This window comes from Lissotriton helveticus, chromosome 7, assembly GCF_964261635.1.
Source record: "Lissotriton helveticus chromosome 7, aLisHel1.1, whole genome shotgun sequence".
Taxonomy (NCBI): domain Eukaryota; kingdom Metazoa; phylum Chordata; class Amphibia; order Caudata; family Salamandridae; genus Lissotriton; species Lissotriton helveticus.
In genome coordinates this window covers 1,308,399,039-1,308,687,396 of record NC_136068.1, presented here as the reverse complement: position 1 = coordinate 1,308,687,396, position 288,358 = coordinate 1,308,399,039, and the positions used below count along the sequence as shown (strand labels likewise).

Below are 288,358 nucleotides of genomic sequence, written 5' to 3'. Positions count from 1 at the left end.
ACTTATTACAAAGCTCGGGTAGCAAATTAAAGACAAACGTGTCCACAAACAACCTCTGACCACCTTCCGTACTCATATCCTGACCACTATGATCTATAAATGTGTCCTCAAACCTAGTGAAGAAATCAGACACACTTTCATCTTTCTTTTGCTTACATGCGGCTAATTTATCCCAATTCACTCGTAAAGCCAGCATCATTGTCTTCATAAGATCGATAATCCTGCCAGGTAAATCGGCAACTAAAGGCTCAGGCTTAGCTCCACCAACATGTCTACCATCCGCAGCAGCGATATTCACCCATGTATCACCTAACTCTGGCGCATGATCCTCATGACGAATCTTCGCCCACAAAGGTTGGGGAACCACGTTACCCAACAACATGTCAATGTCAGCTAAATTCATGATGCATTCGTCAACTGTCTGGGACAACTCCGTGTAATATCCAGCCGGATTCTTACGGGGATCAGGTAAAGACTGTTTAAGAGCCAAAACCTCAACTGTCTTCCACGGAACATGTACCCATACTCTTTGAAAATGTGCTGGTATAGCTGGGGGAATATTATTCGCACCAGCAGCTACCGCATCGCGCCATACTGGAGGAACTTCTCTCATCGGATACTGTCTCACTTTCCTCCTAACAGAAGGATCAGACTCAAACAGTGGCTGAGAAGGAAGCTCGCTCCTAAACGCGAGTATCGTCGCAACTGCTTTCTCAATGCCGGGACCCACAATCGTCCCTTTCGCAAACTCGGACTGTACATTAAGTAACTCCAACGGGATCTGACCCGATTCATTATCTTCCCATTCCTCACGGAGGAAAGTACACATAACATCAAAAACGTACCTTTGCTTCGGTGCCTCCCACTGCTGGAAGACATCCATAACTGACTCTAGATCATATCTCAAGATATTCGAAATCCATCTACGAGCCAAAAGATCTAACATTGCCCGTTCTTCGGGACCAGGAAGCTGGCTACGTAATTGTTTACGTGTAGAAACAGGGGTCATACTCAATGACCCAAAGAAAGGAGACAAAAGACCAGTAACAGTATCAGTCATTCTTTGTCGGGCAGAAGGAGAAGCTGTCATAAGGACAGGAGACAAAGTATTTGGAGGTGATAGAGACGTAGCAGTAGTAGTAAGAGAAGTCGAAGGTGCAGGAGAGTGAGACCAAGAAGTTTGAGGCAGAACTGATAACAAAGTTGGCGCCCCCAGAGGAGGCTGCGCCGTAGGATGAGAAACTAGCTGAGGAGGAGCAGTCGGCTGAGCAACAGCAGGAGGTTGCGGAGGTGCTGTAGCACTCTGCACATAAGGGGGTGGTAATCTCAACAAATGCGACATCAAAGGATCCTTTTCAGGGTCTTTAGTTGCACTTTGTAGAAGAGATGGCAAAGCTGGATAACATTTATCAATGGCCATATTATGTTGCCTATGCAACTCCTCAATCGCTTGATCTTCTTCATTTTCTTTAAACTGCTTAGCAGCTTGCATTATCGATACACCCTTTTCTCTCTTATCTCTTTTAGCTTGTTTAATCTCTTGTTGTTTGGCTTCCTTTCGCCAAAGGCGGAAAGAGTCAAACATTGCCGGCCGGGCTTTCTTCATAAATAATACAGCTTCCAAATTATTTAAAATCTCGGTATTGAAACTACCATGTTGAGGCCATCGTAAGACACCATCTTTCCTAGTGTAGCGGACCCATACTTCCTTAAACATAATGGGACCCACGCCATGTTTAGAATAGAGCTCATAAGTCGGAGTTCCAACCGGAGGTATCGGACATGAGTCCTCCAACCGGGAATCCCTGTTAGGACCACAACAAAATATCTTCCTAATTTTGCTAAGACCAGGCATCTTCGCTCACTAATCTAGCTTCAAACTTCAAGGGATTTATCACAAACGATAGTCTCGTAAATGTACGAGTCCCTCGGCTTTGGTAATTGCATGAACCAAATCAAAGACCCAAAGAAACCCAAAACAAAGGACTGGGAGCGACCCACTTATACTTAGCTAAGGTATCAGTCACGCCACCAGAAGACCCGTCTATTGTCTCGCCGTACAAATCATCACAAGGGGGGTGTTCAAGACAGGGCGACAGCCAGGGCAGCAGTCCTTCGTAGCCGTCAGGGAAAGCTGGAAGCCTTGCAGCAAAAACCTTCAGTCCACGTTCGACATACCGGGGTCGATGAAGTGGGGGCCCTCTTCCGGAATTTTCTCACAAAGCTCCTCGCAATCTTCGGGCTTGGACCGGTACCACTGAATTCGCCCCGCGTTGGGTGCCAACTGAAGAACCGGGCTTTTTAGTACCCAGCGGCGCCAGGGGCCCGCCCAAAGTCTTCGGGTTCACCTGTCTTAGAATACAGAGACACGAGATACTTCTTGGTGGCGTCAAAGATCGAATTTATTGGTTGCAACCAGAAACAGTGGTCCACGAAGTACAACACCGCGTATATTCGTAGGAGACTGCTCAAATTTGCAAAAACGAGTCATGCCTTTTATGCCAAAAACCCACATTCTGGACAAACACCCATTATTTACAATTTGTCCAATCATAGGCATTATTACAGAAGGTATCGCATAACGACAAACCCACTTTTCAGTTGTCCAGCCCACCATCAATTATGCAGAAAAGCCCAACATTTCCTTCTTACATAAGTCGGACAGCACCCATAATAAAAGGACCACAACCCATGTCATAAAAGAGGCCATAAAGGAAGAAACAGAAACAGATACAGAGCAAGATAAGGGATGTGTGTGTATATCAAACTTTACAATGTCCTGTGCTCTGATTCTTAATCTTGATCAGCTATAGGGCAAGGAACTGGTTCAGCAAGGTCAGCTTCAGGCAACGAGGTCAGTTCACTTGGTTCATCCAAAAGTCAGCACGAACTCGAGCCGACGTGTATCTGTACCAAGGACTCGTTCGGCCGCAGTCGACGGCCTATGTGAGGGCAACCAAAAAATGGCTGCCATGCACAAAATGGAACCCATGGTCCGGAACGAAATCTTCAAATACATAGTGAATCTGTAGGTCTAGAATGACGAGATCACTCGTACTTGCCGAACTCACTAGTTACGGTTTGCTACTATCAAATTCGTAACGAAACCATGCTATTTATAAAACGGGTTCAGAATTCACGGAACCACAAGCTGTGTCCCTGTAAGGAGATCTCAGTAACCAGAGCAGTCCCTCACCCTATACTATTAGGGAAAATCATCATCCGAGAAAGATGTTTCAGCACTGACACCACTCTTTCACCACACTCTACTATGTGCAGCCTTCATCCTATACAGTACTCTTTACAAATAACCCACTCCCTCCAATCAGCCAAGCCCCATTACCTGGGGAAGCCACTACTATAAACCACACGTAACGGTGGAGATCACTCCACTGGCCACAGGGGGTAAGAGAGGTTGGGAGGTGGATGCACCCTCCGGACTAGACATTAATTACCATAAGGTATCCTGAACCATCAAGCTCAAGAACTAAAATAAACGAAACCTTACGTGTTATTCAACGCTGAGTGCGGAAAGGAGGCAATTCCCTTTTCTTATTTAACCCTCACACACCCTAAGGGTGTCATGCTTCATCATCAGGTTCACCGCGGCTCCTAAAGGTCAGGGTGGGCACGACCGTATTTCAGGGAGCACATAGGAGATGAAGGCCAGGGGGGTTTAAAGATAAAAATCCACCTCCGTTCCCCAGGTATCCCTTTATTCATTGGGAAGTAGCGGATATTAAAAAACTTGAAAAACTGGTCTTTTTGGAGGTTATGGTTTTATTTTCTGTGCCGTTTTTCTCTCTTTTTTGCCTCTTTGTGGCATTTCTTTCATTCTTTGTGCCTTTTTCTCTGTGCCTTTTCTCTCCCCCTTGCTGTGACTTTTCAGTGGCGTTTCTCTTACTCTTTTTTCCTCAGAGTGCCATTTTCCCACTCTTTCAGTGCCTTTTCTCTGCAGTTCCTCTTGCTGGTTTTGCACAATTTCTCAATTTCTTTTCTGACTTTTTGTGTGACTTTTCTGTACTGTTTGCTTAGCTCTTTTTGCCTCTTTGTGCCATTTCATGCACTCTTGCTCTGGCCTTTGCCATCTCTCCAGCTCCTTTGCACCCCTTTCCTGCACACTCTAGGCCCCCTCGCTCATCTCCCTGCTCCCTGCTCCTTACCTGCTCTAAGTGCCTCTCTCCTTCACCACCATCGCGATCTTCCTCAGCCCCGTCCATTTTCCTCCTGCTCTTCTACCTCCTCGCAGGACCTACATGGTGGCCGAAGCGTCGACAAGTCATTTAGCAGGTGCATAGATCCAGCCCCCCTGGACTTACCTGCGACCAGTTCTCTGACCTGTCAGCTTCAGCATTCCGAGCCACACACTTCGCGCCCCTGTCTCTCGCGCTCTATCTATCTGTGTCTTTTGTGGAACTTCTCACACTCTTTCTGCTTTTTCTCTCACCCTTACAGTGACTTTTTGGTGCGGGTTCTCTCACTTTTTGTGCCTCTTTGTGCCATTTCTCTCGCTCTTTTCTCACTCTTCCAGTGACCTTTTTGTGCCATTTTTCTTGCTCTTTTTGTAGCAATTCTCTCACTCTTTTCTCACTCCTTCTGTGACTTGTGTGTGCTATTTAGCTCGGGCTTTTTGCCTCTCTGTGCCATTTCACTCATTCTTTGAGCCTTTCTCTTTTAGTGTTTTCTCTCTTTGTGCCTTTTCTCCCACTCTTACTGCAACTTTTTATGCCTTTTTTACTTGCTATTTGTGCCTTTTCTCTCTCACTCTTTGTGGCTTTTCTCTCTTGTGCCCTGTCTCCCGCTTTTACTGCAACTTTTCTGTGGTGCTTTTCTTACTCTTTTTACCTCTTTATGCCATTTCTCTCACTTTTTTCTCACTCCTTCTGTGACTTTTCTGTGCCCTTTCACCTTCTCTTTGTGAAATTTCTTACGCTCTGTTGTATTCTTACCTTTGTTTCTATTCTAATATGTGTTGCATACTTGCATTCTCTACAGTTGATTTGTCATCAACATATCATCAGATTTCTTTAACACCGGAATCAAGAAATGTAACAGCTTTTATTACTCCTATAGGTTGTTTTCAAATTAAAAGGATGCCATTTGGACTGGCGTACGCTGCTGCCTTTTTTCAAAGGCTAACGTTTAATTTATTTAGTAAAACTGCTGGTACCAGGTTTTTTCAAGATGATATTCTTATCTTCGGTGACAACAAATCTAGTCATGATGCTACATTAAACAAGGTAATGAGCACTTTGAGAGAGAATGGCCTCACGGTGGAGTTATCTAAATGCAAATTTGCCGCTAATAAAGTATCTTATTTTGGACATGAAATTAGTTTTGAGGAGGTTAAACCATAAACAACCTTGGTCAATGCCATCAAAGAAGCACCTACTCCATCTAATAAGGATGAGTTAAGGTTCTTCTTAGAATTAGTGGAATATTGCTCAAAATGTATTCCTAACTTTGCGTCAAAATGTTTTAATATGAGGCAATTGTTGAAGAATAGAGTAACATTTGAATGGTCCAAAGAATGTCACAATGAATTTGTGTTTCTCACCACAGCTATTGCCAAAGTTCAAGCATTAGAAGGTTTTGATCCTAATCTTAACAGTTACATAACTACTGATGCTAGCGGGAAAGGACTGGGTGCTGTATTGTCACAAAAAGATGCAACTTGTAAAGAAGTCATTATCTCCTTTGCATCTAGAGCCTTAACCCCTACTGAGACAAGGTATCCTGCCATAGAAAGGGAGGCTTTAGCATGTGCTTGGTCCCTTAATCATTTTAGAGACTTTGTGTGGGGGAAGCCGGTTACGATATTTTGTGATCATAAGCCTCTTGTCAAACTATTAACAACGGAAGGTACTGTTAATGCTTGTCCTAGGATTGCAAGATTATCTGTTTGAATGCAGGACTTTATTCACAAAGTGGTGTATTTACCTGGTAAAGATAACGTATTAGCCGATTGTCTTTCAAGGGTACTTCTCAAGTTGGAAGAGTGTGAAGATGATATATGTGACAATTTTTAAGTGGCATTTATCCACGATGATGGTGGTTGTTCTGTAAGCAAGGAAGAATGGGCACTTGAGTATGGTAAGGATGATTTACTCAAATTAGTTATGGAGTGCATTTGTGATAATTGGAGTGGTAGATCTAAGCTCAATGAAAAATGACTTCCCTTTTGGGAAGTGAGATCTGAACTTAGTATTGAGAGTGATACTGTTCTGATGGGTGAGAGAATAATACCTCCTTCTGGCTTACGGAAACCTATTATTCAATTGTTCCATGAAGGCCATTTTGGCATAGTTCGTACAAAAAATGTAGTACTTGATTTATTTTGGTGCCCTGGAGTTGATGTGGAGGTCGAAAGATTTATGAGGAATTGCATGAGTTGTTCTTCAGCTGATAAAACCTTACAAACTCTGCGTCCTCCCATGTTGTAGTGTATGCCTCCTCAATGTCCTTGGGATTCTGTTGCCATTGATTTGTTCGGACCTGTTGGACATGATCAAAAATATGTCATTGTATTGTTGGATCTTTTCTCTAAATGGCCTGTTGTAGAAGTTGTAGAGGCAATTAATACTGCTGTAGTTGTGGAATTTCTTGATAAAACCTTTACTTCAGAAGGGCTACCTAGAACACTCCTAAGTGACAATGGTGTTCACTTTTTGTCTGGTGCTGCAAACAATTATTTTGCTAAAGTTGGTATTGTCCACAAGACCACTTCTCTATATAATCCCAATAGAAATGGGGTTGTAGAAAGATTTAATTGTGTGATCAAATGTATTATCCAAGCTGCATGCAATTTAAGATTAAATTGGGATACACAATTACACAAAGCAGTATGGGCGTACAGAGTTACTAAGAATGATTGCACTGGTTTGTCACACTTTGTGATGATGAGAGGGAGTAAACCCAGATCTAAATTTAACCCTGCTTGGCTAAGCAATTCTGCTTTATGTCACTGGTCTCTTTCGTCAGTGCTTGGTAAATTAATTGATCACCATGCCAAAGTCAAGTCTTATTGTGAGGAAAAACGTGGTGCTAAGAGTGTGAAGTTTGATGTTGGTGATTGGGTTAGGATAAAGAAACCGGGTAAAGTTAAAAAGGGTGAAAGTCAATTTTTTGCACCAAAGGAAGATGGGGAAGTTCTTAATAATGCTGTCAGGGTCAGCAGTGATAAAGTGTGGAATATGCACAGTGTAGCTTTGACTTCTAAAGTATTTGGATGTGGGGAATCCTTTCATGAACCCATTCCAGGGAGTTTCCATTGGTTGGATTTTGATCTTACTGATGAAAGTGGAAGTAAGGAAGGTGAGGTTATGGTGGATAATAACGTGTGTGTTGGTACTGGTTCTAGTGTTACAGCTGAGAATAATAGTGTGGATACTGGTTTGTGTGTAACTGCTCAGAATAGTAATGACATTAATCAATCTCTTATGGATCAAGATGTTGTAACGTCAGAGCAGGTTGTTCCTTCTCAGAGCGGTGAAGAGAGTGTGCAGAGTTGTGATGAGAGTATGTCTGGGAGAACAAGGAGACCTCCTAAATGGTTGTCTGATTACGTCCATGATGGAATCAGGTCTCCGGTCACTAATATTCATATGTGAAAGTGTATTTGTTTTAATGTTCTATATGTATTATTGTTTTAGTTTAGATTAGAAACTATGACTTAGATAGGTTTGTTTTTATTTATAAGAAAGGGGATGTGTTGTATTCTTACCTTTGTTTCTATTCTAATATGTGTTGCATACTTGCATTCCAAAAGAGAATATTTTGTATGTAATATGGAATGTGAGTTAGCAAGTGAACGGGCATTCAAAAGAAGACTGGCTTACGAGCTGGACGTGTACCTGTGTTCTTGACAATAAATCAGTACTTCAACTTATATGGTGTACTGTACTTAACACGCTCTTTTTCTGCCCTTTGCCATCTCTTCAGCTTATCTGCATCCCTTTACCGCCTTGTCTGCACCCCCTTCCCTCCGCTCATTAGCTGCTCCTTTGTGTCTCTCTCTGTCACTGCTGTCTTGGTCCTCCTCAGCCCTGCCCACTACACCCTGAGCTCCTCCTCAAAACCAGGGCCTACTAAATGACAGCCGCAGTGCAAGCACCCTGCAGATGCATCACTTTTTCACCAAAGGCAAGCCCTTTTGCACCCATCTGTGCCTGGATTGAACCCAGGACAAACAAAGTACCAACCCAAACTCAAAACTACCCCCTGCTCTCCATCCCACCTTGAACTCCAGGTATCCCTCTACCCTCTACCAGTGTGCCATACCACACAACAGGGAAGGAGCCTTCGCCTGCTCCCTCTGCGCTTCACCTGAACCACCATACCCGCAACACCAACCAAGAACAAACTCACTACACCCACCCCCACATGCACTCAAACACCTATCAACAAACATACGCGCACCCGCCACACACCAATCGCATGCATGGTCCTCAACACCCACTCACTCAGCAAGCTTGCCAAGGAGAACTGGGACCTGCTGGAAAAAGCTGCATGGACCTCCTCTTTCTTATGGAAACAGTTGTGACTACAGCTGCAATTACAGACATTGTCACCTCCATCACCACCGAATAAAAGATCACCTGACAAGACTGCCTAAACAGGCCTGGAGGAGGAATCGCCACTGTCTACAAAGACACCTTCATCTGCTACAGCCCCGCTGAAGACAGAACAAACTACATAGGGCACCTCAACTTCAAATTACAAATCACAGCAAATTTCACCCAAGGTGGAACTCTAGTCTACCAACCCACAGGCCCCTGAGCCAACTTCTCAAACTACAGCACAGACTTCATTGCCTCCTAGTCCTTGACTCCAGTGCTTTCATTCTCCTAGAAGACTTCAGTTTCAATCTTGAAGATCAGATTGACCCCTGCTTGACAACCTCGGAAACCTGGGGTTTAGCAAACGCCCACCCTCAGGGCTGGACACATCCTAGACCCTGTTTAATTTTTTTTTGATAACATTACAATCAACACACCAAGACCCACCACCTGGACAGATTACGCCATAATTCGTTTTACAATCAACATCTATCAACCCAGAGGAGCTCCCTCACTGGGCCCGACATGCCGACACTGGAACAACCTAAGAGAAGCAGACTGGACGACCACCCTACACAAGAACACACCGGAACCAACAGGCACCCTGGCACACAACCTCAAGAACTTTAGCAAGTGGATTACCAACTGCGTTGACACTCTGGCCCTCATGAAACCAAGCAACACAGCAAAAACCAGACCACAAGCCAGCTGGTACAAAGAAGATCTAAAAAATGAGACTAAGCAACACTGCAAACAACTGGAATAGAAATGGAGAACTAGCAAAGAGGAAGTGGAAAAAGACACCTTGAAAGCCGCCCAGGAGATACCTCTAGCTCATTCGAGAACCCAAGAAGAAGGCCTTAATCGAATAAATAAATGGCAGCTTCAACAGCAGCATAGCAATCTTTGCATTTGTCAAAGATTTCACCACACTCACAGTTGATGCTGGAATCATCAACCCATCAAAACATCTGTGCAACCCCCTCTTTGAACTTCTTTTGCAGCACAATTGCAACCATGTACAACAACCTCCCCAAAAATCGGACCCCCTAGCTCTCTACAGAAGTCTCCAAGTGATCAAGAAAATCAACACAATCACCACATGGGACACTATTAGCACAGCGGAAACCACTACAATCATGAAGACTATTCACTTCGAGGCCCCAGCGGGCACCTGCTGCCACCATGCCATCCACAATAGGATCAGTCTTTATCACCAAGGCACTCACCCCAATCCTCAACACCTCCATCAGTAAAGCCAACTTTACAGAACCATGGAACCATGGAAACACACAGCTTTCAACGCCCTTCTAAAGAAACCCTCGCTGACCCAGCCAAACTCACCAATTACAGACTAATATGCCTCCACTGCACAGCAAACGTCCAGCAAAAAGGCATCAACAAGCACCTCCCTGACAACTTCGCAAAACACTTCCCAATCAGGATTCAGACCTAACCACAGCATGGAAACCGCCATTATAGCAACAACATATGACATCCTTATGATCCTCGGCAGGGAGGAAACTGCAGCCCTCACCCTTCTAGACCTATTAGCAGCCTTCAACATTGTCTCCAACCCCATCCTAATTCGATGACTCTGCAAAGCAGGCATCCAGGGCATTGCCCTCGAATGGATCTGCTCCTTCCTCACCAGAAGATCCTACACCGAGTCCCGCAGGGTACCTGACTCAGCCCAGTGCTGACCCCGCTGGCTCAACATAAACATCCTCACTTTCGCTGATGACACGCAACTGATACTGTCCCTCTCGGACAAACTACCAACCACCAGAAGTATGTTCACCATAGGCATGACAGAAGTGGCCAACTGAATGAAATCCAATAGCCTCAAAGTGAACCCGGACAAGACCAAGATGGTAGTCTTCAGGAAGAAAGCCTCACCATGGGATTCCAAATGGTGGCCCACAGACCTTGAACGCACCTCCTCGTCCTGCTCAAAGCGGGAAACCTCTGAATCATCATAGACAGCAAACTTGACATGACCGCCAAAGTCAATGCAGTGGTCTTGTCCAGATTCAACATTCTAAGGATGCTGAATAAAATCTTCAGGTGGCTACCAGACACCACCAGGTAAACAATCACCAAAGATCTCATCAGCACAGACTAGATCATGGAAACACCAGCGAACACACTCCAAATTCCTCACCTAAAGCTACAAAGCTCTACATAACAATGGCCCTGCCTACCTGAACGGCTGCATTCAATCCCATGAACCTTCCAGACACGTTCAGTCTCTCTAGCACATACCCTACACATACACAAAAGCAGAGCAGCAGTTTGTGCCTCCTCGCACCTGGCCCCTAAAGCCTGGAACGGCCTCGCACAACACATCACAGCCTTCTCTCTTCTTGACATTTTGCAAAAAGATGAAGACCTGGCTTTTCGAGTAAGCTCCCAGGGCTAGCTTTACCTACTACAGAGCATCTGGATACCCTCACAATTGATTAGTGTGCTACAAAAACATTAATAACATAACATAACATAATATGTGAGGTCATAAACAGTGCCTGGCGAGGGTGCAAGTTGTAGTTAGATTGCTGAACTGTAACTGCCGAATTTCTTTTTTTTTCCAAATTTAAAATGTCATGTTATAATTGATATTTTCTCCTATACATAACGTCCCTTCAACCTTTTGTTTTTTCAGTGTATTTCTGAGGGTTTTTTCTTTAAATTATAGTATACTATTTACTGCTTTCCTAATGACGTCATTTTATAGTACACTACTGTTTTCCTAACTATAACGTCACTTTAACCTTTTTCAGTCTTTTCTGATACATATACTTCGATGTATCTCATCAGTGATGTTGTTTGACATGTCATTAGTGATGCCATAAATGATGTCATAGAGCAAGTCATGAGTGATGTAATATGTGAGGTGATAATCAGTGCATGGCGGGGGTGCGAGTTAAATGTAGCTGTTTTAACTATAACTTGTGAATTTCTGTGTTGAGTTCAAAGTGTTAATGTTGTCACCAACATACTCACCTAATTATATTGCTGCTATTTTAGTGAATGTCTAAGCTTAAAAAATATCTTATTATCACACCTAGCCACAATGCTACTTAAACCTTTGTTTTTTTCCAGTAAATATATATATCTTTAGATTTCTACATCTGTCTATCTATATATCAATCTATATATCTGTCTATCTATATATCAATCTATATCTATATATCAATAGATACCAATATTAATATCTAGATAGATTGATAGATAGATATATAGATAGATATTCTCTATTCAGAGGTGAGGAATTTAATAAAATATATACTCGTCCATGGGACAGGTAGCTTAATAAATCTACTTGTCCTGTAACAAAATCCACATGTCCATTTGGTGCCATGTAGTGGAGCTGCAAATAATGGCAACACTCTCATTACATTAGAGAGCTCTAATTATAGCCTCTCTGATTATGTCAGGGCTAATATTATAGAAGGATTTGAATACTAGCTATTCCCTTATTTTGCCAGCTTTCCGCAGACCTTCTTACTGGGGTTTGAGCTACTGGTAAGCAATAGTTCCAGGATTGATACGTAGAATCTCCTGCAAGGATGCCTTCAAATTGGAAGTAAAAAGATTCCTTATGAACAAGTTCTCTTCTTAATAGGTTGTTGGATCGTCTGCTCTAATGCATTGGACATACACCTTTAAGCCCTGCGCGGGTTGCTATTCCATCTCGATATGTACCAATTATGTTCTTATTACTCTGCTGATCCCGCGTACATGTAACCATTCTTGTCCTGTGAGTTCTATTTTGATATGTGATTTTGTCTGTATTCCCATTTGACACATGTCCTGCAACTGTTACCTTCCTTTCCCCACAACTGTAAAGCGCTCTGATATCCCTCGGGGTCATGTTTGCGCTATATAAAACTTTATAAATAAATACAATTAATTGATTGCCCTTTTGAGTCTGTACAAACCTACTAACTAGCTTGTTTTAGGAGCTTTAACCTGCTCTTCTCTAATCTTTTCCCATACTGAGAAAGTTTGGAAATTGACTCCTGACCTACAGAAGTAAAATGTCTTCTACAGCTGGGAAAAATGTGGTTGGACGAAAAGTCAACTTGTAAACTCCGAACAGATTATCGCAGGAGCAAAACTACACATTCAGATTGCCTGTGCTAAAATACAGTTCATAAATATTTTCTAGGAGTACAATTTACTGGCCCACTGAAGGAAATTCATGTGAATTCATGAAAGCCGTAAATCTGAACTAGTGCAAGGGCATGTACAATGGGTACACCTCTATGACTTTCTTTAAGAATTGAGCCTCTACTTAGGTCTAGCATTAGCCAAGACATTTTATTTTTATTAAAATTCTATTTCTTGGCTGGCTTCACTGTGAGTGCCTGCATTCTACTCTTTTACACTGTGCATATCAGCACCCAAAGTAGTTTTGCTCAATGCCAGGAACTACTGTAGCACTGTGTGCTTTTTGAAACTAAAAACTATTTTCCCAATGATTGTTTTAATGGTTAGGGACCGGCAGCTCCCACAGCAACAATGTTTTACAAAAACCATGTCAAAACAAGACATGTATTGACAAAACGAAAAGACTGACCACCAATGTTAGACCTGTTAGCTTTGTCAGTAATTTTTTATTTTCATGTTCCCCATAAGCTTGTCGAAACTGGTTACACTGATTTTCCATTATGAATATTTTTGGGGAAATATTGGCAAGCATCAAGACATTTTACTAAATGATGCTTCACAGAAATGGTACCTAACATTTCACTTTAGTTTAGCAAAACGTTTTTTTCCAAGTTGCATGCTTTTGTGAATATTTGTCCCAAGAACAAAATAAACATAAAAACATTTTGTCCTTGACCCCAAACAATATGTCCTGGGCATCTGGCTATACAAATTCCACACCTCTACTGTAATGTACGAAGAAGTTCAAGAGGAAATATGAAGAATGAAGAAGGTGACTAGCAGGACAAATCTATCAAAAAGAGCCAAGGGGCCTGATAAAAAAACACAAGCAATAACCTGTTTGTTTTGAAAACATTCAACAACTTCTCAGCTGGGGACTGAACTAGAAAATTTGAGGGTTATGCTGATGGTATGGATGCAGACATAGGGAACATTGACCTTACACAACAATTCATAAATTGTTTTTACTTTGTGCTGTGCAGATATGAGACATTTGGTGGAAAAGAGATTATGGAATAGGACAAGAAATAATGGAAATTTAAGGAAAGAATGGTGCGCCTGAAAAGAAACAGAGGGAGAAATGGGAAGAATAGATACTTTAGGGATTTTATTACAGAGAAGGATGTTAATGTAGATATGGTGAAAAAAAATCTTACAGTTTTGTTTTTTTAACTTGTTTTTATTTCAGGATGTGTAGCAGCACATACCGTACAATCACTTGAAAGAAACACATGGTGCATAGTGGGTGACAAATCAGGTTATAGTGCGTTGGGCAAATACCCGCCATAGAATGCAACCGAAAAATACTATAGAAGCTGCAAATACCCTCAGGCAACAATGACATTTAAAATCAAGCAAAACATAACTGTTAAAAACTAGGTAGCAATTGAGAGAGCAGTGCATTTCATGCATACACAGATAACATAGATTGACTTAATTCTACATCTATGTTCATCACGTCCCTCCCCTTAGATGGAGCTATAATGTGTTTGGTAACAAGTGGACAGGGCCATATACTAAGGCTACTCTCACAGAGTGAGACTAGACGGTTAACCTACATGTGAGAGGGTATCGTTGCCACTAGCAAATTGTTACAGTAATCCGTACATCCATGCTAAGGTCAGTCAGGCATCTCCGCCCCCAAACCCACCAGTTTGCGCTGGCTGATGGAGTCTCAGTGATCGAGGTGCCCGTCAGCGCCCCGGCCCGTGAGTCAGGGCTTACTGTCTGTGGGAAAGTGTCTGTATATAGCTTAAGAATTAAAGTAATTGCTGCTTCACTCCGAGTGGCAGGATTCTGCGTCTGACTTAAATATATAGAGTTAAGCATTTATTTAAAGAGCTGGGAGAGTTCCTTTTCCAAGATTTTATATGCTTCATTCGGTAGACTATCAGGTCCCGTGGCTTTTCCGTTCGTTAATTTCTTGATAGCTCCCCCTATTTCTTCCCTTGAAATTTCTTGATTAAGAGCTGCCTGCTGAATCGTGTCTAGGAAGGGAAGATTATCCTGCTTTAACCAATCTCCTGTTTCTGCTAATGACCCTTCTGCATCATCAGTGTATAAATCTTGAAAGAAGTTTGCGAACACTTCACCTATTATCTCAGATTCCCTACATTTGGTTCCTTCCTTGTTTATCACTTCTTTTATCTCATTCCTAACCCGGTCCTGCTTTGCTTTCATTGCTAACATCTTCCCACTACCTTCCCCAAATTAGTTGTTTGCAAGCCGGCTTGCCTCCCAACTCTGTTTCACTAACCCCTCTAAATAATCAGATAAAATACTCTTTGCTTCTGTCAACTTACTTTGCAGATGCTCTATTACCAGGAATTGAGAAGGTTCGCTTTCTGCTATTTCACACTGAATCTGGCTAATATTTTGTTCAAGTACCCTTATTTTGCTCTTCCCCATTTTGTGCTTATAAGCAGCTAAATTAGTTAGTTTCCCCCGCAGGAACACTTTAAAAGCATCCCATACAATATGTGGTGGGGCTGTACCATCGTTCTGCTGAAAGAAAACCAATGTTTCCTCTTTCAAAGATTTTACTATCTCGCAATAAGGTTCTATCTAAAGCCCACCTGGTATGTACAGGCGGGAATTTAACTGATATCACCAAATAGACTGCTGCATGATTAGATAAATATAAAGGTCGATGGGTTATCTTAAGGGAGTTGTTATTAAGTTTCTGGTCTACTAAATCGTTTCTTGATGAGTGGGCCAGTTTTTTATTTTGTCCTGTCCTGATTTTAGTCTCCAAATGTCTGCCAATGCTACATTTTTAATCATAAAATGGGCAAACTCCCTCATTCTGGGGGAGTTTACTGCTGGCCTAGAAGTTGATTTATCCAGGGCCGGGTCCAGCAGGATATTAAAATCTCCGCCCAAAATAATATGATATTTTGTCTCAAGAAGGTGTTGATATAATTCGTTAAGAGATGCGGGATCATCAATATTTGGACCGTAATAGGACACAAAAGCATATCCTATATTATGAATTTTAGCAAAACTTATCGCCCATCTACCCCCAGAGCCCACCTTTGAGCCCTCTATCCTAAACTGGGCCATTTTATTGTATATAACTGCCACTCCCTTCACATTTCAAGACTGGTTACTACACACCAGATGTGAAATCCATCTATTCCTCTTTAAGATTTCTGGCCACTCTTCGTGGCGTATATTTGTCTCTTGCACTAAGATGATATCAGCATCGGAGAGCTTAAGAAATTCAAAAATTCTCCTTCACCTGGGAAGCACCCTTAAGCCGTTTACATTCCAGGACATTATTTTTAGAATATTAGCCATATTCTTTGGTTATTCCTTCCCACTCCCTATACAGTGCCAACCTTCAAGCTCTTCTCTTGCTCCTAAAAACCTGTCTCTTTGCTCTAAGGAGGACCATATATTTTTGATTTTTTCCCTAACTGCTCCCCACCCTGTGAAAAAATAAACAAAAAAGCACAAAAATGTCTGCGTGCCCTCCCTCCCTCCCACCCACCCTAGGGTTCCCTCTCTGTGTCTTTTCTGGGTATTTCAACATACCCTATTTGAGCTAGTGTCTCCACCTTATACAGTAACTTAAAGCAAATTTAGGAATCTTTATTCAACTTAATTTTGGCAATTAAGTTCTCTACCTCCACCCCTTCTCTCATATTGTACATTCTGTTATTTCACATCACTCTGAGGGTTGCTGGGAATTTTAACTGTGCGGTTGCCCCTAGGGTCTTCAAATCTTAAATGAACTTCCCTAATTCCCATTGGCGAGTTTGCGTGGCTTTTGAAATATCTGACCTAATCGTAAAGGACCAGTCTTGTTTTTTTAAACTGCTTCCCCCTAAGGGCCGTAGAGAGAATTAGCTCTTTGTTGTATAAGTTTTGAAATTGATCAGATTTTGTCTAGATTTCTCCTTTTCCGGAGTTTTCCTAACCGGGTCCCAATGTATCCTCTGGAAGTCTTTGTGTAGATCTAGTTTTGTTGTTTCCGTGAAGAATTCTGCAAATAAATCTATTACAAAAGTTTTAAAATGTACTCCCTCCATGCCTTCCGGAAAGGTTATTCCTTCTGGAGTTGTTTTCCAGCACCTCAATTTTATACCTCAGCTCCTTCTCTCCTGATTTCAATGTGGTTATTTCCTTTTGATTTATTTTAACTTCCTCTTGCAGAGATCCCAGAGAGGACTCCATGACAAGAAGTCTTTCTGTGATATCTGCCATCCTCTCCTCCAAGCCCTCACAAGCTGCTTGTATTTTGGCCTGGTTTTGCTCCGATACTGCAAACTGTTCTTTAATGTCAGATGATAAAGCAAGCAGAATCTGGGAAATATCTATGGTTGGTAACTCTTGACCATTAGCACTTACATTTTGAGCTTCGATACACTGGCCCTTCCTCTTTAAAGCTTCAACATTCGGAAGCAAATCTCTTGTTTCTGATGTTGTTTGGGATGTTGAGGCCACACTACCCTCAACGAATATATTAGAGACATCCTCACTCAACAGAGGGGAGAAACGATCTTCTAGAAGTATTGCAGGATTTATTTCCTCAATAGTATCTGGAGATTGCTTTAGGGGAGCCTTGGTCTGATTTAATTGTGACTCCTCCGTATTCTTAAATTTGAAATAAGATCTTAAAGAAGGGGTGATCATAAGTCTCTCTCCCGAGAGGTTTGTGATTGGTACTATGGTCTTTGCACCCCTTTTTGTAGTCTTGTGGGTGCTATTAAGTGAGATATTCTGGACTTGAGCGCCACCCGGGATCATGGCTTCTAATGGAGCTTTTGTGTTGGTACCTGAATTCTGAAACCTCCCGTTACTGTGTAATTTCCCTTCACCAAATTTTGTGTTCCTTAATGTGTACCTGTTGTTTTTTCCTACTGCTTTAGAATTAGCAGGAATTTCAGCATTCAGCGCATTTTTTCCTAAATCAGCTGTTGAAAGTGTCTGTGTCGCCACCCGTCCGCTCAATAGCCTGCAGTTTCTCCAGTAGTATCCCACATGCCCAACACAAAAATGCACAACTGTGGTCATGATCATATGTATAGAATGAATGTGCTAGGTTACCTCTCTCATAACCAATGTGAAGCTACAAAACTGACTGGGGGAGACATCCCTTAAGGATAAGAACCCTCACTCACCCGAGGGTGACATGCTTCATCATATGGGTCCCCCTTACCAGTGTTGAAATCCTAGTCAACACTGGGAGCTACTACTCCGGGGTTTAAAGGAGGAGCTCAGAGATGTTTTTTTGGGCAAAGGGATGATAATCCCATATGTGAGTAAGTAGGTGTAGAGAGGTTAGCAGCGCTATGTGAAGGAAGGATACGTGAATATAAAACTATCTAAGTGGATACACTAAAAAACTTTATTGATGTGTTCCGCTTGACAGGATTAAAAAGTAACAGCACAGTGGTATAGAGATAGAACCACTGTCACTAGATGGTCGACATGTTTCAGCCTATTGATCCAAAGGTATCATCGGCTTTCTTCAGGACTAGATGAAAAAATATGTGATATTGCTGCTGCAAATTGTATGTGACAAAAAATTATAATAAAGATGAATTTATATACTCCACCGGTTTTCCTGTTTTTGTTAGATGATCAGGTCATACCCAGGTATCTGCAAGGTAAGTAGCAAAGCAAAGAGAGACAAGAGAGAAACACATATACACATCTGTTTAGATTACATATGTTGCGTAAATGATATGTCATTGATTTAATGGTGTAAATTTACACTCATAAGGACTTACCCTCACTAGTAGGAAAATCCTGCCTCACCTCAACCTGGCTGGCTGCTCTGGGAGGAGGCCCCGCGCTATGGGGAGGAAAGGTATAGATATTTATGTATCTATATGTTTGTTGTAAACAACCAAGGTGTCTAGGCTAGTACACCCTACAACTTACAAATCCAGGCTGAACAAATCTGGAAAGGCTTTCAAAGCACTCAACAGGGTACTCTAGGCACTGACCCAAATTAAGTATGTAAATACAAAGGATACTGAAGGGGAAAACGATTGTAAGATTAAACAGCTAACTGGTTTCTAAATAGATTAGAAAACTAAAGAAGCCAAAGCCTTTCCTGTAACTCCAATCATTCCCCTATGTACTAGAAACACGAATTTAAGGTGCTCCAAAAGTCTTACCTTTCCGTCGGTACCTCGTTGCTCAGGTAGAGCTAGCCCCGGGAGGTACCGATCGGCAGGGAGACTCTGCGTTTTATGAGCGTGTTTCTAATTGTCCGCAGCTGCAGAGGCGGGGGTCCTGCTTTATCAAAGGTGTCTAATTGTATCGCCTGCGTGCAGAATGCGCATGCGCCGGGAACCAGTGTGACGGTCCCGCGCATGCGCGTAAGCGAAAACCAGAGACACATTGCTGTTAGTTATCGCGCATGCGTCAGGGAACACTCGTAAACCGGCATGTGTGTGTTCTATGTTTAGGACGCAATTTCGAAACAGTGTGTTGGTGTCTATCCCAACACAAAAGCCGGTAATAGATAAAACATCATAATGAATAAAACGTCATGGCAGAGAGAACTGGTAGAGTCCCTCGAAGGAAAAAGATTTTGAAATGTCAACACCGAATAACAAGATATAGTGGGTGCCCTAACTGTCATAAAGGGCTACCCACGCATCAGCATCTTCCTAGAGGATGAATGTTTGTTGAAAATGCCAAATAAATAGCAGTAATAGACTTTCCTGCTTATGTTGTTATGTTTGATTGTGCAGCATATTCAGTGTTGAAAAAAATGCTGTGATGTATATGCCAATACAGAGTCCAGTTTAGCTGGAAATAAATAAAGTAAAGTAAAGTAGTCAATGATCCTAAGGGCTCTGCAGTGTTAATTGTATGTCTACTCTATAACATACGGGCCCGTTGTTAAAAATGTCAACGTAGTGACTTACATATAGTGTATACATCCTATGTTGTCAAAGAGTGATGATCCTTACTCACTCGTTGAGATGGGTCCTTCTTATTGGAGTAAAGGCAGCATAAACTGATCAGAATGTCACGTTCTTACAGAGCCACCCATGGTATACCATCGTTCAGACCTAAGATATCTGTTTTTAACTTATACACCCACTTTTGCTCTCTACGCAATAAGAAGTTAGTAGAGTCTGTCAAATGAGGCGGTATCCAAGGCTTTTCCAAAACCACCCAATGTAAATCAGTGTCCTGATGTCCTTTATCAAGGAAGTGATTGGTCAGTTTGGTTGAGCGTTTGCCGCATCTAATGGTACTCTTATGCTCTTGGATGCGGATCTTGACCTTTCTAGTGGTCATACCCACATATCTGAGTAAACATGGACACCAAACCAGGTAAATTAGATGATCACTATTACAGTTCGTATGTTTTTGTATTTTCCAAGGTCTGGATGTACCTATGTCGATCTCTAATGTTTTCTCTGTCTGTGGACACACAGAGCAGGAGCCACATGGAAAATGACCAACTACCGGTGGTAGATTCCAGAGTGTACTCTGTGGCTGATTGGACTTAGTACTAAGAGGACGAGTGTGGACCAACTTGTCACGTAGATTGGAACTACGTTTATAGGCGAACAATGGACGAGGAAGTGTGTTGTTTGCCAGATTTAAGATACCCCAGTGTTTATTAATGCTCTTTTTCACTGAATTGGAGAAGCTAGAAAAAGTATTAACAAACGTGATGCGCTTTTCGGGTTTTTTGGGAACATTCTTCTCTAACAACGCGTCTCTATTGTTGTTGGCTGCTCTTTTTTTAGAGTTTCAAATTAGGTGTGTAGGGTATTTCTTTGCTTTCAGATCAAATGACAGAGCCCTTGCGTGTTTTTCAAATTCTGCCATTCCGGTACAATTACGTCTGATACGTAGAAATTGACCAAATGGTAAATTTTCGCGAAGAGCTCGTGGGTGGTAACTCTGGAAAGGTAAGAGAGAGTTACATGAGGTAGGTTTTTTATATAACTCTGTTACCAAGACACCATTGCTTGGTTTGATCAGCAGATCTAAAAATGGAAGACTAGATCTTGAGCATTCTAATGTGAATCTTAGAAACTCGTCCTGCTGGTTCAGCCATTCGTGAAATGATTTGAGGGTATCTTCATTGCCACGCCAGATGACAAAAATGTCATCTATGTACCTTTCCCAGGTACACAGATGATTGACAAATGGATTAGAAGGTGTTAGTACAGTCTCTTGCTCGACTCTGTGAACATACAAGTTCGCCAGGCTGGGGGCACAGACACTCCCCATGCAGGTACCAGAGATCTGTAGGTACAGCTGTTCCTCAAACTTGAAAAAGTTTTCTTTGAGCACCTTCCTGGCACAGAACATCACGAAATCGATCGGTGTTATGCTATCCCAATCCTGGTTTTGTAGCATTGATTTGATGGTGTTTAAAGTCTGTTCTTGTGGGATACACGTATACAGAGATTCCACATCGAACGACACCAGCCAGTCTTGTTCTACATCAAATTGAAGGTCCTGGATCTCTGTGAGAAAATGCTTGGTGTCCTGGATGAACGTGGGCATTAATTGCACCAATGGTTGAAGAAATGAATCTACAAATGTCGAAAGCGGTTCCAGTACCGATCCGATGCCCGAAAAACAATCGGTCGTCCTGGTGGTGGTCTAGTGGCTTTGTGTATTTTGGGTAGAACGTAAAAATACGGGGTAATAGGGGTAGTCACGATCAGGTACTGAGCCTCATGGTCGGTAATCCATTTGTTCTCCTTAGCCTCTTCTACTTTGGCAGAGATCTCATTAATCAATCGTTTTGTTGGATCCATAGTTAGTTTATGATATGATTTAGGATCATTTAGTTGGCGCAGACATTCTTCTCTATATGTATCTTTATTCAAAAGAACAACAGCACCACCCTTGTCCGCGGGTTTTATGACCAGGTCTTGGTTTGTTGCCAAGTTATTGAGGGCTGCTTTCTCTATCCTGGAGAGATTCTGAAACTGATTCTGATTGCTGGTCTTGATGGTGTCAAAATCATAAAGCACTGCTTCTTCAAAAGCCACAATACGTGCTGGAATCAGGTGCATTGGCGGATTGAATGTAGATTTTGGGCGTAATCCAGTATTGGATTTGTTATTGTCACCTAGATCTTTGTCTTTGAAAAAGGCATTGAGACGTATTTTTCTAAAGAAGGCCGCTAATTCCAAACGTGTTTGAAAAGCGTCTCCTTTGAATGTTGGCACAAAACACAACCCTTTCTTTAGGATTTGTAACTCTGTTTCATTTGGCACATACGAGCTCAGATTGACAATTATTTGTTCGTGCCGCTCGTCGATGCCGTTCCTGACGATTGACCTGTCATTGTTGTGGACACTGGTGAGTTCCAATTCACTCTGTTCTTTTGTCCTCTTCTTCTGCCTCTTTGATTGTTGGGGCCAAACCCTAAAAAAGGCTGGGGTGGCATCATTTGTGTATATGGAGGATAGGGAATAAACTGGTTTTGTGGATGGTTTCCAGGTGGAAAACCAAATGGTGGTGGTTGCCACCATGGATTGTACCCACATGCCTCCAGGTCTCAGGCAGCATTTGCGTCTGTGTTAACCATGCTTAGGCATCTTTCTTCCGCTACTCCCCATTCTCGCATATCTGCCATTCATCTGGGGATCCAAATGGGCACAGGATGGGTCCAATAAATTGCAATGTGGCGCCTAGCCAATACCAGTCCCAAGCTCTCAAATCTATATTGCATCCTGGTCCCAGCCTTGGGGGCGGTAAAACCTCAAGGAGACAATGCTTAATCGTCACTCGATCTGAGATCCTGTGGCCTCCAGATGCATCTCCAACACTCCCGACCAGTAAGACTGGAGAAAAGGGCAGACCCATGTCAAGAGTGTAAACATCGCCGCCTCGACTCTGCAACAGGGGCACACCAGCGAACGCATCGCTCTGAGCAATGCTAATCTGTTGGGGGTCCGGTATGTGCAGTGTAGGTAATTGAAATGTATAAGCTTAAAGCGTGCTTTACTGGTCACCTCTCAAACTTGCGCAAATGCGAGCTTCCATTCCCACTCCCACATGAGAGGCACCGGCAGGTCAGCCGAGCACCTATTCCGATTGCGGAAAACGTCAACACAACGGTCGGCCTTGAGTGTCCCTTATAAGCGAGAAATCAATCCCCTAAAAGAGCCTAGGTCAAAGATCACCAACACGGTGTGAGACTCCACCGGCTCCTCGGGGGAGGAGGTCTAGAGCTTGCGTGCAGTGCATGGAAATGTTTCCATATTGCAAAAAGACTCAGAAGCATTCCCGTGCGGCAGCGAAAGACATAAAAGTTCCATTGAGGTATGGGTCACCCGCCATGAGGCACCCCCCCATGAACCACTAAGTCAGGTTCATCACGGACTGAATATGGCAAAAACTGTGTAGCCATTGTAATGGCAATGTTCGTACATATGAAGCTTTAAGCAGCACCAGGATGACTGCATGCTCCCAAGCCCACACTACCTGGCAAACTACAAAGTGCCGCATTTTAAAGGAGAGATGCCAGATAATAAAGACGCAGTACCGGGAGGCCCAGTCCCTCCGGATCTGCATCCAACTTAAGAATCTGCAGGTTTACTCTGTCACGTTTATCAGCCCATCCTAGAGAGACAAGGAGACTGTTAAGGGTCTCAAAAGTGGACCTGGGAATAGCGCTGAAAGGATTATGAAGAATATACAGGCAACGTGGCAGCAGGGCCACCCAGGCCATGGCCACATGACCCATATTAGATAGGGGAAGGGGATTCCGGAAGCTGATAGAGGACTGCAAACCCGTAATGACTCCTCACATATTCAAGGTTATTGTGCATCAGTTGAGTGTACCACTTGAATTCCTAGGTACTGGAAATTATTGCATTCCCATCAAAACTCCATGGGGGCGGGGAGTGTCTGCTACTTCTGTTCCAATCAATGCGGCGAGTGGGAACATAACTAATTTCTGATTATTAACCTCCAGTCCTGATACTGTACCAAATGCCAATAGGAGATCGAGAAGAACAGGTAATGACTCCTATTTATTTATTTATTTATAGAATGGTTACATGTAGGCGGGATCAGCAGAGTAATTGTGAGATATATAAAGCAAGGCATATTCTGCGTATAGGGATACAACGTGAATCCGCACCCTCACCACGACGCCCTAGCGAGCCATGTCGCAATTTGATCGCTAAGAGTTCCATTGCCAGGGTGAATAAGAGAGGGGACAGTGGGCAGTCCTGCCTCGTGCCGCGCTTTATCTGAAACATTTCTTAAATCACACCACCATTTCGGACCCTAGCAATCTGTAGACTCTACCGGAGAAGTACCCAGGAAAGAAATTCTTGGCCGAGGTCCATTCATGCGAACACCTCCCACAGATAGTTCCATCTCAGAGTATCAAATGCCTTTTCGATGTCTAGGGCCAGGGTGACAGCGCTGATGTCCATAGCCTTCATGGTGTGCAGGACATGGTACAACCTGGTAACGTTCCTGTGTATATCACAACCTGGTATGAAACCGAATTGGTCTGTGTGGACCAGCTGGTATACTACTCCGCTCAGATGGAGTGCTAATACTTTGCCCAGTATCTTAGTGCAGCGTACACGTGTCCTTACCTAGTTTAAGGAGTGTCACGATTTGGGCCTTCATCGACGGGGTAGAAATCCCACCTGCCTGGCCTCTCGCAGGGTGTCCAGTAGGTGAGGGAGCAGGAGGTCTGAGTCTGGAAATACTCCACCGGCAGACAATCAGGGCCAGGAGATTTGCAGAGAGCCATTTTGGTCATTGCTTATTTTAGATCTTCCAAGCAGATTTCTTCACCAAGACCTTCTTGTTGGCCCTCAGTGAGGCTGTGGAAATTCAAGTCATCTAAGAAACCCTCCAAAACGTCTAGGGCTACTCCTACCTCTTCACTGTACACTGACGATAGGTGAGCATGCATGTGAGAATTAATACCATGCTGTGTAGATACGTGGCTACCATCTGCCTGCTGGAGTGTAAGCATAATTGGGGACCATGCCGATAAACAATCAGATTTGTTCCCAGCCCAGTGGAGCAATTGCCAATATTCGCCCCAGACCAGGCAGTCCAGCCTATCCCATATTTCTCCTACCCTACATTGAGCATGCCGCAGTGCCTCTGCCTGCACTTCCCCTTCAGGCTCTGCTTCCTGCAAATTAGCCAGGTTATCCTCCACCATAGATAGGCCCCTCTCCAATTGTAATCTGAGTCCACCTACCCTGGAGCAGCATTCCCCACATGTCACCACCTTTAGAGCTTCCCATTCTGTCCCACTGCCTATAGTAGATCCCCAGTTGTCATCAAAATAAGCCCTCGTCACCTCTCTCAGTCCCCCCTAAACATGTAGTCGCTTGGGGCCTCCGGCTGCAAATGCCACAGATGAACACGCACGAACTCCTGGGGTACGGGTGCATGGTCCAAAAGGTATCGTCTCAACACCTGTGTATGTAGTGCCATTACAGCCGCCTCCCCTGAGAGTAGGAAATGGTCCAACCTACTATAAACTGTATGTGTGGGGGTGTGGGAGGTGTATCTCCCTTTCCCGGGGTGCATTGTGCGCCACATGTCTGTATAGCCCAGTCTGTCCATGACCCCCTTAGCGTGGTTGTCATGTTCATTTAGAGGGGATCCACTGGGATGCCTGTGTAATCAGCAGTATAAAACGCAAATAAAATCCCCTGCCCACACCACCGTTATCCCCACATAGGGCAGCAGAAGAGCCTCTGTGTTTGGGTAAAAATGATCGTCGTCGATACTTTGGCATAAATATTCAGTAGGCAGATTTCCTTACCATCTAGCGACACATGTACCAAAACATATCTTCACTCTACATCTGCCTTGCTGCAGAGGATTCTGAATGGCACCTGCGGGGCCACCCAGATAACCACTCCCCAGGCATATTGGCAACTGCAGGGTACCCAGATAACAACGAACCGGACATAGGTGGAGTAAGTCACGGAGATCATCTGACAGCTCAATTTATGGAGCTTAGAATCTTCTAATTCTGTTAAGTGTGTTCCTGCAGCATAGCTATATGAATTCCATGTCTACTAAAGTAGGTGGGCACCCTTTAATTCTTTACGAAGGAGTTAGGGCCTCGCAAATGCTATGTTACAATTTTAAACTGTGCCATCAGTCAACCTGTAGTTTTGCACTGTCCTATTACATATGCCCCGCTAATGCTGCCAACAAAAGCATCTCTCAGGATAACCCATCCCTCCCACCCCCGGGTAAACACTAGAATAACAAATTGGGCCTCCCCAATCATACGTCTAACCCCAAACTTTTATAAAAAACCCAAACAAAACAGGTTATAATCGGTCACCAGTCAGAATACCAATTGACAGGTCAAATCACTATCGAACTATATATCTACTAGTCACACAGCAGTCCACCAAAAACTAAGACCTTGCCGGGTAGAGGGAGAACCCCAGTACAGCACCAGAGGCGCTTCACTTGAGCCTACCCTCCCCCTCAGCCACGCAAGCACATCAAAACTCACTCAATGTCCCATGCACTCAAGCACACAGCATGGGAAGAGGGGAAGAAGAGGAAAGGGAAGAAGGAAAGAAAGAGGGCGTCCCGCCTATGCAGCCATTCCATGCATCTCGCCGCGTCAGTGTGTGAACCACTGATCGCCTCCAGAACATATACTCCCCATATGCCCTCAGTGAACTCAACATCATGCACACCGGCCTAACCATGCACCTACTATGGCGCCTTCCAAAACACTGCAAATAGCCGCAATGAATCTGCTACAGGTCCGGGCACCCCATCCTGAGGGGTGTCCTCCATGACGTCTCCAGTATTAGTGTCTGAATTTGAGGCAGTCACCATCTCCACTAGAGCCCTGGCTTCCTCCCATTCAATTTGCAATCTTGCCGGATCAAAGTGAGGCATACGTCCGTCTTCATTGTCTGAGTTCCGGTGCTCCAAATCCAGAGAACCATCCTGTTGCACTACTACCTTCTGAGAGGAACAGGATGATTAACTATTATACTTTTTTTGCCTGCTAGATCTATGTGAGCGCTGCGAACCTCGCGACTTGGCAGCCTCTGCCCTTGAGGCCAGAGGTTGCCCCATGCCTCGCACCTCCAGTCAATCCCACACCACCTCAGGAGTGGGGAAAAAATGGGAGCAACCATCATATATAACTTTTAGCTTGGCTGGAAAGAGTAACATATATTGTAGTTGCATTGCTCTCAGTTTCTGTTTCACACTAGGAAAGGACATCCATTGTTGTCGAACCAGCTGTGTGTAGTCAGGAAATATGCAGCATGTGTGATTTTCAAAGGCAGAGTCTCCCATCCGCCTGACCTCCCGAAGAATACAGTTGTGGTCATTATAAATAAGGATTTTTGCAATACGAGTGCGGGCACAGCACCAGCCGGAGGAGCCGGAGTCATTGCCCGGTGCGCATATTCAATCATGAACAAGGAGGATAGGAAGCCAGGATAAGCAGAGGTCATTTTACAAGCCGAAGTCATACCACAGCTGGAAACCAGCAGCAGACAAAGGGACTGAAGCAATATGCTGGAAGTACAATTTAGATGAGTGCATGTGGGCAGCATCATGCAAATTCAGGTATGCTTGCACGTCCTGTGGGGGCAGGAGGCACTGACCTCAGGATGCACGCGCAACAAAGGCCACAGCGACAAAAAGGAGAAGAAAAAGAAGCAGGAGCAGAAGCCGTGTGGGCAACCATGCGGAATGGGGAGATTTCCAGCTATCAAGGTCCGCCATTAACAAACACCAGCTCAGGAAGCTTATCAACTGGTACAATAACAGAAAGATTGCCGCCCTAATGGTGAAAGGTTTTGAGGAGGGTTTTAAAATTCCATTTGAAGGATCCATCTCCACAGACATAGTGAGAAATCTAAAAGCTGACCAGGAGCAACCAAAATTAGTCCAGCAAAAGATAAAGAGCGTCCGCGTTGTAACCTACTGCGGGGTAATAGATGGCATAGTAATGTCATATATTCGATATTCGGCTGCCTAAGTGCAAGGAATTCCCATAGTCAAGTATGGAAGTGATCAAACCTTGTACCACTATCCTGCATGATGCCTCTGGTAACCATCTGAGCAATTTTCTCAAAGTTCTCAGTGTGCTGAAGCATTTGCTGGCAGTTTTTTGGCTTGTGTTGCCATTGTCAACATATCATCAGGCTTTGAATTCTGATTTTGGAATAGGATTACCAAGGGATTCAGTCCAGTTCAGTTTCATCCATCTGCAGGGGTTGTTTCCAACCATCACCTCGATTTTATCCCTGTTAAGTTTAAGGCTGCTTGCCGTCATCCACTCCACAACATGGTTAAGGCAGGCGTTTGGGGGTGGGGTGGGTTCGAGGTTATTTCTGCTTGGTTGGAAAGGAAGATGACAGTCTAAGTGTCATCAGCATAGGATATTGAAGAGAAAGCATAGCTGTTTATGATTTCTGCCTATGCGATGGCATACATATTAAACAATGTAGGGCTCAGTGAGGACCCCTGAGAGATCCCACGGTTAAGAGTAGGTGTTTGACAGAATGGTCGCCACACAAACTTGAAAGGTTCTATTCTGCAGGAACAACGTTAGCCACAAGAGTATGGGTCCGGAGATTCCGATTTCCTTTTTACCTTGTGATTAGCACTTCGTGTGAAACAGTATCAAACACTGCACTCAGATCCAAAAGGATCAGAGCTGCAATCCCACTCTGATCTAAGATGGTTTTGAACCCTTCTGTGTCTGCCAGCAAGGCTGTGTCCGTGCTACTGCCTGGACGGAAACTGGTGTGTGATTGATGTAGGATTTCATTACTTTCCAGGTATAGTGGGAGATTATTATTAACATGTTTCTCCAGGACTTTACTGGGTCCTGACAGAAGAGATATTGGCCAGTAGTTTTCACATTTTTCCGGGACTGCCCATTGTTTTTTTAATAGTGGCTTCAAAATGGCATGTTTCCATTTTCCTGGCACAGTTCCTCAGCTAAGTGAACAATTAAACATATCTATCAATGCAGAGATTACTGCTTTCCCTCCTTTTAACATGATATCAGGGAGTGGGAGCCTGATTTTAGGGAATTCAGAATATCTTCAGAAATCACATGTGAGGCCCCGACTGTCATGAAAAGTGAGGGTCTGTGCCATGAATAAATTGACAATTGTTCTTTTAGCCTTGGTAGGGGCCTGTCCCAGAGCAGTTTGTGAGGTCAGGCACTCATTCATTCACCAGATGCAGGCATGGTGGACCCGCGGTGCCAGCAGACAGACTGGCCCACCAGAAGCCACAAAAAACAGGGACCTGATTTGGATATTGGCGGTACTGATCCTGCCATAAACTTTTTCTACAGTTTCATTGCCCGCCTACTTGGCAGTCTGTGAAAGACCGTCCAAGTGCCACAGACTCCGGCAGGTATCACCACCCGGATCAACTGCGTCATATGCTGAAGTGGCTGTCAGCAGGAATCCAGCCAAGATTACTGCTGGACCAATCACTATGTGCTTTTCTATCAAGCTTTATTGGGAATACCTCCTACTATGAGTAGGCAAAATCAAAGAAAATGAGGTAAAAACGTATATTTTTTTATGTTTGCCACTTCCATTTTCATCTTGAACCCCATTGTCCAGGTCCTTCCTTTGTTGAGTCTACTTGACCACGACTGTAATCAACTCCATCATCACCGCGATTTAAGCTAGAGTCTTTTACTCTTGTCTTACTATGAAACATGTGTTGCCAATTGCTTTGGCCTCATGTATTTTAACATTGCTCTTATATGCATGTTTTTTATGTGTAATGCATTAGTGTTCATTTTACAACTTATCAAGGAAAATGAACACACCTGTATTGACACAAAAAATTATATGTTGTGGTGGTTGTGGGAGTTCTACTTGTAGTTCCTGTGGGTGTGCATTCAATGGTGTGTGTGTGTTGTTTGCGTGCAATTTATGAGAAAAACAGACACCTAGGCAATTGTATCCTCTTGTCTATACAGTGATAAATGGGAGAATTAACACATCCAATTGAGTTCTGTCTTTATTGTCATAATTTTTTTGTTTCGTTAAAAACACCTTTTTATACATAAATCATTTAAAAATGGTATCAACATACAATTCAAAACACAATATTAATAAAAACAATATCACAAAATCAAAGAAAAATTATAAAGCAAGACAAGACAAAAAATGTGGCACAATAGTAAATTCGACGCGCATTTCGGCGAACCAGCGCCTTCTTCATGAATAGCCACTAATTACCTGAGAAAAAAATATAAAATATAATTTCTTTATTAGAGTTATATTTCATATAGTATTTATACATAATCGTTTAGATACTCTCTGATAGGCAAAGCAGAACATATTAAAAAAATATATAACGACATATTGACAGTACTCAAAGTTAAAAAAAAGACGAAATTTTATATTCTCCCACTAATGGACAAGCAAGACTTATGAACAGATGAAGTCCATAAATGTAATTTACTTCAGTGCTCATTGTGATCAAAGACCAAAAGTTTCCTCTACCGATATGAGATCAATATTACAATGTATTGGTAACTTTTTGCATATATATATTTTGACATGTCTAATTCTAAAGACACTGTTTAAAATACTCACTTTTAAAAAACGCTTAAGAATATTCAAGAAAGAATGATTGAAAAATTGCGGGTCACAATTGATGATCAGTTTGTCTGTAATAAAAAGAAGGATCCAAACGATAAACCCAATTGATCAACACTTGGATTTTATCTCATTGACTCTTCAAGTGACTCTATTTACAACTTACTTGAATGTTTCCGATTTATATCGCCTCAGATCGCGATACTCAGTGTTGAAAAGCTGTATTACTTTCGTGATGTCGATTATAACAGACCATATTCATGAGGCAACCCTAAAACAATAAAGGTTGTATCTTTTATATATAATTCCGAAGTGATTAGTTCCTCTAAGTAAAAGAATATCGAGCAACAAATGAAATGGGCCTTGTTTTAACAAAGGAATATTTACCTATTTACTTGTAACATCGAGCCTAGCCTTCAAGTTCTTTAGATTTCGATAAAACACGAAGCTATAAGGAAAATAGAAATAAAGGCTACAGTTAACCAATTAAAATAACTCAAATTATTCTCACTGGATTGTACTCTCGATCTAAAACCATCTATATATGTTGTGATATTTATATCAAGATGTTTCCTGCTTTAACCCAATCATAAATAACCTATTTTAAAGAAGCCCACCTTTAATTGAGCTTTGCAGACGCGAAATCGAAGGCGAGCTTGAAGTCAATACGTCTGACGTCGTGGTTATACCAATAAAAAACTAAGAGATGTGGCTTGTTACGAAATTTCGCCGCAGTCAACTGATAGCCAAATCTAAAATAAGTATAGGAAAATAACAGATACCATTGTAAGGACATATTGAGGGCGCAATGCAAATCAGCATCTGAAAGATGAAGACAAAGCTCAGTTTTTATATATATAGATAGTTACCTAGATGCTCGTAACGTCAAGCGTAGCCTTCGGACTCTTTAAAAATGATAAAAACGAAGCTGCAAAAGAGACGAAATAATGACCAAAGTTAGCCGATAATAATTTAAATTTGTATCTCTTTCTCTTCGCAGGGGATTGGTTTCTCGATCTAAATCCAAGCCCACATTTAAATCCGGGTTTTTATGTCAAGATGTTTCTAACTATGGCCAAACACAAAAAATACCCATTAGAGAGGCACCCACCTTTGATGGAGCTTTGCCGATATAGGCCGAAGGCGAGCGAGAGGTAACGGCGTCTGACGTCGTAGGTAGCGCGATGGCGGAAGGATATCACAAATGCATTCGATTTCAATGCTTTAAATACTCATGAGCTAACAGGTTAGCCGCTTAGAAAGACGTCACGTGACCGAAGCACATGACTTCTCATGGAAGTAAAGAAAATACTTTCTCGCACAAGGCGTAAAAGTAGGTAACTATGGCAATGAGAAATGCCTAAAAAAGGAACGTTGTCGCAAATGAATAGATGCAAACGACCTCAATGACAGTATTCAATGCAATGGCATAAAAATAGGTGAAACATTTATTATTAAAAATATATTAAATTTGGTGGTTTCAGCACATTTCTTCTCATAGAGATAGGAGAATTACTATCTCATGTAAACCGTGAAGGTAGATAATATTTGTCAATAAGAAATATAAATAATTTAACAATCTCAAAAAACGATATATTATCAATTGACACTAGTTCACAAGGAGATAACAATAAAAAATAATAACTAGTGAAAAAAAATAATCACCACGAAAGAGACCCAAAAAAATAATTTAAGGCACCAATGCGGGACTCGAAGATCGGCTATTAAATAAGGAGAATTATCAAATCAGAAATAAGAAGAAATAGATTGAAATAAATGGCCACAATTACAGATATTATAGTGCAATGGTATTAAACAATGGTGTTTTCCCAAGGAATTTCGCTGTTTAATCCATTTTTGAAGATATTCAAAGAGAATATCCAAAAAAGTTCCAGTTTTTTTCTTATGCGCATACCACCTTTTGCATCTGGGGTATTAATTTTTTCCAGAATTCGCCATTTAAAATCCTCTGGACCATGATTACAATCAATAAAATGTTTAACCATAGGTGACAATAATTTTTTCGTTCTTATGGCTAAACGATGTTACGTCAGACAAACCTGAATGGGCCTGGAAGTTTCACCAACATATCCCAGTAAACAGGTACATTGAATGAAGTAAACAGTATTGGGCGTCTTGCAATTCCTCATGTTGGTAGCATGGACAGTATAGCCATTGTGGGTGAAACTTTCACCCTCCAAAATGGTGTGACAAGATTTGCAAGATGAACACTTCATTGTACCTTTATTGGCTGATTTGTGTCAATGGATTTTTGTAGGAAAATTTCTTAATGCTGTGGTCCACCAAAGCGGGAATCAACGATTTGATCCTTGATATTCTTATTACGCAGATGGGCGAACAAGGGTTTTGCTAGTTTTTGATCCTGTGTGCAATTACTGTTCAAGATGTTCCAATTAGAGTTGACAATTTGTTTTACTTTTGCATTCAAAGTAGAGTGTCTAGTAATGCAGACTAATTGTTTATTCTCTTTAACTATTTTTGATCTCAACAGGCAGTCTCTATCGAAATATCTGGCCCTTTTATAGGAGTCCCTCACCAAACGGTGGGGATATCCTCTTTCCTGAAATTTCTTCCTCATTTCGGTCGCCTGTCTCTCAAAATCACTGAGATTAGAGCAGTTACGCCTCACTCTCAGGAACTGTGAGAAAGGAATACTCTGCTTCTGATTACGAGGATGGAAACTATGGAAATAAAGCAGAGTATTCCTCACTGTTGGCTTAACATATAAGTCCACCTTTAGTTTTAGTTGATCATTAAAGATCATAACATCCAGAAATTCCACTTTCTCAGCATTAATATGGGCCGTGAATTTAAGATTATGATCTACGGCATTCAGCCAACTCAAGAATTCAGATAAAGCCCCTCTCCCATTAGTTCAGATAAGGAAAATATCATCAATGTATCTGGACCAATGGAAGACGGACTCATAAAATGGGGCAACCTCATTATAAATAAATCTATTTTCAAATGCAGCCATATATATATTGGCCACAGATGGAGCTACAGATGCGCCCATACTTACGCCCTTTACCTGGCGATATAGTCGATCTCCGAATTCAAAGATGTTTTCAGTCAAAACTATTTTTAGACATGCAAGAACGAAAGATTTTGGACAGGGTATTTTCTGTTCGTCAATAAACCATTCAGTGGTTTCCATAGCTTCAGTCAAGGGGATATTACTATAAAGAGATTCAACATCAAGGGTAACAAGTAAGTCATTAGAAGGATTAAAAATCAAATTTTCTACCTTCCTGATCATGTCTCCTGTGTCTTTAACATATGAGACTATCTTCAGAATGTATGGACGAAGATGAAAATCAATATATTTAGATAAGGGCTCAGTAATGGTACCTATGGTGGAGACTATATGTCTATAAGGCAGGTTTGTGGGGTCCTTATGTATTTTTGGTAGCCCGTAAACACAAGCTGTTTTACCTTGATTATGATTAAGGTAATCATATTCCTTCTGGGTAATGTCACCTACTTCTAAGGCCTGATATGTCAAACATTGAATCTCTTTATTGATACTGTTTAGGGGATTAGACCTAACACTGGTGTAGAAAGAGGGATCATCAAGCATCCTTTGCATATTTTGTTCATAGTCCAAAGAATCAATTACGACTACTCCACCTCCCTTATCACAGCTTTTTATTGTAATTGCTTTATTGTTGGACAGTGATTTTAATGCCATATGTTCATTTTTATTTAAGTTGTAAAAGGGTTTAGGAACAAAGCTGAGAGCTTGTTCCAATTTTTGTAATACCACCAGCTCAAATGCCGCTACTTCAGGTCCTAGCTGATCTAGGGAGGGACTAAATGTAGAAGGAAGGGACAAACTTCTAGTGTTATCAGGGATAGTATCTAAACTCTCATCGGAATTGAAGAATTTCCTTAGCCGTATTTTACGGAAGAATGAGATGATATCACGATGTAATTCAAATATATTAGCATGTGAGTGAGGGACATATGAAAGACCTTTTGACAAGAGGCTAACACTGTATTCATCTAAATCTATTTTGGACACATTGAAAATAGGGATTACATCCCTGGTTTCCAATTCTGTTGACTGCGTGTATCCCTGATGAATTGAGGTACTTCCTTTTACAAGTTTATCATTCTTGCGTTTGTCCAGATAATTAGAAAAGATTCAAATACCAACTAATAGTATCTTGTTTTTTTTCACCCCTTCTGATCTAGTATGGCCCAACTAAAAACATTCGGATTTACGGACGAGGAGTTTGCTCTCCTAGTGAGTAACTGTAGCTCCTTTGGCAATGTTTCAAATGAAATTAGTCAGAATCAAGATGATCTCAAGAAACTAATAGACCTAAAAAAGAAATTAAAGAGGATGGAAGCGCATGGTGAATTTATGTTGGCGTATTTAAGATCAGGTATGATACCAACTGGCCTCCGAGTACGGAATATCCCAGGGCTATTTGTACACCATAGAGCTTTCCTAGAAAAATGGAGTATGATCGCAAACAGGTGCTCGCTGGACTTAATTATCCTCATTGTTGAAACTGCCAAGGAGTTAGCTATAGAAATTAGAACAGAGGTAGAAGAACTAGAACATAAAATCAAAAAAATTGGTAGTATAGAAGAGGCTTTGAAAAAACTGGATGAGTCTAACAAAGAATTGGAATCTTTTTCTAATTATCTGGACAAATGCAAGAATGATAAACTTGTAAAAGATAGAAGATTTTATCCCATTGAGAATACGTACCCGTATTTAAGATTGGAATTCTATAAACAAAATCATTACGTTGATGATAATAGAACGCAACAGTAAAGGGTGAACACCTTCTTGGAAACATCAGATTCCGACGGAGATGTTAATGAAGCCTAATATGAACCTGATGGAAACTTTAATTCCCTGCAGACAAAACGGAATCAGGCCCAACCTTTTTTAGCCAACCGAGGGATGAACCGGGGACGTCCGAGAGTCCGTTTTCAGGCTCAAAACAGGGGGGGGGTTACAAACCACAACATCATTACCAACCGGAAGAACCTCAAATCATTAGGGAGACACGCAGTCGACAGTATTGGAAACCAGGGATGTAATCCCTATTTTCATTTTCACTTTGTCCAAAATAGATTTAGATGAATACAGTGTTAGCCTCTTGTCAAAAGGTCTTTCATATGTCCCTCACTCAAATGCTAATATATTTGAATTACATTGTGATATCATCTCATTCTTCCGTAAAATACGGCTAAGGAAATTCTTCAATTCCAATGAGAGTTTAGATACTATCCATGATAACACTAGAAGTTTGTCCCTTCCTTCTACATTTAGGCCCTCCCTAGATCAGCTAGGACCTGAAGTAGCGGCATTTGAGCTGGTGGTATTACAAAAATTGGAACAAGCTCTCAGCTTTGTTCCTAAACCCCTTTACAACTTAAATAAAAATTAACATATGGCATTAAAATCGCTGTCCACCAATAAAGCATTTACAATAAAAAGCTGTGATAAGGGAGGTGGAATAGTTGTAATTGATTCTTTGGACTATGAACAAAATATGCAAAGGATGCTTGATGATCCCTCTTTCTACACCAGTGTTAGGTCTAATTCCCTAAACAGTATCAATAAAGGCCTTAGAAGTAGGTGACATTACCCAGAAGTATTATGATTACCCTAATCATTATCAAGGTAAAACAGCTTGTGTTTATGGGCTACCAAAAATACATAAGGACCCCACGAACCCGCCTTTTAGACCTATAGTGTCCACCATAGGTACCATTACTGAGCCCTTATCTAAATATATTGATTTTCATCTTCGTCCATACATTCCGAAGATAGTCTCATATGTTAAAGACACAGGAGACATGATCAGGAAGGTAGAAAATTTGAATTTTAATCCTTCTAATGACTTACTTGTTACCCTTGATGTTGAATCTCTTTATAGTAATATCCCCTTGACTGAAGCTATGGAGACCACTGAATGGTTTATTGACGAACAGAAAATACCCTGTCCAAAATCTTTTGTTCTTGCATGTCTAAAAATAGTTTTGACTGAAAACATCTTTGAATTCGGAGATCGACTATATCGCCAGGTAAAGGGCGTAAGTATAGGCGCATCTGTAGCTCCATCTGTGGCCAATATATATATGGCTGCATTTGAAAATAGATTTATTTATAATGAGGTTGCCCCATTTTATGATCAATGTATCTGAACCGTCTCCCATTGGTTCAGATACATTGATGATATTTTCCTTATCTGGACCAATGGGAGAGGGGCTTTATCTGAGTTCTTGAGTTGGCTGAATGCCGTAGATCATAATCTTAAATTGACGGTCCATATTAATGCTGAGAAAGTGGAATTTCTGGATATTATGATCTTTAATGATCAAGGAAAACTAAAGGTGGACTTATATGTTAAGCCAACAGCGAGGAATACTCTGCTTCATTTCCATAGTTTCCATCCTCGTAATCAGAAGCAGAGTATTCCTTTCTCACAGTTTCTGAGTGGGAGGCGTAACTGCTCTAATCTCAGTGATTTTGATAGACAGGCGACCGAAATGAGAAAGAAATTTCTGGAAAGAGGATATCCCCACCGTTTGGTGAAGGACTCCTATAAAAGGGCCAGATATTTCGATAGAGACTGCCTGTTGAGATCAAAAATAGTTAAAGAGAATAAACAATTAGTCTGCATTATTAGACACTCTACTTTGGATGCAAAAGTAAAAGAAATTGTCAACTCTAATTGGCACATCTTGAACAGTAATTGCACACGGGATCAAAAACTAGCAAAACCCTTGTTCGCCCATCGGCGTAGTAAGAATATCAAGGATCAAATCGTTGATTCCCGCTTTGGTGGACCACAGAATCAAGAAATTTTCCTACAAAAATCCATTGACACAAATCAGCCAATTAAAGGTACAATGAAGTGTTCATCTTGCAAATCTTGTCACACCATTTTGGAGTGTGAAAGTTTCATCCACAATGGCTATACTGTCCATGCTACCAACATGTGGAATTGCAAGACGCCCAATACTGTTTACTTCATTCAATGTCCCCGTTTACTGGGATATGTTGGTGTAACTTCCTGGCCCATTCAGGTTCGTCTGACGGAACATCGCTCCGCCATAAGAACGAAAAAAATATTGTCACCTATAGTTAAACATTTTATTGATTGATATCATCGTCCAGAATTCTGGAAAAAATGTATACCCCAGATGCAAAAGGTGGTATGCGCATACGAAAAAAACGGGAAGTTTTTGGGATATTCTCTTTGAATACCTTCAAAAATGGATTAAACAGTGAAATTCCTTGGGCAAACGCCATTGTTTAATACCATTGCGCTATAATATCTGTGATTGTGGCCATTTATTTCAATCTATTTCTTCTTATTTCTGATTTGATAATTCTCCTTATTTAATAGCCGATCTTCGAGTCCCGCATTGGTGCCTTAAATAATTTTTTTGGGTCTCTATCGTGGTGATTATTTTTATTCACTAGTTATTATTTTTTATTGTTATCTGCTTGTGAGCTAGTGTCAATTGATAATATATCGTTTTTTTGTGATTGTTAAATTATTTATATTTCTTATTGACAAATATTATCTTCCTTCGCCGTTTACATGAGATAGTAATTCTCCTATCTCTATGAGAAGTAATGTGCTGAAACCACCAAATTTTATATATTTTTAATAATAAATGTTTCACCTATTTTTATGCCATGGCATGGAATACTGTCATTGAGGTCGTTTGCATCTATTCATTTGCGACGACGTTCCTTTTTTAGGCATTTCTTATTGCCATAGTTACCTACTTTACGCCTTGTGCAAGAAAGTATTTTCTTTACTTCCATGAGAAGTCATGTGCTTCGGTCACGGGACGTCTTTCTAAGCGGCTAACCTGTTAGCTCATGAGTATTTAAAGATTTGAAATCAAATGCATTTGTGATATCCTTCCGCCATCGCGCTACGTACGACGTCAGACGCCGTTACCTCTCGCTCGCCTTCGGCCTATATTGTCAAAACTCCGTCAAAGGTGGGTGCCTCTCTAATGGGTATTATTTGTGTTTGGCCATAGTTAGAAACATCTTGACATATAGACCCGGATTTAAATGTGGGCTTAGATTTAGATCAAGAAACCAATACCCTGCGAAGGGGAAGAGATAAAATTTTTAATTATTATCGTCTAACTTTGGTCCATATTTGGTCTCTTTTGCAGCCTCGTTTTTATAATTTTTAAGGAGTCCAAAGGCTGCGCTTGACATTGCGAGCATCTAGGTAGCTATCTTTATATATAAAAACTGAGCTTCGTTTTCATCATTCAGAGGCTGATTTGCATTGCGCCCTCATTATGTACTTACAATGGTATCTGTTATTTTCCTATACTTATTTTAGATATGGCTATCAGTTGACTGCGGCGAGATATCGTAACAAGCCACATCTCTTAGTTTTTTATCGGTATAACCACGACGTCAGACGTATTGACTTCAAGCTCGCCTTCGATTTCGCATCTGCAAAGCTCAATTAAATGTGGGCTTCTTTAAAATAGGTTATTTAGGATTTGGGTTAAAGCAGGAAACATCTTGATATAAATACCACGACATATATAGGTGGTTTTAGATCGAGAGTACAATCCAGTGAGAATAATTTGAGTTATTTTAATTGGTTAACTGTAGCCTTTATTTCTATTTTCCTTATAGCTTCGTGTTTTATTGAAATCTAAAGAACTCGAAGGCTAGGCTCGATGTTACAAGTAAATAGGTAAATATTCCTTTGTTAAAACAAGGCCCATTTCATTTGTTGCTCGATGTTCTTATACTTAGAGGAACTAATCACTTCGGAATTATATATAAAAGATACAACCTTAATTGTTTTAGGGTTGCCTCATGAATATGGTCTGCTATAATCGACATCACGAAAGTAATACGGCTTTTCAACACTGAGTATCGCGATCTGAGGCGATATAAATCGGAAACATTTAAGTAAGTATAAATAGAGGCACTTGAAGAGTCAATGAGATCAAATCCAAGTGTTGTTCAATTGGGTTTATCGTTTGGATCCTTCTTTTTATTACAGACAAACTGATCATCAATTGTGACCCGCAAAATTTCAATCATTCTTTCTTGAATATTCTTAAGCGTTTTTTAAAAGTGAGCATTTTAAACAGTGTCTTTAGAATTAGACATGTCAAAATATATATATGCAAAAAGTTACCAATATATTGTAATCTTGATCTCATATCGGTAGAGGAAACTTTTGGTCTTTGATCACAATGAGCACTAAAGTAAATTACATGTATGGACTTCATCTGTTCATAAGTCTTGCTTGTCCATTAGTGGGAGAATATAAAATTTCTTTTTTTTTTTACTATGAGTACTGTCAATATGTCGTTATATATTTTTTTTAATATGTTCTGCTTTGCCTATCAGAGAGTATCTAAACGATTATGTATAAATACTATATGAAATATAACTCTAATAAAGGTATTTTATTATATATTTTATTCTTAGGTAATTAGTGGCTATTCCTGAAGAAGGCGCTGGTTCGCCAAAACGCACGTCGAATTTACTATTGTGCCACATTTTTTGTCTTGTCTTGTTTAATAATTTTTCTTTGATTTTGTGATATTGTTTTTATTAATATTGTGTTTTGAATTGTATGTTGATACAGTTTTTAAATGATTTATGTATAAAAAGGTGTTTTTAAACAAACTCTAAAAAATTAGGACAATAAAGACAGAACTCAATTCTTGGATGTGTTAATTCTCCCATTCATCACTGTATAGACAAGAGGATACAATTTCCTAGGTGTGTGTTTTTCTCATAAATATTTGTCCCTGACCTAGGAATTGAACTGATCATTGTTCAGGGGGTCCTTGTTATATACAATGGTTGTTTGTGTGCAATGTCATATGTAAAATAGGGACATGACTCATTACCTACATATATTTTACAAGCAAACACAACAGATCTGTGTATTTACACATTAATCCGTAGAACTTACCAGTCTCCACTCCACCAGGGACTCATACCATCAGCAATCCGCTGTTAGGACAACGCCAGCACAACAGAGATACATCTAAATAGGCTCGGGAAAACCTGCCGACCTGTCGGCAACTGAGTGCTGTGAGCCAGCAGAGGAGTCCACTGCGGTGACAAATGTGTGCTGCTTACGTGACAGTAAACAGTCTGTTGATGCGGACAGCAGTTCAGCCAGCCCACATCTAAATACGGCGGGCGGTACATCATCAGCTTGAAGGACTACTTGAAACCGCTGCCACAGAGGGACCACAGAAGTCCTGCCAAGATCAAAATCAGGCCCTTGATGATGGGGCACTTCAGGATGAGATGGGGGAAACTATCAACAACTTTGTAAAACTACAGGCAAAAGTCGCCAGTTACCCAGATGTCCTGATAATACATCTGGGCAGCAACGACCTCACTCAGCTTGGCAGGAAGGACCTCCTCCACGACATATGCCTCGGGCTGACAGAGGCAGCAAGGTCCTTTGGCAGCACCACCATCATATGGTCAGACACCATACCCAGGCAAACATGGTGTGTGACCTTGTCAAATGGGGCAGTGGACAACTTTAGGAGGAAATTAAACATCGCAGTCAGCAAGTTCTGCAAGCCAAATGGCTTTGGGAGTGTCAGATATGGGATGATCAACCGAAGGAGCCCGGAATTGTACGCAAAGATGGGGTGCACATGTCAGTCAAAAGAATCAAGGTGTTCTGGGCCAACCTATGGGCAGCCATGGCAATAGCTGTGACTGACATGTGCACCCCATGTACACAAATATGGGGTGCACATGTCAGTCAAAAGATTCATGGTGTTCTGGGCCAACCTATGGGCAGCCATGGCAATAGCTGTGCCCAAGGGAGCGAAGGGCGTACCCCGAACTCAAAGGGGGGAGCCGCTTGGAGACGTGAGCCCCACAAGTGAACATCTGTCGTAAAAGATGCACACCAGCAGGGTGGTGGGCGACGTAACTGGGAATGCCATACGGCAGGGTGTTGGCCGACGGGGGGAGTAAGCAAAGCACGACTGGCAAAATGATGTATGACCCTGTCATCGTGATTTATGACCGGCCAACGTAATTTATGAATGCAATGACATAAAGCACCAATCATGCCTTTTAATAAAACTGCATTCCCCCAAAAATTACCCCATGCATTGTGTATTTTATGCATGAGTTATTTGTCCTGTTTGGAGTGGGACAAATGTGGGGGTTAACCAGTTATCAAACACTACCTAAAGCAACTGTAAATTGCTAAAGTATTTACAACAAGGGGTGGTGAGGGACAGAGTCTCTGAATTAAGCAGAATACTCTCACCAAGTCAAGAGATCAGGGCTAGATCCAACACCGTTTTTTAGCTCACTGCACCATCCCAGTTTCAGAACCTGGCTGTATGCAAATTAGTCTGTTCCTGTCCCAGTGCATGATGGGAACAGGGCAAACCAAACTACAAAAGCCAATTCTTACACTGGGAAGGAAACAAGCTTCCGGGGACCGGTTTCTGGCATTTCAGCCGTCTTCGGCCCGGCTTGCTTGAATCCTGATGGTGCAATGAGCAAGGGACTCATGTCTGAGTATACCCTTCCACGCTTAGGGTGGACAAAAATATTTACAACAAGGGGTGGTGAGGGACAGAGTCTCTGAATTAAGCAGAATACTCTCACCCAGTCAAGAGATCAGGGCTAGATCCAACACCGTTTTTTAGCTCACTGCACCATCCCAGTTTCAGAACCTGGCTGTATGCAAATTAGTCTGTTCCTGTCCCAGTGCATGATGGGAACAGGGCAAACCAAACTACAAAAGCCAATTCTTACACTGGGAAGGAAACAAGCTTCCGGGGACCGGTTTCTGGCATTTCAGCCGTCTTCGGCCCGGCTTGCTTGAATCCTGATGGTGCAATGAGCAAGGGACTCATGTCTGAGTATACCCTTCCACGCTTAGGGTGGACAAAAATATTTACAACAAGGGGTGGTGAGGGACAGAGTCTCTGAATTAAGCAGAATACTCTCACCCAGTCAAGAGATCAGGGCTAGATCCAACACCGTTTTTTAGCTCACTGCACCATCCCAGTTTCAGAACCTGGCTGTATGCAAATTAGTCTGTTCCTGTCCCAGTGCATGATGGGAACAGGGCAAACCAAACTACAAAAGCCAATTCTTACACTGGGAAGGAAACAAGCTTCCGGGGACCGGTTTCTGGCATTTCAGCCGTCTTCGGCCCGGCTTGCTTGAATCCTGATGGTGCAATGAGCAAGGGACTCATGTCTGAGTATACCCTTCCACGCTTAGGGTGGACAAAAATATTTACAACAAGGGGTGGTGAGGGACAGAGTCTCTGAATTAAACAGAATACTCTCACCCAGTCAAGAGATCAGGGCTAGATCCAACACCGTTTTTTAGCTCACTGCACCATCCCAGTTTCAGAACCTGGCTGTATGCAAATTAGTCTGTTCCTGTCCCAGTGCATGATGGGAACAGGGCAAACCAAACTACAAAAGCCAACTCTTACACTGGGAAGGAAACAAGCTTCCGGGGACCGGTTTCTGGCATTTCAGCCGTCTTCGGCCCGGCTTGCTTGAATCCTGATGGTGCAATGAGCAAGGGACTCATGTCTGAGTATACCCTTCCACGCTTAGGGTGGACAAAAATATTTACAACAAGGGGTGGTGAGGGACAGAGTCTCTGAATTAAGCAGAATACTCTCACCCAGTCAAGAGATCAGGGCTAGATCCAACACCGTTTTTTAGCTCACTGCACCATCCCAGTTTCAGAACCTGGCTGTATGCAAATTAGTCTGTTCCTGTCCCAGTGCATGATGGGAACAGGGCAAACCAAACTACAAAAGCCAATTCTTACACTGGGAAGGAAACAAGCTTCCGGGGACCGTTTTCTGGCATTTCAGCCGTCTTCGGCCCGGCTTGCTTGAATCCTGATGGTGCAATGAGCAAGGGACTCATGTCTGAGTATACCCTTCCACGCTTAGGGTGGACAAAAATATTTACAACAAGGGGTGGTGAGGGACAGAGTCTCTGAATTAAGCAGAATACTCTCACCCAGTCAAGAGATCAGGGCTAGATTCAACACCGTTTTTTAGCTCACTGCACCATCCCAGTTTCAGAACCTGGCTGTATGCAAATTAGTCTGTTCCTGTCCCAGTGCATGATGGGAACAGGGCAAACCAAACTACAAAAGCCAATTCTTACACTGGGAAGGAAACAAGCTTCCGGGGACCGGTTTCTGGCATTTCAGCCGTCTTCGGCCCGGCTTGCTTGAATCCTGATGGTGCAATGAGCAAGGGACTCATGTCTGAGTATACCCTTCCACGCTTAGGGTGGACAAAAATATTTACAACAAGGGGTGGTGAGGGACAGAGTCTCTGAATTAAGCAGAATACTCTCACCCAGTCAAGAGATCAGGGCTAGATCCAACACCGTTTTTTAGCTCACTGCACCATCCCAGTTTCAGAACCTGGCTGTATGCAAATTAGTCTGTTCCTGTCCCAGTGCATGATGGGAACAGGGCAAACCAAACTACAAAAGCCAATTCTTACACTGGGAAGGAAACAAGCTTCCGGGGACCGGTTTCTGGCATTTCAGCCGTCTTCGGCCCGGCTTGCTTGAATCCTGATGGTGCAATGAGCAAGGGACTCATGTCTGAGTATACCCTTCCACGCTTAGGGTGGACAAAAATATTTACAACAAGGGGTGGTGAGGGACAGAGTCTCTGAATTAAGCAGAATACTCTCACCCAGTCAAGAGATCAGGGCTAGATCCAACACCGTTTTTTAGCTCACTGCACCATCCCAGTTTCAGAACCTGGCTGTATGCAAATTAGTCTGTTCCTGTCCCAGTGCATGATGGGAACAGGGCAAACCAAACTACAAAAGCCAATTCTTACACTGGGAAGGAAACAAGCTTCCGGGGACCGGTTTCTGGCATTTCAGCCGTCTTCGGCCCGGCTTGCTTGAATCCTGATGGTGCAATGAGCAAGGGACTCATGTCTGAGTATACCCTTCCACGCTTAGGGTGGACAAAAATATTTACAACAAGGGGTGGTGAGGGACAGAGTCTCTGAATTAAGCAGAATACTCTCACCCAGTCAAGAGATCAGGGCTAGATCCAACACCGTTTTTTAGCTCACTGCACCATCCCAGTGTCAGAACCTGGCTGTATGCAAATTAGTCTGTTCCTGTCCCAGTGCATGATGGGAACAGGGCAAACCAAACTACAAAAGCCAATTCTTACACTGGGAAGGAAACAAGCTTCCGGGGACCGGTTTCTGGCATTTCAGCCGTCTTCGGCCCGGCTTGCTTGAATCCTGATGGTGCAATGAGCAAGGGACTCATGTCTGAGTATACCCTTCCACACTTAGGGTGGACAAAAATATTTACAACAAGGGGTGGTGAGGGACAGAGTCTCTGAATTAAGCAGAATACTCTCACCCAGTCAAGAGATCAGGGCTAGATCCAACACCGTTTTTTAGCTCACTGCACCATCCCAGTTTCAGAACCTGGCTCTATGCAAATTAGTCTGTTCCTGTCCCAGTGCATGATGGGAACAGGGCAAACCAAACTACAAAAGCCAATTCTTACACTGGGAAGGAAACAAGCTTCCGGGGACCGGTTTCTGGCATTTCAGCCGTCTTCGGCCCGGCTTGCTTGAATCCTGATGGTGCAATGAGCAAGGGACTCATGTCTGAGTATACCCTTCCACGCTTAGGGTGGACAAAAATATTTACAACAAGGGGTGGTGAGGGACAGAGTCTCTGAATTAAGCAGAATACTCTCACCCAGTCAAGAGATCAGGGCTAGATCCAACACCGTTTTTTAGCTCACTGCACCATCCCAGTTTCAGAACCTGGCTGTATGCAAATTAGTCTGTTCCTGTCCCAGTGCATGATGGGAACAGGGCAAACCAAACTACAAAAGCCAATTCTTACACTGGGAAGGAAACAAGCTTCCGGGGACCGGTTTCTGGCATTTCAGCCGTCTTCGGCCCGGCTTGCTTGAATCCTGATGGTGCAATGAGCAAGGGACTCATGTCTGAGTATACCCTTCCACGCTTAGGGTGGACAAAAATATTTACAACAAGGGGTGGTGAGGGACAGAGTCTCTGAATTAAGCAGAATACTCTCACCCAGTCAAGAGATCAGGGCTAGATCCAACACCGTTTTTTAGCTCACTGCACCATCCCAGTTTCAGAACCTGGCTGTATGCAAATTAGTCTGTTCCTGTCCCAGTGCATGATGGGAACAGGGCAAACCAAACTACAAAAGCCAATTCTTACACTGGGAAGGAAACAAGCTTCTGGGGACCGGTTTCTGGCATTTCAGCCGTCTTCGGCCCGGCTTGCTTGAATCCTGATGGTGCAATGAGCAAGGGACTCATGTCTGAGTATACCCTTCCACGCTTAGGGTGGACAAACATATTTACAACAAGGGGTGGTGAGGGACAGAGTCTCTGAATTAAGCAGAATACTCTCACCCAGTCAAGAGATCAGGGCTAGATCCAACACCGTTTTTTAGCTCACTGCACCATCCCAGTTTCAGAACCTGGCTGTATGCAAATTAGTCTGTTCCTGTCCCAGTGCATGATGGGAACAGGGCAAACCAAACTACAAAAGCCAATTCTTACACTGGGAAGGAAACAAGCTTCCGGGGACCGGTTTCAGGCATTTCAGCCGTCTTCGGCCCGGCTTGCCCTGATCTCTTGACTGGGTGAGAGTACTCTGCTTAATTCAGAGACTCTGTCCATCACCACCCCTTGTTGTAAATAATTTTGTCCACCCTAAGCGTGGAAGGGTATACTCAGATGTGAGTCCCTTGCTCATTGCACCATCAGGATTCAAGCAAGCCGGGCCGAAGACGGCTGTAATGCCAGAAACCGGTCCCCGGAAGCTTGTTTCCTTCCCAGTGTAAGAATTGGCTTTTGTAGTCTGGTCTGCCCTGTTCCCATGATGCACTGGGCCAGGGACAGACTAATTTGCATACAGCCAGGTTCTGAAACTGGGATGGTGCAATGAGCTAAAAAACGGTGTTGGATCTAGCCCTGATCTCTTGACTGGGTGAGAGTACTCTGCTTAATTCAGAGACTCTGTCCATCACCACCCCTTGTTGTAAATAATTTTGTCCACCCTAAGCGTGGAAGGGTATACTCAGATGTGAGTCCCTTGCTCATTGCACCATCAGGATTCAAGCAAGCCGGGCCGAAGACGGCTGTAATGCCAGAAACCGGTCCCCGGAAGCTTGTTTCCTTCCCAGTGTAAGAATTGGCTTTAGTAGTCTGGTCTGTCCTGTTCCCATGATGCACTGGGCCAGGGACAGACTAATTTGCATACAGCCAGGTTCTGAAACTGGGATGGTGCAATGAGCTAAAAAACGGTGTTGGATCTAGCCCTAGCCCTGATCTCTTGACTGGGTGAGAGTACTCTGCTTAATTCAGAGACTCTGTCCATCACCACCCCTTCTTGTAAATAATTTTGTCCACCCTAAGCGTGGAAGGGTATACTCAGATGTGAGTCCCTTGCTCATTGCACCATCAGGATTCAAGCAAGCCGGGCCGAAGATGGCTGTAATGCCAGAAACCGGTCCCCGGAAGCTTGTTTCCTTCCCAGTGTAAGAATTGGCTTTTGTAGTCTGGTCTGCCCTGTTCCGATGATGCACTGGGCCAGGGACAGACTAATTTGCATACAGCCAGGTTCTGAAACTGGGATGGTGCAATGAGCTAAAAAACGGTGTTGGATCTAGCCCTGATCTCTTGACTGGGTGAGAGTACTCTGCTTAATTCAGAGACTCTGTCCATCACCACCCCTTGTTGTAAGTAAATTGCTAAAGAGCACAGGAGCACTGGGTTCACCAGAAGTTTAATAGCATTTGCAGGGGCGATGTAGAGTTTTTAAGGCTTACTTATCATTGCTGTAAATCAGATAAAAATGCAGCATACTGGGAAACTGGTGGGTGTTTATTTTTTAGTTTGACAACTTGTCCTTTTTAGGGCTCGCTGGTACTGCATCCGAAGGATGCGTCCAGCTGGGAGCCTTTTAGTTACCTGACTCGGAGGAATGAGGGACAAAAGGGTGTTACGAGCTTGGATTTGGGTGCGCGAACGTGCACGCCCAGCCCGGCGCCGTGCACGTCCCCTGCCACAGATTCCCTGAACACAGACATACACACATGCACACGCAGGCAGGAAGGCACACACACACGCACGCACCCCCCCTACTTCCCCCGACTCCCGGGCACCCCCCCCGCCGCACACACACAGGAGCGCACCTACACACACGCACGCACGCACACACACATACAGAGACCACCGCCATACAAGCCCCCCGCCCCCCCGCTCGCTCTCACCGCTCCCGGTTTCCTTCCCGCTCTGGCTCCACAACCGGACTCCAGAACCCAATCAGAGGCCGATCAGCCAGCGCAAGATAGCGGCCGGGACAAAGGACAGACGAGAACGTTGCGAAGCAGTGCGCGTGCGCAGCTTAAGGTCACGCCTACTAACATGCCGCCCTCCGGTTGCGTCCGCCACCGCCATACAAGCCCCCCCCTCCCCCCCTCGCTCTCACCGCTCCCGGTTTCCTTCCCGCTCTGGCTCCACAACCGGACTCCAGAACCCAATCAGAGGCCGATCACCCTGTGCAAGATAGCGCCCGGGACAAAGGACGACAGACGAGAACGTTGCGAAGCAGTGCGCGTGCGCAGCTTAAGGTCACGCCTACTAACATGCCGCCCTCCGGTTGCGTAAGCGCTATGTGACGGACTACGGTTTGCCACGATCGATTCCCCAATGAGTTCGTTTCTCATCTTGTTAAAAGTCTTGTTCTTACATCATGCAGAGTTTTCAGTGCGATGTCTCTTTTCTTTTTCCATGACGGTGTGCCAAAAGAGTGAAGTCTCCTATTAATGCTGCCCGAGTATGCTTTTATATTTCCATGGTGACAGTGCTCGTCATCTCAAGTGACTCTATGACTAGACCTGACCCTGGAAGTGCTGTTATTGTAATTTCCTGGGTGGGGAAGTAAGATGGCGGCTCTTACTGGTCGGCTTTTGAGGAGACTTCACACTGTCATCAGGTATGTAGTATTAGTTAATTGTGGCAAGCACCCGATATGGATATGGGCAGGCTAACTTGAGTAGTCATTTGACAAAATCAGTAGACGCTTTTCGTTTGTCGTGGGTGTGGAGTGACGAAGACTATTCTTTGGTTGCGCGTGTTATTCTTGTGCATAACATGTTAACTGATGGGAATAGTCAAGGGACTTGACATAATAGATTGGAGGTGCTTGTGTTTTCCTGTTGTCTTGTATTCGAATACTATTGCGGAGACTCGTGAAATTAAATAGGAAGTAAAACCTGAACAAGAGTTGCAGAACTGCGCACTCGGCAGGTACCGCTTTCTACTGTCAAAATGAGTATAATTGTGGGTTCCCAGGTGAGGGGCATTTTGGAATGAAACTGGAGGGGATGGGGCGCATTCTGTTATCTCATAGAGAGGGATATTATTATGATAAGCATTATATGTGTGTGTAAAGTACAAGGAACAGTGAACAGAAGTGTATCACGGCGGACAGTAGTGTTCTATTGCAGTAAACGTCACCTCTGATGTGATGTGATGAAAGATCATGCAATGTGTGATGTGATGAAAGATCATGCAATGTGTAGGGACACGTACAGGCACATTTCACTGGGACGTGTGTGCTTTGGTGGTCTTAGCTGTGCTGTCAGGATATGGCACAAGTGAAGTAACATGGAGATCGAAAGTATGTTAGCCGTCTTGTTATATTGAGCTAATGCCATCATCCAATGCAGTTTGTTCTTGTACCTCTCTCCAATCGACATCTCCACGTGACACATTGAGATAACCAAACGGGAGCGAATGTTAGCCTCAAAGGCAGATTTGCTCTATTTTACCCCATAATGCGCCCTCACGCTTTAAGAAGTAGTGATATAATGCTGAAGCCGTTATTTCACGTACTTTCGTGGACATAAGGGGAATTGCATCAATATAACCCGATCCTAGTCATATTAATAGCTTTTCTGATGCTGTACGTTCAGATTGCAGGTATTAAAGAACGTGGCAGTACACAGCAGACACAATGACGAAGTATGACGGGGGCAGGGTGTAATAATTAAAAAGTGAACGCCTCTGCTGCATTGTATTACACCTTAACGTGTGTGTACTGTCTATTCATGAAATATTTCCAGGGCTTCTAAATGTGTGGTACCCAAAACCATAGTGAGGCTCTGGAAAATAAACCCCAATAGTGGACCTCGTGTTGCTTAGGTGTCCGTAAGCGTGTTTGATAGGCTTTCCATCACTAATATGTTCTGCAGTAGTAGATCAAAAGCTGACGGGCGAAGGCATTGACAATTTCCTATAAGAGTAGTCTTAGCAGTGCCTAAATTGGTCCATATTACTACCTGCTCTGCTTTTGTTTGAGATTGAAGTGTGGTGAGTCGAAGGCCCCCTAATACAGAGGAGATGTATCATTTTAATAGCAGCCATGGTCAAAACCTAGTATTGCTCAATATGTAGGCAGACCCACCAGCCATATCTGAAATTTCGTAGGATGTCACAGCCTCTCCAGCATAGCACACTTTTGTAGGAGAAGTGTTTGTGTAATTGACTGGGTATGAGTACTAAACTCAGACCGCCTTATAGTATAACGTTCCTGCCAGCTATGATGCAAGGCCTTTTGGACATGTTTTAGTACAGGGTATCCTATTGTTTAGCTTCTATTTCTTTCCTGATGATTTCAATCCATTGGGCCTTGTATGGGTGGACATTGGAGAAAGGACTTGTTAAAGAATATTGTAAAGTGCAGCAAATTTCCCTTTAGTTTCCCTGCCTAATTTTAAAACCGTTTCTAGTGTTGTCGATGCTGTAATTTGTCTGTCAAAGGAGCCCGAGCCTAGGCCTGATTTAAAGGAAGAGTTGTGGTGAATTGGGATGTGAAACAAAGGAAAGGATATCTCCTTGGAGTGCCTGGTGAAGTCCCAAACTTCTAGTGTGGTGTTAGGAGGTATACTTAGGAAGGTGTTCAAGGATGTCTACTTTTGGAGTCTGTATTAATTCACAAATTGTTTTACCTTTAACTGCGTTACCCTTGTGTACACTGCTTGTTGGTAGCTCCGAGGCACTAGTATGTAAATACTCCAAGCTGTATTGATCTGTACTATACTGAGAAGTCTAGAAGGGCTAAACCCCTGACAAATTTGGTAAGACTTAGCAGTTTATACCCAAGTCTTGGTTTACGTCCTTGGAATCAGAAATGCGGTGTGATGACTTGACACCATTAAAAACTATTTCTGGATCAGAATGGGGAGCGCCTGAAACAGGTTCAGAACTCTTGGTAAAACACTCCTTTTGATGAAATTTACCCATCCCAATCATGATAGGGAAAGAGGTTCCCATTTATGAATGTCTTCTCATAGAGAAGTCAATAATTGTGGGTAATTTGTCTTTTAGAGATAACCTGGGTTTGGGTTTATACCTAGGTATTTGATAACATTTTTTGCCATTGAAAGGGTGTTTTTTCGTAGCTTAGTTTGTCATCTTATTTTGAGGTAGTGTAAAGTATATTATTTCTGACTTATTAACATGTATTTTAAATTCAGCTAACACCTCAAATTCCCTTAGTTGATTTTGCAGAAAGACGTTTGCGAATATTGTTATTTTGTGTTCATCTTTGGCAAAGGGACGTCCTTTAACGCTCCGTCTGCTCCAATATTGGCTACAAATGGCCAGATGCTAAGTGCAGCGTAGATAGAGGGTATAGGAAATGTTCATGAATATTTCCAAATCGTGTTTATTCTTGAAACTGGAGTTTGATATCCCGCTATCGCCATTGAGATGAAGGAGGGACCAAAGTATAGAAAGGTTTTGCTAGAAAGCACCAGTACACCCCTTTGAAAGCTTCATGTGTAATATCGTTTTTTTTTTGTTTTTTAACCTTTTCGACCAAGTGGACCATCGTCATAGAGTGATGAGGATGGATGTCAGGAGTGAAGACTCTAATCTGGTAGCTGGTGCACAGTGTGGCTTATAAGTTTACTAGTGCTATAGGCCTGCAAGATGTGCTCTGTGCCACATCTTTTCCCTGTTTTAGTATTCGAGAGAGATGGGCTTCAGCCGTTGTTGGGGTTAATCTTCTAATTTGCCTAATAGCGTTGAAGAGGTTAGATAAGTTGCGTGTTAACGTATTAATAAATGCTTTCTAGACGTTTGCTGTACAATCATCTGTTCCAGGTGCTTTAAAAAACTTAGTTGATTTGATGACTGCTGTTAACGTTGATCATTTCTTGAGGTTGGCAGGCTCCAATTTATTTCAATTGTTTTGCATCTGAGACAGATTCCTGTGTACAAAGAGCAGCATAACACTCAAAGCTTATGGTGCTTCATTCTCAGTTTCCTGACCTCAAAGAAGCAGTATATGTACAATAGTTTATCTGAGTTATCTGGTTAAGTGCATGCCCTCCTTATAAGGTCTCGCTGGCGTTGCAGGGCGAAGCCCTGCCGCCAACGAGACTTATAGCCGCCTTGCTCCCTGCCAAGGGAGTCAGAGCAGTGAGCGAGCAGCTCCAGACCTGTGCACGAGCCGACTCAGGTCCGTGAACGCGCGGGAACGTCAACGTGCACGTTCACGCGCGTCACGCTCCTGTCCTCCCGCGTCTCTTCTCAGGCGCGCTCCAGGCCGACTTGCGGTGTGCGTCACAGCGTGTTCCAGCGTTTCTGTGGCCGTAGGTAAGTGAGGGCCGGGGGGAGATTTGTTTTTTGCTTATTTGTTTGCTTGTTATTTGTGAAATCTAACTATGATAGCTTCTTTATGAGAAATTGCCCCTTCCGGGTAATTGCGGGTCAGGTCAAGGGGTCACTACTTCATCATGAGGGGAAAAATTGCCATCTGCAGGCCAAGCTGGCCATCATGTGAGCACCTCGTGACCCCTAGGGGCAGACATCCACCCTCAGCTTCTAATTATCTGATGTATGTATTTATCCCCCAATCCAAGCCTCGCTTCTCCCGCTGTAGTGCCGGGCTTTCTAGAATTTAATTCAGTACAGTTGTTTCAGCGGGGGAATAAAATCAGTGGTTTGAATGAGGCCTCTCTCCTTCTGGGAACTGACCGGTTTGTGTAATAATCTACGGTGGCCTGCGAGGGTCTCCTCCGCCCTGTCCATGTCTATGCACAGAGAGGGACAGAGGGTGAGAGAGAGGATGGATTTCAGCTGGGAAGCCCTACGTCGGTCCAGGAGGGCCGGCTCCATGCTAGATGTTCAGGTTAACCGCTGGCTGTATAGACATGCTCAGTGCAGGTTCACTGGGGGCCAATTCACAAAGCCATCTGTGCAAGTTCAACTTCTGTGCACAAATGGCTCGTTTTACTAGTTCGAGCAATTCACAAAGGGGAACTAGCATAAGTAAGGTCATTCACAGGTGTGTAACATCACTGCTTGAGTAAATTCTTATCGGGGGAGGGAAGTGGGCATTTTATTGCATGGATTCCCTGGACCGGTTGAAAACCCCCACAAACTCCCAAATTTAAGGATACACATTTCAAACCTACCAATCTGTACCTAGAGACGCCAGCCCGTTAATAATCAGGGGCTTTCTTTTAAACAGACTGGCGTGTAACAAAATAAGTTTTTGATGTTTCGGTGCGCACATAACATGCCACACAGTAATCTTCTGAAAATACAAACCACACGTAGCACATTTTTCGAGCAGTGAATTTACTACATCATGCCAGCCAGGGGGGGGGGGGGCACTACGAAAGATCAGAACAAACCTCTGGCCGCAACAAGACGACCCCGCACACCTTTGCAAAGGCCAGGTTTATACAATCCATATCCGAGTATTCCAATAAAACGTTGATGTCTGTTAGGCACCCATCTTGACGTCAGGCAGTGTCCATCCCTTACCTACTTTTGATGGCGAGCGATGGATCGCACTTATTACCTTTACAACTTTATCCATCTCTTTGGGCAGAGGACTGGGGAGACGCCTACCTTAAACAGAGCGATGGGTTCGAACAAAATCCTCAATACATTTAAACCAGTGACCAAAAAAGACACCCAAACTAGACCCTCAACACTACAAGCAATTGCAATGCAATAGGTTTCACATTTATGTGAGTTTAAGCTATTGGCATTCTAAATGACAATGCCTTTTTATTTATGTTTTAAAAATAAAAATAAAAGGCATTGTTATTTGCAATGTCAATAGCTCAAACTTGTGTAAATGCGAGACCTATTGCATTGCAAATGCTTGTTCAATGAGAACTGAGCAACCCTTCTGTAGACCCTGTGAAAGCCTCCAGCCACCTATCCTGATGCAGATGTAGTCTTTTGCCCAGTCACTTGATCACCCTCCATTTAGCACCCCGTGTTTCCTTAAAGCCATGCTTGGAAGTGCACGGAAAAGCATATAAATCCCCTCAGGTCAAAGATAAGGCTTTGGTAACATCAGGTAATTGAAATTAAGATTTACGCTGCATGTCTTTCGTACACATATCATCAAAGAACAAGTCAGGGGTGGAAAAGAGTTGACTGAGTCCCCTCACTAATCAGAGAGGAGGCTGTCCTGCTTTGTCCAAGGCAGAAGGAAACTCGGATGTGTCTGTTTTACAACTATATGAAACCCCATGCATTTTCATTACTGTTCCCTATGGCAAAAGAATGCCTTTGTGTTTATTTGCGATGTGTTTCACGTATTTTTTTTGCCACCAGACAATATCTTCTTTCTCCTCTAGAGGAGCCCATGATGGGGTTAACTGATGGGGGAACTGATCAGAATTAACCCATTTGTTTCTTAACAATATTCGGAATGTGGTGTTTTGCGGTTTTATGGTGTTATAAATTACAGCAGGTTTGAAACACAGACCACAAAACAATTGGTTCTTTACAACAACAAAAAAACACCTTTTATGTACTCACTGAAAACTGCAGTTTCTGACTTTAACTAAGAAGAGTCATCAAAACTGTTGTCACGTTGTGTACTGTTTTTGTGGTGGTGGCTTTTATGGGACAGTGGGGGGAGGGTGGGGGAAGGTGGGTGGGTTAGGAAATAAAAATAAAATGTACCTGATCGTTGCCGCCGTCGCCAGCCGCTGCCTCTCCGCCGCAGGAACAAGGAACTAGAAGTACCCAGTCTTCTAGATGCCCCAGACAATAATGACGCTGCTGATAGCAGCGGTGTGATTGGTCTGAGCGCCGTGGTTTGGCTCTCAGACAGGGGCTGGATGCATGGACATGGTCTCCTCCCAGACTGTAATACAGCCTGGGTGGAGAACATACAAAGTGCGCTTGACTGCTTGGCTGGCCGGAGTCGGCCGGCCAAACAGTCATATGCACTTTAAGTGCAGCAATAGTCACTCCCAATGCCTCTGGGCCAAGGCGCCCAGCCCCACCGTGCCCCACCCTAATCTGGTGGCAACGGGAATGCAAAAAATAAAATATTAACTTCCGTTGTTATCATTTTGTTTTTTCCATTGCACTGCTTCGAAGCAGTGGGGCGACGCTCCTCCACCTCAGCGGAGGATCCGACACTGCTTTTTTGTAGTGTCGTGCAAATTAACAATGACAGAACCCTTTTGGCTCCTGATGAACTCCATAGAGCTATGACATTATGAAAAGTATGTATTGCAGTGAAGGCTGCTTTAGAATGGTGGGTTTAGTGTTACACAGAGACGAGTTAAGATGTGAATCACTAAGCTCTGTGTGTGGTGGAGTCAATGGTAGGCACCCCCGCTGGGAAGACACTGCAAATCACGACGAGGTAGGGGACAAGTAACCCAAAGATTTACAGTGCTTTCTCAGAGAATTTGGCAACGTCCATGCAAACTACTTGTGCGTGCCACTTGTGATGTCTTATACAAGAATAATACAAACTGAGTTTCTAGGCATCCATTTCTATCATTGCTCTTTCCACTAAATGTCTCTTTGTCTTATAAATGTATTTTGAAATCACCTTCAAAAGTGCTAGGCATGCTGCAGGTAGGCACATTTACATGTGTCTTAATTGTCTTTGACATGTATTTTCAGTATCTCCTTTCATATTTTGCAAGTATCTTAGTCAGGATATACTTGTAAGACATCTTACAGTCCTCTTTGCAATTTCTATATAATTGATTAGCTTTATTAATGGTTCTCTATATTCACACATCCTCCGAAGTACTCAGATTTTATAAAAAAATATCAAATATATTCCTTAATATGGATAAGTCATTCTTATATTCTGTGTACAGTGAATGTGAAATAAGGAGAATTTACGTATATGAAGACTTTTCACGTGGTATCCGTAAATGTGTTGGTTTGAAAAAGGTGTTTTAACAGGAGAACACAAACTGTTCCAGAGCATTCCAATGATCACTTCATTATCCATATTACAGAGTCATTAACTGGGTCAGTGCAGATAGTAACACATATGCATCTTTAATGACAGTATAACATATACATTTAGCCGTTAAAAAATACATGAATATATGCACTGGAAACGTACAGCAATATAGACCTATAACTATGTATAAAGTAATATTTCTAAACTAAAGAATGCAATTGGTTAGACAGGGTCATGTGATGATACAGCACAAATGCGCAATCATAATGTCCATTGCCTGTGGTAAAGGATTTATATGCACCTCCCAGAGGCTGAAGATACAATAAATGTATGGTTGAAGCAAGAATCCACCACTACTAGCTGTGCTGAGCACTATTGCTCACAACTTTAGTACTCATGTGTCCAGCTCCTGCACATTTCGAGTCCCTGTGATTTAATTGAATCAGGTGAGAGAACTATAAATGCAGATATATACTCTTAATAATCTTAATCCATGAAATTAATTGATGCCCAACTCAAGTGGGATCTCCCCTTACGCGGCACATCTTAATCTTGGTTCCCTTGTTCGTTTTTAAAAGAGTCCACTTGAACCCTCATTTAGATGATCGCTTTTCTGAAAAAACATTCCCTTGGGAAAATTTTGTGGCTTTTATATTAGCTCTCCTTTTTTTAAATTCCTGAATCCAGACTCCACTATGGCTTCCCGATTTAGGATCAAATTTCCACAGTTCTAAATCATGGACAAGTAGCTGATATGCAGGTCTGTGGGGCAGATATCTTGGGATTGACTAAGTCTCCTGCAAGTGAGAATGACTGGAGGGGAATTTTATTACCATTGCCCAAGTTGGCTACACTATTTTTTGTAATCTACTCATTCATGCTCTAGCTTTCTCTTTTGGTGCTACAAATTCACTATTTTTTTCACTTTTGTGATCAATTCACAGCTAATTAGGAATGTGAAGAACCTCAACAGAAAAGTGCAAACAGTTTACTTACCTCGGTATCTATCGCATGCTGTGGCGTCTCATAGACTCATTGATATCAGCATTTCCCACTGGTCATCCTTTACTGAAATCTGGACCTATTTGATTATTCACACTGGCTACAGCTACGACTTGCAGAATGGATGGAGGAGTAGAAAACTGTATGGAGTACTACTGATGCGATGGCCTCCAGGTACATGAACCTTAAACCTTTACTTGAGTTTTGTTGTCCGGTCACAAAGTTAGATGAAAAACAATTTATTCGTAATGTGAAGGAGCCCAGAGACTAAAGTATCTTAGTACATTTTGCCTTTTATAGGAATAAATATTTAGCAAATGGGAAATATAGATATATTTGGAATTAGTGTTACATCATTTTATGTGCCCCTTGCCACCAAGCCCTTCTGACTACGGGAGACTGGGCATTGTTGTGAGAGTTCCATGGTTCCAAATTCAAGTTACAGCCCAAATAAGTATATTTCAACCCCACCAACAGTCTTTTTTATTATGTATTCCACAGAGGACTATACAACATCTGGTGTGGACAGAATACGACACAGCACACAAAGCATGATGCTTCCCAGCCGTGATATGCAGCATCCTTGTTTGGGCCTTCACCCCTCAGCATCGAGATAGAACCTGGAAGTGAAGAATCCATCTTCCAGAAGATGGATGGTCCCCATCTTGGGTCAGGAGGCATGTCATCTGCCAGTCTCTAAACTAAATGGTGTCACCAAGTGAAAATGACCCACCCCTTGTTTTATTTGCCACAGTGCAACAAAAATATTTGACCCCAGCCAACCCACTACCTGACTCTGATATGACAGCTCTAAATCTAGCAGGCTACTTTGAGATGTGGGTCTTCTGTGGCAAAATGCAATGGCGTCCCATGGTGTCCTCTGACCACCAGTGTCCATTGGATCACATTGTCGAGTTTGGGAATTGCGGCCATCCAACCTCCTTGTAGGCAGCGGTCACTTGAATGTAGATTAGACTCTTCAGCTTGGTCCATGCTCTTTGCACCTCAGGAGTAAAGTCGTCTGTGTACTCCTCGATTAAAATTTCCAGAATAACTCCAGTGATGATCTAAGAAAAATGCAAGGAGACATTAATATGGAGCAAAACATGGATAGACACCAAGCAAAACTGTAAACCAAGTCATTAGGCTGATCCTCAATTCAAGGATGTCACAACAAGGAGCCAAAATTAATAGGCTTAATTAGTACATCCTAAGTCCTTCCCGCTTGCAATCAGTGGGTACCCTAATCTCTCTAGCCAGTGCAAAAGCCATCCGGTGATGTATATCCTGGTGTAGATGGAGGGTGGAGGAGATGTCTGATTTCCTTTTAAAGAACAGGAACCAAGAAATACATATGGATGTTTATGAATCATAGTGCAGTATCAAACATGTCTACAATCAGTGAGGAAGCAGGGCACCCTTTCCAAGGACCCTTCCTTGTGGAGGGCACATTCACTAGTCAAATGTGATGAGTGCTAGTAAATCAGACAGAGTGGATGCACAGTTAGATGGCCATCTTCAGATTTCCACCAGGATCAGGGCCTTCTTCTTTGGACAAGCAGTACTTTGTAGTAGGAGGTCAAGCCCTCTTTCATACATTGGTACAATTTGGACAACCTAGTTGCATTTTACACAGTGATTCTAGGATTTTGACCCAAGGAGACACGCCTCCCATGTGAATGTACTTCAGGTCAGTCACAGTCTAAAAATGTATGTTCATTCCTCTTCTTCCCAGTGGTGATGTTCCTCTCTTACTTATTGCTGCACATATTTGAAGGCTGTGAGTGAGTGAGTGTCTCCTACAAGAACACGTGAATGAAGCAACAATTACCATGATGTTAGTCAACTTAGTAGTACTCAGGCACCATATAAAAAAGTGCAGGAGGTTGTGCTCAGACTGTATCAGCCTAGCTCCCTCTGCCAACGTGCTAACTAGTCGTGCTGGAAGGTAATACATATATCTGACACAAATTCACAACCTTGGGAATACATGCTCCATAATCCTCTCTTACTCACTGTATCATAGAGAGTGACATTGCAGCTTGTGTGTCTTTCCCCAATGCTTTGGTGCTGGAGTAGATCAGCACTTTACTGTTCTTTGTATACTGCGTTTGTCAGGCTTCTTTGGCTCTCCTTAGGCTTTGCCCATGCACTGAAAGGTGTCAGTCAGAGACAAACTTCCAGGTTCTTCTGGGACCATGAACACACATAACACTGAAAATAATGTAGACCTGAAGTACAGATTTCAGCTGAGCCAGTGTACGTTTGCCAGCTTGTTGTCATTCCCTCTTCGGATCAGATTCCTTCCTGGGTGCACCAGTTGAGGGCCAGTAATGTGAGAAGTGTAGAATTCTGATGTCATACCCTTTCTCCCATGTTACCTGGTCCTATCTGCTCAGTCTGTGTGAGTGTTATGAGTGGAATGTTTGGTGTGTGAGCTGTGAGCGGAATGCTTGGGGTGACTGGATGAGGAGTGACAGTTGATGGATGGGGCTGAGCAGCTAGCAGGCTGCACCCAGTGGGATTGCTGAGTGGGATATACCTGTTGATAAATGGACTTAAATACTTGTTGATAAAGATTTATACTTGTTTATCTACTACCTGAATAAACCAATGTGTTACTCATCACACCAGCGAAGTCCATTATTACTACAAGGATGTCTTCAAATTCTTTACCGGGCATTCTAGCACTGGTGCCTGGGTACTGGTGCACCCAGCACTGACCCCCAAGTCATTCCCCAATCTGGCTTTCGATTTCTCTAGCATGGTCTTTCCTACATGGGAACCACTAAAAACGACCCAGTGCTAATCCAGCCCCGTGCAAAAAGCTGAGGTTAGAAAATCTGAAAACAGAACAAAGAAACTGATATTGCCAGTACCAATGAGCCTTAGACTTGCACTCTCAGAAAAAACAGTAGCTTTCAGTTTTTGCAAAAACGATCTAGGTGCCATTCTTTGCCCCTTCCTGGAGAATGAAGGCATCTATGCTTTGGATCTAGCCAGTGTAGCCACCAACCACAGACTTTTCTCTGTTTGAGGCAGGAGCCGCAGACATGGAAGACATCACATTCTGAACCAGCTGTGTCCACTTCTCTGGACAATAAATATGGGACCTCTTTATGTCTAGGAATCCTCCAACTCAGCCTCTTTTGGCGGTGGCAACCTCATTAAAGGAAAATGCATTCTCCATCCACATAGATGAGGAGGCCAAATACCTCAAAAGCTAAAGTAGGTATGATAGAGACTTCTAGTCGCCGATTCCTTACCTTAGAATATTCCCCAGGGATCAGACTGGATCTGGAAATTTTCAAGCAGTACCGTTGTGCTCAGGTAGATGGCATTGTTTGACTCCACGTCGACATCACCAGCACCAGCTGTAATGTGCGCAGTGCCTATACAGGCGCCACCCCAGCCCACAGGCTTCAAACCATGTGGTGCCTTTCACAGTCATAAATCTGTGGCAGACCTGCATTTGGCTTGCCTCTGCTGTTCGGAGCAGGATCACGGCTCCAAGACCTGTGAGGTTGCTGTGCCATGAACACCAAGGCACTGAAGGAACAGTGCCTCAAACTCTGTGCTGCCTGATGTTGGGTGACCCTGTGACACTCTCAATGTCGATCACAGAGAAGGTCCCGGGACAGCTCATGGAACCACTCCCGACGGTTGTTGTCTTGATCTCAGTCGTTGAGTAAGTCACATAAGATAAAAAAGTCAAAAAAGTTGAAGAGTTCTTTGACTTCACTGCGCCGGTCCAACTTATCGGACCCAGTGCACTCTAGGCCCAGCTTCACTGTGGAGCCTGTGCCATGATCGGCTCGGTGCCTCCCGGAGTTTCTCAGAGCCTGAGTGACCCTGCCCTACCCAAGAAGTTTTATGAGGCTATGCACCTCATATTTGGGCAGCCCGACCACTCTGGAGCACCATTGTGCCCCAGGAGTACGGGAGGGGCCCCTACTCCCTCTGCACCAGTCAGACCCCTTATATATGGTGCTGAATCCAGAGTAGCGCTGCCCATCAGCCCTCAATCTTCCCTGGCATCTGCACCAGTGCTGTCGGTACCGATGCCCAACAGGGGCACAGGCTCCATCATTCTACCCGACTCCAACTGGCCAGTTGAGCATCGACCGACACCTACTCCGGCGCCGACTGGTACCATGTACCAGTACCATGCCTTCTAGTGCCTTTTGTCTTTTGATAGGTCTGGAGAGGGCGACGATTGAGAGGGGCAAGAGGACCCTTATGGTCACCATCACCCCCTGGATGATACATAGAATAACTGATTTGAGAACTGGCGGATATCAGTGATTTGGACATCTCATCAGACACTTTATCTGATGAGGTGTCTCCTCCTACAGTGGCTACATAAGAAGGTGCCTCATTTGTAGTGGTGGTGTGGTGGGCAGCTGTGGTCCTGGACCTTCAGCTGCCCACAGTGGGAGTGAAGACAAATGTCTTGACAGAAGTGCTTCTGCCAGGAGTCATCCCTATATAACTCTTACTCCCTTTCAAGGAAGCCCGTACAGATGTCCTCCTTGGGCCTGGTTGAAGCCCTGCACAGGGGCTCCTGTGCACAGAGTAATTGCCTGCTGCCATTGCTCTGCTCCTGGGAACCCCAGTTTCCTCACGCAGCACCCCACCCGAGAGAGTTTGGTGGTCCAAGCCACCACTTCTAGGATCAATTCCAGTGCGTTCCCTACCACTCCACCGGATAGGGACTCCAAAAGGCTGGATACCTTCAGAAATAGCATTTTCTTTTCCACCAGCCTAGCACTTCACCTTTTAGGCTGATACCAACACCAAATCCTACCCATGGTCTCGGTGAAGGCCTGAGTCATACCTTCTCAAGCAATTGCTGATAGGCGAGATGCAGCAAAATTGACATCAGATGTGGACTTGACACAACCGACTCTCTGGGCAGAGCGATTTCATCAGTGGCATTGAAACGCCACGCCTGACTGAGAACCACTGGCTTCTCAGGGGATGTCCAACCTTCGCTCGTGGGCATGCCCATTAATGGCTCTTGCCTCTTTAGTAAGATGGCATACTCAGAGCTGGAGCTCTGTAAGGATAGCCATGGCAACTCGACAATCCCAGTATGTCTTGTGCCCCTTCTGGGGCTACGGTAGGGGCTACCAACTGGGCTCCTAGCCCTTTTGTGGACACGTTCCAACAGATCATGTGGGACTACTAGCTAGAGATGGGTCAGTCAACCATCCCCCCGGCAGCCACAGCCTCCAAACCATTTTAGTTTGCCCTTATACCAGCAAGGGCATCAAGTGGGAAGCTGAATCTACCATCAACTGCCACACTGGAAGTCAATAATATCAAGGCCTGGGCGGAAAATTCCATTCTGCTCGCGGAATTTGCGGAATTTCGCGTTCCGCGTGTTCGCTGAGATTTTCACGGTTTCGCGGAATTTTGCGTAGCGCGACTACGCAAATTCCGCCCACCCCTAATAATATCTGCCAAGTGGGTTTTGAAAACCATCCAGAAGGGCTACTCCATCCCTTTCCTAGAAACCCCTTCACCCATGCCACCCAATTATGGCCAGCTGATGGAGGACCATCTCCCTTTACTCCATCTGGAATTGTTGGCTCTTTTGACCAAAGGAGCCATCAAGAAGGAGCTGGCATCCGAAGTAGATCTGGGTGCTATTCCTGCTACTTTCTGGTACCCAAAAAGGATGGAGGCTTTTGCCTTATCCTAGATCTGTACCTTCTCAACTTCTTCCTGAATAAAAAGAAGTTCAAAATGCTCACCTTAGATCAGGTACTGTCTGCCCTGGAGCCTGGATGGTAGCGTTGGGTTTGCAGGATGCATATTTCCATATCGTTGCCCTGCCGGCCCATTTGCATTTCCTGTGGAACACTCTGGGTCAAGAGCATTTCCAGTTTACAGTGCTCCCCTTTGGCCTCACCAGTGCCCCATAGGTGTTCACAAAGGTGATGGTGGTGGTTACAGAACTTCTGTTAACCTCTTCCATGCTCATGACGGCTCCCGGCCGTCATGAGTCATGGTGGGCGTGAGCTGATGACCGCCGGGAGCCGTTATGACCACGCCCGCGATTGGAATCTCAGCACTGCGGCGGAATTCGCGCTGCAGCGATGAGGTTAAGTTCGGGGGTTCCAGTCTTCCCCAACCTTGACAATTGGCTGTTGATGGCGAGCTCACCCAAGTAGTCATCTCCCACCTCCAGACAATGGCAGACTTCTTGCATTTGCTAGGGTTCACGTAAGGAAGCGCAGCCGGAAGGCCTGCGGAGCTGCCCTAGGGCAAAACCTCATAAATGAGGCCTGAGGTGGCTGAGTTAAAGCTGATGATGTCTGTGGTCCTCATGAATGTTGATCAAGTAATGGCAAACATAATGAACATTTTTGGACTATAAACAGCACATGCCCAGGACAAAGTCATTGGCTTGCCATTTGATGCAAAAATTCTTCCCACCACCCCCAACAGTTGTTGCAGCAGTATAGAATTGCTGCAACCAAATCCCTGAGCTCTATCAAGCTATACTGGCTGGTACCCAGACTCTTTTCACCATACCAAGATATTTTAATTCTATTGTTCATCGCAAGCCTTCGGCCCGGACCTCTTCCTGCTCTGCCTTTAGCTCACTTTTGACTGAAGGGAGACATAGTGAAATGCATACAGCACCAGAGGCCTCGAGACATGTGCTCTTTGCTTCATAGCACAAGACACATATCCTTAAGTGAGAGACTGCTCTACTTCTTCAACCATCACTAGACCCAGATCACTAATGAATCCTTGGTGGTCAGAAGTAATTATGCTTTATACCTTCTACAGCTGCTGCTTTCTAGGCCACCTCTTCCTCAGACTACTTGCTCAGCCCAAGGAGGCAGTGAGGTTGAGGGGATCACCTGCTCCTTTTAGGAGCAACAAAGTCTTCCTTGCTGCCAAGGGGGCAGGGCTACCACTAGTTACTAGTGTAAAAGAAGATACAGCTGCTGTCTCTCATAAATGGTTCATATGTGGTAACCAGTTCCAATAGAGACTGACCATGCTCAGTAGACCTGCAGGATGCAATTTTTTGAAAGCCTTGTATTACCACAACAGAATGTGTAACAGTAACCTCAAGGCATCTGTGTAATTAGGTACACACCTTTTAGCCTTTCCATAGCTGCAAAAGGTGCATTGTTACCTCTAACTTTGTGTCTGCCTGGTAATGTCATCCTCCAGCAACCAATCAAATTAGTTCTCTGAAACCTTTTGGACACAGTAAACTTTAAAAAATTGACACTCTGATACCATAAGAATGTTTTAGTTCATAGCCGCAATAGATGCTGCGACAGACTGCCCTTGCCCAATGGAGCTAACATCCACCAAGGAGATAGGGATCTTAGCTTAGAGAACAGCTTCACGGGACTGCAGACAAAACCTTAGGGGGAGTCTTCACAACAGGATGAAGATGACACATCCACAAAGAACACTGGAACGAGTGCTGAAAATAGAAGATAAATAATAGCTCACTTACTGTGTTCATCAAATAGGGCACCAATCTCGGAAGATTCTCTGTTGTACTTGGGTTTACATAAGGCTGCCTACAGCTGATGGAGGGGTTAGGACGTGGGCCGACAAGTTTGCTGAGACCTACAGCCCACTGCAGAAGTGTGCATTTCCTGTACCTGCAATGGAGCATTTAGCAGGCATGGGGAGGTTGGTTTTGATGCTACTGATGAACGGTAATATATGGACTGGTTCGCAGATGATACTGTAACATTCCATCAATTGCCACTTGAGGAAACAAAGGGGCAAGAACCTTGGATACCTGTTTGTTAGAAACGGGACCTCTGGCTGGCCAAGGCTTGCGCCAAGGTCAGTCAGGGATCACCATTTCTAAGGTCAGGGCAAGGGAGTCACACACCAAGATAACCCCCGCTCACCCTCTAGGTAACGTGGCGCGAGCAGCAAGGCTAATCTCGGAGGCGATGTGTAAAGCGTTTGCGCGCGCACCCCAGCGACAACACCCTAGGCCCACCACAAAGGAAACTCCACACAAGGTTATATCAAAAATAGCCTTTGTATTACACTAAAAACACATTAGATAACACACAACTTTACAATGTGCCAACAGGCACGGGCAAGATTTACAAGGGATTATGTACAGGACAGGGCCACCTGGACCACTGTCAGGGGTATGCACTTGTTAGAAATAATACTTGTAGGTATAACACTTTAGCACATCAACATATAATGACGGTAACACAGAAATAGAAAATGTAGCATACAACCAGTAACTACTGGTAAAGGGAAAATACTTCCTACGCCACCCTAAACACTGTAGGGAAATCACGCAGGGAACTAGGACCTTAACATCAGGACCTATGGAAGGAAAACCTATCACCTAAGCAAGTCACATTTAGCAAAGGGAAGGAAACCTAAAATCACCTAGGCAAGTCACATTTAGCAAAGGCAATAAACCATCAACCTTCCTCTAAGCAGGTTACTTTTAGCAAAGGGGAATAAAAACATAAAGAATCACCTAAGCAGGTCACTTTTAGCAAAGGTAATAACCTAAACAATCCTCTAAGCAGGTCACTTTTAGCAAAGGGGATAAAACATAAAGAATCACCTAAGCAGGTCACTTTTAGCAAAGGTAATAACATAAACAATCCTCTAAGCAGGTCACTTTTAGCAAAGGGGATAAAAACATAAAGAACATGGCACATGAGGTATTAAAACACATTCAGAGGTGCAGGTTTAGAACAGTTGCGCAAGAATCACATACATCAGGAAATTATAATCGCAGGGTGCATGTCGCACAACACTAGAACTTGTCCCTCAGGCCAACTGGCCTCGAAAGGGGCTTAAATGCCCTGAGTCTCAATGTCAGGGGGTCTGCGCAGGCAGCACAAACCACAAGCCTAAACGTAGCAACTGTCCACTAAGTGCTGGACAGTTGTGAAACAGAACTGGGCGAACGTTGGAGCCAGGTGGGCTCAAGAACAAAGTGGGCAAGGAGCCTCTCAGGGGCTTGCAAAGCAAATGTGCAAATTAGAGCTTCAGCGCTCTCAAAATAATGAAAATGCCCCCAGAGCCTCTCTCAGGGCTCAATGATCAATATGCTGGCACTCGAGCCTCGCAGGCTCGTAAAACCATGTGGGCTGGGGCGGGGGCCTTCTCGCAGCTCAATCACCAGATATGCCCCCTCGAGCCTCGGGGCTCGTAAATATCACTGTGGGCAAGAGCCTCTCTGGGCTCAGAACGACTGCGGGGCAATGGAGCCTCTCGGGGCTCCTAAATCAAATGGGGCTTCGTTGGAGCGGCCCGCTGCCAACCGGGGCCGCTCTAGATACCCACAAAGGACCCGGTCCCTCACTCACCGGGACTGCTGCTGGCGAGCTCTTTTCCTTCTCCCGGGGCTCCTCTCTCCGCTCGGGGAGCCTCGGGGACACGGCCGGCTGCTTCCTGCCTGGCCTCGTCTCGCTCTCTCCTCCGCCTGTCTTCCGCTGGGGACGCCAATGGCAGCGCGGCCCTGGGGGTCAGTAGGCGGGACTTCCGGGTCGCTCTAGGCAGCGGCCCGGCAACCGTTTTCACTCCTCCTCGGCTGCGGCGGTGATCACACGGGCAAATGCGGCGTGGGCAGCCGCTCAAATTAAATAAAGAACGGGGCAATGCCGGGTGGGCACCGGCCTCTAATTAAAATAGAAAGCGAGGTGGCACTCGCTCTGCCCAAAAATCGGCAAATCGGCTCCAATGCCGGGTGGGCACCGGCAATGTCAATAAAGCGCTCCCAAGCGCTCTGGGAGCAAAGGAGAAGCGCGCTCAGCGCTTCAAGGAAATAAAAGCGCGCCTAGCGCTATAAATCAAAATCAGAGTGCCTCCAGGCACAGCAAAGCTCCAGAAAGGTCTGGAGGCAGGCAGAGGGGCAAGGCAGGGCCAGAGCCAGCACACTGGGTCTCCAGGCAGGGAGACAAGCCAAGTGGCGGTCCTCCTGGCCCCAGCTCCAGCAAAGCCCCCTCTGGCAATGATCCTAGAAGAGAACACATTGTATGGGGACACAGCCCCTTCTTATACTGTGAAATCCTTTGTTTTCAGGGTGCAGGGTGGGGGAAACCAGTTGCAGCTGGCTTGGGAGTACCCTTGATGGCCCAACCACCCCTTTCATTCACTGGGGAGGCTTGGGTCGTTAGACGAACCACAGGGGGCGGAGCCAGCATTGTGTGGGGGAAAACCCAGCCCATCCAGGACACAGATCTACTCCTCCCACACATCACTCATGCTGATCTCACACTCACCACCGGGCAGACCCATCCAGACTTCCTGGAGCCTGGCATGCCAGCCAGCTCCAGCCAATCACGCTCCAGCACCCTCACTGCACACATACATCAATGTCCAGAAGTAGCACTTCCCTTCTAGACACATACATGCCGCAGACACCATCTTGCAGCATTCGCTCTCACGAGTTCACACATACCAAACTCGTGCCTGCACTCCCCACACATCAGGAACTAACATGGACACACACATTCCCCATGCATTCCTATGGGAGGGCAGGCCAGCCATACTACACGCACGCACTTTACTCTGGGGCACAGGGAAAAAGTGCGCCAAGACCCAAAAGTCACTACACAGGTCACAAATAAAAGCAAAAAGATTAGGGGTGAACCTGCCCTAAGGCCCAAGTCTAACACTGTTGATGGGGGTGGAGCTCAACAGGCAAGATTTAGCAGATAAAGAATACGCTCTCACAAGCCCCTTCAACCAATACTAATACTAAAGTCACAATTTCAGTGCATAAGGATGGACCTTGTCAGTTCCCTGAATCATTTTTGAAGAGGGTTATTTCCCTATTCTTTTCCTCATAGACTAAGCCACCAGTTACCCAAAGATGTTTCCAGTGTGAGGAATCACAGCAGTATATATATGCGATTTGCTGATTCCGTGTTGTTTTCCAGACTGGGTCTACCATCGGTTATCATTGCAGACTCAGGGGCCCCATCTGGCCCTTGCCCCCAGCATGACTTCTCCAAAGGACTCCTGCTGATCAGTGAAGCATTAACACCGATCCTCAACACCTTCATCTACTCAGCCTCATTCCCGAACACCTGGAAACACACCTCCGTAACGCCCCTGTTCACAGGACCATCCAGTGACCCAGCCACTCTCTCTTTACTGTTACTAGTTAGTTGGTCTTGTTATGTACATTATGTGATCCTCCTTCTGCATAAAGCTGTTGTGTGGTTGACCAACTGGTGCATATATGGGCTAATTGTTCTCCCCACTTAAGTGTGTAACCATTACCACAACCCCTTTTCTTAGTTCAGGGGAGTTATGAAGTCCCCAATTAATAAAAATGATTGGATAGCTAATCTACTTGTATAGATGAATTAGGTTGCCAAGATATATTTTAATGTTTTGATATTTGTGATGGGTGCTCTCTCCCTTATATTATGCCTATGTATTAGATCACTTTTGTGATCTTTCTCTTTTATCATAGAAAGCCTCCAGTGATCTTAATTTGTGGTTTAGGTTTTCTTAGTAGCGACGGCTTCATTCAGAGCCCATCTTCAGCACCAAGGATTTATGTGGGCACCCTCACTTAGCTATGAAATTCAACTAGGAATAGCCAGGGGTGGCAGCTGCTACCCCTTTTTAGGTCTTGCGTCCAGCGTTGCAGTGCGCAGCACTGCTCGTGCAGCGTGAGACATTTAGTAGGTAAAAATGGGGTTTCAGAAGCTGACCTAGGAATGGCACACGCACAAGCATGTGCTTTTCCTTTAGGGGCATGCTATTGGGCTTTGTGTGTGTGTTTTTTACCAAGAGAGCACGCAATAGTCCAAAGGGGGCGCATTGCTCCGCCCACAGCCTATTGGTGTCTTTTAAGTGCACCAGCCGTCATGTGGTTTCAATTATCGTGTCCAGACAAGGGTGCGATAATTGAAACCACATTTCTCTCTGTGGTGCGCGTGCGCGCAGCACTCTCTGGCTTCTTCTAGTTTTTTTATCCATTTCCTAGGAAAGCAACTAAATGAAAGAAGGAAAGAGAGGTGGGCTGCTGTTCAAAGATGATGCAATATGCTTTCCTCCTGCACAGCGCAACTGGAGGAATGGATGAGGCCCTCACACTGGACAAGGAAAAGCTTGAAATTTCTGAAGGACTCTGTCGGAGTGTGTCGGTGTTTTCACTTCATCGGCCGTGTGAGAGCCGTGATTGTTTTGCTGCTGTCCCTACTGAGATAGGGCAGGGTGCAGTGTGCCAGTTCTCAAGGGCAGGAGCTGCCAACCCTACTGATACTGTAGGGCACACCTCCACCACCCTGCCTACTGCAGGGCAGAGCTGGGAACCTCAAACATAAATGTATTGCAAATGTATTGCAAACAATGCAGACTTGCCAGGTGGGGTCACTCCATGCTCGACAGACAGCACTCTGTGTTGGCACAGGTACGAGACACGCCTCAGCAGCAGATGCAGTCCCAGATGAATAAAGTCCAAGCGCAGGGCACATCTCTGGCCACATTCCCGAACTCTCCTCCGGTATTTTCTCGGGTGATTTCGACACATTTCCCACCTCGCCTCCCGCATGCCTCAAGCCATCCGGGGGCTGCAGGGGCCTGTGTTACGCCCTGGAGTCTACGTTCCTGCTGGCACTGGTGCTCGTGCCACCACTTTCATTGTTGATGCGGGGCTTCACAAAGCGCTGCGCAGCGGGTTCCGGCCACTTTGGAGCACTGCAGAGGTCAGCTGAGTTTGTGCTAAGGTGAAATCACGGTATAGGGTGAGGGACCAGAGCCCTACCTGATGCCCCTCAATCCCCCCCTCCAACCTTCGTGGCCTTCTCCGCAGACCAGCGGGAACAGATTTGGGGAATTTCGCCAGGTGTAAGGCCACTGGATGACTCCACGTCATTGGGAAACATTTGCCAGCCTTGGGTGTTCTTTTTTCTAAGCTCAATGCATTGATTTAAGGTGTGTTATGAGCTAATGAACTAGGTCGGTTTAGCAAATACGGAATCACAAGGGGTCATATTCCAGGCAAAAGTCCAAAAAAAGAGAAGTGGGGGTGGGCTGACCAAGTTAGGCAGTATGCATGGCGACATCATAGTGCGTGACATCACAGAGCATAGCATCACAGTGCGTGACATTGCCCATGGGCTCGAAGGAAGTGTCATCACAATCCATGACCTCACAGGAAGTGAAGAAATTACATCAGATTTTACCAGCTCGTACATATGTTTAGCAGGTCTATCATGAGTAAATTTGAGTGCAAATGAATGTTTGCATCAGGGTTGTTAAAAAAAAAGCGATGCAACTAACGCAAAATCAGGGCCTCAACTTATACACTTTTTAACCCCTGCCAGAAAGAAATTGGCAAAAAGGCGAAATGTGACAGTAAATCTGTTCTGTTTAAATGGTTACAACGTCTGCATTTTAATATATCTTATGGGGTTAAGGCACCTGCTGCAGAGATCTTTGCGTGCCAACTAAATGTCAGGGAATAATAATAATGGTAGGGGAGGTTAACGCCAATGGCGTAACGAAACTTGACTGGGCCTAACTGCAACTTACGTGGAGGGGAGGTGTTTTGTCTAGTCCCAGTTTCAAATCAAAGTAGCTTTGAGGGTTAATGTGTTTCCTGCAAAACATACAGGTGACAGATTTTTATTTTATGTTGCTCGTTAAGCTACATAAACACAGAGACCCTTTTGTTATTTACAATTCATAAATTGTAGTCCTTCTATTATAGCACAGTGATCTATGGACATGTGACTCCTACACATTGTAGCCCACCCTGTCTTATGTAACACATCCTGTACATTGCTTTACACACGTATCATTTATTGTCAATGATTAATCTGTACGTGTGATATAAATTGCTCTGACACCCTGCATTGGGATGAGAAGTGCTATAAAAGAAATAAAAGTAAATAGTGGTATTTTGATTGTTATTTGTGTAAATACTGGGCGACCAATACATCTGACATTCTTACAGTGTTTCCATATCTCTTACACACAGGGACTGAACAAAGTCAAAAGCTGCCTCTCAAGTATCAGTGAAGTGATAAGCTGTGAGCCTTTGTTTACCCTAGATGTGAGACTTCCGATATCTCCCAGCCAGGATATGGTAATAAAAGGAGGCTTGATGGCACCTTAACTTTGGCCTTGTTTTGTACCTGCTGGAATTTAAAATAACAAAGCTCCCTCCCTGCCTGCAGGTTGCTGCTAGGAATGAAAGCAGACAATGAGAGGCACTCCTGAATGTGACCTGGTGTCTGAAATTTACACTGGGACCAGCTCAGGGTATTTTAGTGGGGTTCAAATTCTTGGCAGGGTGAAGGCGTCCACCTTCTGAAAATAGTGGGTAGATGCAGTCTACCCGGCGTGTATCTCCGACTTGTGCCCTCGTCATATTCATTAGGCAGGCTGCAATTTTCCATCCCTGTGATTGGCTACAATTACAGAGATGGTAGCCTGCAAGGGACAGATGACCCCCATCCCCATGATTGGATAAAAAATGTAAAACTTTTATTTTTAAGGAATCACAGCTGCTTCTTGTTTATGCTTTCCATTTTGGAAAACTTCAGTGAGATCAGAAAGTGGTCCTCTGGGTCAGTAGCTCCTCTCCCTTAAGCTGCCAAACAACGGTGCAAAGGGGGCCCTTCCCCTTTGTGAATCAGTTACCTCCCCAGTTTGGGAGTGGCTAACTGATCAATGCTTAGTGACCGGAATTACAGCCTCAAACCATTGATACATAGGGTACCAAATCACAGCTTGGAAGGGATGCCCTAAATACGCCCCTTCCAAATTGAGATTCAATAATGATTTCGAAACCCCATTTAGCGATTTATAAAATCCATTTGACTGAATTGGAGGGTTTGTACCTGCATAACTCCTTGATACACCTGGCCCCTGGCTCCTGCTGGCTCATTGTCATGTTCATGGCGGTCGTCTCACAATACGCATCTTGCCGGCACGTATCGGAACTTCCCATCAACACGCGGATTCTTCTTTCCGGGGATACGCCATTCGGCATCTACTGGATATTGTGGCGCGGAACATTTGGAAGTCCCTAGATCAGATCCACATCAGATTCTATCCAATACAACGAGGTTATCTTTCGTTGCCAAAGGGCACCAACTCTTTGAAGTTTTTTCGCTTAAACATAAGAAGCCGTCAGAGCTACTCCTATCGAGATGATTATTATGTACGCCCAAGTTTATCTCTAAGACGTTTGTGCCCTGATAGCTTCTATATCTTTATCGCACTTTGGGATATTCATCACCATTTTATGATGAATCCTGCTCGCACATAGTGAATTTTCAGTGCAATAAGACGGTGACCTGATGAAGGCGATAACACCGAAACGCGTGGTCCTATCTACCGCCTTGCCTCCATCGACTTCTGTCTATGTTTTGTTTGTACTGTCTACTATTTTTTTGCATAATGAATGTTTGATTGAATATACATTTTTTACATGAAGCGTTAATCATGATATATACTATCTAATTTAAATATAAAATCAAAAACAAATAAAATACAGCAAATATCATCACTAAATAAAATGACATGAATTTGGAATATTTTGGCTTTACAACGTTGGTTTTTGGGTTATAATTTTGGTTAATCAAGTGGGGCGATTTCATTTAAGTTTTTCAGACCTAGAACTGCTTCTGTCAATAGTTTGACTGACTCAGCTATATACCTTTACCTACAAGGCTCATAGTCATGTGTAGGTTGGTGCAAGGACCCGGCATTTTCCCCAGTTGGCCTTAAGTACCTTCTAGTAAACTTTGCATATGATTCTTAACTCGCGGGAAACACAGGATCATATGTTTCTAGGCTCAGGTGCACACTCGCCATCTGGCTGTGAAGGTTCCATAGCGAGGCGTTTACTGGTGTGAGCGATGCTTAATTTGTAGAAGAATAACTGCCGGTGCTACACCTCCGCTCAGAAGCTTGCAGCAGTAACAGCACGCCGAATGCCAATGCTGCATAGCCTGGAGCCCACCTTAGACCTCTCTTGTCCATTTGCAGACAGCGCCTGCCCCTTTATCTTATTCTTGCAGGTTCCTGCTGTCTCACTGTAGGACGGTTTTCTGTCTTTCTCTTCCTTCATCTTTCTGCTTTGCTTGTTTTCCCTTTCTTGCACTCGGTAAATGCCTGAGGAAGAAAATTAAATGTCGATTCCCACAACTGAGTGCCTGTGGCCCCCACTGGCAACCACCGGCTCAAATTAAGCACTGGGAGTAAGTAAATAAAGTTGCAGTAGTCAGGTGTGCCTTCACCAGGTTTTGCGACGGCGCCACCCAATGGTGGTTTTGAAGAAGGAAGATTAAAACATTTTTGGGATAGCTGCAGATTGACTCAATGCTCAGTAAGTGTGTTAATGGCATTGGATGCGAACGAGAAAGCTGGGTCAGACAGGCCTTACACATGGTTAGCTGCCTTTAGGTGAAAAGGAGTGTTCCCGGGTTAGAAGGCCTTCCCAGAGGGGGGCAGTGATCCTAACCTGGCTCCATGCAGACAGACCCCATATCTGCACCCTGTTCCTGGTGATGTGGCCAGGTTTGCTGGGTCTCTTTATAACTAACGGTGCTTTAGTGTGTCATCAGCCTACATTTGGAAGAGCATGTGGCACGGTTCTGATGCCACTGGCAGATACACATAGATAGTAAACAGCAGGAGTGAGGGGGGATTTGCAGCTCTTTCTATAACACCCTCTTGTAAGTGCGGATGACTCCATTGTTTGTGTGTGTGATCAAAATAGTAACTTCTGAAGATCGACCAAAATGGGGGCTCCCCAGTACTTAACTTGTGTTGGTGCGTTGCCAGTCGGCAGCTACCTTAAGCGATAGAGCAGCAGGAGACAGCAGAACCGTCCTTTTATCATTTACACAATGGTCAACAGAAACAGGACTGCCTTGACCTTCGCCACAACCATTTGTTGAATTGTAACTGTATTTCTGTTTCTATAGCACTTACTACCCCTGACAACGCGTTGAAACCTGAAGCACTTCTTCTATTTCCACCAGCAATAATGGAAATAAAAGAAGAACAGTAGTTTTCCCTTGTAGATGGTGTGCATGCCACAGTGTGTAGAGACAGGACACCTATGAGAGGGTTTTGCTGGGAGCGTGGCTGCTGCCATGATATGACATGATTAGAATGTGGGGAGGGAAAGTACTTCTGCTTGGCTTTCTCCTGGGTCCTCATTCAGCCTCCTAAACACATTGTAACCTTTTTAGAAATCAAGCACTGGGTCTTTCAAACTAAAAGGAAACTTCAATTGCTGCTCCTGCAACCACTCCCCGACTAAGAAACAAAAAAACACATTCTAAACCTGGCTCCAACTTGAAGGAAACTGTATTTTCTTTGGCAAATCACTTTATCTCCAGGTAAATCACTTATCATATTAGTCGTGGGGTGGTCCTCCTCTAGCTGGTAGCACCTCTTGTCCTGAACGAAGAAATGCAGTTGGCCTCAACATTATTTTATTTTAATTTTTTTGTAAATTATTTTGTTTTTCTTTGAAGTTGTCAGGTTCATTAAAGTCGGTGTCTTTGGCAACCTCCTGCTTTGTCCATATGGATCAGCCAATCTTGCGTAGACGCAAGGAGGACCCAGGTATACAAAAGTACATGAAAACCAGAATTACATCGACATTCTATAAACAATAATGCAACGCCAATAGCTCAAACTTTCAGTAATGCGAGACCTATTACATTGCAAATGCTTGTTACTCCTATGCTCTTGGATGTTAATGAAAGCAGCAGTAAAAGGAAAATGTAAATGGGGCTCTAAAAGCCATGTTTCCTTACTGTAGTTTTCACTCTTTGCCTTTCCCTTAGATCCTTTGCAACAAATGGACTGCTGGGGATTTCAAGATGCGAATGAAACCATTTTCACTACCCATTGTGTTTTTGGTTAATCAACATTCATACCATACCTTTTGTGAGGGTGGGTTATGTGGTCTCTATCCCATGCCTTGAGAAGTTAGGAGGTTAACATACTATAACTGAGATTTAGTTCAGGTTAGAAGGCCTTCCACACATTTTAAGGAGTAGTTAGGGATCCTCTTCAAATATAGCAGGATGGTTTGGATATCGCCCTTTGCGTTGAATAACTGTTTTGCCCTCGGAAGCTAATGGAAAAAGGTAAAGGTTTCCTAGACCGGGGCTGAGTTCATGGAGTTCCGCTATGCGGAAATTTGCAAAATGACCAACAAATTCTGTCGCACTACGTGGAGTTCTGCAAGCAGCTGAGTGCGTTAGGTCATGCCGTGCGATGTGATTTTTAGCGCCGGATGTTTGTCCCATTCTGGAAAATCAGCGCGAATGGCGCTGGTTCTTTCTTTTGCTCGAGTAGATGTTCTACTCGAGTAACAGCTTTCTCAACATGAATGGAAGGTTTATCAATGCGCATGGTTGCGACTATCCAGGACCACCCACATTGAGAAATTTCATTGGGAGATGGTTTAGCATTTTTCTTTTTTTTTACAGTTTTATATAGCGCGAACTAGACCCGAACTGAATCGGGTATCAGAGTGCTTTACATAGCACCAGTTACGTTACATGAGGACACGCATTCATTTTAGGCACGGGGAGATTAAGTGATTTGCCCAGAATCACCGGAGTTTTTTGGCGTCGTTACCGAGACTCGAACCCAGATCCCCAGGTCCGAGGTCGAGCGCCCTAGCCGTTGGGCCAGCTCCTCTCCCCTATCATTGGATTTTTCACACTCACCCTCGCCAACTTAATGTTGGCGAGCGAAGAAAAAACTTGCCTCCCCTTCGTGGAGTGGAGGTTTTCTAAACTATGCGTGCTCCATGGAGCGCGGAGTGCGGAAAACTCCTCAAACTCTGCGAATGGAGTGGAGTTCACCACCCAGGCATAGTTTTCATTCATTTAATGTAAAAAGGTTTGGCTAGATATGTAAAATGGAACGATGGTTGCTCTCTCCTTAGAATAGAAGGAGGACGTTATTTATGGCTCTTGTTATGGAAGACTTGTGTGTTCTTTCTTTAGCATTTTGTGTTATAGTTGCCTGCCTTTTTACTACTGAAGTGTATGTAATTTCCCCCTTGCTATAGTAGCATTACAGGCACTCTTCTTTGGCATGAAAAAAATAATTGTGCTCTCCCTTGTTCAATATTCAGTGATGTGGTAGACTGTCTACAGCTCTCATAAAATCAGTGGGGTAGGTTGCCTACCACATGTTTTTCATTTTTATGGGCCTCCTTACTTTTCTGTCCTCATCTTTATTGAGAAAGGTTTGTCCAACCACTCCATAAGTATTTGAAATGCCAGGGTTAAAGAAGTACGGTTTATAAAGCACAAACAGTGCCTCCTCCTCGTTTCATCTCTACAAGGGAGTTTTACAAAGCTCATCTATTACTTCCAAGGTTTTATTTTTCTTGTTTTAGCTTGACTCAGAATAACAGTGTTTTATTGTTGCTTTCTTGTAAAGAATTGTGATATCCTCTGGGATAGCAGTGTATGTTTGAAAACAAATGATTATTTTTGTATGGGATGCGGGGTTAACTCGTCAGCACAGTGTCAAAGTCATATATTTTCATGCATAAGAGGAGGATGCTTTCAGGCCTTTCGCCTTTGGTACGTAGTGTGTGTCACAGTTCCTTCCCTCCCCCAATCACATTTAGGAAGGCAATGCTCTATGGCCTACGCCAACTGACCATAGGCTTACCTGGAAGTACACAGGCTCCACCTTATGTTTCAGGGCATGGCTCCTGCCCACCAGGGAAAGGATGGTAGAAACCTTATCCATGTCATCAAGGTTTTCTACGACATTGTTGATAGCGCCCATGACTCGTCGGGCATGCTTTCGTAGCTGCACACTCCTCTCCATCTCCAGTGTGTCTTCCATGTGCTTGAACTGGCTGAAGTACTGCTTGGCCGATGGGAAGTTGACAAAAAACCTAGTCAAGGCGGAAAATATATTTAATGTATTTTCTATAAGAATGTGACTTTATAACCTTTTGCCTCCCAGCACTCTGCACAACACAGATTTTGATCAATTTAGTTCTTCAGGTGCACATAGATGGCATATGACACATGAGTATGTAAACGCATTATACAATGAAGATTCAGTAGAGACAGGTTCATGCCATTGGTACACAGTACCTCTAGTAGAAAGTGTTACCATTTTAGTTCATTGAAAGCCATATATGTTACGGCTGAGTATTACGACAGTCCATTAGCATTATTAGCACCCGCTCTACTGTATGATAGACACATGTGGCTGGAGTTAGTGTTGTGAAAATGTGGATTAGGTTCTTAATCAGCTTGAAATGTAAATGTGCCAATTTAGGAATGCTATCACTAATTTTTTAGGAATATTCATTTTAGTGAATAACTGCGGCTGAATGGGTTTTGCTATACTCAGCGCTGGTTCACAAGGGGAATCGTAAATCTGCACATATAAAGGTACTTTTTAGAAAATGGGTACTGGTTGACTAGGGTGTGAGCTCTGGTCAAGCAGCACCCGCAATCCTAGTCTGGGTAAGAAGCAGGTAAACCATAAATTGACCTTTGCTCACCCTCATAGCTGGGCACAGAGCTGTCAAACTAAATTTAGAGGCAGTGTATAATGTATTTGTGCAACACTTCAAACAGTTAAAAAGTGAAAACACCACACAAAAAGATCCAACACCACATTAGAAAAATAGATATGACTTTATTAAATAAAACAATACCAAAATAACAAAAATCCAAATAGTGGAACCATACATAATGATTTTTAAAGTTTATAGAGAACAAGAGTGCCACAAAGTGCGATTGGGGTTATCTGGTCTTGCTGGACCGGGACTAAGTCACAATGAAGCGCAAGCAAGCTACAGGGACCCAGTTAGTTGCGCTGAACAACTACCTAAAATCCTGGTTGCGGAGCGTTGTGTGCATCCGCACCAAAGATGCATCGTGCAGCAGAGGCACTGCATCAGTTCCGCGATAACAGCACTTATCCCTGTGTATTTGTATGCAGTTGTGGCATACCGTTTCAAAGAAACTGGAATCATGAAATGAAATGAAATGAAATGAAATTAAGAAAGTTCTTAATAAAGCGCACTGTGACCAAGCGGCTTCCTGGTGCTGAGAGTAGAGAGCTAAAGAGGGTGGAAAAAGCTGAAAGGACAATCAGCCGGAGTACGCTATGGAAAACAGATGTGTCTTGAGGGCTTTACGGAATTGGGGGTAGGTTGGGATAGACCTGATTGACAAAGGGAGGCTATTCCAGAAACGGGGAGCTAATACCGAGAATCTGGTGCCTCCCGTTTTAGATCTATGAAACCGCGGAACATTAAGGAGGAATTGGTTGGAAGAACGGAGGGCGCGGGTGGGAGTGTAAGGGATGATGAGTGAATTGATGAAGGCTGGGGCAATACGAATACGGGCCATGAAAGCCAGGCATCCCATCTTAAAGAGAGATCTCTGGCGGATGGGAAGCCAGTGAAGGGATTTCAAAACAGGTGTGATGTGAGAAGATTTGGGCAGGTGATGAATAATTCGAGCAGCCTGGTTCTGGATGGCCTGCAATCGGCGCAGTTCGTAAGCCGGGATGCCCACATAGAGACTGTTCCCGTAATCAAGACGGGAAAGAATCATTGCTAGCATAATGAGTTTGAGGGCATCTGTGGAAAAGAAACGGGACACTTTCCGAATAATACGGAGGGAGAGAAAGCATGAAGAGACAACGGAGCTAATCTGGGCATGCATGGAGAGGTCCCCACTGACTTTAATGCCCAAGGTCTTTGCAGAGGCTGCTGGTATGGGCGAAGGGCCAAAGATGGAGGGCCAAAAGGCAGACGACCAAGGGGAGATGGAATGGCCAGTCAGGACCAACTCTGTCTTGTCCAGATTGAGCTTAAGTTGGTTACGGTTCATCCACTCCGAGATGAAGACAAGAGTGGAATGAAATTTAGGTAGGGAGAGCAAGGGGGAGGAGAGGTCAAAAACAAGTTGGAGGTCATCCGCATAGTTATATACGGAGACCCCCATGTCAAGGAGAGAAAGGATAAGGGGACGAATGTAAAGATTAAAAAGAAGAGAGGACAGGGAGGAACCTTGGGGGTCCCACAGGGGCCCAAGCGGGTTGGGGCAATATGGCCAGACAGATGGACAGCCTGAGTCCGTCCATTAAGGAAGGAGGCGAGTCAAGAGAGGGCGGTACCCCGAACGCCCGCTGCGCTGACCCGGTTGAGAAGGATGGAATGGTCGACCTTGTCAAACGCAGCGGACTGATCAAGGAGCACCAAGGCTTGAGGTAAGTTGGAGTCCGCCTTACTCTTGAGCTCGTCTAGGACGGACAAGACCACTGACTCGGTGGAGTGGACTGGGCGGAAACCCGCTTGGTGGGAGGCTAAGAGATGGTTATCCTCAATAAAGGAGGAGAGACAAGAGGTAATGTAACTCTCCAATATCTTTCCAAGGTAAGGAAGAAGGGAAATGGGTCTGAAATTGGAAGGAAGGGAGGGGTTTGCCCCAGGCTTTTTTAAGATGGGGCGAACAATTGCGGATTTGAAAAATTGCGGAACTAGACCTGAGGAAATAGAAGAGTTAAGAAGGGAAACAAGGGGATCAGGACAGTGAGTGAAAAGCTCTCTCAGAATGTGAGCTGGAGCACAGTCAGCCGGGGACCCTGACTTCACTTTCTGAGTAGAGCCAGAAAGGAATTTAGAGAAATGGGTGGGAACTGATCAAGGAATGAAGAGGGCAGGGGAGGTGAAGGGGAGGGAGAGGAGAGAAGGGGTGAATTAGTTAGAGGAATATTGGATTTGATCTTCGCGATCTTCTCTAAAAAGAAGTCGTTAAGAGACAGACAAAGAGCTTGAGAGGGAAGGGGGTTGGAATTGGCTCTGTCCGAAGCGACTAAGTTACGGACTATGGAAAAAATTTCCTTAGGTTTGTTGGCTGATAGAGATATTCTCTCCGAAAAATATGTCGTTTTGGCTAAAAGAATAGCCTTTTTGTAGTTAATCAAAAGAAGCTTATATTTGGCTGGCAGAGAGGGACAGTAATTGCGTCTCCAATGGCGTTCGGAGCGCCTGAGGTCCAATTTGAGGATTTTCAATTTGTCTGTGAACCATTTTTGGGCGTCATGGGGGCGGCAGGTCTTGACTTTTCTGAGGGGGGCAACGCGATCACAAGTAGAGGACAACCACTGGTTCACAGCGTCTGCTTGAAGATCAAGAGAAAGAGTACCTAGGTCAGGGGGAGAAGCAGTAAGAGAGGAACAGAGGAGGTTGAGATCAACCCGATTCCAATTGCGAGCTGTAACATTCTTAGACAAAGGGGGTTTTTTTTGGGCTCCAAGCTCAATGAGAAATGAGATCAAAAAATGATCGGACCAGGTGCAGGGGATGATTATGGGGGAAAGAATAGTGCAGCTGGCTGACCATATCTGATCTAAGGTATGGCCGTGAATATGGGTAGGGGAGTGAAGGTGAGAAAGAAAGTTAAGACACTGAAGAGTAGCTGAAAAGTCTTTGGAGGGCGGGTCCTCCCTAGGATCACCTGGCCAATAATTAAAATCTCCGAGAAGGAGCACTGAGGAATTATTGACCACAAGAGTGGCCAGTAATTCTTGTAAGACAGGCACGAAGGTAGGCATATTCTGAGGGGGACGGTACATTAGAACTATTGTAATGGGAGCTAAAAGGTTAACTGAGCGGGCAATCAAAAAATCTATATTGGGTATGGGAGGATGTGGAAGAAGCTGAAACTGAAGATGGGAACGAATGATCATCGCCACACCCCCGCCGGCCTTACCAGCTAGACGATCCGCCCTAAGGGCGTAATACGAGTCGGGGAGGGCGGACAACAGATCAGGAAGGGAATCAGCGGCAAACCAAGTCTCAGTAAGAAACAAAAAGTCCGGAGCGTCAGTGTCCAGTAAGTTAAAAAGCTCATACTGGTGCTTGCCAGCTGATCTAGTGTTTAACAGGCAGGCAGTGGCCATAGTGGGAGCGGAGAGAGCGAGGGGAACGGAGGGAGGGGGAGTCTGTAACCGGGGTGAGAGCAGCACGGGTTCAGACGAGGGGATAGAAGGGACAGAGATGCCCAGTGCCGCAATGTGCATAGACAGGGAAGGGGTGATGGACTGAACTGTATTTAAGGGAAGAAGTTGAGCTGGGGTGTAGGTGAGGGCTGGGGCAGAGTCCGTGGCCCCTGGTCCCTGTCGGTTGCGGACGGGCGCAGACGGGCTTGCCTTTGGCGTGCCTTCGGCGCGCTGACGGCGCGCCCGCTGCGCCCGTACGCGCAGCGTACGGGAAAAGCACATTATTTATAGGGAGAGAGGCCTATTGGTGGTGGGCGTGGCCAGTGGCCTCTGGGGAATGGCGGCGAAGAGGTTGTAGCCCGCTGCAGCTATGTAATCTGCTGCGTGGCAATGCCCAAAGTGACAAGAGCAAAAGTGCAAGTGCCCAGGAGAGGGAAGTAAGTAAGTAAATACACAGTCAATACACAGTTGTTTTAAAGAAAATTACAGTCCTAGCGTCTCCCGGCTTCTGCCTCAGGAGTGAGATTAGCTTCTAACTCGCGCTCGTATTCAGCGCGTTTAAAAGCCTTTGGTGGGGGGCGTTGCCTATTGGTGGTGGGCGTGGCCAGTGGCCTCTGGGGAATGGCGGCGAAGATGTTGTAGCCCGCTGCAGCTATGTAATCTGCTGCGCGGGAATGCCAAAAGTGACAAGAGCGAAAGTGCAAGTGCCCAGGAGAGGGAAGTAAGTAAGTAAAAACACAGTCAATACACAGTTGTTTTAAAGAAAATTACAGTCCTAGCGTCTCCCGGCTTCCGCCTCAGGAGTGAGATTAGCTTCTAACTCGCGCTCGCATTCAGCGCGTTTAAAAGCCTTTGGTGGGGGCGTGGCCTATTGGTGGTGGGCGTGGCCAGTGGCCTCTGGGGAATGGCGGCGAAGATGTTGTAGCCCGCTGCAGCTATGTAATCTGCTGCGCGGGAATGCCCAAAGTGACAAGAGCGAAAGTGCAAGTGCCCAGGAGAGGGAAGTAAGTAAGTAAAAACACAGTCAATACACAGTTGTTTTAAAGAAAATTACAGTCCTAGCGTCTCCCGGCTTCCGCCTCAGGAGTGAGATTAGCTTCTAACTCGTGCTCGCATTCAGCGCGTTTAAAAGCCTTCGCCGGGGGGGGGGGGGGCCTATTGGTGGTGGGCGTGGCCAGTGGCCTCTGGGGAATGGCGGCGAAGATGTTGTAGCTCATGCACTAGAAAACTCAATCAGATGTTCCCCTCTTTAAGGTTTTTGATAAAGTGTGTGTCACTGGGTGTGGTTCCCACTCACATGTTGGAAAAGTTCTCCCAGAATGCCAAAGAAGATCACTTTACTCACGATTCATTTCTTTTCGCAGTTCATCTTACCCGAAATTCCAATATTTTTGCACTATATGCTATTCTTCAGAGAAGAGTGTTTCTTCCATTCAGAGGTAAATTCCTGCTGCTTGCTTGATACTGTGGTGAAAACCAAACTAGGCATGGTGTAGACGGGGCCCTTAATATAGCCTTATAGCCTGCCGCAGCGGGCTCTACCAGCCACTAAAGGTCCGCTCCAGCTTTAAAAGCCCAAGGCGAAGACCTTTAACAAGGGAGCGGTCCTTTAATGGCTGGCTGGTGCAGCCTGCTACGGAGGGTTCTAAGGCTATAAGAGCATTTTGCCTCTAGAGGGCAGTATGTTCTAAATTGTAAAAGAAAGGCCTCACAGAACCAGAGGGGATTGAAATCCCCTAGGGCTCTGTGAGGCCTTTTGTTCACAGTTAAACAGCTGTAAACAAACATTGAAATGTTGGAGCTCCGGGCTACTACCGGCCACTAGAGGCCCGAGCACTTCATTGTCTTCACTGGAGCTCCCAACATTCCAATGTTCTAATACCTTCTCAAAATGCTCGATTCGGACTCCCACGTTACACCACTGCGCCCGCATGAAGAGAGTGGTTGAAGCACATTTAAAAGACTGCACCAGTCAGAGAGTTTGAAAGGCTGCAAGGAATGGCAGACAATAGGTCACATGTTAATCTGACCCAGAACGAGTCTTGGCTTCCTGAAAGGTGCATAGATCTGGAGTTTAATCAACTCCCACTAAATCTCCCACTTCTCCTAACTGGCCAGGCCTGCTATGGGAGGGTGAGTACTGTCGTACGTGAGCACCACCTCCAGTTTAGACTGTAATCAATCTAGTCATTCTAGTGCCTTTCCCAAAACCTACATGCAGTTCCTGTTTACTTTTCATAGTATTAAGACATATATAGAAAGAGGTTATGAAGCGGATTAGGCTGGCAGAAAGCCTTCATTCCATCTTTATGTGCCCCATTAACCTTGGGCCATTTTATTCCACATTAAAGGAATACATCTTGCCAGAGTGAAACACATCTCTGTGTAATCTGCTCGTAAAACAGAGATGTAATACGAGAACGAAGACATGGGTCTTAAAGAGAGTGGGAAGTGAATACTGGCAGCTGGAGAAGCGAAAAAGAAAGAGAGGAGTAGAGAAAGGGGAAGATAAAGGCAGTAGAAAGAGGGAAAACGTGCAGAGGTCCGATGGAGAGAATAAAGAGGGCACTAAAAACAGAGTTAGCAGGAGAAGAGGGGAAATGAAAAAAGTAGTCATGGCCGGAAGAGGAGTGTAAAGATGTGAAAATATGATGGTGATAAAGATGCAGAGAAAAGGGGGGCTTACAAAATGAAGATGATAGAGGAAGTATGTGATAGAGGAAAGAAGAAACACGAGAGGAAGAAAGTGATAAAAGGAAGAAATTAGATGTGTATAGTATCATCACATTGTTGCTTTTTCACATAACAACCTTTGTTCAGCCCAGTACAGAAAGGATCTGCCTGCTCCACAGTCGCCCTCCTGCTTCTAAATTACCTCTCCCTCAATACATTCTAGAATGGAATAAAACAGTGCAGTAAGGTAGCCTTTCCCCTCACATAGTTATACAAAATAAAATAAACAACAGTGATGCCCTACCAAATAACTAAAGGGGGACATAGATGTCATAGGGTTGCTGTACCATATGTTTAATCACAAATAATTTGCCCATACATCCTGTCAACCAGAAAAAGTTGCTTCTGGGTTATCTAACTTTTCAAAGGTACTCTTTCCATGCTCCCAGGATTGCAAGTTACTTTCCATTCTCGCATAGCTCTTTTTGCATCTAGAGAACTTTGACATATGCTGCTATACGTTAGCATCACTGAAAAAGGCAGAATTGCATTTCACTCCTTGACACATAGAAGCTCAGTGTGTTTACTTTCTCCTTTCTTTACTCCTTTATCTTTCTAAACATTGACCCAGCTTCCTTCCTTTCATTTGACTCAATTAAGCCACGATTTATATGCTGCCTGTGCCTTTCTGATTTTTTCCCTCAGCTTTTCAGGTGGTCATTTTCCCAGACATCCAACCAAGTTTAGGTTAACTTAATGGAGTCCTTCATTTCATTAATTCAAAATGACTGTGACCATTAATTTAAGTAAGAGTAATTCTATATGCCCACAACAACCTCGTAATCTCCTTTTCCCACTTAAGTTTGTTATTTTAGCTAATTGGATGATTCCTTTTACAATCCATTGGAGCATTCCACACATCTATTGCCTGCAGGATGATGTACAGATGTGGCATCAGTTTTAATGGCATTCTCATCAAAGAATTTTCAAATTTTTGGGATGTAAATTGCAGGCCATTGTAGCTGATCAAAGTTGTGGGTAACCCCTCAGATAAACATACCACATCCAAAAACATCACAACCTCTTCACTCTCTACTTTATAAACTATCTCGACTTATGGCCGCTAAGAAAGAAGGTCGGTAATCACTGTGAGGTACTTGTTCTCATCTCCAGTATGTATTGGCTCCATGATATCAATTTTGATTCTTTACCAAGACATACTGGTACTCTTTATTGGTTATTGGTCAGAATGGTGATCTGACCATAGCTTTATCTGAGTTATTGTATTCATAACTCCAAGACAGCCTCCTCTGTCCCCTGGGTCCGCTGCCCACCTCGTCTCACCTCCCTGTGGCTGCGATCCCTGCCCTCAGATTGGCAGACCCAGTCCAGAAAGTGCAGGTCCTGTGAGAGGCCTGCGATGGTCCTCTCCACAACTGCAGGGGTGGGTTGCAGCCACAGGCTGCAGCAGACCGGGTCAGTCCTCTCGTCTAACCCGCGGTGTATGGCAGTTCAGGAATTTGCAGGCAAGTATGCGGGCCCACTACCCTGTTAGTGACCGGTGGCCCATGGCACCAGAGACCTCCCTATGGCAGCATGGGCCTGATGGTAGTGCATTCCACTAGTCCACTGAAGCGGCAGCCATGCCAAGGCCGCAAGTCGTCTCGCCGGCCACTGCAGCAAAAGACTCACCAAACGTTATGTTAGTCCTGCCGGAGTGGTATCTTCCAGCCACTTCGGGACTTCCCTGCACAGATCACAGCAGGCCACAGCTGATGCAGATTTTCATGCTGCCTGGCAGCAATTGCTGCCAGCCATAACCCTGGTGCTTTTGCCAACACAGAGGGGGAATGGTAGCCGTCATGGCGGTATCTCACGGGGTGCAGCACCAGGACGTTGGGCGCACGGCCCCAGTTTGTCGGCTGCCCACTTTATTGTGTCGGGCCCCCCTGCGCGGGTCACAGCAGGCCACTGGCAGTGTAGACATTAATGCAGCAAAGCCATGATCACTGGTCCTTGCTCTCACTGGTGTGTTGGCCCCCATAGGGGGAGAGGAGAAACGGTCAGGAAAGTGTCCCGTTGGGGGGAGCACCATGTTGCTGGGTTCACAGTTCATCAGCTTATGGACAGCAGGCCCATAAACTTCCTGAGGACCTCTGGAGTGGGGGGGGAGTGGCCACCGCAGCCCGCCAAGCTGCTCGGTAGGCCGTTGCCAACCATCCAGTGCTCACTCTGCTCCCACTATCACCTTTACCTCACTAATGGCATCCCTGGCTGCTCTATCGTTTACTGCATATCATCCAGCTCAGTCAGCATTGTCAGGCACCCTGGCACTGCGGATAAATGTTGGAAAGTGGAGTCGGCTAGCAGAGCATCACTGGGTGACGGCCATCTTGCAGCCAGGCTCTCTAGCTCCCACGCTAACAGTCCTATGTTTAAATAAACTTAGTTCACCAATTTACCCAGAAAAGATATTAGTAAATGGTTTTAAAACTTCAACTCCAAATGTCTTTCCACTCTCAACTGCTAACAAGGGTTCAGGACTATTGGGATATAAACTCCTCCCGAGTTAACTCCGAGCCATCCATCCATAGTTACATGCAAATTGCATTCTGCCTTCCTGTCCTTGAACACACATGGGAGTTTACAAAAACCCAGCATTTAAATTGGTTAGCTAGTGAAACTGTCAGGTCTGATCTTTGATACTTCGGAATCATTTTCTAAAACATTTACAAACTTGCTCTCCCAAACTTACAATTTATAATAGTGTATGCTATTCCTATGCAACAAAGAAATATGTACGGTACTGGGTCTCAGGGTATGTAACTTCCAAACCACTGTTGAGAATAGTAGTTTCTGTAATGGAAAAATGGGGGCGTCTATTGCTTTCTTTTAATGACGCAATTGCATTGGTTAAGATGTCTAGGCTACCCCATTCATGTTTGCCTTTTCCACTGTGCCCTGCTATTTGCAGACTAGTTATTTCACCAGAATTAGCAGCACCACTGGGGATTTAATCTGGTCTGACAAAAGACCCGGGATAAATTTAGTAAGACTACAAAAACGGAGCATAGTGGAAGGCGGTCTAGATCTACCTCCTTTTAGAAGTTATTATAAGGCAGCTCCATCTCAATACAAGAATTCAAGCTTTTTTTCTCCCCAATAATCAACATCTTTTCAATAATCGTCTATTAGGTAGAATACTAGCAAAATGAGTTTTGCTACAAGATTTTAGAGGAAGCTTGGAAGTGATGATAGGCTGTACATAAGGCAAATAAGATACCTATGAAACTTGCTGAGAAACGGCTAGAGGACTGCTGAGAAAAGGGTAGACCAGAAGAACAAGGGGCACTAAGGGGCAGATGTACAAGCCCCTTGCAACACTTTTACGCCGCTGTTGCGTCACTTTTGTGATGCAGCGGCGGCATAAACAATGCACCACTATGCAACATATTTACAATGTGACGCATCTAGTGAGATGTGTCAAGTTGTAAAGCCCTGCGCTACATTATACATTGCAGGGTTGGCGTTCCGTCGCAAGGAAACCCTGTAAAAGTGACGCCGTGAAATCTGCAAGATTTCATGGAGTCACTTTTACGTCCCCGCTGCAGGAGTGATGCAGCACAGCAAGTATAGGGCGCCCCTGAGCAGTGCTGGAGTTGCGTCGCGCTTGCTACACGACTCCAGCATTGTGTCACCTATACGCTGACGTATACTTGGTGGCGCAAAGAGTTTCTAATGTCACACAAAATAACTGACGCATCCCGCCTGATACGCAGGGATGCACCAGTTATTGTAAATCTGCCCCTATGGATTTAGGAAGGAGTTAATATACGACTCATTAAGCACTTTTCTCTTCACAATAAGACCTCATGGGATTTTGTAAAAAAAACACACACAAAAACTAATTAGATAAAGGGGATCATAAAAGCATTTCTTTCCTATAGTCAAGAAGCTTTTTGAGAACCCATCCAACAAGTGAAAACAAAGATTCTGCTGACTATGTTTCAAAACTATTTTCTGAAGCAACCAATGTGTGGTATTGGACAGTGATAAAAATATGTTAATGCTATCAGACATCACCTGGGAAAGAGTCTGATCATGGAAACCAGGCAAACAAAAATGATCCGAGACTAGTAAATTTACATTTTTTTCCTTTCTGAGACACTAATCTCAGAGCAATGCAGGTACTTTCTAGTTGGATATTATGTTACACAGCCTAAAACACGAAATACATTTCAGAGCACAAGTTCAGATAAGTGCAGCAAGTATTGCAAAAAACAATTTCAGATGCTAGTTCCACATGATTTGGACATTTCATCGCCTAAAAACATTTTAAGTGGAAGTTTATAACTTTATTTCAGCATTTGAATTCTAAAAATCAAACCCTATGCACTGATCAATATGCTAGGATGTACTTTTCAGAGAATTAGATTGGATAAGTGTTAGCGTAGATGGATAGTCATTAGAATGCTAATTGCTCAATCCTAATTGCACAGAGACGAATGGTGTGAGACCCCTACTTTTTACCATTGTTTTCAAAATATTACCCGAACCATAACATTTTAATACAGCTATGACAAACAGAACCGGCCACTAATACATTTAAAGCATTGTGGAATACGTTTGAAATGTATTAATATGTACTAATTTAGGCTGATTCAAAATGTGGGGCAAGATTGTCTTGTGGGGTAGAGTTCCTTTGCATGAGACTGCGGCAGAGTGCCGGTCAGTGTCACACTTTCATATTTTTTCCCTTTGAAAGAAAGAAATTAGAGTATTTTTTGCATTTGTTTTTTTGTATCTTTCAATTTTATTTATTACATTTTTACTTCTTAAAACTGTTTTTTTTCAAAGGCAGAGAAGGAGCCTTAATATCGGCAAGGAGGTTTAAACATGAAACCTTTATAGAGAGAATGGCGATGTAGAGAAATACCATGGGAAGCAGTGTAAGAAAAGGAAAATCTTACTTACCCAGCAAGCATCTGTTCGTGGGATGTAGTGCAGTAGATTCACATGCTGTGCGTACTTTTGCCATCAAGTGCTTGGCGCAGACATGTACAACTTGCGTTTCTTCGAAGGAAGGAGCATATTTACAAGCTCCTATCACCACGGGAATGTCACTTTTTGCGACGTTCCTGTGGCGGTAGGGACCTTGCCTTATTTACAAGGCGGTGTCAATCCACATAACGTGGTGTAATGCCACCTTGTAAATAAGCCCCCCTATCATGCAAGACTTCGCGGGAAAGGGGTGGGCAATGGGTGTTATGTTGGGTGTTACACCGCAACATCCATTGATTTTGATGCTGCCACCTATTTACAAGGGTGGTGTAAATAGGAGGCAGCACCAAAACTAAGACCAAGGAAAACCTGGTCTTGACATGGCGAAACAAGGAGAAATGCTTTATTTCTCCTTGTTTTTGATGTCTCTATGTGTGCTGCATTGTGCAACACACATAAAAACAGCAAATTGCCATGAATGATTGTTTATGTGCAGGAAAGTGTCTCTTCCTGCACATAAACAATAAATAAAATTGACGATTTGCAACTTCTATGTGTGCAGCACAATGCAGTCACATAGGAGTTGCATATCGCCATTCTATATTATTTATGTGCAGGGGCATCAGCTCCATTGTTGGATTGTTGTTTCCTGCATGGAGGGAATGACTGAAGATGGAGCTTAGAGAATCCATAAGGATGACCATAAAAAGGAAAAAAAATAAGAATGATAGTAAAAGTATGGAATCTGCAACAACCTCAGGCGACCCGGGAGAAGGGTGGGCACATGTGAATCTACAGAACTACATGCTATGAACAGATGCTTTCAGGGTAATATTTTCCATTTGGAGCATGTGTAGGGGTAGATAAACACATGATGTGCATTGACTCTAAAGCAGTCCTCCTGAAAGTGGTGGCTTAGCCAGAGGATGCTGCATGAGACTGGAAAAGTGAATGCAGGACAACCTGGCTAACTCTTATTTGGTGTCCAGCGAAAACGTCCACACAGTAATGTCTAGTGAAGGTATGAGGGGTAAACCAGGTAGCTGCTTTGTAGATGCCAGCTAATAATAAGTTACCAAAGAAGGCCATGGAAGCCATTTCCCTACGAGCAGAAGGATGTTTAGGAGGGGAAGGAAGAGTTCTCTTAGCTTTGTCGTAACATGTTTGTATGTATCTGACTAACCAGATGTTGGGTCTTACGAAATGGTCTTGCTCTATTAGTATAGTACATGCGTGTTCTTTTGACATTAAGAGTATTAAGACTGTGTTCTGCTACAGGTTCTGGTGTTGGAAAGAAGGCTGGCAGTTCAATCGTCTGATTAAGTTGGAAACTGGAGACCACCTTAGGAAGGAATTTTGTATCGATTCTGAGGACCACTCTATCTTGATGTACCTGAAAAAGGAATCTTCTAAAGTTTGAGAGTGTATCTCACTCACTCGTCTTAAGGCAATGTTGGCCACAAGGATGGCCACATTCCAAAACAGGAATTGCAGTGGGAAAGAATGAAGGGTTTTACATGAAGGACACATGAGCCTAGTGAGGATAATAATTAAGTTCCAAACTGGAGCAGGGGTGTCCTGGGTGGAATAACTCTTTCATAGATATTCTGAATAAGGAAGCCTGTTGCCTGTTCTGTAAGTAGGCAGCTACGGCAGCCAAGTGTAATCTGATCAAGGTATAGGTTAGAGCTGACTTCTGCAAATGTAGAAGGTAGCAAACAGTATCCTGTACCTATTCTATAAGAGGATTAATGTGTTTTGAGAGGCAGTAGTGTACAAACTATTTCCATGATGCTGCATAACAGGCCCTGGTGGTGGGTCTGTGTGCCTCTTTAAGACTACACATACACTCTTCTTGTAGGTTGAAGTAACCATATTCTAATACCTCAGGAGCCACATCACAAGGGTGAGTTCCTGAGGGTTGGGATGCCTGAGAGTGCCGTGTTTTTGTGTGAAAAGGTCTGACCTGCTGGGAAGCCTCTCATTTGGGACTATAGAGAGCTCTATTAGCATGGAATACCATGGCTGTCGTGCCCAGGTTTGTGCCACTAGAATGAGCATGAGGAATGTCTGCTTAAGATTCATCACCATGAACAGTAGCAGTGGGAGATGTGGAAAATTGTAGGCAAATATCCCTGACCAACTCATCCACAGTGCGTTGCCAATGGTTTGTGAGTGAGGTAGTTTGGTGGTGAAGCTTGAACATTTTGACTTTTTGGCAGTGGCAAACAGATCTATTTGAGGGAGCACCCAGCACTGAAAGTACAGGAGTACTTTCAGCCTGGCTTATGATGGCTGATTAGCCAGAAACCGGTCCCAGGATACTTGTTTCCGGTTCAGGGCGACATGGCTTGGCAGTTCGGGCTGGACTGTTCCCATGAGGCACAGGGTCAGACTGATTTGCATATGGCCATGACTGAACTGGGGTGGCGGAGTGAGCTAAAGAATGATGATGGATTAAACCCAGATCAGTTGACTGGGGGTGAGGGCTTGCAATGTTCAACACTCCGTCCATCATCTCCTTTGTTTTTGCTTTGTTTGCCCTAAGTTGGCAGGGTATGCCCAGACGTGGGTCCCTTGCTCACTTTGCCACTGGATTCAAGCTAGCCTGGCTGATGACAGCTGATTAGCTAGAAACAGGTCCCAGGATGCTTGTTTCCGGTCCAGGGAAGACATGGCTTGGCAGTTCCGGCTGGACTGTTCCCATGAGGCACAGGGTCAGACTGATTTGCATATGGCTATGTCTGAACTGGGGTGGCGGAGTGAGCTAAAGAATGATGATGGATTGGATGAAACCCAGATCAGTTGACTGGGGGTGAGTGCTTGCAATGTCCATCACTCTGTCCTTCATCCCCTTTGGTTTTGCTATCTTCTAAAAGTGGCATTTTTAAAATAGTAATAATAAATCTGTGCACACCATTGCGCAGCATTTATTATTACTCTGCTAAACATACCAAACTTGACCACGCTGCTCCTCTCATATCAGGAATCAACACTTATAAGGGAATCCCCAATGCATTCCTATGAGAGGGCAGCCTCACAGCAGTGAGAAACCAAAATGGCTGTTTGTCACTACCAGGACATGTCACACACTTAAGGTACATGTCCTACCTTTTGCCTGCAAGGCACCCTGCCCATTGGGGCTAGCTAGGGCCTACCTTAGGGGTGACTGACATGCAGTAAAAGGGGGGTCACAGACGTGGCACCCACTTTAGGTGTCACGTCACAGCGGCCCACAGGCCCTGCAATGGCAGAGTCCTGAAACAGGTTTGAAAGGCTTCTTTGAAGGTTGGCACAAGCAACACTGCAAGCCCACCAGCAGCATTTAATTTACTGGCCCCAGTTTTATGAGATACCACATTACTGGGGACTGACAGGTAAATTAAATACGTCAAACAGGTGTAGACAAATCTTACCATGTTTACCACAGAGAGCACACACACTTTACACTGGACAACTGTGCTAAAGTGCCCTGAGTCCTAAAACCACCAACACCATGTCAGAAAAAAAAGGCTAGGAGGAAGGCAAAAAGTTCAGAGATGACCATGCAAAAAGGGCCAACAAGGGCGATGAGTAGAGAGATGGCGCTGTTGGCGGCTGAGTTCAGGTACGGTTTTTTATTCATTTTTATTCCCACCGCCCGCCCCCCCCCCCCCCCTTCCCCACCTCCCTCCCTCCTCAGGCACGCCCAGGCACTTTGGCAGGGGTTGGGCTGCGACTGCACCGGTGTGCATCTCTGTACTGGGAGAGCAAGCCAATTGAATTTTCAAGTCTATAATAAAATGCGGGCAACGCTGCCACTCTCTTTTCCTGACTCAATTTTCTTGCTCTTCCAGTCGGGAGGAGCTGCATCACCTGTTCCCTGAGTATTGGCATGCTTTCTGGCTGCATAAACAATCTAAGAATCTGGGAGTAGTTGGCCACAAATGTATACACGGTAATTGGAGGAGGCTTTATACTTCCTAGCCACCCTAGATGTGATCACTCTTGCCTTGATGGGGTACTTAAAAATCTCTGGGGCAGGCTTGAGGGCACCCTAAGCATGGGGAGATATTGAAGAGAGCATTGGGTGGAGGAGAGGGTTTCCACAAGGAAATCAACCTTCTCTTGCTGCACATGGAGTTCTACATTGTGGAGAGTGGCACCTCATGGTACAAAGTGACATATTCACCCTTCTTTTAGACCCCTTTGAGCCTTCTTTCCCACATCCCATGCCCACTCCTCCCATTTCTTTCAAGTGACATTAGACTAGTATAAAGTGCTATTCAAATAAGCAACAGGACAATCTGCCAAATGTATGGTTACCAAGAATTTTCTGAAGCAAATATCCGCTCAGACACCTATGGACCATTTTAGAGCTCGCAGCTTTTTTTGCCCCCTTTGATGCTGTATCCATCGATCGACACGTGGGTTTGTCTGGAGACTCAGGAGCTATTTATTGACTTAAGTTTTTGTCCACTGATAACATGCCACTGGTAAAATGACTTCAGTTACTTGGCATATCACCTCTGATCGCATGATTAGGGTGCTCCGGCCTTTGTAGATTTGCATCCCTCTCAGGTATCAAAGTGTTTTCGGCTTGGACTCAGGTGTCAGAGAGTACCAGGTTGAAGATGCTTCATTGAAAGTTGGGGGAGTTACAAATCGGCACATAATATTGAACTGCAGCCAATTCTTCGTGGCCTTGGGAAATTTTGAAGAAGGCACACCCACAGCAGAAAATGCGATTGCACATATTATGTCTACTGCATCTCAGCCACGGGGAGGAACCAGCTAGTGTGCATATGATGGCTAAACTATTGTAAACCTGTCCACAACTGACTGACAGAAAATAATGTATCAAGTGTAGAAAATACAGAACATCATTAAAATGGAAAGAAACTCTTAAAGCCAGACCTAAAATCGGTACACTCCAGATGGAGCAATACTTCCTACGGCTCAAGACCTAAACACCCATCATAACCTCCATCACACTGCTCTTCCAAGGAATCTACGACCAATCGCAAGGAACACGTCTGTAACATTGTAGAGTCCTCCTTCGTACTGCGCAACCTAATGGTTTGATGGTTTGATTGAAGTCATCCTTCACACATTTCCATGAATCTATGCGGAGATTCACTCAAGGCACCCCGAGGATCTACAACCAGCCCCGTGCACAAAAGATCAGGCTAAGCTCCAGGGGAAGCTTCGAAACATAAAAGAATGGCAGGTGCTGTGGACGATTGGGAAATGGATCACAACGTTCACATGTACTTGGGGGCAGAGCAGGCGACAGCATAGCTGGTGAACTCAGCCACTGGCCCACGTCGGGCACTACTAAATCATATTTAATTGTGCATGCTTCTCTCACTTTGTTGCCACTACCACCCCCGCCTTACCTTGGGAACTGGTTTGATTTAAAAAAAATTGCATTACCCAAACTTTTTTTGCAAGCAATAAAAAATATTCTTGCCCTGCTGTATTCGAAGGAAAGGCTTTTAAGATGGTGCAGTTGGTGACGAAAGACAGGATGACTGTAAAGGAATAATCGAGTCTGTTTAACTTGCACATCATGATTACATTGGGCCACTCATGCGGGAAGAGTTGTAGTAATAGTCTTACAATTCAATCGTTATCCAGATTTATAAACAAATCCATAAAAGAACTACAATAAATGTCAATATTGCATATAAAATAAAAAGATAAAAAATAAACATTGCTTATGACAAACACAGTTGATTACTCATACAAGTAACAGTCAAATATAAAAATAGGTTGGCAAAACAGCAATTCAGAGCGATACACGTCACTGTATTGCCAATACAATTGTTAAAGGCCATGCCCCTTAGTGCTTATCAGACAATTTAATTTGCCAATAAAAAGACAGGTATAGCGATTCTCAGATCTCATCATTGGTTTCTTTAAAATGCAAATCATCCAAGTAAGTTAAGAAATGTCGTCTGCGAAGGGCCTTCTTGATGTATTCAAGAATAGCACAACAAATATGTAGATTTGTCAACTCTTTTAAAAAGGTGAGAGCCTCTTCATGGTATATTAAACCTTGGGCCAAATAGATGGTGCGCATTGTTGATAACCTAATAGCCCTATAAAATCTGCAAAACAAAAAAAGTGTGTGGTTGTCTGTTTTGCCTGTCCACTACACGGGCGTCTGGGCAGATTCGGGAGCCAAGCGTGTGTTTTGGAGAAAACCACTAAATGATGGATCATCTTGAGGCGAAGCCTTGTTAAAAGAAATCCGTCATAAGTGTCCTTCACTTCGAGCAAGTAACCCTGAATACTCTCATGGAATGTGCCTATGCAATATCTATCAGCTGTAGGTTTATTTTTCTCTTGAAATTCCCTAAGGACAATCCTTTTTCCAACATGTTTGATTTAATTTCACTTTTGCTAAATTCCAAAGTTATGTAGGGCCTCATGGGGTTAAAGTCTATTCCCATCTCTGGTACCAAAGATTTTATTTACTGGAGCCAAGGTATTTTTCCAAAGGGGTCCAAACCCAAACAATCCTTAATAATTTCCCTAGTGAACTTAACGTTCTGTTTTGCACGAAATACGATACCATTTTGCAAGTGAATTAAGGGCAAGAGTATCCTCCAGAAACTCTAAACCTAGTTCTTTATGAGCAGTGAATGGTGGGCACTGCAAAAGCTTACATAAGTAGATATTTTCCCGCGATTGTAAAGGTTTTCTCTATTCCCTGCCCCATGCTGGTGAATCATAAAGGGTCAATAGGAGACATTTAGATCTGTATAGTTTAGTGATCTCTCTCAGGAGGTTATTATCTACGTTTGTTTTAGCAAAGCTAGATACTGCAGACATGGCCATTGTAAATGTTAAATTGGCCGAGTTCAAGCGGGGTGGCCAATCACTGTTCTGAGAAAAGACAATACCCAGGTAGCTAAATGTTTTCACCTCCTCAAGCTTTTGGTCCTGCACCTAATACTGCTTTTCCCGCGTACCAGGGTATAGGTCTTAGCTAAATTCAATTTTAGATCTCTACTCTCCATAAAAATAGTAACATTTATTAAAAGTCGTTAAAGGCCAATTGCCATCCTAGTTACAAGTACCTCAGTGTCTGCATAGAGTAAAATCGGGGTAATGCGGAGGCGTACCTTGGGAGCATCAGCATTTATATTTTACAGGAAGTGGTCCACACCATTCATGTAAAGTGAAAATAACAATTGCACGAGTACGCACCCCTGTCTAATCCCACCGAGTCACCGGAACATAACTTTCCCTATTTTTCTCATAGCTCACACTCGAGGTTAGGGAGGCATATTACTGGGAGAGATGACTTACAATGTTAATTGGGGCTCCCACATCTATAAGCACCGGCCATAACTTGGCATGGTTCACCAGGTCAAAAGCGCTGGACAAATCAGCAAAACATAAGTGGATGTGGCCTTCCCTTACCATAGTATACTTGCTGATGATGAAATGTAAGTTGATTCACTGATCCACGTGTCTATTTCCTTCCTGAAACCATATAGTGAGTCCATTAACATATTCTTTTCCTGGGCCCAGGCTTGCAGCCTAGCCAAGATCACCCTACCCAAAGTTTTTCCTTAAGAATCTAGAAGGAATATAGGGTGGTAACACCTAGCATCGCCCTGTCTCCTTTTTTAAATATTGGGACAATCATGCTTTTGCTCCATGATTTCGGGAGATGGCCGCCATCTGCTGCATTAAAAATGTGGGTCAATATCGGGACCCATATGGAGGTTTGGGACTTTAAAATATCTGCTGGGGGGGAGGAGCCTAGCCTGCAACCTTGATGGCCGCCTAGATTCTCGGCTCCGCCGACCCTCGCGCTTTCCCCCATCATCCTGTCCTTTATCCTGCTTTTACACCCAGCGAGTGGAATGGGGAAACGATCCTGAACATAACGGCGTATCTCCCTGCTCATTCCGGGCAATTTCGGTGGTGAACCGTCCTCGCTCCTTTCCCGGCCCTACGCGGCAGTGGGACCGGGTCTTTGTCTGTGGGGGTCGGCCGGGTACGGCCACAACAGCAGCGGCCATCGCGGAGGAGGAGGAGCCGATCGGCTGGTGAGAGACTGTCGCGTTGTGCTCGTTGGCGCAGCGCTTCATTCCGCCCAGCGATTTTGCACGCCTGGATACATTGTGCCTGCTGGAAATACTCTGTATCATTGCCCGGCTTGGAAGTGGTCTGAACAGTTTCTTTGTTACTCCTGCCTGTAACGGACGCCATTTTATGCATCGCACTTCAACACCTGCAGTGGAATCCTCGGAGCGCGATTGGGGGTCCAGACGCTTGTTGAAAGCGCATCAGCCGGTACTGCGATGTCATCAGTTGCCCCCTTGTCTCTGGCCCAGTGGTACTTGGCGGATTGTCGGCGGAGTGGTCTGTGGGTGGCGAGTGACAATGGCGACCGGCTTCCGGAGCGGCCACAAGTCCGTGAGCCTGGAGTGGAGGACACTGCTGCATCCTCTCTTCCTGAGACACCGCTGGGGATCTGTGCAGTCTTGTGCGCTCTGGGGGCTGTAAGAGTTGCTCTTCATGTCAACGCCCGAGATCTGGAGAGCCGGCTTGATGCTATTTCTCCTGTGGGCCGTGGTTGCCCCCAAGTGCTGCACACTGCGCCACACTCTACACCAGATCGCAGTAAACTCCTTGCCGAGGTGCCTATGAAGGTGTTGGCGGCTCCCGGTTCTGATTCTGCTGAAGTAATGATTGCAGTGGTTCGGAAGAGGTCTGGAGTTCGTGGTTTCATGCACTGGTTGGTGTATCGTCCCCGGGCGCCATGTTTGCCATCTCCCTTGTGTTCTGGTTGCGTGACTTTTCGTCCCTTCCTGGAACTGTTGTTGTCGCTTTGGCCTGCTGCTTCCAATGGATTGTTGCACTGCCTTGATCCTTTTTGTATCACTCTCGGACTCGCAACAGTGGTTTTCGTGGACTTTTGTGGACGACCCCCCATTCTGTGTTGGCCGTCCCGGGCGCCTCTCTCACCCACGGCGCCGGCCGGGCTGTTGGACTCCATCGACCAACTTGATCGCAGGGGGCAAGGTTGAGGCCGTTTTTTTGGATCACTATTCCTTGCATTGCTGTGACTGTGTGGGATGAGCGGGACATTGACTGAATCGACCGTTGGTATCATATCAGGTGCGGGGTTCGGGAACGGGCGGCCGGGAATATATCTGTTGATTGTCCTCCTCCTCTGCTGATCCTTACCACCTTCGTTGTTTATTTCTCTCCTCCTCCACTTCTTGTACTTCTTGTACTTTTTCCCTTCTTTGGGGCAGTCTCGGGGCGACAGGCACGCTGTTAATGGGTTAGGCCGTAGCCATTACAGGGGTGCAGGGTGGCGGGTGTGGGGGGGGTTTGTTATTTTATTTTGTTTTGTTCTATGGTCTCTATCGCTCTTTTCTAGCTTTGGGAGGGTTCTTTCCTCTTTAGTAGGGTTGGCTGTCTCTTGGTCTTGCACCTTATTTCTTTTTCGGGCGTCTCCACAAGCCCCTGTTTCTCACTTCTTTGGGGTGGGATTTCTGGGGTTTTATTTAGGGATGTTGTTTATTGTATTATGGCCTGTTGTTTAGTATTACCGCCATGGTTGCCTTGATTATTTAGTTGCTACAGTCATTGCCTGCCTCCGCTTGCCAATGGGGTATGTTCCCCTTGTCTCTTCTGGTCTTTATGTGAGGTGCTATGTCCTTGTTGCTGCAGCCCCTACTCTTCTTCAAAATTTAAAATGAAAACCTCACATCCTTTGTTACAGTCCCCACTACCGCGTCTGATGTACTTTCACATATCCTATTTGCCGATTGGTTTGCATTTTTCCTGTTATTAATTGACTGTCTTTGCGGCCGGCCATGATGGTTGTGGGCCTGCGCATGTATCTCCTTATTTCTCCGAATAAAGGTTTTAAAAAAAAAAAAAAAAAAAATATCTGCTGGAACCCGATCGAGCCCCGGGGTTTTACTTGGGCGCTCGCTTGTAGGTCTGCACTCACCTCTTCCATGGTTGCTCGTACCAGGGGCTCAAACATAATTTTGTTAAGGGAGCTTACCGGCTCACCAATTGCCTGGTTGTCTGGATTCAAAATACTTCTAAAATGTGTAAACCAGGCATCTGGCAAAACTGATGAAACCATAGTAAGGGTGGTGCTTTCTTTAAGAAAGAGGGAATTTACTGTTTTTCAAAAGAGAATATCATTTCCAGTTTCAGCTGCCTAGTAATAGTCTGTTTTTCTTTCAGCAGTAGAAAAATAGACTATTACAAATGTTAAAATCACATTATTAGTCCTACCACTGAATTGAAATAATTGCGGAGAATAATGAATATAGGTCCACTAAACACATCAGCACCACCTACAACAATTGCATGAAGTTCACATACCTATCTGACACCTATGCTCTGCGACTCCTACTTGCACACATTTCCTGCATACGCAGAATCAGATCCCGCGGCCAGGCCATCTCTTCGTCTACTTTGGTCTAAAAGCCTGGAACAACCTACACTTCAGAGCTGCCTGCTCAGTGTTAGATTTGAGGGTCTCTGGTTGGCACAGGTGTACACTTGTGACAGGCAGGGACCCTCTCCTCTATTCAGGGCAAGGGAACTACTCCTCAGAATAACCCCTGCTCACCCTTTTAGGTTGGTGGCGTGAGCAGACAAGGCTAAACTTCAGGGCACTAAGTCAATTAAACGTTTATGATTATACACAGGAAGAATATTGACCCACCACAAATGGACACCAGGCTGTAAGATTATATCAAAAATACGGGTACTTTAATGTAAAAGATATAAAATATATAGCAGTAACTATCACAAGACAGATAACGCTACTATAATATGGCCACAGTGCTAAATTACTCAAAGAGTTCTTTTGTTGGTTTTACCAAGGCTTGTTGCGGGGTCCCGTGTGCTCCGCAGACACTGGTGTGTTGGCCCGCTAGTTCATGTGCGAGAAACAGGGAAATAAAATGTTGCGGACCCTGAGTCCGGTGATGGTTCAATAATCCTTGGGCAGATGTTCGGTGCGCTTCAGGCGCGGGCGTGTCGTCAAATAACGTGCTAGAAACTCAGCTCACTGGGCAAATGCGCCTTTCGTACCAGGCGTACAGGGAGGTGCGCATAAAGATCCTCAGCGCACTGGGCAAGGGTGCCTTTCGTATGAGGCGTACAGGGAGGTGCGCACAGAGATCTTCAGCGCACTAGGCAAGGGCGCCTTTCGTATGAGGCGTACAGGGAAGAGCGCACAGAGATCTTCAGCGCACTGATCAGGAAATGCAAGCGTACTTCTTAAAGGCGAGGCGGGGCGACGTCAGCTTCCTCGCCGCGGTCTCAGCCTGTCGTTTCCAGCGGTGGGGGTTCTTTGTGGAGTGCGGCTCCGAGGAGAGCTGTGGGCAGGGTGCGGGGCGGTCCGGCCGAGCGGGTCACGGCTACTGAAGGGAGCGGTGGGGGCTCAAGGCGGGGGCGGCCAGGCACAAGCTGCCGAGGGTGCGGGGCAGTCCGGCCGAGCGGGTCACGGCTCCTAGAGGGAGCGGTGGGGGCTTAAGGCAGGAACGGCCGGGCACAGCTGCCGAGGTGCAGGGTACGGGGCGGGGCGGCCGAGCGTGTCACGGCTCCTGGAGGGAGCGGTGGGGGCTCAAGGCGGGAGCGGCCAGGCACAGGCTGCAGAGGGGAGAGCGAGGCAATCCAGAGGGGGGCCCAGCAGCGGGTCCAAAAGAGGAACAGGCAGAGTCCAATGGTCCTGGGACTCTGGTCAGGGGGCCAGCTCAGCTACAGGCCCTTGGAGATCGTCAGAGGCCCCAGGTTTGCAGGAACGAGGCAAGGGAGGGCTCAAGGGGGCCTTGCAGGTTTCTTCTGGTCTTCTTAGCAGCAAGGTCCTTTCTCCTCCGGCAGAGATTCTTCTGAGGGCTGACAGGATCCAATGAACCAATCATAGAAATCAATTACATGGATACTTTACATTGGGAGCACTTGCACTGCGGCATGGTTGGCCGTGGCGCAGTGCCCTGAGCAGCGAACACCATAAAAACATCTGAGGCACATCAGTGAAAAGGGGAAGGGAGACTCATGCCAAGGTACCAGGTCTAACACGTGTCCCCTCCAGCTGTGGGGAGAACTACCCTACCCCAGGGAGTTCCTCATTACTAAGGTGGAAAAACCTGGACAGGAAAATGGACCACCTCAACAGCTTTGGGTTCTCACCCCTCATCTGCATCAACCACCTGAGGGGCCTGTGGTCTGTCTGAACCCTGAGTGAGACCCAAACAAGTAGGGTCTTAATTTCTTCAATGCCCAGACCACAGCAAAAGCTTCTCGCTCAATTGCACTCCACCTCTGTTCCCGTGGAAGTAACCTCCTACTGATGAAGGCTACAGGTTGGTCCCACCCCTCCTCAGTTACTTGTGAGAGAACAGCCCCTACACCATGCTCTGAAGCGTCTGTTTGCACTACAAATTTCTTGGAGAAATCAGGAGCCAGGAGCACGGGCGCCGTGCACACGGCAGTTTTCAGGGTGTCAAAAGCCTTCTGACAGGTGTCAGTCCAGATCACATTCCTGGACTGCTTCTTAGAAGTCAGCTCTGTCAAGGGGGCAACAATGCTGCCATACCCCTTGACAAACCTCCTGTAGTTCCCTGTGAGCCCCAGGAAGGCTCTCACTGCAGTTTGGGTCTTGGGGGGTTTCCAGGCCAGGATGGTTTCAATCTTGGGTTGCATGGTTGCCACCTTGCCACTCCCCACTTGGTGTCCCAAGTACACCACTGAGCCCAGCCCGATCTGACACTTGCTTGCCTTGATCGTGAGGCCTGCCTTGCGCAGTGCCATCAACACTTCCCAGAGGTGTCGCAGGTGTGCTTCCCATGCGCTGCTGAACACCGCGATGTCATCCAGGTAGGCGGCGCTGAACTCAGCCAGTCCCGCCAATACCTGGTTGACCAGTCTCTGGAAGGTGGCAGGGGCATTCTTCATCACAAATGGCATAAGCCGGAACTGGAAATGCCTATCTGGTGTGGAGAATGCTGACCTCTCTTTGGCCCCATCGGTCAAGGCGATCTGCCAGTACCCAGATGTTAAATCAAACGTGCTGAGGAACCGGGCAGCCCCTAGACGATTGATGAGCTCATCAGCTCTGGGGATGGGGTGCGCGTCAGTCTTGGTGACTGAATTGAGTCCTCTGTAGTCCACACAGAACCGGAGTTCAGGTGTGGCTCCCGGCGCTGCAGCCTTTGGGACCAAGACCACTGGGCTGGCCCAAGGACTGCTGGATGACTCAACCACCCCTAGAGCAAGCATTTTGGAGACCTCCTCCTTGATGCAGGCTCTGACCCTGTCAGTTACCTGGTAAGCCTTGTGCTTTACAGGCAAGCTGTCTCCTGTGTCCACATCATGGATGCACCAATCTGTGACACCAGGCACCAGGGAGAACAGATCAGGGAACTGCCCCAGCAAGTGGCAGCAGTTCCCCTGTTGCTCAGTGATCAGTGTGGGTGAGAGGTGAACTCCATACACTGACCCATCTTTCTCTGAAGCCACCAGCAGGTTAGGAAGAGGCTCGGTCTCCTCCTCCATCCCATCATCTGTGGCCAACCGCATGCCCACTTTGGACCTTTCTAAGTGGGGCTTAAGGCGGTTAACATGTAGGACCCTCAAAGGTTTTCTGGGAGACTGCATGTCCACCAAGTAGGAAACATCACTCTTGCGCTCCACAACCTCAAATGGATCTGTCCACTTGTCCTTAAGGGCACAAGGTTCCACTGGGGCCAAGACCCACACCTTTTGTCCAGGTTGAAGCTACACCAGAGTGGCATTCTGCTCGTACCACCGCTTCATCTCTTCCTGGCTGGCTTCCAGATTTGCCTCAGCAAGTTGCCTGAATCGCCTAGTTTGGTTTCTGAAGGCCAGCATGTAACTGTACACATTCTGGGGAGGTTTCCTGGAAAATTGCTCCCAGCCTTCCTTTACCAAACTCAGAGATCCTCTCACAGGGTGACCATACAGGAGTTCAAAGGGGCTGAACCCTAGGGACTTCTGGGGTACCTCACGGTATGCAAAGAGTAGGCATGGCAAGAGGACGTCCCATAATCATGCCTTTTAGGGTTCAGTTGAATCTTTCTACCAACCCATTTCCTTGGGGATGGTAAGGGGTGGTGAATTTGTAGGTTACACCACACTCTTGCCAAAGGGATTTCATATACTTGGATATGAAATTGGAGCCCCTGTCACTCACCACCTCTAGAGGGAATCCCACTCTGGAGAAAATTCCCATCAGTGCTCGTCCCACCACGGGTGCCGTCACTGCCCTCAGAGGGATGGCTTCAGGTTACTGGGTGGCATGATCCACCAAGACCAAGATGAACCTGTTGCCCATGGCTGTCTTGGGGTCCAGAGGCCCAACAATGTCAATGCCCACTCGCTGGAATGGAGTACTGACCACGGGGAAGGGTTGCAGAGGAGCCTTGTGCTTCCCTCCGCTCTTACCACTTGCCTGGCAAGTCTGACAGGTCCGACAGTGAGCATCTGAGCTCCTGTGCATTTGGGGTCAATAGAAGTGGGTGACAAGCCTGTCATAGGTCTTGTCCATCCCCAAATGTCCTGCTAAAGGTACATCATGAGCCAGCCCCAGTAGGAAGTCTCTGAACCTCTGGGGTACCACCAGCGCACGGGCTGACCCAGGTTCAGCAACCTTAGGCTCAGAATTCAGGAGGTCATTCTCCCAGTACACAAAATGTGTCCCAGACTGGACACCATTGGCCTGGTCTGCAGCCTGCTGCCGCATACCCAAGAGAGAAGGGCATTCTTTCTGTTCCTTGCAAAATTCCTCCCTGGAGGGGCCTCTCTCCTGCTGCCAATGGGTCAGCTCAGGTAGGTCCCCCAGTTCAGCAATTTGTTCCCCGGTAAGCTCCAGGGTATCCCCCTCAAGGTCTGCCTCCTCCTGGGCCGTGGGAACTTCAGGAGCCGGGTTCCCATGCTCCCTGCACCTTCTCTCTAAGGCCGGTTCCTGGGCCTCTCCTTCAGGCTCCAGGATCTCTTGAGCACCCCTACTGGCTGTCATTGACCGGGTGGTCACGCATGCCCAGTCAGGTAAACCCACCATCCTCAGGTGAGTTGCCTTCTCCACCTTTTCCCAAGGGGAGCTCTCCAAGTCATTCCCTAGCAAACAGTCAACAGGCATGGCAGTTCTCACAGCAACCTGCAGAGTACCAGAGACCCCCCACTCAAAGGGAACTTGAGCCATTGGACAACGGCTCTCTGTGTTGTCAGCATTGACAACACGGCAATATGAATTGGGGTACAACTTGCTCCTGAGACACCAGGTGCTGCCGGACTGCAGTCACACTGGCTCCTGTGTCTCTAAGAGCCTCCGCTTTCTTACCATTGATGGTAACCACCTGCCCATATTTCTTAGTGTTAGAGGGCAGGTAGTTCTCAGGGACTATCTCACTGTCTCCTAGAGAGACCAGGGTCATGTGGACGGGGTCCTCTCCCCCCTGGACTTCTTCTTCCTCTCCCAGGTTTACACTAGCCATCTGTCGGGGGAGAGCACCAGTGGGTGCAGGTTTGACAAAGAGGCGACACCGGGGGTCACTGGCCATATGACCTGGTTCGCCACACTTATAACACGTCGGGGCCCTATGTGAACAGGATTACCTGTCTGGGCCCCGGTCTGCTTCAGGGGTGGGGGAGGCTGAGAACCTTTTCCTTGGTTCCCTTGGGTATTACTTTGGGGCCCTCTTTGGAACTCCCTCTGTTTTCCCCGGTCCCCCCACCTCTCTGCTGGGGACCCTGCCCATACTTGGCTGAGTCTCCCACTGGACCCTTGTGGACCCTGGTGCAGAGCCAGCGGTCCGCCTCCTCAGCAAGGTTCCTTTGGTTGGACAGCTTGCTATCAATTAGGTGCTGGCGTAGCTCAGGAAAACAATTACTGGACAAGTGTCCCGATGCCATTAAATCAAGAAGCCCTTGAAAATCATTTACTTTGCTACCCTTCACCCAACCATCCAGTGCTCTGCAAAAAAAAGTCACGTATTCCACATAGGTACCCCCAGGAATCTTAGTACAACCCCTGAACCTCTGTCTATACATTTCAGGAGGTAACCCAAACCTGGTCATTAAGGCATCTTTCATGTGTGAGTAGGAATTATACACCTCAGAGGAGAAATCTAGCAGTGTGTCCCGCCCTTCGCTAAGGAACTTCCCCCACAACCCCGCTCCCCAATCTCTCTCAGGGACCCGGTGGGAGGACATGGCTACTTCATAGGCCCTGAACCACCGCCCTATGTCATCCCCCTTAATGTATTCCTTCACTTCAACTTTAAGCATGAACACCCTTGACTCTACCTGTACCGGCATTGTGCTGCCACCAGAGGGAGTTGTCTCCAAACTTTTTGCTCTCAGCTCCAACTCCTTCAATCTCATATCGTACTCCATTTGGAGTTTTTTCTCCTCCATTGCTAATCTTTGTTTTTCCATCTCTATTTGTCCATTTACTTTTTCCATCTCCACTGTGGATAGGGCTCTACCAAAATCACCAAGGCTTTCTGGTATGTCTATTTCCACCCCATTCTCTGGGGCCCTGGATTCCTTCCAGGCCCTTAGCGCCTTTAGGTAGTGGGCCTTCTTGTTACATCCTGCTTTTGAAACTCTTAACTGATTGCAGAAGCCTCTCAACTGCTCCACTGAGTAATTATCAAGTCCTTCCCAATCTATGTCATCTTGTCCTGAAATTACAGAGGCTGCCCTTCCACCACAACGTTATCTAGGCATGATTTCAAGGAGTGGAGATCTCTTCTGCAAAATTAATAATAATAACCGACCAAAATGAAAGAAAAAAATTAAAAACAACAATCTGCGGCTGCGATATCCGTCTGCTCTCACTATGTGGTAGTCAATACTTTACTGTACAGAAATCCTAAATGCAAATTCGAAATCCTTACTGCTGCCTCCAATGTTAGATTTGGGGGTCTCTGGTTCGCACAGGTGTACACTTGTGAAAAGCAGGGACCCTCTACTCTATTCAGGGCAAGGGAACTACTCCTCAGAATAACCCCTGCTTACCCTTTTAGGTTGCGTGGCGCGAGCAGACAAGGCTAAACTTCGGGGCGCTAAGTCAGTTAAGCATTTATGATTATACACAGGGAGAATATTGACCCACCACAAATGGACACCAGGCTGTAAAATTATATCAAAAATACGGGTACTTTAATATAAAAGATATAAAATAAATGGCAGTAACTGTCACAAGACAGATAACGCTACTATAATATGGCCACAGTGCTAAATTACTCACAAGAGTTCTTTTGTTGGTTTTACCAAGGCTTGTTGCGGGGTCCCGTGTGCTCCGCAGACACTGGTGTGTTGGCCTGCTAGTTCATGTGCGAGAAACAGGGAAATAAAACGTTGCGGACCCTGAGTCCGGTGATGGCTCAATAGTCCTTGGGCAGATGTTTGGTGCGCTTCAGGCGCGTGCGTGTCGTCAAAGTACGTGCTGGAAACTCAGCTCACTGGGCAAAGGCGCCTTTCGTACGAGGCGTACAGGGAGGTACGCACAGAGATCCTCAGTGCACTGGGCAAGGGCGCCTTTCGTACGAGGCGTACAGAGAGGTGCGCACAGAGATCTTCAGCGCACTGGGCAAGGGCGCCTTTCGTACGAGGCGTAAAGGGAGGTGCGCACATAGATCTTCAGCGCACTGATCAGGAAAGGCAAGCGTACTTCTTGAAGGTGAGGCGGGGCAACGTCAGCTTCCTCGCCGTGGTCTCAGCCTGTCGTTTCCAGTGGTGGGGGCTCTTTGTGGAGTGTGGCTCAGAGGAGAGCCGAGAGCAGGGTGCGGGGTGGCCCGGCCGAGCGGGTCACGGCTCCTGAAGGGAGCGGTGGGGGCTCAAGGCGGGGGTGGCCAGGCACAAGCTGCTGAGGGTGCAGGGCGGTCTGGCCGAGCGGGTCACGGCTCCTGGAGGGAGCGGTGGGGGCTCAAGGCGGGAACGGCCGGGCACAGCTGCTGAGGTGCAGGGTGCGGGGTGGGCCGGCCGAGCGTGTCACGGCTCCTGGAGGGAGCGGTGGGGGCTCAAGTCGGGAGCGGCCAGGCACAGGCTGCAGAGGGGAGAGCGAGGCAATCCAGAGGGGGACCAGCAGCGGGTCCAAAAGAGGAACAGGCAGGGTCCAATGGTCCTGGGACTCTGGTCAGGGGGCCAGCTCAGCTACCGGCCCTTGGAGATCGTCAGAGGCCCCAGGTTTGCAGGAACAAGACAAGGGAGGGCTCAAGGGGGCCTTGCGGGTTTCTTCCGGTCTTCTTAGCAGCAAGGTCTTTTCTCCTCCGGCCGAGATTCTTCTGAGGGCTGACAGGATCCAATGAACCAATCATGGAAATCAATGATATGGATACTTTACATTGGGAGCACTTGCACTGCGGCATGGATTGGCCGTGGCGCAGTGCCCTGAGCAGCGAACACCATAAAAACATCTGAGGCACTGGCACATCAGCGAAAAGTGAAAGGGAGACTCACGCCAAGGTGCCAGGTCTAACACGCAGTTCTTGAATTTCACAAGAAACTGAAGACCTGGCTTTTCACCAATCTTGACCTTAGCTCGGCCAACGCATGCCTGCTTTCAGTGCCAGGTACAGGTGAGCTGCAGCCGCGGTCGGCAGTAGGAGTTCCTGCAGGGCGGTGACGTGGGGAGGGGCAGGTTGGGGGGTAGAAATGTATGGATTACGGAGTTTAACAGGTAAGTAAACATATAAATAAATAAAACAAATTTCGTTAAGCGCACTGCTCGATGCAGTGCGCGCAACAAAATTTGTTTTATTTTATTTATATGTTTACTTACCTGTTAAACTCCATAAACCATACATTACTACCCCCCACCCTGCCCCTCCCCCTCCCCACATCACCGCCCTGCAGAAACTCCTACTGCCAACTGCAGCTGGTGAGCTGTGCACTATACAAAAACACAATATGCATAGTGTAGCATTGTGGAGCACCAAACCCCCTTCTCTAACAGGTAGGCTGTAATCACTTTGCACTTACATGCTTCAAAACACTGAGGAAAAAATAAACATATGCATGTTTCTACTCTAGTAGTAATTTTAATTTACTGAATGTCGTAGGTCTACCTCATCTGTGCATGTTTCATCTTTAAATTCTTTGTGATTGCCTTTTGTTGGAGGGGTGGGATTGTTGTACCTGGTGCCCTTCTACAAAATAAACACATGTTTAATGGGAAAGCAGTTTATTTTCAGACCTTCTCAAAGCATTGAGTTAAAAAAATGTATGCACTGGTTTTCTTAGGGGTAAACACTGTCCGTCTTATGATCCCCTCCCCTTCTCTTTCTTATGCAGGTTATATAGCACAAACTCGACCCGAAGGTATTGGAGCGCTTTAAACAAACACCGGTTACATTAATATTTTAGGCACCTGGAGATTAATTGATTTGCCCAGAATGACAGGATGTTCAGCTGAAGCTAAGACTTGAACTTCGTTTCCCTCGTTTCCCAGCTCTAAAGTCGGCGGCTCTGACCTATTGACACATCCTCGTCCACTTCCTCCCTCTGGAGACCCCAATTTTTGTGTCTGGTCTGACGGTCTGGGAAGAGCTGGATACTCACAAAGCACAGAAAAGTGAATGTTAAAAAGCCACATGGGAATGATAAAACCATGGCCATTCGATGAGCCTAGTAAATAAAGCTGTGCGTTTACGGCTGTCACTGCTTGAAGCTGTAAGATATGCGACGCTTTAATAATGATTTTATTTTCACCAACTCTTTATTCTGTGACAGTTTTCATTTTTGAAATAATTTCGAAGTACCTCCGCAAACGGAACCACGCATCATTTTGTGATTGAGATCCACACCAACCCACTCCAGTCGAATACAACCCACACCAGTCCAGTCCACCCACTCCAAATCAACCCACCCCACTCCATTCCAATCCGACCCTCCAATCCAATCCACCTCACTTAAATCCAATCAAGCCCACTCTAAACCATCCCACTTCAATCCACCCACCCCAATCCATGCAACATCAATCCAATCCACCTACACTAATCCACCCCACTCCCATCCAATCTACCCCACTCCAATCCAATCCTGCCCACTCCAATCCAATCTACCCCACACCAAACCACCCCACCCCACACCAATCCATCCACCCCAATCCAATCCACACCAATCCCCCCACCCCAATCCCTCCCACCCCAATCCGTACCCTCCACAATCCACCCCACTCCAGTCCAGTTGCGGCTCCTGCAGGTAAGCGGGGTGGGGCAGTGAGACGGGCAGGGGGGATGTTGACAGACCCCTGAATAGGATTTATTTATTCATTTAATATTCCCTATTCTGTCATCTGTCGACATCCCCTCGAGCCTCCCCGTCCTACCCCACCACGCTTACCTGCAGGAGCCGCAACTGCTCCAGTCCAATCCACCCCACACCAATCCAGTCCACCCCACTCCAATCCAATCCACAACTCTCTAATCCAATCTACCTCACTCAAAATCCACCCCACTCTAGCCCAATCCACCCCACCTGCTCCAATTCAATCCACTGGTGTTGGATGGATGCACAGCTCAAAAGTTATTTGATATTTGAACCAAATTTGGGGAGGGTTCTGGTGCACCAAAAGGGTGGCGTCGAGGGTCCCACGACGTCAATACAATGCTGAGATAGTGAGACTAGAACAATCTAGAATCATCCCCCGTGGGCACTCGTTAAATCGTCTTCTGAATGAGGAAGACTTCCAGTTTGAGGTTTTTCTCAAATGTTCATTTTATTTCATGATTGACATTTAAAGTCTTTTTTGATTATTTTTGCAAACAATTTGATAATATCAGGCAATGTCCATTTCAAAATCACCAATGCATTTCGGGCATTAGATTCATGCCCTTCATCAGGGAGACGACACTACAAAAGATATATGATGAGTGACTGTTAATATATGATTAAAAACGGGTAAACAAACAGTTAAAGCAACATGGTTAACTCATTAGCATTAGGCTAAAAATGTAATGTACTAGTCAGTTGTTAAATTGGTTGGACTTCGTTGTACCAAAGACAGGTTATTGCAACAGAAAACATTCAAATAAAGAACAGTGTGTCAGTGTCACTTACATGCCTTTCCAAATCAGAGGTTCGAAGTCTAGAAGGAAAGTAAAGGGACTGGTTTACTATTAGTGCGGTCTGCGCGGTCTAAAAGCGTTATTAGAGGGATGGTCAGTGAGAAAAACGTTGGGATAAGACTAACCTGAATAGTTAGATTCCGGGTGTAAATAATCCAGTGCTCACTTCGGTAAATGCGGCACGAAGAAGACGCGCTTCCCTATTCAAACAGAGAGTTATCTGGTCATGTGGGTAGTCACATGACAAAAAGGATAGAAAAAAGACTGAACGTAGTTGGGTGGTTCCACTCGCTAAAGCGAGGGTAGATATCCATCTGCAGCTAGATGCCCACTCCAAAAGGTAAAACAATTTAGCACGAACTCATGTTTACCAGTTGGCAATATAATCTGGAGTATGCTACGCAAAAAAAATAAAAAAATAAAAAAATGAAATTAAAATCAAAGGACTCGATCCACTGTGTGTTGCATGTGGGGAGTGTGAGGTTGAGAGATTAGTCTGTTGCGCCACCGTAGTGGTGGATGGTATCAACGGGTGTTAGACCTTAAGCCTAATGTTAGTTAGGGATGAGTGTGATGAGTGTCCTGTGTGAAATATACCAACGCAATAGGCACAATAAATGATCATAGGAGCAATTAATTACAGGTAACATGCAAGTTCAATTCTCTCATTCAAGCCCATTGGCTTCTGGGTTGACAGTTTCTGGATCCATTGATTTTCTCTGCGGAGTAGATGGCTGGAATTGTCACGACCTTCAATTTTAGGAACAGTTTCCAACACAATGAATTTGATCTGTGAAATGTTATGTTTCTCTTCCGTGAAGTGCAGTGATAAGGCTGATTTGATATTATTTAGTCTGATGTTTGACTTATGTTCAGTTAAGCGCACTTTGATGCGGCGCTCAGTCTTGCCCACATACATCTTGCCACACGGGCAACGTATCCCGTATATTAGGTTGCTTGATTCACAAGTTGCATTAACCTTGAGTTTGATTCGATGGCCTTTGGATGGGTGGTTTATGCTACTGCCTCTGATGATGTTATTACAGTGACCGCAGTTGAGGCACGGTCTAGTACCAGAGTAAGTGGTCTTGTCCGTGCTGGGGTTTTGTAGGATTTCTCCCAGGTTCTTAGCTCTGCTGAAAGCAAAAAGTGGTGGTTGGCTAAATGATTGTTTAAAATCAGGTTCAAGATTCAGAATTGACCAATGTTTGCGAATGATTTGTTTGTATCTTTTGCTGGCTGTTGAAAATTTTGATACCGCCACTATCCGTGACTGTTCTGTTTGTGGTTTGTAAGTGAGTAAGGTGGTTCTGTTGATGTTGTCAATTCTCTGTCTAGCTTGATTGACCACAGATGACGGATACCCTCTTGCTAGAAACTTGCTAGTCATTTCTTGTAGTCGTACCTCCAAAGTGGTTTCATCCGATGTTATTCTCTTCACTCTCGCCATTTGGGAGAATGGTAAATTGTTGATTAGGTTTGGTTCATGAAAACTAGAGTGTAGCAGCATGTTATTTCTATCCGTAGGTTTCACGTAAAGGTCCGTTGTGAATCCCATGGGGGTTCTTGTCACTTTAACATCCAGGAAATTGACTTCAGTATTGGATGTGACCCATGTCAGTTGGATGCGTTGGTCGATGTCATTGAACTTCATCAGAGCATTGATGAGTTTCTCTTCGGTGTTCGTCCAAACGATGAAGAGATCATCGATGTATCTCACGATCATTTTCAGGTTGTCAGTCCATTCCTTATTAGATAGAATGTGTTGGTTCTCATACCACTGCATGAAGATGTTAGCATACACGGGCGCTGCCGAATTGCCCATTGCCATCCCGGTGAGTTGTTGGTACCAGGTGTTGTCTATTTTGAAGTAACTATGATATAGTATAAAGTACATCAGTTCCATAAGGAAAGTTTGGAGGTCTCGATCCAATTCAGTTTGAAGGAGGGCTGCTTCCATCGCTTCAATGCCCATGTCGTGAGGTATGCTAGTATACAGACTCCGTACGTCTGCAGTGCATAGGATGATGTTTTCTGAGGGGTTCAGGGTCACCTTCTGGAGTTTTAGAAGAAATTGAGACGTGTCTTTGATGTATGTTTGCATTGTCTGTACCGTGGGTTGCATGTATCTATCCAGTAGTTGTCCGATAGGTTCGTGGAGACTGCCTCGTGTGGACACGATCGGTCGCATGGGTGGATCAAATGTGTTCTTGTGGATCTTAGGGACCAGTCTAAGTGTTGGACTTCTGGGATGCAGGGTTATCAAGAAATTCTTCGTCCTCTCGTTTATGGTGCCGTTCGTGAATGCTGTATCAATTATGGATTTGAGGTTTTTTGAATATTCTGAAGTTGGGTTGTAGTCCAATCTTCTATAGGTGTTGATATCCGTGATATGTTCCATGACTTTAGCATTATACATCTCGCTATTCATGATTACGATGGCTCCCCCTTTATCCGCTTTGGTGAAATTGATCAATTCATTAGAAGCCAGTTTTTTTAGAGTATCAAGATCCTTCTGAGTAGTGTTGCGACTTTTGGGTTTCTTGTGTGATATCTTGTGTAGGTCTTGTTTCACAAGGTTTTCAAATAAATCCAAGGTTTTGTGGCTGGTCGGTGCTTGGAAGGTACTGTGCGGTCGTAGTCCACGTAGTTGATCGCTGTCGGGTTGTGGGCGGTCCGGCACGATGTTGTCGAAGAAATGTCTCAATCTGAGTTTACGCATGAGTTTGAAAAAACTCACCTCCAGTTCTAGATTGTCAGTGGTGGCTGTAGGTACAAACGATGTTCCTTTCTGTAATAATGTCAGTTCATATGGGCTAAAATTGTAGTCGCTTATGTTGATCACTAGTTGTTTTGTGGTAGATTCTTCTTGGTTCTTTTCTCCTTCTCCTTGTCCTTCTCCTTGTTTATGGCTGATGTACTTCGTGTAGTCGGTGGGTCCCTTTCTTTGTCTTTTCCTTGGCCCTCTCCGGAAGGAGAAAAGAACCAAGAAGAAGAATTTTAGCCCATATGAACTGACATTATTACAGAAAGGAACATCGTTTGTACCTACAGCCACCACTGACAATCTAGAACTGGAGGTGAGTTTTTTCAAACTCATGCGTAAACTCAGATTGAGACATTTCTTCGACAACATCGTGCCGGACCGCCCACAACCCGACAGCGATCAACTACGTGGACTACGACCGCACAGTACCTTCCAAGCACCGACCAGCCACAAAACCTTGGATTTATTTGAAAACCTTGTGAAACAAGACCTACACAAGATATCACACAAGAAACCCAAAAGTCGCAACACTACTCAGAAGGATCTAGATACTCTAAAAAAACTGGCTTCTAATGAATTGATCAATTTCACCAAAGCGGATAAAGGGGGAGCCATCGTAATCATGAATAGCGAGATGTATAATGCTAAAGTCATGGAACATATCACGGATATCAACACCTATAGAAGATTGGACTACAACCCAACTTCAGAATATTCAAAAAACCTCAAATCCATAATTGATACAGCATTCACGAACGGCACCATAAACGAGAGGACGAAGAATTTCTTGATAACCCTGCATCCCAGAAGTCCAACACTTAGACTGGTCCCTAAGATCCACAAGAACACATTTGATCCACCCATGCGACCGATCGTGTCCACACGAGGCAGTCTCCACGAACCTATCGGACAACTACTGGATAGATACATGCAACCCACGGTACAGACAATGCAAACATACATCAAAGACACGTCTCAATTTCTTCTAAAACTCCAGAAGGTGACCCTGAACCCCTCAGAAAACATCATCCTATGCACTGCAGACGTACGGAGTCTGTATACTAGCATACCTCACGACATGGGCATTGAAGCGATGGAAGCAGCCCTCCTTCAAACTGAATTGGATCGAGACCTCCAAACTTTCCTTATGGAACTGATGTACTTTATACTATATCATAGTTACTTCAAAATAGACAACACCTGGTACCAACAACTCACCGGGATGGCAATGGGCAATTCGGCAGCGCCCGTGTATGCTAACATCTTCATGCAGTGGTATGAGAACCAACACATTCTATCTAATAAGGAATGGACTGACAACCTGAAAATGATCGTGAGATACATCGATGATCTCTTCATCGTTTGGACGAACACCGAAGAGAAACTCATCAATGCTCTGATGAAGTTCAATGACATCGACCAACGCATCCAACTGACATGGGTCACATCCAATACTGAAGTCAATTTCCTGGATGTTAAAGTGACAAGAACCCCCATGGGATTCACAACGGACCTTTACGTGAAACCTACGGATAGAAATAACATGCTGCTACACTCTAGTTTTCATGAACCAAACCTAATCAACAATTTACCATTCTCCCAAATGGCGAGAGTGAAGAGAATAACATCGGATGAAACCACTTTGGAGGTACGACTACAAGAAATGACTAGCAAGTTTCTAGCAAGAGGGTATCCGTCATCTGTGGTCAATCAAGCTAGACAGAGAATTGACAACATCAACAGAACCACCTTACTCACTTACAAACCACAAACAGAACAGTCACGGATAGTGGCGGTATCAAAATTTTCAACAGCCAGCAAAAGATACAAACAAATCATTCGCAAACATTGGTCAATTCTGAATCTTGAACCTGATTTTAAACAATCATTTAGCCAACCACCACTTTTTGCTTTCAGCAGAGCTAAGAACCTGGGAGAAATCCTACAAAACCCCAGCACGGACAAGACCACTTACTCTGGTACTAGACCGTGCCTCAACTGCGGTCACTGTAATAACATCATCAGAGGCAGTAGCATAAACCACCCATCCAAAGGCCATCGAATCAAACTCAAGGTTAATGCAACTTGTGAATCAAGCAACCTAATATACGGGATACGTTGCCCGTGTGGCAAGATGTATGTGGGCAAGACTGAGCGCCGCATCAAAGTGCGCTTAACTGAACATAAGTCAAACATCAGACTAAACAATATCAAATCAGCCTTATCACTGCACTTCACGGAAGAGAAACATAACATTTCACAGATCAAATTCATTGTGTTGGAAACTGTTCCTAAAATTGAAGGTCGTGACAATTCCAGCCATCTACTCCGCAGAGAAAATCAATGGATCCAGAAACTGTCAACCCAGAAGCCAATGGGCTTGAATGAGAGAATTGAACTTGCATGTTACCTGTAATTAATTGCTCCTATGATCATTTATTGTGCCTATTGCGTTGGTATATTTCACACAGGACACTCATCACACTCATCCCTAACTAACATTAGGCTTAAGGTCTAACACCCGTTGATACCATCCACCACTACGGTGGCGCAACAGACTAATCTCTCAACCTCACACTCCCCACATGCAACACACAGTGGATCGAGTCCTTTGATTTTAATTTCATTTTTTTATTTTTTTATTTTTTTTGCGTAGCATACTCCAGATTATATTGCCAACTGGTAAACATGAGTTCGTGCTAAATTGTTTTACCTTTTGGAGTGGGCATCTAGCTGCAGATGGATATCTACCCTCGCTTTAGCGAGTGGAACCACCCAACTACGTTTAGTCTTTTTTCTATCCTTTTTGTCATGTGACTACCCACATGACCAGATAACTCTCTGTTTGAATAGGGAAGCGCGTCTTCTTCGTGCCGCATTTACCGAAGTGAGCACTGGATTATTTACACCCGGAATCTAACTATTCAGGTTAGTCTTATCCCAACGTTTTTCTCACTGACCATCCCTCTAATAACGCTTTTAGACCGCGCAGACCGCACTAATAGTAAACCAGTCCCTTTACTTTCCTTCTAGACTTCGAACCTCTGATTTGGAAAGGCATGTAAGTGACACTGACACACTGTTCTTTATTTGAATGTTTTCTGTTGCAATAACCTGTCTTTGGTACAACGAAGTCCAACCAATTTAACAACTGACTAGTACATTACATTTTTAGCCTAATGCTAATGAGTTAACCATGTTGCTTTAACTGTTTGTTTACCCGTTTTTAATCATATATTAACAGTCACTCATCATATATCTTTTGTAGTGTCGTCTCCCTGATGAAGGGCATGAATCTAATGCCCGAAATGCATTGGTGATTTTGAAATGGACATTGCCTGATATTATCAAATTGTTTGCAAAAATAATCAAAAAAGACTTTAAATGTCAATCATGAAATAAAATGAACATTTGAGAAAAACCTCAAACTGGAAGTCTTCCTCATTCAGAAGACGATTTAACGAGTGCCCACGGGGGATGATTCTAGATTGTTCTAGTCTCACTATCTCACCAATTCAATCCACCTCACTCCAATCCAGCCCACTCCAATCCATCTCACTCCAATCCATCCACACCAATCCAATCCAAGTACCCTAATCCACCCCACCCCAATCCAAACTACCCCACTCCAATCACATTCAGCCCACACCAATCCAATCTAACCCACACAAATCCAATCCATCTCACCCCACACCACACCACACCAATCCAATCCACCCACCCCAATCCATGCCAATCCAACCACCTCAATCCACCCCATTCCAATCCACCACACCCCAATCCAATCCACCACAATCCACCCACTCCATTCCAATCCACCCCACCCCAATCCAGTCCACCCCACTCCAATCCACCCCACCCCTCTCCAATCCAATCCACCTCCCTCAAAATTCACCCCACTCCAGTTCAATCCACCCCTCTCCAATCCACCACAATTCACCCCACTCCAAACCACTCCAATCCAATCCATCCCACTCCAATCCAACCCACGCCAATCCATCCCCTCCAATGCACTCTCCCCAATCCAATCCACGCCACACCAATCCAATCTGCCAGTGCCTACCGTAATCCACCCACTCCAATTCAATCTACCCAAATCTAATCCAATCCACCCTACCCCAATCCACCCAACTCCAATCCACCACAACCCATCCTACTTTAGTCCACTCCACCCCACTCCAATCCAGTCCACCCCTCTCCAATACAATTCACCCAATCCAATACAATCCACTCCTCTCCGATCCAATCTACCACACTCCAGACCACTCCAATCCACTCCAATCCACCCACTTTCATTCATTCAACTCCAATCCACCCACCCCAAACCACACCACATCAATGCAATCCACCTACCCTAATCCACCCCACTCCAATCTACCCCACTCCAATCCACCCCACACCCATCCAATCCATCCCACACCAATCCTCACTCCAATCCAATAAAAACACCACAATTCACATCACTCAATCCACTCCATTTCAATTGATTCTACCCAATCCACTACACTCTAAAAAATCCATCCCAGTCCAATCCAATCTGCCCCATTCCAATCCTCAATCCAGTCCAATATAATCCACCAATATCCAGTCCACTCCTATCCAACGCATCCACACCAATCCAATCCACCACATGCCAAATCCACCCACCCCACAGTACCACAATCCAATCCACCCAATTCTAATCCAATCCCCCCACTCCAATCCACCCCACCCCACTTTAATCCGATCCAATCCACCCCAGTTCAGTCCACCTGACTGCGGTCATCACCCTCCAACCCTCTCCACTCCACTCCAGTGCACCCCGCCCCCTCCAATTCACCCTACTCCAAAATATCCACTCCAGTCCAATCCACCCCTCTAGTACAATCCAATCCACACCACCACAACCCTCTCCAGTCCAAACCACCCCACTCTATTTCAATCCACCCACTCCAGTCCAATGTACCCCGCTCTAATCCACCCCACTCCAATCCACCCCAATCCAATCCACCCCATCCCATTTCAGTCCAACCGCTCCAATCCATCCCACTCCAATCCACCCCACCCCACTCCAATTCACCCCACCCCAATCCAATCCACCCCACTCCAACCAACCCCAACCCAATCCACCCCAGTCTACCTCAATCCAACCCACTCCACCTCACTCTACGCCACTTCACACCACTTCACTCTACGATGCAAAACTCTCCACCACTGAACTCTACTCCACTCTATGACACTCTGCTCTCCCTACTCCACTCTACGACACTCTACTCCAACAACTCCACTCTACGAGACTCTACTTCCCTTACTCCACTCTATGACACTTCACCACACTCTAAGACGCTCTGCACCACTAACTTTTAGCCATGCTGAACAGCATCCACACTGGTGTACAACATGGTAGAAACACATTGCCATAGCCAATAACTCTTGCTTAGGCGAGACCTATTGGCTTTGCCAATACTTGTTTGTTTTGATAGGTTACTATAAACAGAGGTCTTGTCTGCATCCGCCCTTGCACACACTGTCTTGAGTAAAGTAATTAGCAGGGGTCAGATAAGCTGTAGCAGAGTGCTTTGGTGATTGTACTTTCCAGGCACACATGAATGGACATACCACTGCACGCTCACAGCCTGGCAGGCATGCCCCCTTACCAGCCGGCGTGCAATTCCAATTTAATGAGCAGACGCTAATTAACTACTTAATTATACCATCCGCCTAGAGCTGGTTCACAAAGCGTCCCTGGAATGCCAAGACAGCAGCAGGATTCCGCCTGCAGAGAAGGAGAGAGAGGCAGGAGGGAGTGGAGAGAAGAGAGAGGAGCGGAGAAGGAGGGTAAATGAGAAAATGGGGAAGAGAGGCATGATAAGCCACTCCAAACGAGGGCAGTGATAGTAAAATAAGTAAATGTCAGGGTGAGAGAAAAGACAATAAATCATACCTTAGGGGAATCAGGGGGAGCAGCTGCTAAAGTGGACGCTGATATCCCTTGGGCCAACGATCATGAAGGTAGTGACAGGAACTGAAAGCTAACAGAGTACCTTTCTGCAGCTTCCATTCTGTAACTTCTGCCAAGCCCATATGCATCAAAAAGAAGATTACTGAGAGACCAAGGGCGGGCCTATGGAATTTTGACGAGTTGGCATCCATGAAAAAGAGTGTATTAAAGAAATAACCAAGTTTTTAGGAAGGGAAAGAAAATGCACAAGTAAGGGGATTCGGGGTTTGCAAGTGACCAAACACCACAAAGCAATAACCTGATCTTTCCATGAGACTTTAACCTTCACTGAGACACCTCGGAAGTCTCGGCTGCCAACCAGCTTGCCACATTTCTCTACGGAAATGATCTTTTACAACACAACTCTAAACCCACACACTCCAGAGGCTCCAGTTTAACCTTATTATTCCCAAAGATGACCTGCTCACACTAGATTATCCTATCCCAGTAGACTGGTCCGATCACTTTCCCATCCCTTTCTCATTTCACCTCTCGCATGTTGCAATCCTGGGCCAACCTAAAAGTACAACTGCCTGGTTTCGCAACACAAAGAGCATCCACCTCAACACTCTGAACAACACTGCTAAGAAGTTAATACAAGACCCAACTCTGACATCAATGCCTTGAATACTCACTGTTTCACCAGATTATCTGTCTTGATAGACAATGTAACTCCACTACAAAGCAAGAAGAAATGTTCAAACCTTCTTCCCCATGATTCAATAAGTCCCCCTATGATGAAAGGAAAGTTCTAAGGTTCCTAGAGAAGAAATAGAGACAGTCACCCTCTGTCAATAACCTTGCATATCTTTGATATGCAAGATCGCGTTATCACAAACATATCATAAGTGAAAAATCAAATCTCTTTAGAACCCTTCTCAACTCTGCCAAGAACATATCAAAGAAACTCTTTGACCTAATCAAAACAATCAGCAAACCCCCTCATTTTCAACTATCACATTTGAGGACCCACCCACAAAAGCAGAAGAATTTGTACAATTCTTCAATGCAAAAGTTAAAACCTCCCCTTGAGCATGATCTACATCTAACCCCATATGAGGTATGCAAATCCATATTCTCATGGCACAGTTTTGACGTCATCACTGAGGAAGCCCTCATCAAGAACATCTTGAAAACCAAACCTTCTAACCACTCTCTAGACCCTATCCCAAGTGACATTGTAATAGACCTCTACAACCACACGCTCCCCTACTGGATAAATCTGGTCAACCTCTATTGCAGTCAAATATCATTTCCTGATGCCCCCAAACTGGTCAGGTGACCCTACTACTAAAGAAACCGACCGCTGATGTGAATGACCCTAATAACTTCCACCCTATCACCAACCTCCCTTTCCTCAAGAAAAGCACTGAAAGACGTCTAGCAGAACTACTCATCCAAAACATCAGGGACAACAATCTTCTAGTCAAATTTCAATCCGGCTTTAGTCAAGGCTGCAGCACTGAAACAGCACTGCTACTGGTTATTGATGATGCCCTTGTGTCCTAGACTCAGGCAGCTCCTGCTTCCTGATCCTTCTTGAACTTTCTGCAGCCTTTGATACTGTAAAACATCACCCACTTGTTAACACACTAAAATAAAGAATAGGAATGAAGGAACAGTACTTCAATGTTTTCAATCTTACCTCAAGGGGAGATCTCAGATTATTAAAATTAAAAACTATCTCTCAACCTCAAAGGCTGTGGAACAAGGTGTCCTTTAAGGATCTATCATTGCTCTGAAACTATGTAATCTTTACATTGAACTGCTAAGAGCCCTATTAAAATAGGCCAGTATCCTATCACCAACCTCCCTTTCCTCGAGAAAAGCACTGAACGACGTCTAGCAGAACTACTCACCCAAAACATCAGGGACAACAATCTTCTAGTCAAATTTCAATCCGGCTTTAGTCAAGGCTGCAGCACTGAAACAGCACTGCTACTGGTTATTGATGATGCCCTTGTGTCCTAGACTCAGGCAGCTCCTGCTTCCTGATCCTTCTTGAACTTTCTGCAGCCTTTGATACTGTAAAACATCACCCACTTGTTAACACACTAAAATAAAGAATAGGAATGAAGGAACAGTACTTCAATGTTTTCAATCTTACCTCAAGGGGAGATCTCAGATTATTAAAATTAAAAACTATCTCTCAACCTCAAAGGCTGTGGAACAAGGTGTCCTTTAAGGATCTATCATTGCTCTGAAACTATGTAATCTTTACATTGAACTGCTAAGAGCCCTATTAAAATAGGCCAGTATCCTTTAAAAGCTATATGCTTTATGCTGATGATACCCAACTCTACCTCAAAGTGTCCTCTGCATAGAACATCTCACTTCTCGCTACCACCCTCAACTCCATCCAAGAATGGATAACATCTCATCACCAAAAACTGAATCTCTGTAAAATTAAATTCCTTCTTATCTCTACCTCAAACTATCCACCTCCTGTTCAATCATGAATGGATAATCTAAATATTCCTAACAGTAAACCTACCATTGTTGACAGTGCCAAATCCCTAGGTGTCATTCAGGACAAAAGACTAAACCTCCAATCTCAAATCAGCAGAATGGCCAAGGATGCATAATTCCAGCTGTGCCATCTCCAGGGGATCCGACATTACATTACTGGACAAGACCTGAAAACTCTTATCCAATCTTTGATATTCTCCACACTGGATTACTGTAATTCTCTCCTTTCAGGCATCCTCAAGACCCACCTATCTCCTTTAAAATCCATCCTTAACTAAGCTGATCATTTCGCCTACATGCTCAAAAGAAATGACCATATCACACCTATGCTGCTTACTCTACGCTGGCTTCCTATTGAAGCCAGATCTACATACAAGACTGCTTGTATCACCCATAAAGGCATTCACCCTCCCCCCCCTCCTCGCTAACCAGCAAAGAAACTCAAAATATCAGGTGGCTGTACACTTCGCAAAATGCTGAAAATTTGCAGCCTAAACCTCCAAACTTCAAAAGGGAAACACTCATGGCACAATCTATCTCACGTAGTGGCCCTAGAATTTGGAATTCGCTAGCTCCAGTCATTCGCACCACTACCTTTTATCAGATCTTAAAAATGGACATTAAAGCTCTTCTCTTTGAAAGATATTTTCTCAATAACACTGTTCGCCGAGCTTCCCACCAGGCTTACACCTTACATGTATTGCTGTGCCCCTGGCTATAACATGACACCCTCAAGAGCTATGATGACCTTTCCGCTACAACTCTGTAAATATGTATTTATGTAGCCCTAAGTGCTTTAACTTTTCTAAATATGTAATTTGTATAGAATATGCAGTATGTAAATATGTACCTCTCACCTCGAGTAACCGTAGTAGCTGCACGTCTTGTCACCTACTACCATGTTGATCTAAATTTCTCATGTAATGTTCTTTAGCTCTATTGTAAAGTGCTCTTAACAATGGCTTTGCATTTTATCTTGCCGCATGGGCTGTGCTTTAAAGGCAGAGGGTAAATGTCAGTCAATGCTTCTGACAAACTGCTGCTTATTTTTTTAACATTGGGATTGGGGTTTACTATTCTTTCTCTGTCTGCTAAGTGAGAGCTATTCTTAAAGTGAACTATGCAACAATCTTGGTGGGGTACATGGAGTCTGAAAGGAAAGGCTGTAGGTTATCATTTTTTTTCAAACTCAAAACAACATTAAAATACCTGTTAAGGAACAGAACACGTAATTCCGGATATATCAGCAGTTAAGAAAGCACAAATGAAGCACTCTTTTTATAATATTGAAGTGTGATGGAAACAAGGATCCTAATAGGATCCAAACAAATCAAAATAGTCACTGAAACCCGATTGCCACACATTATCATGTGTGTGTACTTTAGTTTCATCAGTAACACTGTTTGTCTGTGCAAATTATGGGCCATTTCACTGGAAAATGTGCTCTCTGTAAATTATAGTGAGCTGTCACACAATGTTTTAGTAATATATTTGCAACAGTGTGCTCTAAAATGCACCACTAGCCATGTACTATGCCGCTGCCACCCTCCTGCTGAATATTTGCTGCTCTTTTTGTGAAGCTAGGATTTTTAACAATTGGTATGACTGCAGTGCTGTACCATTCATGTCAGAAACTTCACTCTGAAAATTGTTCTAACACCTCTGGACAAAGGTGCTGAACTATGACCTTCAGTCAAGTTTTAAAACAAACCTTTGCAAATATTCCCAAGCAAAACTTTGCAGGATCCCCTCAGTATTTTTTGCTTCTGTAGTTATACTTCACAGAGCCCTTTCAACAGAGAATCTGCTCACTACACATTGACAATCATTCCACTCGTGTGTGACTTTCTCACATAAATTGAGAAATATGGATGGGCCTAATGGCCAAAACTGACAACTTTAGATCTGGGAAACCAGGTTTAAGTCTCAGTGTTGGCTTTGGGCAAATCAATTAAGAGCTGAATTAAATCTTGGAGGACAACGTAATTACATCCACCATGTAGAGGGTACTCTGCCTGCCTCATTTAGAGATGTCTGTTCCCCCTGCTGACATCTCTTGCATTTCCAGGTACTGCCGTCATAGCGGTTCCTGAAAATGCTTGATAAGTTTGATGGGCCGTCCATCAAACTTAGAAGTGGGATTTTCTTTTGGGAAAAAAAAACAATGACCCCCCACCTCCTTACCAAATGAGCATACCCCCATGGCAAGGCGGTCATTTAAAAGTTTTTACTGCCCCTTACCTTTATGCTTTTCATGACAGTCACGGGCAGTGAAAACTGGCCTAGTGTAAATGGAGCAGACAGACACATGGCCAAACCACCAACGGCCCCTACTCCGTGTGACGGTCAGAGGTGTATTACTCTGAAGAAACAAAGCAGTCTCCGTCGTCTACATACTGAAGGTCCAGGCAGACCTTCCGCCAACATCTAAGTCAGATACCAGACTAACCTCGGAGCAAAGAAATGTGCTCTTATATATTGAAGGAAGGAAGCTGTTCATATTGGCATGCAATATGCTCAAGGCATTGTAAAAAGGCACCCTCAACTATCTCACCAAGAAACTTTGTATATCAGGAAGTTAGTGGGAGATGAGGAGTGGTGAAATCCTCCTCTTTAAGATTCCAACAAATCCTAAACATTGAAGCAATCCTTACCTTGGTGCCCCCAGAACCTTGAGACTGTATCCTTCCATATACCAGGGTAAGAATATCCCCGAAACATTTGAAAAAGATCTGAAAACTCCCCTATTCCATCATCATCTCCATCAATAATCTAGCATACTGCTGCAACACCCTCCCATGGCTGGACTGGCCCAAGCGGGCATCAGGCATTTCCCCGGGAGGCTAGAAGGGTGGGGTCCGATTTTGCAGCCAATGGGGCAGTTTTTGTTACTGAGGGGCGGTTTTTCAGAGGTGCTGGTATATCTGCCCCCAGTAACAAAAGCAGCAAAGGAGCTGGTCTGTCAAAATTGCCAGTGCTGCTCTGGGTACACAGTCCGGCCCTGCACCCTCCCACTCCTGCTTCCAGCGCCTTGTGACCCTCTCTGTCTTCTTAGTGAGTATTTCACCTTTCACTCCTCTCAATCGGACTGGAGACCTCAGCTTCCATCTTCTCAATGTCTTTTTGGTGGACAGGTCCTCTAAAGGGCCAACAGGTTGCATAAAACATCAATAAGTGATTTAATTAAATAAATACAGAGTGTGGAGCAATAGTTACAAAGACCCACATTCACGCTGAAGAGGCGATAGGCGAATGTAAGAAAAGCAAAGCTAATGTTGGCCTTGTCTGTCTTTAGGAAGATGTAAAGGTTGATCATGGGGTTCTTCTGTTTATGACTGTTTTGTTTTTCAGTTTGTGTTTTCTAAACCTTTATTAACCCCTTCGCTGTGGCGGCAATTCCGCCGCAGCGCTAGGGGGGAGGGGGGCCGCACGGCGCTCGCATGCTCGTGACGGAACCGCTCCGTCACGAGCCTCGGGTGAGCTGTGCTTGTGATGGAGCGGTTCCGTCACGGCCCCGCCCGCTCAATAGAACGCGCCGCGCAGGGGCATAATCAGCGCCGCGCAGGCACGGCGGCCGGGCCGTGACAGAACCGCTCCGTCACAGCAGAGCCCACCCGAGGCTCGTGACTGAGCGGTTCTGTCACGAGCATGCATGAGGTTAAACAAAAATAAGCAACAATGTTCAATCCTATAATATGGCCTATCGATGTAAGAGATCACAAATTATATTGTTACACTGCACGAATGATAGCAGGTGTCAGTGGCACATGCCAATGAGAGAGAAATTTACACAAATCCTGAGTTCTTTTTTCCATTATACACTAGGCCTATGCGGAGTGCCGAAAAAAACGGCAGAGTGTGTAAGTCCTGCTGATTTTTAGAGCCGGGAGTTTGTCCCGCGCTGGAAAATCAGTGAGAACAGCTTCATGTGCATTAAAAGAGAGTGCTGCTTCCTTCTGCCGCTCGAGTAGCTGTTCCACTCGAATGGCAACTTCCTCAATGCGAGCAGCAGGTTTTTCAACGCGGGTGGTAGCGGCCTGCTGTGACCGCCTGCATTCAGAAATCTTGCTGGGAGGTGGTCTAACTTATGTTTTTTCTCACTCACCAACTTAACTTTGGCGAGCCGTGTGAGAGGAAAAACTCTGCTTTGCTTGGCAGAGTTTTTCAGAACTCCGTGCTCCACGCGGAGTGGGCAAAACTTTACAGACTCCGCCGGCGAAGTGGAGTTCACCACCTGTTGCTGACTGATTACTCTTCAGTCTATTTTCGACGCTGTTTGAAACACTACTGCCGAACACGGATAAGGAAGCTTCCGGTCTCAAGCAGTTTACCCTACACTTTGTTTTACTGTGGAGGGAGTTATTGACTACAAGATGAGCCCTTTCTGCAAAACTGCTTACTGCATTATGCTGCTGGATGACATTCACGTCTGGCTCTTACTTAAACCTGCATATTAAAACAGCGAGACTTTTTAATCTGTCGCAAAATAAATCCTTTGAAGTGACATCAGGCACCCCATCACACTATTTGGTGGTGTTTATATTGCCCTGATGATGCCCTGTTAAGGAAGAAATGCGTTGGCTGCCTGTGCATTTGATTGAAATCATTCAAAAAGAACCTCTCTTCACCGAAGACTCAAGAATAATTATTCTGACTGTTCAATTGTTTCTTTGTTGCCTCTCTTTGCTTTATGTTGTGTATATTCTCAACACGAATGGCTGCGACATGCTGTGACCGCCTGCATTCAGAAATCTTGCTGGGAGGTGGTCTAACTTACGTTTTTTCTCACTCACCAACTTAACGTTGGCCGGCCATGTGAGAAGACAAACTCTGCTCCACTTCGCAGAGTTTTTCAGAACTCTGCGCTAGTAGGCAAAGCTCCACGGAGTGGTGTTCACCATCCTCCCCTTTGATAAACCAACGCACCTTTGGCATTCTACCCTTAGGAGCACCTGGGCCAGCTGTTTTATTCTGCCACTGAATATTCTATCCATTCGTCTTGTTTATTTTCCATATATGATCAAAATTCTGCCTCTATATCACGAGAACATTGTAGAAGGTAATGCGGTTACCTGAAACACTCCTTCCTATAATTAAATAAAGCAAAATACTTTTTCCTTATACAAAGGTGAGGTGGTTTCAACTGCAGCTACCGTAAGGCAATGCACTATCTTGCCGTGACCACCACCAGGAGTCAACAGTCAGTGTGGGGTACAAGGCAAGTAAACCCACATTTACATCAATAGCAAAAAAAAAAAGTTCTCATCTGAATGGTAACAATTTCACCTACCTCCTTTTCCCAATGCTGTAAATTATGAGCATTCCAAGTGAAGTGCAAAAGGGTAACATGCATGTTGTGTGACAAAACACATGCCGGTCTATATCTGGATAGCTCTTCATCAGTACTTTACAATGTGTTAATCTAAAACTCTCATTGATTGAGGCTTCCCTGGCCCCCCATTTATTCATGGTTTAGATCAGTCTTCCATAGGCCACTAGCACAGTCAGGTCATCTGTCTGTCATATCTCGCATCTGCCTGTGCCAACCACAGCGTACAATCCATAGTGTAAAATTATACTGACCTGTGGCGATTTGCGATCTAGATCCTACCCAGGTGTGTGCATATATGCATATCTTAATGCAGTCACAGACAACTGCTGTGCTCTTGACATAAATGTGTCATTTGGAAAGATCTGTCCCAGTTCCTGGTGGCCCCACTCTACAAGGCACAATGACTCCCACTGCAGTACTTTAGGTGCCAGTGATAAATTATATGATGCGGCATGAGAGCATGCACCGACCTACTATATAGAGCTATATGAGAGCACGCCGTGATGAACTATATGAAGCAGCATGAGAGCTTGCAGCTTGCCTTTGTCAAGGCTCCGTGTCATACTTAGAGAGTAAAATCCACATGCAGGCTACACTTAAGACAATGTGTAAATTATTTATGCTGTACCAAAACTGGAATAGAGTCAAAACACCAAAAATTGAACTTTAAAAACAAATTAGAAAATAGAGTAAAATATAATACACAACATGACACCAAAAATGACAAAAGTCCAATAGGTGAACCAGATTTTTTTTTTTAATTGTTAAGTAGGAATAGCACTAATGATAGTCTATGGTCGTTGTAGACTGTGTCCTAAGCACGAGTTGTGGCCGAGCATCATGGAGTGCAGGTCGGATACATGAAACAGGTTCTTTGTGGTCAAAGATTTAACCTTCTGACTTATGGCCCAATTTATTTATTGGTGGTAAGGATACTCTGTCACAATGGCAAAAAAGTATCCTCACCTCCAAGAATTCAGTCTGCCCGCCGCATTTATGTGTGGGCGGACCTTCGGGTAAATCACGGTGGAGACTACCCTGTTTACACCATGATTAACCCCCTGCAAAGGCCCTGGGAGCAATGGCCGTTAAAGAAATGACTATATGTGCACCCACCCAATTTGGATGAGTGGACGTGTAGTAATTTTTTCTGTTTCTTACTGCCAGGTAAAACCTGCATCTAAGGTACAGTAAAAACATTTTAATGCTCTCTCCGCCATGGGCGAAGCATACTTTGGTGAGAGGAGCGATACTTGTTTCTTTACAAAAAGAAAATCCCATTTTGGTATTTTCTTTTTAGAAAGAAAAAAGATTAATATTTGCTACGGGGATGTAACAAACAGTAAAATACATTGACAGGAACTGCTGTGACTGTGGTTCCTGCCCATGCCTTTATAAATGCCTGCCTGCTCAGCGGTCATTCTTAAATTTGGCAGGTGAAGTTGTCTCGGTCTGGCAGACTTAAAGTACTGTGCCAGGCCAATGATGACTATTCCGGCCACCAATAATTAAATCGGCCCCTTGGTCTTTTAAGTACTAACTGACTACAGGAGTACACTTCTAAGATGTCCAGGACCTCAGGGGAAGCACTTAAAGATACAAAATGTCAGGCAGAGGACAACAGCAGGTTCCAGTCCAGGTCCAGTTACCACTGGTCAACTGGATCATGCTAGGAAAAGGCCTCTTGCAGCTTTGTGTCTCCCCGTTGCCACAAAGGAGGTCAGCTAACTGACCCTTGGAGTCCACTTCTTTGTCCTGGGTGCAAGAGGGAGCAGCCTCACTTCTTCAGGGCTCTTCTCAGGTCACAGACAGAATGTCCAGCCTTCTTCTCAGCCTTCTTCTGATCTTCCTCAGGTCCAGGAAGTAATTGAAGAGGGTGCCTCGGGGTGCCACATTTATACCTAACACCAGAGAATGTGTGAGGGCGCCCTCTGGGCATGCCCTAACTAAATGGATTAAAAGTTCTTGGTCCAACCCTATCCAGTTTTCAGTAGTTCCTGTTTCCTTTACTGCAAACAGGCCAACAATGCCATGTGTCAGGGCATTTTCAAGATGGCTAAAGTCTTTCACCACACTAGCCTTAGGCTCAAAAGGCAGTTTGTGGGGGGGTGGGGGGGAACAGGTGGAGTGTACTATTGTGGAAAAGTAAATTTTGCCATGTTGTATGTGCCTACGTGTTCCCCATATTATGCTATATGTGCATGATCGATATGCATGTATATCCCCCTCTGATCGATTAAAGACGCAATTACAGTTGTGTCCATCTCTAGTATGCCAGTTTCCAGTTCTCGTGAAAGCAACGAATATTAGGCCTATGTAAACCTACGTTGCCACATTTTACAGTGTGCACGTTAATTCATTGAATTGTCCCCGTTTCTAGGCCTCAAAAGGGCCCGGACTCAGATTCAGCTCCTGTCTCCTGAACCCTCTCCGAGGAGCGATACAGCCCCCACCTGCATCCCTGACCCTTCGCTTACTTCATGCCTCGCAGTGCCCGGCCCGGCCTGGCTCTGCCTCCCAGTCTGCCAAGAGTATGTTATGATTCTAGTTATCAGTCCAGCCCTCCTTCTCTGCATTCCTAAGCTACTGCACCGCATCAATAGTTTCCGTCATGGTCTAGCCTTTATGTCTCCATGTAAGAGAAATACTGTATTAATATTCATAGAATATTCCTCGCACACGCAATACATGTAGAATTATGCATGCACCAGTCTTAGTGTCTAGTAGCCTTTGCCCTGATAACTTTTGGATTCTATCAATATGTACTCCAAACACCAGATACCAGATATGCCTTGGGTACATGTCGCTCTGACACTCCAGACTTTAGTCTCCCCTTCTAGCGCAGAAGTCATAGCCCCCAGTTCTCCCTGGTAACACGTCATTGCCCGTTTGCGCGCACCACTAGGTTAAAGGTCCCAGCTGCTCAGGTAGCCCCCTCTATGTTTCCGCCCCGTTTATGACACTTCTGTTACGTTTACATCACATGTCTATGTATACGCCCTGTACACGCCTTCTTGTTACATCATTTTGCCCTTATTTTTCGCGACTGCTACAAGGAACGCCTACTGCTACGCCTACTGTATTGAATGTAATGCAATTGTTTTGATATATATACTGTGAACTGTTACTGAAAGGCCCCAAGTCCAAGCCCCGATTTCCATTCCCCGGCAGCTGCCTTCATTCTATTCCCGTACAGGCTGTCCTGTTCCTGTCCTTTATGCCTGATTAAAGCCTGTAGACTCAAGATACCTCGAATCCTGACTCTTATTTATTGAGCTATCTGTTTCATTCATTGTATTAAAAAATAGAACCGGTAATTAATTATTTATTTACCACATAATGGCGCCCGAATAGGGACTTGCCCTTTCCCCACGCGCCGCTGAAGCCACGCAGGCCCCCTGATCCTCTGCAGCCGTGACGGAACCATACCGTGCACGTGCAGATATTTCTGCTTCAAGTATCCCTCAGGCCCACGGAGGAGACGGAGGTTGCGGTCCAGCATCCAGACGAGGCGGTGAGGAACGCGGCGAGTCCCGACCAGAGCCCAAGCCGAGAGTCCAAGGTCCGAGGTATCCGGAGGCCCACCTGTAACTGAAGTCCGAAGTTCGTAGTCCGCCGTCGTAGCAGTCCAGTCCAGTCCGAGGCCTTCCGTTCTTGCTGCCCGGTGAGTACCGTTGCTGGGGTAGTATCTAGACAGGGTCAATTAATTTGTCTCTGGTCCGTGGGTTTGGGTACACAGATCCAACACGAAGTGTCCACCTAGGTGGATGCGGGTCCTGACGTGTCTCTTTATGGGACCGGTAAGTTTCGTACTGTTTTAGCAGTGCATCTAGTCATTCTAGTAAGTTCCTTTCTCGAGAAATTCATGTGTTCTGTTCTCAGTATATCAGGTAATATTCTGTCCGAACTGTTATTTTAAATGTCGTTTAATGTGTTTTCAATGTCGTGGTATGAATGATTTGTTTTTCCAGTCATTATTGTGTTTATCGTGTATTGTATTGTGTCCAGATTCCAGCCTAGACAATGCCTCTATTCTCCAAGTTACGTCAGTTAAAAACCAGAAAAGGGTTATTAGAGGAAGCAGTTCCTGTCCCGCCTAGGGACAGTCCAGGTCATTTTATGTATCATAAGCATGGCTTAAGTGCCATATTATATCTAGACTTATGGGTGGACTACACCAAGGAATTAGAAGAGAAATATAGATGGCCTGTATCAGGTACATGGGATGCCGAGTGCATCATGCGAGTAGAAGAAGCATTATGGAAAAAGAAATCCAGACAGTCCCAGAAAGATGCCATCGAGTTATGGCGCAAAAAATCTCATAGAAGAACCGAAAAAGAAATCAGAAAAACAGAATTAAGTAGGGAATCCTGAGAAAAAGCCCAAGAAAGGGAATTAATCGAAGTAGGTGAACGAGTTAAAGCAGAACAGTCAGACAGACAGAGAAATGCCCTTATTAAGGGTATGTATCCTCTTCTTGCCGAGGGCTTGCCAAAAGCAACCCCGGAAGCACCATGTAATTTTCCGCCGCCATTAGTTCCGATTAAGCTACGTCACAAACCGACCGCAGCTGATATTTTTCTCTCGTCCTATTTGGACGATACAGTCCCGGAATATGCAAATCCTGTTCCGCCAGCTCCCGTAAATAATGTAATTTCTGTTCCTCCAGCCACCGGGGCACCCGTTGCAGCACCTGTTACGGCACCCCCGGTCCAGCCTACAGTACATGTACCCGCTACATCAGTCACTCTCCCAGCACGTACAGTACCCGTTGACGATTCTAGTCTAGGGGCCACGGGGGGAAGTCCTCCTGGAACCCCGCCTCAACCCAGACGTATCACACTACTCGAGCTACATGCACGAGCGTTACAGCGTTCGCCCAAACTTCAGTCAGTTGCAGATATCAAGCGAGCCCTTACCGAATGCCGTTATGATCCGGTCCCAGGCGATGATGATATGGTCCTATATTCATTGCGTGTAAGACGGGTGACCGAATATTTGGACACCCTGCCGAATATGAAAGGATATCTAGACAGAATATATCGTTTCATCCGTACAGGAGCAGATCCAGAAAGTATTGGCGATGCCATGATTCAAAGAAAAGTCGAGATTCAACTCATGCTTTTAAAGTTTCTAATTAATTGTTTAATAAGAGAACAAGATTATCCGGATAAAGATCCGGAAGAAATGAAAGTTCTGACCAGGTGGAGTGACCATATAGCCGAGGGAAGACACAAGACACAGAACTGTATAGAGAGTATGTACAAGAAGATCCGTAGGGAAATAATAAAGATACACGAGAAACGAGAAGCAGCACAAGTAACCGAGAAAGAAGACAACTCTTCTACTGAAGAGGTAGACGACGAGAATCCCTCCAGAATAGCGTATGTAGGTAGAACTAGACTTCCCGACCGACATTCACGCCTAGATCGCAAGAAAGTTTTCCCTCCTCCAGCACCAGAACAAGGTTCTCTTGAGCAAGTATTCCAAGCTACCGATCACATTCTGAAATCACGAATCGGTTATAGTAAACTTAGTACCATGCATGAACAAGAACTAGCCCGATCAGCAGTCCGATGGACTACTGATTCTACCACTTTTCCAGACGAAATAGTGGCACAAATGTTTCTGAAACTGCCCCCAGCCGAGCAGCGACTGGTGGGTATGTATATGATCCAGCACCTCATTACACTGTATGAGGGACAGCATTCTGATCCAGGTCCGTTACATGATGTATTGAACGAGTTACTCCAGTATAGATGGAGAGGTTTAGGTACTGATTTAATTAGTATCATTCTAGAACAGCGCCACAAATATCGAACGTTTTTAAATCCACATTTTGTTCATGTCTCACCTCCAGAAAGTAAATCATTTTGCATAGATAGACAGCATCCGTTACGAGAAGTACACCCAGTTAGGACAGCGGGTGGTGATCTAGAACGAGTATTTGTTTACACCCCCATTACAAAGATGGAACTCTTAGAGATGAAAAAGTTAATTCCCTGTCACGATAAAGATCCAGCAGGGTTCCACCGTGAATTAAAAGACATGCTCCGTATGGGAGAATACACGTATCCTGATATCATTAAAATGTTAAAGGTCCTGTTGCCCGCAGGGGTATATGAAAAACTCAAGGAAAAAGAATGGGAGGTGGGAGAGAAAAAGATAGATTGGGCAGCCCTAGAGGCTGAAGACAAGTCACGAGTACCAGGTACCGGTCTTGGGGGTAAAGTTAAAGAATTGCCCGAGTTATTGATACAGGTTTTGCCAAGATTACTAACCACGAAAAAGGAAGATTGGGATGCAATCTCAGCTTGCAAACAGAAACAAGATGAAGATACTAGTGATTTTTATTCTAGATTCGAAAAATGTTTTATTATTAACAGTGGTCTGAAAACTAGTAGTGAATCGTACCCTCATCTTTGTGTTACCAAACTAGTCGTGAATTCTTTACCACAAGTTAAAAATCGAGTATTGAAAGTCGAAAGTACCTGGCAAGCTAATACTCCGTCACAAATGTTACAAATGCTCCAGTATCACCAGAACAGAATCAGGGAAGAGCAAGAACACGAAAGAAGACGTATGAAAGACACGAAAATGAAAGTATTAGTTGCACAATCAGTTCCACAAGACAGTCAGAAGAGGGGTCCGAATCAAGCCAGTCATCCTACAGCTCCCGTTAAAGGGACCTGCAATTACTGTAAACAGCCAGGTCATTTTATAAACGAGTGTGCAGTTCTGAAACACAACATAGCTACTGGTAAGACTAAAGAAAGACCACGTCCGCCTAGACAAGAACAAGTTTCACAGACTTCCCAGCCACCACAGAATGCACAACTGACAGTTCCAGCACCGCAGCCTATCGCTGCAACACAGCATGTTACACAGCAGATGTACCAGTATGCTCAGATAGAGTATCCAGATTATCAGCCGTGTTCATGAAACAGCCTAGAGAGGGAGGTAGGCTTGCCTCTCATCGAGATACCTGTAGATCAAGAGGGTCCCTATGTACACAGTCAAGTATTAGGGAAAGACAGAAAGTTTTTGATTGATACAGGGGCAAGTAGGACTACCATCAGTCATGACGAGGTTCCAGGGGCTCCGCTCTCAGGCTCTAAAAATTGTTTCCCTTGGATTTTCAGGAAAGCCAATTGTTAATGAAATTTCGAAACCAGTTACTCTAGAAGTTGGTCCATTGTCCCGAACTACTGATTTGTTACTCACGAAATCATGTCCAGAAAATTTGTTAGGCATCAAGACATTAAAAGAATTAGGAGCAGTTATTTGCTGCTCCCCGGAAGGGGTCCGTTTGTTTTTGAGAGACTTTAAAGGTCATTATGTATTACGTGATTTTGATCCAAGATTATTGAATGTACCACAGCATTTATGGGCGCAAGGTCCAACTGATGTAGGTTGTATGCATATCACACCCCATCGTGTGACCCTCAAGCAAGGTGTAGTTTTAACACGAATCAGACAGTACAAATTGCCATCTGAGGCTGTAGCAGCCTTATCCAAAATTATTGATGAACTTATTGCTCAAGGAGTGGTTGTAGAAACTGACTCCAATATATGTAATTCTCCTATCATTCCAGTCCTGAAACGTACTGATCCAAATGCACCTCCAGTATATCGATTAGTGATTGACCTTCGAGAGCTTAATAAATGTATCATTCCTCAGTATCCAGTAGTCCCAGATATTTCATCCCTTTTGACAGTCATTGATTCTGAAGCTACATTTTTCACAGTTATCGATCTCAAGAATGCATTTTTCAGTGTCCCCATTCATCCAGACAGCCAGTACCTTTTCGGTTTCTGTTTAAATGGAAGAAGCTATAAATTCACACGAGCTCCTCAAGGGTTTACAGAAAGTCCTAGTATTTACAGTCAAGCACTTAAGAGACAACTAGACAATATCCGCATGCCAACTGACACTGCCCTGCTCCAGTATGTCGATGATCTACTGATCACAGCCTGTTCTGAACGTGACTGCGAGCGTGCGTCACTTACGGTTCTGTATTTTCTAGCCGAGCAGGGGCACAAGGTGTCCCCTTCCAAATTACAATTCTGTGTCCAGCAAGTGGTATACTTAGGACACTTACTGTCCAAGTGGGGTAGGCAGTTGACACCAGACCGTATCCAGTTAATAGCGAGTCTTCCACAGCCCAAGACACAGAAGGAGGTACGAGCTTTTATCGGCCTTACTTCTTACTGCAGACAATGGATTCCTCAGTATGCATTTCTAGCCAAGCCACTGATACAGTTAACGACACAGGAGGCAGCCGTATCGACTGTCCTCCCTTGGACCCAGGAACATACACTTGTTTTCAATGAATTAAAGAAAGCCTTATGTCAAGCACCTGTTCTAGCAACACCGAACTACAGTAAGCCTTTTACACTTTTTGTTACAGAACGTGATGGTACTGCATTATCTGTTCTCACACAAGATCAAGCAGGACAATACAAGCCCTGTGCTTATTTTTTGAGCACATTAGATCCAGTAGCCCAGGCTCTGCCTGCATGCCTCAAGTCAGTTGCAGCCACAGCTCTAGCTATCAGACAAAGTGATTCCATAGTGTTAGGACATTCCCTGACAGTACAAGTTCCACACTCCGTGGAAGTTCTTTTAAACCGAACACAGACTCAGCACTTAACAATTGCACGTTTAACAGGTTTTGAACTTACACTGTTCCAGCCAAACATAGAAATCAGACGCTGCAACATTCTAAATCCTGCTACACTGTTACCGTCAGTTACTTCAAATCCTGCCACACATGACTGTGTGGAAGTTGTTAACACTATGACAAAGCCAAGACAAGACTTGACAGATATTGCATTACCTGATCCTGACCTGACACTTTATGTGGATGGTTCATGTATGAGAACGAGTACAGGAGAACTAGTAGCCGCGTATGCAGTGACTACTGACACCGAAGTTATAGAAACACATCGTATTGACACCCTGTCTGCTCAAGCAGCAGAGCTGGTAGCTCTGACCCAAGCCTGCATACGTGCCAAGAACCTGAAAGTAAACATATATACAGATTCACGTTACGCATTCGGAGTCGTACACGACTTTGGAGTGCTCTGGCAAGAACGAGGTTTCATGACTTCTCATGGAACCAAGATTCAGCATGGTCTCCTCATTCAAGCTCTGTTAGATGCAATACATTTACCGACAGCTATCGCTATCATGAAGTGCAAGGCACATACGAAAGTCACTGACATCATTTCCCAAGGTAACGATTTAGCAGATCGCACAGCCAAGCTTACAGCTCAGATTCCAGACATTCCAGTTAACACGACACCGACACTTACTCCAGATCAGACTACTTGTATGACAGTTAAGGACCCTACACAAGATGTCATAGACATACAGTTACATGCTACTCCTGAAGAAATCAAGAAATGGTCCGAACAAGGAGGGGTCCAGACAGATGTTATGTTATGTTATGTTATGTTATTTATTGTTTTGTATAGCGCAACGGTTACTCAAAAAGAGTGTCCCGGCGCTCAAGGATGGTTGACGAAGGGAAAAGCCACATGGTTTCTCCCCGACTCTATGGTTCAAGTCATTATTAATACCGCACATAGTCCAGCACATTTAGGAGAAAAAGCTATGTTAGACAGTATTCAGAACCTTTGGTTCAACAAGCATTTACGAGCTGCAGCCAAGCAGAAAGTCCGTACCTGTATGATATGTTGTCAGTTCAATCCAGGTAAAAGTGTCCCGGTGGAACAAGGGGGATTCCAACCTCCTGACCACCCTTTTGAAGTCCTCCAGATGGATTATATTCAGATGGAGCGATGTCGAGGTTTCAAGTATGTTCTCGTAGTTGTATGCGCTTTGTCCAGGTGGACAGAAGCATATCCAGTTCCAGATTACACAGCCGCGACCACTGCCAGGCAGTTGGTTCGTGAGTTCTTTCCCCGCTATGGACTCCCTAGGGTCGTGTATTCAGATAACGGCCAGCCATTCTCATCCGAGCTTATGAAACATGTTTCCCTTCTGTTAGGGTACCAGTGGAAGTTCCATTGTGTGCGCCATCCTGAAGCAGCCGGTCTCGTAGAGAGACATAATCAAACTTTGAAAATCCGCATTGCTAAAATTTGTAGAGAAAAAGGTGTAGACTGGCTAGTAGCTCTGCCAGTTGCTTTATTTTATATGAGGATGGTTGCACATTCCAGATCAGGTCTGTCCCCGTATGAGGTCGTATTCGGCCGCCCCCCAAACATGTGGGGTACACCTAGACCCCGCAGTATTACAGATGTTTCCAGTAATATGCTGACAGATTACCTAGCTTCCTTGATGTCTGCCCTACACTCTTGTCGTTCACAGGTTGCCGCCGCATTTCCAGACAACACCGAGGTGAAACCGCATGAAGTCGTTCCCGGTGATCTTGTGTTCGTCCGAAATTTTGATCGTTCAAGTCCGCTGGAGCCCCGCTGGAAGGAGCCTCGCATGATCTTGCTAACAACAAGGACCGCCGTGAAACTCGAGGGCAGGAAGGGGTGGGTCCACCTGAGCCACATAAAGAAATTCCATGGATTCCGAGAAAAGACTTTTGCTAAGGACTGCCTTATTCCTAAAGACTGCCTAAAAACAAACTCTGAACTCAAAATTCCCTTGTTAGAGAAAACTCCGCAGCAGGAGTATAAAGATAAACTCCGGTCTAGTAAAATAAGTCAGCCAGTTTAATTGTCTAAGTCCCTCTCGGGTGAAACGGTTAGACAGGTTCCTGACATGTATGAGATAGACCCCCACAGTGAGAGAGTTAGTCAAAACTCTAAAAGATGTATTATTGTTCTATGTTTTCTATTATTTTTGAGTCTTATGGTTACCTGCACAAGTTATGCATTACATTTATGTTTTCCAGTTTCACATGTACATATGTTTTCTAATGCTACAGTAGAGCACACATTTAGTGATCTGCCTCCTCACGAGCTATCCTATCGTCTTGCTATGCGAAATAATACATTCATCCGAATGTTACATTATTCACACCAGACCAGCAATGCCACTAATTGTTGGGTGTGTGGTCGACTTCCCCCTTTCCAGACACCGAAGGGAGTTCTGCCACTCTTTCCTTATCCGTTCTCACATAATGGTTCGTGTGGAGCATGGTCCACGTTAACGTCATCCTCCAATGATATGTCCCTTCTGAATAGAACATGTTTTCCAGACAAGCAAGGTCTCTCCCATAGAACAGGGTTAGATCTAGAAAATGAAGTATATGATTTAGGTAATTATTCTTCGAATTTCATGGTCCTGAATGTTCAGTCCGATACTACTCCAGATTTGCCTGCTATTTCAGTACTACCAGTCAAAGGCGAATTATGTGTCAGAAAGAATGGTTCCGCACATGTGGGACATAGTGATTGTACTACTACTGTCGAGTATAGTGACAGTGGGAAATCTATTTTCAAAGCCTCACGTCATTCTTATTTTGTTTGTGGTCAGACCGCATATGTTCGTCTGCCCCTCGATTGGGATGGAACATGTTACATTGCCTTCCTACTGCCACCAGTTTTTCTAGCCCCATCCGATTATCACAGAAACACACATCTAGTACACGTCAGACATAGAAGGGAGATCGAGTCCCCAATTGTCGATCAAACTGAAACTACTCTAGAACAGTATCAAGACTTCAATAAAGGTTTCTTCTTCTTTATAGGACCTATCCAGAATAGTAAGTTAATACGTAGGTTAACCAGAACCCTTGAAGCTGTAGTAAATGAGACTACTTCTGCTCTAGGTAACTTAACTGAAGAGCAATCTGCTATAAGATTTGTCGTGCTCCAAAATCGTCTCGTTCTTGACGTCATCCTGGCCGATAGAGGAGGAGCATGTAGAGTCATCGGATCTAGTTGCTGCATTTTCATTCCTAATAACGCGCCGTCTGTTTATTCAGCTATAACCAGACTTCATAAAATTGCCCATCAGTTACACCAGAATCCAGGCACCTGGACATGGTCCGGTTGGCTCTGGAGTATCATATCTGCCTGGGGATGGAAAGTATTGTCATTCCTGGGTATTGCAGTAATGATCATATTCAGTTGCTGCCTCTGTATACAATGTGGCCCTGCGATTTGCGGCATGTGCGCTACTTCTTGTATTTCTAGTCCTAAATCCCGTTCCAAGACAATTCGAGACGAGCAAATGATGGTATATGAAATGATAGATGGTATCATGAATATTGATGTTTCCTGATGGAAACGTAGGGCACAAGGAGGGAATGTGGAAAAGTAAATTTTGCCATGTTGTATGTGCCTACGTGTTCCCCATATTATGCTATATGTGCATGATCGATATGCATGTATATCCCCCTCTGATCGATTAAAGACGCAATTACAGTTGTGTCCATCTCTAGTATGCCAGTTTCCAGTTCTCGTGAAAGCAACGAATATTAGGCCTATGTAAACCTACGTTGCCACATTTTACAGTGTGCACGTTAATTCATTGAATTGTCCCCGTTTCTAGGCCTCAAAAGGGCCCGGACTCAGATTCAGCTCCTGTCTCCTGAACCCTCTCCGAGGAGCGATACAGCCCCCACCTGCATCCCTGACCCTTCGCTTACTTCATGCCTCGCAGTGCCCGGCCCGGCCTGGCTCTGCCTCCCAGTCTGCCAAGAGTATGTTATGATTCTAGTTATCAGTCCAGCCCTCCTTCTCTGCATTCCTAAGCTACTGCACCGCATCAATAGTTTCCGTCATGGTCTAGCCTTTATGTCTCCATGTAAGAGAAATACTGTATTAATATTCATAGAATATTCCTCGCACACGCAATACATGTAGAATTATGCATGCACCAGTCTTAGTGTCTAGTAGCCTTTGCCCTGATAACTTTTGGATTCTATCAATATGTACTCCAAACACCAGATACCAGATATGCCTTGGGTACATGTCGCTCTGACACTCCAGACTTTAGTCTCCTCTTCTAGCGCAGAAGTCATAGCCCCCAGTTCTCCCTGGTAACACGTCATTGCCCGTTTGCGCGCACCACTAGGTTAAAGGTCCCAGCTGCTCAGGTAGCCCCCTCTATGTTTCCGCCCCGTTTATGACACTTCTGTTACGTTTACATCACATGTCTATGTATACGCCCTGTACACGCCTTCTTGTTACATCATTTTGCCCTTATCTTTCACGACTGCTACAAGGAACGCCTACTGCTACGCCTACTGTATTGAATGTAATGCAATTGTTTTGATATATATACTGTGAACTGTTACTGAAAGGCCCCAAGTCCAAGCCCCGATTTCCATTCCCCGGCAGCTGCCTTCATTCTATTCCCGTACAGGCTGTCCTGTTCCTGTCCTTTATGCCTGATTAAAGCCTGTAGACTCAAGATACCTCGAATCCTGACTCTTATTTATTGAGCTATCTGTTTCATTCATTGTATTAAAAAATAGAACCGGTAATTAATTATTTATTTACCACACTATGGTAATCCTATTGTCCACACACATCTAACACTAAAATCCAGTTTAAAGCATGTACTGCACCCACAACAAGTACCAATGGACAGACGTTTGATAGAACAAAAGCAGCGTCCTTATGCAACCTGAAAGGGGATCAACAAAACTTGTGTTGGCATACTGTTCTGTCCCTTTCAAGTGTGCCCTAACAGACCTTTCAAGCAGGATTTGATCTTGTGGTGTCACAGGATGCTCATGAACCCCCCTCTGAAATACTCTGCTCATCTCTGCCCATTCATGTGAGCGTATTGTTTGCTTCTGGGAGGCATTTGACAACTTGTCCATGGCTATTCAAGGCTGAGTATTGACTCAGTGCTGGCAGAGGCTTATGCTAATTAACATACTGACAGCTCAGACGGTTAATAGGTAACATTCTAAAAGTTACTTTTACCTAACATTTTTTTTAAAAATTCAACTTCAGCATTTAGATTTGTATTAACTATTAACAATAGTGGTTTAATTATTTTTCTAACTGGTACAATTCCTGAGATCTAATGTTAGTATTTTAATCTGTACTCTGGTCTTCTATGTACAGCTACAGCAAAAATACCTTTTAGGGCCTGGTCACTGTAGGGACGAGATAATATTAATTTTCTACTCGTCTCCCTTTTAAAACAATGCACCCTACCTATTTGGGTACAAGGTCTACATAGGGGTTACTTACTAATATTTAAAAGGGGGGTATAACTGTCTAAAAGGGTTATTTTAATAGGTCGTAATGCAAGTTTTGTATTGCAGTAGTAGGCTACAATGGTAGGCTTGAAGCCATGTTTTCTTTTCTCACACTCTTGGATGACACAATAAGTGATGCCGTCCACTAACCTCAGTTAACTTTCCACCCCCTCCTCTCCTCGGTGTGCAGTGGATGAGATACCTTTAAAACTGGGGTAAAGCCAGTCACTAATAAGGCATGTTCGTGTGGGAGGCCAGTAATGATGAAACTGAGTCCTACTTCATACTCGTACCTCTGAAGAGTCAGTAGGGCTGGGGGAGACAAGCATTTCTGACATGTTTCTGACTCTATTACTTTCTCCCTGCTAGCCCTTGAGAGACATGGCTTCTTGAAAAATGTACTATTTCCTTTGGGGTAGATCTCCATTGACTAGCCCCTCCTTTCAGAAAGGGCACCCAGGTGGGAAAGTCTGCTGGAGACGTGGCTCTGCAGCTTTCTGCCTGAAAGGGTGCCTTTAAGATGGATGAGTATGATTAGACTGGACGGAGGCCTTATTCTGCAGTCTGCGATCACACAGAGGCACAGCGGGAAGCATTAGTGCAGCATGGTGGACCCCAGAGTCTGCCCTAGAAGGGTTAATTATCTCAGATGTCGGGCTTCATCATTTTCCACCTGAAATATATTGCTCTTTAAAAATCTAATTGCTGCAAAGAGTTTGATGTCTCAGTTATGAACAGAATTGCAGAGCCTTTCGCATCTAGGTCACTGCTATAAACGTAATCAAGTTGCATGGCATAACATTTTTTCACCAAAAGGGTTTAAAGGAGCTACATGGTTCAGATGGCTGGCCCTCCACTATCCTGCCTCTTTCCAGATGTATTGCTGGCTCTTTTCAGATTTTTTGTGTGTTGGAACTTCTCGCTGTGATCCCTCATGTTGTACTTGTTCCATGTATAAGTAAAGCTTTACTGCAGCTGCTCTTGCTGTGCCCAGTGTGTGATGTGCCCTGTCCTGATTGCACTTCAAAGGAGCCTGTCCTGGCCCATGCAGAATAATATGACACCAGGCCTGTCCCTGCCTTTGTTTCATTAGCTAGGCTGGAGCCAAACCCAGAGGAAAGGGAGAAACTGACCAGAACCAGTTTTAGAATTAGAAAAAAAGGGGTGTCCCGCACTCACAGGCTGGCACTGAGTAGGAAAAATGGCATCCCCAGAGCCTGAAAACAGAACACGCCTGGACCTACGGCGATCAGAAGAAGGACTATCCGGCTGTCTGACACCGGAAGGAAGACTGGGTCTTCTTACCTTGAACCCAGGACAGCAGAAGTGACTCCAAGGATTAGTTATAGGGCCCCCTGTTTGAGCTACACAACAAGTATCCAGAGACCTTTCACTGCAACTGCCTAGGTGACTGGACCTGACCTGGTCCCCACCCTCTGCTGCCCTTTCTGAAACTGAGTCCTGACCCCCAGGGCAGCCCTCAAAATCCTGAGCCCTTGTCTGGAGTCAGAGCGCACTTCTCCCTGCCTAACTTTAGGTTTCAATGGATCCGACACAGAGCCCAGCAGAGCTGCGCAGCTCCCCACTGAAGGCTTACCCGATCTGACTCTGAGCGACGCAGAACCCTGCACACCTCCTGACTGAAAGCTTCACCGGAACTGACGCAGAGCTGCTGAACTGCCAACTGAAGCCACACCTGATCCAACACCAAGCTCCTCAAAGCAGTGCAGCACCGAAGTCGGAAGGTAAAACTCCCAGCAGGATGAACATAGTCCTGTATCTGTCCCATGCTCCACCACAGTCGGCCTAAACGTGTGACTTTGTCCTGGTGTATTACCTAAAATAGTTGTGTTTACCTAAAACTCTTTTTTTAAAACTCACGCTCCGGTTCTACTTGTTGTTTTTTTTTCAGTTTGGTGTCATTTTATTTATAAAAATGTACTCTATTTTTCCAAATTCATCGTGATTGTTCTTATGTTGTGTTTTGACTTTATTACTGTTTGAGTAGTGCATAAATATTTCAGACATTGCTTCTAAACCAAGCCCGCCTGCTTGTGTGCCACACTACCAGAGTGTTAAGCACAGGTTCGTTTGGTTCCTTTTGTGATTCTCCCTGACAAGGATTTTGATTATTATTTGAAGGGAGTTCTCACCCTTCTCAACTAATATTCCCATTTTCACATACTTGATTACTGTTTTGAAACTGCATAACTACTTTACACACTACCATAAGTGTAACCTACCTGCTCTGTGCCATAGCTAACAGGGAGTTGTAATCAGACTAATTTAGTGACCTTGATGTGTGATTATTCCTTTAGGTGGGCAGCAGTCGTACACCCCAAATTATATTCCAGTATCTAACAATCATCAACAGTCAGCTAGAATTCAGAAAAGTACTTTGTGTGGCTCTCACTTGCCGGTGTGCCTCTCCGCCACCCTTTCTGGTATGTGCTCACTTTCTTGTACTTCTCCTCCACTGCTTTCTCACCCGTGTGCTTCTACCCCATCTCTGCAATCCACGCCTCTCTCTTTCACCCCTGTAAGGAGACGATATTGTTATGACCTCACACATCAGAAGAGAGAGGTTGAGATATGACCTTTCATGTGGGTTATATCCAGGCCCTTACAAAAAGTCAAAAGTGGGGCTGCTCTTATGCAGCATCATATAGTTCATCACTGGCACCTAAAGTTCTGCAGTGCCAGGCATTGTGCCTGGTAAAGTGAGGTCACCAGAAACTCAGACACATTTATGTCAAGAGCACGCTAGTGGTCCTCGACTGCTTTAAGGTAGGCAGAAATGTGCACATCTGGGTAGAAGCTACTTCCCAAAATGTCATAGGTCAGTGTAGTTTTACGCTATGGCTTTTATGCTGTAGGTGGCACACAGAAAATATGATGGATAGAGGACCAGGCTGCACTAGCACCCTATGGAAGATTGATCTAATCCATGGAGCATTGGGCAATGGCATGCCTGGGTCCAGGGAAGCGTCACTGAACGCAAGTCATCGAATAATACATCGCAGGATACTGATGAGAGCTATCTAGAATTATATGGAAGACCTCCCTTCAGCACTACGGGCATAACTGTGAATTTATAATGCTAAGAAGAATTGATTTAGACTGCGCGACAAAGGTCAGCTTTGCTACTCAGTTCGATTTTCTCCTTTTGACAGGTCAATCGAAACTTGTATTTTTTGTACAATGCTTTGGGTTTGTTAAGTAATCAAACAGCTATTTAGTCAAAAGAAATCACAGGTATGGACATTGTTACTTAATTGACTACTGAACTACTGTTTCATGCTGCTTTTTAGTGGTGGACCACTACAACCTCGGATAGTAGTCTTGAGAATTTACCATGACTATCAGACTGCAGAAAAAACAGAAGCCAAACCAACATTTTCCCTTTTCTCCAAGTACACACCGGAGAAAAATGTGCATTCCCAGGGAGCACTCATACCATTTGTACTTGTAATCCCCATTTCCTCATTTTTCCTCTCATTTCGATGTCAAAACCTTCCATCTACCACAACTTCCAGAAAATAAGTTATAAGTCTTCCACAGTGTTTGAGCACAGCATTATCCTGAAGCGACCATTTACCATGTATGATGTCACATATATCATGATGATTTAGAAAGACTAACCAAGCTTTACCAATTAATGCATTAGAGATTGAAATAAAATACACATGTAAGTTGTTTTACATTTTGCGAATCGTCTCTTTTGGAGAAGGGGCTATCATCCCCTTACTGATGCGCATCCATTCTGGTTCACTGACAAGATTTGAAGTTATTCATTTAGGACAAGCTCCAAGTGGCCTTTCCTGCAACTGGTCAGCTGATCAGTGGCAACCGGACCTGGACTACACTCTGCCTGTCGTCCTGTGAGCCTCTAAGGGGCATATTATCAAGGCAGGCGATAAAATATCGCCGTTTTAGCAGCAGAAAACTGCCGATAAAACAGACATAATGGGCTTGATAATATGCTCTATGGAATTCCAATTGAAGCCCATGTTAGATGTCCTTCACATTTAACATGGGCTTCAACTGGAATTCCATAGAGCATATTATTAAGCCCATTATCGCTGTTTTAGCGGTAGTTTTCTGCCGCTAAAACGGCGATAATTTTATCGCCTGTCTTGATAATATGCCCCTAAGTGCCTCCCCTGAGGTCCTAGGGCTTTAGAAGCTTACTCTTGTAGGGGAATAGGATTTAAGGGACTAGAGTCAGAAGGCAGCAGCTTTGGCCTGGACAAACTTGATTAGGGTATCCAACCCACACTCCACTGCGGTCAGCGTCAAATTGTGCCTAGGTTGTGTTGTACAGCGACAATTGACTATCATTGGCACTTTGTGCTTTTTTGTGCAATTTCTACTCAAGACTGTAACCCTTCATATCTCTGGTTCCCTATCACATTTTTTCCATGTTGATGTCATTTTGTTTATTAAATGTTCCTTTATTTCTCCAATTTGTTTTGAAATTTGTATTGCATTGCAATTTTATTGCTGTTTCAGTACTGCATAAATACTTTTTGCATTGCCTCTAAGTTAGGCATGCCTGCTGTGTGCCATAGCTAGCAGGGAGTTGAACTCCGATTCATAATGTGACTTTGAGGGTTTACCCTGACAAGCATTGTGTTTATTACCTAAAGTGGATACCTACCCCCCTCAATAACCAGGTTTCTTACAGATTTTTAATGGAATCCCACTTTACAATTTCACAAACTTGCGTAATCTGTCACAGTCATAAAACTTTGCGAGGAAGGTTTGTGGCGTGGGTGCTGAGGATGTTTGTAGGTCCGAACTCTGTTGGCCACCAGGTGGAGTCTCCAAATTTTGTGCTCTTTCCAAAGACCACCGTTTCAGTCTTGTCAATGTTTAGCTTGAGACAGTTGGTCTTCATCCATTGGGCGATTTCAGTCATGAAGGCATTGAACTTGATCTGAGTACTGGGTTTCTTATGAGGAACAGAATGAGTTGTGTTTCATCAGCGTAGAAGAGGGCGTTGCTGTCACAGAGGATACACTGTAAATCATACCTAACCAATCTTCTTGTAACTGCATAGATTGCTTTTTCAGCTCTCCAAGCAGACTACCCCAGTCGAAATCTCACAGCTGGTCTTTTAGATTTCTTTTTCCCTGTTAATCATAAACATTCTCAATATGTCTGTGTGACTATCTCTGGATGAAAAATCATATTTAGATGTCATAGGCTTTATTCATGAAGAACCATCAGGACAATGGGTAGCTCTAAGTTTACAAAGTTCTTCTCACTCCAGGAAGCTTCTCCTTTTTCATTGTGAGTGTTGATGTCCTGGCATTGTTCAAAGTCCAAGACTGCTGGAGTAAGAGGCCAGCCAATGACGGCCCTGACCGCTACACTCTCCATTTGCCTACATCACACGACTGCACAGTATACAGCACTTGCTAGCATGATAAATCTAAGTCATGAGGTCTTGGGCTCCTTATGGATAACCAAGCAAAAGAACCAAGGTGGAAACCATTGATGCAGGGAGTAACAACACGATACCTTCACATGGATCACTAGTATTAGAACAGATTTCCTGGGTAATGAGACTCCCAAGAAAAAAGATAACAGTAACAAACTTAGTCTGTCTCATTATTTTTTTTATTTCAGAACTTTTGGGGCAAAATATTAAGTACATTGAGTGGCGATAGAATGAGTCGAGGTAACAAACTGCAGACTAGAATTAAATGTGTATTAACAATGCATGGAGAATAGATATCCAACAGCAGACTTGGATTGGTTGAAAGAGTGGAATGTATGGAGGCGAAACTAACAGAAATAAAAACTTCGAGAAACAGCATAATAAATGACTAGGTAGATCCGAGTCCACTTCGATGAAGTCTTGATGATATCCGTAAAGCTAACTGAAATAAGAATGCCAGGTTTAGAAGGGAAAGAGTAGAAGAGGGAGTAGGCACCAAGGCACCAGTAACTATAAGCAGGAAAATGTTGGTACCGAAGGTGGATTAAGGGGTACCGGTTTCTGCAATAAATCTATCTAAGGATTCCCATATGTTGGGTTATGGAGGATCCCGGCTGACATGGGGTGTGATTGGTGTGGATACATCAAAGGTATGTCAACGAAGCCCAAAATCAGTGGAATGAAATGTGGATAAATGATTTCCAGTCCAAAATAATTTGGTTAACCGCCACTGTCAAAAGTAGATCAAAGAGCGCATATTTGGTGCGATTTTGTGTAAGTGGGTGTGAGGAGGCTAGTCCTCCTAGGATCACTGTGGCAAAAGGGCCGGCTCTAGGCTCACGGAGGCCCTGAGCATGGAGTGTAGGTAGGGGGCCCGAGGCCGCCAAATCCCTGCCAGGGGCCGCCACGCAAATATGTATCTAAGGATATATATTGGCGTGACGGCCCCTGGGGTTTGGCTGCCCTGTGCAGGTGCACAGCTTGCACATGCCTTAGGCCGGCCCTGGTGGCGAAATCCTGGGAAGTTAGTTGTTTGATAATAGTAGATAGGCAGACGAATACCTGGCTCCAAAAATTACTCAGTAGTTTGCAAGTGTAAACATATGTTCCTGGTCTCCTGGTTCTTCTTCACAATTCCAACATGTGTTTGATTCAATTCATTTGAGCTTCGCTAATTTACAAGGGGTCCAGTGGGATAAATGCATGGTGAAGAATTTTGTTTGTGTCAGGGAGGGTAAACTTTTAGATTGCATAACTTTGGAGAGCATCTTGGACCAAAACGATTCAACGAGGGATGGGGGCTATTCAACTATTTAAATTATTTTACCCATTTGGTAACCCAGTAGACTGGGGTCTACTGAAAGGAAAATTTATGATTTATTAATTCCTGCGACCGCCCATTTTAGAAGTAGGGGGCTAATGTCTGGTGTCTTAAGTGGATCAAGTTTGCTGATTAGGACTTTGTTTCTTTTATATTTCCGGTATGTGTCAAGTGCTTTACCCACATAATTATGGTAAAGGGGTGTTTTTTAAATTTCTGGGTCTGTACCCAGAGATGTCCTTGTTTACTAACTATCAAATTGTAGTCATGTTTAAAATGTTTGTTCCTATCCCTCAGAGTGGAATTTTTAGTGTGTCTGTGATGTTCTTCCAGTGCTTTGATTTCAGCACCTAAGGATATCAAGGATAGCTTAATCTCATAATTTCTTTTGCCGATTCAACTGATGGCGAAGCCTCTAGTGTAGCATTTTCGGGTGTCACATATTGTGACCGGGGAAGAAAACAAATGAAAGTTCTCCTCAATGAATAATTGTATCTCTTTAGAAAGGAGTGGATGGATTGTAAGAAGGTAGAATCTACAAGTAAATAATATATGTGTGAATAGCTTAAATGTGTCGAAGAGAAAAAAGTGAAACCATTTACCGTACGGTTAAATCATTTACCGTAGGGTTACCGTAGGGATACATCAGTAAGCTTATGGGTCTTGCAGAAGTTGAGCTGGACTTTATGGGATTTAGGGGGGATTACATTTAGTCAACAAGTGACAGTTCAACACCGGGTATTTAGGGAAATTGAAATTACCCCTACATGGGATGGGTGCATTGAGAGTGAGAAGTGCAAGTTTTAAGTTCAGTGACGTCCAAAATTACGTGGATGGACATTAAAGGCATAAATATTTAAAACATGTAGATCTTTATCACCATGTTTTAGTCGGTTTATAAGGCAGTGGCCTTCATTGTCTTGTTCAGCAGAAATGACTGATGAGCCAATCGGTTTGGAAATGAGACCAATGACTGTTTTTCTTAACACGCAGCAATGTCTTCCATCCAGCCAGATGTCATGGGGAGGGCATCCTTACAGGTTTCATGCAACAAAACTAGAGTCCCCTTAAGTCTTCTGCAATATTCACTAATTTTCCACTCCTTGACAGGGTTAGACCTTTCACATTAAGTGATATAACCTCGATGGTCATCGGACCACAAGACTGGTGATTGGTGAAAACAAATCTGATTTTGGTTAGTGGAATGCTGAGAAACAAATATCTTACCACAGATATCTGAGCTCCAGCAAGTGTGTCCATAATATGGCAGACCTATATAAACACCACAAATGCCCTGATTATTTGGTCATAGGACACCACCCCTGTCCTTGAATTCATCACCTGGGTTAATGCAAAGGATTTATACTGAGATTCTCTGAAACCGAGTTGTTATTTCTTAATTTAAGAATAAATATTAGGATTGGTCGATTTGAAACCAAGATTTACCCCAAACCAGCAGACGAAAATTGACTCCTCTGTTTTTACTGTTAACACCCACATGCTGGTAGGAGATATCTTCTCTACAGACTGGTCCTGCATATTCGATGAAACTGTGCGGATATCAATACATATGAAAAACAGGGCCCACACTGTCATGCAAAATTGCTGACCGCTGTTACATAAACAGGATCATCGAGAGGGCAAGAAAAATTACTCAGGATAACAATAGGGAGGCACTACTGGAAAATCTTCCAAAACCAACTTCAGACAGAATCACTTACATTACCACCTTTGCTTTCCATACAAGTCAAGAAGATTATCCCGAAACACTGTAGAATACTTAATACAAATGGCAACCACTGGTAACAACCCCTCCTCTCCTTCACACGGGCAGCAACATTGGGGACATGTGGGTCCTCACCAAACAAAAGAGACCCTTTCCAGCAGTAACCAAGACGCTATGGGGTACTTCATCAGTTAATTTATTTTTTAACTATTTTTATTAAAACATTGCTCATTGTACAGTTTATAGAGGAGATGAACAAAGCTTTCCACAAATCGAAGATAGCACTGAAAGGCCATACAGTTCCAATAGTAGGTTCTGAGTTCAGATCACAAACAGCACTTTTACGGCCTAATATTTTACATAGGACAGTCGATACTTTTAAGACAGCAAAATTGCAACCCCTGCCTCTTGCATCCCTAGCATAGTTCTGTATCGGTACCCCTCTAGTCTCGCCAGGCACCCCACACCATCTCCCATTGCTTGGGGCAGCCCCGGCTCCAATAAATCACCTCTTCTGACCTCAGTCAAGGTCTGACTCCCATTTTGCAATGCTTATGGGAGTATTTGTGCACCATTTCTTAGCTATATTGCGCTTGGTCACTCCAGTTGCCATCATTAACCAAATCTTATGATATCTGGGCCAGTTTTCCTCCCCTGTCACTATCAGTAGAAGCCATTTTGCATCTAGGGGCACATTTAAGGAAATAACTTGGGACATTACCTCAGCCACCTTGCACCAAAACTCTTGTATCACCGGGCTAGACCATAGGATGTGAAAGAATGTGCCCTCTTGGTTACAGCCTCTGAGGCACAATAGCATGTTGGCCGTACCTATTTTATGTAAGAGGGTCCTCAGTAATATGTCCTGTGCAAGATCTTAAGTAGGACTAATCTGAATCTGGCTCGAATGCCTATTTCCTGTGGGCTCTGGAGAGCCTCTGTCCAGTCTTGGTCGACCATGTTTCCCCAGATCCTCAGTCCAAGCATTCCCCATGAATCTAAACACATCAGGGGAATTGTTGACCAGTTTCTTGCAGATCGTGGAGATCCCTTTGTCAGGTATAGGCTCTGTGAGCAAACAATCTCCCTTGAGGATATGTCGTCGCAGAGCATGCCTCAGTTGGAGCTACCTGTACTTTTTGCTCTCCATCATGTCAAATTCTTGGTGGAGTACCTAGAACATTATCAGGGACTCATCTTTCCATACATCCTCCAGATGTTCTATGCCAATTAATCACCTGGAGAAGCCTGTCAGGGTTTCAACTTCGTGAAGTAAGTCACTGTGCCATAGAGGAGTCAGAGCTGTGAGAATCTCCTTCCTTCCCAAATAACCCCAGGCTTCCCTCCATATCTTGGCAACTGTCCCAGTGTGTGGTGGTAGTCCTCTTTCCGTTCTCCTAGAGAAGAGAATCGTCTCGTGCTCACCACGACCCATAGCGTCTCTGTCGACACAGTAGGCCAGTTCCTGCCTATCCGAGAAGACCCAGTCGTTGATCATCAACAGCTGTGATGCCCAGTAGTATTTCCTGATGTCTGGGATTGCTAGTCACCCATCGTATACTCTCCTCTACAATTTACCCAGCCGTATGCACAGGGCACCTCCATTCCATAGGAGCAAGCGGAGCTCCTGGTCTACCTTCCTGAAGAAATCTGTTGGAACCTGGAATAGAGTATTTTGAAGCACATAGTGGAGACATGGGAGGGCCATTATCTTATAGAGAGTGGCTCTGCCCATTAAGGACAGAGTCAGGGTATGCCAGTGCACTACATCATCACGGAGTCTATCAAGTTGGGGAAGTATGTTCCTACGCATAAAAATTTGTACGGGTGACATAAATACCCAGATATTGAAGTCACTCCATCATGACTGGTGCAATGCATTCGCCAAGAAGCCCTGGTCCCGACAAGATGTAGATTATGGACTTAGTCCAGCTTATTCGATAGCCCGAGTAGCTGCTGAAAAGTTCAAAGACTGTCAATATTCTGGCCACCGAGAAATATGGTTGTGTGACATACAGTAGGATGTCATCGGCATAGAGGGAAACATGCTTCTACCAACCTCCGCCAGCCCTGATTCCCCATTTCAGTGGGTCCTGGTGAACCCAGGCTGCAAGTGGTTCAAGCGGCAAAGCAAAAACCATGAGAGAGAGGGGGCACTCCTGCTGAGTTCCATTTTGCAGGGTGAACACACAGGACGCAGTGCTGCTGACTCGTACCCAGGCCAAGGAGGTTTAATATAAAAGTCTAACCCACAGCAGGGAGGAGGGGCAGAAGCTGCCGCTCCTCCGGGCACAGTTCCCCCCTCCCGAGAGCCCGCTTACTTCAACGGGCCGAGGGCCCATGTGCCGGTAAGTCTTCAAAGATGCTTTCTCGCCCCTGTATCTGCGGTGCGATGGAGGCCGCTGTAGGCTCATCAGCTGGTCCCAGCATGGCCCGGCACCACAACCGAGATGCTGTAGCCGCGACCACTTGAGTCCGCGGTCTCACTGCTCCTCTCCCCTCCGTGTTCAGGTTCAGGTGGCTGTTCAACTGCTGGAGGAAGAATCAAACGACGATCAACTACGGTCCTCACTACAGGCCTCCATCATGTTCAGTGCACCGTGCAACGTCCAGACTATGAGCCTGCTCTCCGTCCCCCACCGTGTCTCTGGTAAACGCGAAGTCTGTCGTTTTATTTTTGGTTGCTGTTCGTATTGGTGACAGATGTCGGGGGATTAATCACTGGTGGCTGCGGAGCCTACTCAGTGTGCGGCCATCTTAGTTGGTGGTTAGCCACGCCTCCCTACACCACCAGCTATTAGTCATTACGCTTGTAGTAGATGTTCTATCAGCCCATTCACAAGTACCACTAAAGAGGTTAACCTTGGAAGATAAAGCCACACAGTGAAAATGTTAGTTTTATGATCACTTGCCCCAGTAATTTAAAATAAGTGGGTATGACCTCTTATAAATATTATCTGCATAAGTGAGTACCACAGCAACATACATTTCAAAAGTAGTTCCGTGATAATGGCTGATCACTTTCTAGAACGACAACATACAGATGACAACATGAAATGAGTAGTCTAGAAGAAACTGAGTTAAAGCCCACATATTAACACCCAACATACACTGCTGAATAAAGAGCAGAGATGGGTGTACTGACTGAGAACACATATAGATGAATTGAACAATGACATCCCATCGTAAAAGTCATTGCCTCTTGCTAGCAACTACACAGTAGGATTCACGTTGTGCAGATGTGTGTCAAGGGTAATTGCAACGAATGACATTTATCATCTACACGAATGCCAGGGGCCATCTTCATGCCCTCATGATTCTGTGACACTCAATCCATGTGTCAGCAATACAGCTCTGTGAGGCTCTGTGATGCCTATTTCAATACAATGTAAAACACAGCATACACTGCCATTTTCAACACATTAAACAGTACTATGGTTAGTCAATCAAGGTAGATATATCGGTCCTCAGCCGCATGACGTTGATCATTTGTATTAGCTTCAGAAGTCAGGTTCACATACTAAATGCTTCAAGACACTCCATTTATGTGTCTGCAATGCAATCCAACAAGATTCTGTGATGCGTAAAATACATGAAATGCTATTGGGGCATATTTAAAAGGAAACTGTGGAGCTGCACCAAATTTGGCAGTGCCATGCTCCGCCATTTCCAATACGCATGGATGTGCTGTATTTACAACAATACAGTGCACCCCTGTGTTTTCCCTAGCATTTGCGCAAAAAATAGCTGTCTAGTGCCAGCGCCGGTACCTTTGTACTAAAGTACAGGGAATGAGTATTCATATGCAAGAAGGTGTCCCTTCCTGCACATAAACACTCAATAAAGGCGATTTGTTACTTCTATGTGTGCTGCAGTCTGCAGCCCACATAGAAGTAGCAAATCGCCATTATTAAATGCTTGTTTACATGCAGGAAGGGCAGGAAGTGACACCTGCCTGCACATAAACAACTAATAATGTCACACATGCAAAAAGCAAAAACGAGAAAATATAGAAGTATTTCTCTTTGTTGTGCCATTCTAACGTCTGTTATTGCATGGCGTTCGTTTTAGGTGCTGCCTCAGATTTGTACATCCTTGCAAATCTGGGGCTGAGTCAAAAAGCAATGAGTGTTGTGGTGGAATGCTCACTGCAACACTCATTGCATGTCCCTTTCAAGCAAAGTGATGCGTGTAAAGGAGCCGTATTTACAGGCAAGGTTAAGCCGCACAAAGTAGCTTAGCACTGCTTTGGAAATATGGGCATAGTGCCACCATAACGTCGCTAAAAGTGACGTTCTGATGGCATTATCCCCTTGTAAATATCCCCCATTATATTCAAATATTCAAGGTAGAATTTAGGCTGTAGACCCATTTCTACCCACGTAATATCTGTACTGTTGGTTTGCATAATTGTTTTTCATATCGGTGTATCAATGCACTAGCCGGTGTCGTACAAACTATATCTGCCATGATTCGCTACCAGTGTGAAGATTTTTCACACATGCAAACACATCACACGTGGTGGACGTGGAGTACAACAACTCACCTGGGCTCCCATCCTCCATAAAATACAGAGCACGGCATTACAGATACCAGGCAGGGAGAATGCTTGGACGAAGTGGGTTTTATGATGAATTTGTTCTCAGAGGATAACATTAGTCCCTGATTTTTAATTTTTTTTTACAAATCTATACTGTATGTCCTTAAGTGTGTGACTACAAGGGTCACTTCAGGTGTTTCTCCATGGGGCATTGATCCCCTCTATATAGGTTGAGAGTGATTGCTATGGTTAGATAGCATGTATGAACCAACGACCAGATACAGTCAAGCTTCTCTCATTGGCTCTGCAGGGGCGGTTGCTCCGTTTCAGCAGAGGAGAGTTGCCCCACTTAAAAATCCCCCCATGGCCCCAGAGATTAAAAATGAAATGTTAATTAATTATCATTTTATTTTTCATCCTGTCCCGAGCCAAGCGACGGGACGGGTCTGGCCGCTGCTAAGTGACAGGAGCAGGGAGGAGGCTGGGCTTGTATTGCATGCTTAAAGTGCACATGTCTTTTTGGCCGGCCACCTTAAAACGTAAACTACACATGCATGCTTTAAACATCTTAGGAAAGCTGGGTTAGAGCAAGCCAAAGCCTCCAGAGCGATGTGGAGCGCTGAGTGAGGCCACTCCCGCCAACCCTATTGCTGCTCACTTGCTGGTGAGTGCAGCGCCAGGATTGGCCACGGGAGTTCCAGCATGCTGTTCCTGTGTCAGCAAAAGAAGAGGACCTGAGCGAGGACATCATCAAGTTCAGTATGTTTTATTTATTTTTTTTATATTATTTTACACACACACATGCATACCTACGTATTCCCTCCCCGTAGATGCCAGCCGCCACTGTTGCTGTGTTGTTTGCTGTGGACTCTGTCATATAAGGTTTGCAGTGGAAAACACGGTCATAGAGTGATGTGCCTGTAAGTATTTTGCTACATGTGATTTTAAGTTTTGTCCTATGTATATGTTCATTTGATTCCTACATTTTTCAGAACTACTCATTTCAATTACCGAAGTAAATTCAGTACTTGCGACATAAATGCTATATGAATGATAACTAATAGATGCATTGAGGTCCTGATGAAAGCTGGTGACTCCCTTTGGGGCCGTAAAATGGCTGAAACATGTTGATTACATGATGTTGGAGGAATAACTCTTCTATGCACCCCATTCCATTTTAATCATCTCCTTCGACCTCCAGTAATAATGTATTATCTTGTGGAAGGAGCTGAAGAGTTTTGGTCTGCAACTTTGGATCCTGCACTATTCCAACACAAAGTACTTCCTGTAACCAGGGAGCTCATTCGTCATTATAATCATTCTGATGAATGAGGTGGCTCCTTGATGAAGCATGAAACCTAGGTTCGTGTGTGAGAGCATGCTTACAGTTTTTTGCAAATTTCTGTGTCATCTTTGAACACATATATGAAAGCTTTTAGGTCTCCATATAGTAGGATAATTTCCTCTTGGGACACCTACAGTTTTGTTGTGAATGCTCTTCTATTTGAAAGGTCATGATTGGGAGGCTGAATTTTGTGACAGCGTATTCCTTTCTAGTTCCCTCTCTCCCTTGTTTAGGTAGAGCCCTGAGCAAGCATGCAAGCGCTGCTCTGGGGTTGATCTGGGGTAGTTGAGTACGGGAGAGAAGCCACGCCCACTTCATCGCCCATCTTTTTCATTGGCTTGAGTCTCTTCTTTCTAAATGCTGCCTTCCGATTGGTTTATAGGCTTGCTAGTCCCTCCTTATGAGGGCCATGTCGTCATTTGTATCCTTCCAAGGCCCCTTTATTTCGAGTTTTGCATGGTAACTATTTTATTCCCGTGCTTCTCCCCCCCTCCCTTTGTGCAGCCCATACGTTCTCGCCCCCCCAAACTCATTGTCCGTGCCTTCTCGCTCCCTGCACCCTGCCCGCACTCCCGTTTTCAATGCAATAGGTCTTGTTTAAATGCGAGTCCTATTGCATTGCAAATGCTTGTTTTAGAGGACATTAGTAGGTTGCATTATTTACAGTAATCTTTAAAATGGTCAAGGGACAAATCAGCAGCCTTGTTCAGCAAGAGAGAGGGGACGCGCCGAATATCTGCTCATTTCCTTATGATCAGACTAAAGGACCGATCTTAAAATGGAGAATAAATCATTCTGTTACAACCCTTTCTCTGCAGTTACTGCCACAGAGTGTTCACTGCAGCTGATGCTCTTGGGTGTTTTTTTATTTTTTATTATTTCTAGTTCACGGCACTCTGTCACCGAGATAAACTCTTGGTTCTTACCTCCTGCTTTAGTAAAACACAGAGCGTGAAAACGTTGTCAGCACTCATGTATAAACATTTCTAGCTTTCCACACTCTCGCTGTCACCAAACTCTCTTTCTCTGGCTGGTATACACGCTGGGGGCTCGTTGTCATTCCAGCTTGGCCGCCGTGTGGTTGTTTAGCATTTCATCCAGTATTGCTGGCTTCTCACTGCTCCCTGGCTGCCAAGACTTTCAGAATAAAACCAAATCTTTAGATAGCTGGTGGACATTATAACTCCACCCAATCTTTTCAAATGGAAAGTGATCATTTTTGCTCGGTTCGCTGATAAATAAAAATAACCCAAGCAGTCTCCATTAGGCTTTGTATGCAGTGTCTGAAAATGTGTAGACTGTAATAACTAGTCCAGAAAATGTGTCAGTTGTTTAAAAATACAACTATTATCCACAAACATTTCCTAAGAAATACTGTATCCAATGGAACATAAAAACTTTCTGTGAAAAGTTAAATAACTATATTGTTGCTTGGGGTTTAAACATATGTTGTGCAGTGCAGGATTCTCGTCCCCTCTTAGGTCATGCTCTTTGTTACATAGGCTCTTAAAGGCGTCCTAGTTACACCCCTTGTGAGACCTCCACCTACCTTTTCCCATCCTACTTAAAGCACTGGTAAAGTGGTTGAGAGAAGGAGGTCGTACCAAACATCTTACAGCCCACAGATACAAATGTACACACAGTGGTAGAGCAGGCAGTAAATGCCCCAGTGGCCGAAGTCAGGTTATGCTTTAGATCAAATAAGTGTCACATGTATAGCAGAATCAAGGTACCCGCACCATCGCCATTTGCGTTGTTCTACTTCACCAAGCTCTGGCCCCCTATTTAGCATTGCTGGAGCTTAAGACAGTGACCTAACTCCTGACGGTGTCTCTGCTGCTGGGGCCACAGGCTGCTGTGCCTGAAGGCAGGAGATGTCGGCTCTCCTGCCCGGCTGATGTGTCCTGCATACTATTAGAAGAGCAATCAGTGAGACCAGGGGCTTGTAATAAATAGAGTGTGGTTTCATCCCTAGATCTGTGGCTAAAGAACACATAGATGCTCCTATCCCCCACTGGCTTAATGGCATCAGTGCTTCATTGCAAAGTGCTGGCATTCAAAGCTGGCCATGTACAGCCTCTATTCAAGTAAGGTGACTCAAAAGCCAACATACCAGAACGTTTTAGAACCATCACTCGCCTCCCTCCTGACAATGTTTCTTCAGAACACAAGGAAAGCCAGCTAAATGCATATGTCATCAAACACTGCCTCATAGAGCTCTCATTTAGAGTCGGCTGGAACGGTACACCGGGGGGAATTCTGTCCTGGCCGATTATAGGTGGGCTGGTACTACTGATCCTAAAAATCCCAGGCTCGGTTTTACCAGGTGCATATCCGTACCTGTACTGTGCAAGACTCACACCCCCTCCTACAACATGGCAAAGCATGCGGAGGTCCCCCCAATACCCTTTGGGACAGCCCTAATCAACTCGTAATAAGGTCCTAGGTCCAGGTTTTAGATCCGACCACATACAGAAAAAAGCATCCTCAGAATTGTCAAGGTGCTTCTGCATGTCTTTGATAAAGAAAACTCATTCCTACTAGTAGCACCATCGCTCAGATGCCTATGGCCAGTTCACCCCTCTCAACCAGTATTTGGACTACCCCACATCCATGGCCTTTGTTATCGGTGTTCATTCTCTAGGAATACTATAAGAAAACGTGTGACTCTGGGTCAAACCCACTGCTATACTTTTCTCCCCGACATTTCATGTGCTGTGTCAGATGAGGCCCAAAACCACCATGCATACACTGAAAATCATACAAAATATTTAACACCTTCGAGTCTCATGACGAGCTCAGCTCGTCATGAGCCACGGTGCTCATGTGCTCATGACGAGCTGAGCTCGTCATGACCGTTAGAACGCTCGCACGCTGGGCAAATTCCCCTGCTGTGCGAGCATTCTAAAGAAACGGGTGTGGTCATGACGAGCTCAGCTCGTCATGAGCACACGACCACCGTGGCTCATGACGAGCTGAGCTCATCATGAGCACTGGGGCGCTGTGCGTGTCCCCTCGCCCCCCAGCACAGCAGGGGAATTTGCCCCACTGTGAAGGGGTTTTCAATTCTTCCCAGATCTGATCAAAATATTAAACACTTTCTTTCCGGATTAGTTCAAGCACCCATCGGAGCATTCCTACAATGGTCTGTCTAAGCTCTAAAACGAAGATATTTGATCAGTAGCGGCTGACACAAGGCAGTAGTGGTGAGGCAGAGGTCTGGGGGAAAGGCGCGGGGTTAAGAAAAAAATAAACATCCACTTACCTTCACTGCCAGCCTCCGCTTCTCGTCTATCATCTATGATTCAGCAGGAAGCAGATTTCCCTAGCCAATCACGATGCTGCTGTCACCATGACAGCAGCATTGTGATTGGTCTGCGAGCCATGGTTCAGCACTCTAACAGGCAGTGAGAGCCTGTGCATGTTCTCCACCCAGACTGTACATTACAGCATGGTGGAGAACATGCTAAGTGCGCATGACTGTTTGGCTAGCCCAAGACGGCCAGCCAAACCGCCATGCACACTTAGAATGTGCTCACCACTCCTCTACCTGCCCTGTGGCCAGTCCCACAACTTCAGAGACATCTGAAAAATAAAATGATAATATTGTGGATTTATTATCATTTTATTTTTCCTGTGGGGCGACGCTCCTCCGCTATAGCTGCATTTGATCACTTTAAACAACTACTGGCCATATTGAAATTTCTCCCAATAGATACATGCAGCACCTCAAGGACCGCCTGCATCACATAACAAGCATTAGCATAGCCAATAGGTCTCGCCTTGAGGTACTGAAATTCTGAACCCGTTTCATAAAAGTCGTCGTGTCATGACGATCTTGGTAACATTAGACCGAAAATGGCAAGTGTAAGGTATACGAGCAGTTTCGTCATATTCGAGCGACGAGATCACCATGAAATCAGGGATTCCGTTCTGAACCCTCGGGTTCCATTTTGTATACGGCAGCCATTTTGTGGTTGCCCTCACATAGGCCGATGACAGTGGCCGAACGAGTCTCCAAGCACACGTACACTTTAGCTGACTTCTGAATGACCTGAGCGAGCGACCCTCTTGCCTGAAGCCAAAACTTGTTAAACCAGTTCCTTTCCCAGTAGCTGCTAAGATTATATTTCAAGACACAAGACACCATCAAGCCTTTTATTGCGCACAACTATGTCTTATCTTGCTCACACCTGTCTCTGCTACTTACTTTATGGGCCGTTTACGATGGGGATGTGCCCGTTTTTATGGTGGGTTCGATCGACCGATCTGATGAAGAATGTTAGGTTTGACCAATAGTTGACTATAAGCTGGACAAACTGAAAAATGTACTTGTCATCATGACCCTGTTCTTTCTTTTCGTGAAAAAATGTGAATGATCAATTGTAAATAAGGAATGTTTGCCTGAAGCATGATTTTTGGTATAAAAAGGGATGACTAGCTTTGTAAAGTTGAGCAGTCTCCTGAGAACATACACCGTGTTGTACTTCTAGGATATCTGTTACTGGCTGCAGCTAATAAATTTGATCTTTGACGTCACCAAGAAGTACCCCGTGTCTCTGTACTCTAAGACAGGTGGACCCGGAGACCAGGGCGTTTCCCCTGGCGCCGCTGGGTCTTAAATAACCCGGTTCTTCATTTGGCGCCCAACGTGGGGCGATTTCAGCGGTACCGGTCCAAGCCAGAGGTTCGTGAGGAGCTTCGTGTGGAAATTCTGGAGGAAGGCCAACCACTACATTGACCCCTGTATGTCGTCGTGGTCCGAAAGTCTTTTCTGCGAGGTTCCCCGCTGTCCGACGGCTATGAAGGACTTCTGCCCTGACTATCGCCCTGTCTTGGAGCCTTTGATGATTTGTAAAGCGAGACGATAGACGGGTCTTCTGGTGCCGACATCGATACCTCAGTTAAGTATGACTGGAGCGTCTCCCAGTCCTTAGTTTTGTTTTTGGGTATCCCTTGGGATCTTTGACTTGGAACTCGTTGATCTTTGATTTGGAACTTGCAAGTACCAAAGCAGAGGGACTCGTGTATTCACGAGACTATCGTATTCGATATTCCCTTGAAGTTTGAAGCTAGACTAGTGAGTAAGCATGGGCGGATTTTGCGGATTGGCAATCCGCGAACTTGCGTATTTACGGATTCGCAATCCGCGAAGATCCGCGAACTCTAGCGGATTTGCGGATTTTTCCGTTTTTTGTGTTGGCCCGTGTTCGCGCCGATTTTGGGACAAGTTCGCAATTGCGAACTTACTTTTCGGCTTGCAACGGCCGCGACTATGTTGTTTCTACGTCTGGTTTATCATCACAGGTTCACAGCACCCTCTGTTTCACCACTGCCACCCTCTGGGACACCCATGCCACCCTCTAGTACATCCTCACTGGCACCTATTAGGTTTATTTATCACTGTAGATTATGGTGGTTGAAAAAAGCTAGCACACCTGCCCTTCTTCAACTGCCATCAATTAATTTGTGTTTCATTGATGTGTCAGTAATTTTGAAAGTTCCAGTCTGGCTGGCACCTGCTTCCTTCCTTATCTGTAATTTGCTTTTTGTTGCAGTGAAATTTTTTTTTTACAGGACCTTTATGGTGCTATTCTATGAGCCTGCTGTTTGGGTCATAGCAGGGTCATAGAATTGTTGCAAACTCTGGAGGGGCCCATCAGGAAGCACTACCTTGAATGTTACTAATGTTAAGTTTGAACTTTTGCACCTGCTCATTGCTTTCATTTTAGCTAAAATCGTTTTTTTTGCAATTTCGCGCGTTATTTGGGGCGCGAATCCGTGCGAGATCGATTTCGGAAGCCGCGAATACGTGCGAATACAAAATTGTTTTTGTTGCGACGTGTATGTTCGCGTGATCTTGCGCGTGTTCGCGAGGCGCTTCTAGCTATTCGTTTGCCAAGTTACCCTATCGGTCGTACACGGGCGCGGCCATCTTGTTGGCGTGACGTAATTCCGTTTCCGCCCGCTATGTGTAATCTCGCAAAGTGTGCTGCTCGCTAGTACAATTTCGCGCGTACTCGCAAGGAAAATCTCGCGCGAACTTACCCACGCGGTCGTGAACGGGCGCGGCCATCTTGTTTCTCATTCATTGCTATGGTTCTGGGCATGCTTTCTGTATCCTCTCTCAATCTCTGCCATCCTTTGCTTGTTTGAAGTTTTTTTGATCTAATTTTACTTATTATCTAACCCTCTATTTTTCTAGCTCTATATTTTTGTGTTTTCTGCAGCTTTTATTTACTTTTAAACTACTTTTTTTAACTCTTTTCTTTTCTTCTTCACTATTCTATTTCTTCTTTATCATTTAAGTTTATTTCTGCCCAGACCATGGTAAAGGGAGCCGGGAAGCACCCTGAGAAGGGGAAGGGTCCCGCACCCCGTGCCCGGCTCCCGTGCGGGCGTTTAAGGGGGGAGCAAGTGGTCCCGAGGGAGATCTTCAGCGCGGAGGAAGTGGCGGCACTGATCTTCCATGTCCAGCGCCGCCTCCCCAAGACGATCCTGGGAGGCGGCAAGATCACGACCGGCTATGGCATCCGGGAGCGCCGCCAGCGGTGGGAGAAGGTGTGCCGGGCCATGTACAAGATCTCTGGGGTCCGGCGCACATATAACCAGGCCACCCACCGCTGGACCGATGTCATGGACCGGGAGCGGGACTTGCTGGACGCGCTCGGCGTAGAGGTCCCCGGGCTTGGTGAGTAGTAGTAGTAGTACATTTACTACTCTGTTTTATCCTGCTCTGTTATTTGCAAATCTTTGTTCTTTACCAAGAGCAATAATGCTGCCGATTACATTGAGGTAAATTATATTTCAAAATCTTCTATGCATTTCATTTTCAGGTGCACTGCTCTCCTTCTCAGTAGCCTTGCTTGCTACTATGCTTCTTTGTTTTGTATGTTGTGTTCAGAAGCATTTCATTGGCCTGAGAAATTATGTATGAGTGTACTGTAAAGAAAAGAACTGCGTAATGCTAGACAGTAAGGGTCATATTTTCAATTACCGGCGCATCCCTGCAAAGTAGCAGGGATGCGGCAGTAATTGTGTGCCATGCCACCACCACCCATTGGCCCAAAACGTCACAGAAGCCTTACGCATCTGTGCCGTAAAGGCAGCGCATTGCTGGAGTTGCGTGCCAACGATGGCGCAGCTCCAGCAATGCTCTGGGGTACCCTATCTCCCCAATGCTGCATCAAGCCGTACGTCGGCTTCAAGCGCGCAGGGTTTGAGTCATGCATCATTGTCCTAAAAATGACTGATTGACATCTTGTAGATTTCCCTCAGCCACTTTTAGGATTCGTTCCTGCGCAGGTACGCCCTCCCTTGCGCCGGAACGCCCCCTGATGGCGCAGGGCTTTACAACGTGATGCATCGCCCATATGCCCATATGTGTTTTTTTTTTTAATATATACGCCGCACCAACACCATGGCGAGTCTTTTGTTCTGCCGCTGCGTCAGAAAAGGCACGCAACAATGGAGGAAAATCAGCCGCAACTTCCGCAAGGGACTTATAAATCAGCCCCAACAGACTGAAGTCCAGTCCTTCCTTTAGACAGTCACATGGCTATCAGAAGAAATAGTGGCGGTGGTGGCGGGTGGATTGATAGTTTGAGTATTCACTGATCTGCAAGCAGGATGGACTTTGTCTGTCACGTGTTGCGCACTGCTGCCTGCAGTGCCAGGCCTAGGCAAACCTCTTTAGTAGTCTGTTTATTGAGTTACATAGGAACTTTCTAAGTCAACGTTCCGCAAATCAGGCAATACGAATAACGTAGTATACCACATGAGATAGATCCCGTGGAATAGTTGTCTATCTATTTGCTATTTTTCCAAAATATGTTGTTATTGTTCTTTTGAAATGTTTGATTTGGTTGAAAAATCTCATCCATGTTTTCTGGTTTTTCTTTCTTTCATGTTGTACATCAGCTCCCCCCAAGGGCAAGAGGACACAGGAGGAGGGTGCTGAGGATGCAGGCCAGGATCGGGCAGGCGAGGGCTCCTTTGCTGGCCCCAGTAAGTTTACATTTTAATAAACAGTACCTATTTTTTCCTAGCGTTCCTCATTCGATTTTTTCTAAATCGTCTTTGATCTTCTTGTAGACTGGATATAAATTCTTATCCTGCCTCGAATATGACTCCCTGTGGTATTACTAGACTATTCTTATTAGTCTGTCTGTGTAGCTAACTAAGATTGGACATTTGGCAATTCCATTGGACTCCCATTATATTCAGCAATACCTCTATGCACTGTCTCCTTACTGACTAGATAGTGTGGCAGAGTCATTCAGCTCCCGAAGTCACCGATTATAGATCCCCAATGATCTCTAGATTATCGTACGCAGGACAAGAGAGTAGTACGGAGTCACAGCACAGTCAAGAAGTGTCAGAGGCACTCATGCTTGCAAAAATTCCAAAACCTTTAGCTCATCCACTCTAGTCTAGAGGAACAAAAACCACAGAGTCTATTTAAGTGTAAAAGCTTTATTAAAAGTAAACACATTTATTAAAATCTACTTTGTCATAAAACTATTTAACTGTAAACGGAAAAGTGGTTAGTGCTGACGATTAATTGGACACATTTCTTGTGGTCGAGCCGAACTCTCACCTAGTTTGAACTTGATCCTGGTCGTGTTCTTAGGACTCAGGAGTCAAGCTTCTGTCTGTTAGGAGAAAAAGTGGTGCGTGTTAAAAATCAAAAGCAAGCATTCATCAGTTGTGCATAAAAGTGCAGCAAGACAACAGCCTTCCCTGGAAAATGGGACATTTTTACTATGGAGTAGACAGTCACAAATTATTACATTGTATTCTGTTTTTTTAACATTTCTCCTAGACCAAATATTATATAGTAGTGAGTGGTGTATTCTAACATTCTTAAATGTACTTTGTAGGTGTAACATCTGGTGACGGGGCCAGCGCGGAGGTGGCTGTGTTGGACTTGGACTCGGAGGCCTCTGGGGAGGAGGCGGCGTTAGAAGAGCTGGTGGCCGTTCCTGTGGGGGATCAAACGGTGGTGGCGGAAACAGGTAAGCTATATATTCCTTACTTATTGAGATTGAAGACTGCATAGTGTGCTTTCTGCACGGGTGTATTACAATTACAAATCAACCAGGTAGTAGCCTCCTCGAAATGTACTTCGACTTAGCTGTGAAGTTTTTGGTGAGAAGAATCCCAATAAGTTCTTAGACGAACGTGATGGATGGGATGAACGAAAAGCGAAAGAAGGGTGTAAGTAAGTGGGACGCGAACTTGTATGATGGCTGGCAAAGAAGAACGATATGTGTTTGCTTGGACCCAGAGGTGGCTGGGAAGGAAAGAATATGGTATGGTGCATGGCTGGGTCAATGATGAAGCAAGGATGGGTGGAAGGACAGCAGCCTGGGTGGGTGAAACAGAAACTGTATGTGTGCGTATACTTTGACTGAATGGATGCCTGGAGCATGGTATTCTCTGACTCTTACATAGCACATGTGTATCTAGAGAGAGTAGATGGTCGCCAGGTGAAGTAAGTGTTACCTTGAAGAGCATGTACCACCGCACCCGCACGTCCGTCCCAGTGCAGGGAAGGCAAGGAAAAGAAATTGTAAATGTGTCCAATACTACCATGAATAGTAGCAGTACTTTGTATTGCGTTTGCATTCACAGCATATATCTGGTTATTACGGTGGACACTCCGTACCTCTCTTAATAACTTTAGTTTACTTGTAGTACGTCATTCATGTGTGGGTGTATCACTGTTCACTCAATATTAAGCAAAGCACCTAAAGTCATCTCATCTGTCATTAAATACGTCCCATGTGAAGTGATAGATAATCAAATTAGTTAGCTTCTTCAGTTTCCTTTTCTAGTACTCATTTGCACTGTAGGGTGAAAGGTAAATTAATTAAGCAGTAGCCCTTGTAACAGAGTATTCTCAGTGCCACCCGTAATAGAAAAGTAATAGCTTCACCACCTGCATGTACTGGACCGGTACAGTAACGCAAGTCTGTCTCCATCATCATGGTGTGCAACTTTTTTTCTCGGGTGCAACTTCACTGTGCTGTGTCCATGTCATTCTGCCGGCTTGCATAAGATAACGTACCCATTTCCCTAAACAAGAGAGAAGAAGAAGAATAAGACTGGTGTACTGTCATAGTCGACTGTAATGGAAGTCCATAGTGGTCGTAGAATTAGTTCATTAAACTACCACTACTGTTAGAGCAAGGATGCAGAAGTGGGAGGTTACATAGATACTGTCCTCAATAGTTATGTACTGTGCTTTCAATTTGCTACTTGTACTCTGTGACCCAACTTTCGGCTCAATCACTTTGTGTTATTAATAAGGAGCATTGGTTACAGACTATGTCTTTCTTTCTTCATATAGTTGCTCCTTCCAAATCAACAACAAGGAGGGAGCAGGCTAGATTGGCCCGGCAACGGAGGCTGGAGGCCACAGTCGCCGAGTATCGGCGGCTGGTGGCCCTGGAGGAGGAGGAGGACACGCAGTCGAGCGGGGCAACATCTTCGACTGTGACCACTGCATCCTCCTCCGTGACTAAGCCAGCGGGACCGAGCCGGGCTAAGAAAGCCGACCGCCACCGCCAAGCAACCGAAATACCAGCTGCCCCCCACAGGAGCTGCAAGGAACGCCAACGCCGCCTACGAGTCCGCATGTCCAACCTGGAGCAGGAGGTCCTGAGGTATAAGACCTTGGTTAAGGGCCTCCGCTCCGAGCTTGCCACCCTCCGCAAGGAGTATGATGCCCATGCCGCATCATGCACCAGCACCAGCACCCTCCAGTAGTGGAGTGTCCCTTGCCCTTTTTTTATAGACTTTTGGGGGGTGGGATTTGGGAGTTGGGATCGTTTTGGGACGTTTCAGAGACAATCGTTGGGGTTAGGGTGGGTGAGGGAGATTATTTTGTTAGGGATAAATAAATATATTTTTCAACTTTATCTGACCATACCTGTTTTTTACTGCTTTTCAGTCTGGTGGGTGGGGGGCGGGGGTGTAACAGTAACTTTGTTTTCCTGAACAGTCGTAGGACTTTAGTAGTACAACCGTCAATCTCTTGTCTACTCCGAAATAATACTCCATTATACTACCTCCCACCAAACGCTTATCTTACCTGTAATTTGTGTTAGAAATTAGGGCTAGGCCCAGGGCTGGCTCCAGGTGAAATGGGGATTAACGTTGTCATTCCTGGGCGGGTGACATTTCCTCATTGCGGTGGTACTAGTGGTGTGACACAGTGGCAGTTGCATGCCTATGGAAAAAAAGAAAACAAAACCTTGTTTGTACTCCTTACTGTAGCATTACAACGGTTACGGTACGATCGAGAAAATAGCAGGTGACAGTACACTAGAACAGTGCCATAATGTAGCCTAACAAATGGTAAAGTATTGCAAGTATAACTAGTACTTGCGTTGAATTTATTTGACATTGGCTACTACTACTAGAAGATATAGTACTGAAGCTGAGTAAGTCTAGAAGATATCCTCGTATTCCTTCACCAGCCTGTTGCTGCTATCACCTTATCCTCCCCAGCAAGTGTGTGGAATTATTGATGTCATTTTAGTCAGACATCAAGCAAAACAACACAGCCCGGGGGAAGAGGGTTAGGGTTTGTAAAATGGATGGGAATGGGGGTTTCTTTTTGGGTAGGTTTTGTTGAGAGAAGAAAAAAAAAGCAGAGCATGGACAAACAATAATTGAAGATACAGAGTTTACAGACAATCTTTGGTTACAAACTAAAGGTAAGCACATGCAGTCACACTCATAGAATAAAAGACAACAATGGATACTGTATCTGTATTGCGTATGTTGTTGGAGTTGTCCTGTTGAAATTGGTAAGTAAGTTGCATGCAGCAAACAATTCCTCTTATTGGCGGCACTCCTCCATTCCAGCTGACGCTTCGTCCATCAATGTGGTGGTGACCACTGACAGAAGAGACACCCTGTCCACTGCCTGCCTGGCGGATGTTGACTGAAACCCGGCCTGTAATTATTGAACGGAAAACAGGAAGTGCTATTACAATACCACTGATAAATAAATAAAAGGTATGTACGCTGTGTGGTTCAAAAAGTGACACTTTGATTTCCCTAATAGACAGTACAATATTTTTGAAATTGCGTGCTCTGTCTGAGTCACCTTTTTAAGGATCAATAAGTATGGCCAAAATATTATAGCGGATCTTTCCCCTCAAGGTGGGTGTACTACTGTGTTTTAGAACAAAATTTGACCTTCCCAGCAATGCTCCCACCAAGACCCTTACTAAAGCCAGTCGCAAAAATGTAGAAGAACCCAATCATATCTCCAAAAACGATGCCTAGCAGAAAAATGGTTACAAAACGTACTTTGAAAGTAACAGTAGACCCAAATACAGACCGTGGATTGTATTCAAACCACTTGCCTGCAAGCAAAAGTATCCATAGCCAGCATCGCTCCAACAGTGCTCTACAACAACAGAACCGCGTTGCAATAGAACCCCCCTAAACACATGCAATCCTGCTGCTAGGGCTAACCCTAACGAACCCTAACTTACAAAAAGTGCCAAAACTGGTGTTTCCTTATGGATTTTGTCCAACAAACTTCTAGCCGGTATTAGACCTTCCCAGGAATGCCCCAGCCAAGACCCGCCAACCCACCCGCAAAAAAACACGCGGCAACACCCCCAAACAGCGAAAAAGCTAAATCTCATACTTACAATATCTCTCGGCCTTCGGTCCAAAGTAACGCGCTGTGCAGCTAGGTCATCATCAATCATCATAACTCCTGTTTTCCACCACGGATTTCCTGAAAAGCAAATGCAATCAAGATTAGACTGTCGCAGCAGTGCTTCGACAGAGACCCCGGCCGCAACCCACCCACGAACAGCAGGAAGCCCCCCAAAACGCTACATTGAGCAAGATGTCTGAAGAAATGGCAAAAAAAAGGCTTTTCCTTAAGGATTTTGTCCAAAACACTTCTATCCGGCATTAGACCTTCCCAGGAATGCCCCAGCCAAGACCCGCCAACCCACCCGCAAAAAAACACGCGGCAACACCCCCAAACAGCGAAAAAGCTAAATCTCATACTTACAATATCTCTCGGCCTTCGGTCCAAAGTAACGCGCTGTGCAGCTAGGTCATCATCAATCATCATAACTCCTGTTTTCCACCACGGATTTCCTGAAAAGCAAATGCAATCAAGATTGGACTGTCGCAGCAGTGCTTCGACAGAGACCCCGGCCGCAACCCACCCACGAACAGCAGGAAGCCCCCCAAAACGCTACATTGAGCAAGATGTCTGAAGAAATGGCAAAAAAAAGGCTGTTCCTTATGGATTTTGTCCAAAACACTTGTATCCGGTATTAGACCTTCCCAGGAATGCCCCAGGCAAGACCCGCCAACCCACCCGCAAAAAAAACCCCGACACAACACCCCCAAACAGCGGAAAAGCTAAATCTCATACTTACAATGTCTCTCGGCCTTCGGTCCAAACGCGGCGCTGTGCAGCTAGGTCGTCATCATCATCAATCATCATAACTCCTGTTTTCCACCACGGATTTCCTGAAAAGCAAATGCAATCAAGATTAGACTGTCGCAGCAGTGCTTCGACAGACACCAAAAATTACACACAAACCCCCGGAACCCCACCAAAGAGCACCTCAAAGGCAAGCAAGTCAGCAAAAACGGCAAGAAATTTCCACCTCATATTTGGTCCAAAACACTTTTGTCCATTATTAGAGCTTCACAGCAATGGGCCCAAAACCGTCAACTCACCCGCAAAGAAGTACAACACCCCCACAAGTGCTGAGTCTTTCTTCATTGTGCGTAATCCAGCACTCTGCTTGGAGGGAAATCGCAGTCTGGAGGAGGAGGATAGAGGAGCATGTTCTTCAGAACTTGTGAACCTGAGGAATGTAGACTGCGGCACCTTCAAATCAATAAGCAAACAAGTGAAGACAGTTCTGATGATGGTCTTGTTTTTGGGATTAGGTGATTAAAGTTTGAATTAAATTAACTGTGCAAAACAAAGAAAGAGAGACACAAAGCACACAGGAATAAAAGTGAATAAGGACGAAAAAGAAAGTTCTTGATTGATTGTCTCATTTTCAGGGCTCGGTGTCAGGGAATAAGAACAAGATTTCGTCATCATACTCTGCGAATTCAGGCTGGATGAGGTCAGTGGCACCGAACAGAGAAAAAATCCCCTCATCTACGTTGCTGTCCTCCTCGTCTTCATGCGGCGTGCTTTCTCGTACTTTGTAATCTGGTGGTATGAGGTGCTGATTCATCTTGATCATTGTCAGCCGCTCCACATTTTTGGGCGAGAGGCGGCTCCGTTTGGGAGTTACAATGCCACCAGCAGCACTGAAAACACGTTCAGAAGACACACTTGCGAGTGGGCAAGACAAATAGTTTATAGCCAGGTTGTAGAGCTGTGGCCACAATTGTTTTTTGCCATGCCAATACTGCAATGGCTCCTCATTAAGAAAGACCACTGTTGAGTCATTCAGATAGTCCTGCACCATCGACTCAAGGTCATCAACTGTTCCTCCACTTTGCTTACTTTTTGCTGTGCTGGCTGTGACATTTTTTCGAGAACCATACCCCATCAAACTTAGCCAATCCTCCTCCCCAGCCACTGTTAGTGTTGTCATTGTGTGTGGTGCAGATGATCCAGTTGCCGGTGTCTTTAACGGCTGAGAGGTCACTTGTGCCCCAGCCACAGGTGCAGAAGTGGATTCTTGTGACTGCGGATGGCCTGCTGATGCTGATGCTGATGTACTGGCTTCTCCTTCAATAACCTGCCGTTCTTTTTCAAACCTCTTGGCTGACCAGGCTAACCAATGTTTGTACTTTTGAACATCTGCATCAGCGAAAGGAAAGAATGCGTTGTCTGCCAGCGCCTTTTTGTAGCGTGGATCCAGAATAGTAGCACAAATGTAATGCTGATCTGAGTTGATGTTTTTAAGACGTTCATCACCACGTAGGCGATGTAATAATTTCTCAGACAAAATGAAATGGGTTTTTTTTTTTTCATCTTTTTGAAACTCAGAAGAAACCGCCATCAGTTGGTGCTCCAGTATGCACAACAATGGGATAGCTTTTCCCAAATTACAGTCCTCCTGGCTGACTGCACGCGTGAAGAACTCAAAAGGACGAAGCATGTCTGTCAGGCTTTTAACTATGGCCCATTGCGCCTTACTCATCCGCAGGTCCTCCTTCTGAGATGTAGCCTCTGTCAAGAAATAGTGATCGAGTACCGTATACTGCTCATACAGACGCTCAAGCATGTAGAAGGTTGAGTTCCAACGTGTTGCCACCTCCTGGATGAGTGCTTTCACTGGCATTCCACGTTCAAGTAGCAGTCTCCGCAGATGCTTCCGGGCCTTAAAAGAATGGCTGAAATGGTTGCACATTTTGCGGCAGGTGGCCATTACCTCGAACGCTGGACTCTCTTTATCACTCAAGAATTTTTGAACTACCAGGTTGATACAGTGCGCCAAACACGGCACTCTAACATGGTCACCCTTCGACATGGCCTTAACTACATTGGCGCCATTATCCGTGGAAACATAACCAATCTTGCGTTTTAGGGGGGATAGCATTGTCAAGACCTTTTTGTCAAACTCTTCCAAAAGGTTTTCTGCTGTGTGACTTTTCTCCAAGCCAAACATGGCTAGTGTTGCATGTTTCCGAGCAGCTTTGAAAACTTGGTCCGGGTCAACACCTGCGTTTAGCTTTGCTATAACACCTGAAAAAGAGACCCAGTGTGCAGTGATGCACATGTAATCATCGCCTGGGCCACTGGTCCACATGTCTGTTGTCAGATGTATTGTGTGAACAGCACTCTTCTGCAAAGCTGCCCCAATCGCCTGCAGCACATCTTCATGTAGTGCTGGAACCGCAACTCTGGCAAAATAGAACCGGCTCGGAACCTTCCATTTAGGGCAGAGCGTTGCAACTAATTCAAGAAAACCTACCGCTTCTACAAAAGAAAAAGGTAGAAGGTCCACAGCTAGCATTTTAGCCAGCTTAGTGTTATACAGACGCGTCAGTGGGTGGTTGCGTTCATATGGCACGTCTGAAGTAAGCATTGTTCTAATGTTGGCCTGGACCAAGCATTTACGGGCTGATAATGACTTCGTTGACCCAATTTTGCTCGCTGGTGAACTTTTGTGCGTTGGTGTCTCACTCGCTCCAACACTCTTAGTGTGCCTCACATTGGGTGTGCTGCTGACAGGGGTACTGGGTGTAAGGGAAGTGTTTGACACGTCTTCTTCCTGCTCGTCAACATCAGATGAAACATCAACGTTTCCTTGATTTTGGCCTTTCTTGATCGCAGCTAGGTGCGCAAACCATTGGACAGCGTGCTTTCTCTCAAGATGACCACTCTGGCCGCCGGTACCATAGTTGGTACCTGACTTACCACGACTAACTGCAAGCTTACAAAGGGTACAAATGGCAAACTTTGGATTTTTGGGACAAACAGTAAAGAAGTCCCAAACTGGGGACTTGAAGTGTCTGTGGGACCTGGAGGAGGCGGCGATACTGGTGGTGGTGGTCATGAAGCTAATGCCAGATGAAGTGGAGGATCTGGATTGCCCAACTTTTGTACGTTTTCCACTTTCACCGCCACTAATTAAGGTCGAGGTTGACGCAGGTCTCTTCTTGCCAGAAAGAAATATGGAAGCGGGACGAGTTGGTGTACTACTTAACTCCAATGATTGTGGTGTTTCCACTGCCTCCTCATCGACAACATCATCATCATCATCATCACGCGCAGCAGCTCTTCGGGCTAGGGTCAAAATGTCTGTTTGCTGCATGCCCGCTGGGGCTGCAGTGACCTTTATGATGACTGGGTCGTCGTTGGCAGAGTCTTCATCAGCAGCAGTATCCGCCACTTCTTGTTGAGCCTCATCACACTCCATAAGTCTGAGACTTTGGACGAGCTTCCTTTTACGCTTAAGTACCTTTGTTGGATCATGGTGTGCCTCACTCTCAGACGGCTGTGGTGCTGGTTCCCAAGTTTGATCCGTATCATCAGAAGGAGGTGTGCTTGAAGAGGATGTAGACACCACCCTTGATCTCTTCCTTGCTAGGGTTGTGGAAGACAATGAAGGATCAGCAGGAGGAGTGGCTTCCTCAAATGATACCTCGCCTTGATTGTCGATTTCCTGATGTGCCCCTACTTCGGGAGGAACAACTATTGTGGGCACTTGTGACCCTCCATGCACCTCTGCTTGCGCATCTCCTTGCGCTGCCTCTCCTTCCACATGTACTTGGGCTTGTACTTGCACATGTGATTGTTGTTGCGGCTGTGGTTGTTCAACACTCGTCAGATGAGCTACAACAACCTGTGTTGATTGAGGGACATTGCTGCTGCTTTCTTGCGATGAGTCAACATCACTGGTCGATGGTGATTGAACAACTATACTGGCTGCCTCTGCAGCACTCAAGGGCTTGGACTTAAGTTGGCGTGGTGGTGGTGGTGGCACTGAGCCCAATGGAGCGGGGGTGCTGCTGCCAGCTTGGTCCCCAGCAGATCCCGCTGCTGCTGCTGCAGGCATACTTTTTTTTTTACTCCCAAAAAAAGGGGCGGGCGGCACACCAGTCTCCTTGGTAACTTGCTTCTTCTGCTCCTTACTGGCACCTTTCTTGCTAGAGGAGCTACGGGTTACTTTTTTTGGGGCCATCCTCTTCAGAGCAGGTCAGCAGGCAGCAGTTGCACGAGTTGCAGAGGGTTCTGTGTCCAGACGTGACGTCGCGTGACGTTATGCTGCACACACCGCTGCAGGACTTCTTCCTGGCACTGGTGGTTCTCTTGAGTCTTCTTGTGCACCTAAAAGCAATGGAAGACAGAGGAACATCAGTTCAGTTATACACCCCAAAAAATCGACAAAACACAGAAAAATGAGCACAATCCCATGCCCTCCTTGATGTTTACATTGAAGACACCCCACAGAAAGACTACGGACATGCAAGTATGCAACACTCACTACCCCTGGGCATAATGGATGAAAAGTAGGCAAAATAAGTGCAGGCCTCAGACACTGCCTCTCCTCAAAATGGCCCACTTACACCCCAAGCACATGTTGCCTGTACCAGCCAGCACTCAAGATGGCCACCACCACCACCCACATGGCCAGTCCACATCAACAGTACACCCCCAAAAAACAGAAAAACAGCCAGAAATCACCACAATCCAATGCCATCCATGATGTTTACATCAAAGAGAGTGAGACCACACCACAGGCACACTCAGTCCATGCACCACCACCACCCCTGGGCAAGCAAAAGGCCACACCAGCAGCCCCCCAAAAACGACAAAAAACAATAAAATAAGCACAATCCCAGCCCATCCATGGCCTCAATTATGTTTAAATTCAAGAAGACACCCCACAGAAAGACTAGGCCCATGCAACACTCACCACCCCTGGGCAAAGGGCCACACCAGCAGGCCCAAAAAAACGATAAAAAACAATAAAATCTGCACAATCCCAGCCCATCCATGGCCTCAATAGAGTTTAAATTCAAGAAGACACCCCTCAGAAACACTAGGCCCATGCAACACTCACTACCCCTGGGCATAAGGGATGAAAAGTAGGCAAAATAAGTGCAGGCCTCAGACACTGCCTCTCCTCAAAATGGCCCCCTTACACCCCAAGCACATGTTGCCTGTACCAGCCAGCACTCAAGATGGCCACCACCACCACCCACATGGCCAGTCCACATCAACAGTACACCCCCAAAAAACAGAAAAACAGCCAGAAATCACCACAATCCAACGCCATCCATGATGTTTACATCAAAGAGAGTGAGACCACACCACAGGCACACTCAGTCCATGCACCACCACCACCCCTGGGCAAGCAAAAGGCCACACCAGCAGCCCCCCAAAAACGACAAAAAACAATAAAATAAGCACAATCCCAGCCCATCCATGGCCTCAATTATGTTTAAATTCAAGAAGACACCCCACAGAAAGACTAGGCCCATGCAACACTCACCACCCCTGGGCAAAGGGCCACACCAGCAGGCCCAAAAAAACGACAAAAAACAATAAAATCTGCACAATCCCAGCCCATCCATGGCCTCAATGGTGTTTAAATTCAAGAAGACACCCCTCAGAAACACTAGGCCCATGCAACACTCACTACCCCTGGGCATAAGGGATGAAAAGTAGGCAAAATAAGTGCAGGCCTCAGACACTGCCTCTCCTCAAAATGGCCCCCTTACACCCCAAGCACATGTTGCCTGTACCAGCCAGCACTCAAGATGGCCACCACCACCACCCACATGGCCAGTCCACATCAACAGTACACCCCCAAAAAACAGAAAAACAGCCAGAAATCACCACAATCCAATGCCATCCATGATGTTTACATCAAAGAGAGTGAGACCACACCACAGGCACACTCAGTCCATGCACCACCATCACCCCTGGGCAAGCAAAAGGCCACACCAGCAGCCCCCCAAAAACGACAAAAAACAATAAAATAAGCACAATCCCAGCCCATCCATGGCCTCAATTATGTTTAAATTCAAGAAGACACTCCACAGAAAGACTAGGCCCATGCAACACTCACCACCCCTGGGCAAAGGGCCACAGCAGCAGGCCCAAAAAAACGACAAAAAACAATAACATCTGCACAATCCCAGCCCATCCATGGCCTCAATGGTGTTTAAATTCAAGAAGACACCCCTCAGAAACACTAGGCCCATGCAACACTCACTACCCCTGGGCATAAGGGATGAAAAGTAGGCAAAATAAGTGCAGGCCTCAGACACTGCCTCTCCTCAAAATGGCCCCCTTACACCCCAAGCACATGTTGCCTGTACCAGCCAGCACTCAAGATGGCCACCACCACCACCCACATGGCCAGTCCACATCAACAGTACACCCCCAAAAACAGAAAAACAGCCAGAAATCACCACAATCCAATGCCATCCATGATGTTTACATCAAAGAGAGTGAGACCACACCACAGGCACACTCAGTCCATGCACCACCATCACCCCTGGGCAAGCAAAAGGCCACACCAGCAGCCCCCCCAAAACGACAAAAAAACAATAAAATAAGCACAATCCCAGCCCATCCATGGCCTCAATTATGTTTAAATTCAAGAAGACACCCCACAGAAAGACTAGGCCCATGCAACACTCACCACCCCTGGGCAAAGGGCCACAGCAGCAGGCCCAAAAAAACGACAAAAAACAATAAAATCTGCACAATCCCAGCCCATCCATGGCCTCAATGGTGTTTAAATTCAAGAAGACACCCCTCAGAAACACTAGGCCCATGCAACACTCACTACCCCTGGGCATAAGGGATGAAAAGTAGGCAAAATAAGTGCAGGCCTCAGACACTGCCTCTCCTCAAAATGGCCCCCTTACACCCCAAGCACATGTTGCCTGTACCAGCCAGCACTCAAGATGGCCACCACCACCACCCACATGGCCAGTCCACATCAACAGTACACCCCCAAAAAACAGAAAAACAGCCAGAAATCACCACAATCCAATGCCATCCATGATGTTTACATCAAAGAGAGTGAGACCACACCACAGGCACACTCAGTCCATGCACCACCACCACCCCTGGGCAAGCAAAAGGCCACACCAGCAGCCCCCCAAAAACGACAAAAAACAATAAAATAAGCACAATCCCAGCCCATCCATGGCCTCAATTATGTTTAAATTCAAGAAGACACCCCACAGAAAGACTAGGCCCATGCAACACTCACCACCCCTGGGCAAAGGGCCACACCAGCAGGCCCAAAAAAACGACAAAAAACAATAAAATCTGCACAATCCCAGCCCATCCATGGCCTCAATGGTGTTTAAATTCAACAAAACAGTTGTATCATGCACCCATAACCAACCCTGGTCCTACTGGATACTGTGGCTACCCACAATATAATTTATTTAATTTTCTGAAAAAGTTCAAAAATTGTACTTGCAGCAACTGTAATGCCCCAAACAAACTTACTTGTGAAAGTTGATTTCTAATCCAAAAGTGATCCAAAGACAGTCAAAAAGGCCTCAAATCCAAATATCCAGCAGCACCCACAAAAAGTAATCCTTCCAGCTCCAGATCCAAATGAAAGTGACCAGGAGATGGACAAAGCACTGGGAGGAGCCTGCTGGACAGGAACAGGAAGTTGGAGACTGTGGGGCACTTCCTTACTCCCCCCCCCCCAAAATGGACTCCTTGCAAAAAAAAAGGGCATGCAAATGTCAACCTGAGGAGTGATTCTGATAAAAATCATAATTTTCTGAAGGTTTATCCTGTTTGCTGGTGATTTTCTTGTGCGAAATTGCAAAATCTCTATTTCGCAAGTGCGAGATTGTTCCTTTCCGCCGCAACTACGTGTTCGCAATTGCGAACTCTCGCGAGGTGTGCTGTGCAAGGTGGCAAGCCGCGAGTACGTATTCGCGGGCGACAAACTCCCGCGGGAACACGCAGCAAGATCTAAAATGGCGCGTCACTCGCAAAGAAAAACAACTCGGCAAACGCTAATATGACGGAAAGTGAACGCCGTGCACCACGCCGCGCGCCGCAACCAAGCAAAAAATCCGCCGCGAGCGGATTCACGGATTTTCGACAAATTCGCGAGCGTTCGCGGATTGCGGATTTGCCGAAAATCCGAAAAATCCGCGAGCGGAGCGGATTTTACGCCCATGCTTACTAGTGAGCGAAGATGCCTGGTCTTAGCAGACTTGGAAATTTGTTTTGTTGTGGTTATAATAGGGATTCCCGATTAGAGGACTCGTGTCCGGTTCCTCCGATTGGAACTCCAACCTATGAACTATATGTGAAGCATGGCGTAGGCCCCATTGCATATAACGAAGTATGGGTTCGTTACACAAAAAAGGACGGTGTCCTACAATGGCCCTGACATGGTAGTTTTGACACGGAAATTTTAGATAACCTAGTGGTTAGCCTTTTTAAGAAGAAAGCCCTTCCGGCAATGTTTGACTCTTTCCGCCTATGGCGAAAGGAAGCCAAACAGAGAGAAATTAAATTAGCAAAGAGAAATAAAAAAGAAAACGGTATCTCGATAATGCAAGCTGCTCTGCAGTATAAAGATAATGAAGAAGAACAAGCGAGTGAGCAGTTGCACAGGCAACGTAAAATGGCGATCGATAAATGCTATCCAGTTTTGCCACCTCTTCAGCAAGATGCAGCAAAGGAACTTGAGAAAGATCCTTTAATGTCACATTTGTTGAGCTCGCCACCCCCTTATATGCAGAGTGCTACAGCACCTCCGCAACCTTTAGCGGCGCAACCTCTGGTTGATTTGCCTCTTGCTATTGCACAGCCGCCAGCTCCTCCTCAGCTGGCTCCTACTCCTCTGGTGCAGCCTCCTCAAGGCCTGCTGCCGACTTTGCTACCTGCTCCGCCTTTACTTCCTACGACTTTCTCGCCTGTTCTCGCTGCCTCTTCTGTTTCTGCTCCTACATTAGCTTCCTCTCAATCGGCTTTATCTCCTGTTCTGTCAACTTCTCCTTCTGTACGACAGAGAATGACGGATACTGTTACTAGTTTTTTGTCTCCTTTCTTTGGGTCATTAAACACGACCCCCGTTTCAGAGCATAAACAGTTACGTAGCCAATTGCCTGATTCCAGAGAGAAGGAAGTATTGGATCATTTGGCGCATAAATGGGTTACCGACCCTGCGAGATATGAGTTAATGTCTGTTATGGATGTCTTCCACCAATGGGAAGCACCGAAGCAGAGATATGTTTTTGATAAAATGTCTGTTTTTCTTTGTGAAGAATTGAAGGATAATGATTTGGAACCCAATCCACCTGAGTTGTGTCGTGTACGATTCGAGTTTGCAAAAGGCATGATTGTGGGTTCCGATGTTGAGAGAGCAGTTGCGACATTGTTGTCATTTAGGAGTGAGGCTATCGCTCGGTCATTGTTTGAGCCTGATCCTTCTTTTAGGAGGAAAGTGAGACAATATCCAATGAGAGAGGTTCCTCCGGTATGGAAGGAAGAAGTACCTAATGGTGCAAATAATAACCCCCCAGCTGTGCCAGCACATTTTCAACGTGTTTGGGTACATGTTCCATGGAAAAGAGCTGAAGTTTTGGCTCTTAAACAGACCTTACCTGACCCCCGTAAAAATCCTGCAGGGTATTATAAGGAATTATCCCAGACTGCAGACTCATGTGTTATGAATTTAGCTGATATAGACATGTTGTTTGGAAACGTGGTCCCACAGCCTTTATGGGGATTGATTCGTCACACGGATCATGCGCAAGAGTTAGGTGATACCTGGGTTAATATTAGTGCTGCAGATGGGCGACAAACTGGTGGTGCTAAACCTGAGCCTTTAGTTGCAGAACTTCCTGGTAAGATCGTTACTTACATGAAGACTTTAATGCCTGCTATGCGAGTAAACTGGGACAAATTGTCTGCGTGTAAGCAGAAGAAAGATGAAACTGTGTCCGATTTCTTCACTAGGTTTGAAGAAACGTTTATCGACCACAGTGGTCAAGACACGAGTACTGAAGGTGGTCAACGGTTGTTTGTTGATGAGTTTGTGCATAATTTGCTTCCCGAGTTATGTACTAAGTTGAAGGATTCCGAGAGTTCATGGGCTGTTTCCTCATCAGCACAGATATTGGCTACTGCACAATACTACAAAAATAGGAATAAGGATGAGAAGGATAGGGCAGACAAAAAGACTAAAGAGCTAAAGACGAAGGTTCTTGTACAGCAAGCGTACCCGCCCCGTAGTAACCAGCGTGATTATCAGCAACCTCAGCAGTTTCAACGAAACTCGCAAAGGTTCGAGCCTTCTCAACAGCGTTTCCCTGTAGGCCCTAATCAATGTGCATATTGCAAAGAAGAGGGCCATTTTAAAAGTAGCTGCCCTGCTTTGCTACAGCGTATGAATGGTGTTTCTAGCACAAGAGGTCGAGGTGTTCCACAAGCTCTTAGAGGTAGAGGACGTGGAGGTTTCCCCCAGAACGCACGTCCCTTTCCTCCACAAAATTCAATGAATAGTTTTGATCAGCAGAATAACGCGTCTGGTAGGACGACTCAGTATTATGCTAATGACTACTACGCAGAAGGTGAAAATATGGAAGGTGATGATTGCTAGGACAGCCATAGACAAAGAGAGGGAGTTGTCTCAGTTCCAATAGATCAGAGTGGACCTTATGTTGAGGTGATTACATCAGGTGTGTCAGAGCCTTTTCTGTTGGATACTGGTGCTACAAAGAGTTCTATTATGCACTCTAAACTCCCTGGCGCACCTTTGTCTGGCGAAATGAATGTTTCAGTAGGTTTTTCTGGCGCCCCGGTTAGGAACCCGATCTCTAGTCCTCTGTCTCTTTCTGTTGGACCTTGTGAACTCGAAGCACCCCTTATTCTGACGACAGGTTGTGGTGAGAACTTATTGGGATTGGATCTGTTGAAAAGATTGTACGCGACATTGTATTGTTCTCCATCGGGAGTACAACTTACACTGGGTAAGAAAGTGGTCTCCTCGATGTATTTGTCAAAGGATAAACCTCCGGCAGAATTGTCGTCTCTCCCTGATATTCTTTGGGCTACTGGTCCTAATGACGTAGGCCTTTTGGAGATACCGCCATATGTCGTGACATTGAAAGCGAATGTTAAAATGCCACGTATTCCCCAATACAAGATCTCCAGTGAAGGAGAAAGGGCGTTGCTAGCGATCATTCATGACTTGATTGAGAAAGATGTAATTGAAGAAACGAGAGGTAATGTTTGCAATAGCCCTGTGCTGCCTGTCTTAAAACGTACTGACTCTTCTCAGCCACCTGTTTACCGGTTTGTGATCGATCTTCGCGAGGTGAATAAGATTGTGGTTCCCCAATTCTCTGCCGTTCCAGATATCACTGCCTTACTGACCATGATTCCAGCTTCAGCCACGTGGTTTTCGGTGATTGATTTGAAGAATGCTTTCTTCAGCATCCCGATTGCCGAGGAGAGTAGGGATATTTTCTGCTTCTCTTTAGGAGGTCGAAGCTTCCGGTTTAAGAGAGCTCCTCAAGGCTATTGTGAGAGTCCATCAATATATAGTCAGGCTTTGAAAATACAACTTGATACGATTGTTTTACCTGATGGTGCTGCTCTTATTCAGTACGTCGACGATTTGTTAGTAGCTGCAGATACTGAGGAGATTTGTAAAGAAGCCACCTTGTCGTTGTTGCGTCATTTGTCTGATTTGCATCATAAGGTGTCTCTTTCAAAGTTACAGTATTGTCGACAAGAAGTGACCTACTTAGGTCACCTCTTATCGAAGGAGGGAAGAAGATTGACCCCAGAACGAATTCAAGCGATTGCGAGAATGAGTGTGCCAACCACACAGAGAGAAGTGCGTGCTTTCTTGGGTATTATGTCATACTGTAGACAGTGGATCCCGAATTTTTCGCTGCTTGCGAAACCTTTGATAGCTCTTACTGTTAGGGATACCCCGAATCCTATTCCTTGGACTGATGAATGTCAGAAAAGTTTTTCGGAATTGCGCGATGTATTGTGTTCGGCTCCTGTGTTGGGTACCCCCGACTACAGTAAGCCCTTTACACTGTATGTCCATGAGAGAGAAGGATGTGCATTGTCAGTGTTGACACAATCCTTTGGGGACAAGCAGCGTCCATGTGCGTATTTCTCGTCGACTTTGGATCCGGTAGCTAGAGCGTTGCCGAGTTGTTTGAGAGCTACAGCGGCAGCAGCTGTTTCTATTCGACAGTCTGCTGGTTTGGTGATAAATAATACGTTGATCGTAATGGTTCCACATGCAGTGGATACTTTGCTAAACAGAACCAAGACACGGCACTTAACTAGTGCTCGATTGTCAGGTTATGAGTTGACACTTTTAGCGAGTCATGTGCACATAAAAAGAGGCAACACGCTGAATCCAGCTACATTGTTGCCGATTGTAGCAAAGACAGATGTTTCTGAACAACATGATTGTTTTCACAGGACAGAAGAGGAAACGAAAGGGAGAATAGATCTTAGGGACACTCCTCTTGTGAAGTGTGATGGTACCTTATGGGTGGATGGTTCATGCTTCAAGCTTCCAAATGGTGATACGACTGCGGCATATGCGGTTACAACTTTGCATACGATTGTTGAAGCTGCACGTATCCCACATAATTCAGCTCAAGCAGCAGAGTTGATTGCACTTACGAGAGCGTGTGTATTATCAAAAGGAAAGAAAGTGACCATATATACTGACAGCCAGTATGCATTTGGTGTGGCTCACAGTTTTGGACGATTGTGGAAGGAACGTGGGTTCCTCACGTCTCATGGAACTAAGATACAGCATGGTCAGTTGGTGAATGAGCTTCTTGAATCACTTACTTTACCGTTGCAAGTTGCGATTGTGAAATGCAGTGCACATAAGAAGGTTACTGACGACGTTGGTCGCGGTAATGCGTTTGCTGATGAAGTTGCGAAAGAAACGGCAAGAGATGTGATGAGTCGAATGTATGTTGCGGGCCCTGCAAGATGGATTGGTGACGTTGGAATGTGTGAAGATACGATAGAGAGTGTGAAGTCTATTCAAGCTGAAGCTACAGAGAAAGAATTGAGGGTGTGGAGAGAGAGTACGGGTAAATTAGACGCGAATGGTTGTTGGGTTGAGTTGTCAGAACATCAGCGATGGTTGTTACCCGATGCGTACGTGCTTGCAGTGGTTACAATGGCGCATGGAATGGCCCATATCAGCGTGAAAGGGATCTGTAAGTTGTTGGCTCCGGTATGGCAAAATGCTGGAATTCCTAAGTGTGCAGAGAATGTGGTCAAGAATTGTGTGATTTGTTTGAAATACAATCCTGGTAAGGGAACCCCAACTCCAGCTGGTCATTTTGCTCCGCCGATGTATCCGTTTGAGGTTTTGCAGCTAGATTTCATTCACATGGAGAGATGCAACAACCTGAAGTACGTACTAGTGGTTGTTTGTGCCTTCTCAAGATGGGTAGAAGCATACCCCTAAAAGACAATACTGCCTTGTCCACAGCTAAAGCCCTTGTTAAAGAATTCTTCCCTAGGTTTGGTTTGCCAAGAATGGTCTGGAGTGATAATGGGAGTGAATTTGTGGGTCAAGTGATGAAGAGAGTGTGTGAAGGGTTAGGAATCCGCCAAAAGTTTCACGCTGCAAATCACCCCCAATCAGCTGGACTAGTAGAGTGCTATAATGGCACTCTTAAACTGAAACTGGCCAAGATACAAGCGAGCTCTGGTCTTAAATGGCCTGATGCTTTGCCATTAGCACTTTTGTCTACAAGGATGACTGTGCATTCCCGAGTAGGACTTAGTCCTTATGAGATTGTGTTTGGTCGCCCGGCCAAGATATGGGGAGTGCCGAGGCCGACAAAATTCAGTGAGATTGAACACCCTATACTGCTTGATTACTTGTATGATTTGACGGCTAAATTGCGTGTCTTACACCAACAGGTTCATGATACACTGCCTCAGGCTTCTGAAGATCCAGGACATGCCATCGGTCCTGGCTCGTGGGTGCTGATCAAGAACTTCCAGCGAACGAAGAACGATCAGCCCCGCTGGATCGGCCCCTACCTGGTGCTTTTGTCCACGAGAACTGCAGTGCGGGTGCAAGAAAAAAAGAACTGGATCCACGGCGTACACTGCAAGAGGTTTCCTTTACCTCTGCCGTACGACCAGTGGGTCCAGGAGGGCATTCCTGATTCTGAGACTGAAACTGTGCCTCTTTTTCTGCCTTTTAGCGATGCACGTCTAATGGGGACAAGTTCTGAGCGTGAAAGCGACGATCTTCTGCAAAAAGCTGTACCACCGCCAGTTCGATTGGACACTACCGAACCTGAACTCTTATTCCAAGACCAGACGTTACCTGGAAAAAGCCGTTATAATTTGAGATCAAGAATTACGGACAAATAAAAATAAAAATTCCTTTTTGCTATTTTTGAAAAGTTCAGCTCTCCCATCTGAGAAACTGTTTTGACCGATTTATGTTTTTCGAACCGCCATCCGGGTTCAGCTGTAGGGTCGCGGCGTCAAGTCTTTGGAGTGCAAGCCGAAGACACAAGGTCGACGGTTCTGGTTGGTCTTAGGGCGTTTCCCTGGACTGACAGACACATTCCTTAGCACGGAACAACCTACCTCAGCGAGCAGCAAGGTTAGAGGATGGAGTTTTTCGAGATGGAGAGACCTGTTGAAGAAATGAATTTTAGAGCCAAAATGTGTCAAATTATGAACAGAAAATGTTTCTTAATATTGTGTGCTTTTATGTTGCTTAGCTTAATGACGTTTTAATGGGATATGTTATATTCTCTTTTCAAGTGACGTTCGCACCCACTACACAGCCCATACTTTCTTCCACTGTTTCTTCACATTCTTTTCATCCTCTGCCTGAACATGAGACCGTTAGAAGATTGGAGTTTGTTAATAACTCTTTCGTTCAGCTCCTACACCAACACCAATTAGTGGTGAACACGACTAACTGTTGGGTGTGTGGCCTTATGCCTCATACTACTGAGAAAGGTATTCCTTATCTGGTCCTGCCATTCAGTTACAATGGTTCTGTGTGGGCATACAGAACGATGTTTATCTACGCTCGTGAAGTCCACCCCCTACGTTCTGTGAAGGATAATCCAAAGAATAGTGCTCTAGTTAAGGGAATAGTCGATATGGTTAGGGGAGCTAGTTCCTATGAGACTATCCCGAAAGATGAGACACTAGCATATATTGGATGGAACGTGACTGGATATGGAGCGAGTCTGAGCGAGAACCAGCGAGCAAAAATATCCTCTACGATTTGGATTGTACCCCATCAGGGTCACCTATGTCTGCAAGGTAATGGCAAGAACCCAAGAGCTCGGTTAGGGAAGAGTATCTGCACTGAGACGTATGTTTTTGCGTCCCAGACTTCACCATTGTTTCTAGCAGCTAAGGGTACCTATTTCATCTGTTATGATAGAGCATACATATGGTTGCCCCCTGATTTCTCGGGCACATGTTTTGTCTCGTTCCTGTTGCCTCCCACCTACACAGCTGTGGCAGATTACCACAAGACAAGGGTAGTTAGAGGTGTCTTCACTACGGAAGATACTGCAGGACAAGAATTAGGAGATTTCTTGAAGGGTTTTCTGCCGTTTTGGGGACCTATGGTTAACAGCAGGAACATATGGCAATTGACGAGAGTGGTTGAGTCCACCGTAGTTGAAACTGCCGGTGCCCTTAGTAACTTGACTGCTGAGCTCCAGTTGCATCGTCTTATGACACTCCAGAACAGAGTTGCGTTAGACGTCATACTTGCAGATCGAGGTGGGGTATGTAAAGTGATCCAATCAAGTTGCTGTGTTTTCATTCCAGATAACGCTCCGACAGTGTACCAGGCCATTTCCAAACTGCATAAAATTTCCGAATCTATACATGTGGATAAAGGAGATTGGTCGTTGATGGTATGGTTCTGGGAACTGTTATCCACGTGGGGATGGAAGGTTCTGATGGTCATTGGGATGATCTTAGCCATTCTTTTCCTGTTCTGTCTGTGCGTACAGTGTGCTCCTGCTATATGTGGCCTCTGTGCTACATCGTGTGTAAGGAGACCTGTATCGAGGGACATGCTAAGTAATAAGATGATGCTACAGCAACATCTTGATGACCTGATGAGTATAGACCTGGACTCAGACTGACATGGGTTTAGGTTATTGCCTATGTAAGGGCAAAAGGAGGGTCTGAGGTACTGAAATTCTGAACCCGTTTCATAAAAGTCGTCGTATCATGACGATCTTGGTAACATTAGACCGAAAATGGCAAGTGTAAGGTATACGAGCATTTTCGTCATATTCGAGCGACGAGATCACCATGAAATCAGGGATTCCGTTCTGAACCCTCGGGTTCCATTTTGTATACGGCAGCCATTTTGTGGTTGCCCTCACAAAGGCCGATGACAGTGGCCGAACGAGTCTCCAAGCACACGTACACTTTAGCTGACTTCTGAATGACCTGAGCGAGCGACCCTCTTGCCTGAAGCCAAAACTTGTTAAACCAGTTCCTTTCCCAGTAGCTGCTAAGATTATATTTCAAGACACAAGACACCATCAAGCCTTTTATTGTGCACAACTATGTCTTATCTTGCTCACACCTGTCTCTGCTACTTTCTTAATGGGCCGTTTACGATGGGGATGTGCCCGTTTTTATGATGGGTTCGATCGACCGATCTGATGAAGAATGTTAGGTTTGACCAATAGTTGACTATGGGCTGGGCAAACTGAAAAATGTACTTGTCATCATGACCCTGTTCTTTCTTTTCGTGAAAACATGTGAATGATCAATTGTAAATAAGGAATGTTTGCCTGAAGCATGATTTTTGGTATAAAAAGGGATGACTAGCTTTGTAAAGTTGAGCAGTCTCCTAAGAACATACACCGTGTTGTACTTCTAGGATATCTGTTACTGGCTGCAGCTAATAAATTTGATCTTTGACGTCACCAAGAAGTACCCCGTGTCTCTGTACTCTAAGACAGGTGGACCCGGAGACTAGGGCGTTTCCCCTGGCGCCGCTGGGTCTTAAATAACCAGGTTCTTCAGCCTTTGGGACCTCATAAGTGTTTAGCCAGAACTATTAGCTTTGACAATGTTTTTAAGCTATGTTACCCAAGCGGACAGATATGCCTAAGTAGAAAAGAGAGCGTTTCATGTACCCAATGATTGAAGATCTTGTTAGTGTGGATTAAAATGATACACAGACTCTAATGCACAAGCACGTGCTAAAAGTGCTTGTGCATGAAGCAGAGAGACAGTGAAGGATGCAAACTTAGTTTGGTGTTGGTGCAAATCCTTCATTGCCGATTTCTGGCGAGTTGCACTACTACTGCTGAAACAAGGCTAATGGAGGTACCAATGGGTGAGGCAGACTGACCTCTAGGGTCCTGTGACATCAGTGACAGAGTCACTGTCGCAATAGGGTGTGCTGCTTAGAAAGCCTGCCTGAAAGACTGGAGGTGAACTTCAGTGTGGATTGTGGTGGAGAGGCTTTCAAGGTTAACCCACACTTGTCACCGCTAGGGTCCACCTGCTGGGGTTTTTAAGGTCTAAAAGGGCCTTCTAAGGTCTAGCATGGGAATATGCTCCCTCTGGAGAGTGATCTGGTATACTGGTCATGAATGCTGAACCTGGTTCCCCAGTTCCAAATTCGGCTGCTCTAGCCATAGTGTCACATTCTCTCTCCCACTGCACACCATACTGCCCCACTGAAATAAACTAGCACTGCCTTCAGCTACAACGCAATTGTGCCCTGTTATAAACACCTAGATGCAATTTATTTCAAATTATGCACTAGAGAAGAAGAATATGCTGCCTGAAAAAAAAAACATCCTGGAAAAAGCTAACACTTATAGGGAATGTAAGATTAAATAAAGCATGTGAAGAGTAAGCAGGAACAAAAGAGTTACCTTAATGCTTTTACACTCATTATTCAGAAACCAATGAGTGTTTTTGGCTGAAAAGTCAAGGACATGACTACAGGGCCCGTAAGGAACCCGTTCCAATGCCCATTGCTTATATCCTTACAAAACATAAGCAATATGGTTTAAAAAGACCACATACCTGAACACAGAGCCATGGGACACATTTTATAAACTATTATAAGGAAAACAGCTGATAAGGATCACATTAAACATTTTCCACTCCACGCTTCAATAGACAGACAAGAAAACAAAAGTAGCACTTCACTGGCAAACTCTGTAAAATGGCGCGAATGTGTTTGGGTGTGAATAAAACCAATCTGGCCACTTTGTGATGACTTTGTTTTGATTTATTTAGTGATTTTCAGACAAACAGCTCATAAGGATCACATTAAATGTTTTCCACTCCTTGCATCAACAGAAAGACGAGAAAACGAAAGTAGTGATTTACTGGCATACTCTGTAAAGTGGCGCTAATGTGTTTGGGTGTCAATAAAACCAATCTGGCCACTTTGTGACCACCCTGGCGTGCTTTATTAAATTATTTTTCGTATTTTTAACCTTTTTTTCACTTTGTCCCGAGTCTCCATTTTTGAATCGAAAATTGTGAGAAAAAGACAACATTTCCAGCAAAAGTGTTTCTTTCTCTTTTGGATCCATTTCACAGGGGAACAAATGTAGGAAAAGAGAGGAAAGAGAAGGTAAGAGCCATTTCTTAAAGTCACACTTTCAATCAGTAAGTGAGGAGGAGCGAGACAGAGACAGAAAGAGAGGGAAGAAGAGGAAGAAAGAGAGGGGGCAGCTGACAGCAGCAGAGCAGGAGAAGTGGACACTGTCCTTGTCAAAGCAGAAGGTGGAAGTTCCTCTTTCTGGCCAGACATGCCCAGGCACAGCCTGCGTGCCAACCGTTGTGTGTGTCCAACCTCCCATTTAGTAAAAAATCGTCAACAATGAGAAATGTTTTCAGCACATGATCAGCATTGCTTAGCATTATGAAACCCACTCTGACTTTTTAGAATATAGGAAATACTATCAATAAAAATAAATACACATACATGCCAACTTCAAAGAAAACCTACGGAGGAGAAGGATAAGTGAACTGCAAGCTGTGCCATGTTCCTGCCAGAGGCGAGAAGAGGGCATAAAAAAAGTAGTGCAGTTAAACAAAACATATGGCCCATACTGAAAGGATCCATATAGCAGGGGCAGTCGACGGGGAGGGAACAACACAGCCACAAGGCAAATAATGAAAAGCGGTGGGCATGTGGTTGGTGTGTTGAAAATCCACAATCAGAATACAGCATGCCTCGGAGAACAGCACATGGACGCTGCCTCTAGGCTCGACCTAAAAAGCACCCCTGAATACCTGAAATATCTGCTTTGAATGTATTTTCAAATACGATCATCTTGGCCACAACCTTTAGTTTGTCAGTTTATTAAAATTCTCACACTTTGCTATCAAATACATGCTTTAAATATCGTTATTATTTTTAGTAAATAGATGTTTTGTGCCCAGACATCAGTTTATCATTTACATTAAGTACTAACAAGTACTATTACCACACATATAGATTATACCTAACATGCCTATAAATCATCATCTTACGCCAGGCATGTGCACAACATGAAAATAATTACCAATATACCAATCACTCCACTGCATGTTCAGACGGTATAAAAAACTCCAAAAAAATATTAAAAATTCATAAAATATTACTTAACAGACAGCAACATAACAAAGGAAAGAATCATCATGTTCTGTCTGTCCAATTCAGCTAATAATTGCCCCCATTATTCCAGGACTAGCATTGTCTGAGGATGGGCAGTTGACATTACCTCCAATTTGCCTGAGCCACCAATTCTGTGGGCAGGCACCCTCATGCCAAAGATGACCTCTACATTACAAGGACAACTACCAATCTACCAGCGAAGCATCTTGCCAGCATTTAGAAGCATCATGCCACAGATGTACCCATATGCTAGTAATTACCACCAATAATGCAGGAGTCAGAATGTTGCAAGAGCTGGGCACAGCAGTACCATGCATTTCCCCAGGCCAAGAATTAGAACCAAGATGCATGAGCCAGAATGTTTCCAAAGATGGGCATATTCATGCCATGGATGCCCTCCATGGCAGGTATTGCCAAAAAAAATTCAGCTAAGCATTTTGGCAGGTCGGGGCTTCATCATGCCACTGATATCAATGTAGTATTGCCCAAAGTGTGCCAGTTCCATCAAATTAATGTTCAGTATGCAATATATAAAAATAACATCATTTCGATTTTTTTATCATTTAAAAAAACTGTTAATTTGATGAGTTAATGGGCTGTAACATTTTATTTGATTAGTTCTAAATTAAGAATTATTTAAAAGTTTACATTGAAATATTTGTAATAGTTTTAAGAATTTAATAGACTTTTCCCCATACTTTACCATATGAAGCGCTCTGGTCTGGTAGAGTCTTTCTTTATACTTGTAAATTCTGTCTTCCATGTTTCCATTCCCTGATTTCAGAGTATGGAGATATGTGCTTTTCACTTGGTTGTAATTTTACACTACAAAATGGTGAATAGGGAAAACCTGTAAAGTAGCACCCACTTGCAGGAGGTGAGTCACACATGAGTAAATCTACATATGTAAATGTAAGGTTGTGAATAGCGCCACATGCATTTTATGTTTTTCGAATTAATAAGTGCTTCCTAGGCAGGGAGCTTTAATCTTGTAAGATTTGCAAGCAACGCACAGAAAAGTTCAGAACAGAGATGATAACTTTTGTCTCTCCATTTTGCTGGTTTAATGTATGGTTCATGTTTTACACTGATAACTGGCATACACTGATTATTGTCATCTAGTCGTTTGCGACTCTCTCAACAGAGAGCCCGGCAATAGTTTACTGAATAAGCCATCTTATAGCCTCTTATTGTGGGCAATTATCTAAAACCAAGCAGATGTGCAGTAAGACAACTTTGTGCACTCTTTAGACAATAAAAATAAAAGTGTAATGTGCAATGCGGCTTCATGGTTGGGTGACAGCTAGGATCTTCTTTTACTAATAAAGAAGAAAGAAGTATTGATTTTTCCCCTATGTTTTTTAATAACATAGCACCCCTCCACTCTTCTCGTGAAGGCTTTCATTTCATTACCTTGCACTAGCACCTTTACCTTATGGGGCGAGAAAGGCACTAGATCCATACACCCCTCTCCTTCTCTGCAAACATTCTGTGGTCATCCCGTCACTTTCACCTCGAACATTAATGTACAGATCCGTGCAGTTCCTGGTCCACCGAATGGAAGATTTCCTCCTTTACACCCAACCAAAACTTTCCCCAGGCCAGTCGTCACAGCCTGGTTTCATGCCAAGCTGAACTATATCGCTCTTCCAAATGAATGGCTCCATAAGGTCTAAGGCACGGGTGACAATAAGTTTATATAGGGTCCAAATAAACGACTCCCATGTCCTCACTCTTAAGTGTACTCCATTCATGGGTTGAGCGCACTCACAGCGGTATGGGATCAAATACTGAATTCTCAGCCTGGCCCATAAATGCTGTTATGTTGTTATTTAGGAAGAACTACCATAAATACGATGTACAGTGCTGTTCTGTTCTCTGGTATCTTGTTCATCGACCTTCGGGGGAGTTTGCCTCCCTTTGTGCTGTGCTTGCAGTGGGGTACCACCTTCCTTCAGTTCCTGATTGGTCCCTGGGACAGGAAGTCATATATATTATGCTAGCTGTACATCAGAGAAGGTTGCTTCTTGCTCCTTCTAATCTGGTCATCACAGAACATCTCTTCTCACCCCTACTTAAAGAAAGGCAGCACGGCGTGTCTATCAGGGAAGATGTCATACTGCCACCAGCATAAAATCTCCCCAAGATACCTCACTGGTACTTTTGCTTGGTTGACCATTTCCTGTTCACCATCCCATCCATTCCTCCTGATTCATGGGCTGGAGAGTGCCTTAGTTCACTGCCAGGCTCCTTAGGTCTTCTGAGCCTGTCCATGCCACCATGTTCCTAAAACGCCATTCATGATATTCACCGAAGATCCTCTAAACCCTTCCTTTTATGGGCATGAGTACTGGTGCTCCTCAATCCTAACCCCAAACACGTCTGTTGTGTTTTCTTATGATATCCATAAAATTGTTCCACATCCAAAGGCGAGGTCCATTCAGCTGTGACGCAATATAACTTCAGGTTGATCTGCTTCCAGATGTATCATGTGGTGAACCAAGGCAGGTTTTCTCCCTATGCTTTAGGCCGTGCTCTCTTCATGTGGTATTAATCTCACAAACCAGGAGTACCAATAGTAGGCTCTTCCAATTTTCTCAAAAGAGCTTCAGCTAACATATTGCTCTCCAGGTGCAATCCCACTATTGAACTGAGAAATCATTTAAAATAAACAAAAAGGTAAATAACAAGAATATATGAGTGGGATAAGTATAGAACTGTCTTTAGTGAAGTACACAGATAATACATAAAGATTGTAGACATGATCGGGTACCAGTGATAAGGTACCCAAAATTAGCATGAGAGAGACTACAGAGTCACAAAAAAAGTAATACATTTATGTTGCAAAGACACGAACCACCAGGGAATGATGAATAAATATCTATTTATAAGACACTACAACGGGAGCGTAGTCATCCCAAACCAGCCAGCGATCAATTGCCAAGCTCAGAACCACCAAACTCATCAGCAAGTCTAGAACATTTCCAACATCCCAGTTCTTAAGGAAAAAAAAAACAGCTACACAATCCAGAATATCATGCGTTGTAGACTTAAACCTTCGATCAGATTCAGTTTGTTTGTTTATATTTATTCACAGAATCCTGTTACCGATGCATTGAGAATCTATACAAATCATAGATTTCCATATATGAGTATTCATGGTCTAATGTTGGCACTTTTGTGGTCTGTCTGCATGTTGGACAGTCTAGATTTTTAGCTTGTGTATTCTTCCACAGGAAAAACATTTTATGCTTACCGAACCCCCTAGTCCTACACCCTGATGGAATATGGTAGTGTTCTCTTTCTTTTATACCGTGGAATAGAACTTAAGGCCTCAGGTACAAAGACTGTTTACCCTTGCAGAGCGTGCAGCAAGCAAAAAAGCAGCATTTGTAAATGCAAAAAAAGGAATTAATTAGCGGTCTGCAAAAGGATGTACGACTCTCCATTTTCACATTGTGACACAATCTGAATAAGTAGGAAATGGGGCGTGAAATGCTCTCTTATTACTACTAGTGATTTGCGATAAAACGTGTCAATGTTTCGTGGCCACTATAACGTCACTGACCATTCGCAAGATACCACACCTCAGAGGAGATGGTGTCTGGCAACAAAGCGGAAGCTGTCAGTGATGGACAGCTCCCTCTTTCAGAATGGAAGCTGTTGACATCTGGGAAGCATACAGGGCTCGAGGGCCGCTGATTGCTCCAACCTTTTCTCTGTCTTCTTGCATAATGCTATTTGTTTTTAAGTGTTGCTTGACAGTGCAGCTGTCTACCAACCTACTGTAGCCAAGTCTTTAAAATATATATAGAATGGACTTTGGCTACATCCACAGGACTATTTCTCTCACTCACCCCATGCTATTGGCTGTTTCATATATAAGTCTGCCTCTTACAAAGTGCCTCATTTCAATTCACGAGGGGCTATTTACATCTCGGAAAGTCACTGAATCGTCATACATTAGATTATGTATCTCATAGATGCATTATATACAGAAAGGAATCGTTTTTATTTCATTTTTTTTCACTGCATCAGGCTTTTATTTAATAATTTAGTCAGGACTCAGGATGAAAGCCAGAAGGGGACAGGGGCTGCAATTTTGACTGTTGTTGGTTGCAGTCCTCCGTCCATGCGGTAGCAGGCATCCCAGGGCATAGGCAGTTGCATCCTGCCATATTAACATTGACGAGGCAGGAATTCTGAGAATACTGCTGAATGTCATTTTTGCACAAAAATATTCTTGCTTCGCCTTACAGATGATTCTCAAAAACAGTGTCAACGATGCAAATCACCAATAGTACACTAGGCTCTTGCTCCCATTTTTCACAGGGGGGAATTAATAGGATGGGAAAGGACTTGAAAATTGTTTGCAAATACCCATAAATCTGCGAGTGTGTCGGTATTCACACACCTGTCAGTCCGCACTCGCCCAAGGACATCCCCTTTCCGAAACAGGGTCGGAACTGTACTCTAGTGGACGGCCCCTAAAACAGACACATTGTCACCAGGACAAAATATGATCAGCAGAAGGAACTGTTCTCTTAAACTCTTATCCAGTGAATTAGAATATGGATTTTTTCGTTGACAGATCAGTTTTTTGTTCATATAATTTCACCCAATGTCTCTATGGAACTTTTTTTCAGTCCTCTTAAGGCACTCGCCCTCACTCACTACCTAGTGTTTTCCTCACTCTCTTATAGACAGTCTCAGCTGTTCTTGCATACTCGTTTTCAGGAATTTAAGAACAGATACTCTCAAGTAGTTCACTCCAGTCACTCTTACTTCTCTCCAGGTACTTTCATCCACTTAAGCCAGGCACTGTCACTCACTTCTCGCCATGTATTCTTACTCACTCTACCCAGTCACTTTCCATTACTCTCACTCACTGACTCCACCACAGGTCCTGTCACCCAATCCGACCAGGTAGTCTCACCCCCACTCCATAGTGTCACTCCTTCCTCTCAAGGTGCAGTCACCTCCTCATTTCTGCCCATTGTCATTTACTCCTTGCAAAACCCTCTCCTTTGCTCCCCACCAGCATTTCCACTCTCTTACCTGCAGCCAGCCTCACCCACTGCCCTCTGTGCATTCAGATTTACTCTACAAAAGGCATATATAAATGTATTCTCAAAGCCCTTTCATTGACTCCCTACCAAACCATTGTGTTCACTCCATTCACCTCTTGATCTCTCAATGTAATCAAATTCTCTAGCTCTGTGTTTTGCAAACTGTGTGTTGTGACACACTGGAGGGCCACGAGATACCAACTGATGGGTCATAAGTGGATTTTTGGTGGGTCGCAAAAGTCCAAGCATCAAATACAATTTTCAATTTGATATTTATCTTGACACATTTCCTGCACTTTCAAGACCGAGGTCCAATATCGGGCTATGTCTTCTGACGAATTGCTGTTTTTTTTAACATCAGGATTGGTGTTTACAAACTCATCTCCCTTTGAAGTCAGAAAAAAAAGTAAAGTGAAATATGTAACAACATTGGTGGGTTACAAGTGTGTGAAAGGAAAGGTTCTAGGATGTCATTGTTTTGTAACAGTTAACAAACTGTGAATACCTGTAAATGAACTGCACAAATTCAGCAGTTAGGAAAGCAAAAATGATTCTTTTTTTTTTGTAAATGTGAAGTGTGATGGAAACAAAGATCCTAATGGGGTCAAAACAAATCAGGACACCGGGATACATATTCACTGAAACCCGATTTCCACTCATCATTTATGTGCAATAAAGTGTTATGAGTTTAACTGCAAATTTACTGCAAACAATGGAAACTGTACTGTCTGTAAATGACAGTGCGCTGCCACACAGCGGTTTAGTTACATTATAACATCGCCTTCCTCATGCCCATTAAAGTTAGGTTGGCTTGAAAATGTGTTGCTCTAAAAATTGGGTTGTGGTTATAAAAAGTTTGGGAAAGCACTGCTCTAGCTCATTCCTCTATCCCCTTGGCCTCCCCTTTATTCTCCATCAGACCCTCTCACCCCCCGCCTAGTGTTTTCATTCACTTCACAGAGGGCCCTCTTGTTTACTCTACTCCCCCCTGACCGCTCAATTACTCTACTCTAGGCCCTCTGGCTAGCGCACATCCACGCGCTCTCATTCACAGTCCACCATGCCCTGTTACTCCTTCGGATGTTCTCTCCATCAGGCCTTTCTTGATGCTCTGCTCCGTTCACTCTCCACCAGGCCCTCTCATTCACTTCCCACCGGGACCCCTTCCCCTGCTGAGGCTGTCACTCCTTCCCCTGCAGCTGTCTCCTCGTTCACACACTCTGAGAAGCCCGTCTCCTGGGCCCCACCTCTCGCGTGCCGGATGCTTCCCAGGCAGTCGTGATGTTAATCTTCCGCTCCTGCCGGACAGCCGAGGTTATTTTTCCATGCAGAAGTGGGAATAGTAAAACTTAAAGTAAACATCAGTGCTGGCCGGCCTCGACTCCTCTGTGTGGGACGCAGCACGTCCACTCTCCCGCGCGGGACGGGGCAACAACCCTGCCGTGGGCGGGGTCACTGAAACCCTCTTCTTACTGCTTGGTTCCCATGGCTGGGCCAGCGTTCCGTCCAAGGAAGAGGTCAATGGAACTGGAGCAGAGTCTAGGCCCACCAAAGAGGCCTGGACACCCCCTCTGATATCTCCCATGGCATACTGCTGAGATAATGGCCGACTGTAGCCCCCAGAATGCCTGCAGCTCCTACATTTAGTATGCTGTGCTTTATGTTATAGTATACTATGACACGAAGTTCTGTGTTATGAACTGCTTTGTTAGTCTTGCACAGTTTCCCATGCCACCATAATGCCTCATTGTTTTCTTATTTCTGGGGAAGCCATCCCATATCCAATCCATTCTATTCATCAGGCAGTCAGCACCCTAGTGTATTGTAATTGGGATCAAAATCACTTCATACCCCTGATAAGAACCCAAATGGACTTTAACGAATGGGGATCACGCGACTCTGTTAGTTGCGCTTGGTTGGAAGTGTGCCGATTTGTAGTATGGCCCGTGCGGGGTGTGTGTTGGTGTGCTTGATGACTAATGTGAATTTAATGTATGTGCAATCGTACATGTAGTGGAACGACGACAAGTAAGAGAAAGAACAGTTAGGCTTTTATTGCTCTATTGTGAATGGTTAGGAGGAGGGTGTGTGTTGTGTGTGTGGTGTGGAGCCCTTTAGTGTTATGTATAATGACCAGTGGTATGCACCACTCGGAACTGGAATCTACCTCCCTTGGAAATATAATCTGCCTTCTCTCTTTTGAGTTTTCACAAGCTCTTAAAACCCTGCCTTTTTCTCTAAATCTTAATTATGGTCTTTGTGTTTCCTTGCTCCTAAGCGCCGAGAAGCCTCAGGGTATTCGTTAGCACTTCACAAACCTCAAATCAAATCAAATTTTATGTCACTCCGAATGGGCACCTGAACTTATTCTACAAGTTAAGCCCTGCATGACATTTCACAATTCTTTCACTTTAATTTGGATAACTGGAAACTGTCTTTAGCTGAATCTCTGTCATCTCAGAGGTTAGCTGAACGAACCTCAAACACAGGTCACAAAACTGCTGTCTTTCAATCATCCCCAGGCAAAGTACCATGGGACCTGCCCGAGGGTTTGAACAGGCCAAGAAGCTTGCACTGAACCATAGGGAATACTCATAACTGTAGTACTGTAAGTTAGCCATGGACAGGCAAGTGGCCTGGTTACTAATGTCTTAGTCATGTTGTGGTGGAGAACAGTGCTTTGTGTCCACCTTCAAAAACACTACATATTCAGGCTTGGGTGTGTCAGAGCTTGTTTTTAAAACTGAAGAAATCGCTCTTAAAAGCATATATTTATTATGCAGCTCATATGTTGTGCAGGTACAGTTGAAGGATCTAAGCCTGCCTTCAAAAATGCATCTCTGCATGGTGGTCAGAATCTTTTATATGATAGATGTTCTTGACATCTACAATACTAGATACCAAGTGCATGCTTTCGGTGCATATTAAAATCACCCCAACCCAGATAACTTTTAGCACATCTTGACGGCCTCACGGATGTTCAACAATGAATGTCTGTGTGTAGAGAAGGATCTAAGATGCTCACCTCAATTATATTGGACTGACTTCTCATCCAGAATGAGAGACCTGGGAGATGGCTTTGACGAGGATTGATCATTAGCCCAAAAAGTAAATAGGACAGATCAGCATTGTCACACTCGCATCCTGCTGTTGTTGCTGCTGTCTCATAAGATCTCTAGCTTCTTGGAGTTGTTATATTGCAAATGTGTCTTCTTGGGTGTCCCAACCAAAACACTGGGTGATACATTCTACTCATGCTGGGCCTAAGACAGCCAAAATACAATACTCTTCTGATGCAACCAAAAGTCATTACAAACACGCTACAAGAAACACAAATTCATAAAGTAATTTGTGGGATTCAGGAGCTTCCCAGGGTCCACACCCTCCTAACAACTTCAGGTCTCCCCAGGAACACTGGAAATACAAAGTACAACCTAGAAGTATTTTTAATAAAAGTGAAATGCAATTCCCATTTAAGTCGGTTCTGTGTGATAATATTGGCATGTAACATGATGATACCATAGAATTAGCTAGTCCTCCTTGATAATTTACATATAACCTAGGGGGTCCGGACTAGCTTATCTAGTCCTCTCTATTTTGATTTGATGATGACCATAGAATTAAACACAGAAGAATGGAGCTGGGTGTGCAAAGCTAATTTTGTTTCTCTGTTAGGAAATGTTTATGCTCTTGGCGGAAACCCATCTTCTATGCCCCAACCAAATGTGGGTTCAGCTCAATCCCTTTGGCCATCCTCGAAGGGGATTTTCAACCGCTTCCAAAATGTAAAGGGGTCTCTGATAGGAGTCTTTGAATGAACACAAACATGCTGGTTGTGGGACTGTGCAAACACGTAAGACTAACCCTGCCTTGTAATGCCTAGCACATTTATTTAATCCTGCCTAGGAAACGTTTGTGAATTCCTGGTAGGTGTAAACAGGATATTTGTAGCTGTAATGCACGTTTACAGTAAAAAGTAACCTTTGTGATTCGGGCCCATGGTATTTCTCTGTATCTGATAGGTGTGGAGCATGAAAGCTTAAAGCTTTTGTGTAGAAAATGGTCTCTCATCCAGCAGGGAGCAGAGGTGCTGGCGAGAAGTCATTGGGTCCCAACTAGCCCTGTGTGTACTGCGTAAGAGAAGGAAGGATAGATTCTCTTCCAGGGGCTCCTCATCAATAGTCATAAGCATTAGAATATTCCCGCCCATGCGCGGGACCCCGGAAACACTATATTATATGTGCCCCACATATATATATACATATATATATATATATATATATACATATATATATATATATATATATATATATATATATATTCACTGAAAAAACCATAGGTTATAGACCATATATAGTTAGGAATTAGCATTTAGAAAACCTTATTTTACTCACACAAAACCATTGAAATTCCATATATAATTAGTTGCACTAACTATATATCGCGCACCCGCAATCCACTGCTGATGATGTCACATATTACATCATTCATGACATGGTCAGTGACATCACTGATGACATCACTGATGACATCATCTAGTGTCTGTGTGTTTTTGTAAAGTTTAAATACGTTTTACATATTGAAGAATGACTGGATGGATGGAAGACTGAGTGTGTGTGTGGCTGGCTGGGAGGTGTGTGACGCTGTGCATATCAATGTGTACTTGTATCAGTGATTGTATAAGAGAGTAAGTATGTGTTAGTATATGTGTGAAAAGTATGGTGTTCTGTGTTTAACTATAGATGAGGAAATCGAAGTGTGATTGATTCTTCACAGGACTGACTAGGTGTATGAGTGCATATGATAGTGTTCTAATAATAACTGACTGTATGTATGAGTAATTGTATGGGTGAATGAGTAAATGTGTGTGTAGACGTACGAATCAGTGAGTGCGTATGTAGTAACTGGTATTGGTGTGTCATGATGTCATCAGTGATGTCATTTGAGATGTCATCAGTGATGTCATTTCAGATGTCATTAGTGATGTCATCAGTGATGTCACTGAAGTATGGTGTTCTGTGTTTAACTGTATAGATGAAGAAATGGAAGTGTGATTGATTCTTTACAGGACTGACTTGGTGTGTGAGTAACTCCATGGATGAGTGGCAGTGTGTGACTGTCTGCATAGGTGTATGAGTGCATATGATAGTGTTGTAATAATGAGTGACTGTATGTATGAGTGATTGTATGGGTGAATGAGTGAATGTGTGTGTAGACGTAGGAATCAGTGAGTGCGTATGTAGTAACTGGTATTGGTGTGTCATGATGTCATCAGTGATGTCATTTGAGATGTCATCAGTGATGTCATCAGTGATGTCATTTGAGATGTCATCAGTGATGTCATCAGTGATGTCACTGACCATGTCATGAATGATGTAATATGTGACATCATCAGCAGTGGATTGCGGGTGCGCGATATATAGTTAGTGCAACTAACTATATATGGAATTTCAATGGTTTTGTGTGAGTAAAATAAGGTTTTCTAAATGCTAATTCCTAACTATATATGGTCTATAACCTATGGTTTTTTCAGTGAATTTTCAAGGTTTTGTAAATGCTAATTCCTAACTATATATGGTCTATAACCTATGGTTTTTTCAGTGAATTTCATTGGTTTTTTAACAGCTAATATCTGTAGCTGTAAAATGTATTCTTCTTTAAATCCCAAAATATATTTTATATGTTTATTAATTATTATTTTTTTAAATAGTTTTTTTTCTTCGTTCCCGCTTCGCGAATCGGGAAGCTTCCCGTTAGCTGACCTTGATGCCGCGAAATAGACCGCGAGCCGGTAAACGTTTCTTTACCGCAACTGCCGCGTTAGAAAACAACATCGTGACGCCTCCCGTCCGCATGACGTTTCGCGTTGTCGCGTGATACGTCATATGACGTGCTACGTTAGCGAACTGGTACGCTTACCGAGTCGCAAAGCACAGGTTTCTGGAAGCAAACCTGGAGGCCCTGCAAAGCGCTTAACGTAAACACAGCAGGTCATGTGACTTGGTAATAACACTTTTCATTGGTTCATTTCGCTTTTGGTTTCCTAATGATGTAAGACTAGGTCATATAATCTAAAATGAACACTTTTCATTGGTTGAGAACTATTGTTTTTCCCAAATGATGAAAACCCCTCCTTCTTTCCTCACTCTGACTTTCATCTTTGTGAGAGAAAGACCCTTTGTTACCAGTGAGCAATGGCTTCTTTAGTAGCTTCAGCTGGTGCTTCCCCACCACCTCCACCACATCCAAGGAAGAGTGGACCACCTGCTCAAGTTATAATTCAGCAAGAAGAGGAAGAAGAAGAACAGGACGACGAGCACGAAGAGAGGCACTTTTTGCCTGAGGAGCCCAGGACGTCTCCCCGGAAAGAAAACTTCATTTGGCAATTTTTTTAAATTCCCAAAGGTCAGAAAAAAGTAAATGCAAGATACGTAACTTGCCTTATATGTCAAGATAGACTGTCCAGAGGGACCGACAAAAAATACAGTTTCGGAAACTACACAATGCATCGCCATATGACTAGGTGGCATCCTAACAACTACAGTGCTGCACAGTTTCGTAACGACCTAGATAATCTCCCTATTATGGTCAGAAGATCTGTTGTACCGGAAGTAACGGGACCAGAGGGCAGGGAGATGGTGCCAAATATTCAAACGAGATTTCATGAAGTAAAACACGTCTGCGTACATTGCAATGGATTCATTTGCTACGGAGAAAGAAGCATCACTCTGATCAACAGAGCTATTGACTATCATATGCAAGTTTGTACGAAACGCCCCAAATAATAAATACTTTTTTTTTGTTTTGTTGCTCCTGTTGAGCCCTTTACAATGAATCATTTTCATTGCCCCCTGCAAGAAAAACCCCAAAAAATATAAAACTGTTCAGAAAAATTCAAAAAAAGTAAAAAAATGTTCAGAAAAATAATAAAAAAAATATAAAACAACAAAAAAAAAAAAAAATTCTTTTCAGAACTACCTCCCCGTTATTAAAAAATTGGTACAATATTTGGAACTGTGCCAACCTCTATTTCTCGTAGTTCGCTTCCCAGTTCGCTCGCCGGTACGCGAACCGGAAGTGAACCAAAAATTAAAAAAAAAAACAAAAAACAGTAAGTATAAGGGAAGGAAACAGACACTTATGTTAAAAGAAAGACAGCTATAGGGGAGTAAACTAGAGATACTATTACCCGTAGTCCACTGCTGATGATGTCACATATTACATCATTCATGACATGCTCAGTGACATCATCAGCAGAGGATTGCGGGTTTTTTGGCAACGTGCCTTATCCACGGTTTAATAACGCTGCCTTTTGCTTTATATAAGTTTTCAAATTGTATGAAATATATACCAATAGGTCGTTATGAACCTTTAGGTAGTGCTTTTCTTCATGAGGTCTGGTCGCTTCCATACACATACAGATGTTTCAAAGATGATCAAGAAGTTTATCTGAATGGAGAGGAATGCACTGAGACGCCAGATCATTCACTAATGTGTAGGCACATACAGTTACACGGTTCATGCAACAAACACCGACCAAATATGGCTTGCGTGTTGCAAGGCACGCCAGTTCCTGCTATCATCCCCACGTTCAAGTTGTTGGAAAATGGTAGTTATTTGATGCTCAATAATGAAGATTGTTCTGGGTTAATTAAAAGTATTCCTTTTATCGTAACAGTAAGTGAACGGGTTATTTGCTGCAGAAATGTTCTATTTCCTCCCACACATGAACATAGGGAGTTTTCAATCTGGCCACAAATACCAACCTTGGGAGCACATTTCAACGGCATGGCAAGAATAAGAGCTCTTTTGTCTCAGAGAGAGGTGGCCTTGAGTTCGGCCCGTGAAACTTTCGTGCTTCACATAGCGAACACCCGTACAGAGGTGCAGACCCTTTTAAATACTGATTGCATTTCAGCGACATGGTTCGGACTATCTTTGACGCGTCCTCCACAAAGGCCCTGGCGCACTTTTTTAAAGTTGTTACCAGTGGTCTTGTGACTTCATTTGAGAAAATCTTTGGAGTCATCCCTGCTTTCTTTCATTCTATTTTTTCCACTCTGCTTCATGGATTCCCATTTTTACTTGCATTACCAGCGGACGCTCTTGTGCTTTTTTAAATTTTTAAATATGGATGTCCCTCCTGTGCAAGCTCCCGCCCTGCAGCTGCTGACACTGTTCCGCAATCGCATGCTAGAATATTATGGCACAATGCCGTTGGCGATATTAAGCACGGCATATGGATTATCTTTTCGATTCTCCTACTTCACCTGTGTCCAGCCTGTATTTCACTGCCTGACCTGTGATTTCGATTGGGCCATTGATTTGTGTCTCTGCGGACCGGTTTCTCCTGACGTCGACTTTAATCAGCTGATGACTCCTATCATTACTCACGAGTTGGTTTGTCCTGGCGAAAGGATTATGGCTGTGGCATTGATGCATGGACTAATTGGTCCCTGGAATTTACTGGCGGCAACACAGTCTTTCTTGGAACAGAGCTTTCTTGAAAACCCACCGAGCTGTCCTCTGATGGTGATAGAGGATCCGGTGCTGGGAGAGCACGTATGTTCTTTTCCGCTTTTAAATTGGATGGCTGAACTCTTTTCGGATGAAGACGGTGACTTCCTATTGGAGGCTGTTGCAGCTTATTTTGCATACACAATTATGTCATAGACCTTTTTAGGTCTCGCCTGTCGATGCGCATGCGCATCGAGCAAGGCGAGAGTATTGGGACTTATCCGCTCTTTATCCACACTGCAAGGAATCGTGGCGATTCCTTGCAGTGCCCGTGACTTTTAAGCTCAATGCGCATGCGCATTGAGCTTAAAAGCGCGTGCACGTCCGTCTTTGTTTACCCGCTCCGCCCCCTCCCCTTCCCGCCGTCTCGCATTTCCCCTGTCGCACTTCTCCTCCCCCCTCCCCTCTCTTCCCTCCGTCTTGTTTATTGTACCCGCTCCGCCCCCTCCCCTTCCCGCCGTGTCGCATTTCTCCTCCCCCCTCCCCTCTCTTCCCTCCGTCTTGTTAATAAGCGCTTCCATGTGGGGGCAATACTACAACCTCCTTCTGTTCCTGAGCGCGTGCCATCAGGTGGACCCTGAATGCACACGTTCTTCGTAAACATCTTTCCACAACTTTTTCCAAACTCGTTCCCACGTTATAGCTTCCTGCGAGCATCATTTCATGTGCACGCTCTGCACACCCCACAGTTATAGCCCCACTGTGACTTCTAGGATTCCCGCCATTTCCCTCCGCTTACCAGCCTCGGCAGCGTCCAGCGCCAAGAAGCCTCCTAGGCCTGAGGAAGCACTGCCACAGCCTCCGCAGCGCCTTGAAGTGCGGGGATCTCCTGCAGGTCGCACTCCGAGGCATGGCTGAGCTCAACATCCATTTTCAAATCTGGTAACCGCTGGCGAGCAGCGAGCTGGGCCGGAGCCAGCGCCTCGCATTTCCCCTGTCGCACTTCTCCTCCCCCCTCCCCTCTCTTCCCTCCGTCTTGTTTATTGTACCCGCTCCGCCCCCTCCCCTTCCCGCCGTGTCGCATTTCTCCTCCCCCCTCCCCTCTCTTCCCTCCGTCTTGTTAATAAGCGCTTCCATGTGGGGGCAATACTACAACCTCCTTCTGTTCCTGAGCGCGTGCCATCAGGTGGACCCTGAATGCACACGTTCTTCGTAAACATCTTTCCACAACTTTTTCCAAACTCGTTCCCACGTTATAGCTTCCTGCGAGCATCATTTCATGTGCACGCTCTGCACACCCCACAGTTATAGCCCCACTGTGACTTCTAGGATTCCCGCCATTTCCCTCCGCTTACCAGCCTCGGCAGCGTCCAGCGCCAAGAAGCCTCCTAGGCCTGAGGAAGCACTGCCACAGCCTCCGCAGCGCCTTGAAGTGCGGGGATCTCCTGCAGGTCGCACTCCGAGGCATGGCTGAGCTCAACATCCATTTTCAAATCTGGTAACCGCTGGCGAGCAGCGAGCTGGGCCGGAGCCAGCGCCTCCGAGTCACCGCCCCGCCCCGGCGGAGGCGCGCCCTGGTCTTTGGCACAGGGCGCTGCTTTCCAGACATGGTCTGTGACGCTCCTTTCTCACCCACCTGCACGTAAACCACTTTCTACTGCCCACTGTGTATCCGCATCTTCAGAAGAACCTTCACAGACACGGGGCATGCACTTTTCGTGTTTGTGTTCATTCACGTTTTTTTTTGGTTTCAGCATCAAGGGCACGCGCCGGGCGCCCGCGCTCTGTTGGTGATATGTATGCGTGAGAAATATGAAAGCGCACCGTGTTCGCAGCCGAGGTGGCCCAGCAGGAATGAAAAGCATCAAAGGACGTGGCATTTCCACAAGGGTTTACAAGGTCACCTTCACACGGCTTGAAGAGGCATTCACGGCACGTGCCCGCTTCACCCGGTGACGTGATGCCACAGCTGTGCTCGTGGCTGGTCGCTAACTAGGAACACCCTTGAATATTCCATCTCTTCTTCACACAGACAGCTTTAAGTCCTAGACTGCCCCCCCCCCCCACTCCCTGTACACTTCTCCCCACTTCTCGCCCCTTCGCCCTTGCAGCCTGTCTAATTGAGTTAAACGTTCGCTGCTGAGACGTGCTGTAATTCGAATGCCTGACATACTAACGGATCCTATCCAAGTAGGTGTATAATAATACAAAAGGTATTTACCACACACGGCCGTGATGGCAGATGCGTGCAAGATGACAGATGCCGATCCACTTGCCGATCACTTCTATCAATACAAATTATTATGCAATTAGCAGGGGCACATGGATGACATAGTAGCAAAGGATGCATGATGCGTGCAGATGACAGATGCGCATTATGACTGATGCAAGATGCGTGTGCTGCAGTGACCACCCTCAACTTCACTCACCCTCAACGCCTCACCCAACACCTCACCTTCACTCACCATCAACATCTCACCCTCACTCACCCACAAAACATCAGCCTCAACACCTCACCCTCAATCACTCACCCTCAACAATTCACCCACACTCACCCTCCCTCACCCTCAATTCCTCACCCACACCCTCAACACTTCACCCTAAACACCTCACTCATCCTCAACGCCTCCCCCTCCCCCTCACTCACCCTCACCCTCACTCACCCTCAACACCTCACCATCACTAACACTCAACACCTCACCCTCACTAACTCACACTCAATCACCCTCAACACCTCACCCTCAACACCTCACCCTCAACACCTCACCCTCAACACCTCACCCTCAAAACCTCAACATCAACACCTCACCCTCAACACCTCACCCTCACTCACTCTCACTCACCCTCACCCTCACTCACCCTCACTCACCCTCACTCACCCTCAACCCCTCACTCACCCTCACTCATCCTCACTCACCCTCAACACCTCACCCTCACCCTCACCCACCCTCAACCCCTCACCCTAACTCACAATAACCCTCCCTCACCCTCACCCTCACTCACTCTGACTCTCACTCACCCTCAACACCTCACTCACCCTCAACACCTCACTCACACTCAACTCCTCACTCACCCCCACCCTCACTCACCCTCAACACCTCACCCTCACACAGTGCAATAGGTCTCACAGGATTTTTAGTTACAGCTTTTACAATTGTTTATTGCTTTTTTGATTTGTAATTCTTTAGCATTGGCTACAAAAAATAAAAATGCAAAAGATTTACAACAAAAAACCCATAAACAATTCTAAATGCACTAACTCTAATGCTGCGAGACCTATTGCATTTCAAATGCTTGTTCATGTTTGATATGCTGAGTACTAGCATTTCATTGACAATTCATTGACTTATTTGTCAAGTTTTTATTATTTAGCTTGCCTATTGGCTTAAGACTCGATAAAGTACTTGGCTGTTTTATTTTTCTTTAGCATTAAATTTTCCTAGTTTTTAATGTTTTACCTTGCGGACCGTCCACATATAAAGTTGCAATCTGCTCTCATGAGATGGCACTTCTATTATCTTATTCAGTTCGTTTCCGGATCATGGGGAGGTGTCATCTAGGTCCTGGATATCTTTACACCGTGTTAAGTTAGCATGGGCTCATTACCGGTTTAAACGCCATTTTTCCTTTTTTGCAACTTCTGCACACGACACTTAGTTGTTGCTTTAGCTTTCAACCTAGTAGTTCATCGTGGTTTACATGAGAATAATATGTTATTGCTCTACTATCTGCTTTGCTTGTTAAACTATATCTGTACAGCGAGTGCTGAAGTTTCAAGAACAACACAATACAGAATTGTTATGAGGTCTGATCTCCACGACTTCATACTCATAACATAAGTGCAGCTTCTGCCAATTCTGGGCATGAGGCGGGTTTTATATTGCTTTGCCGAACACACATACACAACAGTTGATGCGGTTCACATGAAGAGAGAGCTGGTGTATGCTGATGTGATTCCTTCAAATCTAAGACACTAAAGTATGGGCACGCCCTAAACCAACACAAACAGACCTTCTTAGCAAATAATATAATATGTGTATTAGGGAGGGTGAGATATAAGCAGCCGCGGGCCGTGGAGGGAGTTACGGTGGGGCAGGGAGGCGGGGAGGGGGAGGAGCAGGGTGGAGCCCTCTCCACCCTGCCCCTCCCCCTCCCCGCCTCCCTGCCCCACCGTAACTCCCTCCACGGCCCGTGGCTGCTTATAAGTGTTGCTAACTCTTATTCATTTACAGCATGTTAACATACTGTCACCATTCGCTTTTTATGTACTAGTAACTATGCTGGTAATTTTGCTACTGATAATATGTGTACTTGTATTATCTAAGATACTACGCCTGAGAAGACGGCATTAGTAAATAAACATTTCAAATACACATGTGTTCTTCTTAACTCCATGTTCTGGTTTCTAAGAAATATATAACGACCGACTGTTCATGAGTTCCACGTATCCTGAGGTACTATAAGTTCATATTCTGGATTGTCTAAACATTGAGAGTTTGTTATATCCAATGTGACACTGTACCTAGCTTGCTAAGGGGTTTTTGATTACTAAGGTGAGTTTTGGGACACCCTAATTCGCCGAGGTTCCAATCCTCTGTCCACAGTTCTGTGTGAGAACAGAAACCCTGCGACAGGGGCACCCCCGACCCTTGCTGGAGCTTCATCACACTTGCGATACAACTCCAGCAATGCGCCACCTTTACGGCACAGATACAGCACGCATCTGTGCTGTTTTTGCCCCATGATGCGCCGCATTGTAAATGCAGCACACCATAGGTGACGGAACAGCGGCACAGAATGACTAACACATCCCTGGTGATGCGCCAGTCATCATAAATCTATCCCTATGCTTCTTATCTTGTTAGAGATGAACCGCCATATGTATCATCAAAGTTTTTTGCATTTCCTAAATAGCGAACTTTAAGGAATAAATAGCGATTCTTTACCATTCCTAGTTTGCGATGAGCTATTTGCTAATTACAAATTACCCATTCATTTCCTTCATTTCCATAGGGCGGTTGGACTCACTTTTAGCTCGAACGGCTGAATGGATTTCCACGAAACTTGGCAAAATTGTAGGGACTGGTAGCCCGATGTGCCTTTGCTATGTCTCAAGATATATGCTCCAGTGGTTTTTACGAAAATTAACTTTGAAAAATATATATTGGGCTACATTGGCCTATATATATGTTGGAGCCCAAATGTAGCCCAATGTAGCCCAATGAAGCCCAATGAAGCCCAATGTAGCCCAATGTAGCCCAAAGATGGCCGCCAGAGACAAAAAAAACAAATGTAGCCCAAATATCAGCCAGATGTAGCCCAACTATAGCCCAGTGACAGAATGACCAATCAGCTTCGCAAACCTCCGTTACGTGAAGCGGAGCGCTGTTACAGATATATATCTTTTTTTGAACGTTAATTTCTCAAAATCCACTGGAGCACATATATTGAGACCTAGCAAAGGCACATCGGGCTACCAGTCCCTAATATTTTACCAAGTTTCGTGCAAATCCATTCAGCCGTTCGATTATTATTATTATTTTTTTTTTTTGCCCCGCGGGGCCCTTTTAAAACCTCCACATCAAACCTAGGGGGTCAGCGAGGATCTACTATGCCCCCTTATGGTCATTTGCCCCTTCGCTTTGGCCTCCTCTTGTCTCTCGATCCTACCGAGAGACAAGATGGCGGCCGCTACGGACTGTTTGGAATGTTTACAGACGCCGGAGAACCAATCAGCTTCGCTTCACAAAGCTCCGTTGCGCGAAAAGTACGCGTACTGGAGCGCTGCCCGGTCCGCTGTTACAGATATATATCTCTTTTTAAACGTTAATTTCTCAAAATCCACTGTAGCACATATATTGAGACCTACAAAAGGCACATCGGGCTACCAGTCCCTACAATTTTGCCAAGTTTCGTGCAAATCCATTCAGCCGTTCGGGCTAAAAGTGAGGCCAACCGCCCTATGGAAAACTCAATGTTAAAAACACGTTTTGGGACCCCCCTTTTTTCTCGACCCCCCCTGGACGAACCCCCCCCAATTTTCAGGGGCTGCTCAGAAACAAAATGTGCCATTTTCCTGAAAATTTCAGCCAATTCCGTCCACAAACGCCAATGTTATTAGACATAGAATTTTCAAAAATCCCATAGAGAAAAAATCCTAACTATATATACCTACTGGCGACCGCCAGTAGGTAATATATATATATATATATATATATATATATATATATATATAAACAAGCAATTGCAGCCAAAAACACAATAGAGCTGGATTATGCTGTAAAGAATTTCCACCATACATGAAACAAATGCATTAGAAACATGAAAAACATCAAAGATTGTTTTGAAACTGTTTTAATGCTGAAAAAGCAGTTGAAATTCTTATTATATCGTGAAAGCATAGAAAGCTCCCAGTCTAAAAAGACTGAAAAGCTAACCTGCAGCTGCATGCTACAAAAAACTGACACCGTGCCTTTAAGGCACTCATGACCCCCAGTATCACATCATGCCTCAGGGGTGACTGTTGGGTCAGTTGTTCTTTCCGGCTCCTTCAGGAAGGATCCTGGTTACACAGCTCCACTCTTTTTCTGTTTCTGACAGAAAATTATCTCAGTTTTCTACTTTTTTAACCTTACTTCGACGTTTTTCATCTAGTCAAGTAGGTTTTCCCTTGTTGGTTGGCATTTTCATCTTGATATGCCTTCCCTTTTTGACAAATGCCCTTCTTGTGGCAAGAAGAAGGCAAAGACGGACAGCCATGAGGTATGCATCCTTTGCCTGCCTGAAGAACATGACCCTAGGACCTGCCCTCACTGTGAGTCCCTGTCATCAAGAACTTTAAAAGACAGGGAGAGAATTCAAGTCTATGGCCTAGCCCATAGGTCTTCTAGAGGGAGCTCCCCAGCCAAGAAGAGCTCCAAGAGGTCCAGAGAACCTTCAAAGGGGGAGTCTTCTCGTCCTGCAGCTTCAGCGTCGGGCTCGGCGCTGAGAAAGGAGCAACCGGTGGGTCATTCTGCGAAAAAACGATGTTTATCACCGTCGACGGCGGGCTCGCCGTCAAGAAGATCAGGTATGTCGTCGTCGAGATGTCAAGACCCTCCGCCATCGTCAACTTGGCGACGATCGGCGTCGAGAGATAAGACCCCTCCGCCGTCGTCAACCAGGCGGCGATCGGTGTCGAGGGGCGTTACACCTCCGCCGTCGTCAACCAGGCGACGACCGGCGTCGAGAAGTGTGACTCCTCCGCCGACGACAACCAGGTGACGTTCGGCATCGAGGGGTAAGGAGCCTCCGCCTTCGTCGTCGTCACGTCGTTCGGCATCGAGAGCTGGCTCACCTCCGTCGTCGCAGGCTAAGCGACCGAAGTCGAGAGCCCCAAATCCTCCGCCGTCGACAACCAGGCGTCGATCGGCATCGAGGAGGAGATCTTCGGCGACGTTGCGTCGACGTTCGGCGTCAAGGGCGACCAATACCCCTTCGCCAACGTCACGTAGACATTCAAAGTCAAAGGAAGCCCCGTCGTCGGCCACACAATGCCACTTGACGTCGAGAGACCATTCCTTACGTCGTTCGCCGTCGAGGCATACGACGTCGAGAACGCCTGATCCACCGGCGCCACAGAGACGGTTGGCGTCGAAGGAAAGGACTCCGTCAACGGTGGGATAACACCGGTCGGCGTCGAGAGGTCATCATCGCTCGGAGTCAAGGCATGCGCCTTCAGAGCATTCGACGTGGAGGCGCCATGAACGGTCCAGATCGACGTCGAGACACCATGAACGAAGATCCAGGGATGGTTCAGTGATCCTAGTGACTGAATCAGCCTCCCGTCACTCTTCTGGTTCTTCCAGATCGAGATCCAGAAGTCCAGTCCGCAGATCTAGAAGTCCTGCCCGCAGACCTCCCACTGATGGTGTGCAGTTATCTCCCAGATGGAATATGCCTCTGCACAATTGGCGAGACTCAGGTGCTACAAGAAGGCTGCAGGAATATGTCAGCCCAGTATACAGATCTCCTCTGCAAAGACTGGTCGAGGAAGTAGACAGTCACAGCCCTCCCAGGCGCAGAGAAAAATCGCCTGTGAGGCGAGCTGCATCTCGTTCCCCTGCACGAGAAGAACGCACAGGGAGGTCTCACGAGAGGAGGCGCGATCGTTTCCCTAGACGGGAGGTACCCGCCAGAAGATCTCGCGAAAGGAGGGCACGAGCACCAGCTACTTCTCCTACCTCCTCTACCCGCTCTTCCATACGGGATTACTCTCCCACTTTGGCTGATAGCCCTGTCTCTAGGGTTTCCCCGGTGGACGATATCAACACCTATCATGATGTCTTACAGAGGGGGGCACTGAAATTAAACATCGAGCTGTCTGTGCCACAGGTCTCAACGACAGTGATCTTTGAGACTCTTCACCAATAGTCGGGGTCTCGTCCAGTGCTACCGTTGGTCCCAGGGATCATGGATCCTGTCAATGATGTGTTCCTGGCTCCAGCATCGGCGAAAGCGGTGCCGGCTCGCATCCAAAAGAAGTATAAGGCCGCACCCTCGGACCCGGTCTTTGTGAAAGCAGACCCGCCGGCCGTCTCAGTAGTCGTGGCGGCGGTCTGAAAGACCCACTCGGTCTCCAGCTCCTCCTCAACTCCTCCTGATAAGGACAGCAAGTTGCAAGACTCGTGGGGCCGCAAGGTCTGCAGTTCTGCCGCTCCGACGCTGAAGGTTTCTAGCGCGGCTGCGCTTTTAGGCAGGTACGATAGAGCCTTGTGGGACTCAATGGAACGTTTTAAGTCAAAATTGCCAAAGGAGGACCAACAAGACTTCGAGGAGACCCTGACGGAAGGAAGTCTGGTGGCTAACCAGATAATTAGCACTGCTGCAGACAGAGCAATACTGGCGGGACATTCATATGCCCATGGAGTATGTGCCAGACGTTCATCTTGGCTGCACCTGACAGGTCTCAAGCCTGATGCGCAGCAGCGTATTCTGAACCTCCCGTTTACCGGAACATCTCTCTTCGGCCAGCACACGGACGACGAGATGAGTCGGATGAAAGCCGAGCTCGACACCGTCAAGGCAGTGGGCTTAGAGAAAAAGAAGGAGTTTAAACACCGTTTCAAGTCCAACAGAGGCAGAGGGGCTCAACAGAGGGTTCAAACCCCTCAGTGGTCCCAAAATAAGACCCAAAACCCAGTTTTGGGGGTGGTAAAGCCAACCGAGGTAGAGGAGGTCACCAGCAGTCCTCTACCTCGACGAGAGGAGGAAAACAATGAGCACTGGTTTCCTCTAGCACCGTTGTCCACTCCAGTGGGAGGAAGTGTTTCAAAACAACTGGCAGAGTGGGGCTGCATCACGAACGATCAGTGGGTGCTGAATAAACTGCGCAATGGATATGCTCTTCGTTTCCGTGAGCCTCAACAGGACATTCCCCCAAAGAAATCTCGTCTGCACCAACTCGATCTGCTCCGAAAAGAGGTGAAGGCTCTTCTCCTAAAACAAGCTATAGAAGAGGTGCCTCCCTAACAAAGGGGAAAAGGAGTCTACTCCAGATACTTTCTTGTCCCCAAAAAGGATCAGGAAAACAAGTTCCGGCCTATCCTCTACCTTCGTGTTCTGAACAAGAACATAGTCAAGGAGAAGGTCCGCATGCTTGCTCTTCACCAAATATGTCCACATCTGCAAGTGGGAGATTGGATGTGTTCAATGGACTTGCAAGATGCCTATTTCCACATTCCAATTGCCATGCGACATCGGAAGTTCCTAAGGTTTCTGGTGGGCAGCAAACATTACCAGTACAGGGTCCTGCTTTTCGGGCTAAAATCAGCGCCGAGAGTCTTCACCAAATGCATGGCAGTGGTGGCAGCCTGCCTGCACAAAAGAGGACTTTTCGCGTATCCCTACCTGGACGACTGGCTCCTAAAAGGCCCATCTCCTTATCAGGTAGAAAACGACTTTCACCTTTGCCTGCTACAATTGCACAGGCTCGGCCTCCACGTCAACATGGAGAAGGCAGTACAACTACCGACCCAATCCATTCACTACCTGGGCTCCGTTCTGGATACAAAATTGGGAAAAGCGTATCCTTCGGAGGAGAGACTGTTTTCTATGCAGCAAAAGTGCAGAGTTCTACTGCAGTCCCAGAATCCAACAGCGCGTCAAGTAGCGTCTCTGCTGGGTTCCATGGCGTCCTGCATCTTCCTGATTCCTCACGCCAGGCTGAGGATGCAACCTTTGCAGCAGGCTCTGGAGGATCAATGGGATCAGTCGACGGGGCTCTGGGAAGACAGGATCTATCTTTCCCAGGTGACGAAGACTTCCATCAAATGGTGGACTCACCCTCACAACCTTCTGGTGGGAGTGTCTTTTCACCAACCTCCCCCGACACAGTCTATAGTCACAGACGCATCTCTTCAAGGCTGGGGAGCACACATGCGGTATCTGCAGATTCAAGGAAGGTGGTCAGCAAAAGAACAGACCTACCATATCAACATGCTGGAGCTTCGAGCAGTCCATCTTGCTCTAAAGTCCTTCCTTCCTGCACTCGAATCACACTCAGTTCTGATACAAACGGACAATACGACAACCATGGTCTACCTGAACAAGCAGGTCGGAACTCGGTCGCGTCCTCTCTCTCTGGAGGCACAAGCCATATGGCACTAGCTGCGTGCCCGGAACCTCACAGAAGTGGCGGTGCACCTCCCAGGAGAGCTAAGTATCAAGGCCGACGCACTCAGCAGGCACTTCGAATCAGCCAGACTGGGTGCTGCACGACGAGGTGGTGGCAGACCTCTTCCATCGCTGGGGTCGTCCAGAAATAGACCTTTTCGCGGACGACGAAAACTCAAAATGCCACGCCTTCGCGTCCAGATTCCACCGTCCTGGGACAACGGGGAATGCCCTTTTGATGGACTGGTCAGGGACATTTGCTTACGCATTTCCTCCTCTGCCCCTGATTCCGAAGGTGGTTTCCAAACTCATCAGATCCAGCATGACCATGATCCTGGTAGCCCCGGACTGGCCTCTGCAGTGATGGTACCCGGACCTTCTACAGCTGTCGGTGTTTCCATCCAGGAGACTGCCCTGCAGGCCGGACCTGTTGACCAAGATGGGGGGGAGGATTCTTCATCCCAACCTTCCCTCACTGCACTTAACAGCATGGCTCCTGAGGTCATACAATACGGACATTTAAATTTGCCACCTGATTGTATGCACATTTTAAAGGAAGCGAAACGACCCTCAACAAGAACTTCTTATGCGTTTAAGTGGAAGAGGTTTTTCTTTGGTGCAGAGAGCGTCACTTTGATCCCTCTTCAGCACAGGAGGAGGTGATTCTGCCTTACTTGTTGTACTTAGCAAGATCTGATCTTAAATATGCTTCGATCAGGGTGCACCTCTCGGCCATCATGGCTTATAGGAAGTCTCCTACTCAGCCCTCCTTCTTCCAGATGGAGGTGGTCAAGGATTTCTTACAGGGGTTGAAGAAAGTGTACCCCCCTGTTAGAAACCCTTCTCCTCTGTGGGAATTAAACCTAGTGTTGTCTAAGTTGATGGGCCCCCCTTTGAACGCATCCACAGATCTTCCTTGCAACACTTATCGTGGAAGGCCGCTTTTCTTGTTGCAATTACATCAGCGCGAAGAGTAAGTGATATACAGGCGCTGTGTACAAAAGAACCCTACACTGTTTTCCATCACAACATTGTAGTCTTGAGGGCGCATCCATCTTTTTACCTAAGGTTGTTTCTGATTTTCATATAAATCAGTCTATTTCTCTTCCTTCGTTTTTTCCAAACTCTACATCCCCGGCTGAGCAGTCGCTGCACTCTTTAGATCTCAAAAGAGTCCTTAAATTTTATTTGGAAAAGACCAAAGAAAGTAGGAAGACGGACCAATTGTTTATCAACTATGGTCCACTGAGGACTGGCATTCCAGCTACCAAAAGATCCATCTCCAGATGGATCGTCTCCTGTATTAAATTGGCTTATCAGCTTGTAGGCAAGCCCTTACTTGTGTCACCTAAAGCACACTCTACTAGGGGGAAAGCGGCAACAGTAGCTTTCTGCATGATGACATTATGTCAGAGATTTGCAAGGCTGCACCCTGGAGATCAGTTCATACCTTTACAAGGCATTACTGCCTAGAATCTGATTCCAGGACTGATACTCAAGTAGGACAAGCCTCTTTGAGGAATCTATTTGGGTAGCCTGCGGCCTGTACAAGCTTAGTTTTTCTAGGCTTAGTAATGTTATTACTGTATTGTTACTCCTTTGCCCGCAGGGAGATGAGGTGAGGCTCGCTATTCTATTCTAATGCTTATGACTATTGATGAGGATCCCCTGGAAGAGAAGGATTAGTTACTTACCTGTAATACTAGTTCTCTACCAGGGGTATCCTCATCAAAGTCATAAGCAACCCTCTCGCCTCCCCGGGCTAAGGATCTTTATTAATTTGGAGATATTGTTAACCTATTTGTTTCCATGGTTTTTCAGTCTCCGAAAAGAACAACTGACCCAACTGTCACCCCTGAGGCATGATGGGATACTGGGGGTCATGAGTGCCTTAAAGGCACGGTGTCCGTTTTTTGTAGCATACAGCTACAGGTTAGCTTTTCAGTCTTTTTAGACTGTGTGTTTGCAATGCAGCCTGGGAGCTTTTTATGCTTTCAGGATATAATAAGAATTTCTACTGCTTTTTCAGCATTAAAACAGTTTATTTATTTATTTATTTAATGATTTGTAAAGCGCCTGGTGACCCGGAGGCATCCCCGCGCTGTAAGAACTTGGATTGACCGAGGGAAGGGAAGAGCTTATTTGGGAAACAGCAGAGTTTTAAGCTGTTTGCGGAAGCGTAGGTAGACAGGTTCCAACCGCAGACAGCGGGAGAGCGAATTCCAGCGTGCGGATGCTTTTACTGAAAAACGACGCCTCCAGTACGTACCCTCCTGAATTTAGGGACATTAGCCAGCCGCTCGTTGTCCGAGCGCAGGGATCTCGAGGATTTGTACGGGGTCACCATGTCTCCCAGGATGGAAGGGCCTTGTCCATTGAGGAGTTTGTGGGCAATGCACATTGCCTTGAACTCGATCCTCTCTCGCACTGGCAGCCAGTGGAGAGCCTTAAGCGCTGGTCTGGCAGAGGCTCTAGAGGGAAGGTTCATTAGCATCCGGGCAGCCGCATTTTGGGCTCGTTGTAGCTTGCCCTGAGTAATTTCGGGGGCTGCTAAATAGACAGCATTGCTGTAGTCCAATCGCGCAAGGATCAGTCCTTGAACCAGGAGTTTCCTTGATTGAGGAGGGAGCAACGGAAGGATCTTACGGACTGATCGCATAAGTCCAAAGCAAGTTCCCGCTGTTTTAGTTGCCTGGGTTTTCATAGACAGGTCTGGTTCGAGCCAGACCCCCAGACTCTTGATTTCCTTCTTAGGGGCGGGCACCTCACCCATGGCATCGGGCCAAACTGAAGATGGAATTGCTGGCCATTTCTTGCCCATCAGCATAACTTCAGTTTTGGACCCGTTGAGTTTGAGTGAGGACTCGCACATCCAGAGATGGATTTCCTGGAGGCAGTGCAAGAGTGTGTCTGGGCATTGGTCAAGATGTGAGAGCGAGACGACTAATTGCGTGTCGTCCGCATAACTCACAATCTTGATGCCGAAGGGGGCAACTACGTCCTCTAGAGGAGCCATATAGGCGTTAAAAAGAGTGGGACTAAGTGATGAACCCTGGGGCACCCCACTAGTCAAAGGCAGAGAATCTGAGCGGGAGTTGCCATCCCAGACCTGGAACGAGCGGCCCGATAGAAATGACTCTATCCAGGCCAACGCTGTGCCCCCAAGTCCCGCCCTGGCCAGCCGGTGGAGCAAGACACGGTGATTAACCGTGTCAAAGGCTGCACTAAGGTCCAGGAGGATCACTGCCACTGACCCCCCTGAGTCTAAAATGCACCTTGCCTCCTCGATGACGGCGAGGAGGGCAGTGTCCGTGCCTTGGCCAGGACGAAACCCAGTTTGGGAGCGGCGCAGCAGATTATTGGATTCCAGGAACTGGGACAGCTGGATGTTAACCAGTTTTTCGGCAATTTTGCTGATGCCCGGGAGGAGCGAGATCGGTCTGTAGTTGGCCAGATCAGTGGGGTCCAATTGGGGTTTTTTAAGAAGGGCTTTAACTACCGCCCCCTTCCAACTAGGGGGGACGGAGCCTTGTGACAGCGAGGCATTGATCAACTCCAGGATTGGGGGCACGATCACAGGGGCGACTGCTTTCAAAAACCTCATGGGGGCAGGGTCACGAGGAGAGCCGCTTTTCATCTTGGCCAGAGTCTTTCCAACCTCTTCCGATGAGACTGCCCTAAAAGCGGTCAGTAGTGGGCGAGGGGTGCCTCCTGGGCAAATGTCAGGGGTAGCGTTGTCCCGGTAAGGTAGCTGGCTAGGCTGCGGAAGTGAGGCTAGGATGTGGGAGACTTTAGAGTCGAAGTACTTAGCGAGTTCATTGCTCCTGTCCGGTTGGGTCCTGGTAGGTGCATGGGGTTGTGGTATTTTTGTGAGTTCTCTGGCAATGAGATAGGATTCTCTTGCAGAGTTAGTGGCATTTTTTATCCTATCATCGTAATAAGAGGCTTTAGTAAGTTTCAGAGCAGATTTATATGCTCTCACCGTCCTCCGGTAGGAATCCTTACTAGAGTGGAGCCAATCCTTCCTCCACAGTCGCTCCGCTTTTTTACATTCCTTGCGGAGGGTTCTGAGTTCCAAGCTGAACCAGGGGGCTGATCCTGTCTTTCCACTTTTATCTTCGCGGGTTTTTATAGGAAGGATAGAATCGAGTGAGTTGGAGATCCACTTCCTAAAATTGCTATCCGCTACAACAGGATCCCCTTAGGGAGCGGGGGTCGTTGATTCCAGGGCTCTGGCCCAGTCCTCTGTTGAGAGTCTGGACCAAGCCCTGTCCCGGGTGTACGTGACAGGCTTGTGGGCTTCCTAAATTCTCCTGGCCAGAAGAGAGGAACTAAAAAGTGATCCGTCCAGGGGAGGGGGCAGGAAGGTTTGGCCTGGAGAGTGTGAACATTTGTGAAAACCGGGTCTAACAGGTGGCCCTTGATATGGGTGGCTCCAGTGTTGACCAGTTGGAGACCATAGACAGCCAGGTCTAGAATCAAGTCAGCAGCCCCTGTGTCTAGGGGATCATCAAAGTGAATATTGAGGTCCCCTAGCACAGTAAAGTTAGGTGTAGAGTGAGCCAGTGTTGATATAGCTTCTAGAAGGGCGCTCGTAAAGGGACCAAAATGTCCGGGAGGGCGATACACCAGGAGGCCTGCCAGTGAGGTGGACGGGGCCAGCTGGATGGTAAAATGGCAGCTCTCTGAGTCCATGATGTGAGCATCGCTGATTCTGCATGAGAAGTGATCTTTATGCAGAATGGCCAGTCCACCGCCTCTGCCAGAGGGACGTAATTGGGACTGGATAAGATAGCCCGGGGCCAGGGCCAGAACCACATCCGAGTCCGAGTGTGTAGTGAGCCACGTTTCCGTGAGGAACAGGATGTCTAGCTCATGGTCCACGAGCAGGTGGTTGATAAGCAGGGCGTGCATGGGGAGCGACCTACAGTTCAGTACAGCTAGTTTCGGGCCAGAGTGTGAAGTAGGTGCCTGGGTGAGTCGTAAGTGCACTGGGTTGCAGAGTACGCACTTTGAATAAAGTCCATCAGGGTCGTGGACGTAGTTACACTGTATGTTCTTAGTAGGTCTGAGACTTAATAGGGCGCGACGCGCTCTTGATGTCTGAGCCCGGCATGGGTTCTGGCCCTGAGCCCGTTCGTGCGCGGACGGGCGCAGACGGGCTTGCCTTAGGCACGCCTTTGGCGCGCAAACGGCGCTCCCGCTGCGCTCGTCCGCTGCGCTTCCTGGCCAGGCACATTTTATAGCTGGTTGCTGGTGGGGACGTCCAGGGGGCGTGGCCTAAAGGGGGCGTGGCCACCGTCCTCGGTGCCGAGTTCGTTAGGGGAGAGAGCGTGTATCAAGGCAGCGTGGTAGCGCTAGAGTCCGCTGCCCGTGCCGAGTGCCGCTCTAAGTGCCCAGGTAAGAATAGAAGAGTGATTTTAAAAACAATTAAATCAATACACAAGTAGTTTTAAAAATTGAGTGCAACAGTCCCGGCTTCCGCCTCAGGACACAACAAGCTCTGTGCGCCGGTCGCTAGTATTCAGCGTTTTAAGCAAGTCGCTGGGAGGGGGCGTGGCCTAAAGGGGGCGTGGCCACCGTCCTCGCGGTGCCGAGTTCGTTAGGGGAGAGAGCGTGTATCAAGGCAGCGTGGTAGCTCTAGAGTCCGCTGCCCGTGCCGAGTGCCGCTCTAAGTGCCCAGGTAAGAATAGAAGAGTGATTTTAAAAACAATTAAATCAATACTTACAAGTAGTTTTAAAAATTGAGTGCAACAGTCCCGGCTTCCGCCTCAGGACACAACAAGCTCTGTGCGCCGGTCGCTAGTATTCAGCATTTTAAGCAAGTCGCTGGGAGGGGGCGTGGCCTAAAGGGGGCGTGGCCACCGTCCTCGCGGTGCCGAGTTCGTTAGGGGAGAGAGCGTGTATCAAGGCAGAGTGGTAGCGCTAGAGTCCCCTGCCCGTGCCGAGTGCCGCTCTAAGTGCCCAGGTAAGAATAGAAGAGTGATTTTAAAAACAATTAAATCAATACACAAGTAGTTTTAAAAATTGAGTGCAACAGTCCCGGCTTCCGCCTCAGGACACAACAAGCTCTGTGCGCCGGTCGCTAGTATTCAGCGTTTAAGCAAGTCGCTGGGAGGGGGCGTGGCCTAAAGGGGCGTGGCCACCATCCTCGCGGTGCCGAGTTCGTTAGGGGAGAGAGCGTGTATCAAGGCAGCGTGGTAGCGCTAGAGTCCGCTGCCCGTGCCGAGTGCCGCTCTAAGTGCCCAGGTAAGAATAGAAGAGTGATTTTAAAAACAATTAAATCAATACACAAGTAGTTTTAAAAATTGAGTGCAACAGTCCCGGCTTCCGCCTCAGGACACAACAAGCTCAGTTTCATCTTTGATGTTGTTTTTCATGTTTCTAATGCATTTGTTTCATGTATGGTGGACATTCTTTACAGCATAATCCAGCTCTATTGTGTTTTTGGTTTCAATTGCTTGTTTTTATATGTATATATATATATATATATGAGTATATATATGTGGGGCACATATAATATAGTGTTTCTGGGGTCCCGCGCATGGGCGGGAATATTCTAATGCTTATGACTTTGATGAGGATACCCCTGGAAGAGAACTAGGATTACAGGTAAGTAACTAATCCTTGTGTGCTCTTCTACTTTTCGCTTTTGTAGAAAAGAAGGAAGTGTGTGTGCTGGCTAGTATGGGAATAGATGACCAGCCTCACATATAGTGGTGGCTTCCTGAAATGCTTTTTTATCCCCTAATACCGACAAGAATGTGGGGAGCTGGCTGGTTGGTTCAAATAATGACAGTATGCCAACACTTATGCCAAGAAACTCTTCTTAAGTTTGAGCTTTAATTAACGTTGGCAGGATGGCTCATTGAGATGTGCAAACCTCCACCACAAACTTTCCTTTGCATAGAATACCCTTTTCTCTCCTGAAGTCAAAGGTCACAAGCTTCAGAGGTGCTCACTGGAGGAAACCCTCCCCTTCAGCTGCCTCGGATACAACAGACCTTGACTGCATGGTGCCAGTCTGTTATTCTATCTGCCCAGGCCCACCGGAGACCATTGGTCAATTTACAGGTGGGCAGCCAAGACTTGAGTAAAAAACCCTATCCGTCGACCTCGGAATTTACTCACTCTAAATTAAGGTGGTGGGGAAGGTCGCTTTCCTGATAGCAACCCGTCACCCGCTCCACCATTATGAGCGTCATGTGATAGGTTCAGATGTAGACAAAAACTGCGACCTGTTTAGATTGGCCTCTTCATCTCTATTTTGGGCTGCCTTACATGGAACGGCTTACAAGTGTCCTTGAGGTACTGAGAGAAAGCTTCCAGCATCCCATTACAAAGTAAGGTGATATTTTTTATTGAAAAAAAAAACTGGTGATGAATTTCTAGAAGAGCTTGAAAACTTCACTTTTCATTCCAACATGGCATTACAAAACATGAACCATAATGATGGAGCAGGGTTTACGTGAAATAATACCTGCTCGGATTGAACTCCTCATTTTGTGAATTATTAACTAAATGACATGAAACAGTGCAAGACTAAAAGGGGAAAGATTAAAACTGTGTAAGTGCATGCTGGGAGTGTAAGAGTAGGCCTCAAATGCACATGATTAATGCAGAAAATAACAGACAAAAGTCGAGAGTTTATTTTCCACTAACAGTTAGAAAATAATAAGCAGTGCTTAAGAAAAGAAAAAGGAAGCGGAGCATTCAAAGAGTGTTTTAACAGTCAAGCTTTAAAAAAATGATAAATAACACTTGTATTTGTCTTTCCATAAGTGTAAATTACTACCCTGCAGAAAAGGACCAAGAGTCTTTTACGAATTAGCATGGCATATTAGAAATGTAGAACAGAGGACAAAATCTGTAAATCTGTCCTTTGCAAATTCCTGATGATGGCCAAGGTTGCACAGAAGAAAAAAAAAGATAAATGAATGGAACTTCCTTGCCGAGTGAAGCATGAGGACATTTGTACTACAAGTTGATACATAAGTGAGATAGAGAAACGTACAAACCGCGGAAGCTTGATAATAGAGTTTCCTCTGTTGGAAGTTGAATACAATGTGCAAAGTCAAAATAATGAGACATTTGAAAAGTTAGGCACGTTGTGAGTGGTGTGATTGAACACCCCTTGTTTGGACCAATGAAATCGAATAAATCCATGTGTGATGATACAATGAGGGTTGGACCTTTAGTGAATCTAGGGTATAACTCTTAGTACTAAGTGGGTGGGGGCTAGAGCGTATTTTCTTACTTTATGACAGGAGAGAGCTATATTGCTGTTTCTTAATTCTATGGGCTGACTATTGTTCTGCTGATCCTGACTCTTTGACTTTGCTCCTCAACTGTTCTTGAGGTGTCCATCTTACTCTCATGGCCATAGGGTAGCTTTTCAGATTTCCAGAAACCTTGTGAGATTGGTTAGTATGATATTGTGAAATGACATAAAATCTATTTGCAAATGTCTTTATCCTTTTGTCTATACGTCTATCCACTCACTCATTGTGCTGACATTTGAGATGTACTTTTGATGTTTATTTTGCTAATGTTTCTCTTGTGTGATGACCTATCATTCGAGCTGAATTGTACTTGATGAGCAATCACATTTATTAAGATAATGCATATTGACTTATAAACAGAGTTTGTCATCATTAGTGTAAATGATTGATATGAAATGTATTTTTCTTTATTATGATATTGCTTGAGAATTCTGATATTGTTTGCCAATCCCTGTCAACTAAATAAAGATTCATCGCCAAGAAAGATGATAAATAGAATGAGCAAATTGATAAGATTGGTTTAAACTCACCCAGTGTGAAAGGGACTGTTAGGTATTAAAATTGGGTCCAGATGACAGAAATGTGTCAGTTCCTAAACGCTGGACCAATAACTTCCTGTGTTTTTTCTTTTTTTAAACTATACCTGTAAGGTTATGTTAGGCGTTTTTTTGTGTCAGAAGGGTGTCTGTGCACGCAACCCACTAGCAGAGAGTAAAAGTAATTCTAAGAATGAAATCTCCCCTCTCAGTGCAATAAACTTTCAACCAGATCTGACAGGAGAGCCCATCCTTTTCTTGCTGGGCCTTGATCTTCCCTCCAAATTACCAGGATCTACAGAAAATACCTCGTGCTACCAACATCAGAAGCGCTTCTTGTTGATTTTTCTGAAAAGTGTTCTTTTTTTTCGGTGCAGAAACGATTTTACAAAAAGGCAGCCCAGTAACCATGACATGAACATTTCTTGCACACTGAAATTCGGGTACTATTTCTCGTTGCAGTCTTCAGACCTGATCTCCTGATATCTTCTTGCCTAGAATAGTCTGGACTCCTTAAGTGCCGACTAATGTCAGCCTCAGAATTTGATGGATGCTGAAGGCTCATGTCTGGAGGAAAGAGCCTGGGAATGTGCATTTCCTACAGATTCTTCAAGAGTTGCATAAGTTTCCAGTCCTAAACTAGGTCTTTGAGCTGGAATAGGTCCATTCTCACAGTAGTCTCCTGCAGTTTACCAGGTGCATGCCCAGCAAAGGGACACTTCACTAGCAATGTGCAAAGTTTTTTTTCTTACATCCTTTGTATATTTCTTCCAAAAGCTATGGAGAATGAACACTCATGAATTTCTGCATGAGTCGGGTTTTCACTCTTGACCATCACAACCCTTTTATATCACATACTCGCCATTTTCAACATTTGTATGTAAATGTGTATATTTCCCTCATGAGTGTTGAATCGTCCACAAGAAAATGCTCAGGAATGTACACACTTCCATAGGAAACATTTGTGAGTGACTAACATGACCTGCAAAATATTAGACTATGAGAGTGACTAACATGACCTGCAAAATATTAGACTATGAGAGTGACTAACATGACCTGCAGCGTATCAGAATAATGATAACTAAACTTTTGTCTAGCTTCAATATCGTTTACAACATATAGCTTCATGCTGTGGTAGATTTTAACTCCAATGGAGCGATATTTTTGTAAATGATGTTTAGGACTTAAAACTTTTGTCAGGCAATGTTTAGGCAATACCTGCAAGAAAAACCAAGAAACTCTTTCAAGAGAAAAATATGCTTTGCCATAGACAGCTGGGAAATAAAAAACGGCAAACTATGAGAAGTCTAGTAATCAGAAACTATGTGAAACTTTGCTTGTGTGCTTTGGCGACCTGTCCTTAAGGGTGGCGAGCCTCCACTCCATCCATTTCCCAAAGCATGATGAGTGTCTGTCAGGCTGAGTAATGGTCAACCTGACTGACACTCAACAGGTTAAGGTCAGGCAGATATACGTTAATGCGCAGGTGCCTGGCAGCCTAAGCCAAGCTTTGTTGGGATGAAGATTTCACAGTCCTGAGGGCAGTGACTCCATCACCCGGCAAAGCCCTGTGAGGTCGCCCTCTCATAATGAGAAAGAATGCCACCAATAGAGTCAGCCCTGGGCATTTCAGGCTTAAGCCCTGAAGTGCCCGGGGGCGACTGTCTATCAAGAATGCCTTGTAACTGAGTGGGGTGGGGTCAGCAAGCCTCACTGACCCCACCCCACACTGTGAGGAGGTACCAAAGGTCCTCCTCTCATTGACTGATCCACAACAAAGTTAGTCAATGAGAAGAGGTGGTGGGATGTTCTAGTTTTCCCTTCCCATCCCAAGCCTCCAGCTCCTTCCAGAACCTTATTGGTTCCCCCTCCCTCAACTCGCTGGTCCTGCCATCACCGTCGCAGCCTGATAAGTGCTTAATTGTTTGGGTGGGTGTGTCAGTGTACATGTGAATGTGTGTGTATTTGCACACAAGTGGATGGGTGTGTGCAAATGTGTACATGCTTGTGAATGGTGGGGTGACTATGTATGCTTGAGAATGGATGGGTGTGAGAGCGCTAGTGGATGGGTGGGTGTGTTTATGTGCACTTATCAATGAATGGGAGTAAGTGAGTATGTGTGCGCTTGTGAGTGGATGGGTAGAAGTGATTGTGGGCTAGTGCGCATGTCTGTGCCCGCCCCCTTACTCATAAAAATTACGAGCTGCCACTGAAAAAATGAAAAACACGAACGCAAAAAAAGCTGCTCTGAGGCCTATCGCGAGACTGAAATCAGTGGAAACCAGCTACAGGCCTGCAAAACCCACGCATCTGGCGGGAAAATGCACTATAAAAACAAACAAAAAAACACCAAAGCCCATTCAAACCGCGTAGCACCATGGATGCACCCGGAATGAGTGCAGAGGACAAGCCGAACTCCACAAGCCCCACGGAGGGCCAGCCAGGAACCCCGTGTCCGGGGAAGGGCAAGGGGAAAAGGAAGAAGGGGTTCAGTGCTCAGGAAGACTGGATCATCGTCACGGAGGTTATAGAAAACCTTCAACAACTGTTCATCACCTCCACTGTGGCACTTGCAACCCAAACAGAAATATGGCAGTCCATCGTCATCACCAAAGTCAATGCAGTCGGAGTGTCGAGTAGGTCAGTGGAGGAGGTCAAGAGGCACTGGTATGAAGTGCACAGCCAAACCAAGGAGAAGCTCGCTGCCAACAGGAAGGCAGCAAGTGCGACTGGTGGTGGGCCTCCTGCGCCACAGGAGGAGCTGGAGCAAATGTTGGCCACAGTCATCAGTGTGGAGACCCTGGCAGGAGTTGGGGGCATGGACACAGCTCAAAATGACCTGATCCAACAGCAACAGGGTGAGTCCCCACCAGGGACTGGGGGACTGGGGGAGATGGGCACAATGGCACACATGCATAATCATGTGTTGCACACTGCACACCCACAATGAGTGTGGAACATGTCCCTGACACCCTTTGGCACACTGCAGCACACATAGGAACACCAAGTAGGCCTCCGTCCACTATGTGCACATATGGGCCCCCTCCAAATCACCAACAACACAACCAAGACATGCACATGTGATGGATACAGAAAAGCAGTGGCCGTGTGAGCCACACTGACTATGCAAGTGACACTGCATGGCACCAGCCAAGATACATGACATGGTGCACGAATTGACATTGAGGTGGCCTAGTGCGGATCACATCTGTAAAGGAGCCGGTCACACTCTGACATATCCACGTGCACCTACAACCCATGCTGCCTAATACACGCAGCCGATGAACAATGCACAGGGCCACAGAATCTGTCCAAGAGCACATATGACCCAAGTCGCAAAGATTTCACTCCCCTAAAAGCACACAATTCAAAGGCACACCACCTCAAAGGGAGACGGGTACACAAAATCAGAGCTGCAGGGGCAACTCCCCCACAATGCAGAACACGCATATAGCAATCACAGAACATCAGCAATGATGGCAATGTGGTTGAAAGTGCAACACCTACACCACAGGACAGAGGACACAACAGGTTCTGCTTGTGCCTAGCAAGCAACTGGCATTGACTGCCACTGTATGATGACAATATACGGATAATACCACACATCCATCATGTAGTCGAACATCCCACTGTCTGCCATCAAATAGCCAGCGCCACCAAAACAGTCACAATGTGCATTGTCATGTAGTCTGTATGTGAACATCTGCAAATCGTCAACGTACAGGGGAAACTCTGCTAACCTGCATCTCCCCTTAACATTGCAGAGGGACAATCAACACTTACTGCAGAGCAGACCACAAATCTCATCAGTGATGGTGACGTGGACAACCTGCACATATGTCAAGACACCCTCCAACGGATAATAGACAGCCTCCTCCCCCCACCCCAAGGAGCAGGGCAGGCCAGCTGCCTCGAGGTGACCCTACCACCTGCACAGACCACACAGCATGAAACACACACACACCACGTCTGTCTCCCAGGATTCCCAAGAACAATACATGGAATTCCAACGCTGTGTGTTGTGTTGCCAGGTGGTGTTGGTGGATCAGCTGTGGGTGGGTTTTGAGCTCGTGGCTGCCAAACTTGAGGCCATACGTGGGTGTCTGAGTCCCATCAGGGACCACGTACAGTCCCTTACGGACACCCCCTGTATGCACCATGCTCACCGACAATCCTTGACTGACCTCGCTGGGGCCATTACTTGGATAAAGGAACTGTCCTGTCAGACAGGCACCAGGGATGACAGCACAGGGTTAGCATAGATGCAGAGGACAATGGAGACTTTGGGGCAGATGCAGGCTGGAAGTATGGCTGCCACAGCTGAACACCAGCGAGATGTAGCTGGGATCTTCATTGCCCTGCAGTTCATCATCTTGCCATTGCTGCCACTGTGCCAGTCCCAGACAACTGCAGCAGGAACTTTGACACACACATCTCCAACCCCTGATGTGTCAGTGGCACCCAGTGATGCAGCCCCATCACCTTCGCACCCTGATGTATCAGTTGCACCCAGTGTTGCAGCCATTACCCAGCCACACACACCGAACACCGAAGAAGTATCCGAGGAGTAAGATGCAGATGGGAATTACTATGTGAGGAAGGAGGTAGTAGCTTCCATCACCTCCAGATAGCCTGTTCCTGCCTGGTTCAGTCCTATGCATCTTGCCCTGGGACAACACCTCCCACTGTCCCCCAAAATACTCTGCGACATCCAAGCGGACCCCGACATGGACTGCCACATCTACACTGCTTGACAATTACACAGCAATCCTGCTGCTGACTGCACTCTCCCTCTTCCCAATCACTTTTCAATCTCCAAAGGACTCTGGTTGGCCCTCCACTGGGCTCCCATGTTATGTGGGCTTTGATGACCTTGTACGGCTCCTGCTCCGTCATTCACCAGAATGTGAATAAAACATTCAAAGTCACACAGATGTGTCATGAATATGTTCAGTCATGTATGAAAGTATGGCTGGATGTAGGGACTATGATTGCGCAAGAAGGTACCCCCTGGTGAATGACATCAATGCGCATGTTAATCCCTGAGACACAAGGCCAATTGGATGACTATGAAGATGGGTACTAGCTGTGTCCCCATTCCACATCAAGAGCTATCCCACAACCCCCCAAAGTAAGCACACATCCATGTATTGAATAGGGCTGTGTGTAGGAATGACCACATCTGTAGCAGGCCAGGAGTGGGAACATCACGTCGCATAGCTGCTCACACATACCTATGTGGACACATTCTGTTGTGTTTAATGACATTGCTCAACATGGTCAGAGGTTGGACACCATACTCACATTGCTGAAGACACGTTAGTGCACTGTTCCACCAGCAACTATCCCAAAACAATGTCTGGCTCACAGAGGTGGAGCTGTCAAAAGGGACCCGCCCCCATTGTACAAGCATCAGTCAGACCCTCCCTGTGTAGTGACGTTGCTCATTGTGGCACACAAGTGGTCCACCTAATCAACACTCATCACAGTTAGACAACAGTGAAGTTGCGTAGACTTTATGGGCATGTGCCTGTCAGTATGGACAAGGCAACGACCACAGTAGGCAGGGACATGATTAAGGCACTTGCACGCAGCATGGGAACCTTTCGAGGTGCAGGAAATGGTGAGGCAGAGCTGAACATGAATCATTATGGGTGGCAACAGTCTCAGCCCACCTTACCTTGCTGGACGAGTAATGTGTTGTTTGGGGTCTGCCCATTACCCTGTGTGAGGGGACACGACTTACAAGCCATGGGGTCTGCATGGTGCCCTGCCACCTGACCGCGCAGACTGTCTGCTCTGCTGGCAGTGATCAGGTGAAAGGGTCCGACAAGGTCACATGCCGTGCTACATTGCCATGTGTGTGCTCTCCCCCCAGCAGTGTGTCCAAATTTGTAACGTTGCCAAACATCGCTGTGCTGCTCCGACCAGGGAACTGCATCACCTTGCCCTTGCCCAGGTGTTTGTACACACGCGTAGTTCCATGCACATGCATTCAGAGTCCAGACGATGGCTGACATGTCCTCTGTTGTAGTGGTGTATCTGAGCATTCCCCATGATGCAACAAGGTGTTGGAACCTGTGCTGTGGGTGACAATCCGATGTGACTACAGCCTCATGTGCAATGTGTTCCAATAGTACATTGTTGTCGGGTTCAAGGAACACCAGAGTGAGCTAATCCATTAACTAGTCCGAGCAGATGTGCTCTGTCCATGCCGTTTCCCCAATCCACAACACAGACCAATAGGGTAGCGCCTCGATGTGGTCACTGCACACAAGGAGTTGTGCAATCTCCCATGCGCAACTGCCAGCACATACGCCAAAGATCAGGGTATCCCATGTACGGCTATCCCGGTGACACTCCTGTTCGTTGGCCAGCAGGGGGCACACTGGCAGGTCATAATCCAATTCAGCTACCTTTGCATTGGAAAGGCAGACCTCCATGGGGCACTTGAATGTGCATGATCGACAGTCGAACCAGGGCTGGAAGCAAGTGACATAGGCAAGACGGAAACTCAGACGGAAACTGATTCGCAACACTGCCATTGGCAGGGATCCCAACAGATGCAGCATTCGTTCACAGTACAGTTCGATGTGACAGGGGTTGTGCATGTGCCTGGGAATGCCTGCCATTGCATTAGTTGGGTTCGTGGCGCCGGCACTTCTCAGACTGGCGGAAGTTCGGTGGGCGATATGCCACTGCTCTGGGCAATGAGTCGTATGTGTGTGCAACATTTGTACGTATGGGTATTCTTTAACTTATGTGTCAAGGCCATCCCTTGCAGGTGTGGGTCGTGCAGGGACAAGTGTGTGTGGGGTGTGGGCATGTTGGTCAATCCTTGGCGCAGTTTGTGGTATGGGAGTCGTCGGAGGCTGGTATGGTATCTCACGCCGCATTCAGGACCAAGGTCGGGGTTCTGTTGGTCTTCAGCCTTGTGTGTTGAGACAAAGGGGCTTTCATTCCTGATATCAGTCTACTGTGACTACTGCTTGCATTTCTTGAATGTGATGTGGACTTCACGCTGACTTTGATGACAGGCCTGTGATTTGGGGTGCACAGATTTCGAGACAAACGCAGCTGTTGGCATGTCTGTATTAGCCAAGGGCCCGATTGGCCTTGGGTTCCTTGTTCAGTCTCTCTCTTTCTCTCTCTTTCTTTCTGTCTCTCTCTCTCCCTGTCCTTTGCTGAGTGCCTGACACACCTTCTTATCCTGGATATTGTCTTGCAGGCTGTGAGTCACAGATTGTCCAGGGATGCTCCGCCATGACTCTTCAAAATGGTTGTTTGTTGGCAAATTAGGATGGGAAATTTTGTTTGGTCTTTCAATGGTGAATGTATGAATCAGGATTTCAGTGCTCGCATTACATACGACGCCTCCACCCTCTTAGCCCTAAACCCCGGCCGTCACCCCAACTGCGTCCAAGCCGCTCCTGGACACACCCATGGACCCTTCACATGCAACTCCTGCAAGTATGACGGCACCAAGACCAACTCCTCATCCACCAATACCAAACAGAGATCTGACACCAACCACCTAAAATGCATCCTGCTCAACACCCGCTCGGTCCACAGACACGCCATCGACCTCTGGAATCTACTAGACACCATCTCTCCGGACATCGCCTTCCTTACAGAAACATGGATGAACGCCTCCTCAGCCCCAGACATCACCATTGCCATCCCGGAAGGCTACAAGATCATCCGAAAAGACCGCACCTACCAAACAGGAGGAGGCATCGCTATCGTCCATAAGAATTCCATCCGCATCTCAACCAGCTCTGACGTCAACCTCGCTACCGCCGAACACCTCCACTTCCAGATCCACACCGACCCCAAGACCACACTCAGAGGCACCCTCCTCTACAGGCCACCAGGACCCCGTGCACAATTCAGTGAAGACATCACTGACTTCATCACCCCACACGCCCTCCCCTCCGAGGACTACATTCTATTGGGAGACCTCAATTTTCACCTGGAAAAGAGCAACGACAGCAACACCACCACCCTTCTGGACAATCTCGCCAACCTCAGACTCAAACAACTTGTCAATACCCCCACTCACTACGCAGGTCACACACTCGACCCTATCTTCACCTCCAGCAAACATATCTCCTTCAGTCACACCACAGCTCTCCATTGGACGGACCACAGCTGCGTTCACTTTATCTACAAAAAGACCACAACCCACAACCATCCTCAAGCTATTCTGCGAAGAAACTGGAACAAAATCACCATCGACCAGATCTCCTCATCGCTTCTTCAATACCCCCCTACCCACTCTTCAAACCCCAACCAAGCAGCCATTAACCTCACTCAATGGCTAACCAACAGCGCCGACATCCTAGCACCGTTGAAAAAACGCAAATCAAACTAGGCAGCAAAAAGGCCCCCTGGTTCAACGAGGATCTTAAGAAATCCAAGAAACTCTGTCGCTCCCTTGAGAAGGCCTGGAAAAAAGACCCAAACTCCAGCACCAGGGACGCCTTCAAAAACGCCACCCGCATACACCACCAACTGATCCGGACTGCCAAGAAAGCCGCATTCAAAGACCGACTAGACAACAACGCCCACAACAGCAAGGAATTATTCAACATCGTTAAAGAGTTTACCAACCCCACTGCCAACTCCAACGACATCACTCCCTCTCAAACCCTTTGCGACTCCCTAGCTTCGTTCTTCCACGACAAAATCGCAGAAATTCACAACAGCTTCGACAACCAACCCGGAGACCAACCCACCTAACCTTCTGCCGTACCTTCACCCCCCTTGAACATCCTCAATAACTGGAACCCAATCTCCACTGAGGACACCATCCGCCTGATGAACTCCATCCACTCAGGATCCCCCACAGACCCATGCCCTCACCACATCTTCAACAAAGCAGATTCCATCATAGCACCGCACCTCCGAGACGTCATCAACTGCTCCCTCAACTCCACCACCTTCCCGGAAAGCTGGAAACACGCCAAACTCAGCGCCCTTCTGAAAAAACCCACAGCTGACCCCACCGAACTCAAAAACTACCGCCCCATCTCGCTCCTTCCATTCCCGGCCAAAGTCATCGAGAAAGCCGTCAACAGCCAAGTCGCCACCTTCCTCGAAACCAACAAATCCCTTGACTCCTCACAGTCCGGCTTCCGAGCCAAACACAGCACCGAGTCCGCCCTCATCGCAGCAACAGACGACATTCGAACTCTACTGGACAATGGAGACACAGTCGCCCTCATCCTCCTCGACCTCTCCGCAGCCTTCGACACGGTTTGTCATAGCACCCTGTTACAACGCCTCAGAAACATCGGAATCCAAGGAAAAGCACTGGAATGGATCACCTCGTTCCTTGCCGGAAGAACTCAGAGAGTCCGCCTTCCACCATTCAAGTCAGAGGCCTCTGAAGTCATTTGCGGCGTGCCACAAGGATCTTCACTCAGCCCCACCCTCTTCAACGTATACATGAGCCCCCTCGCGGCCATCGCACGCCAACACAACCTCAACATCATCTCCTACGCTGATGACACTCAACTGATCCTCTCACTCACCAAAGACCCCAACTCCGCCAAAACCAACCTACATGAAGGAATGAAAGAAGTGGCCGAGTGGATGAAGCACAGCCGCCTGAAACTGAATTCAGACAAAACAGAAGTCCTTATCTTAGGTACCTCCCCCTCCGCCTGGGACGACTCTTGGTGGCCAGAGGCCCTTGGAAAAGCACCCATCCCAACAGACCACGCACGGAACCTGGGCGTCATCCTGGACTCCTCACTCTCGATGACCAGACAAGTCAACGCCGTTTCATCATCTTGCTTCAACATTCTTCGCATGCTCAAAAAACATTTCGCCGGATCCCCACCGAAACTAGAAAAACGGTCACCCACGCACTGGTTACAAGCCGCCTGGACTACGGAAACACCCTATACGCCGGTACCACCGCAAAACTTCAGAAAAAACTCCAACGCATCCAGAACGCATCAGCCAGACTCATACTAGACATTCCACGTAAAGACCACATTTCTGATCACCTGAAAGACCTCCACTGGCTCCCCGTCAATAAGAGGATAACATTCCGCCTCCTAACCCACGCACACAAAGCACTTTACGAACTTGGACCCGAATGCCTCAACACACGACTTTCCTTCTACACCCCCTCCCGCCAGCTACGCTCTTCCAACCAAGCCCTTGCCGCTGTACCTCGCATCAACAAAACCACTATGGGAGGAAGATCCTTCTCCTACCTGGCGGCTAAAACCTGGAACTTACTTCCCATGCACCTTCGCCTCACTCAGAACCACCTAGCATTCAGAAAGCAACTTAAAACTTGGATATTCGACAAGTAATTCCCCACCCTTCTTCAAGCGCCTTGAGACCCTCTGGGTATGTAGCGCGCTATATAAATTATTTGACTTGACTTGACTTGACTTGACATGTATGTTGATTGTTGCAATTGTGCGACATCAGGCGGGTTCTTTTGTTCATGTTTTTGTGCAGTTAATGTGCAGTGGCTTTGTCCGGGGGTTAGTGGGGGGTGCCCGGAGTCTGGGGCGGGAGGTCGGTGGGGGGAGGCGGGGTCCTGGGGGTGATGGTGGTGGGTTTTTTTTTTGCCCTCTTGGGGTTCCGGTATGCATGTTCTGTGGCTCCATGGCATCTGTTGTTCTTCAGGTGTGGCTCTGGGCTGGGCTCTCTTTTGTAGTGCAGGTTGTAGTCCGACTTTGCACCAGGTCAGAGCAGGTGTTAGTTTCCTGGTGCTAATGCGCCTTATCGCATGTTTTGTGATCTTATCGCCGATCTGTCTGGTCTTTGGTAATGTTTTGGTGTGGTGTTGTTGTGGCTTTTTGCTCGGGAATGCCTACTCTGCATCTCATTAGCAATAGTTGCCGTGGTCATCCTTGGTGATGCTTTTTGCGGCTGCTATCGCTGTAAAACTGGTAATATGGGCTAATTGCACCAGCTTATGAATGGGGTGGTAAGTTTATCGCAAATTTAGCTGCATTAAGGTGCCGATAACTCTGCGATAGCTCCTTGAGAATATGGCCCCTATTCTTTTGATTAGCTCAGTCTATTTCTCTTACTTCTGTATTGTTTAAAATTCATTAAAGGTTGGCATTATTAAGCCCCTACTAAAGCAATCCTGTTTCATCCCAGCAGAGGCCATCAATTATCGACCTATTCCCCTACTTCAAGTTATAGCCAAAATCTTGGATCTTTTGTGGTAAAAAATTCTGTTCTTTTTTGGAAGACTGGGGTTTTAGATGACTCTCAGATTGGCTTTAGAGCTAACCACATCAATGAATTTACTTTACTAGCTTTACTAGAAGACTTGAAAATAAATGGCATCAGATAATGATATGAAATACATGATTCTGTTAGATCAGGGATCTACAACCTTTTCTGTAATAAAAGCTACTTATATTCACTGAATATCGTCCCAAGCTACTGATATTATTAGTGTTGTCATAGTGAACACATCAGACAAGATTACATTAGTAGCCACCACATGCAGGATTATCAGCTGTGATCACATCAGTGCACCTTGCAAAGTTGCCAGCAGTGATGTAAATAAGCTTTAGAAAACCCAATAGGTCTGGCCTTTAATGGCCTTCGGCTGAGATATTAGCTTGCCAATGCTGTGTACATGTAGGTAGCCATCTTAGAACTGGGTTACCCATCCTTTATGTTCAATGAAAAATTGTAAAAACCATTGATCTTTGAATTGTCGTGGAATACTTTACCATTCTTAACTGTTCCAGGACGTCTTAGACATTGCTTTTAATTAAAGCATTGGCAAAGCCATTTTATCTTGGATATTTATAAAACTGATTCTTCTCATACTGGCAAGTTTGTGCACATGTTTATGTGGATCCATGGGTGAGTGAGTGTAAGAATTAACCTTGAATGAATGGATGGAAGAGTGGGGGTGATAGTGGATGCAGTGCCAAAGGAAGCAAGGTGGTCAATGTAGTGAGGGCTAACACAATGTCAGTGTGTCAGGTCAAGGGTTGTGTGTGGGGACAATGGCAGGGTGATCCTGATGGACTATATTTTGTGGCAGAGGAAATATATAATGGCAAACGTGACACTGACCATTTGGAACGTACGGTCCAGGTACATGTTAAAAGGGTCACTTTTCTTAGGGTTTTGAGAGGACCGTTCTTCTTGTGCAGATAGGTGTGTGTTACAGCATTGTGTTTGTATTGCACAGTGAACATTGCTTTAAAAATTAGGTGTGCTTTTTACATGGCCCTACTAAATGCATGTTTTACTGCTTCTAAGTATTATAAGCATGTATTACCCTTATCCAATTTCATGGTACTGGACTCACTGAGATGAGGAAGATTAAAGTCTGTCGGAGCCTTTCTGCATACAAAACCGTGATCCATAAATCACTGCAGATGGCAGCAGCGATCAAATACAGATATGCAACACAAATGCACCCTAAAGAAACACAAGTATATGCGCATATTTAAAAAATGTAACATGCTTGCACAGATGTATGCCAAAAACAGAGGAACACAAAAAAACAAGCACACAAACACACCCAGACTACAGCACAGAGATATTAACATACCAACATGGGCAAACCAAGTAAATACATGGGCACATAAAACACAAACATAAGCATAGACACACTCCTGCACAAACCTGCAAATAATCACACATCGTACCACACAAACTGTCACAGACAAAGACATACAGCCAGAACAGCAGTCCCATTCTGTACAAGAGCTTTTGGACTCTTTTCAGGTTTCAGCTCGGTGGCAAATGTCCTTCTTCCACTTCATACAACCCCCCCAAATGATCGCAATGACAACACATTCTTCGCTCTCCATCCTCCTCTCTTCATAAAGTCACAGATACAAAACAGGGCAATAGAGAGAGGAGGAAGGAAAAAAAGGAAAAGTTGGAAGGGAGAAATAGATCATTAAAAATCAAACAGGTACTAAAATTAGCATTCTAAACAGGTTTCACTGCAAAAATTGAAACAATTCAGGTGTTGCATTACAAAAGGAGGAATATGGGGAAATAGATGGCACAGCAGCATTTTTCGAGCAGAAAAGCAGCTTAACATATGCTCCTGCGGAAAGGAGCACACTTCTTGAAGTGAGAACAGAATATTTCAAATTAGACTGCCATGTGCAATTTCATTTTCTGATGTAGCACGACAGGGGGAAACAAATCCCACTCCATACCACAGAAATAAAATAACATAATTCATTATTTACAGATTATGACTTTAATTTTGTATGCACTTTGAAAGGCCCTGCAATGTAAGCCGGGCCAAACAGCATGTGAGCATAAAACACATTAAAAGCAAACAATATCTCAACTCTTGCATACACAACTAAAACACTCTCACACACACACACATGTACGCACAATACTCATTCACGCATCAAATATGTGTGCAAGTAGACAATTAAATTGGGGAATATTTATCAGCCGAGTCAGAATTGGACTCTTCTGCCATTGACTCATACTCTCATTGAGCAGTGTAATAAATTCATAATTTAGATATACAGCAAGACATGTAAAACTGGCATATACATTTCAGATTTACAGCTACTAGAAACTTAGGAAACGGAGCAATAACCACAATTTATCAAATACCAAATTGCAAGAAAAAAAACTGCAATAAAGAAAAGATAAAACCAACACTTAAGAGAGATTTTACAAGACGTGTAGTGTGTGAGGAATAAACAAAATATTGCAAACAACTGTGATGCCACATTCAAGTAGGCACTGGAGTAATAGCATGTTTTGTGGCACTGCAGAAACAATGGCTGAATGAGGCTGACTCAAAACCATTTGATATTTTTATGAAATACAATTGTTATTTTTATGATGATTTATTATTTGTCGTTATTACAAAAGCTTGACCGTAAGCCTCACTGACGTGGTGTGGGGGCATGAGTTTAAAATCCCAGGCGTCATAATTTACCAGTTCATCTCTCTGAGAGGGTACAATTGAAAACTATTAAACAGGCTAACATCACGAGCTATACAAATGCTACAATACAGTACAATCTGACACTTAGAAAATGCTAAATGTGTATTACGTGGTGCTGTATAAACACAAGCCATTAATATTAAGTTATCTTCTCTTCCCATGAACTTGAGTCCACCAGTGCACAGTGAAAATTCCACCTAGATGGTTAATGTGAACCCCCCCCCTCCTGCAGAGTTGCCAAACATGCTGTACTAGAAGAACAAATAAAGGTAGCAGTTCTCAGACCCTGAATAAAATTGCACATTTAAATCCCTTTTCCGGATTGCTTAAAAGGGAAAGAAAGAAGCAACGGTACTGATTAATACAGAATAAAGGATATTTATTCTGTACCGGCTAGCAATAGTGAGGCATGGGTAAAGGCATGAATCGAATGGTTGCAGAGTTTGTCAGGGGGCGTTTGTAAGGGTGTGCAGTCGCCTCCCTAGGTACGTCTGCTGTAATTGAGACCCACAATAACCAGCTCATAGTTGCTTTTGTGACTACTTCCAAATGACTGCTGCCTTAAGAAACGTGAATACTTCTGTTCTTCTTTTTTAGAGGAAAGTGCTAAAAATTAAAATATTACAGAGAAGGTGAAGTCAAAATGACGCATGAGCTATAAAACCGCACTGACAAACATGCAGAGCTGTCCTGTAAACACAGCAACACACCGTGCTAAGGTGTAACTAACTCATAGGCAGCGAGGCCGACACTCTTTGCTGTACTACGGAGACTTTACAGCTCTGAGCAAATAAGAGTGCAGATAATATTAGCACAACCTCCAGCCTCCCACAAGCTGGGAAGAAGGGAAGCACACAGAACAGGCTCACTCTGTCTCCGACTTCCTGACACCCGTCAGAAAGGCTCAGATGCTGCTCTCTGGTGATATTCAAAATAATGGAAAATGTTCAAACCGTTCTTAGTTTTCATTCTTCCCTATTGAAATGTAGTCCAGAAAGAAAAGGGCCAGCACTTGGTGCTCTAAAAAGGGCTGCCTGCAGAACGAAATACCTCCCAGAGGAGGCATTTACTGAAGAAATAATGAGGAAATATGTATTTGTAATGCAATAGGTCTAGCGAAACTTAGAGCTTTTGGCGTTATAAACATGAAAGTGGGCGCTGTGCTGAAATAAAGCTTTTCACATGTGTACGTAAAACGTATGCACGTAGTATTGCATGAAGCGAGTGCCATGGTTACTAAAAGAACATAAAAGCTGACGCCCTACTAAATATAAAGCTTGGCGCCTTTGTACATAAAAGTTATACGCATGCAAAGAACCATGAAAGCAGGTGCCATATTAAAACATGAATCGCGGCACCCCTGTACATTCTAGTTAGGTGAGTGGTGGCCCATAAAGGGGCCACAGTGGTGATCAAATAAACAGTGCAAGGAACTATGAACAGGTACTCACACCTCAGAGTAAATCTAGCAGGAAATATAACAAGTGATCCCCAAAGACACATAAACACGTATAAGAATAAGGAAACTGTAGTTGACCAGTGCTCCTGACCTAAAAACTGAAATTATGCATCAGGAGCACCAACCAATAAGGAGCCAGGAAATAAAATTGACGCAGGAGTGAACCAATTGCAAGCAGCAGGCTGAATTACACTCTGTAAAGTGATTACAGCAGGTGTTGCAGACAGCTCATGCGGGCTGCCTAGGCTCACCCTAAAAAGGGAAGTGCAGTGTGCAAGTCACACACATGCCACATATATGCTGCAAATAAATTCAGTAATAATAATAATAAAATTCTTTATTCGGCTTATTCACAAAGGAAAAACCATAAAAGAGACAGTAAATAACATTCATTACATTTTTGTGTAGTTAAAAGAAGCATATTTCATAGCCTTTCATACAAAAAACTAGAAAGTTATAAAAAGAGTTAATTATAGAGTTTTCTGTATGGATCTGCACGAAGTATCATCAATAAGGCGATTATAAGTTTTTCCTATGTTTCGTGATACATTTTAAAAAATTACTCACAAAATAACAGACCTTTTCAGTTTCCAACATTTGGAGTCTAAGAAGGGCAGGTCTGCATTGTCTCAGACCCCAATTCCTTAATATTGGTAATAACCAGATTTTTCTGTGTGAACGATGAAATTTACAGAGCATAATCAAATGTAAATTTGATTGTGCTGATACTCCATCGCACGGACAGGGTGGGAGAATAGCTTTCCAACAGTTTTTCAATGGGAACGTGACCAGTCTAAAAAAAGTGTTTAGCCTAAATCTTGTTAGTAGCATTCTCTCGTAAGTCGATAATTGCAGTGTCAAATACGGGTGAATGCCGTAGGCTATTTGGACCATGTTCGCATGAACAACCGCCGTTTTCAGTGAGTTTGATGCTAGTCTTAGCGTTTCCAAATGTCTTAGCGCTAGTTGTTTGAGGTCTCTTTTTGGAATGTCCGTTATAGATTCTGGATTAAAATAGCAGTTCTCAAGTCCTAGGTCTTTAAGGAAATTTCTTACGTAGGACAGCCACTTTATGCTAGAGGATTTGTCAAGAGCCATCGAGTCAGCGATGATAGACTGGGTCAGTTTATTATTTTCAGATGACCAGATGCGCCGCCACAGCATCACAGGTTCTGTTTTAATTAGATCCTCTATGTAGAGTGTTCCCAATTCCAGATGCATGGCGTATGTTGAAGTGCCTTTCGGCATTGCCAATTGGAATCTAAGAAAAACATTTTCCGCCTTCTGGATAGAGCTGGTGTCGGCATACCCCCAGACTCCCGCACCATATATGGCGGTAGCCAGGCACTTGGCATTGTAAATTTTTAATAGCTCCACCGGGGGCCTTTTTCCTTATCTCTGGGAAAAGCTCGTTAGAGCGGCTATTGATCTTTTAAATAGATTGCCCCTTTTGACTACGGCTGGCTTCCATGTTAACTGATCATCGATCATGATGCCCAGGTAAGGATATTGGGGAGTAACATCAAGTTTTTGGTCTTCAAGGTAAATAGCTTTTGTTCTTTTTTGGCCCCTGCCTGCTGTCATGACAAAAGTTTTCTTCACGTTCACCCTTAGATCTAGGTTACTCATGAAGGTCCTGTATCTGTTCAGTGAAGATTGAAGCTCGCGAGGGGTGCGCGCGAGAATGACGGCATCATCCGCGTAGAGCAGAGCGGGAATCAGGCGGTGGTTTATGCGTGGGAGGTCCTGAGCCCCCCTCAACATCTCCCCCTCCAGACCATTTGTATAGAGTGAGAAGAGGAAGGGGGCCAGGACACAACCCTGCCTGACTCCACGCCCTACGCTAAACGGGGCCGTCAACTCGCCATTTACGCCAAATCGTACTCTAGCCGTGGCACCAGAATAAAGTTCTCGTAAGAAATCCAGAAGAGGGGATTCTACTCCCATTTGGGCAAGGACCGTCCACAGCTTTGCATGTGAAACGCAGTCAAAGGCTGCGGACAGGTCGACAAAAACCATATAGATTTTATTAGCCTTGGCCTGTATATATTTTCCCATTATTAGGGTGAGATTGAGGGCCTGTTCGACTGTTCCGAAACCCTCTCGGAAGCCGAATTGGATGTCGGAGATAATACATCGGTCCTCACTCCACTGCTGGAGACGCTCTAGGATTACTCTCCCCACTACTTTCCCGAGCGAGTCCAGCAGTGATATGGGCCGATAACACTTCACATCTTGTCTGTCCCCTTTTTTAAAAATGGGGACCATTATTGATTTGGTCCAAGAGCTTAGCACTCCCTCATTCACGGCAGCAATGCACACTCTTGTTAAAATCGGGGCCCAGAGATCTAAATTATTTTTGAAAAAGTCCACTTCAGTAACTAAATGACACCACAAATTTAAATCAAAGGTGAGATTGACCACGGGCCCTGCAACTGAACTGCGCTTCCGTTCAGAAAGAGGTACACATGTGCACAGGCAAAATGCACTCCCTCACAGTGAACAATGTCAATGACTGAAGTGGGCTGACCCCTTGCACTGTGCTAAATGTTGTGGTGGGCGGAAGAAAAATTTTAATGACACTTGAACAGACCAATGAATAAAGCCGATTGACAAAAAGCCCTATATGTATGCATGTTAATCAAATATTTTTTTTAAATAATAGTCTGGCGAAATAACTAAAGCTGTCTCAAATGCCAGTACTAATACACACTATACCGATGGTGCTCAGCTGATTAAGTCAAGCATTCAAGACAGTACAGACTATCTAGTTGCAAAGGACCTATTGTGGTCTCACTAAGAACTTACAGGGGCTTACAGACTGTCCATCGCTTAACATTAGTTTTCTTTATTGTCACTCATTTGCTTGCTTCTTATTTAATGAATTTCTTGGTGCCAGTTTGCCCATCTTGTTTTTGTCACCTGGAGCATAGTTTATTTTCCATCTGTATGATTGGCTGGCTTCTGTTCTCCCATTGCTCACTTTTAGGGAGCTACTTTTTTCTTTGTTCTTAAGCACTCCAAGATAGTACATGTGTTTTCCAGCTCTCTCACTCGTGTGCTTCTCCCTCTGCCAAATACCCACCCTGGAACTCCGTGCTGCTGTCTCCCTTGTGTTATAAACTCTCTCCCATGTGCTTCTGTCCCCGCCAGACTAACTGTGTCCCCAACACTCTGTGTTGCTTATTTGCTTCTGTCAGCCCCAGTGTTGCTCTCCCTCATGTGCTGCTTTCCCCCAACCCACCATTTCCCCGTTGCTTCCCTCCACCCTGTCCTCAATCGCCTGCAAGTTCGCTGTCTTGTTATTCAATGCTAGGGTTTTTTTGGGGGACTGGATTGGCCGGGACCAGGCAGCAAATGTCTGCCAACCACTATGCCTTTAAAAAAGTGCATTGGCACTAAAGCTTTTTCATTTTTTTTTTATTTACCGATCTTCCTCAGGTAGGTAAGTAAAGAAAAAACGTGTGTGCATCATTCTGTGGGTGTGTATGTGTGCGTCAAGACGCATGGACGCTCATGTCATCACGTATGTGTGCCCCCCATCATTATGCCTTTTTAGGTCGAGCTTAATCCATCCCGTAGGGATGGTGGGCGAGATTATAGTAAGGCTTTCGAAAAGTCTCCCCAAACTGTGGATCGCGTACAGTTCATGTGACCACAACCACGCGCTTGTGCGTGCGCGCCGAGCTCCACCGCCACTTCAGCTCACCAGACTGCATACCCCCTCACTCTCCATATGCTCGCTCTCGCGCCTTTCTTTTGATCTCCCCCGCCCCCGCCCCCGCATCAGACTTGAAAGGAATGCACTCCCTCCGCCACAGCAATGCCGAGAGCTTGTTTTTAACTTTGAGGCTAGCTCGTTTCAGTTTCGCACGAGGCAATTCTTCCCATCCCTCCCCCCTCCCGCAGTCCGATGCCTTCTAATTCGCCCCCGCCCCCCTCCCCATTCGTGCCTTTAAATGTTTGTTTTCTTCAGAGCCAGGATGTCGCGGCTCGCCCCCCATCCCCACAGAGGCCATTTACAAACTTCTCCTTGTTTCTTTTATTTAAAGTGCGAGCTCTGGTTTTCCCTTTTACTGCTGGCGAACTTGATTTCCACTTCTTTCATGTGGTCGCTGGACAGGAACATCTGAAGTGAATACTTGCACTTCTATTGACTCCGTGTGTTTGCTTAGCTTGTAACACTTCACATTCACTGGTTAAAGAAGTTTATTATCCTAACAAGTTTACAGTGAACCGCTGCGGCGCTGAACAAGGCATTACCAACGTTACCAAAGGACACATATATTTGATTTACAGCCACAGAGGCCATTTACAAACTTCTCCTCGTTTCGTTTATTTAAAGTGCGCGCTCTAGTGTTCCCTTTTACTGTTGGCGAGCTTGATTTCCACTTCTTTCATGTGATCGCTGGACAGGAACATCTAAATTGAATACTTGCACTGCTATCGGCTCCGTGTGTTTGCTTAGCTGGTAATACTTCACATTCACTGGTTAAAGAAGTTTATTATCCTAACAAGTTTACAGTGAACTGCTGCGGCGCTGCATAAGGCATTTCCAACGTTACCAAAGGACACATATATTTGATTTACAGCCACAACAAACTTCTCCTCATTTCATTTATTTAAAGTGCGAGCTCAATTTTTCCCTTTTACTGCTGGCGAGCTTGATTTCCACTTCTTTCATGTGGTCGCTGGCCAGGAACATCTGAAGTGAATACTTGCACTGCTATCGGCTCTGTGTGTTTGCTTAGCTTGTAACACTTCAGTGTTTACTTTCAGGCCTTTATGAACAACTGTTTGCCAGAGTCCCGGGCCAGTTGGAACTGGAGCCGGTCCAGCAGGGTACCATATTAGACAGGGTATACTTATGATAGAGTTCCAAGTTCTCAGCTGCCGGCATGCGAAAGACCTCTTGTGGACCATACCAAAAATGTACAGTGGGTTTATATCCCGGCCAATGCTTATCATTGGTTGGCCCTATTTTTACACAACCCCCCACACACACACCTCCCCACCCCCCCACCCTCCAACACACACACACCCACACACACACACACCAACACACACACCCACACACAAACACCCACACACACACACACAACCCCCCTCACACACACACACAACCCCCCCACACACAACCCCCCACACACACAACCCACCACAAAAACACAACCCCACACACCCAACCCCTACCCCCTCACACAAACCCCCACCCCCATCCCCCACCCCAACACACACACACCCATACACCCCCACACCCACAAACACAATCCCACACACACAACCCCACACACGACCGCACACACACACAACCCCCGACACACACAACCCCCCCACACACACAACCCCCCACACACCCCCACACCCCCACACACCCTCCCACATCCCCCCACGCACACCCCACACACACACAACCCCACACACAACCCCACCCACACAACCCCACACACAACCCCCCACACACAGCCCCACACACAACCCCCACACACACAACCCCCCACACACAACCCCACACACACACCACCAACACACACAACCCCACCCACACACACACAACCCCCCCACACACCCTCCGTACACATACACACCCACACACACACACCCACACAGACACACCTCCACACACAACCCCAAACACACAACCCCACACAGACAACCCCCTCACACACAACCCACCACACACACAACCCCACACACACAATCCCACACACACAACCCCACACACACAACCCCACCACACACACAACCCCACACACACAACCCCCACACAACCCCCACACACAACCCCTACACACAACCCCCCACACACAACCCCACACACATACAACCCCACACACATACAACCCCCACACACAACCCCCCCACACACACAACCCCACACACAAACACACAACCCCCCCACCATCACACACTCCCACACACACACCCAAACCCCCACATACCCGCCCCACACACACACACACCCACACACACAACCCCACACACACAACGCCACACACACACCCACACACACAACCCCACACACACAACCCCACACACAACGCCCCCACACACAACCCCACCACAAACACAACCCACCACACACACAACCCCACCACACACACAACCCCACTCACACAACCCCACACACACAACCCCCCACACAACCCCCACACACAACCACCCACACACAACCCCCACACACACAACCCCACACACAACCCCACACACATACAACCCCACACACATACAACCCTACACACACACAACCCCACACACACACAACCCCACACACAAACACACAACCCCCACACACACAACCCCACACACACAACCAAACACACACCCCCCACACACAAACCCCCACACAACCCCCCCACACACACACCCCCCCCCACACACACACACACCCACACACACACACTCCCACACACACAACCAAACCCCCACATGCCCCACACACACGCACACACACCCCACACACACACACACACACAACCACACACACACAACCCCACACCCACACCCACACACACAACCCCACCACATACACAACCCACCACACACACAACCCCACCACACACACAACCCCACCACACACTCAACCCCTCACACACACACAACCCCACAAACACACACAACCCCACACACACACACAAACAACCCCACACACAACCCCCCGCACACTCACACACACAACCTCACACACACAACCTCCCACACACAACCTCTCACACACATCACCTCACACACACCCCCCACACACAACCCCCCACACACACAACCCCCCACAAACACAACACCCCCACAACCCCACACACACACAACCCACCACACACACAACCCCACCCACACACACACCCCACACACACAACACCCCCACACACACTCCCACACACACTGTGCCCTCACACTACTTTAGGCCACACACACTGCGCACTCACACTAGTTTAGGCCAGAAACACTGAGCCCACACACTACTTAGGCCACACACACTGCGCCCTCATACTAATTTAGTCCACACACACTGCGCTCTCATACTACTTTAGGACACACACACTGCGCCCTCACACTACTTTAGGCCACACACACTGCGCCCTCACACTACTTTAGGCCACACACACTGCGCCTTCACACTACTTTAGGCCACGCACACTGTGCCCTCACACACTGCACCCTCACACACTGCACCCTCACACACTGCACACTCACACACTCTGCACCCTCACACACAATTACACTCTACTGAATACAACATACACTCCACACAATACCACTCAGTGCCACATTATTCTATGCTACATAATTTCACTGCGCTCAACGCAACATACACTCCAAATACCACTCATTGCCACATAATTACACATCACATAATTACACTCTACTGAATGCAACACACACTCCACACAATACCACTCAGTGCCACATAATTATATGCTACATAATTACAATGCAACATACACTCCAAACAATACCACTCAGTGCCACATAATTACACGACACACAATTACACTCTACTGAATACAACATACAATCCTCATAATGCCACTCAGTGCCACATAATTGTATGCTACATAATTACACTGCGCTCAACGCAACATACACTCCAAATACCACTCAGTGCCACATAATTACATGCCTATCTATCGCCCTCACTCTATCTAACTATCACCCTCACTCCATCTATTGCCCTCACTCTATCTATCGCCCTCACTCTATCTATTGCCCTCACTCTATCTATTGCCCTCACTCTATCTATCGCCCTCACTCTATCTACCGCCCTCACTCTAGCGCCCTCACTCTATCTATCTATCGCCCTCACTCTATCTATCGCCCTCACTCTATCTATTGCCCTCTCTCTATCTATTGCCCTCACTCTATCTATCTATCGTCCTCACTCTATCTATCACCCTCACTCTATCTATCGCCCTCACTCTATCTATCTATTGCCCTCACTCTATCTATCTAATGCCCTCTATCTATCTGTCACCCTCTATCTGTCTATTGCCCTCTATCTATCTTTCGCCCTCTATCTATCTATCGTCCTCACTGTATCTATCGCCCTCTATCTATCTATCGCCCTCACTCTATCTATCGCCCTCTATCTATCTATCTATCTCTCTATCTATCTATCGCCCTCACTCTAGCTATCGCCCTTACTCTATCTATCACCCTCGCTCTATCTATCTGCCTATCGCCCTCTATCTATCTATCTATTGCCCTATATCTATCTATCGCCCTCACTCTATCTATCGCCCTCTATCTATCTATCTATCTATCTATCTATCTATCGCCCTCACTCTATCTATCGCCCTCTATCTATCTATCTATCTATCGCCCTCACTCTATCGCCCTCACTCTATCTATCACCCTCACTCTATCTATCTGTCTATAACCCTCTATCTATCTATCTATCTATGTATCGCCCTCTATCTTTCTATCTGTCTATCTATCTATCTATCTATCTATCTATCTATCTATCTATCTATCTATCTATCTATCGCCCTCACTCTATCTATCGCCCTCTATCTATCTATCTATCTATCTATCTATCTATCTATCTATCTATCTATCTATCTATCTATCTCTCTATCTATCTATCTATCGCCCTCACTCTAACTATCGCCCTCACTCTATCTATCACCCTCACACTATCTATCTGCCTATCGCCCTCTATCTATCAATCTATTGCCCTATATCTATCGCCCTCACTCTATCTATCGCCCTCTATCTATCTATCTATCGCCCTCACTCTATCTATCGCCCTCTATCTATCTATCTATCTATCTATCTATCTATCGCCCTCACTCTAACTATCGCCCTCACTCTATCTATCACCCTCACTCTATCTATCTGTCTATCACCCTCTATCTATCTATCTATGTATCGCCCTCTATCTATCTATCTATCTATCTATCTATCTATCTATCTATCTATCTATCTATCTATCTATCTATCTATCTATCTATCAATCGCCCTCACTCTATCTATCACCCTCTATCTATCTATCTATCTATCTATCTATCTATCTATCTATCTATCTATCTATCTATCTATCTATGGCCCTCTATCTATCACCCTCTATCTATCTATCTCTCGCCCTCACTCTATCTATCGCCCTCATTCTATCTATCTGTCTATCGCATTCACTTTATCTATCGCCATCACTCTATCCATCTATCTATCGATCGCCCTCACTCTATCTATCTATCAATCTATCTATCGCCCTCACTCCTATCTATCTAACTATCTATCTATCTATCTATCTATCGCCCTCACTCCTATCTATCTATCTATCGCCCTCCCTCTATCTATCGCCCTCCCTCTATCTATCTATCACCCTCACTCTATCTATCGCCCTCACTCTTTCTGTCTGTCTATCACACTCATACTATCTATCGCCATCAGTCTATCCATCTATTTATCGATCACCCTCACTCTATCTATCTATCTATCTATCTATCTATCTATCTATCTATCTATCTATCTATCTATCTATCACCCTCACCCCTATCTATCTATCCATCGCCCTCACTCCCATCTATCTATCGCCCTCACTCAATCTATCTATCGCCCTCCCTCTATCTATCTATCACCCTCCCTCTATCTATCGCACTCACTCTATCTATCTATCGCATCACCACATCATCACTCAGCACCACCACTGCATCACTCAGGGGCACCACAACATCACTATGCACTACCACAGCATCACTGAACGCCACAGCATCACTTGTTGCCACTACAACATCACTCATAGCCACCCCAGCATCAATCTGTGCAACCATTCAAGAACAGCTGGTTCAAATATGTTCTCTCAATGTTTCAAGCTTTATTACAAATGTCACAAAAAGATTTTAATATTTCACTTCTGTTCTTGGATTTTCGTCACAATAAAATACACTGAACATAATCTTCACAAAAGTTAATTACCAAAGTTTAAGCTATTGCCATTATACATTACAATAACTTTTATTTAAGTATCAATTATTTAAAAAAATTAAAAGCCATTGTTGCTATACGTGTCACATTTGCGAAAGTTATAACTATTGGCATTGTAAATGACAAAGCTATTAATTTCGCTATTTTCAAAACCGACACATAAATAAAAAAAAATTGTCATTTACAAAACCAATAGCTCAAACTTTCCTAATGCGAGACCTATTGCATTGCAAATGCTTGTTTTTTTGTTTGTTTACTTTTGGCCATGCTGCACAGAATCGCCTAAAGGCATTGACAAAGTAATTTGCCACAAAGACAGGATCTATTCGCTGCGCAATGCTTGTTTTTCAACTCAGCCAACCCCGTTTAAAAATTGACAGTTTGATAAATTGTCTTTTTAACATCAAAATATGGATGGATCGGAATTGGTTAAAATTCAATCTGGATAAAACAGAAGTATAATAATTGGTAACAACCCCCGAGCTTGTCTCCACTTATTTGGCAACTCTTTCTTTGTCTTTTTCCCACTCACAGGTCCATTGTTAAGGAGCAAAATAAGACATCCTTCTGAAAGCTGATTCGCCGTAGTTTCCTCCTTTGCTTTACGTTTTCATAAGCTACAACCTATTCTGAAATTCCTGCCAGAGGACGGCAGACGCTCTGTACTCTCAGCTCTGAGAGGCTCGAGCCTGGACTACTCCAACTCCCTTTATCTTGGCATCTCCAAGTATAGAATCCATAGGCTGCAAGTTATCCATCACCACACTGAAAGGGTGTTTACCACAGCCAAACACTGCTCACCTGGCCGGCCGGCCCTTCGCAATCCAACAAAGAATGTATTGTAAGACTGTGTACTGTGCACAAATGCCTCAAAGGACCTAGCAGTGGCTTCCTTACGAAGATTTTAGAAACATTGACCCGTCGCTATATTTTTGCGTTTTTCTCACAGTCTTCTTGCTATGACGCGTTTCAAATCCAGTCGGAGAGGCAAATCTTTTGTCGGTTAGCTTCCCATCTTTGGAGCAATCTTCCCTCCTCTATGCGCATGAGTGAAACATTCCAGATGAATGTGCGGCATCCAGGCATTCCACTCTGTCGATTCATTCTATGGGACAACCATACACCATTTTTACAACCGGATTGGCCCGAACACCAAGCAATTGGGTTGGCACAAATACCTGGTGTTGTGGTGGGTGGGCTGCAGAGCCCACCTTTGGGACAGCATTGAGTGAGGGCGCCCCTGGCCCCAGGCATACTACTCTGCTAGGAGCAGCGATAGGCTCCCTTTAGATCTGTGAACACTCCTCGAGATGACATATTGATCCCTGCTTTGCTGCAGCTTTAGCCCCAGAATGACTGCTTCATTCTGACTGTGTATTTTATTATATGAATTGTTTCAGCATTCCTTTTGTTTATGAATGCACTGTGCTTGTCTCTGTGCGGGTTCGTTAGCAAGGCTATGGTGCCCTTTGTATGTGATGTGTGTTGACGCCCTTTCAGAAGGTAAAAAAGTTGCATTTGAATGCATTATTAGAAAGGAAGAATAGTTAAAATACAGTCTACATTGTATCTTGCTTTCTCTCATGTACGTTTTCTGGAGGATTAAACATGCTTCATTTGTTAATAAAGCAATACCAAAGGGGATGATGGACGGAGTGTTGAACAATGCAAGCACTCACCCCCAGTCAACTGATCTGGGTTTAATCCATCATCATTCTTTAGCTCACTCCGCCACCCCAGTTCAGACATGGCCATATGCAAACCAGTCTGACCCTGTGTCTCATGGGAACAGTCCAGCCGGAACTGCCAAGCCATGTCTCCCTGAACCGGAAACAAGCATCCTGGGACCGGTTTCTGGCTAATCAGCCATCATCAGCCAGGCTAGCTTGAATCCAGTGGCAAAGTGAGCAAGGGACCCATGTCTGGGCATAACCTGCCAACTTAGGGCGAGCAAAGCAATACCAAAGGGGATGATGGACGGAGTGTTAAACAATGGAAGCACTCACCCCCAGTCAACTGATCTGGGTTTAATCCATCATCATTCTTTTGCTCACTCCGCCACCCCAGTTCAGACATGGCCATATGCAAATCAGTCTGACCCTGTGCCTCATGGGAACAGTCCAGCCCGCACTGCCAAGCCATGTCTTCCCTGGACCGGAAAAAACAACCTCACCAGCCCCTGGCACTACCTCCCCACCAGCCCCTGGCACTACCACCACCACTGCCTCTGCTCAGCACATCTCTGCCTCTTCCCCAAAACCCGAAGATGCCACTTTCTCCAGGTACCAACTCCCCAATACCTGGCTCTTCCCTGTGCCAACCCCTGACTCTGCCACCTTTCTCAATACCTGGCTCTTCCTCCGTGCCACCCCCTGACTCTGCCACCTTGTGCAATACCTGGCTCTTCCTCCGTGCCACCCCCTGACTCTGCCACCTTATACAGTACCTGTCTCTGTCCCAGTGCTACCCCCTGACTGTTCCACCTTGTGCGATACCTGCCTCTGTCCCCGTGCCACGCCCTGACTCTGCCACCTTGTGCAATACCTGTATCTGCCCCAGTGTCACCCTCTGACTCTGCCACCTTTCTCAATAGCTGGCTCTTCCCTGTGCCAACCCCTGACTCTGCCACCTTTCTCAATACCTGGCTCTTCTTCCGTGCCACCCACTGACTCTGCCACCTTATGCAATACATGGATCTGCCCCAGTGCCCACCCCTGACTCTGCCACCTTACGCAGTGCCTGGCTCTGTCCCCGTGCCACCCCTGACTCTGCCACCCTATCAGTAAGCCCCAGCGCGACCTGTCCTCCGACCCCAGCCCCGAACCCCAGCAGCTCTCCGGCAGCCCAGAGCCCCCGAAAGCGCCACTAAGACTTTGAATTTTACACCGATCTGTCGCCCACCAGCCCTCACTCTGCCCTGTCTACTCCGACAGTACTTGCCCCTTCAGTACCTGAGGATGGGGAGCCCCCTCCCTACCCAGATACCCCAGGCGACAGGACACCCTTTCCCATCGGGTGCACCCTGTGAACATGACATAACCTCCTCTTTTTTATTTTATGGCAATTTTATATAGCGCCGAACTCGACCCGTAGGTATTGCAGCGCTTTACAGGAGCACCAGTTACATTACACGAGGACAAGTTCGTTTTTGGTAGGCACGGGGAGATTAAGTGATTGGCCCAGAATCACAGGATGTTGACCCTACCCACAGCCACCCTCTTCCGAAGTACATACCTGCTGAGGATGGGGACCCCCAGCCCCTGCCTCTCCCTACAGTATCGTGTTTCTCTCGCCTGCTCTTGACAAGGGTGAAGACCCCCACGGCTCGTACCTGATGAGGATGCCCCCCACCCCCCCCGGCCTCGTACCTGATGAGGAAGGACCCGCCCCCCCCCACCCCCCCACCCCCCGCCTCGTACCTGATGTGGATGCCCCCACCCCCCGCCTCGTACCTGATGAGGATGGACACCCCCACGTCCTCGCAGTTGCCGTAGACCCGGCTCCATGTCTCGCGGATGAGGCGCTTCTCCACCTCGGTGATGTCCTCGTCCCGCTCCCACCCCTCCATCTCCACCACTCCGTCCTGCACCTTCTCCATGGAGGAAGCGACGAGGGGCGGCGGGGGGCGCAGAGAGCGCGCGCCCTGCAGGCTGCGGGGGTGCCGGGCAGGCGCGGTGCGGGGGCGCCCCAGAGATGGAGGCTCTAGGGAACGGGGGGCTGGTCCAGTGGCAGGGACTGCTCTGGGTGCGGGGAGCTCTATGTGTGTGTGGGGGGAGGGGTGCTGTGGGAGATAGGGGTGATCTGTCCTTGGCTGCTTCAGAAACAGGGGGTGCCCGGGAGCGCGAGGAGCTCCGGTTGGGGACTGTGCGGGAGGTGCGAGTGCGGAGTGCGCTGCAAGGGGGCTGTCAGTGGGGCTGGCAGTGGGGCTCCGTCCGTCGGTGTCTCTGACAGACGGATGCTTCCCTCCGGGTTTGCGCTCTCTGTTTATGGGCGGGGGGATGCGCGGAAGGCAGGGGTGCTTCTCGGTGGCAGTGTGGGTGATGTGGGGGAGTGCGGGGGTGCTCTGGCGTGGGTTATGTGTATGGGGTGGCTGTCTAAGTAGAGATGCAGTGTGGGCTTCACGGTGGCACTCTGGGTTGGTATCTTCTGAGGGGCGGGGGCGTCTAAAGATGGGACCGCTGTCCTGGGAGTCACCCGGTGTTTGAGAACGCTTGGGTCCTGGTGGGCACCTAGAAAAATAAAGGGGTTGGGGGTTTCTCAATGGCTACTCTTGGGATGCGTGATACACTCCTGGGGGTATTCTATCAGGGGGTGGGGGCAATGAATGGGGATCTTCTCCCAGGCAGCAGTAGTATGAGCTTGTCTCTCCGAGTGCTGCTCAAGAAATGAGAGTCCCTCTAGAGGAGGCTGCTGTGCAGGGGGCGCTGCTCTGGGTGGTGGGCGAATGCCTGGCAGCTCTCCAGTCAGCAGATGTGCCCACCCAGACCTCCCCACCCAAAGCACACTGCCCTCGGCTGGCCTGCAGTGTGCGCGCTCCGAAAAACTGAGCAAAAAGTGCTGGCACCCCGGAGCCTTTAAGGGCTGCCTGAGCTCCGTTGTGGCGCGTGGTGCTTCTCCACCCCGCCCTCGTCACCCTCCGCCTTTAGGGCACCCTGAGCTCTCCAGAGGGGCGGGGAGCGGGAAGGGGCTTGGGCTGCGCAGCTCCCTCTCCCCACACTTCGAAAACCACCCAGGAGTGGGACTGCTCACAAACTTGGATACAGAGGAAATAAAACAGCCCCTTCATGTATTGTATTGTAATTGCTTTATTTGAAGCGCTTCACAGCCCTCACGAGGCGCTGAAGTGCACATGGGGAGGCGTGGCACGCTTCATCTGGAGGGAGGGAGGCTTGGTTCGAAGAGTGCTGAATACAGCATAGCATAGGTGGAAGGAATCTTAGGGTGTTTGCGTGGCCAGGGCGCCCTTATGGGGTTTTAAGTCGCAGCGCTTATGAGCGTAATGGTGCCAAGAGAAGAGAGAGATAGAATGCAGGCGCTGTACAGAAATTGATTGTTGTGCATTAGTAGCGGTCTTTAGAGGCAGTGAGGTGTCCAACCGTCCGTAAATTTCACGGACCGTCCGTAAATTGGACCTCACGTCCATTGTCCGTGAGGATCCTTTTTACGGACACCTTTTGTCCGTAATTTTGGCCTTGCAGGGAACAGAGCTGTTCCCTGCGAGAGGCCTCAGCCCCCTGATGGGGCCGCCTCGCACCTTTGCTCCAGCACAAGAGCAGCCCCACCTGCCCATTGTCATTCTGTGTGGGTCTGAGAGCCACATATTTATTATCTATTTATGCATTTTTATATAGAGCGGACTTTACCCGAAGGCGTCAGAGCGCTTCACAATAGGAACAGAAATGAAACATAATGAGAAACATTACACAAGAACAGATTACAAAAGCATACGTTACGTTACATAAGGTAATAGTGATAATTGTGAGCAAACATAATACATGAGGTAGTAAAAATTGTGAGCAACCAAAAATACATGAGGTACTAAAAAGTGCACAAGAGGAAAATGTGACAAGTGTGCAGTTACAAGAGAAAACAAAGTATAATTTGAGGTATAATACTGCAATAAGAGCTAGACACTCAGGCACAAGAACAAGCGTTACGTAGGCAAAGGTGGCACTTGTGCAGGTATCAAAGGTAAAAACATGTGAGAGGTAGCAAACCGTGTGTTACAAGGGCAAAGTGGTGTGTGCATGTTACAAAAGGGCACCAAACACAATTACATGGAAAATACTGCAAAAAGGCAGACACTCCAACCACAAGAACACACTGGGAAGGCACTTCCATGGTCATGGAAAGTAGAAATTTTCAGTATTGGGAAGTCTTCCTCCAAATAACAAGAGGACGTGAATTACTTTTGGAGGTGTCTCTGGAGGAGGAGAACTTTGAGGTCCCTTTTGAAGGCCTGGGAGGAGACGGTGGTACGGAGCTGAGGCGGAAAGGAGTTCCAGATTCTCACTGCGTTGCCTGAAAAGGATTGGGCCATTGTTCTTTCCTTCTTGAAAGTGGGAGGTTCAAGCAGTAGATTCTCCGCATTGCGTGAAGGTCTGGAGCCTCCAGAGAGTTTCAGTTTATTCGCCAGGTAGCGAGGAGAGGAGGAGTGCAAGGCTTTGAGGGTGATACAAGCGGTCTTGTAGATAGCTCTAGCCTCGAAGGGAAGCCAGCGGAGGGTGGATAACATCGGTGTGATGTGATCGCTTCTTTTGGCCCCATAAATGAAGCGTGCTGCTGAATGGAAAACAGACTTAAGTGGGGACAGGTGAGATTTGGGGAGGCCAGTGAGAAGAGAATTGCAGTAGTCTAGTCTGGAGAGGACCAGCGATTGCACCAGGGTTATCAGGTTCTGCTCCGGGAAGAAGTGACAGATTCCCCAAAGAAGGCGCAGTTGGTAACGAGCAGATTTTGCAATAGAATTGATGTGGGGAGTTAGATTGAGTTTTTTGTCTAGAATGACACCAATGGATTTTGCGCTGTCGACAATGATGGGTTTATTGTTTAGTAGATTCATCTGATCCATCCATGATTGAACCGGGGGAGGAGAGAGTGAGGAGGAGAAGAGGAGGAATTCAGTTTTGGAGGGATTCAGAATCAATTGATGAGTTGACATCCAGTTTTGAATGGAGTCAAGAGTAGAGCTTAGGATGGAGAGATCATGAGTGAAGGCAACCTTGAGGTAGAGTTGAGTGTCGTCTGCATAGAGATGATAGTGAATCCAGGATTTGCTTAGGAGGTTTCCCAGTGGTTCTAAGTAGAGATTGAACAATGTGGGTGCAAGTATAGAGCCTTGGGGAACACCTTGACCCACCGCCACAGGAGAAGAAAGACTGTTCGCTATTTTGATCATTTGAGATCTGTCAGAGAGGAAGGATGCAAACCATTTAAGCACAGTGCCCTCCATGCCCATTCTCTGTTGAAGAATATTGAGTAGGGTGTTGTGATTGACAGTGTCAAAGGCTGCAGAAAGGTTAAGGAGAATTAGCAGACAGGACCCCCCTGAGTCGAGTATCCTCAGCGCATCATCAACCACTTGCAGTAGGGCTGTTTCAGTGCTGCAGTTTTGGATGAAGCCGGACTGACAATTGTCAAGAAGATCATTGTCCTTGATATGACGAGAGAGTTGTTTTGCTACACATCTTTCTGTGATCTTCGCAAGAAAGGGAAGGTTAGTGATGGGGCGGAAGTTGTTGAGGTCATTCGCATCAGCAGTGGGCTTTTTAAGCAGAGGGGTGACCTGCCCAGTTTTGAAGGAGACAGGAAGGGAGCCTTGCCAGAGGGAGAGGTTGATCAGAGTGGTCCAATAGGAAAGGGAATGGGTATAGAAGTCAAAGGCAATGGCAGTGGGGATAGGGTCAAGAGAATGGTTGGAGGGCTTTGTTTCGCGTATGCACTTGAGAAGGGCATCTTCAGATATGGGGTCAAAGCTCTGCCAAATGGCTAAGGATTTGCACTCCTCTGGAGGTGTAGGATGAGCGACCTGATCCACAAGTGATTTCACTTTTTCATCGAAGAAAATAGCAAAATCCGCTGCTCTCTTTGTAGAATCCTCCACCTTGGAGGTTGGGGGAGAGCAGCTCGGAATCTTGATGAGATCGAATAGTTTTTTGGGTCTATTTTTGGCGGAGTCAAGGAGGGTTTTGAAGTGCGCCGCTTTCTCAAGGAAGATGTGCTTGTGGTACTTGGATCTTGCTGTGCGAAGCATGGCTAAATTGTCAGTGGAGGGCACTTGCCTCCATTGCTTCTCCAGGAATCTTAGCTGCTTCCTTTCCTCATAAAGGGACTTGTTGAACCAAGGTGCTGAGGGGGTGGGCCTTATCCTTTTGCTTTTGAGTGGAGCGACGTTATTAATTTCAGCTGCAAGAACTGTGAGGCATTGGGAGGTGAGATCGTCAACAGCTATGTTCGGGTCTAGCCTTGGAAGTGATAGCAAAGCTGATTCACAGAGGGGACCGACATCAATATTTTTGGCATCACGGAACCAGGAGATGGCCCTCTTGGGTTGGCCAAGAGTTATAGAGTGTGAAAGTTGAAGAGAGAATGGGATGAGGTGGTGGTCAGACCAATCTACATGAATTGGGGTAGTGGTAGAAAGCATGCCTGCTTTTGAAATAACAAGGTCCGGGATTGCGCCCTTAGAGTGGGTTGATTCAGTGCAATGGTGGATAAGATCGTTTGCAGAGAGGAAGGTGGCCAGTGAGTTCGCGGAGGAGTCTTGCGGTACGCCCCAGTGGAGATTGAAGTCACCCACGAAGGTCTGATTGTCACTTTGTGAGTATTGGTCGCTGATGAAGTCAGTGAGATCTTCTATAAACGATGGGCCACTACGAGGCGGGCGGTAAATGATATGGAATCTGAGCGGTGAACGGTGTTGCAATTGAAGCTCAAGAGAAAGGCATTCAAAGGTGTGGGAGGAGCTGATTGGAGAAGCCTTAAGTTGGAGGGCGTTTCTAAAGATGGCTGCAACACCTCCCCCCGTGTTGTCAGTTCTGTCACTCCTAAATATGGAATAACCTGTGGGTAATAGGAGATCAAACATAGAGTGAGAGGTATCTTTGTACCAGGTCTCTGTGAGGAAGAGCATGTCAAGTTTGTGAAGGGTGATGGTATCGGAGATTTCAAGTTTGTGTTTTACTGCAGATCTGCAGTTGTGAAGCATACAGCGCAGCTCTGAAATGACTGTTTTGGTGACGGGGGCACTTGGGCTCTGAAGGGTGATCGGGATATTGTACTTATGTGGGGGTGCTCGGGAGAGTTTAGGTGGATGCTTTGTTCTGACAGAGGTGATGGTCGGAATAGTGTAGATAGTGGGGTTGCTCGTGTATGCCTGTTGAAGAAGGGTGGCGTTCAAGGGCTTGTGTGAGTTAATGACGTTTGCAGACGAAAGGTTGAGCTTGGCTGTATTGGGGTCAGGGGGCAAGGTGCATCTCATGGGAAGTTGGGAGGGAGTAGAGGTGCATGGAGGGGTGGAGATCTTAGAGCATAAAAGTGAAATGGCAGCTGTAAGCTGGGAGATGGAGGTGATCAGAGAGCCTAGCGTATTTTCCAGTGAGAATGAGGCAGAGCACGGAAGGTTGGGTGGCTCGATTGAAACAAGGGGGGGTGGAATTGGTGGTGGAAGGCAGGGAGAGGTGGGGGGACAGGAGGTGATTTGGGGTGTGGGGTTGACAGGTGGGGAAAGGTGGAGGTTGAGAGTGGGAGTAAGTGAGTTGGGGGTTAAGGGAGAGTTGTCATTGTTGGTGCTGCAAGAGGGAGAGGAATTAAGGACAAATTTAGAGGGAGAAAGGTGTGGAACACGGCGGTAGGGAAGTAGGAGGGTGGAGGCCTGTGTGGCGTCATGGGAATGTAGGAGGTTTGGGAGCAAAAGAGGTGCAGTGGTTGTGGAGGTCCTGTCAGTTAGGAGAGGTGGCAGTGAGGGAACGGTCATCTGGCAGAGTGAGGGGGGTTGAGAGAAAGGGAAGTTGAGGAAAGGAAGTGGTTCTGCTGGGCCCGAGGGAGGGAGATGGAAGGGGTTACTAGGAGGGGAGAGGGGGTAGTGCAGCAGTACTAGAGGAGTAGGAGGGAGGAGAGAGATGCAGTGGGAATGTGGCGAAAATGGGGTAAATGACGAGGGGATGAAGGGGTGGAGAGGAGGGATGGAAGGAGGGCTAAGGGGAGCATAGGGAAAGTTAATTGGGGAGAGGGTTGGAGGAGAGGTGGACTAAAAAGGGGGTGATGGGAAGAAGTATGGGGGAGGAGAAGAGATTGGAGTATCGTGATAGTGCAGATGGGATGAGGAGCGTATTAGCTAGTGGTAAGGCTGAAGTAATGTTGGAGGGGACATACTGTGAGGAGGGAGGAATAGGAGATGAGGTAAGTTGGGGGGGAGGGAAGAGTGCCGACCTGTGCTTCTCGAGAGTGCAGCCAATTGGAGTGAGGTGGGGTCGGCGGAGGAGAAAGGGAGTAATGGGTGGAGCTGGAAGGAGAGTCAGGGGGAAACCCGGTTGCAGAGGAGGGGAGTAAGGAGGGGAAGAGGTGGTCAAAGAGCGAGAGGTAGGTGTCTTTGCCTTGGATCATGACAGTACCGTTGTTATAGAGTGAGATAGTGAGGTAGCCATTGAAGCACTCAGAGGGGGAAATTTTTAGTTGTTTCCCATAAGGGATAGAGGAGGAAGAGGTGACGTTAAGGGAATTGTAAAAACTGTTGGACCAAGAGGGGGTGTCGCGAGTAAAGAAAATGAAATCGTTTTTGAGCCTCCCAAGACAACCATTGTAAAATTGATCAACAAAAAGGGAGTCCGGGAAACGTTCAATAGTGTTATGCTTCAGTCGTTTTATTGTAGCTTTAGTCTGGTCGGGAGGATAAATGATTTTGTAGCAATTGGCTCCAGTCTTAACTCGAGAGGTGGCCATGTTGGGAAGATGAAGCGAAGACGGGTGGGGGAGAGATGAGAGGGGTGTTACTGGGAAAGCGGTGGTGAGGAGAAATAAAAGGGCAAACAGGGGGCGCATAATCCAAAAGTTAATGGTGAGATAACCGAGTTAATGTGCCGTCAGGGAAGTGAGGTGGGTATTTGTTGGGCCCTTATCTAGGAGTATGAGGTGTACTAAATGACCACCCAGTGACCATTGGAGAACACTGAACTTAATACCAGCCTGCTAATAGAACCAAGAGGAATTGCTGTTTTGGGCCACGAGGAACTTTTGAACTTTTGTCTGCACTTGCCTGTCATCGCAGCTACAGCTTGCCGGACCCGCTACGCGGGTCCCGCTTCGCTGCTTGGAGGGGTGTTTTCCGTGCATCGGTCCTGGGGCAGAGACTTGGAGGTTTGTGAAAGCTGCAGGGCTGCGAGCGGTGCCGCAGGGACTCGAAATCCCAGGAGTCCCTGCAGGTTCAAACCATCAGCACCTGGCCCGCTCTCCCTGCTGCCACGCCCCCTGCCCATCCTCACCTCTTTATAACTCGGGAGCGCACGGGAGCATCCCGGGAGAAGCCCGGGACAAGGGCGGGGCCGTCTGCGGCAGTCCGAGGCCGAAAGAGGTTGGGTTGGGCCACCTCCCTGACATTGCGACCTTGGCTTCTGGAGTTAGCTTACATTTGTGTATCTAGAACCTGTTTGATCTCCCTTATAACTCCTGTTGTGGTAGTCTGTCATAAGGGTTGATAAGTGCAATCTATAAAAATGACCCTACGATCTGGTAAGGAAAGGCAGGTTCAGGTATCGACAACGAATGGGGTGTTTACAGGTACCATTGATCAATTTTTTAAACGTACTACCAGCATTCTGGAAAAAGAAATAGCCCTTGTCGAAAAGCGCTTATCTATTGACATGGTCACTGGAACGCGCTCATCACTAGGGAAAATTGGTCAGGTTGTCTCCCCAGTTCCCTTAACCCAACTGGTCTGTACTGACAGTAATGTTATGATCCCAGACACTGTGTTAGCGGACCAGGAGTTGGAGGGGGGTGCTATTGCTCTAGATTCATCACAAGGTAGTTCTTTATATCATAATCTAGTAAATATCGAGACTGATATCTCGGCTAGCTCTAGCACTGTATTAGGCCCAGAGCCAAAAAACCCTCCCATAGATAAATTGTCCAAACTCACATCTAGTAAAAGGAAACGGGAAGAGATAACGCAGAAGGGGGGCACTAAGAAGGCCTTGAGAACAAATAATGTTGTCACATCCAAAAAAAACACTGTAGCCCCCTCGCTAAACCATCCATTGAATATTAAAAATCATTCCCTCACAAATGATGTTGAAGGTATTATCATGGACAAAATAGAGCCGTTGATTAAATCTCTTCTTCTGCCCCTATTTGAACGAACAAGGTTGTTAAACGATAAAATGGATCAGATGGAGGCATTAGTAAGAGAAAACGCGGTTACCCTGAAAAAGATATCACATACACTTGATAGTACAGGGCCTTGACCGGCAAAAGCCAACTAATAATGGGAGCTCAGGGCAACAGGCCAAACCCGTATCATCACTCTCTAGAGTTCCACAGCAGAAGCAGGTTACTGGCAGGACAAAGAGTATACCGGTAAAGAATGTATCTTACAAGGCAGGCCCAGCTAATAAATCCCAGCCTGCCCCTAGAGGGTCCCCTAAATCTACCCGTTCCATGGACCATGAAAATCTGGTCAGGAAGTAAGTTCCTTCCAGAAAACAATGTGTCAATCTCCCACCGGAGTCACTGCCATATACTATAATTTTAACGGGAGTGGTCCCCCAGAGGAGGGGAAGGTGGAATCATATTGAGACCTGTATAACAAAGTAAATTTTTGGCTTAATAAGAATCGAACACTTCCACCAATGTCCAAAGCAGAGATCCTTAATGTTAGGAGAGTCGATTGGGTGGGTTACAGCGAAAAAGATCTAGGGGGGATTGTATAGTTGTCAGTTTCAGGGAGCCCTCGGTGGTGGATTTTATTTGTAGGGAACCAAGATTTGGAAGGGTGGGTGATGTTCAAACACTTTCCCTTTACTACTTCTATCCTAAACTTGATAAATCTAGAGATTATCCCTGCCAAAAGCCATCCTATCATAATAATAGACCCAGAGGAAGATATCCCCCCGACGTAGCCACCTACCCTATGTTCTTGCCTCACCTTTCAAATCGATTTGCACCGCTAAGCGGGCTGGATGGAGTTGACTGACTTGACTGGGGGTTAGTCGATACTAATATTAGAGTGCCCAGACCAATATGTAGACAAGAGTCCCATTATTCCCCACACGCGTTGGAGGTGGTTAGTAGCATTCAAAGCCCAAGTACTGTTGCAAAAGTATTACCGGGGGAACTGTTAGGAGATGGCCCAATTGGTAGCCATTTGGTAGAGGGATCTGAAAGTAGGCCATTAATAGAAGAGAGAAGTAGGGGGCAGATTGCTCCAATTCTTAATGAACCAATAGATCAGGCGCATACTCTCAAGATAGCCTCTTGGAACATTGCGGGGTTGAAAGGGAAATTGGATGGGGCAGAATGGGGGGATTTCATAGATCTTTACGACATCCTAATATTTCAAGAAAGTTGGACAACTGATGCAGTTTTTCGTTTTGGTTACTTAAACTTTTTTAAACCTGCCATTAAGGGGATAAAGGGACGACCGTCAGGTGGGCTTGTTATTTGGATCAGACAATCCCTATGCTTTAGGCCACTCGTATTGTTTACCCAAAATGCTGATATATTGGGGCTAAAACTTAGCAGAGCAAACCATCAGGATCTGTATATAATTAACATATATGCAAGGGGACTACCAGGAGGAAAGAGCCCTGCAATTATAGAGGACCTAGATATCTTATTGAATACAATTGGCAGAGACAAGTGTGTATCAGTGGCAGGGGATCTAAACTGTACGTTCGAACCATTGCCCAGTTTGGATGACGGTTGTTATGGAGAGATTGATCAGTTATGGAATATCCCCTGTCTTGTTATAGCACAGGTTAAAAAGGTTACAGAGGCTGTAATGCAGTGGCTTGGCTTGTGTTTGGAGTGGGGTTTAAGGGCAGCAAATGGAAGGACGACATCAGATTTGGTTGGAAAGGCCACTTTTGACAATGGCTCCAGTACTAGTCGTATTGACTATTTTTTAATTAAAATGGAGTTCTGGACATTACTAGGGGATATGCAAATAATTGTAAGACCAGAAAGCGACCATAATCCCTTGGCTATTAACCTGAAAGTTGATGGTGGTCTGGTTAGACGAAATGCAACAAACTGTATCACTAATAAACAAAACAAAGTGCACGTGCTGCTATCTAGTTATTTGCCCTCAATTTTTGGCTAAAACATCTGACTTTGAACCAATGTTTCATGTGGAAAAAGTCACATTTTATTTAAATTATTTTTGTGTCAATTAATCAATTTTGACTTTTTTGGAAAATTAATTATACCAAGTTTATCATTTATGACCTTCTGTACAAAACAAACTTATTTACAACAATGTAAAACAACTAAGTTGTTTTACATTGTTGTAAATAAGTCAGATGTTTTAGCCAAAAATTTAAGGCAAATAACTAGATAGCAGCACGTGCACTTTGTTTTGTTTATTAGTAGCTTGTGGCAAGCTGTGCTGTTGGGTGCCCAGACCCAGTGGTGGTGTTAGTGTTACAAACTGTATCACAGCAGAGACCATCATCACTAATGATTGTCGTAGGGTCCGTTGGTGTAGGGTCCTAGATGACCCAGTCACCATCAATAAAATTTCACAAGAAGTGTCAGCGGCGGTCATAAAAGCCAGATCAGCATCCGAAGAACTGGGGTCACTCGAACAAATTAGCACAATTCACGAGTCTCTTTTTGATAAATTAAAAACTTTTTTTACAAAATCTGGGACTTCAGTGAAAACCGGTGGGAATTTTTCGGGTACCAAATGGTATGATAAAACTTGCCGTCAGGCCCATAGTTACCTGATCGCTGCCATTAAAACTAGGGTGACATTAGCTATCCAAGCGGAAAGGGCGAGATATAAGAAAGTTCTAAAGTATGCGAGGACGGGGTTGAGTATTTTTCATCCCAGTTCTGCGGCACGGCGACGGGAAGAAATGATGCAGGGGAGAGTGATTTGTCACCTCTACTGAAAGCTATTAGTGGGCCACTAGTCTTTGATAACATTGAGGCGGTGAATTCATTAAGGTTGGTCCAAGCAGGCAAAGCGCCTGGTATGGACTGCGTCCCAGCGGATCTCTTTAAGCATGATTTGGATAACTGGGCTCCTTATATTACTACTTTGGCTAATGCCATCGCCAAAGGCGCCAGGGTACCTGACTCCTGGAAAGGGGCCGAAATCCTTCCTGTCTTTAAAAAAGGTGACAAGACCCTCCCAGGGAACTATCGTCCTATAAGTCTTATAGATGCCCTGCAGAAAGTTATAGCTAGGATGCTTTTGGGTAGAATCCAGACTTGGATGAACGAGGAAAACATCTTGTCCCCGTTGCAAGCTAGCTTCAGGCCAAGTGCAAGCACTGTCGACCAAGTGCTCAGATTTATTCTGATATACTGGAAGACAGTGCACCTAGGTGAGGGCACTATCTATGCAGCGTTCGTGGACCTCAAATCCGCGTTCGACTTGGTCCCTAGAGAGAAGATGTGGGCGGCCTTAAGAAGAATGGGAATGCCACCTGAACTTCTCGAGCTAACTATTAGGCTGCATGACAATAACTTCGCCAGAGTAAGATGGGGTAGTCAGGGGCAGGTGACCGAGCCTTTCCCAGTGACTCGTGGTGTAAGACAAGGGTGTGTTTTGGCACCAACTTTGTTTTTACTTTTTATAAACCAAGTAGTGCAGTTCCTAACTGATACCCCGACCGATGCGCCAGTATTGGGCGGGACAAGGTTTCCCCTCCTAATTTTTGCCGATGACACGTTGATTTTGTCAAAAACACAGGTGGGATTTCAGACCGCAATAAATACATTTGTGGAGTTCTGCAAAATGAACGACCTTGAAATCAATGTATCCAAAACCAAATTCATGGTCCTAACTAAGAACAAACCATTGCGGGGTCAAGTTACAATGAATGGTACCACCTTAGAGCAAGTAGGGGTGATGACCTATTTAGGGGTGGTTATAGACTACAGGCTACGTTGGAAGGAGCAGATCGAGGCCCTTTGTTTAAAATTCGCCCGTTTATCGGGTTGCTTGGTTAAAGAGCAGCGATGCGCCCAAACTAAAAGAGTCCTGCCAGCATTAAAGATCTACAACGCAAAAATTAGCTCAGCCATTCTTTATGGCTCGGATTTATGGGGTAATGTAGATCTTGCTCCACTAGTTAAAATCCAAAATAAGTTCCTCCGTAGCTTGGTAGGACTCCCGCAATCAACACCGATACTTCCCCTTATGTTAGATATGGGCTGTCATTCCATTAGAGATCAGGCTCGATATAGGATGGTAGCCCAGTGGAGACGTATCTGGTCCACTTTATGTTTGCAAATGAGATTCTGGATGTGAGATCGATAATAGGGTCAGGAAACCTACCTTGGTTCAAGGAAGTGAAGTCCATACTTCAAAAAATGGGCCTTAATCTACAGTGGTCAGATCCAGGAAACCAGGTATTCCCGTTGAAAAAAGAATTTAAACTATTATATTGGGCTACTGTAAAAGAAGATATTGTCCTGCTTTCACAGACCCCGAATTTGACTGGTCTTTTCTTGCTCCACAAGGTGGACCCCCCATACTGAGACCTATTGGGACAATATTACTAAAAGTCTTGATAGGAAACTGTATCACCAATTTAGAGTTGGCACGCTACCAGTAAGGGAGTTTACTAACAAATGGCACAACCAATCGATCATGTACTGTCCCTGGTGTAGTGAGCAAAAGGAATCCATCGGCCATCTCCTCTTTGCATGTCCAGCTTACTCCGCACCCCGTCGCAAGTGGCTTAAGCCCATTTGCAGGAGGATAAACTTACGGGTGTGTGAGGAAGCTCTCAGTGTGTTAAGATCTAATACTACAGAGTGGGTGTCCATAGGCATGGCCAAATTTCTAGGATGGGCTTGGACCATCAGAGCTTGGCACCTAGGCACTTACATACTTGGAGAAAAATGAGGTAGATGTAGGAACTTACCATATAATTTTGTTATCACGAATGTATTGTACATTTTTATTGACTTTTGGAACGTCTTTTCGATACCATTTAATTGTATTTTAGCTTGTAAATGAATGAATTGTATCTTGAATGAATTGTATTTTTAATGTTGTATTTTGTATATATTATATTTGTTGTCTTTTATGAAGAATATTCGAAATAAAGACGTCTGAAACTGAAACCATATTCGGCACCAGCCGCCATGTATGCCCAAGTTCTCAACAGACTACTATATGACCCTAAGCTCCTGTGAGACACTAACGTTAGGGCAAAGAGCATATGGTGGATCACAAATTGATTAGCAATGTCTAGAAAATGCACAACAACCTCGTCATCTTCAGTCCACCTCTGATGCAGCAGGAGTCATGACTCAATTTGAACTGTCCCCCCAGAGAAAGTTGCTTAATAGGTGCAGCAGGCACTACTAGATGTGCACCTGTGAAAAATGAATGACAGAATGACAATGGGGCAGTTTGGACGGCTAATATCGCCTTCCATTCCTGCTGAGCTCAAAGCTGCCCACAGGATCTCAAAGTCTACCAAAGCCGCCTTATTTATCATGAACATTAGGCAGAGAGTGGGGCTGCTGGCCCATTTGAAGCATTTAAAAACAAACGGAGGCATTTGCACTTGTGAAAGGACCGTGAGTGGGCTTGAAGGCTCTCCTGCCCCTCCTGCACTCTCGGAACTCGGCCTGCAAATGAAAATGAGAAATCAGAGGCTTTCAAAGCGCATTTAAACCGTTAAGTAAATGAAACCCACAAGTTGCCATTTGTAAAAAAAAAAAAGGAGAGTGCCAGTGCTCTCTTCAGGAGGCGTCTGCAGCTTACACCCCGCATTGCCCCTGCCATGCTCCTGGTGATAATAACAACGCTTCTACTACCCATCACACTCATACAACTGCCAGAATTTGGATATTTTAGGCCCCCAACGTTATAAGAATGGCTTGAGCTGCAGGTAATAGCCGTTTTTAATGTATCTTGAATCAATAATTAACTGTTAACAACAACAACAATACAGCGTATTCTTGCAGCCAAGAACAAGTAGGAAACAGTTTACAAGACAAAAGTGGGCACTGTAGTAACGCGATCATGTCCATGTCTGATAACAGCATGGAATATTCCCCAGAAGGTTTAAAAGCACGGCAAGTTGAAAAAAAGGGTGACACAAGTAGGCCTCTGTAACCAGACTTGAAAATGTCTTTTCAGCGTAGCCTTCTGTAATGAGTCTGTGCAGGGAACAAACATAGTTGTCCCGTAGGTCAAATGAATGCAGCGATCTATTAACGGGGACCTAGCCAATCATCTATGGGTATAAGTATATCATTGAATGATTCAAGGCAGAACTCCCTTTATATATGCAGTGTACTATTCCATCAATATCAATCAGCATATGTCAAAGTCTGGTGCAGACGCGCAAGTGCTCCGTGTGTGATATATACTTACAAATATACACACATAGCACAGGATATCCACATATTTTACACCACAGATTATACTGAACTAATTACCTTCTTGACTCAAGTGTGGTAGGTAGATAACCCTGTGGGTATGTTGAAATTTTCACCCAGGTGGAATTAAGCTGTTGTCAGATCAGGACAGTACATTCTGTCTACTGTCTTTAGCATGAATAATCTTTTCTCAGTCTCCTGGGGTTCTCACATCATATGACTATCCTGATGAAGATTTCACAATCTTCCAGCGCATCCCATAAAATGAGCTGGGCCCTGTGTAGTGGAAGCGCTGGCCGTCCAACATTGCTTGAGGAGGTTGGTGATTATAGAGCAGAGTTCAAGTTGCTGACTGATGTTGATGGAATGCGCTGCATTTTTAAATGGAGAGGGGCCTAGAATCATTGGATTACATACCATTATGAACCTGGACGATTGGTTGGGTTTGTGTTGAGTGATCGCTGCATTAATTTGACCCTTGGGACCATTGTGTTTGTTGTAGAAGAGTTGGGGAGAGGAGCTGGCCTAATGGCTAGGGTGGTCGACCTCGAATCTAGGGAACTGGGTTCGACTATCGGCAAAGACGCTGAACATCCTGTGAGTCTGGGCAAATCACTTACTCTCAACGTGCATAACAAGTGCAGAGCCCAGCACTGACTGGAAACCACTGGATCAAATTAAGCACTGCGTCAAGTACACTGACAGTTTCTTTAATAATTAATAATTGTGTTCCTGTTGAATATACTTGATCCAAAGTAGCACTGGATTACAGGGTTAAGGTAGTTCACCAGTCTCTCAAGATTCGCTGTGAGACCCCAATCCAAACAAGAAGACCTCCCCCCTTTACAACTCATCGTTTTTTAGGGGGGGAGTGCATTGAGCACATTGGGCCCGATTACAAATCACTCAGAGAGTGATCGTGGGGGATTGGAGGGAGGGATTGTCATTGCCCAATCACAAGTTATGTTTTATATTAAAGCTTCAGCAGTCAGAGACCCTGAAGGTGCTAGAAGAAGTTTATCGCTACCTGGACACAGGGAACACGTCTTCTTCTTCTAAGCCTCTTTTCGTTCTTTGATCCGGTCAGTTTGCATTGATATGTTGACATGGAGGTTTCATATCAACATAGTATTATTGATTGTTTTCTAGTCTTTACCAACTGGTGAGAAAGCATACATCCAAAATAATTTCACTCCATATGACCTTTTATGAACCCCAATTTTCGACCCTATCTGTAAATCTTGTTATTTGATGTAGGTGCGAATAGGGGGCAATGTTTTTTCCAAATTCGGGACCTTATCACTGACAAATGCTGTAAGCTTTTTCATTGCATGTATCGATCAGATCCTGGATGGACCACCATTTTTTTCAAAGGTGGGGTTGGGGATGGTAATGTATAGTTAGTCTGGAGGCTAGGGGCCAGATGTAGGTAATTCATATTTACCGACTCTTAAATACCGAATTTTACCGATTCGGTATTTAAGAGTCGGTAAATATGAAGGGGGGAGATGTAGGTATTACAGATTCTGTAAATACCGAATCGTTAAGATTCGGTATTTACCGAATCTGTAAATACCGAATCGGTATTGCCCATTGATTCCTATGGGCCTTGAAGCCCATAGGAAACAATGGGCAATACCGATTCTGTAATTACAGAATCGGTAAATACCGAATTTTGCAAGGGTGCAGGGGGTGTCACTTTGACACCCTCTGGCACCCCAAAAATAGGCATGTGCGCCATGTGGCACACAGACATGCCCTAAGGGCATGTCTGTCTGTCACATGGCTAGGTGTGCATGCACACATTTGCATGCACACCTGAATTCGGTATTTTAACACCCAATTGGATTGGGTGTTAAAATACCGAATCTGAAAGGCCTGCGGCACTCAAAGATGTGCTACCTACATATGCTTTTACAGACTCTGTATTTTTACAGAGTCTGTATTTACCGATTCGGTAATTTTACCGAATCTGTAAATATAGATTCGGTAAAATACCGATTCTGTAAAGCATGCTCCTACATCTCAAAATCCAATTACCGGTCGGTAACGGCCGAATTCGGCCGTTACCGACCGGTAATTGGCCACCTACATCTGGCCCTAGAAGTTTTCCGCCTAGTGAGGTCAAAGGGTATTCAGTATAGGGACACCAACCGTCTGTAAATTTCATGGACCGTCCGTAATTTGGACCTCACATCCATTGTCCATGAAGAGCCCACCCCGCCCATTGCCATTCTGTCTGCGGCTGATTGCCCCATACATAACGACAGGATATTCTGTCAGATGGAAGAAATGTACAAAACAAATGTACAAAAACGCCCATGCTGCTACGTCCCAGATCATGAAAAGAAGCTGGAGAAAGAAGTTAAAGAAGAGGTTATAGTTCTTACACAGTCTCATCATTTCAGAGCTGAAGCATTTTTATATACAACGGAGCCATAGTTGCTGCTTTTTTTTTTTTTTTAATGCAACTTACATCCATTGACAAAGCCAATAGTCATTGCTTGTTGTAGGTCTAATGTTACTGGACGCATGATAGAAACAGCAAAATACCAGTCGGGCGGCACCTCAGCACATTTTTTTAGCTTGCGTGTTTTAAGCCACGTCCTTAATTACATTAGACACGCCCTGTGAGAAGTTGGCCTGGTATATGATGCTCACTAGTTCTAGTGATCACCTTGTACCATGCCAAGCAACCCTCTTGGTGCAGGTTGTAAAGTCAACCTTATAGACAAGCTATCCTAGGGGTAGCATGGACTAAGCAGTCTTAGGCTAAACTCTGTAAAGGCATGTGAAGCAAGCTGTTTTACCATACACAATCCCTTGAATACCAAATGAAAGGACACCACACAGATATATATTGAAAATATATATAGATTTATTTCTACAAATATCCCCTATACTCTTTATGAGCACAGAAGCAGATGCGTTAAAACAAAACACAGTTTAAATACACAAAAGTTGCACAATTATGGATGAGCCCTAGGGGCCACCTAAACCATATACTAAAACAGTGGTATAAGAACCACTATGGGGAAAGTGAAGAGGCCTAGGGCCTGGGGAATCGCTGGAGCTATTCGGGACTAGCAGTGAAGAAGTCGGGAAAGGCCCGCGGGACTCGGGTGCAGTGCGTAAAGTGCACGTATTACCAATGCAATGTCAATGGTGCCTAAAAGTTACAAAATTAGTTATTAAGGAACCTTCCGAGTGACCTAGAAGGATGAAACTTTAGACACAGACACTAGAGGTGTATACCAGTGGGGGAACACTGGCGTTGCTGAGTTACCTCACCCACAGGAAGCGGGTGCACAGGGTCGAAGTAGTGTCGGGTTTCGTCACGCAGGTCGATGGTGCTCGGAGCTGAAGATGCTGCAGGCGGCTCGATGTGAAGAGTTCTGGTGGATCCAAGGGTGGATCTGAAGAGGTGAAGACCTGAAAGCAGAGGGGACAATGTTCAAAGTCACTAGCCAGTGACTACCGTGGAACCAGGAAGGAACCAGGCGATGTCGGGTGCAAACAGGTGATGTCGTGAAGATTGTCTCTGCAGCCACGTGGACACGAAGAGGTCAAGGACGTCCAGGAGTTGGTCACGAGCTGTCCCACGTAGGCTCTCGCAGATGGCGGTGTCGGCAACTTGATTGGAGCAAACAGGCCTTGGCTCAAGCAAGCCACGCAGGAAGTGATTCAAGCTTCTCACTCAGACCAGCAAGGTCAGAGCGGGTGCTCATTTTTAGGGGAGCAAGAGCCCGTCTGGAGCAACCAGACCAGTGGTGTAGTTTGTCGTTTTCGTCGCCAAGATGGCCGCTAGCCACGTGGCAAGTGGCCGGGATGGCGCGTCAAGTGGCACAGTGCAAAAGGGCCCCACGCAGATCGTGGAGATGCTGGGGGGCTGATCTTCGGTGCAATGGCTGCTCGAGGTTGGGGCTTTTCAAACCCCAAAGCACAGCATCGAGGGTGCCTCGGGTGCTGTGCAGTCAGCTTCTCGGGGGTCTTTCAAGAGGTCCGGTCACACGCCTCTCGGTGCCTCCACGGGTCCCTTCTTTGCAGGGACTGTGGATCGGGCTGTGAAAAGTCTGGGAGTCTGGGTCTTGTCAGGCTCTGGGCTCGGGCTCCGACGGGAGGCGGCGGCAAAGCAGACGTCGAGTTACTGGATGGTGCCTGTGTTCACAGGGTGGCCACTCCTAGGCCACAAGGGAGATGCTCTTCAGTCTTCTGTGCAGCAGAATGTCGAAGTCCAGTCGTCTTCTTAGTTTCAAGTAGATTCAGGATGATCTGAAGTCTCAGGACACCGCTCCCACTCTTATTCCAAATCTGGGGGCGGGATCACCTACTAAGTCCCTCCTCTGGGTGGGACCAGGAAGGGGGGTGGTTACACCCCCTTTCCTTTGTCCAGTTTCACGCCAGGACTGGGGCTGGAAAGCCCCAGCACCGGTTTGAACTGGCATATGCACAGGGACACCTTGTGTGCCCCAGGCATGTCTGATTCTATTCAGCCATGTCCTACCCAATACACAAAATCCTGTCTGGGGTGGTGCTAGCACCTCCCAAGGCAGGAAACCCTTTGTCCAAGCTGCCCTCGCTGGAAGGACTCCCAGCAGCAGGAGGTCAGACTTGTGTCTGTGGTGGCAGCATCCATTTTGTGATGCTGAGGCTCTGTTTAACTTTAACTGGGGTTCAGGTTAGGTACATGTCGTGTCCCTCTAGAAGGGTGGAATGCTACCCCCGTCGCCAGAACTGGCGAGGGGGTAGTATTCCAATTCATATGACACCTTACTCGACATGTTTTGATAAAGCCAAACCAAAGATAGCATTTAACCGCGAGGTTCATAATGCACTTAAGAGTATATGGTATGGCAGTATCATGAAACAGCTAAAGGACATGGTTCCGAAAGCTGCAGACAGGCTCAGCTCATGCCAGAGCACTATCTCACATATTCCCAAGCACTCTGCCTTCAGGATTGATGAGGCCTTCTATAGGAGTGGCTGATAGGAACATATGTGTCCATTTTAGGTTAGGTATAGGCATACTACACCTAAGTAAGGGGTGGTTACACCGACTTACCCCAGCTGAGTGATCAGCCAGTTGTGTCAAATATGGAGGCCAGGCCAGGGGTGGCACAATACGTGCTGCAGCCCCTGGTAGGCCTTGGAAGCACCTATGCCCTGGGCACCTGGGTACCCTGTTACAGGGGCCAATAAGGTGAACCAGTTCCAATTTCGTTATGCACCTAAAGAGCATGGGTAACAATTTAGAGAGAGAACAGCAGGCTGTGGGTCTGATTAGCAGGCCCACAGCCACATTAAGTCATAAACCAGTGAAGCAAAAAGCAAAAATTTGGGGTGACCATAGGATAGCAGACCCTACTCTCCTACACAACCCCCCCCCCCCAAACGCAGGGACATTAGACTAACCTTGACCAGTTGTGTCTTCATGTTCTAAGTGGAAGTACCTGGAGAGACCATCTGCATTACCATGGTCAGTCCCTGAGCGGTGCTCCACTGTAAAGTCCATCCCCTGTAGGGAAATGGACCACCTGAGCAGTTTGGGGTTTTCACCCTTCATCTGATTAAGCCATAAGAGGGGCTTATGGTCGTTCTGAATCTTGAAGTGAGTGCCAAACAAGTATGGCCTCAACTTCTTCAGGGCCCACACCACAGCAAAGGCCTCCCTCTCAATGGCTGACCAACGTTTCTCTTTGGGGGTCAGCCTTCTGCTAATAAAAGCAATGGGCTGGTCTTGACCATCTACATTAAGTTGTGAAAGCACAGCTCCCACTCCCAACTCAGAAGCATCTGTTTGGACAATAAACTCTCTTGAGTAGTCAGGACTCTTCAGGATAGGTGCAGAGCACATGGCCTTCTTCAGGTCATCAAATGCCTTTTGACAGCTTACTGTCCACTGAACCTTTTTGGGCATCTTCTTGGATGTCAGATCATTAAGAGGAGTCACAATGGACCCACAGTTCTTAACAAACTTTCTGTAGTACCCAGTCAGGCCCAAGAAAGCTCTGACCTGAGTCTGGGTAGTGGGAGGAGTCCAGTCCTTTATGGTCTGAATCTTACTCTCCAGTGGTTGAACTTGGCCTCCACCCACAAGGTGGCCCAAGTACACAACCTTACTCTGCCCTATCAGGCACTTGGTGGCCTTGATAGTGAGGCCTGCCTTTTGCAGAGCCTCTAGCACTTCCTTCAGGTGGACCAGGTGATCCTCGCAGGTGGAGCTAAAGACAGCAATATCGTCCAGATATGCTGCACAAAAGTCATCCAACCCAGTAAGGACTTGATTCACCAACCTTTGGAAGGTGGCAGGTGCATTTTTCAAACCAAAGGGCATCACCACAAACTGATAATGCCCACTGGGGGTAGAAAATGCTGTTTTGGCTTTAGACTCCTCAGCTAACCTGATTTGCCAGTAGCCAGCTGTCAAGTCAAATGTGCTCAAATACTTGGCAGAAGCCAATTTGTCTATGAGCTCATCTGCCCTTGGAATTGGGTGTTCATCTGTCCTGGTGACAGCATTGAGTCCTCTGTAATCCACACAGAACCTCATCTCTCTCTTTCCATCTTTGGTGTGAGGTTTGGGGACCAGAACCACTGGGCTAGCCCAGGGGCTCTCTGAAGGCTCAATGACACCTAATTCCAGCATCTTTTGTACCTCAGCCTTGATACAGTTTCTGACATGGTCAGGCTGCCTGTAAAGTTTGTTCTTTACAGGAAGACTATCACCAGTGTCCACCACATGGGTACACCAGTTAGTCTGACTGGGTGTCAGGGAGAACATATGTCGGTATGACTGCAAAACCTGTCTACAGTCATGTTGCTGATGTTCAGTGAGGCTGCCATCTAAGGCCACACCAACTGAGCCATCCTCAGGATTCTGAGTCAGCAGGTCTGGGAGAGGGTCACTCTCTTCCTCCTGCCCCTCATCTGTATCCATGAGCAGGCCCATGTCTCTCCTGTCAACATATGCTTTCAGCCTGTTAACATGGAGCACCCTGTGGGGGCTCCTGGGAGTTCCAAGGGCCACCAAGTAGGTAACCTCTCCCTTTTTCTCAAGGATTGTATGGGGTCCAGACCATTTGTCTTGGAGTGCTGCTGGGGCCACTGGCTCCAACAGTCATACCTTCTGTCCAGGCTGGTACTCAGTCAGGACAGCCTTTTGGTCATGCCAGGCTTTCTGTAATTCCTGGCTAGCCTCAAGGTTTTTGGATGCCATCTCCATATACTCAGCCATCCTGGAGTGGAGACCAAGTACATAGTCCACTATGTCTTGCTTGGGCTTTTCGAGAGGCAACTCCCAACCTTCCCTCACCAGACATAGGGGTCCTCTTACAGGGTGCCCAAACAACAATTCAAAGGGGCTGAAGCCAACACCCTTTTGTGGGACCTCTCTGTAAGCAAACAGAAGGCAGGGCAGAAGGATATCCCATCTTCGCCTGAGCTTTTCAGGTAATCCTTTGATCATGCCCTTTAGGGTCTTGATAAATCTTTCAACAAGCCCATTGCATTATGGATGATAGGGAGTGGTGAACTTGTAGTTGACACCACATTCCTTCCACATAGCTGTCAAGTATCCTGACATGAAGTTTGCACCTCTATCAGATACTACCTCCTTAGGAAACCCCACTCTGGAGAAAACTCCAAGTAAGGCCCTGGCCACAACAGGAGCTGTTGTGGTCCTAAGTGGAATTGCCTCTGGGTACCTGGTGGCATGGTCCACCACCACCAGTATGAATCTGTGCTCAGATGCTGTAGGGGGATCCATTGGTCCAACAATGTCAATCCCTACCCTTTCAAAGGGCACCCCCACCACAGGTAGTGGTATTAGGGTGGCCTTTGTGGTACCACCTGCTTTGCCACTTGCTTGGCAGGTTACACAGGAGCGACAAAACTCCTTTGTATCTTCTGACATGTGAGGCCAGTGAAAGTGACAGACAAGTCTGTCCCATGTTTTGTTCTGGCCTAGGTGTCCTGCCAAGGAAATATCGTGTGCCAAGGTAAGAAGGAAGCCCCTAAATTGCAGAGGTATGACCAACCTCCTGGTTGTACCAGGCTTGGGGTCTCTACCCTCTGAATAAAGGAGCCCATCATCCCAATAAACCTTATGGGTACCTTGAGCATTCTCAGCAGCCTCAGCAGCAGCCTGCTGTCTGAGGGGTTCAAGAGAAGGACAGGATAACTGAGCCTGCCCCAAGTCTGCCCTAGAAGGTCCCCCTGTCCCCAGAAACTCAACCTGGTCAGGTTCAAGCTCTATAGGGACAGTTCCTTCAGGGGTCTCAAGATCATCTTCCTGTGAAGGATTATCCTCACTTGTAGGCATTTGGGAAGGCACATCCTTTACCCTCCTGTTCCTTGTCTTGGAAGGTACTTGGTCCATTGTTCCAGGATCCAAGACCTGAGGTTCAGAGAGGCACTTTTTGGCCTGTGACCTGGTCACAGCAAGGACATGTGATGATATCCCTAACATCTCTGCATGAGTCCTGTACTCAACTTCTGACCATAGAGAACTCTCCAGGTCATTGCCCAACAAACATTCTACTGGGAGATCAGCACTAACCACAACTCTTTTTAGGCCAGTTACCCCTCCCCAGGAAAAGTTAACAATTGCCACACTATGTGTAGTAGTGACATTGCTGGCATTGGTCACCAGGTAATTATCACCTGGTATGTACTGTCCAGGGTCCACAAAGCTAGGCGTCACCATAGTGACACTGGCACATGTGTCCCTGTATGCTTGAGCCACTTTTTCATTAATCAAAGGTGTCTGTCTGTACTTGCCCAAATTATTGGGACTGACAGTAGGGGAGAAATCAATTTCCCCATCACAGATCAGAACAGCCTGTGTAGGAGTTCTGACTAGGCCAGAATCTCCATCAGTTCCCAAGGTGATACCCACTACCCCCTTAGTCTGTGGACCAACACTGCTAACTGTACTAGTGGGTGCAGGTGCCTTAGGGGCTGCAGTGTTGGGGGCTCCACCCTTTTTACAATCACTTGTCCAGTGAGTGGTGTTTTTGCAAAAGCTACACCAGGGTTTTCTTTGACCTTCTTTCTTCTTCTTGGAAGTTTGGGACCCACCCTCAGTATTAGTTTGGGGCCCTGTTGAAGACTTCTGGTCTTTAGCTTTCTGCTCCCCACCCTTCTGGTCTGTTTTCTTTTGGTCACCACCCTGGTTCTGGTTCTGGTTCTTTTGCTTAACTCTGGTTCTAACCAATTTGTCTGCCCTCTTTCCTAATTCTTGGGGAGAGGTTAGATCTGAGTCAACCAAATGTTGATGCAACTGCTGGTTCTGACAGTTATTTAAAATCTGTTCTCTCATAAGCAAAATGTACAATCCTTCATAGTCTGTAACCTTACTTCCCAGCAACCAGCCCTCCAGAGCCTTAGTGGCACATTCAACAAATTCAGACCAGTCCTGAGTCTGTGTCTTCTGGGTATCTCTGAACATTAACCTGTACTGTTCAGTGGTTAAGCCTAACCCATCAATCAGAGCACTCTTCAGGACCAGGTAGTTTCTAGAATCCCCATCACTAACTGTGAGGAGTCTGTCTCGGCCTCTACCTTCAAAGGAGAGCCACAAGATTGCTGCCCACTGATCCTGAGGGACCTGCTGTACTTTGCAAGCTCTCTCAAGTGCAGTCATCCATTTGTGGATGTCATCCCCAACTTTGTAGGGGGGCACAATCTTACTCAGGTTTCTATTGTCATAGGACCTGTATTTATCCTTAGGGATAGTGCTGCCACCAGTGGATCCTAATCCACTCTCTCTAGGCTGCCTTGCTCTAGCAAGTTTCTCTTTGGCCAGGGCAACTTCTAATTCTTGCTTCTGGATCCTAAGTTCAGCATCTCTCATTTTGGCCTCATGTTCCCTTCTCTGAGGGCTAGTCAACTCCCTTCTGGAGTTGCCATGAGAACCTCTAGAAACATGGGAAGTATTGGATTCACTTAAGTGATTCCTCCTCCTCCTATGCTCCTGGTTAAGTCCATTTGGGGGCTGAATGGGTTGGACCCACCTTCAGTCCCAAATAAGCTTAAGTTAGCCTGGTTGAGCCTGCTGACTAACACCTGGCTATTTCTCTCATCATCAGACCCACTTTCCTCCTCCTCCTCCTCTTCTTCCTCATCCTCTGGCTGAGTATCTCCAGTGACCTGGTCTTCCTCATCTATGTGGATAACAGGGGCAGGGGCATCAGTGTTTTCTTCTTCAGAAGGAGAACCTCCATCACCAGTCCCTGAGGGGCCTGGTTTAGAGTTCTTTAGAGCTTCAGACTGGTCTAAAAGCTCTCTGAGGTGTCCTGCTGTAGGAGTAGGACCTGTTTTGATTCCTCTCATGGAACACAGTTGCCTCAGTTCCTTAAAAGGAAAGATAGCAAATTTGGATGGTGCCCTTGGAGGGTCACTCTCAACAGAGATGGGTCCAGTGGATCCCTCTGCTCCAGACATTGCTCTAGTGTGGTGGATGAGTTGTAATCTACCTACACTGGTGTTTTCCTACAAAACCTATCTAGTAGTTGTAGTCAGGGTGTGCTACTCCCTATCCTCTACAACCACTAAGTTCAGTAGAACTTAAGTATACTAGTCTTGTTTTAGTGTACCTATCAGGTACCTGTATGATCTTTCAAATGATACTCTCAAAGATTGTAATGGTAAAACAACAGCAAGCTGAAATCCCAATCCGCTGCTCACCAATGTGAGAAGTTGGCCTGGTATATGATGCTCACTAGTTCTAGTTATCACCTTGTACCATGCCAAGCAACCCCCTTGGTGCAGGTTGTAAAGTCAACCTTATAGACAAGCTATCCTAGGGGTAGCATGGACTAAGCAGTCTTAGGCTAAACTCTGTAAAGGCATGTGAAGCAAGCTGTTTTACCATACACAATCCCTTGAATACCAAATGAAAGGACACAACACAGATATATATTGAAAATATATATAGATTTATTTCTACAAATATCCCCTATACTCTTTATGAGCACAGAAGCAGATGCGTTAAAACAAAACACAGTTTAAATATACAAAAGTTGCACAATTATGGATGAGCCCTAGGGGCCACCTAAACCATATACTAAAATAGTGGTATAAGAACCACTATGGGGAAAGTGAAGAGGCCTAGGGCCTGGGGAATTGCTGGAGCTGTTCGGGACTAGCAGTGAAGAAGTCGGGAAAGGCCCGCGGGACTCGGGTGCAGTGCGGAAAGTGCATGTATTACCAATGCAATGTCAATGGTGCGTAAAAGTTACAAAGTTAGTTATTAAGGAACCTTCCGAGTGACCTAGAAGGATGAAACTTTAGACACAGACACTAGAGGTGTATACCAATGTGGGAACACCAGCGTTGCTGAGTTACCTCACCCACAGGAAGCGGGTGCACAGGGTCGAAGTAGTGTCGGGTTTTGTCACGCAGGTCGATGGTGCTCGGAGCTGAAGATGCTGCAGGCGGCTCGATGTGAAGAGTTCCAGTGGATCCAAGGGTGGATCTGAAGAGGTGAAGACCTGAAAGCAGAGGGGACAATGTTCAAAGTCACTAGCCAGTGACTACTGTGGAACCAGGAAGGAACCAGGCGATGTCGGGTGCAAACAGGTGATGTTGTGAAGATTGTCTCTGCAGCCACGTGGACACGAAGAGGTCAAGGACGTCCAGGAGTCGGTCACGAGCTGTCCCACGTAGGTTCTCGCTGATGGCGGTGTAGGCAACTTGATTGGAGCAAACAGGCCTTGGCTCAAGCAAGCCACGCAGGAAGTGATTCAAGCTTCTCACTCGGACCAGCAAGGTCAGAGCGGGTGCTCCTTTTTAGGGGAGCAAGAGCCAGTCTGGAGCAACCAGACCAGTGGTGTAGTTTGTCGTTTTCGTTGCCAAGATGGCCGCTAGCCACGTGGCAAGTGGCCAGGATGGTGCGTCGAGTGGCACAGTGCAAAAGGGCCCCATGCAGATCGTGGAGATGCTGGGGGGCTGATCTTCGGAGCAAGGGCTGCTCGAGGTTGGGGCTTCTCAAACCCCAAAGCACAGCATCGAGGGTGCCTCGGGTGCTGCGCAGTCAGCTTCTCTGGGGTCTTTTCAAGAGGTCAGGTCCCACGTCTCTCGGTGCCTCCACGGGTCCCTTCTTTGCAGGGACTGTGGATCGGGCTGTGAGAAGTCTGGGAGTCTGGGTCTTGTCAGGATCTGGGCTCGGGCTCCGACGGGAGGCGGCAGCAAAGCAGATGTCGAGTTACTGGATGGTGCCTGTGTTCACAGAGTGGCCACTCCTAGGCCACAAGGGAGATGCTCTTCAGTCTTCTGTGCAGCAGAATGTCGAAGTCCAGTCGTCTTCTTAGTTTCAAGTTGATTCAGGATGATCTGAAGTCTCAGGACACAGCTCCCACTCTTATTCCAAATCTGGGTGCCAGATCACCTACTAGGTCCCTCCTCTGGGTGGGACCAGGAAGGGGGGTGGTTACACCCCCTTTCCTTTGTCCAGTTTCGCGCCAGGACTGGGGCTGGAAAGCCCCAGCACCGGTTTGAACTGGCATATGCACAGGGACACCTTGTGTGCCCCAGGCATGCCTGATTCTATTCAGCCCTGTCCTACCCAATACACAAAATCCTGTCTGGGGTGGTGCTAGCACCTCCCAAGGCAGGAAACCCTTTGTCCAAGCTTCCCTCGCTGGAAGGACTCCCAGCAGCAGGAGGTCAGACTTGTGTCTGTGGTGGCAGCATCCATTTTGTGATGCTGAGGCTCTGTTTAACTTTAACCGGGGTTCAGGTTAGGTACATGTCGTGTCCCTCTAGAAGGGTGGAATGCTACCCTCGTCGCCAGAACTGGCGAGGGGGTAGTATTCCAATTCGTATGACACCTTACTTGACATGTTTTGATAAAGCCAAACCAAAGATAGCATTTAACCGCGAGGTTCATAATGCACTTAAGAGTATATGGTATGGCAGTATCATGAAACAGCTAAAGGACATGGTTCCGAAAGCTGCAGACAGGCTCAGCTCATGCCAGAGCACTATCTCACATATTCCCAAGCACTCTGCCTCCAGGATTGATGAGGCCTTCCATAGGAGTGGCTGATAGGAACATATGTGTCCATTTTAGGTTAGGTATAGGCATACTACACCTAAGTAAGGGGTGGTTACACCGACTTACCCCAGCTGAGTGATCAGCCAGTTGTGTCAAATATGGAGGCCAGGCCAGGGGTGGCACAATACGTGCTGCAGCCCCTGGTAGGCCTTGGAAGCACCTATGCCCTGGGCACCTGGGTACACTGTTACAGGGGCCAATAAGATGAACCAGTTCCAATTTCGTTATGCACCTAAAGTGCATGGGTAACAATTTAGAGAGAGAACAGCAGGCTGTGGGTCTGATTAGCAGGCCCACAGCCACATTAAGTCATAAACCAGTTAAGCAAAAAGCAAAAATTTGGGATGACCATAGGATAGCAGACCCTACTCTCCTACACGCCCCTTGGAGAGACCCCCAGTTTTTTCATCCCACTTAGAGCGCTGGAAACAACCCTATGTCACAGTCGCCTCACGTCCTGGCACTGTGCCTCATGCATGACTCATAAATTCCAAGTTTTCAGATTGCCTATGTGCAGGGGAATAGTGAACCCACCCCCATCCCTCCGCACCTCTTGCTTTAGGAACTACAGCAGGGGTGAAGTTCCTGATGGGCTTCTTCTGTCTGCAACTCGGCAGACAAAGGCTCAGCTCATAATTATGTGAAAAGGTGGGTAAGTAAGTGAAGGAATTGGTAAATGGATGGATGGATTAGTGAAAGGATGAATGAATGAGTGAAAGGGAGAATGGATGGATAATGAGAGGATGGATGGATGAGTGACTGAGTGGAAGGATGGATGGGGGTATATAGATGGATGTATGGGTGGAAGGGTAGATGGATGGTTAAAAGGGTGGTTGGGTCAGTGAAAGGATGGATGGATGAGTGAAAGGATGGATGATGGGCGAGTGGATGGTTTAGAAAAATGATGGATGGATTGATGAATTGATAAGTGAAAGGATGGATGGATGGATGAGTGAAGGTTGGTTATAAGGATGGATGAAGGATTGAAAGGGAGAGTAGATGGACAAAAGGATGGATAGATGATTGAAAGGGTGGATGGACGAGAGAAAGGATGGATGGATGAGTGAAAGGATGGATGAGGTCAATGGATGGATGAGTGAGTGGATGAATCAATGGATGAGTGTGTGGATGGGTGGATGGAAGGATGGGTGGCTAAGTGAAAGGGGAATGGAGAGAGAATGGATGGACGGATGAGTAAATGCATTGGTGAATAATTGGCAGAATGGATGGGCGAATGGGTGGGTGGATGAGTGAAAAGAAGAATGTAAAGATGGATGATTGAAAGAATGCACACATGAGTGAAAGCGAGGGTGAAGAGCTTGAAGAAATGATGGATGAGTGAAAGGTTTAATGAGTGGACAGATGAGTGACTGGATGGATGGATGAGAAAGTGAAAGGATGGCTGGATATAAATTGTTGGATGGATGAGTAAATGGATGGATGGGTAGAAGAGTGGATGGATGAGTGAAAGGATGGCTTGGTTGAAAGGGTAAATGGCTGGACGGATGGATGAGTGAATGGATGGATGGGTGGAAGAGTGGAAGGATGGATGGGTGGAAGAGTGGAAGGATATGTGAAAGGGTGGATTCGGGTGAAAGGGTGGATGGATGGATGAGTGAAAGGGTGGATGGAGGGACGGATGAGTGAAATGATGGATGGAAGGATAGATGATGGATAGGTTTGCAAATGGTTGAAAAGGTTTGATATGAATGGGCACACAGACGGAAGGACAGAATAAAGACTGAATGATGGATGAAAGAATTAATAGATGACAGAATGTACATTTGAAATGGTGGATATCAGGGGTTTGATGGAAGGATGAATGGCTAGATCCTTGGACAAGAGATCTCTTCTGGGGAGGGTTGTGATGACTTACTTTGCTTTCTTGGTGCCATAAGAGCTTTATTTCAAAGTGGGAGGTATTTACATTTTCTGGTTACTCCCTTTCCTATGTGTCTTGCTATTCTGTATTTGCTGTGTGCTTACGTGTGGGATCTATACATCATGCATATGACATTTTGAGTCACACCCAACTGCTACTTGAATGTTACACTCGTAATTGTAAATGTTTTCATGCTTTGTTTTAGGTGTAAGGTTTTAGGTGGAGCCTCATAGTGCCATGAGCTGTGCTTGAGATGTATATTGTGTCTGGAGCCATAGGCAAGGCATCAAAAATAAACTGTGTAATAGCGTATCAACAGTGCCTTGTTTAAGAAAGCTGAAGGGAAAAGCACCTTTGTGACTTTCGTCAGCTAGTGCAACTCTCTGCGATGCCCCCATAAGTAAAGTCAGATTCCATGTTTTAAGTTCCTCTTGCTGAAACACCCATAATGCATTTCCTTTAGTGGGTTCATCACAGCAGTCCTCCCTTTAGTTCGCCTATGCGTGCCGCTTTACATCTCACAATGGCAGGCAGATATGAGATGCTAGTAACAAAGACTATCCGAGCAGATCTTCCTGACTGTTTCTCTCACCAAACATGCCTGCGTAGGACCAGGAGTTGTAAGCAAAATATCAGACTGGACAACCCAGTTCAGTAACCATATAAATAGATTAATATAATATGAAATACCCCAAGACCTGCACAGTTGCTCAAAGCCGTGCTCATACCCAAAAATCTGGAAGTGCACTATTGTCTCAACTTAATATAATCTTTTTTTTTTACTTTTACTTAAGTGGTTGTCTATTTACACACTTTTATACTATCGCACAACTTCTTCTGTCTGTAAAGCTTGCCTTTTGCCCCGAAGTTTTGTCCTGAATTTTGACCCTCTGTCCTGAATTTTTGTCCTGAATTTTGACCCTTTGTCCTGAATTTTTACACTTACCGTCCTGAATTAGCACTCATGCCAGTTGGTCACCCTAGGCACAGCTCACAGCTCGCGCTGGGCACAGGCACTTAACACTGAATAAAACCCCGGAGCAAAAGGCGAGTAATTGCGGATTCGGTCAGTGATCTTGAGGGTCCTTTCAGGGGTGACAAGGACAGCGGAGAGTGGTGGCTCGTAAAATTAGTCCCAAATTACAGCAAGAAAATGAAGCAAGCGAGTCCATCTTTTAGGAGGATTCGGGGCTGTCCCCCACCACCCCGATACATCCTGGAACAAATATGGGATCAAATAGTACATTTGTTGCTCCAGCATTTTGCCAAGGGGAGCCCATATTCCAAGAATTGTCTCCAATATACCGACACTGGCATTTTCACACTGGTGTCCATATGCCAAGAATAAACTCTAGTGTGCCAGTGCCAGCATCATGCCATGGATACCTCGTATGCCAAGAATGACTCCCAATGTGTCCGTTCCAGCATGCTTATCATGTATTTGTTTTTGGCATTTTAAAAGCGCACAACTCATCCCCAGAGGGATATCCCGGCCGGGACTGAGTCCATGACTGGCTCCCTTTATTCCAGGCATTGCCCCCAGTGTGCCAGTCCACACATTTTGCCATGGGAACCCCGTATGCCAGTTCATGCATTTTGCCGTGAGTACTCTAATGCCAAGAATTACCTCTAATATGTAAGTACTAGACTTGTGCCGTCCCATATGCTAAGAATAACCCGTAGTGTACCAGTGGCAGCATTTTGTAATTTGTAATCCATATGCCATACATTGTTACCGATATACAGTTCAAGCATTTTTCCCATGGGTACCAGTTACTCCAAGAATTAGCTCCATCGTGCCAATTCACACATTTTGCCATGGGTTTCTTATATGCCAGTTCCTGCATTTTGCAGTGAGTACTCCATATTCCAATAATTGCCCCAAAGCTGCTCACCACCACTCCCAGCCCCCTGAGACCCTCACGGCGGAAGAAGAGTGCGTTTTACAAAACCCTGATTGATTGATTTAAGTCCTTGCCTTGTGCCGTTGATGTCTCATATACTAAGAATAACCTGCCGTGCACCAGTGGCAGCATTTTGTAATTTGTCATCCATATGCTATACATTATCTCCAATATGCAAGGTCCAGTATTTTGATTGTGGGTACCCCATATGCCAAGAATTTCCTCCAGCATGCCAGGGTATACAATATCAACATAGATCTATGGGTATAAAGGATGGACAGATTGAGGTATAAGCATAGAGAAATGGACATACAAAGCATCATTTGCTGAAACGGGTACTGTCAGATAAGCATAGAAATGGCAACACATGGATGATCCTAGAGTTTGAGCTGCAAAAACTAGACATGGGTAGAGGGAACTAAAGATATTAAACTCGAAAGGAGGTCACAAAGAGGCAGAATAATCACGCGGATACAAAGAAGTGAGCATAAAGACATGGCCACAGAGAAATGGGAATGCAGAGATTGACATCCAGTGCTGGCCGAAGCGAGATGGACCTACAGAGATGGTCACCCAAAGGATGAGTATACAGGAATTGACAGAAAGTGACGGAAATACCAAGCCTACAGAAATGATTATGCACATATTAACATTAAAATAGTTATAGATAGATGGACAAGTATGGAGAAATATGCCTACAACCAATTCCACAGGGGCATAGGCATGCAGAGATGGCTGTGGAGAGATGTACATAGGGAAATCGATACATTTAGATGGATATATGCATAGATTCGCAAAAATATGGTTACAAAAATATGTATAGGCAGAAATTTGCTTATGGGAAATGGTATGAAGAAAGGGCATAGAGAGACAGACATACATAGATGGGATGCTTAAATTGACAACGCTAGATGGACATAAAGAGATGGGCATAGAGAGCTGAAGCTAACGAGCTGGGATTCGAGCGATGAACAGACAGGGATGCATATCACAGAGGAATTTAGGGAGATTGAAGAGCACAGATGATCTTAGAAAGCTGAACACAGAGATGGAAATGACACACAGAGATATGGAGGTGGGTACAGAGAAATATAAACATAAAGTGGTGGCAGTTCAGACACAGACATTTAAAAATGGGCATCAAGCAAAGGACTTGGAGAGATGAATGTGCAGAAACTGGTATAGCGAGCTTGAGGGCTGGGCTTCGAGAGACGTGGATAAGAGTTGGCAGTTGTGGGCTCATATTGAGAGAGGGTAGGTGGAGACAGTCATTGCTAGAAACACACAGAGATGGGCTTAAAGATTTGGGTTTGTATAGTTGTTTATAGAGATGGTATTGTAAAATGGACATATGGTGATGGGCATACCCAGATGGTTGTAGTTGTAAAGGTGGGCACACAACATTGTATGTATACAAACATGTCAAAACGGGGAAGGACATAGAGGGATGGCCATACAGAGAAAGTAATGCACACATGGGGATATAGAGACATGAATAGATGGGTATAGAAATGTATGCATACAGAGATTGGCATATACTCCTCTGAAGCTATGACTCCCACTGTGGCTTACATGTACTGGAAGGCAGGCAGCAATCAGGGTTGTTGGTGCATTCTCATAAGAGCAGCTAGATAATATTTGTCAGGTGTTTCTCATTGATGTGCATCCATTCTTAGCTGGACGTGGCAGAATGATTTGAGAAGGCGAATAGCACAGAGTAATACAGCCTCAGACAGTAAAAGAATGTCCAACCTCAGTCAAATGAGGAACATTTACTTAATTACTGGTATGAAATGTAATGTAATGCAAACTTATAAAGCGCACTATCACCCCACGGGTATCCTGGCGCTGAGGTTACAGGAACTCCCCTAAATGCACATATTTACCAACCAGATGACTGTCCCGCACTACATCCTGGGGACGAGCCAGGTTGTAGGCCTCTTCCTAAAGTGAATGAACTCTTCCGTTTGTCTGAGGATGGACAGGAGATCGTTCCATAGATGAGTGGCCGCACAGCTAAAAGCTCTACCTCCAAACCTAGATATTCTAATTCTGGCGGTGCAGACAAGATGAACTGTGAAGGATCGAAGATTTCTTACGGGGGAATGCCAGACACATTTTTCCTGCAGTGGCACCAGTCCAAGTCCATGCAGAGCCGTGTAAACAATGCATAATGATTTGAACTGGATTCTCTGTGCTAGAGGAAGTCAGTGGAGCTCATTAAGAGCAGCAGAGGCAGAAGCACTATGTGGCTTCTTTAAGGCTAACTTTGCAGCTATCATCTGTATTCTTTGAAGTTTCATAATCAGGAAATTAGGCACACCGAGTGGCAGGGCATGGCAGTAGTCCAGACGGCTCAGAATAACACTTCTCACCATGAGAGCCCTGGCTGTCATGGGTAGCATAGGGAGAATTTTCTGCAGTTCTTTGATAAGGGAGAAGCAAGTTCCAACCGTTTTATTTACATGGTTTTCTAAACTCATCTTGTTGTCAAAAACTGCTCCCAGATTGCACACTGCTACAGCTGGTGTAGGAGGCGTGTCCGCCTGAATAGGCCAGAAATTATCTGGAAGCGGGCGCATGCATTGATGAAAGTCACTAAGTGGAATAGACTGATTCCCCTCTAGAGACAGAATGTGCTGCGTATCGTCTGCATCATTCACCAGCTTGATATTATAGGATTTGATTATGGGGATCACTGGTCTCATATAGATATTAAAGAGGATCGGACTGATTGACAAACCTTGGGGGACACCATGCTAAATGGTTCCGAATTTCGATAGAAAGGGGGGAAGGACCATTGCTTGCTGCCTGCCCTCAAGATAAGACTGAAACCATTTCAGTGCCAGGCCCTCCAACCCTATCTCAGCAAGACGCCTCAATAAGATTTTGTGGTTGACCGTGTCGAACGGTGCAGACATGTCCAGTATGACAAGTGTGCCACATTAGACCACAGCGGTCTATAATACAAGAGTTAGTTAATATTATTTTAGAGATTGGGGCTTTTTAACATTTCTCCAGAAATGATTGCATCCATATATTTAAAGCTTGTCTGTGCAACTTAATATGAGGTCAAGGAGTTCAATTTGTGCCAGTGGTGGTGGCTGCTGACCAGTGCTGGAATTGGAAATGTTTACTCCAGGAACCTATAAGTTGTGGGGAAGGTGTGGCACAGGTAAGGGCGCAGAGTCATAAGGGGCTGAGCTTGAGAAGCAGAGCCTGATAGTCAACTTATATATTTACTTCAAAAAATCTGCTGCAAAGAAATAGAAACAAGGGCACATGTGATATCAAGACTGTTCTAGCTTACTTAATTGGTCACAAAGAGGCTGAATGTTAAAATATCTTTAAGGGTTAAGACACCTGCTGCAGAGATCATTGTGTGTGCAGCAGTTTTGGATGGATTAAAATAGCAGTAAGATAACTCTGGTAGCTAATACAGTTCAGGGAGAATTCTGTGTTTTGTCCAGTCACATTTTATATTCATAAAGAAGCATATAGGGTTAACGTGTCTGTTGCAAAGCACATCATGTAACATACAGATAACAGATGGTTGTTTAATGTTGCTAGGCAAGTGGGATACTGCTTTTGGCATTTAGATCGTTTTGTTACTTCCACTTCATAAGTTGCAATCCTTCTAATATATCACAGTGATCTATTTACCTGCACCAGGGAGCTGCATGTAAACTGTGAGTACTGGGTTTCCATCTTTATTATTTTTTCTCAATCTGTTGTTATTCTGAGATTGTAAAGAAGGACTACTCTTGGAATTCATAAAGTCTTGTTACTACAGACCACCCTAATCACGGTGTTACCTTTTATATCACATTGATCTATTTACCTGCATCAGGGAGCTGCATGTAAACTGTGAGTATTGGGTTCCATCTTTATTATTTTTCTCAATCTGTTGGTATTGTGAGATTGTAAAGAAGGACTACTCTTGGAATTCATAAAGTCTTGTTACTACAGACCACCCAAATCACGGTGTTACATTTTATATCCTGACTTTGTGTTTCTCTGGACATTTCTCTATTAACATATAATGTTGACACACATGGACTATTTGTGATTCGTACTACACATTATAAGCCTCATTCCATTGAGTACAATTTCCTGTACATTGATTTGCACACTTTTATGATGTATTGTGTGTCTGTGTGTGATGTAAAGCGCTCTGACACCATACACTGGGATGAGTAGCACTATAAAAGAACTAAATAAAACATAAATTAGTGGGTGCCATTAAAATTGTTATCAGTGAGTAGTGGAATTGCTCATTAACACAGATAAATGTTACATTCTTAAAATGCATGCACCTAGGGGGGTTGGATTAAGTTAAAAACTTGCCTCCAAGTCACAGTTTTTTAAAGTACTTATGAAGTGGTAAAATATGTGCCTTTGTTTCATTCAAATGCATTGGAATCTAAGTGTTATACTCTACATAGCTCCCAACCAGGCTGATGGCCCTTTAAATCAAGCCTTTGTTTGTGCTCGGCTGGAAGTGAAAATAAGAAAGCCCCCTCTCTGCCTGCAGGTTGTTGCACCCAATGGAGTCCAGGCAATGTGCTGGCGCTGCTGAATTGTGTCCCAATGTCAGAAAATGACACCAGGGCAAATTCAGAAGGTTTCCTTAAAATAGCTGCTGGAGCTGAGATCTGGCGTGATCCCCCTACTTTCCAGCACGGCCGCCGACACTCATTTTTGGGAACGGTGGCTTGCTTTTCATTATGATCCGCTGATCTAGAAAAAAGAAGGCGAAAGTCAGGGAATACAGAATGAAGGAGGAAGAAAAAGGTGAAAGACAATGATAAAGGAAGAAAGCATGAAGAAAAAGAACCAGCAAGAGTGAGATAAAGAGTCAGGATCTGTAGTGTGGTGGAAGAAAGGAGTATGCAGTGGAATGAATATTTGGCAGCCTTGGTATTGGACAACCCCAGCATTCAGTAGTGTCAGTGGTAGATTCCGAAGAAAAACTTAAGGCCAATGTACTGTTTTATTTAGTTTAAATTTTTTTTTTTTTTTTTACAAATGCAGCACAGCCTATTGTCAAAAGTGAACTCTGTCAAGTGTTTGCCTTAGGTTGGCATACACAGACGGTGTGTCACAGAGGGGCCTCCTGTGTTATGCCCGTGGGGCATACGAAGCTAGGGTTTCAGTGGGTGCAGATCTTTAATTATTGGAGATTCCAGTCTTAAAGAGCGGTGCTATGACAGGCGGGTTCTTACAAGCATATGACAGGTGAAGATTCTTCACAAAATTCTAAATATAAGTATTACCAGAACATATCGCTCCTAAATTGAAAGAAGCTGACATCCGCCATCACCCTGGAGGGGAGTGACCGCAAGGTTTCTTGCCCTCTATGGCTTCACTATTTCAGCTGAAGATGGATAAGTTGTATGGTCAGAGAAACAGTTTGTGTTTTTCAAGACATCCTGGTAACAACTGGAACTATAGATAGGGAACATAATTCAGTGCCAGGATCTACTCCACAGATATTGTGTGCATTGGTATTTACCCTATGGAAGAATAATGCAGGTTCCTGTGGAAGGAAGTGAAGTGTCCACCGCATGTTTACATCAAAGGAAGCCAGGGTACATGCGGTATGTGGCTCCCAGTAGAGGGTATAGTGGCTAGTTATAATGATTCATTGACATGGCAGAGCAGGACAGAAAGACTACCAAGGTTAGTTCTCGTCTGCAGCAGTATCAGTGCAAAGTGAAATGCCTACCTGATAGGGCGGCAACATGGGGGAAGCAGTCAGGGATTTTTGCCTCAAGGCCCGCTCTTTTCAGGGCCCTTGTGCATCCACTGCTAAATCTATACATCACTATACATCACAAGAGTAGGCATAGCCTGGTCTTGTGAAAACGTATTTTCAAGGCTGATGACCTAACAACCACTTGAAAAGGCGCTGCATCATGTTAGTGATCAGAGCCCCATAAAAGCTGCTTAGAAACCCGGTGCCTGGTGAGAGCAGTCAAAAAACATATAACAGGAGTGAACCCGTAAACCCAGTTGAGACCGGGTAATGATAATAACAATAATACAGTGTCTCAACAAGGATATCTTATAGACGGACACAATTACAAGTGAATTAATCACAATAGAACAGGGGAAAAATGGGGCAAGGGAGACCAAAGAATGATACAAAATTATTATTTTGCATGTAAAGAGCACATTGGCAAAATAAATTAGAGTAACCAAGACTAACCAGAAGTTTACTGGCAAAGTGAAGGTGAATAAACGGCGCAGTGACACAAGTGAATATGTGACAACTGTGGACGGCGATAAATAAACAATTAGCATACAAAGGTCAAAATACAATATTTACATATATCTACAAAAATTACATTTATTATTCACAAGTTGACCAAACAAAAGAAAAAGCCGCAATTGGCGTTGCAGGGTCGACGGCGTTTCAACCTTTATGACTTTAGGTCATCATCAGGACATTGGTTACTTAAATGGAATTCTGTGCTCTTCCAAGTAGGTAGACAGAAACCAGGACTGGGTATTGAAGATAAGTCTTCGTTATGAAAACAGGAGTTAATCCGTAGGGCTGTTGCTGACTATATACATCAATAGGCGCAAATAAACGTGGCTGACTCAATTGGGTCCAAGATAACGAGGCGATTTCAGTATAATCGCATGGCAGTGGCATGCCGACCAAAAACGAGTATTAATCAAAGAAAAGGTCCCGTGTAAAACGGGAATCTCTCTTCACCACTGCGAGGGCCGGTCTCAGTAATCTGACCGAATTGACGAGTGAAGCGTCTGCAGCGTTTTCGGTGAGAGCAGTCAGCAGACTGACTGTCAAGGTTATAGACGCAGTGCTTAATTTGCAAAGAATTAAATGCCATGGCCTTCGTCAGGACCGCTTGGGCCACCCAATGCCCCTGCTAGCCCTGCAATGCCAATACTAACATAACTGCCAGCCACCATACTCTTACAAGTGTGACAATTCAGACTACTCTAGACCCTCAAACCTATAAGGGTGGGGGTATACGTTATTTATAAAGTATATTGTATTAATAAACAACTGTTGTTGTGCTGATCTCTAAAGAGGAAAACGTGGCATTTGAAGAGGTGACTGGCTGTGGACGTCACAGTAGCCCTGGGTGTAAGTGCATTTGTGTTGATGAGTGATGAAGAGGAGGTAAGCAGAAGAAGTTTAATTTGTAGATATTGTTACAGTAGAAAGGCTGGTGATGTGGTTTGGTGAAAAGGATGCCTGCAGGGCTGAAGGTTTTGTTGGTCTATTTTGAGGGGGGATGGAAAAGAGTTTTGAAATTACTTTTTACCAATGTCAGGCCAACATTCGCCACGGTGTCATCTTGGACTGTGCCATGTTCCTAATCTAAAGATTCTGGTGTAGTTTTGACTGTTTTCTGCTTTCTCTGCCCAGGCCAGTTGCTGAGTTGTGCTGCAGTGCTCAGTAAACTTCTCTACATCACCCTCCCTGCCTCCCTGGAAGGCATGCTACGGTCTGAAAGAAGGAAACTGGACTGCACATGTGTTATTTTGTATGGTAAATTATATTTTTAACGAAATAAAAAAACTCCGATCATCACGTGTCGATGGCCTTTTG

The 288,358-nt window shown here is 45.5% G+C and overlaps 1 protein-coding gene across 1 annotated transcript; it reads right to left on the bottom strand.

The window, feature by feature from the left end:
* Positions 1-55,698: 55,698 nt before the first annotated feature.
* CYGB (cytoglobin) lies at positions 55,699-250,410 on the bottom strand. The gene is made up of 3 exons (XM_078654600.1): positions 249,314-250,410; positions 76,289-76,520; positions 55,699-57,693 (listed from the first exon to the last, which is right to left on the bottom strand). The coding sequence occupies exons 1-3, from the start codon at positions 249,457-249,459 to the stop codon at positions 57,529-57,531; spliced, it is 543 nt and encodes a 180-aa protein (XP_078510726.1). The 5' UTR covers positions 249,460-250,410; the 3' UTR covers positions 55,699-57,528.
* Between the last annotated feature and the right edge of the window lie 37,948 nt (positions 250,411-288,358).

Coding starts and splice junctions, on each gene's coding strand:
- CYGB (XM_078654600.1), bottom strand. CDS start 249,459: ATGGAGAAGGTGCAGGACGGAGTGGTGGAGATGGAGGGGTGGGAGCGG. Junction 76,521..249,313: donor GGGGTGTCCATCCTCATCAG/GTACGAGGCGGG, acceptor CGCCTTGACTAG/GTTTTTTGTCAACTTCCCAT. Junction 57,694..76,288: donor TGGAGCCTGTGTACTTCCAG/GTAAGCCTATGG, acceptor CATTTTTCTTAG/ATCATCACTGGAGTTATTCT.